This window comes from Papio anubis, chromosome 8, assembly GCF_008728515.1.
Source record: "Papio anubis isolate 15944 chromosome 8, Panubis1.0, whole genome shotgun sequence".
Classification (NCBI taxonomy): Eukaryota; Metazoa; Chordata; class Mammalia; order Primates; family Cercopithecidae; genus Papio; species Papio anubis.
In genome coordinates, this window is record NC_044983.1 from 61,748,308 (window position 1) to 62,036,665 (window position 288,358).

General features: G+C 40.9%; 3 protein-coding genes, 1 long non-coding RNA gene and 3 other non-coding genes across 16 annotated transcripts; 5 read left to right on the forward strand and 2 right to left on the reverse strand.

Annotated features, from left to right (window-relative positions):
* Positions 1 to 3,008: 3,008 nt before the first annotated feature.
* Positions 3,009 to 16,973, reverse strand: LOC103886855. 3 transcript variants are annotated; one of them, XR_002523835.2, is made up of 7 exons: positions 16,589 to 16,973; positions 16,113 to 16,260; positions 15,399 to 15,542; positions 11,856 to 11,916; positions 7,136 to 7,515; positions 4,770 to 4,809; positions 3,009 to 4,031 (listed from the first exon to the last, which is right to left on the reverse strand). It is a non-coding gene; the product is annotated as an uncharacterized LOC103886855 (long non-coding RNA). The 3 variants fall into 3 exon arrangements; XR_650695.4 differs by lacking the exons at positions 16,113 to 16,260; positions 16,589 to 16,973 and adding an exon at positions 15,655 to 15,753; XR_002523834.2 differs by lacking the exons at positions 16,113 to 16,260; positions 16,589 to 16,973 and adding an exon at positions 15,655 to 15,753 and having other exon boundaries at positions 11,856 to 11,940.
* On the forward strand, positions 15,857 to 96,839 carry DNAJC5B (DnaJ heat shock protein family (Hsp40) member C5 beta). Of its 3 annotated transcripts, none has more exons than XM_009213116.2 (6): positions 15,857 to 15,956; positions 36,375 to 36,497; positions 44,474 to 44,609; positions 72,866 to 73,079; positions 76,941 to 77,112; positions 96,512 to 96,839. In XM_009213116.2, the coding sequence occupies exons 3-6, from the start codon at positions 44,491 to 44,493 to the stop codon at positions 96,604 to 96,606; spliced, it is 600 nt and encodes a 199-aa protein (XP_009211380.1). In that variant the 5' UTR covers positions 15,857 to 15,956; positions 36,375 to 36,497; positions 44,474 to 44,490; the 3' UTR covers positions 96,607 to 96,839. The 3 variants fall into 3 exon arrangements, with proteins under 3 accessions (XP_009211380.1, XP_009211381.1, XP_009211382.1); XM_009213117.3 differs by lacking the exon at positions 96,512 to 96,839 and adding an exon at positions 83,256 to 83,469; XM_009213118.2 differs by lacking the exon at positions 96,512 to 96,839 and adding an exon at positions 78,581 to 78,748.
* Positions 96,840 to 105,943: 9,104 nt separating this feature from the next.
* TRNAY-GUA lies at positions 105,944 to 106,036 on the forward strand. The gene is made up of 2 exons: positions 105,944 to 105,980; positions 106,001 to 106,036. It is a non-coding gene; the product is annotated as a tRNA-Tyr (tRNA).
* Positions 106,037 to 106,562: 526 nt separating this feature from the next.
* On the forward strand, positions 106,563 to 106,651 carry TRNAY-GUA. The gene is given in 2 exon segments: positions 106,563 to 106,599; positions 106,616 to 106,651. It is a non-coding gene; the product is annotated as a tRNA-Tyr (tRNA).
* Positions 106,652 to 106,754: 103 nt separating this feature from the next.
* Positions 106,755 to 106,827, forward strand: TRNAA-AGC. Its single transcript has one exon. It is a non-coding gene; the product is annotated as a tRNA-Ala (tRNA).
* Positions 106,828 to 119,267: 12,440 nt separating this feature from the next.
* TRIM55 (tripartite motif containing 55) lies at positions 119,268 to 168,799 on the forward strand. Of its 6 annotated transcripts, none has more exons than XM_009213119.3 (10): positions 119,268 to 120,153; positions 121,029 to 121,201; positions 127,497 to 127,662; positions 129,564 to 129,659; positions 142,855 to 143,088; positions 143,426 to 143,448; positions 143,555 to 143,679; positions 145,865 to 146,112; positions 147,519 to 147,806; positions 167,771 to 168,799. In XM_009213119.3, exons 1-10 carry the CDS (start codon positions 119,986 to 119,988, stop codon positions 167,891 to 167,893), a joined length of 1,644 nt encoding a protein of 547 aa, XP_009211383.1. In that variant the 5' UTR covers positions 119,268 to 119,985; the 3' UTR covers positions 167,894 to 168,799. The 6 variants fall into 6 exon arrangements, with proteins under 6 accessions (XP_009211383.1, XP_003902864.1, XP_009211385.1 ...); XM_003902815.5 differs by having other exon boundaries at positions 145,862 to 146,112; positions 167,771 to 168,129; XM_021942389.2 differs by lacking the exon at positions 167,771 to 168,799 and adding an exon at positions 149,107 to 154,331 and having other exon boundaries at positions 119,761 to 120,153; positions 145,862 to 146,112.
* A 900-nt stretch (positions 168,800 to 169,699) lies between these two features.
* CRH (corticotropin releasing hormone) lies at positions 169,700 to 171,999 on the reverse strand. Its single transcript, XM_021942391.2, has 2 exons — positions 171,568 to 171,999; positions 169,700 to 170,815 (listed from the first exon to the last, which is right to left on the reverse strand). The coding sequence occupies exon 2, from the start codon at positions 170,799 to 170,801 to the stop codon at positions 170,211 to 170,213; it is 591 nt and encodes a 196-aa protein (XP_021798083.1). The 5' UTR covers positions 170,802 to 170,815; positions 171,568 to 171,999; the 3' UTR covers positions 169,700 to 170,210.
* Positions 172,000 to 288,358: the final 116,359 nt, after the last annotated feature.

Consider the following 288,358-nt stretch of genomic DNA (forward strand, 5'->3'; position numbering starts at 1 on the left):
AGAGCTCCTCCTTCATAAATGGCCCTCTAATTACTGGGTGGTTTATGGCCCAAGAAAATGCAAACTGAGTTTAATATTAACTTGGGCAAAGCATTCATGTCAATTTAGTCAGTAGTTCTAGAGCTCCCACTCTGCCCCAGATGATGGGCCATACAATATATTTAAAAAGCATTAAATCTGGTCCCTGCCCTTAAGGAGCACAGGGAGACCTCCAAAAATCAGATCCTACTGTGAGGGAGTAGGTAATCAAGTCTAAGCACTATAAGAGTTGAGAGTAAGGAGGCAGTGAGATCATTCTGGGCTGAAATAATCAGAAAAGCTTAGCAGAAGAGACAGGAATTTAGATAGGTGAGATGTGTATGTAAGAGGTAAGAAGGAAGTTAAATCTTCCACTTTTCCTGTGCATCACACATCTCAAAATCCAATGGGTATGATTTTGGGAGCTCTTTACATTACTGCTTGCCTTTGCTGGCAAAGAATCAAGAAGCAAATGCCACAAGATTTCAGGCTTTCTCTCCTATTCTCCCTGACATCCTCATTAACCACCATTGCTCTGTGCAAAGATGAGCATGTACAGTAACTTCACTACATCACACACATTTATACACACGTATCTACAGATGCCCTGACAGTCCCATCATTTGTGCATTTGGGGACCCCCGTAGTAGAATAAGTTTCAGTAAAGTGGGTGGGTCCTAATCCACGTTTCTCTTGTCTACTGCATATATCTTGCCTTCCACAAAGCAGGCCTTCAATAAATATTTAAGGAATAAATAAATGAAAGTATAATCACTCTCCAGACTACAGGAGACACAAAGGGAAAAGTTTCCCTAACTGAAACTTTCAATGGCATGAAAACCCTAATAATGGTGAGTCTTACACTTTGAAGATTCTTTGATTTTTAATGTCAGACCAATCTAACTCTCTCCTCCCACTTAAAAAAAAATATTGCTTACATCCTACCATCAGGACTTCTTATTCAAAGAGCCATTGATAGAACCACAGCCAAAAACTTGCTGGAGCTGAACAACAACAACAACAAAAAAACAGTGGGTGTAGGCAGAAGAAAAGTTATGCTTGAATGACAAGCAAACACCAGAAGGATTAATTTTACAAGCTCACCTTTGTGATCAGATGAAGGCAGCCTGACTTTTTAAAGACAATATTTATTTTTATCAGTTTAATAAACAGCTCTTAGCAACATTGATAGTCATCCTTCATGGACAAAAACAAAGAAGGCTTATTAACTTTAAATTGTTCACTAATCTTACTTCAGTTTGTTGCCTCTTTCATGATGATATTTTGCTAAATGAGTCTTAAAAAAAAAAACTTGGTGATGTGTGTAAACAAGCCAGAAATTCTCAAGACTGTGGTCTAATGAAAGCAAATAAATAGAGTTTACAAAATAATTCAGAACACTGAAAGAGACAGTGTTTGGGATGTAAATATAGATTTCTACAAACAAGCAGCTAATAATCATAAGTCAACATTCATAAGGATCACTCTAAAGACTGGAAGTGGAAAAAATATCCTCTGGATTCAGAAGTCTCCTAGCCAATTGCAAAATAATTCTGTCTGTAGAATTCTAATTTGATGATTATTAACATTTATATTCCAACACATTTCTGAAAACATGTATTGAGTACCAGCTATGTGCAATGGATAGTTCTCAAAACACTGCATCCAATCCATGCAACCAGTCATTACTTATTTACCAAGGATTGTACTATGAGTAGTATGGATAATGTAATGTACACATGCTGTTTTTGCCTGATCAACCTCTATGAATTCCCCCTTCTTCTGTTAACAATGCCTGAATTTTCCTTTGGGCAGCCACTCTATTCCACACGCTGTGCTCAATACGACTGAACCCACCCTCTAGCTCCAGGGGTCTTCAGGTCATCATGACCTGCTCAGTCCTATTTTGGCCTCAGTGATTGATTTAGAGATGGGCATAAATACAGATTGAAATAGAGATGGATTTGGTTATATAAACCTTTGACAAGAGAAGCTCTCCTCCTGTATCTTGCAAACTGTGAGGCTGTTTAGTAAGACCCTGATTAGGAAGAGGGTGGAGAGCAAGTCTGACTTTGTGATGGTGCTGCATATCTTCCATTTGCCCCAGGTCTACCCTCTCCTCCTCTCTCTCGGCTGACTACATAAACTCTTCTTCTTTGACTTCCAAATAGGCGTGCTGACAGAAAAATTGGGTTATTTATTTCCCTCTCTGTGGGGTCCCCTGGGGCTGGCTGTGTCTCACTACTGAAGGCTTCAGCTGTGTCAGGGGACTGTCTCCACACAGCTCTTGGTCTTCAGGTTCCAGCAGCCACCCTTGCTTTGCTCCTTCAGGGTTAGCTACGACAGTGTCCCACTATTACTTAATCTGGTCCTTCAATATCCCTTAAATTTCCTAAGCCCTGCCCTCATCTTTGTAAGCAGTCTTCTTTTTAAAACCCAATTGGACAGAGCCATCTATTTCCTGCCAGAACCCCAACAGATACAATGCCAGCATTTGTGTTCTGGATCTAGACATGCCTAAAGATAGTGACACTCTTGGACTCTTTTCAGTTACTCAAGTCAGTGAATGCCCTTTTTCCTTAAGCTGTTTGGTTTTTCTGTTGCTTACAACAGAGTCCTAATAGAGTCTGCTAGACTGTCGAAATCACATAGACTCATACAAGACACTTTTTTAAAGGGAGAGGGCATTGTTATGGACTGAATTGGGTACTCCCCAAAATTCATATGTGGAAGTCCTAACCCCAAATACACTAGAATATGACTGTGTTAGGAGATAGGATCTTTAAAGGGGTAAGTTAAAATGAGGCCTTATGGTGAGTCCTAATTCAATATAACTGGTGTCCTTACAAGGAGAGTTGATTTGGACACAGACATGTTCAGAGGGAAGACCATGTAAAAACAGGAAGAAGGCGGTTGTCTGTGAGCTGGGACAGTGACATTAGAAGAAATCAATCCTGCTGATCCCTTGATCTGAGACTTCCAGCCTCCAGAACTGTGAAAAAGTGAACTTCTATTGTTTAAGCCACCTGGTCTGTAGTACCTTTTTTTTTGGAGGGAGGGGCGCAGCCCAGGCAGATTCATCCAGGCACCTATGGACTAGAACTGGGGGAGACACTTGTAGAGGCCAGCTGCTGCCTCCAGCTCTCTGAGCCAGCATGGCCTCCTAGTTGTGGCTGATAAGTCTCTCTCTACATTGGGTCCACTTGCCTTGGCTACTCACTGGCCCATCTTCCATATTTCCCAGTCCAAAGTAACCAAAACTAATTGACTTGGTTAACTACTGTGATTACCATTGGGTGAGACCTTTGCACAGGCCCACCTCATGGGTTTCTGGCCGGCAGTGCATAAGCTGCCTTTGGGCACTATGCCCACACCTGGTTCCACCAGTGGCTGCCATGTGTTGGGGACAGTTCCATGATGGTTCCGTGTGTAGAACATGGTGGGGGTGCTCAGCTTCAGTGTGAAAGGGATGACAGACACAGCTGGCATTTGACAAGTCCAACATTGGGTTCCCTGAGCGAGTGGCATTGCTAATTACATGAAAACATCAATTCCAACACATCCTGCTCAGATTTGGCCTCAGTTTTTACTGTGCAGCCAATTGCTCATACCAGTCACTCACAAGGCCACTCTCTTGACCTCGAGTTTTATGAGATTCCCCAGAATCCTTACCCCAGCCACTTGGCTGGCTTGAGTTAGTTTGATGTGAGTTGATGTTACTTTGAAACAAAAAAGCCTTGATTAAAATAGTTTCCAAAGGAAACCGCAATTTGGTCCAGGAAAGAGGGATCTGTTTATGAGTAAACATGAGTGTTACAGATTATTTACAGATTATTCCTGACAATGCCATCAACTGTATGACTGTGCAAGTAGTCAACTCTTCATCTAAATGAAAAGGAAGGAATAACGAACAGTGTTTTCCACATCCCAGGAAGGCTGCCAGCGAGTCTGAAGAAGGTATCTCATGAGGTCTTCCACTCCTTTCTCAGGCAGGAATTCTTGTCTTCTAGTTCCTTGATCCCGAAAAGGAAAATTATTTCAAGTTTCCTGAATTGATCAATTGATTAATTGATTCTTTTTACTGCTCCATTGACTTTGCTTTCTTTGCTTTCTTTTTTCTTTACTCACTTCCTGACACCTCAGAAGACAGAGGCGTCTCTTGGTACAGGATTTAAGTGGGTGCAGGATTTCAGATTCATGATCTGTGGCACAGATACGATGGTTTAATTCATTTCTGTGTTTGGTCATTTCTCTTTTTGGGGAGCCTGTGGGTAGTACATGGTGTTGGCCTGGGCTGGAACATGAGCTTGTAGGGTATTTAGGCTTTCAGGCCTGCTCTGCTGCCCAGTGACCCATCCAGCAGAATGTTTGCCCTGTGGGATTTCATAAGTGCCACAGAACAGTGACTGCTTCCCCTTTTGGCACAGGATGTTGATTTTTGTTAACCTATCTCTGTTCCACCCTTATATGTTTGGTGGGGGTGCTGTTCAGCAAGTATTCACTCTGTCTCCTTTCCTCACCTATATTAGGAGTATCATAATCTCTCCACTGATGCTGGGGCTGGTCATGGAGTTGTTCTGGGCAATGAATGTGAGCAGAGGCTTTGAATGTGTCTGCACCCTTTGCCTTGACTTCTCAGTCTTTTATGTTCCTTCCTACTCTACCATTAAGAAGAGCTTGCCCCAGGTACCCACTGTTTCTCCAATGTAGGTCCCAAAATGAGAGACTCATGGGACAGACCTAAGCCTCACCCAAAGCACAGAGCAGGGCTGCTGTAGCTGACCAGTCAACCTGTGGGCAAGAAGTAAATGTTTTGGTACTGCAAACCACTGAGTTCTTTTTTTTTTTTTTTTTTTTTTTTTTGAGAAAAGGTCTCACTCTGTTGCCTAGGCTACATTGCAGCGGTGCTATCAGAGCTCACTGCAGCCTTGACCACCTGGGATCAATTAATCCTCCCACCTCAGTCTTCCAAGTAGCTGGGAGTACAAGCATGTGCCACCACGCCCAGCTAAACTCAGAAATTGTGTTACACAACATTATCACAACAAAGCTGATTAATTCCGCTGGTGAAGTTTCCCAAGGAAGGGAGGAATAGTTCTATTTGGGATTTAAAAGTGAGGAAGTAGGTAGGAAAGAAAGTTGAAGGACTTTTTTGGATAAGGAGGCACTCTATATCCAAAATCAGATTAGAGTATTCCAAACACCACACCCCTGAGAGATGCTAGAAATGTTTCCAAATGACTAGAATCCAATAAAGTATTCTTTATGCAGTGTTTTATATAAAACTTTAATAATTAGTGATACTACTAAAACTCAGGCAACGATATGCAGAAAATGGAATCTGGACCCCTTCCTTACACTATATAAAAAATGAACTCAAGATGGATTAAAAACTTAAAAACTACAAAAAAAAAAAACAAAAAACAAAAAACAAACAAACAAAAAACATGGAAGAAAATCTAGGCAATACCATTCAGGACATAGGCACAGGCAAAGATTTTATGATGAAAATGTCAAAAGCAATTACATCAAAAGCAAAAAAATGGACAAATTGGATCAAATTAAACCAAAGAGCTTCTGCACAGCAAAAGAAACTATCAGAGTGAACAGACAACCTACAGAGTGGGAGAAAATTTTTGCAATCTTTCCATCTGACAAAGATCTAATATCCAAGATCTACAAGAAAGTTAAACAAATCTACAAGAAAAAACAACCCCATTAAAAAGTGGGCAAAGGACATGAACAGTCACTTCCCAAAAGAAGACATACATGTGGCCAAAAAAAAAAATGTGGAAAAAAAAGCTCAACGTCTCTGATCATTAAGTGCAGATCAAACCCACAATGAGATACCATCTTATGACAGTCGCAATGGAGATTATTAAAAATTCAAGAAACAATAGATGCTGGCATGGTTGCAGAGAAAAAGGAATATTTTTACAGTGTTGGTGAGGATGTAAATTATAGTTCAACCATTGTGGATGACAGTGTGGCGATTCCTCAAAGACCTAGAGGCAGAAATACCATTTGACCCAGCAATCCCGTTACTGGGTATCTACCTAAAGGAACATAAGTTATTCTTTTATAAAGACATGCATACATATGTTCATTGTGGCACTATTCACAATAGCAAAGACATGGAATCAACCTAGATGCCCATCAATGATAGTCTGGATAAAGAAAATGTGGTACATATATACCATGGAATACTATGCAGCCATAAAGAGAAACAAGATCATGTCCTTTGCAGGCACATGGATGGAGTTGGAAGCCATTAACCTCAGCAAAGTAACACAGGAACAGAAAATCAAACAATGCATGTTCTCATTTATAAGTGGGAGCTGAATGACGAGAACACATGGACACACGGCAGCGAACAACACACACTGGGGCCTGTTGATGGGCGGTGAGGGGGAGGGAAAGCATCAGGCAGAATAGCTAATGGATGTTGGGCTTAATACCTGGGTGATGGGATGATCTGTGTAGCAAACCACCATGGCACATGTTTACCTATGTAACAAATCTGCACATCCTGCACATGTACTCCTGAACTTAAAAGTTGAAGGAAAAAAAACCCAGGCAATAATATAGTCCCAGACAAGATTCTATAATAAATAAATACTGGGCCAGTCATGGCGGCTCATGTCTGTAATCCCAGCACTTTGGGAGGCCCAGGCGGGTGGATCACAAGGTGAGGAGTTCAAGACCAACCTGGCCAACATAGTGAAACCCCATCTCTATTAAAAATACAAAAAATTAGCCAGGTGTGGTGGTGCGTGCCTGTATTCCTAGCTACTCGGGAGGTTGAGGCAGAAGAATAGCTTAAACCTAGGAGGCAGAGGTTGCAGCGAGCCAAGATTACACCATTGCACTCCAGCCTGGGGGGACAGTGCAAGACTTCATCTCAAAACAAAACAAAAACAAAAACAAAAAACAACAACCACCACAAAAAAAAAAAAAAAAAAAAAAAAGCAAGAAATAGCTTGGGAATCAGCTAGAGATATAGAATCCTAATAAATGTTAGAATCTTATGTTCTAGAATGACTTATGTTAGATCATTTTTATGCAGAATACACAAGTATTAAGGGCACATTTTCAACTGTGTTTTTATTATAAATACCTTGAAGATAATTGTTAAAACAGACATCTGAGACAAAAATTAACTTTTATATTTATAGAACAAGATTGAAAAGTTACTTGTTCATTTTTTGAACCGTAAGAACAGTAAGTTTGCACCTGTTAAGATAAATATAGATAGAATTAAAATCCTTATCATAACAGAGTTATTAGAGTCTGTCAATAATGGATTAACCAATAATAACATTGATATTTATTTCACTCTGATACGAACTATATATTTAATTTCACTTTAAGCAACATATGATGCAACAAAATACCAACATAACAAAATAATTCAGACTTACCCATGGAGTTTGTTTTCACAGGAGCTGATCTACGTTCAATGACTGCAAACCACGTGAGCAAGTTTCACTTGTGTTTCTAAGAGACATGCTTTTAAATAACATTTATTTTTTATTTTTTCCTGGCATTAACTGGGGACAATCTTGCCACATTTTACTATACAAAACTACAAGGAAGGAACACTCAATTTGATGTTCATGTAAAATATAATTACCCACTTTTCTTCCTTTACAACATGTACTCCAGAGACAGGATGCCAAGCCAGAGGCACATAACACACTGCCTATCATTAATAACAAGTACATGCTTTTGAAATGATTTCACACTAACACTTATTCAAAATATCCTTTATTTGCTTTTTCAACTATTTTATGAACATTATAGCCCCTCAACAAGTATTGCCTGTTTCAAAGCAATGATATAAATAGGAATTTATTGAATTTAAAAGTTCACCAGGTACAATTATAAATAAGTATTATAAATTTTAACATGTACAAAGTGTCATCTCTGCCCATGACTCTCAAGGTGGTCATGCTGGCAGGCTCATGGTGCCTGTCAGGATTGCAGAGAGCTGGGAGAAGGGGTTCTCCACCTTGCCCTAAAGAAGTATCACTCATCCTTCGAGGCTCTTCTCAAAGACCACATGCTAAATGAAGTCTTTCTTGTGTTTCCCAAGAAAAGATGATCTCTTCCTTCTTTAAATCCATAGAGCATCTATTTTTTTCTCTATAATAAAGCTAATAATAGTAAAAAATCACACTGCTTTGTCATTGAGAACTTCCACTATGCTTCAACCATGCTAAAGTCTACAGTCGGTGTCTCCTTTCTTCTTTGCAGCACTCCTGCAAGGAAGGTATCATTCTTTCCTCTTTATAGATGAAAAAATTGGGCAAGGATTGGAATTCAGGCTGTAACTGCAAAAATAGTAGTCCTAACAACGCTGTTTTCACACTTGATTTGGTGTTGAGTTGTGTGTGACTTTTGTCTCCCTGCTCTGTGGGGTAGTTCTTCCAGCAGGTATTACTGTGACCCTTTCTATCCCATGGGAGTGTTTTGTATACTAAGTAGCCAACAAAAATAAATACTGTATTTCTTTCTTTTTTCTTTTCTTTTTTTTTTTTTTTATTTTGAGGCAGTGTTTGGCTCTGTTGCTCAGGCTGGAGTGCAGTGGGGCAATCATTGCTCATTGTAACCTCAAACTCCTGGGCTCAAGTGATCCCCCTTACCTCAGTCTCCCGACTAGCTAGGACTACAGGTGCATGCCACCAGGCTCAGATAATTTTTAAAAATTTTTGTAAAGATGCAGTCTCTCTCTGTTGTCTGGGCTGATCTCCAACTCCTGGCCTTGGCCACCCACAGCGCTGGGAGTACAGGCCTGGCTCTGGTGTCTGGCCAATACTGTATTCCATATTTTCCAAACAGCGGTCCCTTTTTCTACATTTAAGCATCTCTTAAATTGGAACATGTGTTCAATTAATGCCTTGATGTATATGGTAGTCTTATTTTCTTTTCCTAAAAAGCTGTTATTAGCTCTTAGTTATCTCCTAACCAATTTAATCTTAGAATCAAGGAGTAGTTATGGAAATAAACTAGGTAGAACTCACCCTAAACTGCTCAGAGAAAAGATCAAGGTAGATTTCTTTAGGTTTCTTAATGCTATAAGAGTATTAAGTACAGGGGGAATTCAGAGGATAATTCATCTGAAAATAAAAGGGAAGGTGATCAGAGGTGGCTTAGTAAAAATGAAAAGTCAGTGGTTTCAAGGGAACATACAGATGACACCAAGATCTCATGAGGAGAGGACACTTCCAAACACTTGCTTTCCTGTGATTCCAACACCAAGGTAAGCCAGAAACACAGCTGGAGGGTAACTGGAGGGATCCTGAGTCCACCTGACCCTGAACTACACATACTCCATTCCCCGATATCCTGGCAACAGCATTATAGTGAGAAAGATCACATTAAAATGCTGCAAACAGTCTTTGAGGCAAGGACATGGGTAGTCTGTCTTCTAGCTGTAGCTTGAAGAAGTCCTGGGAGAATTTGGTAGTGACGCCGTGAAGGGAAATGATTAAGTATAAAATGATTAACAAGCCTATGTTCTTTTATCTTCTCTTTGTCTTGTTTCAGACATCAGCCTTATGGCTTAAGAGGAAATGCAGTAGATTATTATTATTTTTTCCATTAGCTTAGCTTGGAAGAAAAGAGAGAACTTTAAGTAGCTGTGTTGGGGAGAGGGGCTTGGGGTTCAGGGAGGTTTCGTGTTTTTATGAATAGAAAAGACTTGAGAATGTTTTTATGCTGAGATGGGAGAGCCAGAAAAGAGAGAGAGAGGGAGAGAGAGACACTAGTAGAAATTAGTTAAAGGGAATAATTGAAGGAGCAAATTCTCAAAAGTAGCAGTATTAAATGGGGGCTCAGGTCACATAGAGAGGTATTAGCCTTGGTCTGAAAGAGAATGCCTTTCCACTGAGCTGCAGGAAAGTGTTAAGAGTGGGCATAGATGTGGATGTATTTAGAGTAGGGTAGGTTTGGAATTGAAAATGGGAATAGTTAATGGTTTCTGAGTTTTTAGCAAAGGAAATGAGACTCACTGCTAAGAATGAGAGGGACGTAAATGAAAGGCTTCCAGAGATTGGTGAGAGTTTGCAATGACTGTGCAGTGGACAGTGAGAGAACTGCCCTGTGCTGAGGGCATAATTGAGGTTGGAGACTGTCTTGGTTCATGTATGCTACTATAGAAAAGGACCATAGGCTGGGTCATTTATATATAACAGGATTTTGTTTCTCACAGTGCTGGAGGCTGGGAAGTCTAAGACCAAGGCACCGGCCTTGGTGAAGACTGCTTTCTGCTTCCAAGGTAGTGCCTTATAGCCACATCCTCTGGAAGAGTCAAATGCTGTGTCCTCACATGACAGAAAAGCAAAAGAGTAACAGTGCCTCAGCTAGTTTCCTCCAGCCCTTTTATAAGGCACTAATCCATTCATGAGTGATATGGTTTGGCTGTGTCCCCACTCAAATTTCATCTTGAATTGTAATCCTCATAATCCCCACATGTTGTGGGAGGGATCCAGTGGGAAGTGATGGGATTATGGAGGTGGTTTCCCTCATGCTGTTCTTGTGATAATGAGTGAGTCTCACGAGATCTAATGGTTTTATAAGCGTCCAGCATTTCCCCTGCTCACACTCGCTCCATTTTGCCACACTGGGAAGAAGGTGCCTGCTTCTCCTTTGCCTTCTGCCGCAACTGTAAGTTTCCTGAGGCCTCCCCGGCAATGCAGAACCGTGAATCAATTAAACCTCTTTCTTTATAAATTACCCAGTCCTGGGTATTTCTTCAGAGCAGCATGAGGACGAACTAACACAATGAGTGATTTAGTCACTCTGCAAAAGGCCCCACCTCTCAATACCACCACAATGAAGATTAAGTTTCAACATATGAATTTTGTAGAACTTTCAGACCACAGCAGAGACCACTTGTACTTGGCATGGTCTTTATGGCATTATGTGTTTCTGCAATTGTGACTATTTGGGGGTAAAGAAAAAGGAGAAGAGACAGATTTCTACCATGGGTGGAGAAAGTAGAAAAGTTTTCTGAGACAGGGACTCACTGGGAAAGCTAGACCAATATTAGCTGCAATCTTTGGGAATGTAGGTCTTCACAGTGTGTCTCATGTTTGGTTTAAAGCACTTCCAAAATATCAGACAGTTATGTCTGAATGGAATCACACAAATGTATCACAAAGTCAAATATAACTTTTTTTTTTTTTTTAGTTTCTAAAATGCGTGGGTTCTTGGTCCTATATATAACTTTCTGTTCTTCAGAGAAGAGCCACATAGAAAGGGCAGGCACTGGTCTTAAAGGGATCACCTTATAGGATCTAAACCAATACATCCCTTACACTTTACTTACAATACAGCATAAAATGCCTCTGCTAATGACTTGAGCATTGTATTTCTTGGATCTATGATCACTTATTATTTTAACCTTTCAAAGCCAATACTTTTAGAGCATTCAACTCAAACTACTTTTATTGGCCTGGAAATGCTTTATTGCAGTTTGGCTGACATTTTCTTTTAATAATGTCATTAGCACTCCTTAAAAATGAATTCTGTTGGGGTATATAGTACTACCTTTGTTTTAAGAAAATGTTACGATTTTGCGTGTACATGAGGTGGGTCCCATAGCTACAAACATTAGCAATATGTTTCTGATTCAACAGAAAGATCTTTCTGATTCTATAGGCACACTTCCATTTCTATTAAGCGTTAAGTATTTGGTTGCTAAAAATTCCTGAATTTAGATGTACTTTTTCAGGATTACATTGAATTCTCAACATCTTTTAAGAGAGAGTCCAACTTCAGAGTCACTAGGCTTAATTAAAATCTTTAGCGCTTAGTCTGTTTATATTCCTTACCTACTTTGTAGATTTAGCTCTGGTAACTGTTGTTATGCTGACACTGGTTTCCAGTGGGTCACTGAAATCAAATTAATGCAGGCATCTGAAAAGTCAGACATCAATTGTGTTCATTTTCATTTTCCTTATTTTAAAAGGTACAAAATAAGGAAAAGTGATTCTGTTTAACCTTGAAGAATCCTGAATGTATGGACATAGACTACAAGCATTTTAGTGGAAAAATAAAAATTATTTGTAGAAAAAATCCTAAAGAACAAAAACCAAAAGCAAAATAAGAACAAAATTCCTTTCTATACCAATTCTTTTCTGAATATGTAAAGACCCAAGGTCCAAACTCCATTTCCTAGGCCCTTGGAAATGCCTTTAGAGTGTACTCAATACTGTACATTCTGTACTACTATCGAGAGCACTCTATACTGTACATTCAATTTCTTTGTCCAAGTGTAGTAGCTCTCAAAGTCTGGTGTCCACCATCAGGCCTAGGAACCTGCTAAAAATGTCAAGTCTTGAGACTCACTCTAGATATCCAAAACCAGAAACTTGATGGGTGGGGCCTGCAATTTGTGTTTTAACAAGTCCTCAGCTGGGTGCGGTGGCTCACTCCTGTAATCCCAGCACTTTGGGAGGCTGAGGCAGGTGGATCACGAGGTCAGGAGTTCAAGACCAGCCTGGCCAAAATGGTGAAACTCCGTCTCTACTAAAATTACAAAAAATTAGCTGGGCATGGTGGCGGTGGAGGGGGTGGGCGCCTGTAATCCCAGCTACTAGGGAGGCTGAGGCAGAGAATTGCTTGAACCTGGGAGATGGAGGTGGCAGTGAGCTGACATTGTGCCACTGCACTCCAGCCTAGGCGACAGAGTGAGACTCCATCTCAGAAAACAAAACAAGCAAACAACAACAACAAAAAACAAAAACAAGTCCTCCAGGCACTCCGTTGGTTTGCTCTAAAGTTTGGGAACTTCTGGCCTAGAGCATTGTTCTCAAGTATTTGTGTATACCTACACCACAAGCTCCTGGAGGAGCTTGACTTAACATGAGTCTCTCACTCAGTCCCTGAGATTTGGAGGCAGTAAATGCAGGAAGCTGTGTGGGAATCTGCGTGTGTGTATATATATATATATATATATATAGTCTGTAGAACACAATTCGAGAAATTCTGCCTTGAAGTGGAATTTAAATGTTGACAAAATTAGCATTTCCCCCCGCAAAATCCTTCTCCATAACTGAGCAAAAACCTTTGAACTCTGACTTACAAATATCTATAACTTTCACTCAGCCTGCAGAATGCCTGCTTCTGAAGAGGTGTGCAGGCTTCCCTCATCACTGCCGTGGGGACCTGGAGCCTCTGTGTGCTCCAGGTGTAAGGCTTTGCCTGACTCTGCTACAGGTGTGCACCTGTTTCATCACAGGGATGTATGCTCAAGGGATGCGGCATAATCCACACCTCCACAGAATGTACAGCATTGAGTATGCTCGGCCAAGACAAAACACAAGGAAAGATGTCATCTTTATTTGCCCTGAGATGACAGTTGGAGGAAGACTGTTTGAGCAAAGAGGCGTTGATCCCTGCATATCCTGCCAGGGAAATACCCTCTTCTAAGCAAGGTGACCTTTCAAGCAAGTTTTGAGAATTACTGATTTAGAATGTAAGGTATGCATAAATATATCTAACTGTGATTTGGGATCAGACACACACTGCATTTCTTCTTTCCATTGAAACTTTTCTAGATCAGAGGTGAAAAAAGAGATTTTTTTAAATGTAGAAAGGTGAAGTTTGTGATGGCAAAAAAGCGTATTAATTGTGATTTTATTAAATCAGTCATGTGTTTTCTTCAAGGTATTGGGACCAAATTAATGCATTCATAACATTACTTTGTTTTCATTGTATTTGTTTTTATTGTCATCTGACATTTAAGGCAATTAATACTGTATTTCTACTTACGTTAATAATAAAAAAAACCTTTAAATAATTTTATTCCAGTAAAATGTGTGAATTAATTTAAAGGAAAAATGTTAAGTAAATATTAGTGCAGATGGCAACATTCTGAAGATGCCACATGAATAATCAAAGTGTGGGAAACGCACGTTATTTTCATGAGTTCAGCATAATCCATTTTAACACTTTTCCAATGTTGAGCTTTGTATTTGTTTTCTGTTATAAACAGTGCTTCAAAAAAACCTCTTGTAGCTAAATATTTTTCATATCTGTAATGGTTCTCTTAGGAGAATTCACAGATGTGGAATTGTTGAATGGAAGGGCAATAATTATATTATTTTAAAGTTTAAAATTGGTGTCCATTAATCATTTCCCTAAGTTTTTATGAAGACATTTAGGAAGTCAGTAAAGCAGCATTTATGACCTATGGGAATACTTTCTTCCTTGTTACTCAAAGCGTTGCTTAAGGCAGTGGCCTTCAAGTGTGTTCTGGGACCAAATGGCAATTTCTCCCCAACCAGCCAAGGCGTGTGGTGGGGAAAAGGCTTGGTGGAAGATCTGGTTTGTAGTTAATGTTAAGTAACTTTTCCACTTAATTAGCTTTGTGATATCGTGCAAGACACAACTTCTCTAAGTTGTAATTTTCTCATCCATAAAATTATACTAAAAATAATACTGGTTATCTCACCAAGTTGTGAAGATTAAATAGAGTGATATACGTGAAAATAGCTTGTAAATGAAGCAGGATGTAAAATGTTATCAGTATTATAAAAGCCCAATATATGTTCTCCTCTTGAGAGATTCTTAAAGCCTAATTCTCTGACTTCACAGGTACGTCGTCTCACGCAATTCAGATAATTTTTTAGTACCATATGGGGTTAGTGTCTAGAAAAAAATGAAGGATATGAAAGAATGAAGAACGAAGTTCCAGTGAGACGCTATTTCTTTATAGATTGCTCCTCCCTGTCCCCTACACAACACTAGAACCTGGTATAGCGCTGTAGTCAATACTGTGTGTGTGTGTGCATGTGTGTGTATGTTTTAAACAAGGTCTCATTCTGCCATCCAGGCTGGAGTGCAGTGGTGCAATCTCAACTCATTGCAGCTTAGACCTCTTGGGCTCAAGTGATCCTCCCCTGTCAGCCTCCTGAGTAGTTAGAACTACAGGCATGCACCACTACGCCCGGCTAATTTTTGTATTTTTTGTAGAGATGGGATCTCACTATATTGCCCAGCTGGTCTCAAACTCCTGGGCTCAAGTGATCCTCCCACCTCAGCCTCCCAAAGTGCTGGGATTACAGGCATGAGCCACCTCACCCTGCCAACACTAACTCTGGACTTTTGTTTGAGTTTTGCTGCTTATCATCAAATCTCAATGAAAATATTAGTTACTCAGAAGTCACCTTACTTGTTAATCTAGAATTGGTCTGGTGGCTTAGGATTTCTGAGTCTAGGCTAGGACCAGAGCCAGCCACTCCTGGCATCTACGTTGCTAGGGAAACTAATGATCTTCACTGAGACTCTGTTCTCTTCCCATAATGTACATTACCCAAATGGTCTCTTGTCATGTGTGGATTCAGGTAAAAATTGTCTGATGAGCTGCATACCAGAAAACTGTGATGTGGACAGACTCCAGAGAGTAGAGCAAGATCTGAGTGCAGCGTGGTCAGAATGGCAGAGGCTGACACTGAGAGCACCTGGACTCTAGAATCAGCTCTGTCACTTCACCACGTGGGGCCTCAGTTCCTTATCTGTAAAAAAAAAAAAAAAAAAAAGGAGTTAGATGAGAATCTGGTCATGAGCTGGTCTTCTAGGTCTCTCCTCACAGTTAAGATCCCATAATTCTGCAGGTCAGTTTATAACCTGCAAGGGGATTCTCCCCTGAGGGCCCTCACAAGGTTTTGAATGGTAGAGCAAGTGGAAATGGGGGAATGTCTTTCCCAACCTCCCGCCGTGGGCAGGAGAGGAAGTGCTGTCCAGGAGGGCCTTAGCTGGACCATCTGGGGGAATGAGGATTCCACTCTGTGACATCACAATATCCAGCCCAGGTTTGACCTTGACAACCGGGAAGGAGAAATAACAGGAGGTGCAGTTACTGATATAGCCAAGGTGGGACGCTGCTGGAGGGAGCTAGAAGGGATCAGCCAGCCATGCCTCCAGTTCAGGTACGTGGCATTGCTAAGCTCGGAACAGGACTTGCCAATGTCTAAAGGAAAAAGAGGAGAGATCTCAAGGCAAGTGTGTCTCCAAGCTTAGGAAGAACAGTATAAGCACAGATAGCATGTGCCCCAGCTGTGTTATGGTAATGTAAGGTTCCATACGAGCAGAAGCAGAGCTGGGTGCATTCTGCCAACAGCCAGTCTGCTTGTCATGAAGCTGGACGATGAGGACATTTCTGAGGCTGTAGTCCACTTGTGCTGCTGGTGATATATTTTTATATAGAGGTTTTTGTCTTTCAATAGCTTCTCCCTGGAATGACAGGGAAGAGTAAACAAAAATAAGTTCACTGAAGGAAGTATTTTAATAGAAGCCAGTACAAAAACAAACAAAAGTAATAAAAGGTGAAAAGTTATGTTATGGGTTAGCAAGCAAGACTGACTCTAAGGTCGAGTTTTGAAAGTTCAAACCTTGAAAGGCAAAAGGCCGCCCCTATAAACAGTAAAAGAGAAGGGGCTTTTGGCTGAGAAGTAAGTAAAACAGTTCTGCTGGAACCATATACGGGACCCCCCACCCAGCTCCCAGCAACTCCCGCCAGTGAAATCATTGCTGGGGATGCGGACAGTTCTGTTTTCTTTACCTTGCCTTGGGGTTTTGGCTTCTACAATACTTGTTTCTTCCTGCAGTCTTGGGGCCCCGAGAGGCTCTCAGTGACAGCAAAGAACTGTTCTGTTTACCAGTGGGGCGGAGCACAGGGCCAGCGCCAGGCCCTGACTCATCCCCATGTGGACTCCCTTGGGTCTTAGCACACTGCAACCCCGGAGTTGGAGCACAGGACAGCTCAGGCAGGCACGCTGAGCTCTGCCTGCAAGGTCAGAGTTGATGGCGATGCTCCCTCAGTGGGAGCCGGAGTCCCTGTTCTGACAGGTAGGTCAGTCACCCACAGGGGACCCAAACAGCCATCGACAAGAGGAGGAAGAGATGGAATCTCTATCCACAGGACACAATTCTAACTCTCCTTGACCTCCAACACATCACGAATAAATATGTCATAGCAGTAAGGCCAATACTCTCACATTCTATGAAAGTAGTAATCGTCCCCACAGCATGTAAAACTGAGAGATCCAGATAAAAACAAAATACACTTGCACATTAACTTTATAGCACACATTCAACTGCTGTACAGAAGTCACTGTGATTTTCACAATTCGGTTATGATCTAATCATAACCACTCAAACCTTGAACATTAAAATCTCATTGGTCCAGTTTTTAGCCTTCCTTCCTTGATAGCCATTGAAAACTAAGTTTAAGCTGAACCTCAGATAATACCCACAAAACACAGAAAGTCCTAATTCATCTCCATTTGCATTTATTGACTGTAACGTTCCCTGACCCTTGTGTTAGTCACATGCTGCTGCAGCCTGTCACATACTGCAGAATTTTAGAGTCGGAGGGGAACTAGAAGATCATCCATTCCACAGCTTCGTTTCCAGAAGGAGAAACCAGACACAGAAGTGTCTCGGCTAAGGGGATCAAGCTAGTTAGTGCTGGGGACTCAAGTTTAAGCCCCCTCACTCTCAGCCTGGTGGCCTCTCCAATACACCCCGCCCCACAATGAATGAATGTGTTGGTTCATATTTGAACTAACTCTTTGATTTTCTATGTTAGAATATGCTAAAAAGAGGAAATCTCGTTTATCACTTTGGTGTGGTTATTGGTAAAAGTAGGTATTCTCCTAGCCTCTGCATCTCCATACAAAATAAGCTTTGGTTAACGACAAGAAAAAGCACCAAAGACCCCATTCAAAAGACTGAGATAACAGTGAAAATAAATCCAGGGAAACTGACTAGCTACTGTAAATTGAGGGCTGATTAGAAGTAATCTTTATTTTTCTTAAAAAAAAATCTATACAATTTACCAGATTTTTACTTTATAATAAATATATAGTCTTCCTGTGGCCTTGTCTTTTCCAGTTTAGGTAGACAATACTTTGTTTATGAACATGTGTGTGTACACCCTTGAATGTACAGATGAGTAAACACTTTATCTGGCAGGTGTGGGGCTGGCTATTACATCCATCCATGGTAACTGACCTACCCTTACTTACCTCATATATCTTCTATATGAGCCTTCTCTGACTTATCCAATGAATTAATATTCTATTTGGAATTAACATGATAGTATAGGAGGAGCCTCCTTAGACTTGTCCAGGGTTTGGCATACATGATGCTATATATGTCTTGCATCCATAATTAACCTGCAAGTTTGAGCCCGGGCAGTGCCTGGGTGCAGGTACTCAGCGTTTTTCCAATTAAATTCATTGCAAATATAATAGTATCAGTCCAAAGATCCAAATTCTGAAAGAAAAGGAAATGAAATGAAGAATTTTTTAATATAAATAGAGACCTAATTTTTATAGTCATCAGCGCCATCATTAGCCTTAGAGAGGTCTGATAAGTATTTTCTAGGTCATTAGATTGTTTTTTAGCCAACTAAAATGTGAACTTCCTGTAAGGATTTTCCATATGTTTCTGGTTTTATATGCAGATTGCCTTTAATAAAAGATAATTATGAAGCAATTACCAACAAGAAGGAGCATAAGAAATAGCATTCCATCAAGGCATAGGCTTTAAACAGTTGTTGTTATAGCTTTCAGCTTCCATATTAATTTTAAAAGTTGTGTAATATATTGAGTAATTTTACACACACCACGCCATATAACTACAGGAGAAAGCTGATTGTGAAAAACAGAGGGATGAAAGAAGTTTTAGTTTCAGAATTCTTCATTGTGGTTTTGAAGTTTCAAATCTCTCCAGTAAAATGAAACACAGGTATGCCAAGTAAACTTTTGAAATGTTTTCTCTTGAATTACTGGAGAAGATGCAGCCTTGACAAGTTTTATTTAAGAGACTTGGAAGGAAAAAAAGCAAAGGAAGCTACCTCTCTGAAGATCCTGAGACAGCAGAGTCTCCTTTTGCTGCCATCCCCTGAGGCGCCTTGGCAAGCGGCCACGCTGGATCTCTGACACGCGCAGGACACTGCCTGTCATCCCAGCCCAGCCCCCATGCCCACTCTCCCAAGAATTGTGCAACAGGGCCTTTGTAACCTGAGGCCCGTGAAGTCTGTGGAGGAATGTGACCCAGAGCCAAGGGGCGTTGGTGCCACCAGGGCTGAGAAGGAGCTCTCCTGCTGTTTACCCTGCTATCCCGTGGGAACCTCAGAAGGGGGAAGGTATGCTCTGAAATGCATGGGGAGTCAAGTCCTTGGCACAGCTGTGAAGCAAGCACTCTAGTGAGTGTCTTTTCCCGTCATCTTTGCTGACCTCCGGAGGCATGCTTCATGCTACTCCAGAGAGTAGAACCTCATGTGCTTTAATTTTTATTGTATTTGTATAAATATATGGGGTACAAGTGCAATTTTTAAAAATGCATAGATTGTGTGGTGGTCAAGTTTGGGCTTTTAGGATACCCATCACCTGACCTACCCATCCTCCTTTCAAGCCACACCTCCTCCTCCTCTTCCTCCTCTTAATTGTGTCTCCTACTGAAAGCTACAAGTGTGGTCCCATTATTCCAATGTCCTGTAAGGGTAAAGGGCATCCTGCTGTCCAGGGAGCAGGGATCCATATTATATGTGATGAGGATGGTAGAGTGCCAGGCACTGGTAGCAGGACAGCCCCAGAAATCTTTGGGATTCATCGATTTACAAAACCAGCTTCCTGCCTCCTCTCCTCACCTCTCCCATAGACATCGTCCTCCAATATGACAAGTACACAATCTGGCCACCATAATACTTGGGGTTGTTCCGTCTCTTCTGCCTGGGGAAAATGTCATGAGCTGAGTCATGAATATTCTCCTTTTAAGTTACCCAGACATCATGATGGCCACACAAATGGAGCTCTAACCAATAGGAAGTGAAAGATTCACTCTCAGTCTTGCCATTTGAGTGGCACCGAGTACTACGGCGTGTAATTCACTATAAATGACAAGTTCCACATTTTTATATTACCAATATTGTTGATCACAAAAGGTGGTCTCAGGAAAACGGACGTTTTAGCCAGTTGAGAAGACAACTTACTTGGCACCTAGAAGACCAGTATTCTCGTCCTTTCAAGTATATTTAGAATGCAAAATCATTATTACTACAAGAGAGGGAAAGCTTTTTTTTAAGTTAGGATATGTTCCTCTGCATGGTAGGAACTGGCGCTATCTCCCTCCCCACATCGACCTTATCTCCTCTCATACTATGTCCTTTCAAGGAGGTTGTTTTCCAGTCTCCTTTCTATGACAAATGAATTCAATGTCAGTTTCAATCCAGTTTGTACTTTTAAAAACTTAATATGCACCTGGGACTGTACTAGGCACTGTGACAACAGTAAAATAAAATGTTTGACATAAGTTGGGCTCTTTAAGAGTTAAGAATTTAGTTAAGGAGACAAGATGTACACCTGCAAAGAGTTCAAAAGCCAAGAGGAAACTACAAAACTATGTGAAAAATGTGCGCACTGTGAACTTCAAAGTGCCCCAGGGGCTCAGAGCGAAGAAGCAGTGTTGTCTGGAGTGTTCAGGTTGCTCATGAGGGCAGGTCAGCACTGAGACTTGGGAGGAATCTTGAAAGGAAGAGAAACAGAGTATGACTGATTGACACAAACTTAGGGAGAAAAACAATTTCCTAGTGAAAATTTTGGCCCTGGCACAACCACTCTTCTCCCACTCACCGGCGCTCATGTCCACTCTCCCTGCGCTTTGACGACTCGTTCTTGGCTTGCAAAGCAAACAATTCACATTGCTTCATTGGGATATGAAAAAGAGGAGTCATGGAAACACAAGGACACCAGGAAGGACAAAATGAACTCTAACAGTTGGTTTCCGTGAACAGCCCTGCATGCTGAAACCAGGGCTGTGTCTGACTTTAATTATGCACGTGGGCTTCTAGAGCCTACACCCTGAAGTCAACATGTTCCAAAACTAACTCATTATCTTCCCCAAACCTGCTCCCTCTTTGTGATTCCCACCTCAGCCAATGGGCCTCACCATATTCCCAGTTTCTCTGGCGAGGATCTCAAGTCCCCTCTGATTCCTGAGTCACTCTCTACTGCTGCATTCGGTCACTGAGCATTGAGTTTAGGGGGTTGGATCTCCACATCTTTTCCAAACCCATTGCCTCAGCCAGTTCTTCCTGCTGCCACCCTGGTCTGGGCCCTCATCTCCTCATCTTCCTCTAAGGTCACTCATCTCTCCAGCCCCATTCCTCTGCACTCGTTGGCCACACCTTTCTAAAATAGAAACCAGCACTCCCCAGTTTCAAGTTTTTCCCATTGTTTGTAAAACAAGGACTAAACTCCTTTGCTTGGTTTTCAAGGCCTCTCACCTTCTCTAGCTTCACTGGACCAAGCCTCTCCCCTTGGCCACCCATTTACCCATTCCTCCCCACCTCTTATGCACCAGGCGGATCTGTCTGCCTTCAATTTTCCAGCTTGCCCAATACTTTTCTTGCCTCCATGGTCTTGCTCATGCAATTTCTTCAGCTTTTCTGATAGTTGAGCTCCTAATGCGGCCTCCTGTGGGATTCCTGCTTCCCAGGAGCCGCTGCTTCCTACCTCCATCATTTGTGACATTCTCCTGACATTTAAAAAATTTTGACCCTTTGTGCTGAAGAAGTGAGCCAGGTGAGATTGGGAGACCAGGGTGAAGGGAGTAGAAGAATGTTTTGAGACAGGGAAGAGCATGTGTAAAGACTCAGAGGACAGAGAGAATGGTGTGTTCGTGGAGCTAAACGTGCATAGTAGTTAATAGAAACTGGGTTTGAGTGGACAGGACAGCATTGGGAAGAAATGGCACTGGAGGCAGGGGCAAGTCCTAGGGATTGGCCCTGCTAAGAAGCTGGACTTTTAGCTAAAGATCAACGGGCAAGTTTGAAGAGTTATCAGCAGGGCAGTGATGGGATAATATTTGCATTTTAAAGGAATTAGTATATGGGGACCAGAGAAAGACTGGAGAAAGGACTGTCAGTTAGAGAAGGCTGGCAGGAGATAATAAGCTTGGTCAAGGGTAGTGACCAAGTTCACTACCTCTATTCAAGAAACAGAGGAAGAGAGTAGACTTCAGAGAGCTTTAGAAAGGAGGCGCGATTAGGCCTGGTTAATTGATCGGCATGGTTTAAATGGAGAGGGTGAGAGAAGGGAGACACCTGGGTTTCTGGCATGGCCTAGAAATGATACTGTCCATGGCACAGCATCACTTCCTGCTGATGCCCTCTAAAGAGACTGGATCTCTCTCTCCCTTCTCAGAGATGAAACTTCTGACAGTGAGAGTGGGGGTAGTCGACAGCTCCTCGACATTTGCTTTGGAGAAGACACTTCCAGTTGATATGGGGCCTGGATCTCATTCATTTGTTACAGTCTCCAGGGCAACTAGTTATTCAATAAACTTTGGTGAATAAACAACTGTGCCTATAAATACTGTTCCTGGTAGTCTTCGTGCTATGTTTTCTAAAAAATATTGGGCATTTTATCTTTTATTGTCCTTCATAGTGTAAATATAATGGAGCCTGTCTTCCTCTCCAACTCAGATTTCAGTTGAAAGTCTTCATTAGGAGGCAAGTCTTCTGCCAGCTGGGTTATTTGATAGCCATCATAGTCTTCATGGTGCTCCTTGATGGCTATTTAATATCTGGTAGCTCAGAGTCATCACCAGAAAATCAACTGTGTCTTTTGACAGCATCCCGGGCCAACAGTCCCCTTCCTACATCTTCCTTTCTCTTCAAAGTCATGGCCTGTACAACAAAAGATTAAAATCCCCTTATGTCCTTTATTCCTACCTAGAACCTTAAAGGAACTAAACATACCATGTCTTCTGACTGCATCTTTTCTTATGAATCACTTCAAGGCATACTCATATTGTCAGAAAGTAGTTCATCTCCAGAATCATGGGTCACGATCAACTTGCTCTGTCCCTCCCCTGCCACCACTGCCCCCTTCCTCTATTGGTAAGTCCACTTGATAGAGTGGTGAGGTCTCCTTCTTTTCCTCCTCCACCTGTAGTCTGTGCTGTTGTGGCATGTTCTTTTTTTTTTTTTTTTCTTTTTTATTTATTTATTTATTTATTTTTGAGACAGAGTCTTGTTCTGTCACCCAGGCTGGATTGCAGTGGCACGATCTCAGCTCACTGCAACCTCCACCTCCCAGGTTCAAGTGTTTCTTGTGCCTCAGCCTCCCCAGTAGCTGGGATTACAGGTGCCCACCATCATTCCCTGCTAATTTTTGTATTTTTCGTAGAGAGACGTGTTTCACCATTTTGGCCAGGCTGGTCTTGAACTCCTAACCTCAAGTGATCTGCCTGCCTCATCCTCCCAAAGTGCTGAAATTACAGGCGTGAGTCTTTCCTATTCACATCTTGAGGCTGCTCACGGTCCTCCCTTGTGTCTGGAATCTCGTAGTAATGGCTTTCTCCTGGGCGCATGTTCGTGAGAGCCCCTCACTACCTCTATAAATTGCAGAAGCAATCAGTGAGCACTTTCTTCACCCTCGTTAGCAGACCGTCAGGTTTGCATATCAGTGATTTCATCATAACTAGGGAATGGTAAAATCATAGTCCAATTAATATAATTCTTTAGTTTTAAAGAACTATACAACTAGAAGGAGGTAGTTATCAATATATATTTAAAAATGTGGCTGGGCGCGGTGCCTCAAGCCTGTATTCCCAGCACTTTGGGAGGCCAAGACGGGCGGATCACGAGGTCAGGAGATCGAGACCATCCTGGCTAACACGGTGAAACCCCCTCTCTACTAAAAAAATACAAAAAATTAAGCGGGCACTGTAGTCCCAGCTACTCCGGAGGCTGAGGCAGCGTAAACCTGGGAGGCGGAGCTTGCAGTGAGCTGAGATCCAGCCACTGCACTCCAGCCCGGGCAACAGAGCGAGTCTCCGTCTCAAAAAAAATAAAAAATAAAAAAAATAAAAAATAAAAAAAGTAAAAAATAAAAATGTGTTTCCCAGAATTTAAGGTAATGATATTGCCACAATTGATACACACATATGTTATTATAAATGCTCATTTTAGAAGATGAAAGATACCATCTGAATAGCAGACAAATAATAAGTGCTATTTAGGTCATTATTGGCATTTCCTCCTATCCCTTAACATAATTTCAGTCAGCTTTACATTTAGACGTCATTTCTTGCTTAGTTTTGAGATAACAGAAATAGCAATCATTAAAAGCAACCTATTTTTTTTTCTTAAGCACCTATTGTACTAGTCATGGTTCTTCAGAGAAACAGCACCAATAGGAGAGATGGACATATGTGTGTAATGTATGTATTTCATATATATACATATATAAAATAAGGAGTTGGTCCATATGGTTATGGAGGCTGACAAGTCCCAGGATCTGCATTCAGCATGCCTGAGACCCAGGAAGAGCCAATGTTTCAGTTTGAGTTTGGAGGTAGAAAAAAAAACCAATGTCCCAGCTCAAAGCAGTGAGGCAGGAGGGTCAGTCTTTTTGTTCCATTCAGGCCTTCAACTGATTGGATGAGGGTGGGGTGGGCAGCAGCAACCTGCTTTACTCAGTCAACTGATTCAAATGATTGAATGATTCAAATGTTCGTCTCACCCAAAACACGTATGCAGACACACCCAGAATCATGTTTGACCAAATATCTGGGCACCCTGCAGCCTAGTCAAGTAGACACATAAAATTAATCATTGTACCTACTATGTCATCAGTTGGCCTAGTAATTACCTCATTTAATTGCCACAAAGACCTCCCATGTGGAAAGTGGCCTTATTCCCATTTACCCCACAGCTGTTTATTTAACAAATGTTTGCACACTTTAGAGATGAAGAACTGAGCCTCAGAGAATTGATGTAACACTTGTCTAAGGCAGCACAGCCAGTAAATGGCAGGACCAAGATTTCAACACAAGTCTAAGACTCAGCTGGGTACTCTGAACCAGTATGACCACTGCCTCCCAGCACTGGTGCTGTGCTCCCCACAGGCCCTGGGGCTCCCTCCTTAGGATGGAGGAGAGCTGAAGACATTGGCCACTGGCCAAAACTCAGGGCAGCAGTGGGGCAGGCACGCCTGAACATGTGGGACCTGAGTGTAGCTGGGAGCCTGGAGAAGGCTCCCCTTTCCTTGGCCTTTGAGATGACCCACAGAGCATGAATAGTTGCTAGCATTTGTTGAAAGCTACATGCTCGTGTTTTGTGTGGATATTATTATTTAATGTTCACAACATTTCTGTGTTCTTCCCACCACCCCACCCTGTTTGGGAGGGAGACAGTGACAGCTTCCCCATGAGGCAGCCATGGGCAAGGACTAGGAGGCATCCTTTTAAACTGTTGTCCTCAGAGCCACCAAGAGTACCCTCGGTTGCCTTAAATGGCCCCATGGACCAGTCCAATCCTGTTCCATCGCTCCTCAAAATCTGTCCATAAAAACTGCTTAAAATGTGCATGAATCAATGGCTCCGCAGGTGTGTGCTGCCTGCTGATTCACCCACGAGCAGGCCTGGGCTTTCCCTTCTTTTTATTTGCTCCTCATCGCCTGATACATTGCTGTTCCTCATTTTCCATTTCCACTAGAGCTTGGCAAAAACATTGTTCAGTTCTAAACATAACTATGAGCCCCTAAATAAATCTTGTATAAAAGGAGCTCCTTTGTCCTCAACTTCCCGCAGCACTCTCTGCTCTACGGAGTCCCCTTCATCGTGACAACATAAGCAGTCCTCATGGCATTGCCCAGTTAGCTTCGCCCATAGCAAAACTCTCATTTTGCAGAGGAGGAATCAGAGACTCAGGAGGGCATGGGCCTTCCCCAAGTTCACACAGTTAGAAGCCAAGCCATCCGTGTCCCAGTCCAGTGCTTCTGGTGTATCCCACAGACATCAGTTCTTACGGGATGGGATGGGGTCAGCCCCCTGGACTGACCCAGTGCAGGCAGGTCAAAGAACAAGACATCCTGGAGGTGGCCTTGCGGGAAGGCACGCAGGCTGGCCCAGGGCCACACGGGAGGTCGGCACCTGTTTTGCATATTTGCCTCCATGTACAGCCATGTGGGTACAACACAAACAAAGGTACTGGAAGAGGAACTGGAGTAGGGAAGTACTTTTTATATTAACAGAAGCAGATTCCCTCTGGTGTGCATGCTTTGCTGGAAGGCCCGGGAAAGAGCTGAGATTCCTAATTGACTAGAATATGACTCACTTAGGACTCCCATTCCCAGAGGAAGTGGCTTTGGCTGGTATTATGTGTTTACAGAAAATCATCTCATCCATGTAAGCCCACAGCATTGGATCCACCCAGCGGATTCTTCTCTATGATACCTTGATGGGTCTCCAGACACGCATTTGGCTTCCATGGGAAGATGTTTCCTGATCAGACCCTTGGTCAGCTCCCGAGCTCTGAAGCAGACCACAGGAGCAGAGGGTGAACTGTCTTGTTTCAGCCGAGGACTCTGAGAATCCTCTACCAGCCAAACACTTCCACAAGGAAACACAATCGGTGGTAACAACTCTCAGAGGAAAGGAAAAAAAAAAAAACTGCTTCTTGCTTTCAAGATCATTCTGCTTTTTTTTTTTTTTTTTTTTTTTTTTTGGTAGCATGAAGGGTAAATAAACGTTAGGTGCCTTGAGAGCAATTGAATCATAGTTGAGAAGGCAGCACACCCTAGAGGTGGATAGAGAATTTGGATGGTGTCCAGAGATGTGGGAGCTCGTTCTGGATACCAAGGTCTCACTGGTAAAATCACCGCACCACTTGACCTGGGATGCTCAGAATTGGGAGACCCATGTTCCTACCCTCGCTCTGTTAATAACTGTCTGATGTGTACATGAAACCCCTCTGAACCTCAGTTTCTTGATTTATAAAGTGGAAATAATAACACTTGCCGTGCCTGCCTGTCCCAGGTGTGTGGGTCAAATGACCCTATGTGAACACACTTTGTTAACAAGGGAGTATTCTATTTGTGTGTGTGTATGTGTGATGTAGGTGGGAATGTCTTTTGCTGGAAGTGAGATGGGAATGCTGAGGAGTGGTGGAGAATGGTAAAAGGTCTTACTGGGACACACAGAGGGTGCTGGGTAGGGTTGCAAGCCCCTAGCACTGGAGACCCTGGGTCTGCAGCTTCAGCATTCACCCCACCAGCAGATGGACATGCGGTCCAGTGCTGGCTGGGGTGGTGGATAGAGTTAGGCGTATTGACAAGGCGGCGGTTACAATGGTGATCCCAGAGATTTCATTGAACAGGGAAGGAGCTGAAGAAAGGGACCCAGCAGATAGGTTTGGGAAGCTCGGAGGTATCAGCGAGATGTAAGCATCACGTGCATAAGGGAGTTGTTGGCAAGGTGGCAGTGGTGGGCAGAGAGGTGAGTCTGGAGTTTCAGATTTGAGAGGTGGAGGGCATCCAAGATCTGACAAGGGAGGGGTTGCTGGCTGGGAGGGCCATGGTGGTGCTGAAGGGCCCCAGGCCAAATGACAAGGTTGGGATAGAAAGAGTAGAAGCTGAGTGCCAGGGTCACCTCAAAGAATATGGTGGAGTTGTCACACCTAGGGAGGTGGGAAATCTGTGAGTGGTGAGGACATCAGAGGTGGGGGCAGGTGTCTGGAGGGGCTGGGAGGAGAAGGCTGATGCTGTTTTAGGGTAATGGAGACCCAGAAAACAGATCTACCTGGATGCATGCTCAGATTTGAAATTGGATATGAATTACATACAGATTGGTCATTTTACATGTAGATAATCAAAAGTTGTTGGGACATCTTATCCTCAATAATACAAAATATGCATTAAAAAACTGTAATAAATAACTCCTTTTAGCTATTGACATTTTTCATAAAATAGGCCCAAGGGCATGGTTAGTACTAATGAAAGAGAGCCACGCATTGCTGAATTTTCAGGAGTTTTGCAAGCCAGGTGTTATGTTGATAGCTTGAAATAGGCCTGGAAGCAAAATCAGCAAACATTACAAACCAGGGCTTCCCTCCACTAATGCCCCCCCCATCCCTGGAAATCTAGTTTATCAAATATTTCCCAGCACCACTGCCTAGGCCTAAATAAATCTCCAAATCTGCGCAATTTTACAATCCTGTTGTGGATTGAATGTGTTGTGCCTCTAAAAGAGACATGTCCTAATCTCTGGTACCTGTGGATGTGGTCTTATTTCAAAGCAGGGTCTTTGAAGATATAATTAAGATCTAAGTTAAGATGAGGCCTTACTGGAGTAGGGTGGGCCCTTAATCCGATGTGACTGGAGTCCTCCTTAGAAAAGAAGAAGAGATACAGATAGATACAAACAGAGTGGGGAAAACCACGTGAAGACGCAGACCCAGGGCAGAACAGCATGTGACATTGGAGGCACACCACGGTGACACACACCAACGATTGCTGGCGGCACAAGAGGCCAAGAGAAAGACATGGAACTGACTCCCCTCGGAGCTCCAGAAACAACCAACCCCGCAGACACCTTGACTTCAGACTTCTGGCCCCACACCTGCAAGAGAAGACATTCCTGTTGTTTTAAGCCACGCGGTTTGTGCCATTTACGGCAGCGCGGGGAAACTGACAACCCCGTCACAGCATCACGTTTGGGCAGGAGGGCATGGAAGTTCTTCCACGTGAACAGCAAAGGGAAGGTCGGCTTTTGCCTTTCCCTGTCTCTGTTCCTAGGAGACCGTCCCTCTTCCAGCACGTGTTTTCTTTACCATGATCTGGTCCTTCCCAAGAGGTGCCAGGTATTGTTCTGAGAGGTGAAGGACATCTCTTAGCCTTGGCATTCCCCCAGCAGCCCCCAGCAGCACTTATTCACTGCTGGTGAACTGGCTGATTGTCTCTGGTTGGTTCCTGGGTTTTTGTTGTCATTTGCTACCTGGATCTCTCAGGGGTCTTTCGTCTTGACATAGCTGAAGAGTGGATGGAGTGGAGATCTCAGAATTTCCACAGTTGCTCCAATGTTTCTCCCTTCAGACAGAAGCCTTACAAAAAAAACCCAGATTTTTGTAGCAACAGATGAGCTGTGGGACGCTATTGCAAAACTCTAGTTTCAGAAGAATGCACCAAGAGGGCAGCGTCCTCTCCAGACGTGACCTGCCCCACGCGGATGTTTCCAGGAGTGTTTTCCTAGGCAGTTCTCGTCATCTTAGGTGGCTGAGAGACAGGCATCAGGCACATGGAAAATCAAGGGTGATTTGGGGTGAGACACATTTTGAAATTGTAACTCCTGTTTACAGTTTCTTTCTTTATGAACACCAGAGGGCACCACAGTCATACTGAATGGTGGGTCGGTCTTGCTTTAGGACTGCAATCCTGGCACCCAACTTTTTTTTTTCTTTTTAAGTTTAAGAACTAAGAAGTGCTGAATTGAACATGGATTCATTTGAATATTTTGCTCGGACTTCTAAGAAAGTTGCAGAGGAGGCTTTTGGGGCCACTTGCTGGATGTTCACGCCCAGGGCCTGAGGCAGGGGGACCTGTGGGGCAGCACTCCTTGCCTGCTCTCCCACCCAGTCGTGAGATTGTCCAGCTCTGGTCTGCTCTGCAGCAGGGCTAGGACTGTGTCCCAGGTCAGAGCTGCCTCTTGCAGGGACCCAGCTCATTACTTCCTGGGCTCATCCTTTTAAACTGGTTCTGTGAGTTGTTCCAATTCGCATCTGGAGGTGAGACCTGGCCCTGGGAGAATGGAGGATTCCCCAGGGAAGGTCGAGGGATGGCTGAGGTTGCACTGTTGTTGCCTCAACAGCGGTGGGGCTTCGGCAACAGGGGCCAGTTCACCAGTGTGTGTGTCTGGGGTCTTGAACGGTTTCCCGCTGATAGCTTCCCACTGACAGCAGAGCATTTATGGTTCTGGAGAAATATAGAAAATTTTCTAAAGGCTCCTAAAAGGCTCTGGAAGGAGCAGGAGCAGAGCTACTGAGGGCATGGGAGGCTTCGTGGGTACTGGGGGCCCTGTGAAGGGGTGGCTGGGCTGACCTCCAGGGTGACCTTAGGCCTGGGAGGAGAGACCACGCGGGAGAGGTGCCTTGCCAGAGGTGGGCAGCAGAGGCAGATGCTACCAGCACCATCGCCTGTCTAATCACGAGTGTCTGGGCCGCAACGGAGTGTGTGTGCTTGTGGAAGAATCTGTAGCAGATGACACAACTCATTCAGACAGGGGCTTTTCCATTCTCACCTCTGGGACAGGCCATTCAATGTTAGCCATACGGTTATGGGCACCTTCTGATGACACTCAGCAGAGAGCAAGACTGTTCTTAGCAACAGCATGTTGTAAATAGCAAAGGAGCACTCGCTCTGCAGGAAAGCAGGTGGCTTTGCAGACCAGAAGCTCTACTAATGAGTTGATGGCAATTTAGTGAGCCTTGGCTTTTTGTATGAAAGAGAAAACTTCAGCAAAATGAGGGGAGAATGTATATCTATAAAAGAGAGTATGAGGGCATGGCTGTGACCTCCACGAGCAAGTTGAAGTATTCCACCGAGAAGATCCACTGTGGATAATGGGAACTCATGCAAGGCCATGATCTGCTTGGTGCAGTGGGCCCAGAAGGCGGCAGAGGGACTGCCCTGCTTCCAAGACCAGTGACCACTGTGGGGGCTACCTGGCCATGAGGGGGTTCCCTTTGTCATTTACAATTTGCTTGCTCCATTCAGTATTTTTATTTAACTGGGATCAAGAAGGACATAATTTGATAGCAGACCACTTGGATTCCAGTTCCAGATTTATGACCCTCATGACTGATGCTCATGCTTGGCAGAAGTCACACAATCACACCTAACAGGTTACCTTTCTTAAAATGGGCACCTGTTAATAGTACCAAATAATGGATACGATATGACCTGTGAAAGCACTTAGGAATTGATCCAGTGTGACGTAAGTGGTGTCATTAATCTCAGGAGGGAATCTTTAGCACTTCCTTCTCTTTCAAATATGTGTCTGTTACTTGGGCTGAGTGAAAGAGGTTTATTTAGAGTTAAGATAAAGATATATCTTCAGGCCCATGCTGTTACCATCACCAAACAAATAGAATTGGAAAGTATTTTGGGTTCTGGGTACTCATGGCTTTGTGGTTGCTTAGTCACATTCAGACAACAATTTGCAGAGCAACTTCCATATTAGAAACCCCACTAAAAAGGACTTTTGTCCTGAGCAGGGAATACCGTCCTTGTTTTTGTTTTCTACCTTTTTTTAAGCTAACACTAGAGACATCTTAGGCTAATGGGAACAGAAAATAACTACTGGCAAAATCAGGGATCAAAGTTCTATTTACGTTTTGTCAAACAAATACATCTGTTTGACTCGAAGCCTCCTTGGTTTATTACAGCAATTGCTTACTGTAAGTAAGCAACAAGGTGTTTAAATTTCACACATGTGAAATACATATTATGTTGCCTAGCAGGGACCAAGACTCAGTCAATATTTTTTTGTAGCACAGTTCTCAGGTTCTGAGCTTTACTTAACCGAAAGTTTACTTAACCAAAGGAAGTAAGTTCTTAACCTTGACACTAGAACTGTGAGTTGGATTTTATTAGTGAACACACTTGGTAGTTCCTTGTTTAAGTCCATTACCCCAATGTTTTTCTTGAGCTTTAAAACATGTACCACTTGGCACAGTCATAGACTGATAAGCAAGGGAATATAGTAGGCAGCAGTCCCCTGGAATTACAAGCTCCTGAAGCAAAGCTCTGTAATGGGTGACAGCTTAAGCTATGGAATCAACCAGCCTGATTTCAAAGCCAGAGTCCACTGTTTACTGGCTGGTCACCTTGGGCAATTCACTCAACCTCCTCAATCTTAAATTCCTCCTCTAGAAAATGAGTGCATAAAAACACCCACTTCATACTTCTTTTTTTTTTTTTTTTTTGAGATGGAATTTCACTCTTGTTGCCCAGGCTGGAGTGCAGTGGTGCGATCTTGGCTCACTGCAACCTCTGCCTCCTGGGTTCAAGCGATTCTCCTGCCTCAGTCTCCTGAGTAGGTGGGATTATAGGCGCCCACCACCATGCCTGGCTAATTTTTTGTATTTTTAGTAGAGATGGGGTTTCATCATGTTGGCCAGGCTGATCTCAAACTCCCGACCTCAGGTGATCCACCAGCTTTGGCCTCCCAAAGTGCTGGGATTACAGGCGTGACCCACTGCACCCAGTCCACTTTATACTTTTTAGGGCTTCAATGAGATAATCTAGTTAGTGTTAGCTACTATCACTAACAACATCATCATCATCACCACCTCTTAGTCTCCCAAAATACCCAGTATAGTGCCTTGCACTGTGATACGGGGGAGCAATTTCCATTTGTTGTATAACTCATTCCATCCACTGATGCATTTTAAATTTGGAATGAAATCTATCAGGATTACACATTCAAATTCTTAAAGCTCTTCCAATGTACTGTGTTCCCATTTTGGGAGGCAGGGAGAGAGTACCTTCTTAAAACTTTCCCAAACTTCAACCCTAGAAAATAATCTATGTATATAAAAGTTCTTAGTATAATTCTTGGCAAATCGTAATAGACATTTGATAAAAGTTCTAGGAGATAAAAAGTAAAATGGGTTTATATTTTATGATGATTTTCAGGGGAGACATAGGCTTAAGAAAGTGACTTGAGGCCACACACAGTGGCTCACACCTGTGTTTGGGGGGCCGAGGCAGGCAGATCATGAGGTCAGGAGATCGAGACCATCCTGGCTAATGTGGTGGAACCCCGTCTCTACTAAAATACAAAAAATTAGCCGGGAGTAGGGGCACGTGCCTATAGTCCCAGCTACTTGGGAGGCTGAGGCAGGAGAATCGCTTGAACCCGGGAGGCAGAGGTTGCAGTGAGCCAAGATCGTGCCACTGTACTGCACTCCAGCCTGGCAACAGAGTGAGACTCAAAAAAAAAAAAAAAAAAAAAAAAAAAGGCGACTTGCCCAATGTTTAAGAAATAAGAATGTTTTTGGACACTCCTTCTTGAGTCAAACTGAATTTTATTTTGTGTTTTTTCACAAGGATGCCATTATCTTCAGTAAATGTTTTCTTGGGAAACCCAGGCAGTGGGAAATTCCTCCAGACAGCTGCTGGTCAGCAGGTGTTTTCCACATTGCTTGACTGGAGAGCTGTCGGCAGTCAGATCTCTCTGACACGGGGTAAACAGGGCTCTCAACCCAGGCAGCTCTTTAGAACCACCCCATGAGCCTTAAAAAGTACACAAGCCCAGCACCATTGAGCCAGATTTTTGCTTTGGGATAGTCTAGGTGGGCCCCAGGCGTCAGAATTCTTAAAATCTTTCCAAGTGCTTCTAGAGGGAGTTATAATCTAGGTCTCTCTGCTTCGCCTTCTGTATTTCTATGTTTTATACATGTTTATAGATTTCGGCACATTAAAATTCTCTCCCCTTTGTAACTTCTCTTTAAAAGGGACTTTTTTTTAACTTTGTAAAATGATAAAACATAATAGGAATTAACCAGTTTGTTCTTCTGAAGAAACATATAGGCACTTGATTTTACAGAAGAATTGCCAGAATTGTTTAGTAGCGACATCTTAGATACTGAAGTAATAGTGACAGCTTTTTCATTTTATGCAATCAAAGCAACCACCTGTTTTTTTCCCTTTCCCAAGTAAGTTAATGCAATGAATCTTGACCAGATGATTTATCTCTTTGAAATTTACAAAGTGATGGCTTGAGTTTCATATTGTAATACTAATAACACAAATGATGTAGAGAGGTAGTAAAAATAATAACAATATTAGTAATAATAATGTGTTTGTTCATCATGTCCTTGCACATCACATGTTCAAAACAAGTGGTGTTTGAGCTTGCTGAGATATGAAATTTAAAAGAAAGACTATGTAACCTTAATGCTTATGTGTTAGATAGTTCGGGTGGAATATTCAAATAATTCAGCTGGTACCTGCTGCAGATTCTGTGGTGGTGCACCCGTCATTTCTTAAAATAACCCTAGCCATATGTGGCAATTGAAAGACGTGTATAAAAGTTCCCTAGAAGCCCCTAAAGGAATGGTGAAGACCCCACAAATAGAGAAAACAAGGAAGATTAGCATGTAAAACCCTCCTCCCCATCATGGTTCTATCTTCAGTTTCCCACCTCAGAGACAGGACTCTTTGGTTCAATCTTGGAAGATCTACTAAGTTCTCTTTTTCAAAATATAAATCATCCACTTGGCAATGCTTTTACAATACATTAGTGCATTTTGAATCAAAGAATTGTTTAATGTGCTTACCATGAGTTATTTCCTTTTGCAAACATCATTTGAAACTCACCACTTCTAGAAAGTCTCACCTGGTTATGTGGAATATGATCCCATTGATCTCTGGACGTATCTTTTGATATCGGAAGCCATATGCTTACAGGCATGTAATGACGTCCATTGTATGACAGTACGCATCAGTATGTCCTTTTAATTTCTCCGACTTAAGCACATAGGACCTTTGAACATGCTCTTCCACCTGCTTGGAATATATTTGCTACTATCAGCAACTCCTTTATCTAGTTCTTTTCAGATCTCTGCCCAGATGTTTTTGTTCAGGGAAGCTTTCTCTAATCTTCCCCTGTTCACTGATTTTATGTTCTTGTAGTGTCTCTCCAAAGTCTCACTTTTCCACTTTTTTGGGTGACCATTTGATTGCTCACTGCCTGTCTCGGAAGGCTGTAACTCTTTGACTCACACACCCAGGGTCTGTGTTGACTTTTGTTTATCAGTATATTTCTAGCAGTTAGTCCAGTGTTTGAATTCAATAGGTGTCTAATTGTTGAATGAATACTGCACTTTCTTTTTGAAACTCAGCTACAGTTCCACTTCGCTGAAGAGTTCTGCGTTACTTAACTTTTTGAAACTAATGTTCTATGTAATACTTTAAAATAAAGATTAATGGTTAAGGAGAGTGATTAATTGTGCAAAAAGAATGACTCTTACTAAAAGTATTTCTTATTAGACTAAATCTGAAACATAAACTAAAACATACATTTTTAAAAAGCTACCCATAAGTTCACCATATTTATTTATTTATTTACTTATTTATTATTATACTTTAAGTTCTAGGGTACATGTGCACAACGTGCAGGTTTGTTACATATGTATACATGTGCCATGTTGGTGTGCTGCACCCATTAACTCGTCATTTACATTAGGTATATCTCCTAATGCTATCCCTCCCCCCTCCCCCCTCCCCACAATAGGCCCTGGTGTGTGATGTTCTCCTTCCTGTGTCCAAGTGATCTCATTGTTCAATTCCCACCTATGAGTGAGAACATGCGGTGTTTGGTTTTCTGTTCTTGCGATAGTTTGCTGAGAATGATGGTTTCCAGCTGCATCCATGTCCCTACAAAGGACATGAACTCATCCTTTCTTATGTCTGCATAGTATTCCATGGTGTATATGTGCCACATTTTCTTAATCCAGTCTGTCACTGATGGACATTTGGGTTGATTCCAAGTCTTTGCTATTGTGAATAGTGCTGCAATAAACATACAAAGCTCACCATATGCATATAGCAACTACTTTTATGTCATCAAAGGACACTGTCCTTAAACTGAGGTGATGCTGGAACTTGGGTATTTAGTTCTAAATTTGTGTTTCTTCTTCTTCTTCCTTCTTCTTTATCTTCTTCTTGTTCTTCTCCTCCCTCCTCCTTCCTCCTTCCTCCCTCCTCCCTCCTCCTCCTCCCTCCTCCTTCCTCCTCCTCCTCTTCCTTCTTCTTCTTATGTGATGATGGGCAGCTTCATAAACTCTGGCTGGAAATTCAAAGGTATCTAAAATACCAATGCCCTCTAGAGGCAAGAGTGCTCTAAATCATTCACACAAAATTGCCTGAAGCTGGGCTACTTGTCTTGGTAAGCAGCACACTTAAACTACTCCTTCAGGTTTCAGGACCCCACTGTGCCAAATTCAGGAATAAAACCTGTCTCACGTAACACATTTTTAGTCTGTGGGATCTTACTCAAAATCATAAGACTTGTTGTGTCACGAGAATTTTTAATGTCTGTGAGAGTATGGGCATTAGCACGAGATGCCTTAACTCTTAAGACCACCTCAGTCAGTACTGTGACTCAATGCCTGTTAACTAGACAAGGGTTAAATATGCAGATTTGAAAATATTGGGTTAATAAATAGTGAGCAATTAAAGTTTCCCGCTTATTAATATTGCATGGTCTTTCCAGTAATTTTAAATCAACTGATCAGTACTAGCCATAGACCAAAAAGAAAATGAAGTTTGAAGGAACCCACTTCACATGTCAGGAGATGAGCTTATTTCCTTAATGGAGAGTCCTGGTGGAGACACTGGAGACAGTTCTTCAGTGGTGTTTGGTTGAACCAAGCACCAGTTGACAAAGGATCAGAAGTGGGATGCGGCATATATTTTGGTATCAGTGGATGCCTTGTAATTGCAAGCTTTACGGTCATGCATGTTTCATTCTCTCTTTGTTGTGTTTTCCAGAGAGATAACCAATTGGCTGGCAAAGTAACAAATGAAAAGTAACCTGACTCTATTGACCCGCTTAACCCTGCACAGGGGGAAGGATGGAAATGAGCAGCTGTTTGCTTTGAAACAGTGGAACAGGTATGGAACAGCAGCTTTTGTTGTTGCCTTCTTTTATTTCCTTGCACATTATTTCCAGACCAGTTGAAAACAGCAAGTTTTTCCTGTTTGCGGATACAGAATTGGGGTTCCGGGTTCCAGGAACAGGTACTGTGGTTTACTAGTAACATTCTGACTTGCCACATCTTCAGGTTGCCATTTATATAACGACTAGGGCAATGAAAAAACCTTTTTTTTTTTTTTTTTTTTTTTTTTGAGACGGGTTCTCTGTCATCCAGGCTGGAGTACAGTGGCACCACCTTGGATCACTGCAACCTCCACCTCCCAGGTTCAAGTGATTCTCCTGCCTCAGCCCCCTGAGTAGCTGGGATTGCAGGCACCCGCTACCACGGCTAATTTTTGTATTTTTAGTAGAGACAGGGTTTCACCATGTTGGCCAGGCTGGTCTGGAACTCCCGACCTCAGGTGATCCACCCACCTTGGCTTCCCAAAGAGGTAGGATTACAGGTGTGTGCCACCATGCCTGGCTGAGACCATTGTTTTCAAACAGCAAATAAGTAATCATTCTAGGGAGAATTTTTACTTTTAAACATAAGATTTGCATTTTGGATGTGCATTTAGCTTTAAGATACATTATTTGGGCTTATGGGAATTTTGCTCCACTAAACGAATTTCTACGAAGGAATCAAAGAAGTAATGACAAAACGGCAAAGCATGTTGATTTCTCCAGGGAATGCCATGGAGAGAGTGTTTGCTGTGTTTAATGGTCTAATCTCCTCTGCCCACATTCATTTTCTCAGTTGTGAAGGGACCCTGCCAAGAAAGGCATAGTTTGACTTTTTCTATTTTTTCAAATTCACATAATAGATATAGGTGAAGCTTCTTTTGCTTCGAAATGAAGATTTCATTTCAACATGAAAAATTTAGAACCGCACTCTTAGGACCCCTGGAATTAGAATCTTTAAAATTTTTGTTCATTTTGAGTCATTGCCTATTGTCATTGGGGGGCTGTACCTTCTTTCGATTACATCCATTATCAAGAGGCACGTGAGCAGTACCTGGTTTGATAGTCACTCTAAAGAGGTCAATGCTTTTTGTAATATTAATGGCTTTGTCGTGCGGTTAGAAAGTAATTTTAAGTTCAGAAGATTAAGTATCATGTGTTGGATGTTCAAAATTAAGTCACCTAATGACTTTGCTAGACAAGATTTTTCTCCCCATTGGATGCCTGATAGATGAGGGACTATGAATAAATAATAAAGACTTGAAATTTGCATAAGAATATTATAATTCAAAAGGTTACAGAAAAAAGAGTTTCAAAAGTTGTATTTTATATAAGGAATTTTAAAAAGTTTTGGGCCCACTATTTAAGGTTACTTAAGGAAGAGTTTTTATGTTATTACGTTCTCAGGACATAACATCTTTACACCCATTAAAGGTTTCAATGTATTGCTCTATTGAATCTGAAACTAAATATCATAGAAATCAATAATATATGAAGAATCTGGTTTCTAACTTAACAAGGAGGCAGAAAAAGTAGTGTGTTGTGCTGCTTGAGGCACAAAGCAGCCTTATGATCTTTTGGTTCCTTTGTGTTTCAGTCTGTGGAGTCAGCCAACTACTTCCCACATTGACCAACTATCTTTTGCTTGCATTTTAACATAATGCAAATGGACTTTTTAAAAAAGTTTCTTCATTAAAAGATGTTGTCTGTCTGAAAGGAAATCTTTGGGAACAGGGCAAAAGAAGACGAAACAGACAATATACACTCTATACTACCCATTCTGAATATTGATCAATCCGTATTGTAAAACAAGTTGACTACTGGATTTCATTTAGCAGGAATAAATTATAATGTGATTCAATTTCTAAATGAAGTGATGGTTGGAGAAAACATCATAAACCAAAGAATTAGCTAGCTACTGTGTCTTCCCGGGTATGAGTTTCTAGGTATGACACTCTTTGAGAAATGGAATCTGCCCTTTTTTTCCCCCTATTAGAAAAGGGAGGGTAGAGAAGCAAAGGCCTGGGGCAGGGAAAGACAGGCTCCAGGCTGTTTCCAGGACTGTTCTCTGGAAGGGGCTGGGAGCAGCCCCCGCTTGAACCCATCTCTCTTTTTCCATACCTGGGATAATTTTGAAGGAGGCAGCCTTGGAGAAAGCCATCCTCAAAGGGCACCAGAGGGCTTTGCAGGCTCCCCGGGGCTGCTTTCCTTACACTGGAAAAGATACTGGACAGGATTCAGGCACCCTCAACTCCAGAAACCTCGGAGTCTTCCTCTGTGAAAAGCATGAATGCTAACGTTAGGCTGCTTCGCTCACAAACACTGGTGTACCCAGTAAAAGTGCTGCCCAACGCCAAACCTAATGTGCCCCCCTCCTGTCACCACCCAGTCAGCAGGGAAAATAAGAACCAGGAGTTTGGGAATGGAGAGGAGAGAGTGGTTTTTCATAGGTGGTAGGAGTAAGTTTAACAAGACTAGAAACACTCAGGGCTGTGGCTCATGTGTTTCCTGTAGCCCTGAGCCACAGGGCTTCCTGGAGATCCTCAGGAGGTTTTGACCCAGAGGCCAGGAATCTTCTTTCCTGTGTGACTTACAAACTGGGCTCCCTGCAGAAGTTCTGAAATTCTTGCATAACCCACACGTTCCTCTACTTCCAGCTAACTCTACTTTCCTCACTAGCTCCGTTAGGAGCTCCCTCTTAGTCCACGTGCAGGCTCAGGGTCTGTGCAGAGGGAAAACACTTGCTGCAGTAGCCCTTAGATCCCACTGCGCCTCCATGTGGCCCCTCACCCTGGACAGAGCCGCAGGGTCCCTCACAACCTGTAGCTGGACACAGTGCAAGGCTGCTTCGGTTCAGTGTCACCGCTATTCAGAGTTCTTGTGAGGATTAGATGAGATACTAGTTGGGGGAAATTGTAAATTGTAAAGCATCTTAGACATGTCAAGTGTTATTCAATATGACACTCTAGTAAGAACATGGGCTTTAGAACCAGATAGCTCTAAATTCCAAACTCACCTCTGTGAACCTGGGCAAGTTGCTTTACTTCTGGGAGACTCAATTCTCTCATCCACAAAATGAGATTGCAAAGCAGAGAGGTATATGCCTGCTGCCCCTAGGGGGCTGCAGGCTGCTTATCTTCTAAGAGACTTCATATGACAGCATTCATCACCACATCATGAACTTACCGTGGTCAAAACAGTGAAAGGCTGTCCGGTTCTCAGCCTTTGAAGCTCAACCAGCTGAGTTGGTGGCAGCCAGAGAGCAGGGCCTTGCTGAAGACCGCACTCCCTGCAGCCACGCTCTCCGGATGGCGCACAAACTCTGGATGTCTATTATTTTATGAAGGGAAACAGTTATCTTTGGAAGAAGATCACTTGTGTCAATGTGACCAATTCATGTCCTCCTTGTGGGTGGATCTCAGGGCAAGACAAATCATCATCAGATGCCAATTTATTCATTTACCAGGAGATAGAAGTGTCCCTGAGACCAGTGAAAAGAACTGAATCCATGTGACCAGTGCATTCTCTTCCTTGAGGGAGATTTATGTAGGATGCCAGATAGTAGCCAGAAGGAGACTTGTCAGCATGGAGTTAGATGAGTCCAATGTTTAACAACGAGGGCTGAAATTGCTGGATGGGCTTCTCTCAAGAGCAACCGCCTGGCCAATGGGGCCTGAGTCCCTTCCCGCCTTCCTTGCAATAGCGCTTGGATTGGCCTCCACGTTTGTTTTTCTCTGCCTGTCTGTGTCTGCTCATCCTCCTGAATAACCAACACAAGAAGAACCTGACACTGTCAGTTACGATTATGCAGTTAATCAGGTTCTATCAGGTCTTGCAGGCCCACGAGCCATTTATCTCTTTAAGATGATTTTATAAGACAGCTTTTTTCCTGATCCAGCATGCACTGATCTCCCATTTTACCTCTCAGAAAACAGTTTTATTTATCTTACTCCTAAGCTTTTGGGGGTCCCTCTCTGAAGCCCCCAAGTACTGATAACAGGATTAAATGATACGACATATGAAAGTTGTCTTTCTGGTGCATAGGAGGGGCTCAGTAAAGAATAATTCTCTGTTTTCCTTTCCTTTCATGCAATATGATAGCTCTTAAGACTTTTATGGAACATAGCCCTGTGCTATGTCACTTGTATTTCAAAGATTAATAGAAAATTGGATTCCAGCCCCTGAGGAGCTCAGGGTATGGTGGTGCAGAGATATTTAAGTGGATAATGTTTTGTTGAGTGTAAAAACCCTGTTGTTCCCAGGCCCATTGGCTGTGGGAATAAATGTGGCCTTCCTGGTATTCATTTATTCATTTTGCTGTGCTGTTAGACCTCACCTGTACAAATACAGGGCCTTACCTCCTGCAAAATCCTCCCAAAGATGTGCCAGTGCTCAGGGAGATTAGTGTCCACCCTTCATCCCCATTTTCTCCATTAGCATTAGTCCACGCCATGCCCATTATAAAATTTGAATCAATAATGTTTTCTTAACCCCAGCTAAAGTATATACAAAGCAACCTGAAGTTCCCCCACACCCCACCACCCTGCTGCCCACCCTCACTCTTCCTGCCCCTTGCTGGTACTGAGTCTTTCCAACATTGTGATTCTGGAGCTTCCAAACACCGCAAATATTTCTGAGTATCCCTAGCAGGTATTGCAAATGTTTTCTGACATGACTCTGGGCCTTCTGTGACCAGCCCTTTTCCTATCAGGCCTGATAGGAGGGAAGGAAGGGGCAGGAGAAGGAAGGAAGAGGCAGGGGAAGGGGCAGGCAGCAGTGTCCCCTGACTTTCTGCCAGGTTCTCTGTTGCTACTTTCTTTGTAGCAAAATGTTGGCCCAGCGTGGCCTGGGTGCTGCCTCTCCCTATGAAATGGTTTCAGAGTTGCAGATCGTTGTTTCCTTTAGTCTTTACAGAGTGCTCATGCAAACATCTCTTCAGTCTCTAATTTCTCCCCCAGAGGAGCTCAAAAACACATTCTTGGGTAGGGCAGGGGACCAGTGGGCATCATCTAGTCTAGACTCCCCTCATCTTCTCTCTGAGCTAGATCCCAGTCAAAATTTCCTCCCTCCTCTTTCAGCCCCCAAACCCAGAAGTCCTACTTCGTGTTGATTTATGCAAATAGATGACCAAGAGAGTCACTGGCCACCAAGGCCATACAGATCTGAGATTAGACTTAGATAGAAGGGCTGTAATAGAAAAATATGAACCAAGTTCTACAGAGGCAAGTGGTAGTATTGCTTTCAGTTCAGGCTTCACCATTTCTGCGAGGCCATCCCTCCCACTCTCACTCAAGTTAAGCACTTGCTCTTGAATCACCCCACGGACATTTGCCAGATACCTAATCCGTGCCAAGCACAAAGCGAGGCCTCTAATGGCATGGTTCCCAAGCAGAATCCTGTCCTCCAGGAGATCCCTCCTCTGTTTGATCTCTATACTTGGTACCTCTCTGACCCTGAACACTAGTTTCATTTTTGGCTTATACATTTGGATCCCATATTAGTCTGCAACCTCTCTGAAGACCTAACCCACACTTTAGGCTTCTGAATAAATACAGTCATCTGAATAGCAACATTTTGGTCAACGTCAGACTACATATACAATGGTGGTCCCAGAAGATTGTAATGGAGTTGAAGAATTACTATTGCCTAGTGACATTGTAGCTGTCATAATGTAGTGTGACACATGACTCACGTCTGTGGCAGTACTGGTGTAAACAAACCTACTGCATTGCCCGTTATATAAAAGTGTACAATCATGACGTAGACCTTCACATTCATTCATCCGTTACTCACTGACTCATCCAGAACAACTTCCAGTCCTTTGAGCTCCATTTGTGGCAAATGCCCTATACAGATGTACCAATTTTTATATTTTATACTACATTTTTACTGTACCTTTTCTGTGTTTAGGTGTTAAAAAGTTGACTACAATATTCAGTACAGTAACACACTGTACAGGTTTGTAGTCTAGGAGCAATAGGCTATACCATATAGCCTTGGTGTGTAGTAGGCTTTCCCATCTAGGTTTGTGTAAATACACTCTGTGATGTTCACACAATGACAAAATCCCCTAAGGATGCATTTCTCGGAACATAGCCTCATTGTCAAGCGGTGCATGACCATAATTAAATTGTCGGCTGTGGGTGTTATCATAATCCGTGTAGTAGATTATCTTCAGTAAACTGTATATCTCTTTCCTGGATTAGTGACAGCAAGATCCAAGTAGGAAGCAATCAAAGTGAGTGAGTCATAGAGCACGGTGCTCACAAGCATGAAAATTATGCTTCTCTGTGCCTTGTTAAAATTGATTTTACAACTATCTGTTGATTTATGGGAGTCATGACATCTCTCTTATTTTATGACATAGATGATGAAGAGGAAATACATTTTTCCCTCAAATTGAAACTATCAAAATGGTTTCTTTTGGATGTTGCATATAGAGAAAAATCGATAAAGCAGACATAACTCTTCTTATCTGTACTAGAAATGTCAACACAACACATTTGAAATCTGTTGGGTTTGAATATCTTAGTTTATCACTATTATTTCCCCAAAGTATTATTTTCCAAGTACCCAGAAGCCACATTCAACTTAAAGGCAGAGTAGGTGCAGTGATTTAAGAAACTTCCACAATAGTTTGTCTGGCTTGGCGATGCTCAGGGAGCTGCCACTGGTGTTTAATTGAGAGAGTATAACAGCATTTAGGAGTCCTGGTTGACAGTGACCAAAACCTAGCTGAAACACACAAGAAAAACTATGCGTGTACATTTGTACATGGAGAGGAATTTTATTGGCTCAATCCAAGGAAGGGTTGATAGACAAACTGTTGTAGGGTAAGAGTTGCAGGTGGACCCGAGAACAACCGGAGCCAGGAACTGAACCCCACTGAGGCTCTCACTCTCTTTCACCGTCTCTTAATTCAGGCCAGCCAACAATACTCAAATGTTCAATTGTATAATTTTCACCATCTGAGAGATTGTTCTATGTTTTTAAAATCTTAGGGAAGAATTCTAATTGGTTTGACTTGGGTCAGGTACTTCCACCTGGTGGACTAACGGAGATTGGGTAAGTCTGAGGTAGGTCTCAGGAAAAGCACAAGTTGCAGTGGGGAACCTATGCACTCCCCAGAAAAAGAAAAGCTAAATGGCTAATAAGAAAATTATCTACTACTATGATCTCTGGCCAGAACACCCCAAAAGGCATTTGTTAAGATGGCCTAGATGGCCTCTAACTCTATATTCTGTAGTCCTGGGATTTGAATTATTATGTCGATTTGTTTATTTATTTGACAAACAAAAATTGTGTATATTTATGGTGTACAGTGTGATGTTTTGCCTTATGTGTACATACATGATGGAATGGTTAAGGTAAGCTAATTGCTGAGGTAAGCAAACACATTAGCTCATTTCTCTTTTTGTTGTGTGGTAAGAACACTTAAAATCTACTCTCCTAGCTATTTTCACATACATATATAATATATTGTTATTGACTATTGTCACCAAGTTATACAACAGATTTCTTGAACTTATTCCTCCTATTTAACTGAAATTTAGCATAATTTGGACAACATCCCCCAGCCACTGCTTGCCCCATATCCACCACTTCCATTGCTGGCTAAATTTGGAAAATATATGAAAAAGAAGTTAAGCAAATTCCAGAAAAAAATAGAAGACCAAAAAGCTCTACATTTGCCCGGCCTGTGAGGATTGATTCTCAACAATTCTGAATTCACTGGGTGTTTAGATGACATTTTGCTTCTATTTAACCGTGTGGACGAAGCCCTGTTCCATTTGCATGGCTGCCTGTACCCTTTAACACCCTGATTCAGAGCTCTGCTTTTGGCGCTCCTAACCCTTTTCTCCCCTCTTTTTGCAGTTGGTACACAAATATTCTTCAGATTGTCATTTTACAAAAGGTCAAAAATGAGCTGTCTTCCCCTTTAGAGAGTGAGAAGTAGTGTGCATAACCTTCATGGCTATTTTCTCTCCTTTAGTTTTGCAGCCTTAGAAAATGGCATGTAACGTACCTAACCAAAGACAGCGGACTCTGTCAACAACAGGAGAAGCTCTATACGAAATTCTTGGTCTGCGTAAGGGAGCATCAAATGAAGAAATTAAGAAAACCTACAGGTACAGAGTTCAATGGTGACTTTTCTTGTGCTACTAGTGATAGTTATTTTGTGACTGGTAGGTGCCTCCATTAAAGACATAAGCTTCTTGCTAAGACCAGGTAATCCAAATTTTAGATCTAATGTTCCCTGCTCTACAACATAGGAGTGAGGAATGGACAGGCATGGCACTGATTTTATGGAAGAACTCACTGATGATGCTGGGCCTTAGGAAAGGGCAGCCTATGTCTTAGACCTGCAGTGAGAGAGAGAGAGAGAGAGAGAGAGAGAGAGAGAGAGAGAGAGAGAGAGAAATGAGTGAACCGACCACAACCAATTGCTGTCATTTTTTTTTTCTTTCTTTGACAGTCTCAGTCTGTTGCCCAGGCTGGAGTGCAGTGGCTCAATCTTGGCTTACTCCAACCTCTGCCTCCCGGGTTCAAGCAATTCTCTGCCTCAGCATCCCAAGTAGCTGGGATTACAGACACGTGCCACGATACCCAGCTAATTTTTTTTTTTTTTTGTAGAGACGGGGTTTCACCATGTTGGCCAGGCTGGTCTTGAACTCCTGACCTCAGGTGATTTGCCCACCTCGGCCTCCCAAAGTGCTGGGGTTACAGGTATGAGCCACTGCGCCCTGCCAACCACTGTCATTTAACCCATCTGATATAGCGTCACTGAGTCAGGTAGAGGAATTCTTTTTTAATAAAAGGAGTTGGGTGGAATGCTGTATTTGTAAGCCATATTTCTCAAGCCCTTACTTTTGAGCTTTTATAGTCTAGTTCCAAGTTAGTTATTTCTGGAAAACTTTGAAAAAGACATTTCAAAGTTTTTATTTTAAGTATCCAAGGAATAAAAAAATATTGAGGGAGAAATGCCACTACTACAACCCAAACATACGAGGGAAGCTGTAAAATTAAAGTCAAAGGGACAAATCCCCAACTCAAAACACAAAAAAAATCATCTGCTTCTACACCGAAGTCTAGAAAGGCCTATCAGTGACAGAAGGAACACTAGTTCAGGGCTTCCTACTCCCGGAGATATTCTGCACTGGCGCTGTAGTATGTCAGTCCTCCAAGAATTCCATGATGAGTTTAATGAATTTCTCAAAATTCTGATATTTGTCCCACCTGTAAAGCATGTAGCCTGTCCAATACTTGTCTTGACAGTGTTTTGGGACCTCATAGGGCATTTTGAGGTATTTAACTGTCTCTTGGCTAGTTGGAGGAAGAAAGATGTGTGGACTTTAACCACCTTCTGGACAAGGCAGCTGCTTTCAGAGAGAGAAAATCTTTCCAGGAGAGTGTTTGTTTGTTTGCTTGTTTGTTTAGAGATAGGGCATCACTTTTGTCACCCAGGCTGGAGTGCAGTGGTCTGATCACAGCTCACTGCAGCCTCGAACCCCTGGGCTCAAGCAATCCTCCCACCTCAGCCTGCTGAGTAGCTAGGACTTCAGGCTAGCTACTCCGGCTATCAGGACCACCAGGCCTAGCTAATTTTTTGAAATTACCTTTTTAAAAAGATGGGATCTTGCTTGGTTGTCCAGGCTGGTCTTAAACCCCCAGCTTCAAGTAATCCTCCCACTTTGGCCTCCCAAAGTGCCAGAAGAGCCTTGACAGTTTCACATTGAAGCCTAAATTTGCTAAGACTCAGGTTCTTTCTTACATATAGTTTTAAGTAGATGAAACAACCAGAAACTTTTGACTTGTGATACTCTACCATGAAGGACATGGTGATAACAGAAATAGTGGAATAATCTGTGCTTGTAAGCATTTAAGATACACCTGTGGGTTTTGGTGACTGATGATTAAACTGTTTTCCAACTTGCAAAAAAAAATGTTGAGTATAAAACTAATTTGCTTATTGTAGAGAATTTGCAAATTACCAAAAATGAAGGCAATAACATTTATCCATAATCCTACCTCTAGTAATAATTATCATTAATATTTTGTTTCTTTCCAGCCTTTTTTTTTCTATCTAGAAAAGACATTTAAAAATCAGGTTGTATTAGTCTATATTCTTCAACTATCTCTTTTTTATTTTATTTTTATTTATTTATTTTTTTTTCCTGAGATGGAGTTTCACTCTTGTTGCCCAGGCTGGAGTGTAATGGCACGATGTCGACTCACCACAACGTCCACCTCCTGGATTCAAGTGATTCTCCTGCCTCAGCCTCCTGAGTAGCTGGGACTACAGGTGCCTGTCACCATGCCTGGCTGATTTTGTATTTTTAGTAGAGATGGGTTTTCTCCATGTTGGTCAGGCTGGTCTCAAACTCCCGACCTCAGGTGATCCTCCCACCTTGGCCTCCCAAAGTACTGGGATTACAGGCGTGAGCCACTGCGCCTGGACTACTACTGCTTTTATTTTATTTTATTTTATTTTTTTAACAAGGTCTTATCATGAAAATATCTTGATGTTACTAAATAGTCTGATTTTTAATGGCGTTAGCCTATGGTTATCTGTAATTTATTTAGTCACATTGCAAGTTGTTATTGAACACGTAAGTTCTTTTACTTATTCCTTATACTTAATGTACATATAATATAATGCATATTTTCAATTACTTATTTTCTTATGAGGTAAAAAGCTATACCTTTACAGGAAAAAAAGAATCAAACTATAAATAAATTTTCAGATTTTAATCAGTTACTTCTTGATTTAGTCTTGAATTAGGTTTTTTTAACCTATGTGCTTTTTCTTACTGTACAGAAGTTTAAAATTAGGCAAATTTGTTAGTCATTTCTTTCATGACTTTTGTTTTACCAATTATGGTTAAAAGACCTCTTGCAATTACAACACTATAAAAATATTCACCTTATCTTCTTCTAGCACATTTATGATTTTGCTTTGACACTAAAGCTTGATCCAATTGAGGTTTATTTTGGCATATTTCATATGCCAAAATATGAAAAAGGAATGAGGTCAAATTCCAGATCTAATTTTTTTCCAAATCCTTAGCCCACTAATACTTATTGAGTCTGTATATTTATCTATTAATGGGAAATTCTCTGGGTTTGGATTGGAACCTTCACCATTGGCAAACTGTAGGACTGAAATGCCTTTGAGAAGCATGTTTTGAAGAAGAAATGACAATGGTGCGAACTGCAATTTGGAACCAAATGGTTACATGAAAATGGTAGAGTCTGATCAAAGTGAATATCAATCTTCTAGTTTATATTTCCCTTAAGGTGCTAGGGAGAGAAAAGCCTTTGCTTTTCCATCTTGCCCTAGACCTATCCAGAGGAGTGTGCCTGGGAGCTGCCCACACCTGTTGGTGGACGTCCTTGGCTGAAGATCACTGAATTTGACTGAAGGCTTCAGGCTGGGACACTGTGCTGGGGGAGGGGAGGTGGGAGGGAATGCCATAACTGTATTGTCAGTTAATTAATTTTTGTAATAACTGCAAAACTGCTCCCCAAAACGAGGAGGGAAAAAAGTGACATCCAACTTCCTTGTAATTTTTAAAATCCACTTTACTTTAAAAATGTGACTCTTAATTGTCTTTATTAATTTTGTAAGCTAAAATTTCAGGTCATATGTTAATTAAGGCATTAATTATGCTGAGTTGTTTGCAAATTTAACAATTACAACATAAAGTCTATTCATGTAATTAGTGTCTTGCTATTAATTTTGTTTTAATGTGATACAAATATTATTTTTTCAGGTGATTAGGGTACTAGTATGCTGCCAAAAGCATCTACTTCTCCCTAAATTACATATTTGTATTCTGCAAGTTATTCAAAATGTATGAGCAAGCTGGAAATCCACTGAGACTATTATTCTTATATTGTGGGATCTGGATCAAAGCAGTCACAATATAGTGAAATTAAAAATCAGTGAAATTTAATAAAATTACCAACTGTTGAATCCATACACAACTTGGCCACTGTTATAATATTTGGCTGTGCTCTTGAAAACAAGGCTGAGTTAGAAGACTTCTTTCTTCTTTTGCATTTTATTTTTAAAAAGATAATCTTTCATTTGATTAAAATGAAAACAGGTATATAAAAAAGTCTTTCTCTTACCTCATATCCCCCAAATCACTTCCCCAGGGGAAGCAATATTATCAATTCTTTATGTACCCTTCTAGAGAGATCTTATGTCTAAATAAGCATATATAGGCCAGGCACGGTGGCTCACACCTGTAATCCCAGAACTTTGGGAGGCCGAGGCAGGTGGATCACTTGAGGTCAGGAGTTTGAGACCAGCCTGGCCAACATGGCAAAACCCCATCTCTACTAAAAATACAAAAATTAGCTGGGCATGGTGATGCATGCCTGTAATCCCAGCTGCTCTGGAGGCTGAGGCAAGAGAATCGCTTGAACCTAGGAGGCAGAGGTTGCAGTGAGCCGAGAGCCGAGATCATGCAGCTGTACTTCAGCCTGGGTGACAGAGTGAGACTGTGTCTCGGAATAAATAAATAAATAAGCATATATACAGAACTTCCAGTCTAAGCAAGATGGTGTAGACTTTTCTCTCCCTGCTAAGCACAACTAAAAACCTTGGAAATAACACAAGAGACAACCAAAAGAGAACTCTGAAAGGTAGAAAGAGGATGATCAGAAATCCTAGGTCACAGCAGCTGGGCATTTTATAATCCCCTCCATCCCAACCCAACAAAAGATAACCCAGGCCCAGCTTTTCCCAATACCCAATCTAGCAAGAGAAGGCATCCAGTTAACCTTATTCTTCCTCCAAATTGAACAGAAGTCCTGCCAACAACATTAGACAAGTCCCACAGAAACAGCAAGTGGCATCAACTGAAAGCCCTCCATCAACATCTTGCCGGGGAAGTGCTCTCTTTTCCCACCACCAGTCTGGGACTCCTGTCTCTCACCTAGAGACCCCACTTGGCAGAGGACATTAGTAAGGAGGATTCCACCACAAGCACCCAGCCCAGGAATGCTTCTGTCCCCACAGGCTGGAGACTCCCTTCCTTCAACTAAAGGCACCTGGTTCCTCAGCTACTACCAACAAGGAGTGTTGGGAGCCTCAGAAGCAGGAGACAAACCAAACAAACCAAAGAAGCACCGTAAAGACTCTGAAAAGCAGATTGTTATTGGAACCACTCACAAAAGTAGGCTAGAACCTGCATGCTAAACCTAAAGAAGGGGACTGCCTGCTAAAATAAAACAATTTAAATAGAAACCAGAATCTCCCAACATGATAGCCAAAATATCCAGATACAAACAAAATCACCCATCCTACAAAGAAGTGAGAAAATCATAACTTGAATAAGAAAAGAAAATCAGCTAACTCCTGTGCTGAGATGAACCAGATGTTGGAACTATCTGAAAAGCATTTTAAAGTAACCATCATAAAATAATTCAATGAGTAATGACAAGTAATGACATCATAAAATAATTCAACAAGTAATGCTTCTCTTGAAGCAAGTAAAAAAATGGAAATTCCCAGTGAAGAAATAGGAGTTACAAAAAAGAACCAAATGGAAACTACAGAACCAAAAAAAAAAAAAAACCAAAAAAAAAAAAAAACCATAAATAATAAAACTAACTGGATAAGATTAATAGTACAGTGGAGATGACAGAGAATAGAAATTGAGGACAGATCAATAGAATGTGCTTATCGATCTGAATAATCGATAAGCAATAAACTGAAACAGAGTCTCAGAAACCTGTGGGACAATAACAAAGACCCAACATTTATAGCATTGCCGTCCTAGAAGGAGAGGAGTGAAACAATGGGACTAAAAGAGTACTCAGAGAAGTAATGGCTGGAAATTGCCCACATTTGGCAAAAGATAGAAACCTACAGACTTAAGAGGCTGAGAGAACTCCAACAGGATAAACCCAAAGCAATCCATGACAAGAACATTATAATTAAACTTCTGAAAACTAAAGACAAAGAAAAAAATGTGGAAGCAGTCAGGGAGAAACAATGCATGGCCAAACACCCATTTGAATGGCAGCATATTTCTCATCTAAAGCAACAGAAGCCTGAAGAAAGTGACAAAACATTTTTCAAGTGATGAAAGAGAAGAACTGTCAGCAGAAAATTCTATATCTGGTGAAACTATATTTCAGGAGTGAAGGGGAAATACGTTCTCACATAAAGGGAATCTAAAAGAATTTGTCACTAGCAGATCTCCTCTTTAAGAATGGCTAAAGGAAGTTCTTCAAAAGAAAGGAAATGATAAAGGAAGGAATCTTAGGCGATCAGGAAGAAGGAAAGAACAAGCGAGAAAGCAGAAATATGGGAAAATACAAGAGACTGTCCTTTTCCTAGTGAGTTTTCATGTATGATGATTGGGACGAAATTTATAATACCATGTGATACTCAAAACAATGATATTTAAAAACGGGAGGATAAAGCAGCCAAAGTGGGAGTAAGGTTTGCACCTTCACTCAAACTGATATCAATAGATTGTGATGTCACACACACATACACATATATAATACCCAGTCACTGGGAAACCCACACAAAATGACACGTTCCAATACACACAAATAAATCAACATGGAATCCTAAAAATGTTCAAATAACCCACAGGAAGACAAGAAAAAAGAACAAGAAAAATGAGAAACAAATGAAACAAACAGAAAATTTAAAATCTATTTCAACAGCCTACCATCTCCCCAATTGTCCAAGTCCCATTATCTAAAATTTGTAGCCTTAAACCCTCACATAATAATTATATTGTGTAAACAGCCTAAGCATATATGTTATATTTTCCTTTCTTCTACCCATGGTGGTGTGTTCTCCCTCCTAGCCTGTACTTTGTATTTGCTTAACAACATATCTTAAAGATAATTCTAAGGAATGATCAGTTCATGAAAGGATTTCTCATTCTTTTCATATTACCATGTAGTATTCCATGACATGGATGTCCCATGGCTTAATTAGTTTCCTAATGATAGATATTTAGGTTGTTTCCCATCAAGGCTGTCTTTTTAAAACCAACTTTTTGCCTCTCGGAGAGGGAAACCCCATAGTCCAGAAAGGTAGATAGAGGTGGGGAAAAAGAAACAATCTTGGTTCCTGATCCCTTTTCAGTATTTGCATGTCCTGATCCCAGATTCCTAGAGCAAGAATCTCATGGATCCAGCCAGATCAGATGCCCATTCATGTCTAACTAGCTCTGATTCAGGGAATCACAGCTTCCCACTACCAGTTAGCAAGGAGGTGCGATCCAACTTTTACCGGAAGGGAAAGGGACAGTGTTCTCTAAAAAAGGGGACAAAGTTGGGAAAGAAATTATCAGTATCTCCAGTTCTTCATTCTTTTACAGAATTAACCATAAACAGCAGCCTCAAAGACCTATCTCAGTCCCTCCCATGTCTATTTGTAGATCTTTATCATAGAGTCTTCCTGTGAATAAAGCACTTTTTCCTATGTCATCTGAAACTCAACCATATGTCATTAGTCAGCTGATAAAATGGAGTCCCCAGCTACCTCAAAGGACAGCTGGGAAAGGTGACAAGAGGAAGGCTTTTACTGTGCCAATCCATCAGGTATTGAAGTTCTTGCCTTATTGACATTTTGTGAAGAGAAATGAGATCATTTTTTTTTCAAGGGACGCCAAGCTCTTTGTGGCAAAGCACAGTGAAAATACCAGGTACTATTGTGAATGAACAAATATCCAAGTCTAAAATTATCCTGCCCTTTGGTGCTGCTGTTCCAAAACCATTTATCTAACATAAGATGAATTTGTGATCCAAGTCAAAAGTGGCATATCACAGGGTGAAACTCATGGTATAGTGTCATCCAGAGCCTTCATTATGGAATAAATCTTCCTTTAGTATTGCAGATCATAATCATCCCAAAGGGATTGAAGTCTTAGGCTCATTTAATCTGATTTTATCATTGCTAGATCATGTCACTTAATCTGACCAGTATTTGCATGAGATAAGCAAATATTTTACCCTCTTCTCCCACTGCCTAAAAGTCTTAAGTCTCCCCCTTATCATGCTGTCTGAAGGATACTTATTTGAGTTAATCTTTTAAAATTCAGATAGACCTAAAATGATGGAGGTTATCCATCATTCATACATTTGCCTGAACTTTAAACTGACATGTTTTGCCTTTCCACCTAATTTAGATATTGCTCCAAGAGCCAACAGGAATTTTGAGTTAGAAAGCTAGTGAAGGAAGTGAGGAGAAGGGAGAGTCACTAGTGGACGGTGGGATGATTGAACAATTGGGGAGATGGGAGACTGCTGAAATAAGGAACTCAAAGACCGCTCTCTATATAACCTCAATACTCAGGCTCAAGACCCTTTCAAGTGACTTGAGAAGTTGGGTTCACTGCAGAGTCTCTGCCATCCTTCTTCTAGAAGTCTCCTCTGAGGAAGTCTTCCCGGGCCTGGGAGCCAGTTCATCTCCATGTAGTGGCATTGTCCACCAAGCCATGTTGCCACCCTGTAGCTGATGCTGCTTTGCCATTTGCTATGTTGGCATGTCCACGGTCACTGCTAGACACAGCCCTGGGTGCTAGACTCTGCTGCTACAGCTCCCCTGCCACTCAGCTGCACCTCCCTGCCAGGCATGGTAGGCGCAGCTGGTGCTCCTTGCCAACCACTCAGTCCCCAAATCCTCTGACCACTCCTTCAGGCCCAGAAGCCTTTTCTGCTGTTTACCTTGAGAGCCGAGGGAGCACCAAAGCCTGCTGGGCTGTACCTCTGGCAGGGATGAGGCTGGGCATAGGGGATGGCTCCCTCCCTCCTCTTTGTGATATGCTCTGTTAGAGCCCCCTGTGAGTTCAAAGCATGGTAGAAAAGCTCCTTCCAGTTTTCCTTGGAGCTCTCTTTTTCTCTAGGACCCAGACACATGCTCAGGGGGTGAGCCAGACACTAGCAGTAGTGTCGCTCTGCTTAGACTCTCAATCTTATCCAACAGTCCCCCCTGCTCCTGTGTCAAGGTCTTCACACCTGGCTCTTTCTTTCCTAAGAGGCATTCTTTTCCAGGAGATTCTACAGTTCCCTCCCCAGCCTAAGAGAGGTTTGTGTCAGTCTGTCCCACTGGTTCTTTAGATGTACCCAGCTGGGGCTGCCACAGTCATGGCTTGGATTCCTTTCTGGAAGCCTCTTCAGCTCTGTGGAACTTCTGGGAGGCCATTGCTACCAGTTTTCCAAACACATCCTGATGTGCCCTAACCCCGAGCAGTGAACAATGGGCGATAATGACTCAAAGAGCAGCCCTACCATATTCCTGCAGCAAGGCCACCCGATTCTGTGTTGAAACAGGTAAATAAAATGTGTCATCTTACTGTTTGTTGCTCAGCAAGTACTGTGGGTGTATGATTAGATTTCCTGTTTTCTTGTTGGTACATAAAGGACCTTCACTCCAAAGTCATTAGATTGTTGATCCATACTGCTACCTAATGATAGCAGAAGCCAAGAAGGCTGATCAGAGCACGTAACAACCACCAGTATGTCTAGAGTCTCTAACACTATCAATGGCTTTATACCAGCAAGTCTTGTTCATTATTCAACGAATATGTGTTGAGCACCGCCTCTGTGTTGGCCACTGTCCTAGGTACTGAGAAAATAGCAGTCAACAAAACAGACCAAATTTCTGCTTCCTTAAACCTGTTCTAAATAGGGCCAGGGGAAAGGGGAGGCTTAATAATGAGCAAATAAGTAAGACACACAGCATATCAGATGTTGCTAAATGCTGTGAAGAAAAGCAGAAGAGGGTAGGGAGTGTTAGGAGTGTGCTGGAAGTTCCACATTCTCTTTGAGATGTTCACATAAATACTAACATCACTCAATTGAAATGTATCCTAAATATAATGTAGCAGTTAAGAGCGCAAGATATTTCTGAGTGTGGTGGTGCTTGCCTATAGTCCTAGCTACTCAGGAGGCTGAGGTGGGAGGGTCTCTTGAGCCCAGGAGTTTGAGGCTGTAGTATGCTATGACTGAGCCTGTGAATAGCAACTGCACTCCAGCCTGGGCAACACAGCAAGATCCCATATCTAAAAAAGAGTGCAAGATATTCGGAAAGACCTGAATTCAACTCACTTTTTTCAGCCTCATTCTCTTCATAAGTAAAGTGCAAATAATGATCCGATCTCAGAGGGTTGTGGAGGATTACATGAGATGATGCATGCAAAATGTTTAGCCAAAGTCTGGCACATGGGTACTGGGTGCTACAAAGGATACACAAGAGCCTGAGAACCAACCCTACAGAATGGCAGTTTCCAAACTCAGCTAGGGCATGGGTGCAGGGTGGTGTGCCAAGAAGTTTGAGTATGTGAATGAGAGGAATGGATACAGAATGTGTGTGTGTGTGTGTGTGTGTGTGTGTGTGTATGTAGGGGATATTTAGATTATGTGACCTTTAGATTCCATTGAATACATTTAAAAGAATGTTACAACTGTTTTATTTTAACATGCTGATGTTTATAATATGCTGAAAATTACATTCTTTCCATCTGTTTAATCTTATAAAGAATTTTAGATACCAAGTTAAAATGTTGAAGGGACACAATTTCTCATTATTAGTTTAAGAGGTGTGTAAGCAAAAAGAATTTAACTGTGGGTGGGGAGGACAAAAGAAACCCAAACATCCCACCCAGAGTGATGACAAGGAGGCATTCAGGTGGCTTCGGGGAGTGGCGGCCTGCGGGGGCACAGCCAAGCACCTTCCTGAGGCCTTTCATTTGCTCCCTGGCCCACTGTGCTGTCCCAGGAGAGCACTGCAGCCTCACAGACAGTAATTCCCTTGCTGCTTTTCTGCCTCTCCGACTCCATCAGTTCCTTGAGGGCAGACACTGGGCCTGGTCTCTCATTGTACTTCCGGCCCTAGCACCACGCTAGTATTTGCTGAATGCAAAAAGGAATTAGACAATATAGAACGTCTGTTTTCTCCCTGATGGTAATCTCAGCTTCTTCAGGACCATTTCTCAAATAATTAGTTTGGTCACTTTGCTGAACAGGGAGTTATTTACTGACCCAGTAAACAGAGGAGGGGCGGATCAGCAAGGAAAGATACTAGTTTCCATTTGGAAACCAGAGAAGTTTTGTATGATTCTGGGACCTTCAAGTGAAAAGTAGTTAGGGGATGAGAAAAGGAAAACTGTAAAAAACAGCCAGGTTTGCAATTTAGATAATGTACCTTCAGTGTTTAAAATCTCATTTGTAACATAAACATTGGTTTTTATTTACACCAATACGTACATTTTTGAAGTGGACTAGAAACAAGATTATGATGCCCCAAAATGAGGCTGACTGGTTTCTCTGGCATGCTGGGTGCAAGAGCTAACAAAATCCTGCGTAAGAAAACACGCAAAGATCTAGCTCTTCCTTGGCTTTTTAGAGAGCCACAAAATCGGAGTGAGGCTGGGTGTGGTGGCTCTTGCCTGTAATCCCAGTAATTTAGCAGGCTGAAGTGGGAGGATCAATTGAGCTCAGGAATTTGAGGCTGTAGTGAGCTATGATCATGCCACTGCACTCCAGCTTGGGTGACAGAGCAAGACCCTGTCTCTAAACAAAACAAAACCCTAATTAGAGATTAACTTATAGACAGGCATGGTGGCATGTGCCTGTGGTCCTAGCTATTTGGGAGGCTGAGGTGGGAGGATCTCTTGAGCTCAGGAGTTTGAGGCTGCAGTGAGCCATGATTGCACCACTGCGCTCCAGCCTATGTGGCAGAGTGAGACCCAGACTCTTAAAAAAAAAAAAAACCAAAGTGAACTACTTTGCACATTAGCACTTGGGTCTCTGTGCCTCACGGATAAGCTTAATTTCTCCTTGTTGACAAGGTACCAAGTATTCTGATTCACATGACAGCAGAAGACTCGGTTGACTCTTCTTTTTCATTTGACTTTACATGGAACTTTCTAGAAATTAGCTTCCAATTCTGCAGAAATGAGTTGCCTCAGTGTAGTCCAAAGTGAGGCAAATTCTGTTTTCAAAAGAAGCAGAAAAGAGTGTTATTTCCATAATGATCTGTGGCAACCCCAATCTGTGGTGCTTTTACCCATCTTTATTAGCAATTACAGGTGAAAACAGAGGCTGCTTATGAATAAAGTGTAAATGTCAGGGGAATGCATAGTTAATAGAAGAATTGTAAATATTTACAAGGCAGAGTGATGATTCAGGCTCACAAGATTAATTGACATTAATCTCTATCAAGCACTAATTTGTTTCCTGAGTTCTAAAATCTTCCACTGAAAAGAAGAGTATGTGAGGCCATACTCACAGCCCACTTGGAAGAGTTGTCTTCCGGTGGGCTGCATAACCTCCCTTCTCCCTCGTCAAGTCTTTCACTTGATCGGGCCTCTTAGTTCTTCAAGCAGTGCCAACCTCTGTCATTCCTGGGTGCCAGAATCATTACGATGCACGTCTTTTTACTCACTCATTCACTCAATATCTATTTAGTGTTGGATAATTATTTATATTATACTATGACAGATGAATATACATATTATATATATATATTCATTGTATTCATTAATATGAACCCTATGCTCAAGTTCATCTATCCCACTCACTATACTCTCCCTTGTTTTGCTTGTCTTTGAGACATACCTTTTCAACCTTATTAAATTTTACTCTATGTAGTAAACTCTTTAAATTTATTGGCTCCAGTTTGCATGGTTGTGCAATCTTCTCCAGCAATGCTGGTCAGCACAGAAACAGGAGTGGAATTAGTGGGTGACTAATGTCATCTTCTTGGGACTGAAACAGGAAATCAGAATGATTAAGGAATTGAGTAAGATAGTTTGAGTAGCATTCAACTGCATGAACACAAGATTCAGCCTGTATGGTTAAGGAAATTGTCAGTGAGACTGCCAGTCTAGAAAAATCGGTCTTATTAGTTTTAAAAAGTGAGTTTGGGGAAAAATGGGTTTAGGAAGAAGAAGAAAGTGAGAGCTTGACATAAAGATCAGAGGATAATGCTGTTTGTTTTTGCACTGAGAAAACTAAAAGACTGGAGACACTGAGAGCCTGCAAAGAGCTATTGGCAGGAACTGCTTCTGAAAACTACCAGGACCTGCTTGGAGCTTTGTCACTGGAGCTTAAGCCAGGAGCCGGCAGGAGGAAGGCCTACAGAGAGCAAGTGCTTACTGAGAGCTTTGACTAGAATCGGTGGCGTGAGCTGTTATTAAAAGTAGGCGACAAGCTATCAGACAGAGGAAGTCTATACAGCCACTTCTCCTACACCCCAGTCTTATCCTCCCTTGACCTTCTAGCAGTAGAGATTGCTGGCTTGAAGAAAAACCACAAATGTAAATTTTCCCCCAGGAAACATAGTAAAGTTAGGTGCCCAGAAACTTTTATTGGGAGCTTGAGCCAGATACAGATGTTTTGAACTGTATGCAGCCTACAGATTCTGAGTGAGCTGTGGGGCTGGTAGGTTGTGGGAAAAGGATTATATTATACAGTACACAGAAATCTTAGTGGCTTGCTAAAAGCTGTCAGTGACCCACTGGTGTCAGAAGTTCAGGTCCTCATGCCCTAAAGCAGTGCTTTATGATTGGCATTGGACATGTATTTTATCTATTGTGTTTGCACAAATATTCCAGTTCCTTCTACCTTATTAGGGAGGGTAATGACCTGGCTCTTAATCAGCCATGGGAAAAAATTGTAATGACCAGAAAGCTACCTAAAAAAAAAGATTAAGTATTGTTGTGTTTTTAACACTTACATTTAAAAAATCAAGTATAATGCCTCATAAAGTCAAGTTAATACACATTCTAGTAAAAATTTGGGACAATACTTGTCAAGCAATCATTGAGATACAGTGGTTTCACCATCTCCACTACCACTAGAGGTCAGCACTTGACTCTCCATATGGTTCTGTATGAGGGAAAAGACCAATTCTCTGAAATAGATCATCATCTATGGTTCCTGTTGTTATCTCATGCCATCTGTCTTGAATCACAAAGGTGACTGCATCCCAGAAAATGAGAGAACACTCAAACAATGGCTGGGGTGAGTTGCTCAGATATTCCATCTGCAAATGTGAGAAAATCATAGGATTGTGTAATGTGGCCTTCAGTGTGTCCTCAGTGGGGCCTTGCTGGTCAAAGTACTTGAATCATGTACTATGGTAGCAGGTGTTTCAGAAATAATTACACAGCAGGGGTAGCACTGGCATCACAATCTGCAATTTGAAACCAAATGGTGCCCTGAGCTTTCTATTCTGTCCCTTATGAAGGACAGAGACTAATCCTGGCCCAATGGCTCCTGAGTCCCTAAGCCCCGCTAGCATTCTCAGCCACATACTGTACTCAAGCTTCTTGTGGGAGGGCAGTTGTACTAGGTGTAAGTGCATGAAGTGGTTGTAGGGGGTTTGAAGGATTTGGGGGCTGATCAAGGGAAAAGATATGACCACAAGAGGCAGTAACGCATAATAAGCTTTGTTGGTGCTTGGGTGCTTGGATATGGCTGCGTGAGAAGGGCCCTCACAGCATAAGACTGCCCAGGGGTTTTCAGTGAAGGGCCACCATCCGGGAGACGAGGGTGAGGGAACTTCTCAGGAAGAGAGGGTCAAAACGGGGGCTTATGGGACTAGTTATGTCATGCAGTAGCATGGCAGGTCTCTGAGTCAGAGAGCTCCAAAGAGCTATAAACGCTTGAGATCCTATAACCACAAAGCTCTGTCTTATCAAGAGCCAGCAGAAGAGGAGTGAGGTTTTGCAGGGTAGGTAAAGCGGACTGGCTCTACATGGCCAGAAATCTGATGGTTGGGCTATTTTTTAGATAACTGGATGTGTTAAACAGACATTTCTCATTGTTTAATATGTTAAACAAACATATTAAAAAATGCTCACCATCACTAATCATAAGGGAAATGCAAACTAAAACCACAATGAGATACCACCTTACTCCTGTAAGAATGGTCATTATTAAAAAGTCAAAAAACAATAGATGTTGGCACAGGTGTGGTGAAAAAGGAATGCTTATACATTGCTGGTGGGAATGTAAATTAGTACAACCACTATGGAAGACAGTATTGAGATTTCTTAAAGATCTAAAAATAGACCTACCATCTGATCCAGCAGTCTCACTACTGAACACAATGTATCAATATATCAAAAAGACATGTGCATGCATGTACTTATTGCAGCACAATTGCAAAGATACAGAACGAACCTAAGTGCCCATCAATCAATGAGTGGCTAAAGAAAATGTGATATATATACATCATGGAATACTACTCAGCCATAGAAAAGAGAAAAATAATGTTTTTTTGCAGCAACTTGGATGGAGCTGCAGGCCATTATTCTAAATAGGTAACTCAGGAATTGAAAGCAAAACACCGTATGCTGTCACTTATAAGCTAAGCTATGGATACACAAAAGCATACAGGGTGATATAAGGGACTTCGGAGACTCAGAAGCGGGAGGGTGGAAAGGGGTGAGGGATAAAAAAGTACAATGTGTACTACTCAGGTGTTGGATGCACTAAAATCTCAGACCTCACCACTATACAATTCATCCATGTAACCAAAAACCACCTGTACTCCAAAAGCTATTGAAATTTTTAAAATATTTCAGAATAAATACATAAACAATTAGATGTATAAAAATCCAACTTTGGTGCTGGCAGGCTTTTAAGCTACTGGGTTTCAGCCTGTAGTTAAGAAATTTTAAAAAAGCTAGGGGCCAATACACAGAGGCTATCTTTGGCTCATTTGTGTAATAGCATGTAAGGCCTTTGGTGGGATTAACATAGTTGAAAGAAGACAACAAAGACATAAGTAATCATCAGGAGTTTCCTGGTTCTCACTGACTACGTAATTTGTACCAATTGTTCCTCCTGCTGACAGCAACTAGAAAAACTGAAAGAACACACCCCTCCCCCACCCCCACCCCCCCATATCTTAAAAGCCTTTGAGAGTAAAGAATTACTGCTAACTGGGCCCTGATCTTGGAGAACAGAAGCTGAAAGACTAAGCAGGACTTTAAAAAACAGCCCTACAGAGAAAAGAGGAGACAACTTGGACACTAGCCCAGCAAGGTTGAAGGTCCTGCAATTTTACTGAGATTCTGAAGTGCTGTAATCCAGGAGAAAGGGTAAACTAGAAGGAAATCATCTGTGGTTGACAATTACTTTGGTGGTCGTCAGCAACCATGCCCACTGGTTTTCATGTCCTTGTGTTGTAACTCATTAATCTGGGATGGCTCTCTGACCCAATCTAACCCATAGAATATGGCAGAAATGATGCTGTGCCTAAATATTAAAGAGGTCTACCAGTTTCTGCTTTTGTTTTAAGCTAGCCACCGTTCAAGAAATTTAACTACTCCCAGACCATCTTGTTGTGAGAAGCCTCATGTAGCCATGAGGAAAAGTCACATGGAAGAGAACAGAGTCCCCCAGACAGCAGCCCTAGCTGAGCTCCCAACCACAGCCAGCACCAACTTATCAGCATATATATGAAGCCACCTTGGGAGCATATCCATCAGCTCCAACTCCTCAGCAAATGCCAAGCAGAGCTGAAAATTGTACCCACCAAGTTCTGCCTAATGACAACATTTGAGCAATTAAATAAAATGCTTGTTGTTTTAAGTTACTAAACTTTAAACTTGACTGTAGTCAGTTACAGAGAAAAAAATAATAGGAACACCAGTCTTGTATGGACTGCAACTGAACTTTGAGTCATCTGGGCAGCCGAGGAAACCTTGATCTTTAATGTTGGATTAAGATGATCTTAGTTTTGCAAAGGCCACAGAAATCTGAAAATAGGAAATAAAAACACTTTCTGGTTTAAGAAAATATATTCTTAGTCCTCAGATTATTTCTTAAATATGTTTTAATGCAATGTTTGCCACAGAGATAAGCATACAAATCAAGACAATATGAACAAGATTTGGCAGAAATAATAGAAACAGAACCATGAGAATTTTAGACATTTGAATGATCAGATACAGATCTTAAAATAATTATCCATGACCAAGAAGATAAAACATGAGGTTGAGATTTTTTTTTAAAATCCTGAAAATTATGGAAAGGGATATTTCAGATTTGCAAAAGAAACAGAAACTCTACAACAGAAAATGCAATCACCAAAGTAAAAAACCCAAAGGTAGGTTTTACCAGGTTAGAGAGTTGACTGGAAGATAGGTCAGAAGAAAATACCAAAAGGATGGAAAATGAAAAAAGACTTAAAAATAGAAGATTTATTAACAAGATAAAAATGAAGTTTCATTAACAAGAAAGAATTACAAAAGGATGAAAAATGGAAAAAGATAAAAAACATAGAAGATGTATTAAGTTAGATATAAGCAAGTGGAGTCTAAAAAGGAGAGTAGAAAGGGAATGGGGAAAAGCCATTTGAAAAAACAACATGGGCCGGGCGCGGTGGCTCAAGCCTGTAATCCCAGCACTTTGGGAGGCCGAGACGGGCGGATCACGAGGTCAGGAGATCAAGACCATCCTGGCTAACACGGTGAAACCCCGTCTCTACTAAAAAAAAATACAAAAAACTAGCCAAGCGAGGTGGCGGGCGCCTTTAGTCCCAGCTACTCGGGAGGCTGAGGCGGGAGAATGGCGTGAACCCGGGAGGCGGAGCTTGCAGTGAGTCGAGATGGCGCCACTGCACTCCAGCCTGGGGGACAGAGCGAGACGCCGTCTCAAAAAAAAAAAAAAAGAAAAAACAACATGTCGATATTCCAGGTTCATGAAAGATATTAAACCACATATACTCAATAAAAGCAAGCAAAATAAATTCAAAGAACCCTATACCCAGGCACATCACAGGAAAACTTCCAAAATCTAAAGATGTAAAGGCTTTATAGCAACCAGAGGAAAAAATACAGATTACTTTTAAAGCACGAGAATTAGAATTACAGCTGATTTTTCAGCCAAGGTAACAAAAGCCAGAAGACAGTGGACCAAAGTCTTGAATATGATGAAAGAAGATAACAGATAACCTACAATTCTACATCCAGGGAAATTTTCAAAATTGAGGTGAAATAAAGACATATTAAGTTTTTTTTAAAGAAAGCTGTGAATTAATCCCTAGCGGATTTTTTTCACTTAAAGGAGGTACTAAGCATGTTCATAGACAGAAGGAAAATGATTTCAGATCAATGGTCAGAGATGCAGAAAAGAACTAATAGTAATAACAATGGCAAATATGTGAGTAAATACATGCAAATATTAATTGTATAAAATATCCTTAAATGCTAATTTCATGAAAGAATAATTATTCAGAGCTTGAAAGACTTAGAGAATTAAAGCATATGCTACCAACAACACGTAAGTTAAGAAGAGAGTAACAGTGTCCATGTTCTAAGATTTTTGTATTATTTTGGAGGAAAACAAAAGTACATTAACACTAGTCAAGGATTTTGAAATCTCAAAGGACCCTGAAAAGAATGATAAAAGAATATATAATTTCCAAACCAACAGGGGAAAAAAGTAGAGAATGAGAAATTAATCCAACAAGAAGGCAAGAAAGGAAAGGGAAAAGAAATATGAGTATATTTTAGAAGGGACAAATAGAATATGGTGACTAAACCTGAAAAATATCAGTAATTATGTTAAAAATAAATATAGACCAAATACTTCAATTAAAAGAAAAAAGTCATTCTGAATAAAAAACCGACATCATATGGTTTTTACAAAAGACACATCTAATATTTAAGAATACAGAAAATTTGAAAATAAAAGGAGGGGCAAAGATGCCATGCAGATGCTTAGCAAAAGAAAGCTGTATAGCTTTATTAAAATTAAAATGAAGACAGAAAGCATTACTACAGATAAAGAGGGATACTTTGTAATGATAAAAATTTGACACCCTCCAAAGTCTAAACCAGGAAGAAGTCTAATCCCTGAATAAACAAATAACAAGTTCTGAAATTGAGGCAGTAATTAACAGCCTACTAACCAAAGAAAGTCCAGGACCAGATGGATTCACAGCCAAATTCTACCAGAGGTACAAAGAGAGCTGGTACCATTCCTTCCGAAACTATTCCAAACAATAGAAAAAGAGGGAATCCTCCCTAACTCATTTTATGAGACCAGCATAATCCTGATACCAAAACCTGGCAGAGACACAACAAAAAAAGAAAATTTCAGGCCAATATCCCTGATGAACATGGATGCGAAAATCCTCAGTAAAATACTAGCAAACCAAATCCAGCAGCACATCAAAAAGCTTATCCACCATGATCAAGTCAGCTTCATCCCTGGGATGCAAGGCTGGTTCAACATATGCAAATCAATAAACGTAATCCATCATGTAAACCGAACCAATGACAGAAACCACATGATTATCTCAATAGATGCAGAAAAGGTCTTTGAAAAATTCAACAGCCCTTCATGCTAAAAACTCTCAATAAATGAGGTATTGATGGAATGTATCTCAAGATAATAAGAGCTATTTATGACAGACCTACAGCCAATATCATACTGAATGGGCAAAAACTGGAAGCATTCCCCTTGAAAACCAGCACAAGACAAGGATGCCCTCTCTCACCACTCCTATTCAACATAGCATTGGAAGTTCTGGCCAGGGCAATCAGGCAAGAGAAAGTAATAAAGGGTATTCAAATAGGAAGAGAGGAAGTCAAATTGTCCCTGTTTGAAGATGACATGATTGTATATTTAGAAAACCCAATTGCCTCAGCCCAAAACCTCCTTAAGCTGATAAGCAACTTCAGCAAAGTCTCAGGATACAAAATCAATCTGCAAAAATCACAAGCATTCCTATACACCAGTAACAGACAGAGAGCCAAATCATAAGTGAACTCCCATTCACAACTGCTAAAAAGAGAATAAAATACCTAGGAATACAACTTACAAGGGATGTGAAGGACTTCTTCAAGGAGAATTACAAACCATTGCTCAAGGAAATAAGAGAGGACACAAACAAATGGAAAAACATTCCATGCTCATGGATAGGAAGAATCAATATTGTGAAAATGGCCATACTGCCCAAAGTAATTTATAGATTCAATGCTGTTCCCATCAAGCTACCACTGACTTTCTTCACAGAATTGGAAAAAATTACTTTAAACTTCATACGGAACCAAAAAAGAGCCTGTATTGCCAAGACAATCCTAAGCCAAAGGCACAAAGCTGGAGGCATCATGCTACCTGACTTCAAACTATACTACAAGGCTACAGTAACCGAAACAGCATGGTACTGTTACCAAAACAGATATATAGACCAATGGAACAGAACAGAAGCCTCAGAAATAACACCACACACCTACAATCGTCTGATCTTTGAAAAACCTGACACAAACAAGCAATGGGGAAAAGATTCCCTATTTAATTAATCATGTTGGGAAAACTAACTAACCATATGCAGAAAACTGAAACTGGACCCCTTCCTTAGACCTTATACAAAAATCAACTTAAGATGGATCACAGACTTAAATGTAAGACCTAGGACCATAAAAATCCTAGAAGAAAACCTGGGCAATACCATTCAGGGCATAAGCATGGGCAAAGACTTCATGTCTAAAACACCAAAAGCAGTGGAAACAAAAGCCAAAATTAACAAATGCGATCTAATTAAATAAAGAGCTTCTGCACAGCAAAAGAAACTACCATCAGAATGAACAGGCAACCTACAGAATGGGAGAAAATTTTTGCAATCTATCCATCTGACAAAGGGCTAATATCCAGACTCTACTAAGAACTTAACAAATTTACAAGAAAAAAACAAACAACCCCATCAAAAAGTGGGCAAAAGATATGAACAGACATTTCTCAAAAGAAGACATTTATGCAGCTAATAGACACATGAAAAAATGCTCATCATCACTGGTCATTAGAGAAATGCAAATAAAAACCACAATGAGATACCATCTCACACCAATTAGAATGGTGATCATTAAAAAGTCAGGAAACGACAGGTGCTGGAGAGGATGTGGAGAAATAGGGACGCTTTTACACTGTTGGTGGGAGTGTAAATTAATTAGATCTTGTGAAAATAGTGTGGCAATTCCTCAAGGATCTAGAACTAGAAATACCATTTGATCCAGCCATCCCATTACTGAGTATATACCCAAAGGATTATAAATCATTCTATTATAAGGACACATGCACACATATGTTTATTACAGCACTATGCACAATAAAAAGACTTGGAACCAACCCAAATGTCCATCAATAATAGACTGGATAAAGAAAATGTGGCACATATACACCATGGAATACTATGCAGCCATAAAAAAGAATGAGTTTGTGTCCTTTGCAGGGACATGGATGAAGCTGGAATCCATCATTCTCAGCAAACTATCACAAGAACAGAAAACCAAACACCACATGTTCTCACTCATAAGTGGGAGTTGAACATTGAGAGCACATGGACATAGGGAGGGGAATATCACACACTGGGGCCTGTCAGGGAGTGAGGGGCTAGGGGAGGGATAACATTAGGAGAAATACTTAATGTAGGTGATGGATTGATGGGTGCAGCAAACCATCATGGCACGTGTGTACCTGTGTAACAAAACTGCATGTTCTGCACATGTACCCCAGAACTTAAAGTATAATAAAAAAATGATTCACCAAGAATATATAACAGTTATAAGTTTATGGGCTTCTAAAACACATGGCCTAAAATATACAAAACAAAGAGCTGACAGAACTTTAAGGAGAAATCTGCAAACCTACAGTCATAGTGGAAAGTTTTAACACATCTGGCTTGATCAATAAAATGGCTAAGGATATAGATTTGAGCAAAACAATTATCAAACAAAATCAAAAACTATAAAAACAAAGTACCCAATAGGAATAGAATATATATCCTTTTCAAACACACATGGAACATTTATAAAAACAATAAGACATAAGGCAAGTCTCAAATTTTAAGACATTTCAATCATATCAAATATGTTCTCTGACAGCAATGCAATTATGGTAGAGAGCAAAATTTTTAAATAGCTGGAAATTTTCCGTATGTTCGAAAATTAGGAGGTATAATTTAAAATAACTCATGGCTAAAAATAACAAACCATAATTAAAATTATAAAATATCTATAATTCAATGCTACGTATTAAGACGTGAAATGCAGTCAAAATAGCACTTACAGGAAAATTTATAGAGTTTAATGCATGTATTAGAAAACCAAGCCCAGCAATAAATTTTAAAAATATATAACGACCAAATGAATTTATCCCAGAAACATAAGCTTGATCTAACATTTAAAAACTCAATCAATCACATTAACAGACCAAAAGAGAAACAACATATCTTCTACATAGGTGCAGAAATAACATTTGATAAAATTCAAAATCCATTCATTCTTAGTGAATTCAGAAGAAGGACACCTGTTACAGCCACTTTTGACATCGTACTGGGAGGGTCTTAGCCAGGGCAGTACGATAAGGAAAAAAATGTAAATGATATAAGGATTCGAAGGGAAAAAAATCCAATTATCACTTAAGCTTATATAATTGTCTATGTAGAAAATTTAAAAGAATTTATAATTTAATAAAATTTGGACATGAGCTTGGGAAGTTAGAAGGATAAAAAATCAACATACAACAATTATTTCAAACCTAAGCATAAAAATAGAAAAAAATTATTTTTATCCGCAATGAATAATTACGAACATTTTTAAATGTCAAAACCACAAAAAAATTAAGCTCCCAGGACTAAATTCAAGAAAATATACATAGGACATAAAGGTAAAAATGATAAAACTTTAAAATTCGTTAAAAAGATCAAAATAGGTGGACATATAATACAAAAGTCAATCTCTAAAATAATCTATAGAGTCAATGCAATTGCAATAAAAATCTCAATAGGTTGTGTGAATGTGTGTACATGTGTTCGTGTGTGTGTGTGTATATGTATGTGTGTGTGTGTAAATTGACAAGCTAATTCTAAAATTCATGTGGAAATGTACAGGACCCAGAATAACCACGGAACTCTTGAAGAACAACAGGATGGCAGAATTTGCTCTTTAAGATATGAAGACATATTTTAAAGCATCACATGTAAGACACTTACTGGCCCAGAAATAACCAAATTGACCAATGGAACAGAATAGAGATCCCAGAAATCCATGGAAAGGATTTCCTTTTCCTAATAAATGGTGCTACAACAGTGGAATATCTATATAAAATAAGTGAGATTAGAATTCTACCCTACAGCACATTAAAATATCAGGTGTAAATGGGCCATAGACTTCCATATGAAAGGAAAAGCTATAAAGATTGTGGAGTTACAGAGAGTTTATAGAACAATATCTTCCTGAATTGAGGAACAGACTGGTTAATTCAGTAAATTAAAACAAAGAATTTCTGATTACCAAGAGATACCGTAAAGTAAAACAACAAGAAAGCCCCAGAATGGGAGAAGATATATGCAATACATAAAACTGACAAAGAATTCATATCTAGAATATGCATTTTTAAAATACCACAAATTAATTTTTAAAACCAAAGTAAAAATCTGTAAAGGACTAAAATACACTTAGAGAATATCCAAATGGTATGTATAACAGCCTCATATAAACCGCGAGATTGACAAATATTAAAATATTTTAAAAGCTGGGACATCATGGTTAGAATCAGGCCTCAGGTGACTCAGAGACTGGTAGAGAGTGGTAGGTACTAGTAATTTGATTGCATCTTAAAGTGTTAGATGGGGCAAGGAAGAGAATGGAGCAAAACATCGTAACTCTTAGAATTATGCTACTGCCTCAAAATAGGAAGACCTTGAGGGCTTTAGATAATTACAACTATAAACCACATATTTATCTTATCTGCCACTAATTAAATTCACTATGCATTTTAGTTGAAAGCTGTCATTAGATTCTGAAGTAGGAATTAGAGGCATTGAATGCTGTTTCTAATATTAGCTACAGCCATGCCACATTGACAGGTGACCAAGAGTGTAGAGACATTTAGAATTAAAGGCTCACATTCTGGTTGAATATTATGTCACTTTAAGTATCAATGTAGAAATGACAACAAATACCCTTAACAATGGATAGGTGCCTATTCTATTTAAAAATACTCCAGGCACTTCCTTAAACCCTACATTCCATAGTTGTTTCCTTGCTCTATGGATAACACGCAAGAGGGCGAGGCATTGTACGACCACCTCCTTGACGGTTGTGGAATTTTGGCAGCTGTCTCTGCTCACCATGTTTCCCGAGGATTCCTCAGAGCCAAGAGTATCTGCCAAGAGGAATCAAAATGTTGCTGATGACCAGGAATTGGATGTGTTACAAGTGGAGGTGTTCCAGCTCTCCTAATTTGCCAACTCCATTGTTAGGAGTGTGATAAATGGATTGGGTGCATCTGCCCTTGTGAGCTGACAAAGATCCAAGTTGCTTAAAAAATGACAGGAAGCAGCCCTAGAAACAAGAAAATGTATGTAAAGAGGCATTTTCCAGAGATTTCTTCCTTCCTGTTTGTTTGTTTGTTTGATTTGGAGTCTCACTCTGTCACTCAGGCTGCAGTGCAGTGATGCAGTCTTGGCTCACTGCAACCTCCACCTCCCGGGTTCAAGCGATTCTCCTGCCTCAGCCTCCCAAGTAGATGGGATTACAGGCGTGTGCCACCACACCTGGCTAATTAGTAGAGACAGGCATGTTGACGAGGCTGATCTCAAATTCCTGACCTCAAGTGATCTGCCCGCCTGGAGATTTCTTTCTTTCAAGGCAGAAGTGACAGCCCTTTCATTTAATTGGCCGAGACATGATATCTTTGGAACCATGGAGGGGAAATGCTGCAATTCATATTTCAGGGCCCAGAGTGAGAATTCCAGGAATATTAAGCCATTAGAATTAACATGCTTAAAGTATCCACTTAAGGCTTTTTGATGACCAACATAGTATTGTTGCAGTTTGAGGACTTTTCTTCCTTTCTTCCTTTTTTTAAAAAACTCTTGCTTTGTAGATTTTCCTTCCTTGGTAACGAGTCATTCAAGGAAACAAATTCTGAACTTCCAACTGTTCAAAGAGAACAAAATCTGTGACTAAAGCTTTAAAATGTTCAGGGGAAAAGTTACACAAGTAATATGCAGAGTTTTTATAACAAACAAAACTAGAAGTTTCACAAAAACCTGTTTTTAGTTTATTTATTTTTACAAATGGGGCCTGCTCTGTTGCCCAGGCTGGGGGTAATGGTACAAGTCATAGCTCACTGCAGCCTGAAACTCCTGTGCTCAAGTAATCCTCCCACCTCAGCCTCCCAAGTAGCTGAAATTACAGGTATGTGTCATTACATCCAGCTAATTTTTAAATTTTTTTGTAGAGGTAGGATTTCGCTATGTTGCCCAGGCTGGTCTCGAACTCCTGGCCTCAAATGATCCTCCCACCTTGCCCTTCCAAAGTGTTGGGATTACAGGTGTAAACTACCACATCCAGCTTCAGTTTTTACTTTAAACTTAGCTAACGAAAACTAAGTCTTAGTTTAACAAAAATAACTAAAACTGAATCTGTAATCCCAATGTGCAACTATATACATTGCTAATTTTGGTTATAACTTTCCATTTTCTGCTTACTTTTCTGTTTTATTTTTTCCTATATAAAGACATATATGTAATTGTGTGCATGTGTGTGCACATGCATGGGTGCGTGTGTGTGTGTGTGTGAAGGCCACCAAAAATAATTTTCATTACTAAATTCAGTGGTCAATCTTTTTTTTGAGACAGAGTTTTGCTCTTGTTGCCCAGGCTGGAGTGCAATGATGCAATCTCGGCCCACTGCAACCTCTGTGTCCCAGGTTCAAGTGATTCACCTGCCTCAGCCTCCTAAGTAGCTGGTATTATAGGCACCCATCACCAGGCCCAGCTAATTTTTGTATTTTTAGTAGAGATGGGGTTTCACCATGTTGGTCTTCAATCCCTGATGTCAGGTGTTCCACCCGCCTCAGCCTCCCAAAGTGTTGGGATTACAGGTGTGAGCCACCATGCCCAGCCCAGTGGTCAATTCTTAGTCTTCATCTGCCATGACCTGTGAGCAGCATTTGACACATTATGATCACCCTCCTCCTTGAACTATATTCTTCGCTTGGTTCCCAAGAACCCCCACTCTCTGGGCTTTTCCTTCTGTATCATTGACCTTTGTTTTTAAGTGTTCTTTGCTGATTTTCCTTTCCCAAAGCTCAGTTATTCTACTTCTTGGACTCACTGTCTTGGGAATCTCTTTTATTCCCTGGTTCTAAATATCATCATCTACCTGCTGAGAACTCCCACATGTACATCTTGCCTGAGCTTCAGACTTATTTCTCTCTACCTCTACTTGAAAGTCTAATAGGCATCTCAAAGGTGTCCAGAATAGAACTTCCAAATCATAGCAAACCACTCCTCAACTACAAAAAAAGAAGGAAAGAAAGAAAGAAGAAAAAAGAAAGGAAGAAAGAAAGAAAGAAAGAAAGAAAGAAAGAAAGAAAGAAAGAAAGAAAGAAAGAAAGAAGGAAGGAAGAAAAAAAGAAAGAAAGAAAAAAGAAAGAGAAAGAAAGAAAGAAAGAAAGAGAAAGAAAGAAAGAAAGAAAGAAAGAAAGAAAGAAAGAAAGAGAGAAAGAGAGACAAAGAAATCTCTTGGCATCTCATTAAATGGTAACTCCAAACTTCAAATTGCTCAGGTCAAAATTTTGGTACCATTCTGATTCTTCTTTTTCACTGCCACCATATATACAATCCATTAGCTAGCCCTTAAAATACTTCCAGAATCCAACCACTTCTCACTATATCCTCCACTTCTGCACTAGTCCACACCACCATGAACTTTTGCCTGGATCACTACAAGAACCTCCTGAAAGAGTCTCCCCACTTTTGCCTTTGTCCTCTCCAAGACTGAGTGATCTTTCTGAAGCTAAAGTCTGTTCATATCACTCTTCTTCCCAACACACTCCAATGACTTGCCACATGACCCAGACTAAAGCCAACATCCTCACAATGGTCTACTCAACATTCTATGTGTCTTGCTTTTTAAATTTAAAAATATAAATATAGGAAGCAGCATAGTGGCAGTTAAGAGCATGTGGTCAAGGTCAGCTTGCCTGTGTTCAAAGCCTTCTATAAATTATCATCAATAGCTGTGTGGCTATTGGGCAACTAACTTAACCTCTCAGTGCCTACATTTCCTCATCTGTAAAATAATTATAATATCCATATCATAGGGTTGTTGTGAGGATTCATAAATTAATACTTCTAGCATGCTTACAATAGTGCTGAAATAAACATAAAAGTAAAAAAATGACAAAAGGCATTTTATGCTATTAGCAAATATTTCATTATAAATTCTGTATGTAAGAAAACATGTCTCCAATGGTCCTATCTATAAGAATTTATAAATACCCCAGATATCTTTCAAAAAGGATAAAAAAAGTTTTGGTTCAATAAATTTAAGATGAACCATCATTGTTTGATTTTTAAAAATTTATTCCGAGTTTAGGATTAGAATGGATTATCCATCATGATTTATGCTTTTAAATATTTTGGTAATTTAAAGCATCCTGATGCTGAGCTCCTTAAATATTCATCTACTTCCTAATCAATAATACTTTAGTTCCTAAAATAGATGTGATTTGTTCTGTTTATCATATAGATTGATTTATAAAGTGTACTTTATTTTTCTGCTTTACTTCTGGACTTACATTACTGTTTAAAATGAAACAATTTGATCTAAACTAATACAATAAACAAAAGCTTAAGGTGTGTTCCTACATAGACGTATGATAGGCACAGTAGGGAGATGAGTCAGGTGGAATTTCCAGCAGGGTCCCTCAGGAATTGCTTTCTGATCCACAGAGGAGAAGGCCTTATGCCCACAAGAAAATTTATATAGATTATTAAGTGGAAAGACCTATTTAGAAAGAGGCCAAATATGCATTTGAATGCAAAGGAAGTCACAGTATTTGTTCAGAAAACCAAGAGATAGTCAGGGCTTGTGGAAGATTGATGAAGCGGTCTTAATTTTGTTCGAGAGAGACTTTTTTGATAGCCGAGTTGAACTTTTAGAATATATGTTGTGACGTTCTGTTAATTGTGGAAAATTCTTCTGGTTCTAAATGGAAGTTTGGTGTAAACTGATCCTGTTGCTGAAACTCTTAAAGGTCTGTAGGGGTGGGCTACTGATAGCTTCGTGGTAAAAAGAAACTTCGCGTATTTGCCGACAACAAATGTCTCTCAGGCTCAACAGTCGTGCAGATACTGAGAATTCCTCTGGAAATGTGAGGGGAGAATTAGTACTATTTTGCCTATGCACTCGAAACAAGGGACACCATTTAGTGAAAATGTACTTGTCAATCACCGCTAGTCTGAAACTTACCATTTCACAGTATTTGCACTAATAAAGAATATACAAATGAACAGTGCCCTTCTAAAATGCCGTCATCGTTCATTCTTGTCAAATTACACTTTCCTTGTTTTCTTTTATTTTAAAAGAAAATTGGCCCTGAAACACCATCCAGACAAGAATCCAGATGATCCAGCTGCTACTGAGAAGTTTAAAGAAATCAACAACGCCCACGCAATACTTACTGACATCTCAAAGAGAAGCATATACGACAAGTACGGATCGCTGGGACTCTACGTAGCCGAGCAGTTTGGAGACGAAAATGTTAACACCTACTTCATGCTGTCAAGCTGGTGGGCAAAGGTGAATCTGAATTTCCTTTCTTCACAAACAATCTTCTGTAACACCATGATATTAATCACTCTTTTAGATTCCATCTCAAAGGAAGTCTAACCTTCCTGCTATTAAACTCTGGTAAATAAAAGGAGATACTGCTTCCACTGAGTGCTATTATTTAGGATCATTTCTGGTTTAGCTCAACAAATAATTGTAAGATACAACATGATTTAAAATACTTCTAGACATTAATTATATTTGAATTTGGAGCTTCAGATTAACTCTTTATAATGACTAATTAAGGACTGACTCATTGCTCAAAACCAAAAATAATTTATTAGTGTGACAAGCGCTTAATAAATTATTATAGGGCAAATTTAGCCATGTCCTTTACTATCTATAGCACAGGCTACATCAGCAAACACAATACTGGGGAGAATGAGTGGTAATTATGTCAGAGACTCACTTGGAGCCTGCTGTGAGGTAGAGGAGAAAGAAATGAGGGGGAAAATGTGAGAATTTACTAGTGGAGGACAGGGAATTGGAAAGGCAGAGACAGGGGGACAGAGAGCAAAATGGATACCTAGTCAAGAAAAAGGCGACATTTTTAAGGGCTTAGTGCAATCAGAATTGACTTTTGTGTGGTAAATTTTGTTTGGTTTCCTAGGAATCTCTGATATATATATGTTTGGTGATGGTTTTTACTTGTTTGTGAATATTAATATCCTTATCTTCTGATAAAAGTATATTTACACATGGGTCATACATGTAGTCCATCAACATATTTTGTGGACAGTTCACATTCATATAAGTTCCAATACATAATAATAATTATTAAATATCTAAAAAGGCAGGTTTAATAGTAGTATCTGATTGCTATTTTCTTCCACTGAATCTTGCTAAATTGAGTTTTATGTATGCAGGAAGAGAGAGAATATGTTTTTGTACATCAGCATGCAGAAGGATTCTTGCAACCTAGCCTAATTTGCTTACTATAGTCTTCAGAGTTCTGTTTCTCGGGGATACCTGGGATTCCCATTTGAAACCCCTTTCTCTATTGTTGAAGACTTAGGGGAGAGACAAGTTCCTGTTGAGAAGATTTGGAATTTGGAATGAGAGTGTACACACTGACAATGTCATTTATGACAATAGATTGAATGTTCACAGGACCGTACAAGCTTTTGTGGGTTTGCTTGGGAACCCAATCTCTGGGTGTGACATTGTTCCATGGGAAGATACTGCAGAGGCAGGTCCAGATAATTACACATATCCATCTGATGGCACATCAGGGCCTGCCTGCATAAAAATGAGAATAAATTTCCTTGCTCTGGAAGCTGACAAAATTGATCAAAATTAATATGAACAAGCAGAATCGGCCCAGTAGTGTGAGAGATACACAACATAATTCCTGGTGTGGTTCTTTAAACATGAGACCACAAAAAACATATCTTTACCTTCTCCTTGTACCAAAGCCCAGTTTCACGGCACCCATCAGAGTGGCCCTGCATGTAGCAATCATGTGTTAAATATGCATGACATGAATGAATCAGTGTACCACAAAGTTACGTATTTGTAAAAATATTAGACATCTACCTGTGCCTAGTACTGTACTAAGCACTGTAAGGGATAAAGCAAGGTTATTTCCACAGAAGGCAAACAATCAAGTTGGAATAAAGAACAAAACAGTATATGAATGAAAAGAAAAGTTCAGAGAAGAGAACAATATGGGAATTGCATAGTAGAAACAAAAAAGACAAAAATAACTAAAAAAAGGGAGGAGTTTCGTGGGGCAATGGCTCAAGAACACTGTACAGGAGGGTGTGGAGACAGTGAGGTGGCGGGTGTTGTAGTTGTTTTCAGAGTGATTTACCTAAGACTACGAAAATGTAAATTTTCCGTAGAGAAGAGATTATATATTTGAGGAAGTGACTGAAGCTCCCGTACTCCAAGGCACCAGAGGCTCCACCTCACACCTGGGGCCAGAGTCAGAGATGAAGTCAGGGCTACGAAGCATAAGTGCGGCAGGTGAGGGCTGTCAGCATTAAAGATTTCTACCTGAAGTTATTGAAGAAGTACTCAGGCACACAAGTCCTCTTTATCCCTCTTGCTCCCTTAATTAGATAAAATCTGTGGGTTTTTTGGTTTTTGTTTTTGTTTTTTTGAGACAGAGTCTGGCTCTGTCACCCAGGCTGGAGTGCAGTGGCCGGATCTCAGCTCACTGCAAGCTCTGCCTCCCGGGTTCACACCATTCTCCTGCCTCAGCCTCCTGAGTAGCTGGAACTACAGGCGCCCGCCACGTCACCCGGCTAGTGTTTTTTTGTTTGTTTGTTTGTTTGTTTGTTTGTTTTGTAGAGACGGGGTTTCACCGGGTTAGCCAGGATGATCTTGATCCCCTGACCTCGTGATCCGCCCGTCTCAGCCTCCCAAAGTGCTGGGATTACAGGCTTGAGCCACTGCGCCCGGCCAAAATCTGTGTTTTAATTAGAGGTGTATAAACCCCTTTCTTTCTATTTCAAATTGCATATTTTTGATAAAATCATAAATTGATTTTGCTCAATTCACAAAAGCTGACTTTTTATAACTTCACATTGGAGGAGTTGAGAGTTTCTTTTAATTTTTAGCTATAACAAACAGCGAGCAAACCTTTTATGTTTTGGGGGAAATCCTGCTGCTGTTCACCAGGCAGAGCAAATAATTTGTCTGTTTATTACTTGATACAATCATTAATTCAGCTGGTATTTTATAAGCATCTAACACATATCAGGTACTAAGTCCTTCAGTAGGAGGAACTGAAAGATGACTAGCTGACAGTGCCAGCTTGCAGGGAGCTCATGGTCTAGTCCAATGAGACAGACCTATGAACTGATCAATGTTCTAAAAATATCACTTTAAAAAAGCACCAAAGTAGAGGTCTGCATGAAATGCAACTGGGGACAAAGGAGGGAGTCATTGTTTGGGGCAGGATCAGGAAAGATGTCATAGAAGGGATCTTTAAGATGAGTCTTACACACCAGGTGGATATTGTGTTAGGTGACTGGGGAACTGGGAGGTGGACGTCCAGACAGATGAATCCACAGGGAGAGCAGAGCTATAAGGCAAGGAAAGGCAAGAACAGGGCTGTGCTGGTGCAGGGAGGCATTGGCAGAGCCAGATCACTATCATAAGGAACTTGGCTGTATCTCAGAGGCAGGAGCGCCATTGCATGGGTTCAAGAGAACATGTATTTCAGAAAGTTCACTCTATCAGCAATGCACAGCATGGATTTGAGGGAGGCCAGAGGGGAGGCAAGGAGGCCAGTTGGGAGGCTGCTGAAGTGTCCAGACTAGACATACTGAAGGTCTGTTCTGAAGCCCTGCTGGCCAGGATAAAAGCATGAGGGAGGATATAAGAGACTTGAGGAGAGAAGCTCTCCAGGACTTGGTGACCAGTAGGAATGTGAGTGTAGGAGGGGGAGGTATTGGAAAGTTCATTCTTTATCATTCTGGTGAGGATGATTCAGTTCCTCTGGGCAGGGGGCTTGCTAACTCATTTGACCTGCAGAGGTTTTGTTGGTTGGTTTTTTGGTTTTTGTCTTGCTTTGGTCTGCTCTTAATAATGATCACCATATAGCTTAAGAATAAAAAAAAGAAACTCCATATTTTATTACTTTGGCTACAAGTAATTTCCTCTGGGTCTAATTTATTAGGCAAAACTTTACCAGGAAATTGATTTCCAAGGAAGTGAAATCGTTCTTATGTGGAGTAAGGATGAGGGTGAAGATGTGGCCTGTGGGGTGAACTGTGAAGTCTTCAGGTCTCTGGGGGTAACTGGGTGCAGACTTGATTTCATGGGTTCTCCCCTCACCGCATCACCCCTCATCCTCATTTTGCTTTGCCTCTGTTTCCCTAGGCCCTGTTTGTCACCGTCGGCCTCTTGACAGGCTGCTATTTTTGCTGCTGCCTGTGCTGCTGCTGCAACTGCTGCTGTGGGCATTGCCGGCCCAAGTCATCAGTGCCAGAAGAGGACTTCTACGTGTCCCCAGAGGATCTGGAGGCACAGATCAAATCCGACATGGAAAAAGGTGGGGTACAATGAGAGCAGAGGTAGTGAGCGTCCATTCATAGGCCTGAGCAAGCACCAGGTCCCACAGACAGCTATCACTATAGTAGGAGAGCTCCCACAACCAAATGGTTGGAACCTCACAGACTGTCAGCTTTGGCACAGCTTCTGGGGAGAATGAAAAGACTGATACCTTTACCAGGCATAGAGAAAAGCAGTTCCTGATGTCATTAGAAAGAAAAATCATGAAATATGCTGATGATGAAACAAAGGAAATACAATTCAGGTCTCATTACAAGAGAGTGAGCACTGGATTCAGGGAGGATTGGATGAAAATGCTCAGGGCAGGAGAACCAAGGTAGAAATTTTTTGCAGAAAAAGCATTTCAGCCGATTCCTTTAGGATCCTCTTTGCAATAGAAGGAAGTGGGCATCAAAAAAAGTCACCAACCCTTGACTTTGCTTCTTTTTAATGACTTGATTATGAATTTGGGTGAACTAGCAGAGAGAAGTCCTTCTTTACCTGAAATGTAGCTTCTTTCAGGAGTAGCCTCAAACCAGCATCAAGGATGGGACTATTTGCTTTGCTAGCCCACCTCCGTATGTCCATGTGTATGCATGACTGTGATGTAGTACTTGATTCTTCAAGTTCATTCTATCCAGAAATGAAAAAAATTTAAAAGTTTAAAGAAAGATGAGAGCTCACGGATTCGCAGCACCAGGAATACTTTATGGCCTCTGGGCAATGCCTTTGTTTAAAGAAGCTGGGGTCAGACCTGCCATTGTCCCACTCCACCTTACAGCCAAGATCCTCCTGTCATTCTCTCCCATTGTTCTCTCTCATAGTTATCCTGGACTACAGACTTCATTACTGAATCCTCAAAAAAACCTAGACAGCCAAATAAAAGAATTACTTGATAATTCAGACAGTGGCCCATTTCTATCAGAACCGCTAAAATTAGGAACAGTTTACTTTTCTGGACTATATTGTACTCTGATTTTTTTGATCAAACTGAAATGGAAATTCCAGGTCATCTAGCATCAGAGACCAGTTAAAGACTTCCACACACGTTTTATTCCCTATGAAATGCAATGCTAAGTAATATCCAGGTATTAACCACCCTGACTCTAGCTCAGAGGAAGGGGTCTTCAATCATGTGAATTGTGCAGACTCCCAGACTCTTTCAGGATTGGGAGCTCAGAGAGGACAGAAGGGGTTTTCTTGAAACCTGGGACCCCTTGCTGTGGGGACCTATAGGTGGCCAGTCCAGCAAACAGAGGTGGTGTTCTGACCATTTTTTATTACTGACCTTGATGCTAAATTGTGGGCCCATGGTGAAGCCAAATTATAACTCTCCTTTCCTTTATTTGAGATATAAAAGGACGAATTAATCTTTTAATGTGGGCATATACACCAAGAAGACCAAGCAAGCAGGATTACAAGTAAATGGGTTAAGGAGTAATGTATGCATGGAATATCTGCTTCTTCAGGAAAAGGTCCATGACGTTGACACAGCTTGCGTAAGAATGACAATCCTAGGGTCTGAATCCCATCTGCTCTTGTGAAGGAGAGAAACTGTTACAAGATTATGTCAGGGATTGCTAGCCCCATAGACCACAGGATCTCCCATAACATCCATCAACCCAGCCCAGCACTCAGTCACTGACAGAGGACCAGAAGACACAGCAAGATAGGGGAGTATCTTCAACATCCTCCACTGGGTCAACCTAACTGAACTTTTCCTTTACAGTGGGAAAACCAAACCTAGATGAATTAAACTTAGATATCCCCAATCCAGTGTTTCACACTTCTCTGAACAACCTCAGTCTTCCCTGTTTAAAATTAGATAAAAACTCCACCAGGTCATTTCAGGAGACCTTCTTTGTGGAAGATTTCCTTTTTGGAACAGAAATCCATACTAGGTGCCAGATTCTACCCAGATTTCCTCCCTGCTGGGTGATTGGTGATGAATCTACATGTCTCTCACTGTGCTCAGCTCTGACACCCCAGAGCTACCAATTCCATCACAGAGGTCAGATCTTGGACAAAGTAAACCATGATCCTGTTTGACTATGTTATTAAGAATTCTTAACCAAAAGGAAAAGCTTTATCTTATTTCTAAATATTTGACAGCTCATATGCAGGGATCCAGATTTTGTGGGACTTGAAATTTACACAATTTGGGCAAACCTCTTTAAGAAAAAGAACACAAAATTAAATCTGAAAGTGAATATATATGTAGAATGAGAAAAAGAAATCACAACAAATTGCAAGGCTTAAATACTTAAGGATACCATAAATGTCACAAAATCTAGAAAAATAGCAATTGTTTAATTAACTCTCTGGTACACCTCTGCAATATGCTTCCCCTGAGGTTTTGCAGCTACACATCCATTGATTGCTTCTTCATATTAATAGAGCAATAATTTTGTAGTATTTTCTTTTTATTTTCTTTTTCTTGAGATGAAGTCTCTGTGTTGCCCAGGCTGGAGTGCAGTGGAAGATCTCGGCTCACTGCAACCTCTGCCTCCCGGGTTCAAGCATTTCTCCTGCCTCAGCCTCCTGAGTAGATGGGACAACAGGCATGTGCCACCACACCTGGCTAATTTTTTGTGTTTTTGGTAGAAATGGGGTTTCACCGTGTTAGCCAGAATGGTCTTGATCTCCTGACCTCGTGATCCTCCTGCCTTGGCCTCCCAAAGTGTTGGGATTACAGGCGTGAGTCACCACGCCTGGCCATTTTGTAATATTTTCTATGAAAAAAAAATAGAAAAATCTGCCTTTCCTCTAGCATGTTTGATCAAAAAGTTTTATTACTGGTAAATTAGAAAAGTTTATTTTAGCTTTATGACTCATTATTGATAATGTTGTCTACATTTTTAGGGATTGTTGTCAAATTCAGGAAAACACCTGTATAATTTATTTCATATAGAAGATGTAAGATTTGGAGGAATTTTCCACAGAACACCTTTGATTTTGTACATTTCAAACCTTGTTGTCCTTACTCCATCTAATACTCCCAGCATCAGAGCCCAATGGACACATTCACATTGTGTAACATCACCTCTGGTTTCGATTTTCATGTCCCCTCAGCAAGTGAATTGGCACAGTGAGCTGTAGGAGTCTACCTAAAGCCATTTCTGCACTCGTAGGGCTAACAGTAATTAACTACACACAGAGTTGCTGCAAACCACAAAAACATATCCCACTAAATTCAACTGAAACCTAACCCTAACTCTTTATCCCCTTAATCAAATCCCCAAAATGTCTACAGTTCCTCTGTTGCCATTCATCAGACAGAGAAATGTGACAGAAGGGAAGTCAAAGTGGAAAGAGATGTTTTTGTTGATTGTGGCCAAAATATCTTTCTTTTGCAAATTACAAAAAACATGAATACATCGTTAGGGCCCCAATAGGCCCTTGGAAGGCTGTGCATAGGTGAGGATCCTTGAGCTTAAGTTTTATTAACTGTGCAGTAAATCCAGCACTGTTCTTGGATCTACCCTTTCCTTTTAAGGAACTGTGCCTTATTTGCAGTTAGTTGTATTAGCTAGATTCACGTTTGTACTCCATTAACCCAGAGTTCAGGCTGGTTAAGAATGAAAATCAGACTTCATCTGAAGACTAAGCTTTCTGGACTGTGGTCCATTAAATGGACTGCACTTGCATCTGCTCTGCAAAAGAAGGGAACCCACTTAAGGTTCTTTAAGAAAATACACTTGAAAGAGTCTACTAGCCACTTAAAAATCAAGTGACTCAAGACAAAGAATAAACAGCATTCATCAAGGTTTAAATCCATTAGAAGGCACTGGTATGACATTAGGGATTTAAGAATCTTATTTTAGTGATTCTAAAACTTAATTTAAAAATGGCAAACTTTTTCTTACTTGGGGAATCCTTCATTCTTAGGTAGGGTTTAATCATAAAATCTTAGGATTTTAGACTTGGGAGGAATCTGAGGAATCAACCCTCACCTCTGCATGGCTTTTCCAGCCAGCTGCTCATTTGAAAGCTGCCTGTGGTTTAGGACTTTGTTTATAAGTAAGAGATGCCCATAAAAATTCAACCACCAAAGGAGGGCGTAGAGTCCACATTAACTCTACAGTCCACCCTCAGGCACCACTCAAAGATACCAAAACACAATTACATTTACACAATTTTTGTGTAAATTTTTTTTGTTTTACAAAAGTGTGGTATCCACATATTATTACGCCCTTTTCCTGCTTCTTTGCAGAGGAAAATTTTGATGAAATCATATTTATCAGTTCTTTTTAAATTGATTGTGCTTTATTTTGGTGTTATGTCGACAACTCAGACTACCTTTTTGTCATAAAGACTTTCTCCAATGTTTTCTAAAAGTTTTTGAGTTTTATGTTTAACATTTAGATCTATGACCCATTTTGAGTTAATTTTCATATAAGGTGTGAGGTTTAGGTCCAGACTCTTTTTTTTTTCTTGAATATGGAATCTAATTTTTCTAAGACCATTTGCTGAAAATGGTCTATGTATCCTCTACATGGCTTCTACTGTGTATCCTTTGTTCATTGAATTGTCTTTCCCTCTTTGCCAAAAATCAGTTGGCCAGGGTCGGGCAGGGTGGCTCACATCTGTAATTCCAGCACTTTGGGAGGCTGAAGCTGGCAGATCGCTTGAGGCCAGGAGTTCAAGACCAGTCTGGCCAACACAGTGAAACCCTGTCTCTACTAAAAATACAATGATTAGCCGAGCATGGTGGCAGGTGCCTGTAATCCCAGCTAATCAGGAGGCTGAGGCACAAGAATTGCTTGAATCTGGGAGGCAGAGGTTGCAGTGAGCAGAGGTTGAGCCACTGCACTCCAGCCTGGGCGACAGAGCAAGACTGTGTCTCAAAAAAAAAAAAAAAGTCATATTTCTATGGACCTATTCCTGTATTCTCTAGTCCATCCCATTGATCTATGTGTAGGAATCTACCTAAAGTCATTTCTACACTCGTAGGGCTAACAATAATTAACTACACACAGAGTTGCTGCAAACCACAAAAACATATCCCACTAAATTCAACTGAAACCTATCCCTAACTCTTTATCCCCTTAATCAAATCCCCAAAATGTCTACAGTTCTTCTGTTGCCACTCATCAGACAGAGAAATGTGACCTCATCAATTCCACACTGTCTTGCTATCTTGCAGCTTTAAAGTAAGCCTTAAAATCAGGTAGTGTGATTTTTCCAACTTTATTTTTTTTTTCAAAATTGTTTTGGCTCTTCTAGTATCTTTGCTTTGCATATAAATTTTAGAATCAAGTTGTCTGTATCTACAGAAAAATCCTGCTGGGATTTTTATTGAAATTGCATTAAATTTGTAGATCAGCTTGGAAAGAATTGACATCTTTACTATGTTGAATATCTATCACACAGTATGTATCTCTACTTACCCAGGTCTCATTTGATTTCTTTCATGAACATTTTGTAGCTTTCAGCATACAAAGCTAGTATGTCTTGTTAAATGAGTACCTAAGTATTTCATTTTGGAGAGAGTTATTGTAAGTGGCGTTGGTTTTAATTTTGTTTGCAGTTGTTCTGTGTTGCCTTTGTATCCCATGTCTTTGCTAAACTCATTTAACAGTTTGGATTTTTGTGAGTGTGTAAATTCCTTGGGATTTTCTACGCAGACAATTATATCATCTACAAATAGAAACAGTTTTATTTCTTCCATTCGCATCCTTATTCCATTTGTTTCTTTTCCTTGCCTTGTTGCACTAAGATTTCTACCACTTAGTTTGCTGCTGTGCTGTTATTGTCTCAAAATTATTAATTTTTGAATAAGGTACCTCACATTTTCATTTTGAACTGGGTTTGGCAAGTTATATAGCCACTACTGAGGATATTTCCTCGTGTGGACTATAAATCGAGATTTCAAGTTTGATGACTTTTGCCAACAGAATTTTTCTTCGAAGGCACTATTAGCTAACTTTACATTTACATTTTAAAATCTACATTATATAAGGATGTTTAAAAGAACAGAGGAGCCAATCCTCACTGGCAAGGAAAAAGACAAAATGCCTCCAGAGCATAATACTCTGGTTTTAGGGAAGGAGAAAACAAATTAAGATGAGACAAGGTGGGATGGGGAAGACTAAGTGGAGCCAGGGCTTTATATTAATTACCCATCTAAATGCTATGTTACAGATTATTATACTGTACTTGGAGATTTGACCAGCATATGAAGATTACCACAGGAAATTAATTTTTCATACATGAGCACTGATTTTAAGGAAATATGGTTAGCAGTTCTTTCTTCTATTATTCTCCCCATCTTTTATCCAGAAATGTCAAGATGCAAAGTATCGTAAAACTACTATGGGGCAATCTTTACTCCAGAATAAAAGTAATAGCTACTTAACACTTTGTCTTCTTCTATCTTACTGTATGAACAAATAAGAGAAAGGAACAGGGGTTAACTAGGGAAATACATTTATGATTTGAATTCAGTTACTGTAGCAGTCTGTTTTCACACTATTATAAAGATACAAGCAGAGAATGGGTAATTTATAAGCAAAAGAGGTTTAATTGACTCACAGTTCTACATGGCTGAGGAGGCCTCAGGAAACTTACAATCATGGCAGAAAGTGAAGGAGAAGCAAGCACCTTCTTCACAAGGCAGCAGGTGAGAGAGAGTGAGCAAAGGGGAAGTGCCACACTTTTAAACCTTCAGATCTCATGAGAACTCACTCACTATCGTGAGAACAGGATGAGGGACACCAGCCCCATAATCCAGTCACCTCCCACCAGGTCCCTCCCTTGACACATGAAAGTTAAAATTTGAGATAAAATTTGATAGGGACACAGAGCCAAACCATATCATTCTGCCCCTGCCCCCTCCAAAATCTCAAGTCCTTTTCACATTTCAAAACAAATCATGCCTTCCCAACAGTCCCCCAAAGTCTTAACTCATTCTAGCATTAACTCAAAAGTCCAAGTCCAAAGTCTCATCTGAGACAAGGCAAGTCCCTTCTACCTATGAGCCTGTAAAAGCAAAAGCAAGTTAGTTACTTCCAAGATACAATGGAGGTACAGGCATTGGGTAAATGTTCCCAATCCAAATGGGAGAAACTGGTCAAAACAAAGGGACCACAGACCCTAGACAAGTCTGAAACCTGGCTGGGCAGTCGTTAAATCTTAAAGCTCCAAAATCTCCTTTGATTTTATGTCTCATATCCAGGGCATGGTGATGCAAGAGGTGGGCTCCCACAGCCTTGGGCAGCTCTGTCCCTGTGGCTTTGCAGGGCTCTGCAGGGTACAGCCCTTGCAGCTACTTTTCCTAGCTGGCATTGAGTACCTGTGGCTTTTCCAGGCTCTTGGTGCAAGCTATTGATGGATCTACCTTTCTGGGGTCTGGAGGATGGTGGCCTTCTTCTCACAGCTCCACTAGGCAGTGCCCCAGTGGGGACTGTGTGTGGGGGCTCCAAACCCATATTTCCCTTCTGCATTGCCCTAGCAGAGGCTCTCCATGAGGGCTTTACCCCTGCAGCAGACTTCTGCCTTGACATCCAGGCATTTCCATACATCCTCTGAAATCTAGGCAGAGGATCTCAAAGTTCAACTCTTGTGTTCTGCACACCAGCAGGCCCAATACCACGTAGAAGCCACCAAGGTTTGAGGCACCCTCTGAAGAGTACCTTGGCCCCTTTCAGCCTCATCTGGAGCTGGAGTGGCTGGGATGCAGGGCATCAAGTCTTGAAGCTGCACAGAGCAGTGGGGCCCTAGACCTGGCCCAAGGAGCCATTTTTTTTTCTCCTAGGCCTCCAGGCTTGTGATTGGAGGGCCTTCTGTGAAGGTCTGTACATGCCCTGGAGACAGTTTCCCCATGATCTTGGCTATTAACATTCAGTTTCTCGTTACTTACGTAAATTTCTGCAGCAGGCTTGAATTCCTCCCCAGAAAATGGATTTTTCTTTTCTATCATATAGTCAGGCTGCAAATTTTCCAAACCTTATGCTCTGCTTGCCTTTTAAACATAAATTCCAATTTCAAACCATCTCTTTGTGAACACGTATAACTGGCTTTCAGAATCAGCCAGATCACCTCTTGAATGCTTTGCTGCTTAGACATTTCTTCCACCAGATACCCTAAATCATCTCTCTCAAGTTCAAAGTTCCACAGATCTCTAGGACAGGGGCAAAATGCTGTCGGTCTCTTTGCTAAAGCATAGCATGAGTGACCTTTGCTTCAGTTCCCAACAAGTTCCTCATCTCTGTCGGAGATGACCTCAGCCTGGACTTCATTGTCCATATCACTATCAGCATTTTGGTCAAAACCATTCAACAAGTATCTAGAAAGTTCCAAACTTTCCCACATCTTCCTGTCTTCTTCTGAGCCCTCCAAACTGTTCCAACCTCTGCCTGTTACCCAATCCCAAAGTCATTTCCATATTTTCAGGTTGTCTGTATAGCAGTACCCCACTCTGCCTGTACCAATTTTCTGTATTAGTCTGTTATAAAAATACCACTCTGCTATAAAAATACCACCTGAGACTGGGTAATTTATAAACAAAAGAGGTTTAATGGACCTCGCAGTTCTGCATGGCTGGGGAGGCCTCAGGAAATTTACAATCATGGAGGAAGGTGAAGGAGAAGCAAACACCTTCTTCACAAGGTGACAGGAGAGAGAGGAGTGAGTGAAAGGGAAGTGTCACACTTTTAACCCAATCAGATCTTGTGATAACTCACTGTCATGAGAACAGCTTGGGGGAAACCGTCTCCATGATCCAGTCACCTCCCTCGACACATAAGGATTCCTACTCAAAATGAGATTTGTGTGGTAACACAGAGCCAAACCATATCAGTGACCAAACACCACAAATTTCACTTTTAAGTACATGTTATAGGACATTATAACTATTTCTTAATTTATGAAAATCCAAATTTGAAATATCAAATCTTTCTTAATTGTTGACTTATAAAAACTATTAGAAATATTTCTCACCTGCCTTAAGAGAGTTTTAACAATTCTAATTATGTATCTAAGACTTTGTCTTGTGTATTTGTTATTGTATGCATATTCAAACATGCCTACTCCTTGACTCTAGCTGAAGTCTAAGATACCTTTTGATGATATAAAATTGTACCAAACTCTGTTCAATAGTGGTGTTACAATGTGGGATTTGGTAGCAAAGGGGATAGATTTGTTTGGGTTTTTATGTCCCTTTAAACTATATCAGAAAGTATAATCCAGCTTCTACCTTTAAGAAATAAATGGGGGAAAGTTCAAACAGTGGCATCTTCAGTATTCACTGGCAACTACAGAACTTATAAGTGGATTCCTATGTCTTTCTTAAAATAGAAATATACTCCCAATATACTCCCAAAATGGGACCCCAGGAACACAGAGGCATTCTGTTGTTCTTATGAATCAATCAAGATCAAATGGAAGATAGATAGTGTCTTGGGGGAACCCTTCCCCAGTATTGTTGTCTTTGAAAATTTGAAACCTTAAAGGTAAAAGGTAATAGGTACCAACTTATTTCCCTTACTTTCATATGCTCACAAATTAGGAGTTCTACTTTGTGAAATTTTGGGTGGTATGTTTAAAAAAAGCTCACTTAGACCCTATACTCCTCTAGCAGCTGAAAGCCACAATGAAATAGAATTCCACTATGAGGGCCTTACAGACCATCTTGAGAGAGAGCCTTATTTCGTGGGACAATGTATCTGTATGTAGTATATGTGCTTGCATGCGTGTGTGTATGTGTATGTGTGTGTGTGACAGAGAGAGAGAGAGAGAGAGAGAGAGAAGGTATGGAGCAAGAGCCCAAATTGGAACCAGTTACCTCTGAACACCCTGACAAAGCAAACCCACAATATAAGAGCTAAATTCAGTTTGATTTTTCCAAGCTGAAGGCAGTGGAATGACCTCCAACCAAAATTTCCAGCTAAACCCTAAAAAAACAAAACAAAACAAAACCAAAACCCTAAACAAAACAAAACAAAACAAAAAACTGTGGAGTCATGATTGCCCCAATTTTTTTTAAAGGAGGGAGAATAAAAGAAAAAGAGTTTTATACTATTGACCTTGTATCTAAAAATGTGAGATTCAGTTCATAGAAAAATCTGTTGACTGCTTAACTGTTCTTGCCACTCACCTGGATAAAACCCAAATACATTCACAACCACAAAACCACTGAGATGAAGAGGCCATATGGCTTGTAATTAGACTCTCACTCTTGGCCAAGATATTGAGACATTTATTACATTTGCTATTTAGTATTCATCACATCTTACTGCCCAGGGAAAAGGCACCAAGGAAGAGATTAAATTCATCCTTCCCCTTTTTGCCACTCCCCACATATCATGCTTCCTCCTACCCCTTTCCCTCAATCAAAAGGAATCAATTTCTAGAAATAATGCATGGAAAACAATGCTTGCAAGTCAAGAGTGCTGTGCTTCTTCTTTATATGGAAACAGCAAGAAAGTACCATCAAGGTCTTAGGCCAGAGCAGTAGGACAGGTTTGTCAGCTCTGAATACTCCCCCAAAAAGCAGCTCAAAGTGAACCCAAGATTTCTTTGATTTTTGGCCATTAAGGTTCAGTGAGCAAACTTACTGGTCAGGTTTATTGAGATAGTCTTCAGACAGCAAACATTTACTGATCACTTAGTATTTGCCTGATGCTATACCAGGGGCTAGAGAAAGTAAAGACATAGTTCCTGGTACTTTGGACCTTACAAACTAGCAAGGGAGATGGGGAGACAAATATTAAATAAATAATCACACAAAGAACTAGTTAATTTACAGGTACATAAGCCTGCCAAAGAAGAAGTACAGGGGCTGTGAAAGTGAGCACTTGGGGCCTCACCTGCATACAGGTTGAGGACACTTTCCCAGGAAGTGACATTTAAAGCAGAAGACTTTAAGAAGGAGGAGGAGTTGAGGGGTAGGGGACTCTGGGGATGGTGCACTGTAGAAGGGACCAATCTTAGTACAAGCAAAGAACTATCACAGCCTCTCCCCATATTCTTATGGATAAGATGGTGAATGGTGCTTTGCATGCCAGGCAAGGCAGGTAGAGTCATATTGGGCTGTTCTATTGAATAGTTTTATCAGGTAATCGAATGAAGCAGAAGTTGTGCAATGACTATTTTTGCAAAGAAACCCAAACTGAGATATGCTTACACAAAGGTTCAAACCATCAAAATGAAACGTGATAAGTGGAAGTAGCTGGAATCCCCAACAGTTTGCTAGAGAAGTGCAAGAGTGGTAGGATTACCTAGGGAAGGGGGAAAAGGACTTGAGAGACTCCATGGAGAAAAATGCAAAAATATAGAGGGGAGGTAAAATATTATTCTGCCATAAAAAGCAATGAGGTAGTGATACATGTGGATGCTACAATGTGGATGAACCTGGGAAGATCATGCTAGACGGAAGAAGTCAAACACAAAAGGACAAACATTGTACGATTCAATTTATATTAAATATTCAGAATAGGTAAATCCAAAGAGGCAGAAAGTAGATTGGTGGTTGCCAGGGCCTGTGGCGCGGGACAAATAGGGAGCAACTGTTTAATGGGGACTGGGTTTCCTTTTGGGGAGATAAAAATGTTTTGCAATTAGACAAAGTGTGAGTCATACATTAGCTGTATTTGTACTCAATGCCACTGAAGTGTTCATTTTAAAGTGGTTGGTTTTAAGTTATGTGAATCTCATTTCAATCTTAAAAATATATAGTAGGGGAGAGGGTAGACCAAGATTTGACTAGAGAAAGAAACTGAACACCCTTCCTTCAGAAAAGGAGAATCCTTTGTTCTCTGCAAATTCATGCAGCACAGCGAGTGGAGGATATCACAGGCCTAAGGAAGGCATTAAAATTCCCGAAAAGGGACAGCAAAAAGGTGACTCAGCCTTTTATGCCAGCTAACCTTTTACGCCAGCTAACTTGAGGGCAGTCCACCCCAGGGACTAAGACAGAGGGCTGTGGAGTCAGACAATCCTGGCTCAGGCCTCAGCTCCCTAATTACTGGTTGAGGTTCTGGGGATAATTTACCTAACTCCTTTATCTGTTATTGTTTTTCTCAAATATTAAATAGATACAAATAAATATGACCTGGGTTTCTACCTCAGAAAAAGAATGTTACCATCACCTTTAGAGCTCCTTGTTTGCTCTTCAGACGTAATGATCTTAAATCATGTGTGACCAGTTCTTACTATTCTTTTTAGTATTACAACTTTATTTATAATCCTAATGGCATACTGCTTGGTTTTCCCTATTTTTGAACTTCAAGTGAATAGATTTACATGCAATAATTATCTTTCTTCAACTTTCTTTATTTTTACTGTGTAATATTTCTTTTTTAAAAAAAGTAGTTTCAACTTTTATTTTAGATTCGGGGGTACATGTGCAGGGTTGTTACATGGTATATTGTGTGACGCTGAAGTGTGGGGTACAGATCCCATCACCCAGGTAGTGAGCATAGTACCCAATAGTTACTTTTTTAACCCATGCCCCCTTCTCCCCTCCCCACTCTAGCAGCCCACAGTGTCTGTTATTCCCATTTTATGTCTATGAATGCTCCATTCAGCGTTGTCCTTCTGAGATTCATTCACATGATGGCTGTCATTCATGTATTTTCACTGTTGTATAATATTTTGGGTGGCCATCCCATAATTCACTTATCCATTCTACTGCTAATGGACATTTGAGTACCGTCCACTTTTTGACATTACAAACGGTGCTGTTATGAATGTTCTTGCATGTATTTTCTGGTGCATGAATGCTAGAGTTTTTCTCGGTATATGTATACAGAGGATGTAATTTTTTAGTCAAAGCATACACACTTATATAACTCATTAGGTAACACTGAGCAGTTCTGCAAAATCATTGCACTAATTTACATTCCCACTAACAGTTAACGAGAGTTCCTGTTGCCCTACACCCTTGCCTACATTTGACATCCCCAGATGGTAAATGTGTGACAATCTTATAGGTGGGAAACGGTGTGCCATTGTGGTTCTAGTTTTTATCTCCTTGATTAAAGTTGACATCTTTTCATATGTTCATTGTTCATTGGGGTTTCCCCTTCTATGAAATGCCCATTCAGATCTTTTGCAGGTTTTAAGATTGTATCATCTGCCTTTTCCTTACTGATTTTTAAAATATTCTGGATATTGATTCTTCATTGATTATGTTTATTTAGAACATATTCTCCCAGTTTGTGACTTGGTGTTTTACTCTTTATGGCATCTTTTGATGAATCAAAGTTCTTGATTTTAATGTTGAAAAGTGAAAAGTCTTTGCCTTTATGTTTAGTGATTTTTGTGTTTTGATTAAGAATTCCTGTACTAACTCAAACATATAAAGATATTCTCTGATATAGATTTTCAAAGTTTTATAGTTTTGCCTTTTCACATATACGAGTTTAATCACCTGGAATTGATTTTTTACATGTGGTATCATGTGGGACTCCAATTTCATTTTTTTTCCAGATAGAAAACAAATTGTTTCAGCACACTGATTTCTAATTTTGGTTTTAATAAACATTAAGTTTCAATAGATATATGGAGCAGTTTCTGGGCTTTCTGTTCTAGTCCATTGGTGATTTTGTTTATTTTATGCAATACCAAGCTCACTTACAATAATCCCTAATATCTGTTTAAGCAAGTCCTCCTCCCTTGTACTTCAAGAGAGTCACATATCCTTAGTAATTTGCTTTCTTATATAAATCTCAAAATCAGGTTTTTGTCAAGTTCTTTAACAAGAATTCCCTAAGCAAAACTTTTTAGGATCTTGGTTAGAATTACAGTGAATCTACAGATCCACAGGTACAATTGACACCTTTAAGAATTTGAGTCTTTTAATATGTGACATGGTATATTTCACCATTTATTGGCTTTCACTAAGGATGTATTTTCTATATCTTTAGTTATATTTATTCTTGAATACCATTTTTCTTACTATCAATCAATTATATATGTATTTTTCTACTTGCTTTTTGGCATATAGAAATGTACTTTTAAAAACATTGATTTTTGAATCCAAGAAACTAGCTAAACTCTCTTGCTAATTTTAATTATTTACCTGTAGATTCTTTAGGCTTTCTACATAACTGTTTGTCTCATCTGTGAGTACTGACAGTTTTGATTCTTCCTTTCCATCTCTTATCATTTTTTCTTTATTTTTTAAACCATACCAAGTATGTGAACCCAGTTTTTTCTCTTGCCTTTCTGTGTTTGCCAAGACTACTAGTAAAATGTTGAAGAGAAGGTACTTTCAGGGTTGCATCATAATTAGTAAGTTTGCTATAGGTTTTTGATCGGGTTAAGAGAATTGTCTTCTATTCATATTTTGTTAGAACTTCATATTTGATTGTGGATTAAAATTTTGTCAAATATTTTTTCTTCATCAATTGAGATGGTCCTGATTTTTCTCCTTTGATCTGTTAATGTGATGAATTATATGAATTGGTTTTCCAATATTAAAGCAACCTTCTACTCCTTATATAATTAAACTCAGTGTAGTCTTCATGTATTAACTATTTTATTATTTGGTGAAATGAGCTGTCAATATTTTGTTTGAGATGTTTGTGACAATGTTAATGAGTGAGAGTGGTCTATAATTTCCCTTCCTCAAACTTTCCCTACTGTATTTTGCATCGAGATTATGCCTCATGAAATAAATTGCAAAGTATTCCTTTGTTTTTTACTTCTCTTGTAGAGTTTGTGTAATACTAGGATTCTTTCTACAGGATTTTGAAGACCTTTCTGGGCTAGCGTGTAACTGTGCAAATTTTAAACTATTGCTTTAATTTATTTAATGTTTATAGACCAGTTAGATTTCCCTTCTTTTTTATTTACAAAAAGAAAAAATGGTTTCTTCAAGATTTCCTCTTATCCTTTACACATCTATAGTATCTGCATGATTATTCTATTTTTTATTCTTTACATTGGTCATTTCTGCTTTCTCTCTGTTTTTTTTTTTAACCATTCTCACCAGATGTCTTACAATCTTATCAGTCTTCTCAAATAAACAACTTTTGGTTTTGTTGATTGGTTCTACTTAATTTCTTTCTTCCTTATTTCTCAGTTTATTTTGTTCATTTTCTAACTTCCTTTTATGCTTCTTAATTTTCGGCCCTTCCTCTGTTCTTACATTAAAAATTTAAGACTATAAATTTTAAATTTTCCTATGAGTTATACTTCAGTTTCACACACACACACACACACACTCACACACACATACACACACACACACAGACGTTCTTATATTGTTCTCATCATCTGAGTTCTAAATATTTTCTGATTTCTATTATGATTTTTTTTCTTTAATCTGTAAGCTAGGCCTATGTATATCTTAATTTTCAATCTTGGGATTTCGAGGTTACTTGTTGTTTGTATCTAACTTGACTGCTCTGTGATCAGAAAATGTCAACACTATGATACCAGTGCTTTGAAATGTCTTAGGATTTGCTGTACAGCCTGGAACTTAGCCAATTTTTATAAATGTTCCACATTGCTTCAAAACAACACATTCTGCATTTGTTAGGTTCATTGTTCCATATATGTCTATTGCATAAAGCTAATTTATTGTATATATTAGTTTGCTAAGGCAGCCATAACAAACTACTACAGACTGGGGCTTTAAACAACAGAAATTTATTCTCTCAAAGTTCTGGAGGTCAGAAGTCAGAGATCAAGGTAGCAGGGTTGGTTTCTTCTGAGACCCCTCTTCTTGTTTGGTAGCTGTTCATCTCCCTGTGATTTCACATGGTGTTTCCTCGGTGTCCAAATCTCTTCTTATAAGGACACCAGTCCTATTGGATTAGGGCCCACTCTAGTGACCTCCTTCTAATTTAATTACCTCTTTAAAGACCCTATCTCCAAATATGATCACATTGTAAGGTACTAGGAATTAGGACTTCAACATACGAATTTTGGGGGAGACACAATTCAGTCCACGACATAGTCCTTTTCAAATTCTATGTAAGATTTCCTTCCTTGATTTCATGAGTTAGGTGCTGAAAGCAGTCAAATTTTCCACTGTGATGATGAAGTCTTCTGTTCCTCTATAAAGTTCTCTTGATTTTTGATTTATGATTTTGATTTTGAGGTTATGTTATTAGTGTATATAAGTTTAGAATATTTACAGCTACTTGGTGAACTAAACATTTTATTATTATGGAGTTACTTCTAGCTCCAGAAATGCTTTTGCCTTATATTTTATTTTGTCTGTTAAAATATACTTACATTAGCTTTCTTCCCATCAGTGTTTGTGTGGTAAATATGCTTTCATCATTTTACTCTCTACTTTTATCCTTATTTTTTAATGCAGCTTGGGTTTTTAAAATTCGGTCTGACACTATTTTTCTTTTAAATAGAGTATTATATCCATTGGTGTTTATTACCATCAATATAATGTACTTTGATCTTTTTCTATTACCCTACTTTTTGTGAGAGACAATATAGAAATAGTCTTGAAGGGAACAGACCTCTGAGAAACACTGCCTTGATTTGAATATCAGCTCTATTACTTCCTACCCATGTAAAGTTGGCCTAGTTACACAGTCTGTGCCCCCGTTTTCTCATTTGTAAAATGGTTATAATAACAACCCTACCTCATAGCATCATTATAACTTTGAGTAAGTTAATATACATAAAGTGCTAAGAACACTGCTGGATACAAAATAAGATATATACATATACCTAATTTTTGGTAATTTTTTATCATTTTATTTATCACTTTAAGTTGACATGTTTTTCTATTTCTTTTTTTTTTTCTTTTAAATTGTCAGAGTGTCTTTTCTTATTTAATTTCCTTCTGTCCTCTGATTTGGAAATTATATTCTCTTTTCTGTTCTTTTGGAATTACCCTGAAAATTTATCAAACATACTTAATTTGTCAAAATTTAAAGCCAATTCTTATCTTTACCCTCCTCTTGAACAATACGAGAATTTTGTAACACTTTAACCCTGATCAACCTCTTTCTGACTTATACATTACTTTCATATTTTAGATTTTTCTCAATTTTAAGCCTCATACATTTTTATTACTGTTTTATATTCAATAATTATTTGGTTTTACTGACATATTTACTGTTTTTAAAAATTTTTTTTACACCTCAATTATTTCATCTGATAACTGTTTCTGCCTGAATTATATCTTTTAAATTGAGTCTGCAGTTAGAAAAATTTGTTTTTTACTGTCTGAAAATATCTTTATCATACTCTTTCAAAAAAGAAATGTAACTTATTAAGAGAGTTTGTCAATAAATATAGATTGTTGTCTTCTTTCAGTATATTGGAGACAGAGTTTCATAGTTTTTTTAGCTCCACAGTTTTATCTTGCATATTTGCTATTGACAAGTAAGATTGCTTTTAAAATCCTTGTCTTTTTTTTTTCAGACGGAGTTTCGCTCTTGTTGCCCAGGCTAGAGTGCAGTGGCACAATCTTGACTCACTGCAACCACTGCCTCCCAGGTTCAAGTGATTCTCCTGCATCAGCCTCCCGAGTAGCTGGGATTACAGGCGCCTGCTGTCATGCCTGGCTAATTTTTTTTTTTTTTTTGTATTTTTTGTAGAGATAGGGTTTCACTACATTAGCCAGGCTGGTTTCAAAGTCCTGACCTTAGGTAACCTGCCTGCGTTGGCCTCCCCAAGTGCTGGGAATGCAGGCGTGAGGCACCGCACCCGGCCCAAAATCCTTGTCTTTTGTTCTTCAATGTGACTAAGATGTTTTGAAGATGGGTTTCTCTCTCTCTCTTTTTTTTTTTTAGACAGAGTATCACTCTGTCACCAGGCTGGAGTGCAGCGGCACAATCTCAGCTCACTGAAACCTCTGCCTCCCAAGTTCAAGTGATTCTCCTTGCCTCAGCCTCCTGAGTAGCTGGGACTACAGGTGTGCGCCACCACACCCAGCTAATTTTTGGATTTTTAGTACAGACGGAGTTTCACCATGTTAGCCAGGAAGGTCATCTCCTGACCTCATGATCTGACTGCTTCAGCCTCCAAAAGTGCTGGGATTACAACAGTGAACCACTGTGCTCTTTAATTTATCCTGGCTGGTTCTATGGATTGGTGTATTTCATCAATTCTAGAATAGTCTCAGCCATCAAATCTTCAAATATTGTGTCTCCTTTTTTTTTATTTCTTTCTGAAAGTTATGTTAGATATGTTAGACCTTACAATTCTTTCCATCATGTCCTTTAACCTCTTTTATATTTTCTCTTTGTCTCTGTTAAATTTTAGATAATCTCTTCCAATCTGTTTTCTACTTCACTAATTCTTTCTTTAGCTGTTAAGCCAATTCATGAAGGTTTCTTCCATGTTTTAATCTCCAGAAATTCTCTTTTAAATGTTAAGATCTATTATTTTATTTTATTTTATTACTTTTAAAATGTAATTATTTTGTATTCTGTATCTGATAAATGCAGTTCTTGAAGTCTTTCTGGGTCTGATTTGGCCTTCTGCTGTTTATACTGGATCTTAGTATGCATTGTTTCTATATGTAATCACTCTCTCTCTGTCTCTCTCTCTGTCTCTCTCTCTCTGTCTCTCCCTCTCTCATTCTCTCTCTCCCTCTTTGTCTCACAAACGCACACATCTATATCTCTACCTCTAATTGTTTTTACTATGAGCTCATGTTTCTTGCAATTTTCTGATGATATTTTGAGGCCTAGGTTGGAGGTGAGGTCATTCACTTTTGCTAAGTGCCTGAGAGCACATCTTGCACTGGACCTCTTTAAACTAAATTATCATCTTGAGGTTTCTTAGAACACAGAGGTTTTGAAAACTTGGTCGGCCAACTTGTGTATTCATTGGCTTGCCATTAAACATTTTTAGGGCAGCTCTCTCAACTTAGCACCCAAATTAAAGGCTAACAAATCTCTCTGTAGATTTAGGAGTAGATTTAGTGATTTTAGAGACAGCATAACCATTTTGAGCACTAGCTTTATCTGAGGAGATTTCTATTAGACTCTCCCTCTAAGCAAACTCCCAGTTTTGACTGCTGTCCCAAGAAGGGCCAGTCATCCAATTGTACACTACTTAATGCCAGGCTGCATCTTTCATATAAACTATACCTTCCCTGTAGATATACATTGTAGTCTATACGAAAGGTGCCCTTTGATAATGTTCAGTTTCCAATCTTCACCACTATATGTGATGGTTCTATCTGTATCCCCACAAGATGGTGAAAACTAAAGTTCAAGTTCACCAGGTTCAGCAAGTGACAGCTGGGTTTGGTGCTTTGGTTTTATAATTCCATAACTGACAAAACTTGAATAAAGAGTAAAGACAGTGCCTCCTCCTTTTTGAAGTCCTTAAAATGGTAGCTATATTGATATGTTATGAATTGAGTTGATTTGCCAGTCATGATTTCAACAAAAATACCTATCACTTGCTTCATTAAAAGAACTGTAACATGATGAAAGTGTTTATTGCTTTGCTTTGTTTATTTTTAGATGTGGACTTTCCAGTTTTTCTCCAGCCTACAAATGCAAATGAGAAAACACAGCTAATCAAAGAAGGATCTCGAAGTTATTGCACAGACTCTTGATATTGAGCCCTCTGAGAGTCCACAGTCCCTCCTCTCAGTTCAGTCTTGTTTCCAGATGGTCGTAGGGGAGCGTGTGGGGCATAAAGTGCTGTGAACTTTTCCATCTTGGTATTTTATTTTTGGGTTAGGAAAACATAATTGCTATATAATTTTCTCAGTTTGCAGACTTTCTCTCTGAGTAGAATTTCTTATGAAACACATTCAATTTGGGTGAATAAAGGCCTGAAGAGTTATTTTATGCTCCTTGCCTGATGTAGGACAGTGGAATTGTACAGCCTTTATGAACCTGCCCTTTATGTGAGGCAGATCTGATTCCTAACTGACCAAAGTAATATTCCAGAACAGAAGCCACTTTTCTTCCATGTAGCACAATTTTCATATCTACCACAAACATCATCATCAAAATATATGAGAACCTATAAAGAGTTTTGGGGTGTGGAGCCTCTTCCATGTCAATATTCAATAAAGTTATAGAAATGTTTCAAGAGCCAGAAAAGGATGATTAGATTTCTTAAAAATCACATTTTTAAGGTATATTTTTGGAACATTAAAAATTGGCATTTACTGAAAACTGGCAAGTAAAACCAGGAAGAAACAGGTTTTGTGTGTACTTTTAGATCGGCTTAAAAACAAAACAAAACAAAACTTCAACCTGGTTATATGTTGTAAGTGAACCAGAAAATCATTCTGAGACTGAACCAGCCCCATCAGCATGTTGATCATTTTCTAGTAAAATAATTTTTGTATAACTGGCTCAGATTAGCCAAACTAAGGAAAAACAAAACAAAACAAAACAAAACAAACAAACAAACAAAAAACACATGAAGGGATAGAACTCTAAACTCTAGAGCCTAAATTTACACCAAAACGCATATCACCTCATTTTTGTTAAAATTATTTGCCTTGACAGAAATTGCTCGGCTCTGTACATGTTACACAATTTAAGCCCAGAGGTCATCTCTGCATCTGCTTGTTTGATTCTTACATTTATTATGTGGTAGAAACCATGTGCTATTTCTAAAATACTACGGCAGAAAAAGTGTTTGTTTTTCTAGGTCTTTCTTACTTCTTTACATAATATTGCATTTTCAAGATCTTGTTATGTTTTTATATAACATTGTATAAAATGCCTTCATCTTTTTTCTTGTTTCTTATCCCCCTCCCCACAAAATTATAGTCAATTGCTGCTAAATATATATTGTAAGTGAGAATTAGTGTTATAGCTCTGACAGTTCTGACATCATTAAAATTCTGCTCTAACTCTTTAGTTACTGAATTTTTTTTTCTATGTAATCAAGTAGACAGAGCCTTGGTTTGAAAGTTAAGAAACCTGGTTCTAATCTAAGCTTTCATTAACTAGCCTTGTGACCAAGTGAGATGAAAATAACATGGCTAATCTCTCTATGGCTCTGTTTTCATATCTGCCCTGACCACCTTCCAAGTTGCTGGATGACCAGATAAAATGGCTAAAGTGAAAGAAATCTGAAAAGTCAAATGTTCAACAAATGTAAGATGGTTTTAAATGAATTTGTATATGTTGACACACACAGACAAATGTACTGTGACTCGATGCATATAAACTCTCTCACCCAACAAGACCCATAGAGACACCCAGTATTAACAGCTCCAGTAACCAGCAAGTGCTTGGAAAGCTGTACTCAACAAACAAATGCTATTTTCTGTTTGGAGGAAACAATAGGATAAATAGCCCAATCTGCGGATAATTTGAGCCATTCCATTTCCTTCCTGTGGTCTTTTTAAGCAAAATGGTCAGGTCTATTTTGAAAAGCAACTTACAAATTACAAAGCTCACCTTCTCTTTCTTGCTCAAACCTCATTTTCCTTTCTCACATGGAATTTTTTGCTTCCACTCCTAGTTCCCCCAGGAAGCTGGTCCAAGAGTGGTTAAGATGAGAACAGGACATGGATCAGAATCAGAATTAGATGGTAGAATCAAATTGCTAGAGGGGTTCTGGCCAATGTTCCTCACAAAGGGCTAGTTTCTGGTTACAATGATGTGTGACAAATGCAAGCACTTGAATGCCTATGAATGAGGGAATGAATTCTGCAGAATGCTCCTTCAGCTACAGAGATACAAGAATCCACTCTTCATTAGAGGAGGAGCTGCTGAAGTATATTGTGGGGGTCAACAGAAGGGCTATCCAGAAGCACTGGCAGTCATTCTGAACTCACAAGCATCTTAGCAGGGAAGCTTCAAGGCAAGAAGAGAAATGCTGAGCGTGAGCCTCATCGGTGGACACACAGAGTTCATTGAACGGTCCGTGTCAACAGCTCACCACCTATCCTGGGCACTGGGCTACTGGAATGGGAGACTTCTTAAAAAGTTCAATGAGTCATCCATTTATTTTTTTGCTGTCTTACATTAGAACATAATAAAAAACTTACATGTGCATTTTTCTTTACCCAAACACATACACACACACACACACATATCAATTCTTTTAGAATAAGTGACATTCTATATCTAGAATGAAAAAACTGTCTATACATGAATTTTTTTTTTTTTTTTCTTTTTGAGACAGAGTCTCACTGCAATCTCTGCCTCCTGGGCTCAAGTAATTCTTGTGCCTCAGTCTCCCGAGTAGCTGGGACTACAGTCGCGTGCCATCACGCCCAGCTACATTGTATTTTTAGTATTTTTAGTAGAGACAGGGTTTCACCATGTTGGCCAGGCTGATCTCAAACTCCTGACCTCAGGTGATCTGCCCGCCTCGGCCTCCCAAAGTGTTGGGATTACAGGTGTGAGCCACCACGCCCAGCTACATTGATTAATTTATTAGCATAATAGTTTTATATGAAATGCCTTCATTTCGAAAACATTTTTATTGTATTCAGCATGGAAATTATTTTTTTAATCAATGTGTAACATACTAGAAAATTAAATATTTTAATTTAAAAAAAAACTTGAAAGATACCTGTTATTCTGAGTCAAAGAGTAAAGTTTTAACAAAATAAAATGAGTCACTTTCCTACTCATATTCTGCATTTCTTAGCTCTTTTACCTCTTCCTTTCTCATCCCATCCCCCAAAATAGAGGATTTGAAAGTGTTGGCCTTAGTCTCACAGGCGCATTTACTTGTATTTGAGAAAGCTGATTTATTCTTTCATAAATTAGAAATAAAATCTCTAAGAGAATAATAACCAAGAGTCATAGTGCTTAGTATCTGACACAGCCCTAAGAGCTTTATATTGATTCATTTAATATAACAACCTGTGAGAGAAGTACTGTCACCATCATCATCTGTGGTTTTTTAGACTATGTGACTAGAACATAGAAAAGATAAGTAACTTGGCTAACAGGGTTCAAAATGACTTTATACAATGTAATTACATGAATAATGAGAATCAAGTGTATCTTCACTGGAATTCCCCAGAATAGTTCCCTTTCTGACCTAGAAACATCATCTCTGTGGTTTCTCACAAATATCCTTCTTGGAGATGGTGCATATTTAGAGAAAACCATGGATAAGTCAATAAGCCTGAGTCTAGCCCTGCACTCCTAATCTGGATGGTCATTCTGAAGACATTGTTTAATCTTTCCGGGTAGAGCTTCCTTATCTGTAGAATGGTTTCCTTGACTGAAAGGAAAAACTTGAAAGCTCTTTAGTGCACATATGTCTAAGAATAATTTTTCTAGTAAACAATGGCCTTTTTTTTTTTTTCACATTTCATGGAGTCTTGACACACCTCCTTGGAGCATCGCTGTTAACAAATTTAAGGGATTTGACCTTTGGATTTAGAGGTGAGAAGAGAATACCCTTTAATAGATGGAACACTTTGCTACTCCCAGAATGTCCATTTTCTGACTGTACTGGCATCAGAACCTGCCTTTCAACCTCCTTCCTCCCAGAGTAGCAGCCAGCAGCCCAATCTCCCTAACCCAAATGTCCGTCTGAGGACAGAGAGACCAAGCAGTGCCACAGAAAGGAGCCCTGGCTGTGACTCAGGAGGCCTGAGATCTCACATGCCACTTCTCCTCTCTGTTACCTTGGATAAGTCATTTCACATCTTTGGGCCTCAGTTTCTTCATTCTTAAGCAATTTTTATTAGAGAATATCTTTAATTAGATGACAATTATGGGACACTCTGACCCATACATGTTATGTAAAAATAACTTACATATGGTTAAACAAAAATGTACAAAAGCAAATTTCTTCACCATCCCCATATAGTTTGTTAGGGCTCTCATAACAAAATATCACAGACTGGGTGGCTTTTAAAAACAGAAATTTATTTTATCACAGTTCTAGAGACTAGAAGTCTAAGCTCAAGGTATTGGCAGGTTTGGTTTCTTCTCACACTCCATGGCTTGTAGATGGCCATCTTCTCCCTGCATCTTCTTGTGGCCATCTCTCTGTGTGTGCATGTGCCTGCTGTCTCTGTGTTCTGTTCTCCTCATCTTGTAAGGACACCAGTTGTATTGGATCAGGACTTATCCTAATGACCTTGTTTTTGCTTAATTACCTCTTTAAAGGCCTTATCTCCAAATACAGTCACACTCTGAAGTACTAGGAGTTAGGTCTTCAACAAATAAATTGGGGTGGGGAGGGAAGTCAGCCTAACAACACCCATGCCATCAATTTCTCAAAATTGTGCCATATTTCAGTTTGCTTTATATTTGAACCACACATGTTTTATAAAGACTTTTTTTTTTTTTTTTTTTTTTAAGAAATCCCTGAGTATCTTTGTTCTGTCTTTTTGAGAAAAGTGACATGTGCCTTTATCATATCTCTAAGGTCTCCCAGGTCCTTAATCACACTACTATTGTAAAGAATCTGCTTCTTTTTGAAAAATAATCTTCCCAGAGCCCTCTTTTTTCTTCCCCTTAATTTGTCCTGATTGCTTTCTTTGCCAGCTGCATCACTGTCAACCTGAGATTTTATTTTCATTGAGTTCCTGGGTTGGTTTCCTTTTTTCTTAAATCCTGTGTACTCCTCCTTCTTGGATTCTTGCTTTGCTTTGCTGAAGTACATCCGTGGCATACACAGAGACATGCTGCTAGACATGCTGTTCTTTCCTTTCAAAAAAGAACTCACTACCCAGCTGCAAGGAGGATGGTTAACTAGTAGCCACCACATGTTAACTCCTCTAGCCGAGGTTCTAAGCCTCTGGCCAATGACTGAGCAAGGTGGTGATGCTAGGGCCCCACCATTTCTGCCCAACTTGAGACTCCTCTAAAAGGAAATCTTTGCTCTGGAGCCACCAAGAGGGTTGGCAGAAACTTTGTCGGGTCTGCATCATTGTCTAATGACTACCTCTACCCAATCCTGTGTCCTCCCCTTTTCCATTCACAGATGTTACTCCCCTGTAAAATGTTGTGCTCTAATTCTGTTTGAGCTTCAGCTTCCTGGAGAACCCATCTAGTATAACATCCTCAAATAATGTTTACTTACTTTTTATTTGTTTCAGAAAGGAATCATAGATTTAAACTTTATGAGACCTTGCAAGTGTGAACTATTTGTCCTCATATGTGATTACTACTTTGATCGGTATACAATTCTAGGCTTAAAATTATTTCTCTGCAGAACTTTGAAGGCCATGCTCCACTGTCTTCTAACATCCAGTAATGATGATGATAAGTCTGATGATAATCCAATTCTTATTCCTTTGTAGCTAGCCTAGTTCTTGTTTAGATTTTGTTTTGTTTTTCTCCATCTTTGAAAGTTATAGGGTTTCATCTTTATCCTCAATGCTTTTGAATGTCACTAGGCTGTGTCCAGGCATAGTTGTTTTTCATTCATCCTAACTTGCATGATCCTTTCCATCTGAGGACCAATGTCTTTCTTTTATTCTTTCCCCTGCATTGTCTCTGTTTGCTCTTTCTGGAGCTCATATTAGATACTCTTTATGTCTTCAGGATCTATCTTTTCTTTCTTTTTTGGGTGTGTGTGTGTGTGTGTGTGTGTGCGCGCGCGCACGTGCGTGCGTGTATGTATGAAACCGGATCTCACGCTGTCCCAGGAGCGGGAGTGCAATGGTGCAATCAATCATAGCTCACCGCAGCTTTGAACTCCCGGGCTCAAGAGATCCTCCTGCCTCAGCCTCCCAAGTAGCTGGGACTACAGGTGCACACCACTATGTCTAGCTAATTTTCGTATCTTTTGTAGAGATGGGGGTCTTGCGTTGTTGCCCAGGCTTGCTTAAACTCTTGGCTTCAAGCAATCCTCCCGCCCCAGGCTCCCAAAATACTGGAATTACAGAGGTGAGCCACCGTATCCAATGTCATGTTTTTATTTTTTGCTTTCCACATATTTTCCATTCTGTCTTCTATATCTTCATAGTTGATCTTTAGCCATGACCAATATGTTACTTTTCACCTTAACAATCATACTTTTATATTCAGGAACTCTCTTCTTCCCTAATTGCTCCTGTTAATATCACTGTACTCTGGTTTTCATTGCTGTAACACTCTCTTGGATGTCCCTGAGGATATCCCTAACTACTTTTTTGTTAAATAGTTCTGTTCTATTCCTTGCATTATCTCTGTTTTCTCCTCAGTCATTTATTTAACTTGTTCATCTTGGACTTTCTTTTTTAAGTTGTTATTTCCTCCCAAATGGCTGGTAAACACAATATGAAGGAATACATTGATATCTGTAAAAATGACTGTGTCCTGAGGACAATCAGGCTTTGCATTTATGGTGCATGGGTGGGAACAGCCATGCTGGCCTAAGATCCCCCAACCTGACAAGTCAAGGAAGAACTTGCTCTAAGAGTTGGGTGGGGTGGCCTTCCTGTTCCCTCCATCTCTATTAGGCTCTACTCTGCCCTACTCCCTAGCCCTATACCACTCTACAGACTCTAGACTGGCAAATCTACTCTGCTTAAGCCATTCTCCAGTGGGATCTCCCTGGCAAAAAATTCAGCAGCAGCTGCACAATGTTGTGGGCGGCTGACCTCTGTGCTGCTCTCTCTGTGCCTGGAGTCTCTTATGAGCTCCATGGGGAGAATGGTTTTGTCTCTGCTAGCTTGCAGAATGTGCATTTGAAGCTGTGCTTTTCTCCATTATAATCTCATTTGATTTTCACCTTCCAGAAGTTATTTAAAATGTCTATTTGTTAATTATACCTACTGTAGTTTTCCATGTTGCAATAGATTTTTTTTTTCTTTTGTGTATTTTTATCATCTTTTCAATGTACTCCTGGGGAGGAAAGGGTGTAGTCCTATGCGCCCAACCTTCATACATGTAATCCTGATCCCTGGACACAGTGGGTGAGCACCTAAGTGAGGCCAAGAATAATGAAGAGTTTTGCAGTCAGGCCTGAGAAAGAGAAGTGACTCTCTGTGTGATAGACCATGAAGAATAAAGCTCCAGAACTTTTAGGGTGGGGGAGAGCACCATGTTTCCAACTGTGTGCGCTAGAGAGGAGCTGAGAAGCACTGACACAGAAACTTTTAAGGAGGCCTAGTGACATTTCATCCTTGGTTTCTTGGGGACACCCTTGTATCATTATAATAAATGTCTTGCTTATACTAGCTCTTGTGAATTTCTGTCACTTACAAGTAAGAAGGCCAAAAATTATGCATGTTTGGCCTCCCTGAAACCTGTTACTCAAGTAAGGTTGGCCGTTGGGGAAAAGGACTTGGCTAGGTATGGTAGCTTGCGCCTTAATCCCAGCACTTTGGGAGGCCGAGGCCGGAAAATCACTTGAAGTCAAGAGTTCAAGACCAGCCTGGGCAAAAAAGCTAGAGCCAGGTGAGGTGGTGCATGCCTGTAATCCCAGGAGGCTGAGGCTGGAGAATCACTTGAGCTCAGAAGTTTGAGGCTGCAGTGAGCTATGATTGCATCACTGCACCCCAATCTGGGTAACAAAGCAAGACTCTGTTTCTAAAAAATAATGATAAAAATAATTTAATAAACACCCTGCTTGCCACTCTTGTAAAATAAGGAGAAAGTAGGACTAAAAGGAGGCTCTTTTCTCTTAGCCTAATTTACATGGTTCTGTCCATGAACTTGAGCCAGAGGGGTACAACTCACCTCCCCCACCTCTCAGAGGTCATTTTCTCAAACTCTCAGAAACTCTGTATAACTTTAAAGATACATCAGCTTGTTACATGCAAAAATGGAAAAATGTTCACCAGGAAACAAAAATAATCTCCTCTTGTTTGTGCAGCCTTAAGGAAGCCGCTTTCCCACTTAAAAATCCAGCCCTTTCCTTTTCTCTAGCTTCCTATTTTCTCTTTCCTAATTTTACGTTTTATTAAAGCTTTTACTTTTGGGAACTACTATCTTATAGGGGAGATTTAAGAAACAATTCCAATCTCCCTTCCACAAATATTACTATAATAACATTAACACAGAAACTCAGTTTGCCCAAACCAACATGATGCCTTCTTGGTTAAAAGACCCCTAAGGGCAAAATCCAGGTCGTTGGATGGTTTTTATGCTATGCTAAAAACTGAGTGGGAATATGGCGGCAAACCTTTAACAATTTATAAACGCTGACTATGACCGTACAAAAATAGGCCGACAAAGCAGGATTATAGGCCTATTTGAGATTGAATAACTTTGTTAAAATTAAACATAAAATAGGAACCAGATCAAAAAGACATTTTATGTAATCTTAATCTTCTTCCCTCTCTTCGTTTAGCCGGGGGTTGGTGAGGGGACTTTCTCTAGGAACTTAATGACTCTGATGTCTTAAAGTACATGCGGTGGAACCAGCTCTGTCTACACAACCGCGGGCTTCAGTGGCGTCTTCCTAACCCGGCTTGCCGGCCGGGGGCGTCCCGAGAGCCTCGGGGCCTTCCCTTCACCCCGCGGAAGTTGGACGGGCGGCGCTGGTAAGGCCTCCCGGGCTTAAAGTGCAACGGACACTGCAGAAATCCAAACTGGTGGCATTCGCAGTTTGGGGACGCTACAGGAAGTAATGATTTCTGGTTTGTTAACCTCAGGTGACAAAAATGCCGAGCCAGGCGGGAGCGGGACCTACAATCTTCTGCTGCGTGGTCAGACACGTTATCCATTGCGCCACTGGTCTACCACGCAACTCCTCCACTGGCCGTTGAATTACTGCGTGTTGAGAACACACTCGGCAACCACTTTAAAGGGCAACGCAGGCTGGTAAAGGAAAAGTACGACAAGCGAGGGCGGCAGAGTCGCAGGGTCTTGGCACCGCGGGCCCCAGACACCTGGGTTGAGGGCCTTTACCCGGTCAGTCAGGCTAGCGAGCCAGAGCGCGCTGTCTTTCTGCGCACGCGTGGAGCACACAGGCCGGCTCTCTGGCGCTGCGCTCAGTGCAATCTCCGGCTGCCTGGACTGGCGCTCCGATTCTTCTGTGCTGAATCTCAGGGGACGCCAACATGCATACATGTCCCTTCGATAGCTCAGCTGGTAGAGCGGAGGACTGTAGCTACTTCCTCGGCAGGAGACATCCTTAGGTCGCTGGTTCGATTCCGGCTCGAAGGAGACAAGTGTGGTTTTTATTCCAGCTCCCGATGACTTATGTCCCTTTCCTTGGGTGCCTTCAATGACACATTGCATTCCAGCAAGCAGTTGGAAACTCTAGCGCGTTCTCCCCATTTTGGGCCTCCCAGCCTGCGCGGTAATTCTTTTTAGCTATCCCCCCGCGGGGACGTGCCCGGGCAGGTTCCCAGCGCAGCTGTGGGACTCCGCTCGGCCGAGCGACTGCCGGGTCACGGCTTCTGCATCTTTCTAACCGGTCTTTGGCATTGCCGGGCCCCCGAGTCACACAGGAGGCAGCGCCGGCTCCCGGGGGCCGGGCGGGCCCTCTCCTCAGAGCCCCGGGCAGCTTCTGAGACCCGAGGGCTCGCAACGGCTGCCGTGAGGAGGTGGGGGGTCCGCGGGAAGAGGGATCTGGTGCTCCCGGAACCTGGGAATCAGAAAGAGAGAGAACACAATACCAAAAACAGGAAGCCTAAAAATGACACAATGTTACAGAGACAAGCCGGCACCCAAGGTGTTTTGCCCGCTCCCTTCGATAGCTCAGCTGGTAGAGCGGAGGACTGTAGGCGCGCGCCCGTAGCCATCCTTAGGTCGCTGGTTCGATTCCGGCTCGAAGGAGAGACTCATTTGTTTTGTTGCTTTGAACCAAAGAAATCTGTCTTTAGTGCTGAGTGTTCTGACCCTTCTCTAGAGGAACAGATAACGAGCCGTGCCCAGCCGTGGGGGATTAGCTCAAATGGTAGAGCGCTCGCTTAGCATGCGAGAGGTAGCGGGATCGATGCCCGCATCCTCCAGTTTTCTTTCCTGTCCCGTACGGTTTTTCTTTCGATTCTCTCAGCCCAAACTAGAGCTGAAAAGTCAGACGAAGTCAACTGAAGAGTACGGCGAGCTCCAGGTTACCGCTCTAAAACTTCCCAGACAAGGAGTGGTGGGTGCTAGCAGTTTATCCTTCTAGCTTTAAATTTCTAGACCCATTTAATTGGGGGAAATTCACGAAATACAATTATTTCTGCTTCAAAATGGAGACAGATTGCCGTCACATGTATTATCCCTCAAAATCCTTTATGATTTGTGATAAGATGTCTGCATTTCCAGGGACTCATCTGAGGCTAAGCTGCCCATCGTTCGGGGAGACCCTCAGGGAAAACAAAGCAAGAAACAGAGAACTTGGAAACGGACACTGATTACTTTGAACGTTTGCTCAGCCGAGGAAGCAGGAACTGTTCGGCCCCGGGCGGACTGCCTGGCTCCGGACAGAGGACAGATCCGAGGTGGATGGATAAGGCAAAAGGTAGCCCTGGGGAGGTGAGTGGATAAAGTCCCTGGACACAGGGGCTGCGGTTGGAGGAGGTTCTTATGTCATTGTCCTCCAGTGGAAGTAACTGTGCAGAATTAACTAGAGACCAGCGATGAGAGAGAATTAATTGGATAAAAATTTTATCTAGGGCAGTCCTTGAGCGTAATTTTGTTAAGCAAAGACAAGACAAAAACAAAACGAGTAAAACCCAAACACACATCCACACACTCACTGAAAGATTCAGAGATTAAACAGAACACAAAGACTTTTCTGGTAAATAAAATCTCCCTATCCTAATTTTCTAGAAAAAAAGCTGTTGAAGCCACCCCGCAGTTCTTACAAGACAAAACACAAATCTTCCACACAAAAGCAGAAATACAGTATTATCCTTTGTAAGGAGTGCAGCAAATAAATGTTATTTCTTCAGGGTCCTAGGCAACCTGTATACTTTTGTTACCAGTGTATACAACATGCTATGGTTTATTGCTATCTTTCATTTTCTACAGTGGTCTCCATTTTTACCTCGTTTTATTATTTTCAATAGTCTTTTAATTGAATGTATTGTAAATTACTTGAAATATAACATCATGATGTTCATAAAAACAAATTCACAAAGTAAGAAAAAGAATTCTTTTATCAGATGCCATGTCCCAGTTTCTAGTTTGGGATTATGGGCGTTCTAGCTGGCTGAGGGGAGGAACTGGCAGTGAAACTTTAAGTGACCGAAAGAGCAAGAAGTAAGTAATAAGTCAAAGGAATAGCAAGTAATGCACCCAAAACCCAGTGGAGGACACACGTTTGGGGGTGGTGACCTGGGCCAGAACTCAAAGGATATTTCAGAGTCAGCAACCCAAACTGGGAATGGAATTCACGTACAAAGCTCAAAGGTATCAATCAGGAAGCAGTAATGCATAGTGGTTAGTCAGGCAGACTGTGAAACCTGATGGCCTTTCTTGGCTTTGCTACTTCTAACTGCATGACCACAGGCAGGTTGCTTGACATTTCGGTGCTTCAGTGTCTTTGTTTCTCAAATGGGGATATAATAATGATACCTACTTTTAATTAAGAGATAACATGTAAAAACCTTAGTACAGTGCCTGGCACATAGTAAACACAAAATAAACATTAGCTGTTATCAGTGTGCAAGGAAGAAGAAACAGAAACATAAAGTGTCATTTCCCTGGCAAACTGCAGAGATTCGACACATTTCAGCACCTAGAGGCCTGGCAAGCATAGCATCATACAGTGAAGGCCTGGGGGAATTAGTGCAAGGGTTTGTGTATGTGTTTATATAAATATATATGGAAGTGCCTGGAAAGAGGTGCTTGGATCTACTGTGTAGGGAAAGTAGGAAGAACAATGCTAAAAATACAATATGATGGTTAGATATATTATGGTGTGGCCCATGTAATGAAATATATATAGCCCTCAAAATTGTATTTATTAAGAACTTACATTGACATGGGAAATGTTAATAATCATGCTTAGAAATAAAGTAGGTATAGAGCAATATAAACAAGCATAAGTTATTTATAGAAAAGACTAGAAACAGGCCGGCATGGTGGCTCATGCCTATAATCCCAACACTTTGAGAGGCCCAGGCAAACAGATCCCTTGAACTCAGGAGTTCGAGACCAGCCTGGGCAACATGGTGAAACCCTGTCTCTAAAAAAAATACAAAAATTAGCTGTATGCGGTGGCATGTACCTGTGATCCCAGCTGCTCGGGAGGGTAAGGTAGGAAGATCTCTTGAACCTGAGAGGTCAAGGCTGCAGTGAGCAGTGATTGCACCACTGCACTCCAGCTTGGGCGACAGAGGGAGACCCCGTCTCAAAAAAAAAAAAAAAGAAGAAGAAAAAGAAAAAAAAAAAGACTGGAAACATGCATTAAAATGTTAACAACAATAATGATCTTTGGTAGTATGATTACTGTGATATATTTTCCTTAAAATTTTAAACTATTTTCTAAGTTTTCTGAAATAAACAATATTTTTAAATTGGAACTAGGGATGACTTTTAAAAAATTAACAGCTGACATCAACCCAGCACTTCCTACAAGCCGAGCACAGCTCTAGGTACTTTACATGTTGTAACTTATTTCTCTCATAAAGAGAACACCAGGCCCAAATGGCTTCAGTACTGAATTCTAGCAAAGAGTTAAGGAAGAAAAAAAATACCAATTATATACAAATTTTTCCAAAAAAAAATGATGAAAAAGGAGTACTTTCCAACTCATTCTGTGAAGTCTCTGATACCAAAATTAGGCAAAGACATTACAGAAAAAGAAAACTACAGACCAATATAGCTTATGAATATAGATGCAAAAATTCTCAACAAAATTTTAGCCAAGTAAATCCAACAACATATAAAAAGGAAAATACATTATGACTAAGTGAGATTTATCCCAGGAATACAAGACTGGCTCAACATTCAAATTCATAACATTAAACAGATTAAAGAAAAAAAATCATGTGATCATCTGAGCAAATGCAGAAAAATCATTTGACCAAATTCAACATCCATTCCTGCTTTTAAAAACTGTCAGCAAATTTAGAGGGGAAGGGAACTTATTCAACCTGATAAAGGACATAAGTGAAACACATGCAGCTTACATTATGCTTAATATTAAAGAACAGTGCTTTCCTCCTAAGACCAAGACCAAGGTAAGGGTGTTTTCAGCTCTCATCAGGGCAATAAAGCAAAGGAAATGAAGTAAAAGATCTCCATATAGGAAAGGAAGAGGGAAAACTGTCTCTGTGTGCACATCTCACTTTTAAACAGTATTGGTTACATGTTGAAATGATAATATTTTAGATGTTCTGAGGTTAAGTAAAATAATATTATTTTTATTTATTTTTAGATTTTTTAAATGTGGCTATTACAAAATTTAAAATCATGTATATGGCACATATTTGTCACATACATCTTATTTCTTTGGACAGTGCAAGTCAGAGAGATAGGCAAGGGCCAGATCACATCAGGTCTTGGGACCACAGTGAGGATTAATACCTTCATCCTAGAGGTGATGTGACCATTAATAGGATTTAAATAAGGGGTGACTTGTGAGAAGTGGATTGCAGAAGGCAAGAGTGAATTCAGAGAAATCAGTTAGGAGGCTGAGGTGGAGGAGAAGTGGGGTTGGGTCTGGGTGGGGAGGGTGGAGCCAACGTGTGGAGTTCAGACATAGGCCATTGGGAAGACCTTGGGCTAAAGTATTCGCTACTTATTGGGACTGTCGCTGCTTATTTCTGGCACATATATAATGAGTGTTTCTTATTTCCAAGAAGTGTTCAGGGGAAAGTAAAATATGTTCATTTTTCTAACGTTTCCTCAGAGATCTTTATGATGAAGTAAAATTTATAAACAACAGATTTGAAGAAGGAGTGGTTATCAAATGAACAAAAGATTTCAAGCAGAAGTTGGCAAACCATCTAATGAAAGAAATGCCACAGTGTTAGCTGCTGTTACGTGCTTTTCAAGTTCATTTCTCTTTGATTTTAGATTTTGTAAGATGTTTCTTTTCATTAAAAATTTAAAAATCACACCGGGCGCGGTGGCTCACGCCTGTAATCCCAGCACTTTGGGAGGCCAAGGCGGGCGGATCACGAGGTCAGGAGATCGAGACCATCCTGGCTAACACTGTGAAACCCCGTCTCTACTAAAAATACAAAAAAATTAGCCAGGCGTGGTGGTGCGCGGCCTGTAGTCCCAACTACTCGGAGGCTGAGGCAGGAGAATGGCGTCAACCCGGGAGGCGGAGCTTGCAGTGAGCCGAGATCGCACCACTGCACTCCAGCCTTGGGTGACAAAGCGAGACTCCGTCTCAAAAAAAAAAAAAAAAAAAATTTAAAAATCACATATCCAAGCTACTTATTGCCAGGTAGACAGCTAAATAGAAAAGACTGATGACACAGGCAGAGGGAAAACATGAAGTATTTTGTAGATGTCATGGGTCAAGTCCTCAGTGCAAAGGGATGGCAAGAATCTTTGTAAGGAAAGAGAGTTCTGGGTTATATTTTTTGGAATAACTTTTAAAGTTGTTACATGGAGGGAAATTTCTAAGCCAAATAATGGTTAGACAGTGCTTTACTTGGGCCACACTCTGAGCTCTAGGATACCAAAGGAAATAACATTATGTCTTCTGTGGTCAGATGGGTTATATCTGGCAGGACTGATAACCGAGCCTGGTGCTTGGAACACCAGCTCATTGAAATCCCAAATGAAGTGTGGCCTTCTCTCCACTGGTCATGAGTGGAGTTCTCACTAAAAAAGGGAGTGAGGGAGGGAGGGAGGGAGGGAGGGAGGGAGGGATGGATGGATGGATGGACGGACGGGTGGATGCAGGCATGCATGTGTGAATATTGCAAGAAAGAATTAACAGCCTCACTGGCTTAGTTTAAGAGGACCTAGTTTGCACAAGATTAAGTGTTGGCCTTTGTTTTGGCATGGGATTAAAATAATTCTCAGATTATATTGGTGCTGGAGTTGACCTGAAAGTCTTGGTCCACTAGTGCCCTAGTGCTCCAGCCCAACTAAACTTCCTTCTTCAGCAATCACCAACTCTCTGCCTTCACATTCACATCATCTGATGTTCTTTCCCTGTTTTAATTCTTTAGTCAGTCACCCCCTGTCTCACTTCCAGTGGGCACAAGAAAGCAAGAATACTTCCTTTCTACCTTAGAGGCTGAGCCAGGAGTAAGATCTGTCTTCCGACTCCTCTTGTTTTCTCTTTCATCAGGACTGCACTCTCTCTGCTCACTGTTTTGCTTCAAACCATATCTGTTTTTTATTTTCTTTTAGCTCTACCCTCCATCTAACCATAAATTCTCTGTTCTGTTTGATGAACAAATGGCTCCTTAAACTAAGGCTGGATTATTTTCAAGTACCTGGAATTGCAATTACCTGCACCAAAGACACAAAACAGAACGTGGGTAAATGAAATGCTGAGGATGTTCTGGAATGTTCAGGATTCTTTGGGATTTTCTAATGTCTCCTCTTCACAGAATGCTCTGACCTATTTTGACAGTTACAATGAAGAATCAGTGCTGCTCTTCTGACCACACTGGGGCGAGTAGAGAATCACATCACTCTAGCCAGAGAGTACAAAATCACCAAAAGACAGTGACCCAGTTCTTGTTGGAGAGTCCTTCATACGCATTTGAATTTGCCCCCAATATTTTTTTATATCTCGTGTTCTAGGACTGGTTGTCTAGTATAATAACCACTATCCACATGTGGACATTTAAATATAAGTTTAAATTAATACAGTTTAAAATTTAGTTTCAGAGCTGCACTGTGCACATTCCAAGTACTCAAGAACCACAAGTGGCTAGAGATTGGACACTACAGATATAGAACATTTCCATAATTAGTGGAAATTGTTATGGACAGTGCCCTTCTAAAGCATGGGTGTGGTGCAGCTTAGTGGGTGAGGTCATGGGCTCTGTACTCAAAAGATGTGTCTCTTAGTCTGCATCACAGTTTCAGCAGCCACGTGACTCAAGGCAACTACTTAACTTGCTCAGCCACAGTTGACTCAGTGGAGATAATAATACCAGAGACAGGGAGCTATGACATGAAGTAATGGGTGCTCAGTACATATTTATCATATTCGTTGTAGTGGTATAGTAGTAAAAATAATTTTAGCATCCCTTCCTCTCTTCCCTAGATGAAAAACACACTGAGCTCTTACTGTATAATAAAGAACTTAGCTGCTCTTTGTCCCAAGTCCCTGAGTGGGAGCCTCTAAATCCTTAGAATTTCTCGAATGACAGACATGCCTTTGTTATTCATCGTGGGCCCTGATAGTTTATGCTAATGAGATAACTGAGGATGGGGGCCGGCCATGTCAGAAAGAACAACCATGAGATGAGAATCTTGGGGCTTTGAGCCACATGATGTCAGCCCAGCCTCCAGGGAGGCAAGGAGAAAGCTGAAGATTGAGATCAGTCACATAGCTAATGATTCCATCAATCATGCCTCCATAATGAAGCCCCCATAAGAACTCTGGACACAGAAGCTCGGGTGACCTTCCCTGGTTAACAGCACTCTGTGTGCATTGTTACACATTCATGTGCCAGGAGGGTGATGCATCCTGACTCCACTGGGAGAGGACATGGAAGTTCACATTTGGGACACCCTGCAACCTTGCCCCTATGAATTTCTTCTTTTGGCCAGTCTTAATTTGTATTCTTTTTGGCTCTAATAAAACTGTAATCATAAATATGTTTTCCTGAGTTCTGTGAGTCATTCTACCAAACCAAGGAGGTAGTGGGAACCCCCAAATTTGTAGCCAGTTGGTCAGAAGTGCAGGATCTGGGAACCCCAGAGTTTGCTGCTAGTGTCTTAAGTGAGGACAGACCGTGCCCTTTACTTGTGAAATTTGGCCTAACTCCATTTAGGTCATGTCAGAATTCCACTGCAGATCTACATCTCATTCCTGGGCCCTGGCCCCTGAAAATGCCTGGTTCCATTTGGCCCGGCAGCTACAGGTTGAAAGAGGTCAAAAGCCTTCTTTTTCTGTTGTTACTCTTCAGCGTCACATCCACCGTTGGGTGCACACTGAGGTTCCTAGGGACCCATCTAATTTCCCCAGATGTATCTGGGAGACTGGAAAACTGTTGAAAGAGGGGAGGGTGGTGGTAACTTTGCTTCAGTTTTTCAATGTGTCTAAACATACTCCAGCCCCAGGCTGGTGGGACTCAGAAATGAGGGGCAACCAGGGCTTCCAACCATGGCAGCTCCCTGTGTAATTGCTCCCGATCAGTTTCTAGCCTCTGTCCTGATATGTGTGGTGAGAGTGGGGGTGGACGTGGGGGAAGCAGTGCACTCCTTCTATATAAACCAAAATACCTTCAGGAGACTACGCTTTGTTAAATTAAGTTTGACCTAAAGCTACCTTCATATATATTTTAGGTTTCACCTAAAGGTTTCTTGTACATAGTGAACTGTCACCCAACTGCGTGTCTAAACAGACTGTAACGTGCTCATGTAACAGGTCGCTGAGTCTCAGCCAATCCCAGGTGGTCAGCTGTTAAACCAGGTTCAAGTAAGGCAAACGCTGAGCTGTCACCAGTCCACCTAACTCTGTGCCCCACTTCTGCTTTCTGTACATCACTTCCTTTTCTTGGTCCATAAATCTTATCCAACCATGGGGCAGCCCTTGAATCTCTAAACCTATTCTGGTTCTGAGGGCTGCCTCATTCGTGAATCATCCTTTGCTCAATTAAATTTTGTTAATTTCAATTTGTCTAAATTTTTTCTTTTATCAGCTGGTTTTCATGTCCAGCACAGGCTCAGGTCCACTCCAAATCCCAGAGCCTGAAGATGACTTAAATTCTGATTCAGGTCCGGAATTTCCCCAATCTCCTGGACCCTGTGAATGATTTGGGAGTAAACAAAATGTTCTGATTTCTCCTTAGAGCAGAGCACTCCCTCCTGTGTCCCACTTCCAGCTCAAACACCCACCCCATGGACTGGTGTCTGAGAGCAGGGAGGAGCAAGAAATGAAGAAAAAAGAACGCAGAGAGGAAGGTGGTAATTATTCATGTTGTGAAGGGAAAATAAATCTTGGGGCCCCCAAATCACTAAGCTAAAGGGAAAAGTCAAGCTGGGAACTGTTTAGGGCCAATCTGCCTCTCATTCTATTCAAAGTCGCCCCTCTGCTCACTGAGATAAATGCATAAATGGAGAGGCTAATTAGAAACTGAAGAGAATGCAACCATTTTTCTCTTTTCTACCTATGACCTGGAATCCTCCTCCTCGCTTCGAATCTTCCGCCTTTGCTTCGAGCTGTCCCGTTTCCAGACCAAGCCAATGTTCATCTTGTATATGTTGATTGATGTCTCATGTCTCCATCGAATGTATAAAAACAAACCGTGCTCTGATCATCTTGGGCACACGTTGTTAGGACCTCCTGAGGCCATGTCACAGGCATGCATCCTCAACCTTGGCAAAATTAACTTTCTAAATTAACTGAGACCTGTCTCAGATTTTCAGGGTATATTTTGGTAACCAAAAATATAATTCTAAGCCCCCCAACTCACTGATGGACGCCCCTTCTCGGCCAAGGTCGTTCCAAAGTAAACTTAAAAAATGATTTCAGGCCATCATAGGAAGATAGAGTCACACATGCCTCCTTCTAGCCTCTTTTAGAATTCAGGCTCAGCTGACCAGCATTAACACTAAAACAGAGATCTTAAGACTGAAAAAACAGACTCTTTGTAGCAATAAGATACCAAATTCCAATCTGACGCTAGTATAGCATCATATGACAGATAGCAGGCCCTGAAATAAAGTATTTTCCCCCAAAATATATTTATTTGAAATATTTTGAAATGGCCCTGCAACACTGTCTCTTGTGAGGAAAATCTATATTCTGTAGAGAATCCCTTCCTTTTCCAGGTCTTTTCCCTGATCTGGGAGAGATTTAACTAAGATTTAACTTCTATTCTCTCTGAAGCCTGCTAGTTGGAAGCATCTTCTGCACAAGAACCTTGGTGTCCACAACCCCTTATCTAAACCCAGACATACCTCACTGTAAATTGCAGGTCCTTAGGTAATATCTTAACTCTTTTAACCAACTGCCAATCAGAAAATCTTCGAATCTACCTATGACCTGGAAGCCCCCACTTCGAGCTGTCCCATATTTCAGACCAAATGAATGTATACCCCCACATATATTGATTGATGTCTTATGTCTCCCTGAAACTTATAAAACTAAACTGTAGCCTGACCACCTTGGGCACCTGTTCTCAGGACTTCCTGGGGCTGTCACAGGTCATGGTTCTTATATTTGGCTCAGAGTAAATATTTTCAAATATTTTACAGAGTTTTACTCTTTTTCATTGATATTCATCAACTGAACTCTTAGTCCTGTGGGATTCATGCTGGTTTCCTGTGTCGCCTCCAGGGACAGTTCTAAGAAAAAGTAAAAGGCAGGGAGCAAGAAAGAACAGAGAGAAAAAAAAAAAAGACAGAGAAAGGAAGATAGAGATCAGCTCTGTAATCCCAGAGCTTTGGGAGGCCATGGCAGGAGGATGGCTTGAAGCCAGGAGTTCAAGCCTGGGCAACATAGCAAGACCCTTGTCTCTGCAAAAAAATTAAAAAATTAGCTGGGCCTAGTGGTGCACACCTGTAGTCCCAGCTACTCAGGGGGCTAAGGTGGGGGGATTGCTTGAGCTCAGGAGTTTGAGGTTTCAGTGAGCTATGACTGCGCCACTACACTCCAGTTTGGGCAACAGAGTGACTCTCGGTCTCTTAAAAGAAAATACTGTTTCAGAGGTTTTTGTTTTTTTCTACGAATACTGCTAAGCTAGGTTATGAACCCCACTCACTTATAGAGGGCAGAACTGAAATCCTCCTAGGTGAGGTCACCTTCCAAGACCACAAAGCGAGGTAGATGCAGAAGTTGGGAGAAAGCCTGACTGTCTCTGACTCACTCTGCAGCCTCTCACTACATCATCGGTCACTCAGGCTCACGCATCTGAGTCATCTCTGTGGATTCTACTTTCATAGCAGCCCCAGGGATCATTTCCTTCTTTCCTTCCCCACTGCCATGACCTGTGCCAGGGCTTCCCGACCTCTCACCTGGACTATTGGCAACAGCCTCTGATCTGGTCTTTAGCCAGTCACCTTCATGCTAATCTAACCCAATTCTCACTGAAAGATCAATCTAACCAACCACTGCCCTCACGGAAGTGAAGTGAGAAACTTTTAACGACTTCCTGCTGCTTAATTTATTAAGTGTTAAAAACTCTTTAACGCAGTATCCATGGCCAGCCAATGCTTGAGCAGCATGCCTGCACTCCAGCTCAAGTCACCGTGGCTCGGAGATCCCCTGCACGCCTGTGCATGCCCATGTTGCTGCTTCTGTGCCTTCTCTTGGAAAGCCCCAGCCATGCCCCACCTAACTACACGTCCATCCCTCTGAGATCCTCGGTGCAGCAGTTCAAACACTACCCCCACCCATGAAGCCCTTCTGATTCCTCCGACCCTGAATTGCTGTAGCTGTTGTGAAAGGAAAATAAATCTTGGGACCCCAAAATCATAAGCCAAAGGGAAAAGTCAAGCTGGGAACTGCGTCAGGCAAACCTGCCTCCCACATTATTCCTAAATAAGATAGCTACAAAGATTTAAAAGCTACATACCTCCCTTACAATTTGCACACTGGGAAATTCCTTACAGGCCCCAATATCTTTACCTTAAAACAGTTTTGTTGAATTTTACCCTGACAGTGTAAATTGACAGCTTATCTTCACAGGCGTGGTACAAAGGACAGAACTCTAAGTCATCTCTCTGCTTACCTGAGACAAATGCATATCTGCTTTCTTCCTCTGATGTAAAAATGCAGACTCACTGAGCTAGCGGAAGACATAAATGACTCTTATTCCTCTACCTACCGCCCAGCGCCAACATGTAAATTATGTATTTGGTGAAAGACTGATCAAAGACTCGAAAGAATGCAACCGTTTGCCTCTTATCTATACCCACAACTGAGAAAATTTTTTTCTCCTTCCCCAATATCCATCCTTTTCCCTTTAAATATTAAAGCCTCCGAAATCTTCTCTGGAGAAAGGCACAGACCTGCCTCCTGGCACGCGCCCTTAACTTTCTCGATTGAGACCTGTCTCAGGTACTTTTTGGCTTGGACTCTTTATCACATTTTATTTTGTACTATGTTGTGTGTGTGCACGTCTCATCTCCACTCAGACTGGGCTCCTTGAGGACAATGACCTATGTCTTGTTCATCTTTCAATCCCCAGAGCCTCACACAATGGAGACACACTACACATATCCAATGAATGTATTTTGAAGGAATGAATTCCTTCTACAAGAAAAGACTCTGCTGCAATGTACATGATTAGTTTAAGTGCTTTTACTTAGATTGCAAGGTCTTTGGCAGTAGAAACTTAATCTTTCCTAGAAAATATCTCACATATTGTATTCAGACCTCCCCTCCACAGCCCATGAATTGATAAACACAATTAACTGTCTAGGCTGGGTGAACTGAAGTAATTCAGTAAAAAAATTTTACCAGTTCCTGTCCTCACTGTAGTTGCTAAATAAATATTGAAAGGACTAAGATAATTCTCTAAAGATCCCCGATATGTTTATGAATACATATAACTTATTATTAATTAATAGAGCTTGTTAGATTCTCAATAAGCTCTCTGTGCACACAGCATTAAGACCACACATAACCAGTCACACTGACCTACACTTCACTGGTGATCTAATTCACACCAGGGATATGTTAACAAAATGTGTTCATTGTCCCAGGTTTTTAAAATCAAGGAGAAAGAAAGCCGAAATTTATCACATATAAACAGACATAGATTTCTTTTTCATTTTTGATTTAAAAAATTGTAAATACAATATATATTGGTTAAACTGTCGCTTCACAAAATCCCGATGAATGTCAGAATCAATGTTCATGACTCAAGAGCAGACCAAGAATATTAGAAATGACCAGGGAAACTATGGTTTAAAAAGTCACCTTGGAGGAAGGGGAAATGCGAGGGCGTATAGTTATTTTGGAGGCAGATGAAATGCAGGTATGGAAATAGGACTCCATTTATACTTCACTTGTCAATGGCACTGGTAACTGTGCCCCAAGGGATGACAAAATGAAATAATAGATTTGCCACCCCCAGGCCCCTGCCAGTTGCTACCTCATTACTGATTATTGTTGCAAACTGTTATATAATTTAAGAATTTAAATAATCAGTAAAAGACCATCAAATTTGCTTTGTGTTTTTGGGTGTGTGTAGGAGGCGGGGCAGCATAGGAGGAAAGAGGGCCAAAGAAGAGGAAAGCAACGCGGAAGAGCAGACAGCATACTAGAGTTGTTTTATCATATAACTTTTTTCTCAAATAATTAGATCATCCACTGGTTTTGAATTTTTATTTATGCATGTATTTATTTATTTATGAGGTGGATACCTTTATGGTGAAGATTTGAATTTAGCTTTTAAATTGTAATTTTTCAAAGACCACAACCCCAGCTGACAAAGATGAAATACTTAACATTAAGAAAGTCTTTTTCATGATTGCCCTTGTGAAGCCTGGATAACAATTTTCAAGACATGTTTTGTTCATTTTCACCTAAGAAGGCTCTATTAGGCTACTTTCGGTGACTCAGTTCCTACACTCTCAAGACAGGGCTGGCATTAGTTACACAGTCAGACTCTGTGCTGCGTTCTGCCCCTTCCTGGAGAAACTGTCACCAAATTCTCAGTGAGTGTTCACAGAGGGCATGGTTCAGTGGCTAGGCATGCACATTTGCATTTGTTGTTGACAACTGTCAGCTTTGACCTCCTTCTCTTCATAACCCTGTCTAAATGGGGTTTGTAATCCTCCTTCCCACCCACTCTCTTCACTCCCTGGGGCAAGAATGTTGACTCCTGCTCGTCACCTGTCAGGATCCATCCTCCTGTCACTGGCTTATATGGACAAGTCAGCCCACATCACGTGACTGCAGGTTGCTAAAAACAGCTCCGGCACCCACTCCAAACCAGGGCCTGAAACAATGTCCTCCACTGAGGGAAACGTAAAGGACACTTGATCACACAATCCCTGGAATAATATCCAGGAAACACTTGCTGGAGCCACTTGCAGCACCCTTCCCTGGCAGCACACTTGGGGACAGCGAGGAGATGAGCGCATCTCTGAATTACAAGTCTTTTTCCAAAGAGCAGCAGACCATGGATAACTTAGAGAAGCAACTCATCTGTCCCATCTGCTTAGAGATGTTCACGAAACCCGTGGTCATTCTCCCCTGTCAGCACAACCTGTGTAGGAAATGTGCCAGTGATATTTTCCAGGTAGGTTTGTTTGGAATTTGGTTGGGGGGAGGGGGTGGAAAAGATTCCATTCTCTTGGAATCAAGTGCTTAACACTGAGGTGAAATCCTTTAAAAAACTTTATAAGGTTGCCGGGTGTGGTGGCTGATACCTGTAATCCCAGCACTTTGGGAGGCCGAGGCCAGTGGATCACCTGAGGTCAGGCACTCGAGACCAGGCTGGCTAACATGGCGAAACCCCATCTCCACTAAAAATACAAAAAAAAAAAAAAAAAATTTAGCTGGGCATGGTGGCGGGCACCTATAATCTCAGGTACTTGGGAGGCTGAGGCAGGAGAATTGCTTGAACCCAGGAGGTGGAGGTTGCAGTGAGCCGAGATTGTGCCATTTCACTCCAGCCTGGGCAACGGAGTGAGACAATGTCTCAAAAAAAGAAAAACAAACAAACAAAAAAAACCTTTATAAAGTTGCATTTACTTTCAAGAAAAACATGTTTCTTTTAACGATTTGGTTTGTGTCCTCTTTACTCCCAAATCTAGTTTTATTTTAATACTAAGAATCATATATTTTTAAAAATCAAACCATTTAATGTGTTTCAAAACTATAAATAAGTAATTGCTGAAGACTTTAATGTGGAGTTTCTGGCTGGAACTTTTGGTTCTGAAAATGTTGAATGGAAAAATATCTTATGTAGACAGTGGTATGTTCGCATATGACTGTGGATAAGGTCTGACCCTGTGTTTCAGGACCACTTGCTGAGAAAGCCCTGAGGGATGATCTTATGGCAAGCTTAAAGTAGAAGTTCATGTTGTTTGTAGTAGCAGAGAGTGAAAACAAGTCTCGGAGAAGCTACTTGTGGCATTACCCAATTCCTTTTTTCTTACTTGGCAAGAACAGGCCTCTAACCCGTATTTGCCCACAAGAGGAGGCACCACCATGGCATCAGGGGGCCGATTCCGCTGCCCATCCTGTAGACATGAAGTGGTTTTGGATAGACATGGGGTATATGGACTTCAGAGGAACCTGCTGGTGGAAAATATCATTGACATCTACAAGCAGGAGTCCACCAGGTAACACTCTTCCACTCTTCCATGTGTCAAGGCCATCTGAAACTTGTTTTTGTTTGTTTGGTTTAATGGGTTGCTGCACTGAATGCTTGTTTATCAATCACAGACTGTTTTATGGAAAAATGGTTTTCCAAGTCAGTCCTTCCCAGTGAGATTGAGAGTTGCTCACAGCATGAGAGAGGGGAGTTGGTGCCCATGCTTTTGTATCAATTTAAGAATTAAGTGACTCATTAACACTAATCCATTCCAGATGGTGATGTTGAAAGAGACATACTGCTGTCCCTCTACACCTTAAATCCTGGTATTACATCCATTTTACACATTTTTGCACTTCACAGGTCCTTTGTAGCTCCAGATCTCTACAAAGTAAAGAAAAAATATCTAGTAAAAACTTAATAGAAAATTAATAGAAATGGCATCTTGCAAAATAGCCCAGTTCCTAATTCAGACAGTCTTGCCTTAAAATTGTTTGGATGGTAATAATAAAAACAAAATCCTCTAACATAGGTTGTCACTGTATTTACTCTAAGGGAAGTCACAAAGCAAGGCAAAACCCTGGCCTTTAGGGACTTAAAGTTCAGAGACATGAGGGAAAAAGAAGATGAAATTCAGGTTATGTTTCCCTACTCCTTATTCTGTATTTACTGCATAGTCAGCATTCACTTGTTGATTGCGAATAGCATTGTGATAGCATTATATATCATCCATTCATTTAAAAAAATAACAAAAAAGGCTTCTTATTCACCAAACCACTTTGGCTATAGAATTCCTTTCCTAGATACAACGCTGTGGGAAGCTTATTCCTAGAAAGGAACGATGTGAAGAGCCCCTTTTCAATTGTGCACAGGTCAGTCCAGTCCACAAAGCTTGATAGCAATATTGAGACCATCTAGAAGTGGCCTCATTGTGATTCCATTAGGGGACATGTATTTATGGAACATCTGCAGAGCTCTAAGAGGCTTGTGCTCTTGGAAGGAAAGCTGTTCTATAAATCTAACATAATTATTATAATTATTATAGCTATTAATTTCCGCTAAAGATCCAAAACTAAATTAGATAGTACCAGGATCTAGATGGGTTTGGGGAAGAATTGCTGATGACATATTGCAGAGATTGCAGCTGGCTGTTTCCCTTGCTTCCAAAGTCTCTTGACAAGAACAACAGTACTATTGCTGTTGCTGTTACTTTACAGATTTGATCTCATTGTATTTCACTACTTTAAAATACAAATACACACTGTCTCTTAAAAACTTAACCAACCAATTAAAAACCAATTAATTATGAGACTGATGCAAAATTGCGATTTTTGCAATTACTTTTCATGGCCAAAACAGCAATTACTTTTCCACCAACCTAATATTAAGAGAGTTTATATTAACAAGAGTTTCAGGGCTAGTCCAGTGCCTTGCACAAAATAGTTGCCCCATAAACCCAGCTGATTAAGCAATACCACAAATATTCTTACATAACAAGTTTCAGAGCTAGTACAGTGCCTTGCACAGAATAGTTGCCCCATAAATCCCAGCTGATTAAGCAACACCACAAATATTCTTACATGTTCTATTTATTGCAATAAATTTATGTTTTGTTACTTGTCACAGTGGGAATTTGAGACATGAAAAAATAGCAATACTTGTTATGAAATCCAGAGAAGAGATGTTAAAACTTGCAGTATTAGTAAAACTGCAAAACACATCTTCACCTTAACTATGAAGTTGGCTTAGTGCAGCTGCCAAAAATAGTACCCAGGTCTGGGAAGTAAATTGCACAAAAGAAATGAACGAAATTTCCAACAATAAAGCTCATAGTTGAGTGGACTAGGGATGCTTTTGTGATTTTCTGTGATTTTGTTATGCTGTTTTTTCTTGAACTTGAGACTTGCTTGTGGGACAATTTTACTTGGTAGCAGAACCACAAGTCGCACAGAGCACTTGGCCACGTGTCTGGGAAGAAACGCAGGTGTCCCCTGGCGGCAGGCAGCCTTACTAGACCAGGACCTTGAGCCTCAGGGTACATTAGGTAACCCTGGAATGACCTTGGATATATAGAGTGAGAAGAGTTCAGCTGTAGCCATCGGAAGGGGGTGGAGGGGTGACCAGTCACAGACTGGGATGTTATTGGTCAACTCTGACCTCCTCCAGAAAGGCTGGAGACTGTAAGTCTCCACCAAACCTAGCATTCTTTTTTTATTTTATTTTATTTTTTTTTTTTTTGAGATGGAGTCTCGCTCTGTCGCCCAAGCTGGAGTGCAGTGGCACGATCTCCACTAATTGCAAGCTCCACCACCCAGGTTCACGCCATTCTCCTGCCTCAACCTCCCCAGTAGCTGGGACTCCAGGTGCCCACCACCAAGCCTGGCTAATTTTTTTTTTTTTTAAGTAGAGACGGGGTTTCACCGTGTTAGCCAGGATGGTCTCTATCTCCTGACCTCGTGATCTGCCCACCTTGGCCTCCCAAAGTGCTGGGATTACAGGCGTGAGCCACTGTGCCTGGCCCATATGCAATTCTTTAATTCTTACAATAATCCTGTGAGGTGTTGATTATTATAATTACTGCTATCCTATTAAAGTTTTTAGTGTCTTAAAGTAACTAACATACACACTTTTTAAAATTCAGTATACAAGGCCTCTGAAGAGAAATGCTATCTCCACCCTATTCTCTCTTTACCCCCAAGCCTCATTCACCAGAGTCAACCACTTTTAATTCTTTTAACTGTTTTTCTGCTATGTATCACCAATGACATGTGCATACTACTGGTATGCTTCTATTCTTTGACTTTTCAATTTTAGACATTTCCTATTGACTTTCCACTGTAGACGATTAGGACTGAGCCCTCACATGGCTAGACTTTACCCTCTACTTGGGAATTCTTTTACTCTCCCCTGGGTTGAACCCCTTGCTTCCTGGATTCCAGGTCTCCTTGTTTGGTGGCTTACTCTCTTGTTTCTGTGGAGCACATCCTCAAGTAATCTCTTGAAATGTGCACAAAGTCCTCCTCTTTTCAGCCTCTCCCACTCCGTCACTGCCTACTTCCGCCTTCAGGACTCCTGGCTCCTGCAGTTCCAGAGCCTTTCCAGGGTTCCATAGCTCAAGTCAGCTTGCTTATTGTAAGCTTCTCACTGCAGGAACCTAACAGAACTAAGATGCAACTCAAGTAGGTCATGTCCCTTCATCCAGATGTTCCTAATTTCCAACATTGGGTTGACATCTCTCATTTGCTGTCATCCGTGTTCACTTTTTGTCCTTATTAATTTATGCCCTTTTATTTCCTTATCCTCATTTCACTGGGATTTCAGCGGAATAAATACATACATACATATATAAATACATAAATAAATACGTGCTTGTGTGCATTCTGCCACATTTAATTAGAAGACCCTTAATCCGATTTTTGATACGAGTGAAAACTGAGACCAAAAGAGGTTAAGTAACTTGTCTAAGGCCACGTAGCCACTACATGGAGAAGCTGAGCTGGAATGAAGCTTTAAGATCAGTTTGGCTGGGCACGGTGGCTCACACCTATAATCGCAGCACTTTGGGAGGCTGAGTTGGGCAGATCACCTGAGGTCAGGAGTTCGAGGCCAGCCTGACCAACATGGTGAAATCCCGTCTCTACTAAATACAAGAAAAATTGGCCGGGTGCGGTGGCAGATGCATGTTATCCCAGCAATTTGGGAGACTGAGGCAAGAGAATCACTTGATCCCGGGAGGTGGAGGTTGCAGTGAGCTGAGATTGAGCCATTGCACTGCAGCCTGGGCAACAAGAGCAAAACTCCATCTCAAAAAAAAAAATCAGTTTGACTACAAAGTTACTACTTGAATTGCCTCACCAAGACCAGACGCCCACTCCTCAGGAAACTCTAGGGTGGCCTCAGGAACCTCAGAGACCAGAGACAGCAGGCTACATACAGACTCCTCAGTCCAGCCTACACTGAACGGCGAGGGGCCACAGCCAACATTTAGCATTGGGCCTTTACCACAGCTGTGAGCTTGGCTGCTGTCACCTCATAAAAATGTATTTATGTCTTCTTTTTTACATGCCAAATCTGTCCCAAGTCTGTTACATGTTTTAAGTTGTACAGAGGTCTCATTATACGCTCATCTATGAATGGGTGGTGCCTCTGGGGCTGGGCTACAACCTAAATAGGAAAAACCCAGTGAGGAATACGGGAAATCAGTGTATACAGCACCATGAAAAAAATAAATAAATAAATTGAATCACAAACAAAACTAAATGTAGAGCCTTATAGCTGTTTTCACATTTTCAATATTTGCACATACTGCATAGAAACGTGCTCTGTGACACTATCTCTGGTCACAGTTATTGATATCAGAACAGCATGTGGGACCCAGGCTGCCCACTCTTCCTTAACCCACGTTAATAATAAGGTGGAGATACCTAGGAGGGAAGGATTTAGAGGGGAAGATGCCTTTGACCAGGCAGAGACCAACTTGCCAGTCCAAACCCCAGAGGGCACTGTCATTTATTAAAGGAGTAATCAGGAAGTTGTCTGGTCTCTTCCTCTGCCACTCAGCAGTGCCAGGTGATCCCAGGCTTTCCCCATATTTGCCATGCCTTCTCCAGCTGGGTGGTGTTACACTAGAGCACAGAGAATACTGTCCATTAATAGGTCAAATTCCCTTTCGTTGTCTCACTCATTTGTGCAACAAATATTTACAGAGCCACTGCCTCTGTGCGAGGCATTGTTCCGAGCACTGGAGATGCAGCAAAAAAGAAGACTCATCATGGCCCCTGCCTTCATGGAGCTGATTTTCTAGTGCAGGAAACAGACAGACCTGAGAGGGGAACAATTTTCTCAATTGTGGAGTTGACTTTCCTTATTTGAGTTCCAAATATGTGGTCAAATCAGAAGGTCATAGACTTCAAGGAAAGCATATTGATGCAAAACCAGACAGAAATTCCTTTTGCAACAATCAGATTCTAATATTTTGAAACTGGAAGTCCATGCGATTTTCTTATGAGACCCAGGGATTCTCCCAATGTTCGTCCTAACCTCAAGTACTTGACATCCACCTAGCAACTTATAAAGGAACATTAGTCTCTTACAGAGGTACATCAGTATGTTCTCTGCCTTTCTCTGAGTTCTGGGGTTGCAGCTACAAGATACCACACATCAGAAACAATGGGTTTCAACACCTGTATTCATGATTCACAGTAGGAAGTGCATTTTACATTGTAACCACTTACATATATGGATGGATATATATACACACACGTACATACATATATACGCACATACACACACACACGAACACACATACTTTTGTTTCAGTCACATATATACACATGTACACCTGAAACAAAAGTTTCGAATAGCTATACTTTTTCTTACTACATGTAATTCACAGTATTTGCTATTCCATTCTATTTTTATTTTAACAATGCAGATCATAGCTCCCTAAATTGATTTCATGGCTCATAAAAACCTGTAGTTTTTAAAAATTGGATCTGTATAGCAACAACAAAAAAATGTAGTCCCAAATCTAAGATATTGCTAAATAACTATGTGTTTGGAAATTTGAAGAAAGCTTCTGGATTTGGATTTGAATTTTTTTAATACTTCTGAAAACTATTAGTAGCCTCAGTCATTAGATAGGATATATCAGAATTCCTGGGGTTTATATAAGGAGGTACACCCACACTTGCCTCTCATACACAGTTGCATCCAACCAGTACTTGAATTAATAATCAGAAGATTTCGGTTCCATGTGAGCCACGCCTATCCTCACTCCTTCAAGTGAAAAGGGTGTTTCCTGGGGCCAGAGGCTGGAGGGGTGTGATCTAGCGCCTCCCAAAACTTGTGCAAACTTGACTTTTAGTTCATCAACAACTTCCTGTTCTTGGTCCATAATGGGAAAGTGTCCCTTGAGAAACTTGTGAGCATGTGGACACAGTGCTGGACCACATTCCTGACGGCTCACCAGGGTCCGATGTTCAAACTTTCAGGAATTTCACTAGCAGATTCTTAAACCTTAAATAACTTAAAATCGGCCATGTGGAAATACACCATGGAAATGGGCAAATGGTACAAATCAGGGTCTCCACGTCTCTGTCCCTCCCCCAAGCAAGTTGTTAGAGATTTGCCAGCACTCCCCAGCTACACCTGCAGGGAAGCTGAATTTGGTGAACTCTGAGCACGTAAAAGGGCCCCTGGGGGCCTTCTGGAATAGAGTTGCTGGGCATACAGTGACGAGAAGGAATTTGCAAGGCAGAGCAACAGTCTCTGCTCTGGCCCAGTGAGAGCTGATGGACATTTATCTGCCTACCTCCTCCCAGGCCAGAAAAGAAGTCCGACCAGCCCATGTGTGAGGAGCATGAAGAGGAGCGCATCAACATCTACTGTCTGAACTGCGAAGTGCCCACCTGCTCTCTGTGCAAGGTGTTTGGTGCACACAAGGACTGCCAGGTGGCTCCCCTCACTCATGTGTTCCAGAGACAGAAGGTAACAGAGCTGCTCCCTCCCTCCTGCACCCCCTTCCCATCCTCACACCTCAGGGCCTTGCTGGGGCCAGTGTGAGTGGCCTCCTCTGGTGGAGGAGGAAACCCAAGCCACACAGGGCCAAGGGACACTGGGGGCACACAAGGTCTGCAGGAAGATGTGTGCACAGTTGTGCACGAGGCACACACCAAATTCCCTGGACGGTGGGGGGAAAGGCGAGACAGGGCAGGGGTGCCCAGGTTCAGGAAGGGGTACAGAAGGGCAGGATCCCTGCTTTTGTGCCCTTTGGAGGTTGCTGAAGATGAGCAATGTTAGGGGACCCAACAAAAGCTCAAACTGCTCAAGTTTATGTGAAGTTTAGACTACAGATAAGAAAAGGACAGCTTTTTACCCTACTCACAGAATACTTTTCTTCATCCACCCATGAAAGGTTTCTTTGGTCCTCCTCAATGCCTTTTCTCTCGTACTTTTAGTGAGGGAGGGTTACACTAATGACATACAGTTACAGAACAGCTTTAAAACACAGACTTATGCTGGCCCTCCTGTCACGGGGGCCAGTTGCCTAAAGACCCCTCTGAGTGTGGTGCATAACCTTGACCCCAGGGCCTCAGCCATAGCCCCCTCTACACTTTACCAACCTGCCAACCTGGTTTCATGCATGAGCAGGTCAGTATTTATCCATCTGGTGCAGATAAAAGCGGAGTTGGGTACTCCAATCGGTGCAGCCACTCCAGGCACTGAGAATTTGAGCAGTTCCACCTCTCAGTTTCTTTCATTTAGAATCATCAGTTCCACATTTGATCAGTGTTTTACTGTGAAGATCAGCACTGGAATCAAATTTGGAAGTAAAACTCTTGGGCAACTCCAACTACAACTAGTGGCCACTAAGTGCTAAAGCTGGATTTTGCAAATTATCCACAACATTTGTTTATTTTTCAATCCAGTTACGATTTATTCCCCCTTCTGTTCTGCCCACCTCCCCCAAAGTCATAGCATGATAGAACTGGATGGTAGCTGTTTCACAGTCCTTCCTTCAGAGCCCATAGACTCATGTGAGATGGACAGAAGGACAGACTGGTGGGACCCTCACCCTTGCTCCTGTTTGGCCAAAGTAGCTTCACCTCCATATTAGCTTTCATTTGAAGAAAGTTCTGCAACTTTAAAATATTTTATAATCACTGTTCTGGTCCAATCTTCTCCTTCTAAATGTGAGAAAATTAGGCAGAAATTGAATATATGTTTTGCCCAACATCACAGAGAAGTTGGGGGTAGAGCTGGACCAAATACATGTGTCTCCCAAGTGCCCATCCAGTGTTCCCAGTGGCTCCATCAGCCAGCCTTGGGAAGCGGGTAAATAGGAACAGTAGAATCTCTTCCTAAGTCAAAAGAGCAAAGGAATTTCAAAGTTGACATTTCTCTCCTAGAACCAGTTCTTTGTTTCAGTATGAAGTTTGTAATGGCTTAGTCTAATGTGTGTTTGTGTCTGTATACACTACATTCTTATGCCCATAATAAGTGTATGTTGAATAAATGAGTATTTACTATACACATTTCCCAAGTAAAATTGACCCTTAGTTCCGCTAGGTAAATAATTCCATTTGGGTCCCTGAAGTCGCATATTTGTCTTCATGTCATTTATAAGCAATACTTACAATTCTTTAGCTTGAACATGTTGCTCTCAATATTAAGAATGTGATGAAAACTGTGAAACCTCTCCCTGCACAAATGTCGTCATACACAAAAGTTGGCTTGCAATATCAGGAGGTCCACAGGCCTCCCTGTTAGTCCTTAGGGATTGCATGTATCCTAAATTAAGAACCTGTAAAGACAATATTATGACTAGTTCACAGTTGGGGTGACTAGGAAATCCCTAAGATATGGGGTTCATGTTTTCTCTTCATTAGTCTGAGCTCAGCGATGGCATCGCCATCCTCGTGGGCAGCAACGATCGAGTCCAGGGAGTGATCAGCCAGCTGGAAGACACCTGCAAAACCATCGAGGTGAGTCAGGTGACTCTCACAGGGTCTCCACCAAGCCTGCAATACCCGGGGGTTCGTGGCTTCCTCAGTGCCACACTAGACATCCCTGTTCTGACCTTTCATCCTTTGCTTCTAGAATGGCTTCCTTCCTGATATGTCTCTGAAATATTCACCTCCTGCACAAAAAGAGACATTACCACATGAGTCACTGAGGCAGATGTTGCCACAATTACTAGGGCTATTGTTGCATGTGTTGTTCTTTCTTCCTTTTGAAAGATTAGCTACAAGAAAAATAAATCCCCCATCATGGAAATCGGTGTTGTTGCTATTAGAGCAAACTTTCTTGGTGGAAATCCAAACTGTCTTAGGAAATGCTCGTTGGTGCTTTAGACAGTCATAGGCAGGTCTGAGCTGCACTTCTCCGCTCTCACAGCAATACTGCAAAGTGGTTGTCAGGAGGAGGAAAATCTGCCTAGCTGTAGTTAGAGAATGGCTCGGGGGCTGTGAGCTCATGGAGGCCAGAGTTCAGGCTCATTCATCACCACTTGCCCTCTGGCTGGCCCAATGCCTGGCACATAATCAACACTCAAAAAAAAAAAAAAAAAAAAAAAAAAAAAAAAAAAACTTGCTGAATGAATAGATGAGTGGCTGGTTGTTTAGCTTATATATGTGCTTGCCGTATAGTAAGTAGAGCAAATCGACTTGTCCCTCAAGATCAAATATAAAGTATGTCATTACTGGAGGCCTTTAAAGTGTGGAAGCCTAAAGAGAGTTAGCTATGTGGCAGATATCTTTTCAGGAATTGAAAATTCACTGACTAGTTACAGCCATGTTGCTCTGGGGCAGGTGCAAGATATCTGGGTTCAAGTCCAGGCCCTGGCTCTGTAACCCGGAGCAGTCCATTACAATCTCCCTGCTCTAAGCTTTGGGGTCATTGTTTGTGTAGTTGGACCTCTGTGCAGAGGGTGGAGGAATGATGCTGTTCAGTTCATGGCATATAGTTCTCATTGCTGGGTGCCAAGTCTCTCTTGTTATCTATTTATTCCCCATTATCCTCATTTCCCACTCTTGTTCTCCTCCCCATAGATCACCACTCTAACATGTTTGATGTTCTGTTTGTATTCTTATAAAATATGTATTGTGTTATATGCATGTCTTTTAATTTTATAAATGGTATCGTGTGGAATTTTTCATTCTACTTCTTACTTTTTGAAAAACCAAGCCTTACATTTTTGGAGTTTTTGTTTGTTTTTTGGGATGGAGTCTCACACTGTCACCCAGGCTGGAGTGCAATAACGTGATCTCGGCTCACTGCTACCTCTGCCTCCCAGGTTCAAACGATTTTTCTGCCTCAGCCTCCTGAGTAGCTGGGATTACAGGCTCCCACCACCATGCCCAGCTAATTTTTTGTATTTTTAGTAGAGGCGGGGTTTCATTCTGTTGGCCAGGCTGGTCTCAAAGTCCTGACCTCCTGATCTGCCCGCCTTGGCCTCCCAAAGTGCTGGGATCACAGGCATGAGCCACCAGCATTATGTTTTTAAGATCCATTTGTGTTGCTACAAGGAGATTCAGTTCCTCAGTTTTCTCCTCTGTAAAAATGGGGCAATCATGGTACCTACCTTATAGAGTTACTATGAATAATTAAATAAGCAGAAGCAAAATGCTTAGCACAGTGCCTGGCGTGTGGTGAGTGTCCAATAAATACTATTCTTACTATTTTATCATGGGAAAGGCAAATTCTATTGAAAGCTAAAGGTCATTTTCTAAATGAGGGCTTTAGAACATTAGCTATACTTATCTCATTTTAAATTTGCACATTATTAAAATCAATTTTGTTTCTTCTCCACACTCATATTCCTGAAAAGATCCATGATCAGTCTGGGATCCATTTATAGGAGGAAAGTTTTCTCTTGGTGAAGAGCCAAAAGAGATTCGGAAACAGACAGTACAAACTTTTTTCTTTGCACTTATTTACAATAAAGGCAAAATACTATTCAGTTGTAACACCGTGAATCAGCACTCCAGGTAGTACCAACCTGAGTCTTGAGTTTATAAATAGGGGCATGTTGCTTGTGGGTGAGCAAGGTGATCTCAAGGCTTTATTGGAGATGTCTGTTGGAAGGAACAGGCTTTGTGTCTGGGATGGAGAAGCTGGAGAATGCACAGGAGAAGAGCCCTGGAGGGGTCCATCTGGGCCTTGAGCAATTTGATTCTTGAGCAAATGCAAATGATTGGGGCTCCATTTAGCGAGCATCAGAGGACACCGAGTGGGCTGTAGAGATTTGACAACCAATTTTCTTCATAGAAGCCAGTCAAGGGTGCGGTGGGAAGTGCTGTTTTTATTCACCGAAATGACTAGAAGGAACAGGTTTGAAGTTAAATCAGCAATAGGGATTAGTGCAGATGTCAGGAAGAATGCCTGGCAGGGAAGGGCAGGATCATTACCCCCATTCTTATTGGCAATACCATTCATTGAACATGACACACTTTTCTAATAAGCATTTTCACAGGTGGCTAGGGGAGGGTATGTAATCACTCTCTGCAGGACTTCACGATGAGGCTGCAAATTGTCAGGAGTCTTAAAAGTCCATCTTTTTATCTGTTTATTTCATTTCTTTCATTTATTTCATACCTGTTTTTGTAAGATGAAAAAACATAGCAAGTATACAGTCTTATTTGTTGTTTAGAATGTATATTCATATATAACAGTATAGAAAGTACAGTCATGCACCGTGTAATATTTTGGTCAGTGATGAACTGCATATATGATGGAGGTCTCATAAGATTATAATATCATATTTTATCATATTTTTACTGTACCTTTATATATTTAGATATGCTTAGATGCACAAATACCATGTATTACATTTGCCTGTGGTATTCAGTACTATAATATGCTGTACAGGTTTGTGGCCTAGGAGCAATAGATCGTGACATACAACCTAAGTGGGCAGTAGGCTCTGCCATGTAGGTTTGTGTAAGTACATTTTGTGATGCTCACACAATGTAACTGCCTAAGGATGCACTTCTCAGAACATACCCCATAGTTAAGCAACACGTGACTGTGGATATTTACATATAACCTTCTATACATTCATGTGGAGAAATCAGGAATGAAAAACATCAAAAGCTTAAGGCCTGTGAATAGTGGGACTGCAGGTGATTTTCAGTGCCTCCCTTTTATATTCCTGTATTCACATTTTTATAAAGTGAGTCTGACATTTTTAATAATCAGCAAAATAAAGAATGAGTGAATATGACTCACATGAGCATAGTTCTTTCAGATCAGTTAAGGTGGCTCATCTGGAGATGTAGAGATTGTCTCAAAGCCCCATGGAGGTCTCCTACTTTATGATTCCCACTTGACACATTAGCCTTCATTTGAAGTGTCCCTGAGGACAGGGACGGTTCCAGATGGCCACCCTGTGCATCTGTCATCACTGGGGTGATCTCCCAGAGCCGGTTCCATATCAGTGGGCAAAGCCCAGAGGCTCAGCTTCTTGCCAGCCTGCAAGGCAGGACAACATGGAGCAAACCAGGTCCTCGGCTTGCAGTGAAATGGTCCTAGCTTGAGAGCCGGGTGGATTCTTTACCGGGGTCAGGGCCATAGAGCTCTTGTGTCTCCTCTTCTGCCCAGAGTTCATTTCCCTTTCTGGCTTTGCTCACCACCTGCCCAGAAACATTTTCTGAGAAGCTATGAGTAGTTCCTGGCCGGGGGCGGGGGGGGGGGGGGGGGCGTTGTTAAAGAATTCTCTTTTCTGATTGGTGAAGATCTCCTTAGGGATGGAAATGAAGTAGTCCCTGGGGTGGGTATTATCCTTCCATAATTACACAGCCTCTCCCCGCCCTGGGCCCTGACACCTGCCCCAGAGCCCTTTGGTGGCAGTGCTTTCCTTGCACATGTCTAATTTTGTCCTAATCATGTAATATCACATAGGACTGGCCTGGTGAGGCACCTGTCCCAGGACCCGCCCTGGAGCAATGCTGAGCTTAGAGTAAATTACATTGTGGACTCCTTGTTATCATTTAAGAATAATGTCTGCAGTTAACATGAATTTACAGTGATAATGAAGAAGGATTTGAGAATGACTATAGTTGCAAAAGGGCGGTCTGAAAGGGGGAGTGGCATTTTCCTTCCGTGCTGTGGGCTGACAGTGAGTGAAGGAGCCATGAGTCTTTTTACCTCTGCTTCTTGAGAGTGGCTTGGCCTAAGATGGTCCCTGAACTCTGGACTGCAGGTTGATGGAGGGCTTCTGGGCTGTTCTATGAGCCCAGCATGATCTGAAGTTTCACTTGCCTTTCTAGGCCTGGAGATGTTCTGGACAGGAAGGAACTGGATGGGGGGCTGCCTACAGGCAGTGGAAATGTCCGTGGGGAGCTCTCCGCTTCCAGGAAAACATGCTTGACTTTCACTCCTCATCCCTAGAGAACACAATCTACCTCTTGTAAACTTTACCAGTGGCACTTATCCTATGTCACTGGATGCTTAAGGGCACAGACTGTTAATACTAGCCCTCCCAAAGGCAGGCTGGCAGGCCTAGAAACATCCCTGTTTTGTATGGCCTGTCTAGGGAAAATTGTTCCAAGTTGAATAATAAATATTTGATATTGAGCATTCTCAATCTCTGAAAAAGGACAACTTGAATAAAACCCTCCAATGATTGTGCAGTGAGAACAAATTCATTGTGTTTCCAAAGCAGTGATTTTACCCCAAATGACCTTTTCTCATCTCTGAGACATTGTCCATGCCTTTACAAATATGAAATATGAATGTAATTAAAATTGTTTAAATAGCTTGCCAGAATTGTAAAGTCAATATAGCATATGTTTAAAAGAACAGATTTCAGAGTTTGAGTTTTAGCTCTGTTGCTTAATTACATGACATTAGGCACGTTACTTAAGCTTCCTGCCCCTCGGTTTCCTCAGCGTTACAGTGGGAATGATAATATCTTCTTCACAGCATTGTCATGATGATGAAGTTGAAATAAGAGGCACATGCCAGGGGCTTGGTAAATGTCACCTAACAGCCTCAGAGTCAGCTTGGAAAGCATACACTTATTCTGATGATGTGACCCAACTGGAACCTCTAACGATTCTGGAGCATGTTTTAAATGGTGTCAGAAGACGGTCAGGTCCTAGTTGACTGTGATGGCAGGACTGAGCAACTTCCTCTAGAGGGACATGTTGAGAATGAATGGAGCTAGACATGACTTCCGTTCTTTATCGAAGAGGCTTTGTGGCAACAGGAAAGACTGGCAACCAAGGGAGACTGAGCCTCTTCTGGGAAACGTGGTGACTACCCACAGCAGACCAGAGTGAGATAAACATCTGCTCAGCCTGACAAGTGGCTTTCGCTGAACCATGGGGCTCCACTCAGAACAGGCCCACCTGGCCCTCAGCCCTCATCATGTCTACTCAAGAAGATTCTAAATGATCTGGCCTAGCCCAGAAAAACCCAAATGCCAAGAACCCCAAGATTAAGTGTTAGAAATCCCTCAAATTATGGCATAATTATCCTTTGAACATGGAGTGGCAACATGAAGTAGTAGAAAAGAGCCTGAGTTTGGAAGACCCGAGAGCCAAGCCACTGAATGGAGTTGTTTGCTGAGCACTACAAAAAGGGGCCGGCTGATGGAGAGCCGAATCCCAGTCTGGGTGCCCAGAAGATGGTGTCTCTCTAGTTTATCTGTCCTCTTTCTAGGGACATCCTAGTCTGTACTCATGGGACTTCTCCAAGTGCTTGTAACTGGAGCTTTATAAATGAAAGGCTGGATTTGATTTTCTTGAAAGGAACTTCTTACTTTAGTATAGTTCTTTTTTCAGTATTATTAATCTACAGGCTGCTTTTCTTTTTCTTTTTTGGAGGGTTAGTGGGAGGAAATCCTGTTTGCTTAATGAAGGGAATTTTGAAGTTCCTTATTTCAAATGAAGGTATAGCTCTGAACAAGTATGTCTCGATGAATGTTGGAGGAATGTGGTGGAGATACAAATGGGCCTAATCAAGCCAGTTGCTCAGTGACAAGTGGTGGGGCTAAGAGCTTATCTTCAGCTCTATTTTGGTCACAGAGCTGTATTCCTTACATGGTAAGAGCAGTGGTCATTGTTGCCTTAGGATTTTTCCTATTGTGGCCATGACACATGCACAAGCTAGTGCTGAGCTTTCAGGGCTAGGACTTGTAATGTATGTCCTAATGCTGTCAATGACACAAGACTTGCCAGGAACAGAGGGAGGCACGTCATAGCTTAGTGACTGTCTTAAATGTCTTCACATTTACTTGAAATTAGAGAGTCTTGGAGCTGTAGAGTCAGAAGGGACCTTAGCAATTATACAATTCAATCTTTCACTGTAGAAATACAAACATGCTAATGACTGTCCTGAGGTTCAATGGTTTCCCAAAGGTTGCATAGTCATATTTTACTGGATTTTTTGTTTTTTGGTCTTTTTTTTTTTTTTTAACATTGAATGAAGCAGAAGCTTGGAATATCCACTTAAATACCTATTTCTTTGGAACAGAACAAAATTGAAGCTTTTGCATGAGGGCTGAATGTTTCTAGATGCAAGTCATCTTTCTTTCTTTCTTTCTTTCTTTCTTTCTTTCTTTCTTTCTTTCTTTCTTTCTTTCTTTCTTTCTTTCTTTCTTTCTTTCCTTTTTCTCAATCTATATTTCTCAAGTGTGCATGCGTGCCATATTTCTGTACACATAATGCTGGGAACTGGTGATGAGCTAAACATAAAAGGTCCTGTTCACAGGCAGTTTTTATTCTAACAGAGGAGTTAGGCAATAATCAAATGAATAACAAGATCATTTTAGAGAATGATAATTACCTGAGAGAAAAGCAAACCAATAAAAATCTAGCCATTTAAAACAGTGGTATGATGGTGCTATGCTTGGAAGGCTATCTTCTCTTTTAATGTAAGGTCATCTATTGTTGAATTTTTTTTTCCATGAAAGGTTCTCTTTGCAGTTGCATGTTTTGTTTTTCTTATTACTACTAAAATATAAAGGTGACTAGAAATTGGAATCTGCCAATTTTAACATTTCCATGATGTCAACAGTTAAACAATGGATTTAGATCAATGTTAAATGCTACCTACTCACTTCTAAGGAAACAACCCAATGACCATTTGATTTTTTTTCTTTACATCCAGAAATGTTGGCATTGGTTAGGAACAAATATCCCACCCATCATCATCTTACCATTTCAATATGGGAAAGATCATCTTCACTTTGTAAAATCATCCCCTTTTGGTATATTGCATCCACACTGCGTTCTCCCTAGAAATGGGATGAATTTTATTTTCGTTAAAATATTATAGGCAACTTTAATTTCATTCCCCCAAGAAGCCAAGAAATATAACTGTCCCAGCAGACCCAGGAGGAAGGCTGTGCAGCAGCCAGAGGCTTTGCATCAGAGTATGCCTGGAGGCCAATACCTACTGCATTTATGGCGGAGTTATACTTCACTTGCTAAGCACACTTACACAGGTGCACACACACGGAGGATGTAGGAACCACAGACATCAAAAGGGAGAAAATGGAGACTATTTGAAAAGACAAACTCAAAAGCTCAAAAATTATATATTTTGATTGAATTACTGTCCAGAGAAGAGGGGAGGTATATGGTTCCGAATTGGTCTTAAAGATGCATACCTTTTTACTCAAGTAAATGAAAGAAGCATGCTAAAAGCAAGGAGCCTTCTTGGAAATGAGGAAGTGTTTGTGGAGAAGAGACAAATATGGTTGCTATCATGCTTTTGTAGGTAACAGCAATCCTTTAAAGTGTGCTGTCTGCAGACGTTTTGACAATGCAAAAGTCCACATTTTTTCCTATTCCATTTTTCAGGCTGCTAGAAAGTTACTGCTGAAAGTGTTGCAGATTCACATTAACAAAGGCACAGCAGGTACTGAAATTCACAGTCATTACTGTCCGTAGCTAGGTGGCCTCTGAGAACATTTTTTTTTTTCATGGCACATATCTGTTCCCTCATCAGCTTAGAAGGCAAACTGATAACCTGAGGTGTTTATTGTTCCCTGACTTTCACAGCACTTTGATGTTAGGGGGCACCAAAGTTAGTCTCTCGTGTGTGGGTTCTACCTCAAAAAGTGTGAAAAAATAGAAGACTTCATTTCATGGAGTATTTCACATTTGAATATGACGTTAGGTTAACCTGAACATTTTGAGTTAATTTCTCAAAGTCTGTAAGTTCCAATTTCATAATTCCAAGGAAGAGGCATGTATTTTTGCCGTTTCAGAAACAGATTTATCTAACTCTTACCCTTTTATGCATAGAATTATATTAAAAGCTAATTAAACAAGAGAAAAATGTTTTTTCCATTAGGAATTAGAAAATATAATTTTATATTTATCATTTATGATCCATTGTTTTCTTTATTATTCTCCACAACATTGAAAAATTATGGTAGGTTATTAGATCATACAATACCAGGTACAAAGTGAGTAGCTGGTGAATTTTGTTGAAAGAAAGAACTAGTGAATATAATTCTGAAACAATTTAAGATGCCTTGCCTTTAACCTACCTTAAGCATTGTGAATTTGCTTTTTTTGTTTTTTGTTTTTTTTTTTTTTGGAGGTGGAGTCTCACTCAGTCGCCCAAGCTGGAGCGCAATGGCACGATCTCAGCTCACTGCAGCCTCCACCTCCCAGGTTCAAGAGATTCTCCTGCCTCAGCCCCCCAAGTAACTGGAATTACAGGCACGTACCACCACACCCAGCTAATTTCTTGTATTTTAGTAGGGATGGGGTTTCACTGTGTTGCCCAGGCTGGTCTTGAACTCCCTAGCTCAGGCAATCTGCCTGCCTTGGCCTCCCAAAGTGCTAGGATTACAGGCGTGAGCCACTGTGTCCAGCCAGTAAATTTGTTAAAAGGCATATATTTCATTTACAAGCACTTCATATAATTTTTTTAAGTTACTTAAAATATGGGCCCAGCTGGGTGTGGTAAGAGTAGATCAATGACCCAGGAGTTCAAAGACCTTGACTCTAGGCCAGGCACCAATAATAAATAATCGGATGGCCTTGAGAAAGTGACATCTCTGCTGGGTTTCAGTTTCCACATGAGTGACATGATTGGTTTGGAGCAGGTTACTTCTAATATTCCATGCAGCTTCAAAATTCCACAACTGCATAATTCAGATTAAGGAATTTGGACCTAAATTTAATAGACACTGATCCAGTACCAATATATCCCAGGTAATATTATAAGCACTTTACAAAGTATTTAATGATATAATAATTTTAATTGAAGCATAGACCGCATATGGGGTAGTATTTCCTGCACTATAAAGTATAAACAAGTGATAATAATTGTACTAACATTCAATATAAGTTATTTAAAAACAGAATAGAAATAAAATAATGCTTGGAATTGGAAGAAATATAGGAATGAAATTAGATATTCCTTTTTTTTTTCAAAAGATAGCTGAGTAATTTAATATCAGATAAAGTAATATCAGAGCAAAGAAATTACCAGCAATAAAGAGAGGCATTACATAATGATAGAAATGTCAGCTGAACAAGCTATAGCAGTATTAAATGTGAGTTCATTTAATAACATAACTTATTTTTTAATTTTTTAAAATCTTTATAGATTCAGGTGGTATGTGCAGGTTTGTTACATGGATATATCGTAGTGGTGGGGTTTAGGCTTCCATTGTACCAATCACTCAATTAGTGAACACTGTACTCAATAGGTACTTTTTCAGCCCTTACCTCCCGTCATCCTCCCTGCTTTAGGAGTCACCAGTGTCTGTTATTTCCCTCTATACATTCATATGTACCCACTGTTTAGTCCCCACTTATAAGTGAGAACATGCAGTATTTGATTTTCTGTTTCTGAGTTATTTCACATAGGGAAATGACCTTCAGCTCCATCCATGTTCCTGCAAAAAACTTTAAACTGGCAAAAAATTATATGATCAAAATAAATGATTTAATTTTTATTTGACTTGAGAGAGTACACTAGATTACACATGACTTCACATCTGTCTCATTATAAATGACTTGGCTGCCATAAACTTGAATGTTCTCACATATTAAATCACACAGGAGAAAACTTTTGTGAATCAAAGACCTTCTGCCTGTATTACATCTTAATATAATATTCATTATGTTATACATATTTCAAGTGCATAACTCATTTGGGAGAAACAAGCTGGAAACCATTATGTGTTCACAGTAAAACTTCTAAATATCGGAGAGGCTTATTTCATGTATACAGTGGGCACGTGGTTGCCTGAAGTTTGGGACAAAAGATAATACAGTGAAAGAGAGTTTGATTGGAAAACTACTAATAGGTTTCAGTTTCTAGGCCTGGTTGAACCATCCAACTGTCAAGCTAAAGGGCTGGAAATGGATGGAAATTTGTCAAGCCAGGCAATTTCCACATCTTGACATGCAGCATGGACCGTTGTTCCATTACTTTGACAACTGCCAGGACTTCAAGCATTTTCGTCCCCTCCCGAACCTCCTTTACTCCTACTCCTCCTTAAGGTCAAGCTCAAGCACTAACTCCTCTGAGAAACTCCTCCTGAGTCAACATTTCTGGCTCCCCTAAAAGGTCTTCCATCTACACAAAGGGTTGGACAAAGATTCCATAAATGCTTCTAAAACACCTGGTATAGATCTCTAAAATATTTACATTATTCAGCCTAACATATCAAATTACATTATTGGTCTATAGTCTTTCTTAGTGAACTGTGAGCTCCTTGAGAATAGGAATGATGTTTAACTCTTTTTTGGATCCCCAGAGTCTTGCATGATACATGACACAAATGACATGCATTGTTTGTTAAATCCATGAATGCATGGGTGGATGCTAGTGGTAAGTCATTTACTATTAAAATGGTTGGCACCACTGGATCTCCATGCATTATAATTTGGTTAGGAACTGTGATGAGAATTGACTGTGCTCCAAGAAAGGCCATGGAGTGAAGGATATATTTCTTGCACATTTGCAGAGTATCTTCATAATCAACAATTTGGTTTAAGTCATTCTCCCCAACTCCACACTGAGAATAGTAGAGAAATTGAGAGGAAACGAAACACATTAAAAAAAATCGATTCCGCCGGGTGTGGTGGCTCATGCCTGAAATCCCAGCACTGTGGGAGGCCGAGGCTGGTGGATCATGAGGTCAGGAGTTTGAGACCAGCTTGACCAACATGGTGAAACCCCATCTCCACTAAAAATACAAAAATTAGCCGGGCAAGTTGGTATGTGCCTGTAATCCCAGCTACTCAGGAGGCTGAGGCAGGAGAATCACTTGAACCTGGGAGGCGGAGGTTGCGGTGAGCCAAGATCCTACCATTGCACTCCAGCCTGGGCGACAGAGCGTGACTCCATCTCAAAAACAAACAAACAAACAAACAAACAAAAAACCCCCACAAAATCTATTCAACAGATATTTTCTGAACAGTTACTATCCAAGGTGCTGTGTGTCCTAGGCAGACCCAGATTCTACCCTCAAGAAAAATATAGTTTAGATATTTAAGAAATTCACGTAAAGGAAGAAAGCAATACATGACACAAAAGACTTCAGTGTTTACCAAAATGAAAGAATATGTAATAAAGGCTACAGAATGGTCAGAGATGTCAGAAATAAATTTGCTGGATTCCCAAGAAGCTCTCACTGTGCAGGAGAGCTAGGTTAGATCATTATGGCTCACAACCTGCTCTCAGCTAGAAAGATCCTGGACCCAGAGACAGTCAAGTCCAAGGAGACTGGCATACATGCACACCAAGCTTACCAGGGATTGAAAAACCAAAAGGCCAATGACTATGTGAACTGGATAATTAATTATGATTTAAAGATGGGCCCGGAGTAAAGGGATCTGGATGGTACTGGAGATACTTCAGTCACACAACACAAACGTGCAAGCCAGACTTCCAACAGAGCCTTTCTCTCCAAGAGCAGAGACCGGATGCAGTATTTCCCATTCTTAGACAGTATTGGATAAATAAGGATCTGGTAGATATAGATATATGCTATCAATGGTAACTATTATGAGATTTCAGAAAGTTAAAAGGTTGCATTCAGCCATAAACATCAAGGGACACTTTATGGAAGAAGTGGTAGTCCAACAATGTCTTTGAATTGCTTAGAGTTTGCAGTGGTGACTTGGGGAAGAACATTGCAGACAGAGGGGAAAGCATGAACAAAGAAAGTGAGTGGTTTATTTTTGCTGGAATTCAGGGTATACAATAGAGGATAGTAGAAAGTTATGAGAGAAATTGGAACCGGATCATGGAGGGGTCTTGAAAGCTAGTTATGAAGTTTAAATGTTATTCTTTGTGTAAAGGGGAGTCATCATAGCAAAAAGCATGATTAAGGCCGGGCATGGTGGCTCACGCCTGTAATCCCAGCACTTTGGGAGGCTAGGTGGGCAGATCACTTTTGGTCAGGAGTTCAAGACCAGCCTGGCCAACGTGGTGAAACCCCATCTCTACTAAAAATTCAAATATCAGTTGGGCATGGTGGCAGGTGCCTGTAATCCTAGCTACTCAGAAGACTGAGGCAGGAGAATTGCCTGAACCTGGGAAGTGGAGGTTGCAATGAGTCGAGATCGCACCACTGCACTCCAGCCTGGGCGACAGAGCTAGACTCTGTATCAAAAAGAAAGAAAGGAAAGAAAAAAAAAAAACATGATTAGAACTGTACTCTGAGAAAATTAACTTGGTTGCAGCGTGTGAGTTGGCTGGGAGGAGGGAATCCTGGCTGCAGAGGCCCTTGGGAAGCTACAAAATCTATATAGGAGTACTGAAACTAGGACAATATTGGTATAGGTGGAGCAGAAAGAGACTTGAAGGTACAAACCAGGAAGTATCATAGCATTTTCCTTGCACACACACTCCAAAGCAAAATATAACCTATAACCTATGTAACCCAAATATAATATAAAAGAAAATCATTCTTTATTTCTATGAAATTCTTCATTTATAAAGAACAGAAGATTGGAAAACCATTGATTCATGTAGCCAATTTAATTGATTTTTAGATAGTCTAAATATAAAATTTGTTAAAAATGGAATTTCCAAAGCACCAACATAGTGGGTGTCCATACCTAAATGGACAACTTCAGGGAAAAGAAAAAAATATCCTACATAAGTAAATGTTTTTCTTTCCCAAGATGACTAGGTGATTTCTCCAAACTGACTTTCTTTTAAATAGTTTCTAACACTAGCTAACCCAACTAATAGGAATGTTGCAGAAAACAGAAACAGGAGCTTTGTGAGAAGTTTGATTACCTGTACGGCATTTTGGAGGAGAGGAAGAATGAAATGACCCAAGTCATTACCCGAACCCAAGGGGAGAAACTGGAACACGTCCGTGCTCTGATCAAGAAGTATTCTGATCATTTGGAGAACGTCTCAAAGTTGGTTGAGTCAGGAATTCAGTTTATGGATGAGCCAGAAATGGCAGTGTTTCTGCAGGTAAGTCTCTTTTTGGCACCAAAGTAACAACCCAAAAGGTGGGTACTGGAAAATTAGTTATCACATTTTTATTATTTTATGTACATTTCAGTTTTTATTTATTTTACCAACTAAAATATAAACCCCATATACTTACATATTCATCTATCTAACAACTTAAAAACCATGTCTGTGATACTGCTTAAATCTAAGAGGGTTCTGGTATAAGACAGCAGTTATTTATGACATTTAGAAACTAAGCTATGAGATTCTCAGAGTCAACAAAGGAAATAATTGTCTTACCACTGTCTTTTATGGAAATAATTTAAGTAAGACTATCTTTTGTTTGCTTTCACAGAATGCCAAAACCCTGCTACAAAAGTAAGAACTTTTAATTTTTTTTATGGAAAAATGCATATTTTCACCTTTACCCAAGGCTATCCAATTTTAAACAGTGACAGAAAGTGACAACTTGTCTTTGTTGCAGAATCTCCGAAGCATCAAAGGCATTTCAGATGGAGAAAGTAGAACATGGCTATGAGAACATGAACCACTTCACAGTCAACCTCAATAGGGAAGAAAAGATAATACGTGAAATTGACTTTTACAGAGGTTTGTTATTCTTTTGACCATTTGGCCGAAGCTGCAGGTGTGTGAAAGCTGCCAGAGTCGGGTGGGAGGAAAGCGGGGATTCAGAATCACCTCCAGAATCAGTCGACAACTTTACAAGGATCATATCCAATGTGAAGCTCTATTTCATTACAGGATCACATCGTTTGTTGACGGTGTTCATTTAGCTTTGCATATATGGTGGCTTTTTTTTTTTTTTTTTTTTTTAATGGATTTTCACTCTGTCGCCCAGGCTAGAGTGCAATGGCGCAATCTCAGCTCATTGCAACCCCCACCTCCCCGGTTCAAGTGATTCTCCTGCCTCAGCCTTCTGAGTAGTTGGGATTACAGGCACCAGCAACCACACCCGGCTACTTTTTGTATTACTAGATAAATAGGGTTTCTCCATGTTGGCCAAGCTGGTCTTGAACTTCTGACCTCAGGTGATCCACCTGCCTCAGCCTCCCAAAGTGCTGGGATTATAGGATGAGCCACCGTGCCCAGCCTGGTGTCTATTTTAATGTCAAGTTGAGTATTTGACTCTGGATAAGCAAATGCTTCATAATTGATGTAATGATGATATCTCAACTTCAATGCTATACACAGCGTTAGCCAAAATGATATTAAGTGTCAGCAGGAGCAAGGTTAAAGATGAGATAAAACCAATACATAAGAGGCATCTGGGATAGATATTGCAGCACATCAACCTAATCAAACTTGAGAGGATAAGAACAGTAACAACTCATAGAATAAGTCACAGCCGAGCGCGGTGGCTCACGCCTGTAATCCCAGCACTTTGGGAGGCCAAGGTGGGCGGATCACCTGAGGTCAGAAGTTTGAGAACAGCCTGGCCAACATGGCGAAACCCCGCCTCTACTAAAAATACAAAAATTAGCTGGGTGTGACGGCCAACGCCTGTAGTCTCAGCTACTCGGGAGGCTGAGGCGGGAGAATTGCTTGAACCTGGAAGGTAGTGGTTGCAGAGAGCCGAGATTGTGCCACTGCACTCCAGACTGGGTGACAGAGCAAGACTCAGTCTAAAAAAAAAATAAATAAATAAATAAATAAATAAATAAATAAATAAATAAAATAAGTCACAACCTGGACATAAACCTGGGTCTGTGTGATCAGTTATACTCCATGAGCTATAACCACATTCCTACCTTTTGGCCCAGAAATCCCATTTCTGAGATTTTATCCTGATTAAATAATTGAAAAGTGAAAAATAATCTTGGAGCTGACCAAAACGTTGATCACCTTGACTCATGCTAGCCCTTCTAGATGTTCACACCCCTCAGCTAGACCACTGGTAATGCTATGAGGCTGCACCAACATCCACAGACAAAATTTTAAAGGCAGATCTTCAGGACATATCTTTTTAAAAAATTGCTTAATATTGTCTGTCCTTAATGTCGCCTGAGGGAATATTAAAATCAGTGGGTCAGGAAAAGAGTCACAGCATTCCAGCACTTTGGGAGGCCAAGGCGCGTGGATCACTTGAGGCCAGGAGTTCGAGACCAGCCTGACCAACATGGTGAAACCCCATCTCTACTAAAAATACAAAAATAATTAGCCGGGTGTGGTAGTGTACGCCTGTAATCCCAGCTACTCCAGAGGCTGAGGCAGGAGAATCACTTGAACCCAGAACGTGGAGGTTGCAGTGAGCCGAGATCGCACCACTGCACTCCAGCCTGGGCGACAGAGCGAGACTCTGTCTCAAAAAATAATAAATAAATAAATAAATAAATAAATAAATAAAAGAGTCATGACATTAATTATGGCATTAATTATTTTCTAAGATAGGGAAGAGAGTTGCACTTCCATTTAATGTGACAGAGATAAATAAGTGGCAATCCCAGGCCTCTGGGAGCTTGTAGATGTGGCAGACTGTAATAAAAATGTGGACGGGCTCTGGAAGGTGAGGGGCATGATGCACAGCAGAGGTGAAGACTCTGTACTGGGGAGGAGAACAAGGAGGATGGGGATGGTTCCTTCACATTTGTCCAGTCCACATTCCACTAGAAGCACAAAGTCCTGGCACGGCATACTTGGACCACTGTCAAATGTCTGTGGGAGAGAACTTCCCTAGCCTTGACCGTAATTGGGGCTATAAGCACTGGCCATTAACTGTGTCCATGGCTGCAGGGATAGTTATAACAATTTACAAGATACCTTACTTTACCAGAAGATGAAGATGAAGAAGAAGAAGAAGGCGGAGAAGGAGAAAGAGAAGGAGAAGGAGAAGTGGGAGGAGAAGCAGTAGAAGTGGAAGAGGTAGAAATTGTTCAAGCAGAGTTTCCAGGAGAAGATGAAAGCCCAGAAAAAGCTTCAGAGCTCTCTCAGGTGGAGCTGCAGGCTGCCCCTGAGGCACTTCCAGTTTCCTCTCCAGAGCCACCTCCAGCCCTGCCACCTGCTGCGGATGCCCCTGTGACACAGGTAATCCCCCCTGAGTCTCTTTCTGCAGGGCACATTGATGTGTCTCCTTACTGAATAGCCTAAATAATTTACCCTATTCTGCCTTAAGAAAAAGATAACTATATGCCAGACATTTGTATGTGGTAGACAAAAGATTTCAGGACAGTCCCCATGTCGGGGAGAAAAGTCCTCTAGGTGATTCAACAGATTCTTCGTTGTTATTGTTAGTTAACAAAACTTAATTTAATACAACTTTCCCACCAGTAATGCCCTCAGATCTGAGGCAATCTTTGTCTGGAAATCATGTGTGTGTGTGTGTGTGTGTGTGTGTCCATATCTGTGTATCGTATTAATTCATTGAGAGCTGATACCATGGGAACTGGGTCTGCTCTTTGCTACTTAGTGAATGTAGATGTGGGGTATAGGATGAGAAATAAATAGCACATAGGGTAAGAAATAAAAGTGATTATACTTTCAGAACTTTGAATTTTCTGTAGCTAATTGAGGGGGTAAATAGAGAAACTACACTAATTTATGTTCCTGTTGCTCACCCTGAAATACAATTTATGTATTTTTCCTTCAGTGAGCAAACAATGAAGCCTGGTTTTCTATGGATTTATCATTTGATGAGATTGTGTGTTGACAGAATTGTTTAAAACATATCTTAGGAAATAAGCTCACCCCAGATGCTGCATCTAATTGTTTGACCTCGTGTTTCTAATATGTCACTGTCCAGTTTTCAAGCCCTTGTGCAGACTCCATGACACTTCAGCAGAGAGGATCACAACCTGTTGAGTTTGCAGGCAGTGCAGACTCATCAGAGAGGAGTCCTGCTTCCACTACTGCTTTTGAAGTGGATTGAAACTCCAGAGGGGGATCTCAGAGATGGAATTGTATTTCCATGCTCTGTCTCCACAGGAAACCAGGCTAAAATGACATTTATAGTCTAGAATTTTTCAATTCTGAGCATTCCAGTTGTACTAAAATTGAAAAAGGTATAGTAACTAAGTGAGGGTTGGACTTGATCATAAGATTAATTTTTGTTTTTTTATAATGAGGCTTTGGGGACTCACATATAATGCCAACAAATTATTCTAGTCAATAGTTTGACCCTTTTCCCATATCTGATATTTTATAAGAAACATTCACTGAGGTTTCTGCTTTCTGCCTGCCTGGGCTCCCAACAAGTGAAAGACAAGCTCAGAAAAGAAGAGGGCACACATCCAGATGCTGGACAGAGGGGCACTGTGGGCACCATTCTGCCCTTAGCGCTTCTGGAGGGTGGGATGAACTAAAACGGCCACCAAGGCACTGCATGCAGGGAGCGCGCAGTGTTCAAACCCAAAGGGAACTAAAATCGACTGCTTTTTCTTCTTCTTCTTCTTTTTTTTTTTTTTTTACTTTTGAATTTATCTGTTCTGATTAAGGGGGAGGTTGTGCCCACTGGCTCTGAGCAGACCACAGAGTCTGAAACTCCAGTCCCTGCAGCAGCGGAAACTGCGGATCCCTTGTTTTACCCTAGTTGGTATAAAGGCCAAACCCGGAAAGCCACCACCAACCCACCTTGCACCCCAGGGAGCGAAGGTCTGGGGCAAATAGGGCCTCCAGGTTCTGAGGATTCGAATGTGCAGAAGGCAGAAGTGGCAGCAGCCGCAACGAGTGAGAGGGCAGCTGTGAGTGGTAAGGAAACTAGTGCACCTGCAGCTACTTCTCAGGTTAGTGATGATGCACTTGTGTCTATGTTTTCCCGCGCCCCCTAGGGTCCCACTGGAAAGGCCACAGCAAGAAGAAAAAGGGCTTTCAAAGGGGCAGAGAGAAACCTCAGCCAGGGGAAAAGTACAGAAATCACTCATCCCCCAAATGTTGGCTTGTTTTGAGCTCTATATAAAAGAAAACATAAAACAAAACAAATTTGAGTTGACTCTGCTGGTGCGTGGTGACCTCACACCTGGCTTCCCAGGGGAAGGGCGCAAGTGAGCCTGGCCCTTAGGCATGCTGCTGAGCGCTGCTTCATCTGCAGTGACTGGCTGTGTCCCTCCCTAGTCCTCCTTACCAATGGCCACTTGCCTTTGCTCAGCCTTCCCTGTGTCCTCCTTGGGCTTCCAAAGACTAATCCCCTGCTTTTGTGTCATTCCCAGCAACCCCCAAGGAGCACACTTGAATTGAGTTTTAAGTCTGTTCTGGAGAATAACCTCTGATTCATGGATTCTTGGAGTGTGCTTGCTACAGCTAGACAGAGACAGTCTTGGCTTGATTAAACCTGTGCTTCGTAAGCTTGTGCTCCTGGAAATGGAAAAAGCACAGGTGCTCCTCCATAGAGATTTTTTTCAAGAGACTCTTTCTTTATATAATGAGTTTGAAGTCCATGTCTTCCCCCTAACACTTGGTTAGATGTTTGCATGTCTCGAAGAGTCCACAGAAGAATTCTTTTACAATTTCTTCACAAGGAAGAATGTTCATGGTGACTCCATACTCATGAGCATTCTTAAATGATGTGTGAGGTGTGAATGTTGCCCAGGCAAGAGGCTGCCCGAAAGCACTCTCCAGTTCCATGCTCCTGGGTCATCAGGTGATTGATTATGAACCACAAACAACATGTTCTCACAAATCAGAAAATGACTTATTATTTTGTTTGTATCTGCTCAAGTAGACTTCAGTTCCAGGAGGTAATAAAAGGAAATGATTTTGGAAAATTAAAAGTAACATGGTTTGAGGTTGGATGTTTATTTTCACAGATAAAAGTGACAAAAATAAATGTTTGGTGTGAAGAAATCTTTTGAGGTAGTTTTTAGGTAAAAGATGCAGTAGACTGATTATTTCTAGAAAATGTATGGCAATTCTTATACATGGTGGTAGAAGCTGAGTGCGGAGGGGCTGTTTTCTGAAAACAGCAGTGCACTACCCCAAGAAGAGCATGCAGTAGGGCTCAAACCAAAACGAAAAGTCCATTGAAATAATGTTGAAAATAATTATTTGTGATAATATCAGTGAAGCTTTCTTCTTGTTTTCTCACAGGAGTTAGTAATCTGCCTAGCGCTTTTGGCTTTTCTTATACTTCACTACATCTGGAGTCAGATTCAGTGCTTGATTTTTACTTTAATGGGTAGGAAATATTTTCTTTTCCCTTGACTAACATTTCACATAGTTTCTTCCATAATGTTCCTCTTCTGTAGGCCCAGAGATTAATTTCTCCCCAAATCTTGAGGCTCAGTCCTCCCAAAATAACATTGTTCTCAGATTATACTGGAGGTCTCAAGCTCCCACAATGCAACTGCCTCAAGACCTCTTCCTGAGGAGAATTGCTCCATTATCTATTCTTGCATGGAGGGGAACCTTGACCGAGAACAGTGACTCCATGGGCAATTATTCAGTAATCCAGGAGGAGCAAACCCTCCAGAATGGTCATTAAGGGAGACCAGTTTCAAATGTCCATAATGCCGTGAGGACTTACTGCTTGTAGAGAAAGGAGCGGCAAAGGACTTCTGCAGGAAAATGCAGGTTTCCATAGATTAAGAAGAAGCATTTCATCTGCTTACACCAGAGATGCCCAGGAGGTGGCCAAGTGACTCCTGGTGGGATGCTGTTCTAGGCAGTTCCTATGCAGGTGAGCAGGTGGGTTCTCTTTGAATCCTCAGACTCTACAGAATTTCTCCTGGGAGAGGAGGTCCCTGAGAGAAAGATGCCCTGAATGAAGAAGTATCTGGGGAATTGCAACCACGTGAGACCTGAATGAATTAACAGCCAGAGGATCAATGTGCACTTACCAGCCATCAGGAATTAGAACCAAAGAACTAAGCCATAAAGTCATCAAGCAGTCTGTGTATATTATTTTCTAGTCACCCTTCTCATAGCCAAGCCTTTGCTTGATTGCTGTTATGAGATTTGCTTGAGGACTGACATCCTAATCCTTTAATACCCTTTTGAAAGTTCTCAGTTTAATTAATAATATTTAAAGAGTCCAACTTCCATGTACTTTTGTGTAAATGACCCTGCTAGGCCTGAGACCCAGCTCCCTGTGCCTGTAACTCACAGGCAGTTCAGGGTCAGTGGTGCTCAAAGGCCTCGGCTATTTCTGGCTCACTGACTTTTCCCTGGGTTGACACTGACTCTTCTGGAAGCTCCCATCATAGACTTTCTGCCTCATTAGCCATGTGCTTAGCAATGGCGGTGGTGTCTCCATTGGTCTCTGCCGTGTCTGCAACTGTGTGTGAGCAGGACCTGCCCGCAATGTCAGCTGGAAACCTGTGCACCCTAGAGTGTCCCGAGTGTCCTTACAGTCTGCTCAGCTGCCCAACTCTTCCAGACATTATCTTTGGTAAAGAGGAGTGGGAGGATGTATTGGCCATGGACTCAGGGGGGCAAATGGTGAGAGAGAAAACTCCATGCTTTATTGGAACCAGGACCTAATTGTGGATCTGAATAATTGTCTGAAGGGTTCTGTTTACATTCCAAGAATTCGGGTTTGGGGCTTTGTCACTACATATATGTCTTGTATTGCTTCTCTGAGGCTGCAGAGGGAGTGTCATGCTTCAAGGCTGCCATCCACTGAGCTCATGTCATGTATGCTGACATCCACATGCCTGCCTGGGGAGAGGAGGGTGGGTCAGGTGGAGCAGGTGCGGGGAGGGTGTTGACATCCACTATTGCAAAGAACCTTGCTGTATAGTTCTTGGTGTTTGAGGAAGGGCCTTTCACATAGAGAAGGACACCTATTCATGATGGAGTACTACTCTTTGATCCCAGAAATGGGATATGGGCAGGTTGATAGAGACCTCGCTATAGCAGCAAATTCCTGGCCTCTGAGAATTTTTTGCAGGCCTGATTCAGCTTCACCACTTCAGAACCCAGTTTACTTGATTCATATTTGTCCAGTTCAAGGTTAGAGTGTTGGAATTTCACTTTTCATCACTAGGCTTACCTTGAACATTTAGGATATGGTAAGAGTTCTCCTTGATTCAGTGGTGGTCTTATCTCTCTTTACCAGGTGGTCCCATGTCAGAGTAATGTTGCCTTTAAAACTCAGAAGCATCTCAGGCTCACTTGCTGACCTGTAAACTATATTCAGTCCACAACGGCTGAACTGCAAACCCTTTAGAAGCAAATGCTCTCTTTCTTGGTGCTTTCCTCATATCCATGTACATAGTGAAACATGCCCTTGATTTTACTGCCTGTGGTTTCTGGTGCTGAACAATTTCTACTTTATTATGTACCTTCTCTCTTCACCCAAGTACACAGGCAAAAAACCTTTCATGGCAAAAAACAAACATCAGCTTCCTCTACCAGTGATGGACAGGACCACTACTTCTTGTTAGATCAGAAGAGTGTTGTAGCTCCCCCTTGGGCATTCTCTAAGAAAAAGCAAGGTTTGGATTCAGTCTTGTGGTGAATTTGAACTCATCAAAGGCCCCAGTTTCCTCGGGCTTCTACAGGATGCACTTGGAACCTCCGCACACCCCAGTCCTCCCAGAAAACTGTGCAAAGCCCTCACTCATGAACTGATCTTTACCTGCAGACTCATCCTCTCAGTTTCTGCCCTTCTCAGCCAGGCCCGCTGTATTCTCAGTCAATGCAAAGAGAGTTTGGTAGAAGTAAACTTTGATTTACTTCATATGTTAATTTTAAAATTTATTTTGAAAGAATTACACCGTGCCCTAGTCAACCTCAGAAAACAAGGCATGAATAAGGTGGGAGAAGGATGCTGTGAGACGGGTTGGCTGCCTTGGAAGCAGTCTCTGTGAGGCCGTTTCTCTCGGGCATGCCTTCTTATGGCCATTGCTTTTCCAGTCTGCTTCCACCCCCCACCCACTCCCCATGGACAGTTGGGCATTTTACTGGGGCTATGTGTGGGAATTAAATTGTTATAGAGGTGGGAGCAGCAGCAATGAAAGCCCCCTCCCAGTTCTCCTTCCTCCCTTTCCAGTGCAGCTTAGTGGCCTCACCTGGAAGAATCTGCCCAAACCATTTAATGGGAGCTAAGCAGGGAACAGGCGTTTCCAGAGAAATGTGTCTTTATTTGGTGGATTAACTCAGCAGCTGCTCTGGCTGATACTTGAGCTGGACACAGCAGCTGCCTCAAGGTAAGAGGATCTCCCCACCATGAGCGCGCGCGCACACACACACACACACACACACACACACACAGACACACACACTCCAGCCAGAGCCAATTGCTTTGGAGATGGGGACTTTGGCATTGAAATCTTTGCAATTTCTGCCTCTATATAGAACCACAGCTCAGTATTTCACCAGAACACAAAGTTGCTGTGATAAGAGGCCCTAAAAGCTTTACTATATCATAGCGATTTGTTGTTTCAAAAATATCCACTTTTCACATTCTATTCTTCAAGCCTGAAAAATAGACAAACAAATTGGGTAGAAATTTTGCCAAAGCTCAAGACTGTGGAAGGATCCAGAAGTTAGAAGAAAGGACTTCAGATCTGGTCCTGGAGCTGCTTCAGTGTCTGACTCTGGGCATTTAAGTTCTTTGAGCCTCAGTTTTCTCATCAGGAAAATAAAGAGACTACTCAATGAATAGATTCATTTATTTTCACACGGGGCAGTGTAAAATCTAGTACTAGGAATTTTATAATTGGTTTCGGGTATTTTCATTGGGAGGGTTATGGACTTAGGCCTGACACAAGTCATTAAGAGTGACAATAATTACAACAGATTCTCAGTGAGATAGAGTCCATTGCATTTCTCAAAGTGCATTTCTTGACTTGAAGCTCTTACATAAATCCCAATTTCCCAAACCATTTTCCAGATTTCTCCCTAGACACTCATTTAGCTGTGTTTACACAGCTGCTATTACCTCCTTCAGATTGCATGAACTCCACATCCATGATGACTCCACTCTGAGGTCACCTAAAGGTACTTACAGACCTCACTGCTCAGTATAGCAAAGACAGGATGTACACAGCAGAGGCAGACACAGAACATTCAATGGATGAAGAAATGAAAGATGTGAAAAAAAAAAAGAAATGAAAGATGTGATTTTTAAAATCAACTTTATCGAGATATACATACACTAAAATTTACCTTTTAAGTGCACAGTTCAGTGAGTTTGGACAAATATGTAGCATTGTATAGCTACCACCACAGTTAAGATGTAGAATGTTTTCATCACCCCAGAAAGTTCCCTCATGTGTCTTTACCATTATATCCCTTCCCTGCATCCTTGCCTCTGGCAACCACCGATTCGTTTAATTGTCATTATAGTTCTGCCAGTTCCAAATGGTCCTGTGAATGAAAACATACAGTATTGTATGCTTTTATAACTAGCTTTTTTTTTCATTTAGCATAACGCTTCTGAGATTTATTTATTTTGTGGCATGTATAGTATCTCAGTTCTTTTTATTCCCAAGTGGTATTCTATTGTGTGGGTATGTCACTAGTTACTTATCTATACATCACTTGATGGATGTTTGTATTCTTAGCAGCTTTGACTATAATAAATAAAGCTGCTGTGAACACTCACATATAGGTCTTTGTGTGAATACATGTTTTCATTTCTCTTGAGTAAATGAAGGAGTGGAATTGCTGGATTGTATGGTAAATTTGTGGTTAACTTCATAAGAAACTGTCAAACAGTTTTCCGTAGTGGTTATTCAATTTTTTCTGTTTCCACCAGCAAGGTAAGAGAGTTCTACCTACTCTATGTTCTACAAGTGCATGGTATTGTGTCAATCTTTCATATTTCAGCTATTCTGGGTGGATGATTATGCATGGTATCTCTTTATGGTTTTAATTTGCATTTTGACAAAGACTAATGGTTAGCACCTTTTCTTGTGCTCATTGGTCATCTTTATATATTCTTTGGTGAAGTAACTGTACATATCTTTTGCCCAACTTTTTATTCAGTTGTTTATCTTCTTAGAGAGAAGTTCTTTATGTGTTCTTGATAAAATTTCCTTATCAGATAGCTGTTTTGCAAATAATTTCTCCCAGTCTGTGGCTTTCCCTTTCATTTCTTTTAATTTTTAGTTTTTTTTTTTATTTCAATAGGTTTTGGGAGAGCAGGTGTTGTTTGATTACATGAATAAGTTTTTTAGTGGTGATTTCTGAGATTTTGGTGCACCCAAGCAGTGTACACTGTAGCCAATGTGTAGTCTTCTATCCCTCTCCAACCCCTACTCTTTCTCCCAAGTTCCCAAAGTCCCATGTATTATTCTTATGCAGTTGCATCCTTATAGCTTAGCTCCCACATATAAGTGAGAACATATGATGTTTGGTTTTCCATTCCTGAGTTACTTCACTTAGAATAATAGTCTCCAATTCCATCCAGGTTTCTGCGAATGCCATTACTTCATTCCTTTTTATGGTTGAGTAGTATTCCATGATGTGTGTGTGTGTGTGTATGTGTGTGTGTGTGTATCACATTTTCTCTAGCCACTCATTGACTCATTGACTGATGGGCATTGGGGCTGGTTTCATATTTTTGCAATTGTGAATTGTGCTGCTATAAACATGCATATGATGCATGTGCAAGTATCTTTTTCGTTTAATGACTTATTTTCCTCTGGGTAGATACCCAGTAGTGATATTGCTGGATCAAATGGTAGATCTACTTTCAGTTCTTTAAGGAATCTCCAAACTGTTTACCATAGTGGTTGTATTAGTTTACATTCCCACCAACAGTGTAAATTGTCCCCTTTTCACCTCATCCCCACCAACATTTATTATTATTTTTTAAAATGTTTTGATTGGGCCATTCTCATGAGGGTAATTCCTAATGCGCTTCTCGATCGCACCTGACAATTGAAGTGAGAGATCAGCTACCTTCCATACGTCACTCGGTATATCCTCTTTTTTTTTTTTTTTTTTTTGAGACTTTGAGTCTCCCGCTTAGTTTCCTTAGGCTGGAGTGTGGCCTGCTCGCTGCTCATTGCCCGGGCCTCCGGTTCACGATTCTTCCTGCTCCCACTTCTGGTGAAGTTGAGACTAGAGGCCTCGGCCACCACGCCTCAAGTTGTTTTATTTTTAGTGAGATTGCACCATGCCATTAGATAGTCTCACTCCTATCCTCATGATCCTCACTGTGCCTCCCAAAGTGGCTTGGGACAAGGTGTTTGGGAGCCACCAAGGCCTGCCTAGAGACTTTCTTCTTTCAGGAATCTGTCTGTTCAAGTGTCCCTTTTGCCCACTTTTTGATAGGGACTGTTTGTTTTTTTTCCTTACATCGTTTGAGTTCCTGTAGATCTGATACAGTCCCTTGAGCATGCAGATTTGTGCGTGATTTCTTCCAGTCTGTGGGCTGTCTGTTAATTCTGTTGATATTTCTTTTGCTGTGCAGAAGCTTTTTAGTTTAATTAAGTCCCATCTATTTGTCTTCGTTTTTGTTATATTTGATTTTGGGTTCTTGGTCATGAAGTCTTTTCCTAAGCCGACGTCTAGAAGGGTTTTTCTGATGCTATTGTCTAGAATTTTTATGGTTTCAGGTCTTAGATTTAAGATGGATTTAAGATCCATCTTGAGTTGATTTTTGTATAAGGTGCAATATGAGGATCAAGTTTCATTCTACTACATGTGGCTTGCCAATTATCCCAGCAACATTTGTTGAATACAGTGTCCTTTCCCCACTTTACGTTTTTGTTTGTTTTGTCAAAGATCAGTTGGCTGTAAGTATTTGGCTTTGTTTCTGGGTTCTCCATTCTGTTCCATTGGTCTATGTGCCTATTTTTATGCCAGTGCCATGCTGTTTTGGTAATTATGACCTTCTAGGATAGTTTGAAGTTGGGTAATGTGATGCCTACTGATTTGTTCTTTTTGCTTAGTCTTTCTTTGGCTTATGAGGGCTCTTTTTTGGTTCTATATGAATTTTTGGACTCTTTTTTCTAGTTCTGTGAAGAATGATGGTGGTATTTTGATGGGAAGTGCATTGAATTTTTAAATTTTTTTTGGCGGTATAGTCACTGATTCTACCCATCCATGAGCATGGATTGTGTTTCCATTTGTTTGTATCATCTATGATTTCTTTCCACAGTGTTTTGTAGTTTTCCTTGTAGAGGTTCTTGGTCAGATATATTCCTAAGGGTTTTTTTGTTTGTTTGTTTGTTTGTTTGTTTGTTTTCAAGTATTGTGAAAGGGGTTGAGTTCTTGATTTGATCAAGAACAGCTTGGTTGCTGCTGGTATATAACAAAGCTACTGATTTGTGTACGTTAATTTTGTATCCTGAAACTTTGCTAAATTCATTTACCAGTTCTAGAAGCTTTTTGGATGAGTCATTAGGATTTTGTAGGTATACGATCCTGTCGTCAGCAAACAGCAACAGTTTGACTTCGTCTTTACCAATTTGGATGCCTTTATTCCTTCTCTTGTCTGATTGCTCTGGCTAGAATTTCCAGTACTACGTTGAATAGAAATGGTGAAAGTGGACATCCTTGTCTTGTTCTTGTTCTCAGGGGGAATGCTTTCAACTTCTCCCTGTTCAGTATTTTGTTGGCTGTGGCTTCGTTGTAAATGGTTTTTTATTACCTTAAGGTATGTCCCTTCTATGCCAATTTTGCTGAGGGTTTTAATCATAAAGAGATGCTGGATTTTGTCAAATGCTTTTTCTGCATCTATTGAGATGATCATGTGATTTTTGTTTTTAATTCTGTTTATGTGGCATATCACATTTATTGGCTTATGTACATTAAACCATCCCTGCTTTCCTGGGATGAAACCCATTTGATCATGGTGGACTCAATTTTTAATATGCTATTGGATTTGGTTTGCTAGTATTTCATTGAGGATTTTTGCATCTATGTTCATCAGGGATATTGGTCTGTAGTTTTCTTTTTTTTGTAATGTCCTTCCCTGTTTTTGGTATTGGGGTAATACTGGCTTCATAAATGATTTAAAGAGGATTCCTTTTTCCTCTCTCCTTTGGAATAGTGTCAATAGGATTGGTACCAATTCTTCTTTGAATGTCTGATAGAATTCAGTTGTGAATCCATCTGGTCCTAGACTTTTTTTTTTGGCAATTTTTTTATTACCATTTCAATCACGCTGCTTGTTATTCATTTCTTAGAATATTTTGAGGAGCAAACATTTTTAGTTTTGATGAAACCCAATTTATTTTTTTCTTTATGGTTTGTGTTTTTATGTCCCATTTAAGAAAACTTTCCTTAACTCAAAATTACAAAGATTTTCTCCAATGTTTTCTTCTAGAATTTTTATAGTTTTAGCTCTTAAATCAGGTCTAAGATCATTTCGTTAATTTTTGTGTAGATGAGGTAAGGAAAGTTTGTTATTTGTTTTTTGATATAGATATTCATTTGTTTCAGCACTATTTGTTAACAGGCTATCCTTTTCCTCAGTGAATTACCTTAATACTTTTGTAGAAATTCAATTGACCATATATGTGTGAGTCTATTTCTGGACTTTGTATTTTGTACCATTGATATGTATGTATGATATGTAAGTTTGTCCCTTCCCCTATACCACACTGTCTTGATTATAATAGCTTTAATAGAAGCCTCCAAATAAGTCAATGTAGTCTCCAACTTCGATATAATTTTCACAATGCTTTGATTATTTATCTTTGAAAAAAAACCAGCTTTTGGCTTTATTGGTTTTCTCCATTTTTTTTAAATCAGTTTTTCTATTCTATTCATTTCTGCTCTTAATGATTTTCTTCCTTGTGCTTTGGGTTTAATTTTTCTCTTCTCTTTCTGTTTATTAGGGTTAAAGCTCTGATTATTAATATGAGATTTTTCTTGCTTTCTGATATAAGCTTTCAGTGCTATAAAGTTACTTCTCATCACTGCTTTTGCTGCATCCCACAAATTTTGATATGTTGTATTTTCATTTTTATTTAATTTAAAACATTTTCTAGTTTACTTTGTAGTTTCTTCTTTGACCCTTGGGTTATTTAGATGAGTGGCATTTCATTTCCAGATATTTGAAGATTTTCAGATATCTTTCTTTTTGACTTGCAGTTTAATTCTGTTATGGAGAGAGACTAGAATATACTTTATATGTTTCCAATCCTTTTAAACTTATTAAGATTTGTTTTATGTCTCAGAATGTGATCAACCTTAGTGAATATTCCACATGCATTTGAAAACACAAGTGTTTCTGTTGTTGGGTATGGTGTTCTGTACTTGTCAATTAAGGCAGTTGATTGATAGTGTTGTTTAAGTCTACTATACCCATATTGATTTTCAGTTTACCTGTTTTGTCAGTTTCTGAGAGAGAAATTTTGAGATCTTTGACTAGAATTTTGAATTTTTCTATTTTACTGTATCAGTTTTTGCCTCATGTATTTGGAAACTGTTTAGGTACATTCATATTTAGCATTGTTTATTTATTTTCTTGAAGAATTGATCCCAAGATAAGTGTTTTCTCTGTTGAAGTCCAGGGTTTATTTCCCAGGCTCTCAGAAACCAATACATGTGTCCCCAGACCTGAGGCTTTCTCATCACTCAAGGTTAAGTGCCCTTGAAAATATTCATATTTTCCTAAGCCAGGATGGACAATGGGCCAAAGTTCCAAGGAGGAACAACCTTTGTGAGCCCTGCATCTCTACTGAGTGTAACCTGCAAAAAGATAAAAGCATTTTTATGCAAATGATTTTTGAGACCAAGCTATGCATTCTGATTTCAAGTGCAAACATCCACTCCAGCTGCCACTAGAGACTGAGAGGTGAGAGATGCAGGAGGCTAGAGGGCCAGGAAGCTGCTTTTCTGAGGAAGATTAATTTCACAAGATATTACAAAGCATTAAAAAAAAACCTAGAGACTAAGAACATGATTTCCCATGAGTGTGACTATAGGTCTTGGGTTCTTTGAAATGATCTATTTAATTTTCCAAAACAAACGGAAGTGAATGAAAATTTAACTCTGTTCTCTAAATTTAATTGAAGGATTCAGGGTGTCAAATTATTTTCAAACAGAGATCCCTACTGAGAGCAATTGCTACGTGTTTTACAAATTAGGAGATTCAAGCTTACAAATTGCTGATATGCCAGGTGCCCTGACTGTGCTGGAATTTCAACTTGATAAAAATAGAGAAAAACTGATCAGTCCTCAGGACTGGCCTATGTTTACTCCAAAACATTGTCTGGAGCCTAATAATCCTGGAAATTATAAGAAGCTATGGTAGTGAGATGCAGACATTCTTACCCAGAAAAAAAAATTGTAGGAGAGGGTAAGTTTTTTTTAACAAGTAAGTTTGAATGAGACCATTACATTAACATTATTAATGCTTTTTCATTTGTACCCTACAACTGCAATATTGTTTTTCTGGGCTTTTTTTTTTTCCTGCTGAGAAAGTGCCAGATATTGGGGGCTTTGAGGAAATTTACATCCAGACCCCTACAGCTGGGCTGCCATCTCCTCAATCTCCTCAAGGCCCCCAATATCTGTCACTATATCTCTTATTAACTGTCAATTTGGGGGATTTACCAGAAGGACAAAAAAAAAGTCAATAATAAAATTGTAGACTACATTTCTCAGGATCAAATGGCATCCTAAGTAAATGTCACTTTAATAGGAAGCTAAAATGGATGTATCCATTTTAAAGAGGAAAATACAATGTAAATTGTGTGTGAGTAGGGTAATGAATTCATTCATTCCCCTGGCAACCTGTGCCTACAACTCTACAATTCCATGAACACGAGCTCTGGGAGAACTCTCTGGGGGAGCTGTTATGACATAGCTAGCTGAGCTAAGCTTCCTGTGTTTTCAAATTGTTTATTATTCTGATTTAACCTAAGACCTTTGTTAGTGTTGTACATCCTGTGGGTTTTTTTCTGTCTTTATATGTGTATCTCAGTGATTTCCATGGTACACTTTTTCTCCCACTACAGCCCACGAAGTGAAGAGTTAGTCCACCAAGGTGTTAATGCATCTCAAAAAACGATGGCACGTGGCATTGACTGTAACTACTGTGTGTCCATTGCTTTATCATCTACAAAGTCTTTCATAAGGATTCTCTCATTTAAACCTCACAACAGCCCACTACAGTAGGAACTGCTTAACTTCCTCATTTTATAGTGGAGGAAAATGAGGATTCTAAAGGAGGCGTGACTCGCTTAGGATCACAGAGTAGCTTGTTGCCTTTCGATCTCTCATCCTCCACCAAGTGGGGCATGCAGTGTAATGGAAGCCAGGCAGCATCTTCAACAAAAGTGGATGAATCCCCACTTCACTTCGGTTAATGGGACTGAGGCAAAAATCAGCATGACCAGGGGCTCTTCTGCTTTGACTCACCACTCAGGCTAGATCGGCACAGCCTCACAAGCAGAGGTGGGTCGTTTCTAGGCCTCCACTGCTGGCAGGGATGTGGCTGTCCACTGCAAATGAGGGCAAGCCGATCCTTCAGTTGCATCCCGTGGTGTCAACCAACCTGCCTCTCTCTCTGCCTTCGGTGGAGAGGCTGACCCTGTCCCGAGTCTTAGGTGTGCAGCAGCACCAGCTGCCCTCTTTCCCTTTGGACTTCTGGTCACTATGAACAAATCTCGGCACTTTATCCTAGAGTTACTTTGAGCAAGGTCCTCAAACTTCCTGAGTCAGAGCTTTTCTGTAACTGATAATAATACTGTCGACCTCCTATGATTCTTAAGGGCAACCTGTTGGGTCTGTTTGCCTAATGAAATGTAAGAAACCCCTGTCTGTAAAGAATTAATGATCTAATTCTTTGCAATCCAGTTCTTTTTTCAGGAAGAACAAGAATACATACACACTCTCTACATGACACACAACTGTCAGCTCCATATCTGAGAAGAATGCTGGCTGCAAGTTTTGCCAGGCTGTGATATCAACTTCCATAACCTGTCCTCTCCACCCTGATCCCATCAATTCCTGGACAACACACCTGACACAAACCAAACAGTGCACACCACAGCATCCTTCTCCAGGTCAGGAAGCAGTGAATTTAATTCCTGCTTGTTGGATGGGCCTCAGGAAATTATTCTCGTTTCCGATTTTCTCTTAGCAAGAAGGAGGCAGCTGATGGCAACAAAGCCCCCCAGACAGTTCACTCCACACACCCCCTTTATCACTCAGTGTGCATGGCTGCGAATCCCCCCAAGAAAAAATGCTTTTCTTTTTTTTAGAAAAAGGATCTCTCTCTGACATCCAGGCTAGAATGCAGTGTTGTGATCATAGCTCATTGCAACCTTGAACTCCTGAGTTCAAATGATTCTCCCACTCAGCCTCCTGAGTAGCTAGGACTACAGGCACGTGCCACCACACCCAGCAATTTTTTTTTAAGTTTTTTGTAGGGGTAGGGTCGTGCCATATTGCCCAGGCTGGCCACAAACTCCTGACCTCAAGCAATCCTCCTGTCTCAACTTGCCAAAGCACTGGGATTACAGGCACGCACCATTATGCCTGGCCAAAAGATGCATTTTAACGAGTGTTTTCCTTCCAGAGCTCTTTTTAGGGGTTCCTATTTTCTGCTTCCTCTAGCTGTGCTGTATTTTCACAGCTCTACATTTCATTCTTAACATACCTTGATTGCCCTGTCCCAAGCAGAAACGTCTGCATTCCTGTGAAAGAGACACCCATGATGGCAGAGCTGCGTAACAGTTTCTAAGGCTTTGACCCTTGGCCGTAAGTCAGAGATAGTGCCTCAGTTACTTCTCACTATGGGTGACTGGCCTGGGTTCTTGGCTGTACTCTCCTTCCCAGTTAGGAATCTGTAACACCTAAACTATCCAAGAGCCTGAGGTTCAGGAATGCTAAGTAGGGGAGCAGGCCAATGCTTGGGCTTGGTCTTTCTGAATAAACATTCTAAACATGGTCTCAGCATTCCTACTTACACCTGTTTCCAGCACCTGGCTTTGGTTCTCTGACCCAGCCTAGCAGATGCGAGACGGATACTGGGTGGTTGCCCACTCAGCAGCCGTAAGTCTAGCTGTACCCCTCCTGTCCACATTCCTTTAAGGCAAAGGCATTTCATGATAGATGGCAAGGGTTTCTTTAAATTGACCCAGAAAGACAGGCATTTAACATGCATTGGTAACCAGATCCTGTGTCAGGTTGAATTTCTGACTGGCATTCCCTGCAGCACTCAGAGATTGAGGAAATGGCAGCCCAGCTCTGGGGGCCTGGGCATAAATTTCCTCAAGGCCCCCAACATCTCCTCAATGGCCTGGCATCTGTCATCCCTCAGGATAAGGCATGAATATTTCTAGGTAAAGTATTATCTGGCAGGGGCATACATGAGGCCATCATTATCCATTAATGTCTTCATTGCAATGCATCTTCTCAGCTTGATTGCTATCACTTGACTGAGCCTTAAGGAATGGAACACAAGACAGGTAAGCATTAGTGGATCAGAGTCATGGATGATGTAGAGAATGATCATTTGGGGAAGGGTTGATGCTGGTATGCCATGGAGGCCCTGGGAAACTTAGAGACTCAAAGGCACTGCTCACTGATTAAAATAAGCTCACTCTTCTACTTTGGGGCAGCTTAAAAAAATAATGCCCCCGTCCCCCGCAAATGTAGCTACCCAAACTTGTGCCGAGTGAATGTCAGGAAAGCATTTGTTTAGTTTCATTAGATAGAAAAGGTGGGGTGAGATGCATTTAGGTAAAGGGGGCTACTGGCATTGACCCCCAAGCCCAAACAAGCACATATCCACCAATCTGCACCCAGTTATGTCCCCTATGCTAAGATCCTGGGGACTAATCTGTACTCAAATGAATTTTAAAGGCAGTTTCACGCTTTCACTGTCAAGAATCTTGCCATGAGACACACTTTAGCTTTAAAAAAATCACTCATCACATTTAACATAAAAATCAAGCCAAATCTCTGTTGAGCATTTTGCTTTCTTTTCTTTGACACCTTCATGCTAAAAATGAACCTTCTGTTAAGAGCAGTAAGCTTGTGTGCCTTTAGGAGCCAAGAAGGTAACATGAATGAAAAAGCAGGCCAGGTAACAGAACGATGTTAATAGAAGCATAAATACAAGACATTGCTTGCTTTCCTTTTTACTCTGAGCATAGCAACTGTGTAAGCACAATGATAAATGGCAACTGAAACCAGCCTTGCAGCAGGGGCAGCAAAGGGAGTGTTGGGCACTGTGACCCTGACCAAGACGGGCAGAAGGGAGGAAGCATTCCCAATCCAAGGCACAACACTGCTTAGCTCTCCGTGCAAGTTCTGCGTTGTTCATTTCTGCTTTGTCCAAAGAACCTGCAAATCCAGATTTTAATGTGATGTTGCCTGAATTTTAAAAAATTTTTAATTCTAGTAAAGAATGCAGAACATAAATTTACCATCTTAACCACTCCCATTACACATTCTAAGTGTCTATAGTGTCTGTTAAGAGCAATAAGCTTGTGTGCCTTTAGGAGCCAAGAAGGTAACAGGAATGAAAAAGCAGGCCAGGTAACAGAAAAAATGTTAGTATAAACAGTATAACAGAAAATGGGAGTATATAATGTGTATCCTTCCATTACACATTCTAAGTGTCCAGTTTAGTAGTGTTAAGTATGTTCACACTATTGTGCAACCAATTGCTAGAACTTTTCCATCTTGCAAAACAGAAGCACTATACACATTAAACAAAAACTCCCCATTTCACCCTTCCACAGCCCCTGGTAACCATCATCCTAGTTTCTGTCTATGAATTTAACTATCTGGATATGTCATATAAGTGGAATCATATAATGTTTGTCCCTTTGTATCTGGCTTATTTCACTTAGCATAAGGTCCTTAAGGTTCATCCATGTTGTAGCATGTGCCAGAATTTTTCTCCTTTTTAAGGCTGAACAGTGTTCCATTGTATTCCATTGATTTTTGACAACATATGTGTGCATGACTTTTGTTTATCCACTTCTCCATGGATGGACACTTGGGTTGCTTCTACCTCTTGGCTATTGTGAATAATGTTTCTGCGAACATGGCAAGTATCTGTGCCAAGTCCTGCTTTTTTGTTTGCAACAAATTTATATTTTTAAAAAAATACCCTGCAAATATTAGACAATTAGGAGTGAGGATGTGGTAAAATTGGAACACTCATGCGTCGCTGGGAGAATGTAAAATGGTCCTTAGCAGCTGCTATGGAAAACAGTATAGAGGTTCCTCAAAAAATTTAACAGAGTTACCATAAAATCCTGCAATTCCACTTCTGAGAATATACTCAAAGGAATTGAAAGCGAGGCCTCACACAGATATTTACACACTCCTGTTTAAGCAACATTATTCTCAATAGCCAAGAGGTAGAAGCAACCTAAATCTAAAATCATTTCTTGTTGATGGGTGTTAATGAGCATGCATTCTGACAGAGCCTTGTGGACATCTGTCTCTGTGTACAGGACAGTTCCACGTTACAGGAAGTGTTTGCCTAACCCAAACTGAGGCTCATGTAAGTACGTTCTATAATGTTCACATAACAACAAAATTACCTAAGGATGCTTTTCTTTTTAAAAAAAACTTTTAAGTTCAGGGGTACAAGTGCAGGTTTGTTACGTAGGTAAACTTGTGTCATGGGGGTTTGTTGTACAGATTATTTCATCACCGAGGTATTAAGCCTAGCACTCATTACTTGTTTTTTCTGATCCTCTCCCTCCTCCCACCCTCCACCCTCCGAAAGGCCCCAGTGTGTGTTGTTCCCCTCTATGTGTTCGTGTGTTCTCATCATTTGGCTCCCACTGATAAGTGAGAACATGTGGTATTTGGTTTTCTGTTTCTGTGTTAGTTTGCTAAGGATAATGGCCTCCCGCTCCATCCATGTCCCTGCAAAAGACATGATCTTGCTATTTTTAATGTCTGCTTAGTATCTAAGGAAGCATTTCTTAGAAGGTATCCCTGTCATTAAAAAACACATGACTGTAATATGGAACTAATAATCTGTTGTTTACCTTTGTGTGCATATCAGACCAAACTGGAATGCAGGACAAGCTCCCAAGCAGGTAGAGGAGAACAGTGCTTGTAATTCTCTGTCCCTTGTTCTGCTTCATAGAACATCACTATTCCCAAGACATAGCACTTCCTGTGATAAACGAGAGCTAGCATTTAGGAAACTATTTGAAGGAACACATACATACAGCTCCATCTGGGGAAGGTTATAGGAAAAAGATCAGCTTTTGATTTGATGGGCCGTGCTTATAAAAAAGAGTTTTAGATCTTTAACTCATTCTTCCTTTATGAGGTAGCCATGTGTGAAGTTGGACCTTTTGGAGATACACTGAACAGTGTCATTGATGCCTGTGACTACAGCACACTGAAGGGATTAAGTCATAGAAATGATGCCCAATTCTGGAAAAATGAGATTGCAAATACTATTGTCTTTTCTTCCTGGGGGTCGGTGCTCTTGTATACGGTTTGTCACAAACAGTCCCCAGGTGATTCTGCATGGCAGAGGACTCTCTTCACTGTTGAAAGAAAGGAGGGAGGGAAGAGGGGAAAGGAGGAAAGAAGGAAGGAAGAAAAGAAGGAAGGAAGGAAGGGAGGAAGGAAGGGAGAAATGAAGAAAAGAAGGAAGAAAGGGAGGGAGGGAGGGAGGAAGGAAGGAAGGAAGGAAGGAAGGAAGGAAGGAAGGAAGGAAGGAAGGAAGGAAGGACCAACCTAATGTAAGTGAGTCATGTGTAAAGTGCTTTATGTGTATTACTTTATTTATTCAGCGCTTACAACAACCTTGTAGGGTAGGTTCTCATCTCTATTTTACAGAAGAGAAAACTAAGGCTCAGAGAGTTAACTAACTTGTCCAAGTCATACAGCTAATAAGTAGTTGGTGTGGGATTCAAAACTAGGCTAAGCCTCTTTGCACAGAACTTTCTTTGCTGAGCTGGTTGTTGGGTCCTCAGTGGATATAAACAAGACCAAGGAGATGGTGCAATTATCTAAAGATACTCAGGATAACCTCTGCTATTGGATAGCCCCCCACTCTGGTTACTGGCTTTTCTGTTCTGAAAGACAGCATTGGTCCATATTGTTTGGAGGAAAACCTAATAATTTCCTAGAAACATGGAGGTGTAAGAGAAGCCAACCCAAACTATGTAATCCCAAATATGAAGGCAATAGTGGGTTAGCAACTAAAACATTTTAAATGGAAGATAGACATTAATCTCTAGTACAGGAAAGCACAAAAATTTATACACATCCCAAAAGCAGTCCCTTTTGCAGAAAACACATTATGCCACTCGTTTCACCCTTCAGCTATTTCAGAACAGCCGCCATGGAAGTTCCCTTTAGTTTAGAAACTACCTTCAAGAAAAACAGGCCACAAAATGGAGTCTGATGGTCTGTTTATCCAGGCGGAATTCACTATTCACTCAAATTGAATGTTTAGAAATAAGTCTTCTTATGATATTCCCACATCATTTGGGCTTTTGGGTTTTTTTTTGTTGTTGTTTTTTGCATAAACCATACATGAGACTTAAGGGTTTGGTTTTTTTTGTTTGTTCGTTTGTTTGTTTATTAGCCAGGGTGAGAAGATTATGGTGGGCAAGGGAGGAGTTCGACATGTAAAAATAGGTGCAGGATTCTGTCAGGATAATGTTTATTTTACTTCACTTTCAAGGACATTGAGGTATCTGACACATTACCGACACAATCTAGTTACATTCTTTTTCAAAAAGCCCAATTTCCCTTGATGTTTCCACCATTTCTTCACAGAAAACTACATACTTCAGTTTTATTCTACTGTGGCTGATATGATTTCATGACCCTTTTTAACTTTCTATCAGGAAATGATGTGGCAGCACAAAGGATTATCCCAAAGCCATAAAGACTTACGATAATTTTATTGCTCTTGAAACATCATCCCCAAACATATGTTTAGGGTAAAATCTGGTAAAGTGCAGACCAATAACTTGTTTTGCTCTCAAGACTATTTTGAGTGGCAGTAAAACAATGTACTTAACCGAAGTTCTGCTTTGCTTGTGTCAGGTATTATCCATTCATATCGCAGCTTCATAAAATCATCCAGTGCTTCTGAGCTGAATGCATGTGGCTACCTCATTGCTTTGAAATCAGTGGCATTCTAATCTGGTGGGATAGTTTTACCAGTGATGTCATCGGAACGTGTTTGCTTATTTATCCATAGTTCTCCTAAGAAGAATGGCGTTTGTCATGGTACCTTGAAATGTAAAGAGTTTGAGCTCATAAAATCAAATTGCATTTCAGCAAATATTGGATTTGATTTAATATGGATATGGTTATTAGATTTTATTACCTAGAGAAAAAAATCCCATCATGATTTACCCAAAATTAAGCCTGTAGTTTTGCAAAACTTATAGTAAGATAATATATATGTATGTACATGGTAGAAACTTTCAGCAGTGGAGGGATTATATTATGTCCCACAATGTTATGTGGCATAGCAGTGTCATTTAAATTTGGAATATTTTTAAAATTCTGCAAGCTTTTCTAAACCCAATTCCTAGCAGTTTCAATGAGACTCTCATCTGAATAAATCATTTACAAGTGGGCTTTAAAAAAAAAAAAAAAAAAAAACTAGTATAGCCTGAACTCCTTTTTCCCAAGAACTTCTCTTCACTGCATGCATTACTCTTCCTTCTTTTTGTATCATAAGGGTGAATTATTTTCATGACTCTTGGCTGTAGCCAAAATAATCTGAGCTTGCTTTCCATTTCTAATTATTATGTCCCATATAATAATATTGTTATTATAATAATAATTGTTATTATTATACTTCTCCTCAGTAGAAAAGTGACTGGACCAATCCAAAATTAACAAATCTCTTTTTTTCTCTGATTCCCATTTTCTTCCGTTGCAGATTGGATTTGAGGCTCCTCCCCTCCAGGGACAGGCTGCAGCTCCAGCGAGTGGCAGTGGAGCTGATTCTGAGCCAGCTCGCCATATCTTCTCCTTTTCCTGGTTGAACTCCCTAAATGAATGATATTCATTCCAACTGCTGCCCCTCTGTCTGCCTGGCTGAGATGCATGTGGGCAGCAGGAAGCCCAAGTGAAATTAATATTATGCAAATGATGAAAGGGACCTCTGAACAGGATTTCTGCAAAAATAACCCAAAACTGTAATTCCAGATGACTTATCTAACATATTCGGGGGAGAGAATATTTTGAGAAAATAGTTGCAGAAAGCACTGGAAATAATAAGCTTGATCTTATGCAAATCTTTTATTGTGTGGGAAACATTGTGAAGGGTGTGTAAGTGTGGTATATGTGTATGTCAGTCACAAGTGGCAAATGGTGAAAAAAGTGGTCACTATGCTCTTGTCTCTCATAGGCGCTGGCTTTTTGTTATTATATTATAGTAGTTCTCATTTCCTTTACTCTTTAACAGTGCAGGTGGTCAGTGAAAATCAGTGTCAACTCAGAAGTGACTGATTTATCAATACATGGACAAAAAGTAAATCATTGACCAAAGCTATGAAATGTTTCACAAAGTTTTCCTCTTTTGCATAACAGATATCACTGGATGTACATTCAGAAATGTTCTTTGAATCTGGTGACACTTTCATGGTCCAGAAAGCTGAAGGCCTGGGCATCTCTTATGACATTTTTCTAATATTAGTTTTAGATTTTCATATATTAGGCACTTTAATTGAAAAAGATCTTCCAGCAAGAGCTGTCTACTTTCTCTTGTATTCACTGTGGCACCAATCTGGTAAATTGTAGAACAATTGCATGTATTTAAATATATATACAAACATATCACACATTAAACATATATATATATATTTAAATCATGCTTTGTTAATATTTGTCCCACCATAATGCCTCCTTCAGAACGTAAGTGTAACTTTACTCTATATGAACTCTTAAATAAATGATGTTTTTAAAAGCTTTGTCTTATAATGATTTATTCAATGTTATGTATTATCTTATTCATTTATTAGTTAAGTGTATTTCAAAGGTCCCAGGATAAGATGCATCTTCATACAAATTAATTTTGAAGTATTAAATATTTGATTGAATTGTTTAAAGCTATAACTAAACGACCAAAGGCAAATGCACTGTAAAACTAATTAAATGTGCTGTTCAGTTTTAGAAATGAATAAAGGTAGTTCATGTTCCTAAGAATAAAAGTGGGTAGGGTTGGCCTAGGCATAAATGTGGAGGATATTTGTGTAATTATTAAAGTCAAAATGTTGTTCATAAGAAAATTTTTCCTATGTGACATTTTATAATGACTAAATTTAGTCATCTTAAGTGGAGATGCTATTAAGTTTCTCTTATTAGAAGTAGTAATTGGAAAATAGCTTACAAAAAATTGTTTCATGGTACCAAAGTAGTAGTTTGACAGAGTGAGTCTTTCTCATAGAAAAAGAATGCAGCATTTTGGTCATATAGTTTGGAGGAATTTCTACCTTGACACTTCCCTTTTCCTTTCATCTTTTCCCCACTCTCTCCAATTATTTCACATCTTTTAATTGATCAGGGCTAAATGTTATTTCCATTATAAAATGATCTTCCCTTTTAGAATTACCATGTTTTAGAGCTGCTGGGAGCAACTTCCCGAATTATTAACTCAACCTCAGAGAAGTAGTCCATGGCACAGAGATGAGCCCAACGTGATTGCAGGGTCTGTGTAAGCCACTGATATATGTTTGCATTTTTAGTGGAAAAGTACAATGCAGGAAGTTTTGTTTTTCTTTTCTGGTGCTGAAGACAATTTGGAGGAAGCTAAGAGATGAGAGTATTTCCAGTGTATGAGCACTGAAGAGAAAAAATAAAGTCATGATTACCTTTGCAGCTTTTATTAAAAATATAAATATTCAACATTCTCTTACACAACCAAACTGACCAAGGACTGGAAAGATGTTTTATTACTGAAACGTTTACAAGAAAAAGTTGTTTCAAAGAGCTTACAGATTTAGTCTTACCCACCCAAGAGAATGGCATTCTCTTTGGTTCAAACCACAACAAAAACAATTGGGTGACTTCTGTCTGCTTTTTCAAACAAAACGTTTTCTCACAGGTCTACATTCTCTTTAAAACACCACTAAAAACACCTGGAAACGGAAACTAAACGTAGACAAAACGAATAACATTGTGTTGTTACTGCACATAAATACACTTTGTGCATGCTAAGTAAGGGGTATAGGCTCTCTCCCTCTCTCCCTCTATGTTTCAAGCTATATAAAAATAAACAAATGGCGTAAGAGCAGCGCTATGGTACAGAATACTGTATTTTTTTTTTTTTTTTTTTTTTTTGTGCTAAATGCAGAATCTTTTTGGCCAAACGCACCGTTTCATTTCCCAATAATCTCCATGAGTTTCCTGTTGCTGTGAGCTTGCTGCGCTAACTGCTCGGCCCTGGCCATTTCCAAGACTTCCCGGAGGAGGTGGAAGGTGAGATCCAGGGAGATGGGAGGCTCCTCGGACCGCCTCTCCCTCTGCGTTGCCTCCTGGTGGCCGCCGAGGGCGTTCTCGGCGCCGCGCTCCGCGAGAGCCGCGGGGCTGTCGAGCGAGCGCCGAGGCAGCAGCAGCTGCTGCAGCAACACGCGGAAAAAGTTGGCGGCCGCCTGCTCCGGCGAAGGGCGGCTGCCGCTGCCGCCGGCGAGGAGCGAGGAGGCGGGCGAAAGAGGAGCGGCCGGGCTCTTGTTGAGGTTCCCCAAGCGGAGGAAGTACTCCTCTCCCATGCGGAGCAGGACCGGCCGAGCCTGCGGCTGCTGGGGCTGCTCGGACTGCGGCGGCGGCTGGAAGAAATCCAAGGGCTGAGGGTACTGCGGCGCCTGCCGGGCTCCCGGGACCGGCCCGCGGCTCAGGAGCGCCCTGCATGGCGGGCAGGGCAGGAGAGCCACCAGCAGGACGCCCGCGGACACGAGCAGCGGCAGCCGCATGTTAGGGGCACTCGCTGCGGCACAGAGGTGGGCGGAGGGCGGAATGAGAGAGGGGAAGAGAGAAAGAAAGAGTTGGTGAGAGTTCGCTCAACTGGGAGGTGCACACGAGGTCCTCCTACCGGACTACCTTAGACGTGCTGGCTTCAGTGGTTAGGGTGGGCGCTGTCCGCGGTGCTGAAACACCTGGGGAGCGGGGAAGGGGGTGCCTGCCGGGCTCCGCACCTAAGCTCAAGCGCTTTCCGGCCAGGAGTGACCCTTCTTTCTAGACTCTGAAGGGACGGTCCCTGCGTCCTCTTCCTAATGATCCTCAAAACTAATTTTCCCGAGCCTAGAGAAGAGCCACAGATTTAAGATTCTACCCGCGCTGACTACCTCCCTTTCGGATATTTCATCATTTTCTTCCAAATTGATTAACTACTGCCTCCTGGTCCTCCCTCTCCACCCCTGCCCTTGCTGCTTTCTCTCGGGGGTTAGGATAGAAGGGGGTGGGGGAGCTCCTTTACACAGCCAGCTAGGAGCAACTGGCAGCACGGGTAAAGAAGAGCAGCCGTCTAAGTTTGCTTTTGCCACATCCCAGCTACTATTGTAATCTTAAGGAACAGTCCGCGAACACACACACGCACGCACGCGCGCATACACACACACACACACGCACACACACATGCATACACACGTACACAGGCAGTGGCAGCCGGCTCTGCGGCGCACATCGCGGCAGCTCAGGCAACGCAAAGTTGGTGGTGTGTTCCGTCCAGGCGCTCCCTACCTTCCCAGGCGCTTTGCAGGTGAGCCGGGTGCTGCCGCCTCTCTGCAGAGGGACGTCTCCGGGGCTTTCTCTGGAGGTTGTCTTCCTTTCTCTTTTCTGTTCCCACTCTCTTTTTCTTTCTCTCCTCTCTTTCCCCTCAGTCTCTCAATGGACTTGGTCTCCGAGTTTCTCCACTCCAGAGCCTGGAGTGGGATTTTATAGTGTCGACCCTCTTCAAAAACCACGCAGCATTTGCCTAATAAGCTGACGCTCTCTTGACAGCTCGATTGCGTGCTGCCTCTGCTCCTGCATAAATCATAGGGCCCTGCCAAGGAACGAGGGGCAGAATTTTGCTATCTCAACACTGAATCTCACATCCAATTATATCAACAGATATTTATCGCCTCTTGGTGACGTCAACTAGCCCTAAAATGGAAGGGCTTCTTATGACTTGTCCATTGACAAAAATTCTTGAATGAGATTTCCCAAGTGTGAAAACATATTGACCTCTTACTATGAAAGGCCATATTAGGGGTGTGCAAAGAGACAGCGAATAGGAGGAAGAAGGGGAAGTGGGAAGGAAGGGAGGTGTCCCAGTGCAGACTTGCCAGGAAAGCAGCAGCCAGTTAGAGGGAGTGGATTTGGATGCCCCTTCTCCTAACCTCCCTGACCAGGTGTCTCTGACAACACCTCAGTATCTGGAAATATCCCTTTGCTAGGGACAGAGTCCCACCATCTTTCTGCCTGGAAAAGAATGAAGCATCAGGAGAAGGGTGTGCAGGAACATCTAGCTTTTAAACGTCTATCTGCATTTTCCTCCCAAGAGCAAGCACATAAAGGAGTTATGAGCCTGAGGAAGCAAGGCCAATAAGTCTCTTAAAATTCAGTTGAAGTTTTTAAAATGATGACAAGAGCTACTCCTATGGTGAAGGAGCACAAACCAGGGTTGGTAAGGGGTGTGACAAAGATTTTAGGTTCTCTCAGAAACTCTCTGCTCCTCCTTTGTCTCTCTTCTCACAATCTAAAATTAATTGTGGACTCCCTTTTCTATTCCCAAATTAAAGAGAGAGAAGGCCAGTGAGAGATGCATGAGTTAAACAAGATTTACTTATTCTACTTAATGCAAACTCAGTGAGAGGTGTCCATTCTAACGTCCTAATCTATGTTGAAAAGGCTTAAACTGCTTGACCACAGGGCTAAATTCATCAGTTACATGTTTTCATTGATCCATATTGAGTCTGTAAAAAGTAATCTCATTCATTTAGCCTCCAAATACTATCAACATCCATAATAGTATCCATATCTGGGCCACCCAGGGTGGTTCTTTTTAATCATTTCTTTTTCCGAATGCAAATGTTCTTCATGTGAGCCTGTTAAACAAATAAATGCTCTCTGACGTATCGCCGAATGGAATGGAATGCTAAGCCTGTAAAACTATACTCAATTTTTGAATTAATTGACACTATCATATAGGTGGGAGGCAGTTACCTCTAATTCTGCAATTCAAAATGCAATTCCAAGTTCTTGTGCCTGTGATTCAATTCAGCTTCCAGATAACCATCAGAGTTGTTTATCAGAAACTTCCTGCTCCTCATTTCTGATTACTTCTGCTGCTTCCTTTGTAGCTAATGTGACAAATGATGCAATGCATGTTTCAACTTCCACTTTGGGTCTATACCAATCCACAACTGCTCTTAGGAACAAAGGGAAGGCAGGGAGAGAAATGCTGACAGTTTGCAGAGAAGCCAGCCCATAGTTGGATCACTGCACCATGTTATGTACTTTTGACACAAGAGAACAGAGAAAGAAATGTGCCTACTTGGAAAGATGTGAGTTGTTAATAGATCATGATTATGGAAAATGGTTGAGTTTCTGGGAGAAAGCTGTGTTTTATATTGGCAGGAAAACACACAGAACCTTAGATTTTGTTATTGTGGGCTTTTTTGTTGTTGTTGTTAAGCTGGAATGGGTTCAACATTTTTGCTTACTTTCCTTTATGACCTGTTTTCTGACCCCGTTAGCAGATTTCGGCTTGAATGTCAAGCTGGAGGTGAAACATTGACTTGGAATAGGCAGTTTCAGTGCAGTAAATGGATACAGAAGAGAAACTAGGAAAGGGATGTGGTTATGAGTTTAGCTGGGGAGGTCTGGGAGGTTCTTCCAGAGAAGACACAAGTTTTGGGCTCTGACTAACCCCATTCCCATACCAATCTCTCTCCCATTGGGCTATCTGGGGGATGTTGTTTTAGTAATAGCTCCCTCCTCACTGTTGAGTCCTTGCTGTGAGGTTTTCTTGGGGTATGTCATTAATAGAGCCAAAGTGGCTCCAACTAGGGAGTAAGGGAAAAAATGTTCCTGAAGCCCAGAGGAGGAGAAGCTATGCACAGCAGCCTCTACATGCCACAATTTATCTGTATTTGTCTGTTCTCACACTGCTAATAAAGACATACCAGAGACTGGGTAATTTATAAAGGAAAGTGGTTTAATTGACTCACATTATCACATGATAGGGGAGGCCTCACAATCATACAAAAGGCAATGGAGAAGCAAAGGCACATCTTACATGGTGGCAGGCAAGAGAGAGCATGTGGAAGAGAACTCCCTTTTCTAAAACCATCAGATCTGATGAGACTTATTTACTATCACAAGAACAGCATGGGAAAGACCCACCCTTACGATTCAGTTACCTTCCACCAGGTCCCTCCCACAACACGTGGGAATTATGGGGGCTACAATTCAAGATGAGATTTGGGTGGGGACACAACCTAACCGTATCATTATCCAAAATGTATATCTCATTAAATCACCCAGTGTTCACATTAGAAATGACTTAAAGAGATCACTTGGTTTAAATGAGAACCAGAGAATTAAGTGACTTACCTGAAGTCACTCAGCTAGTTAGTGGTAAGGTGAGAATTAGGACTCAGTTCTTTTGATTACCAGCCCATATTATTTGCATAATGTAATGATAAGCTTTGGACTTTCTTTTCCAGCGGAGCACACAAATTTAGGTGAAAAGATGAATTTTAAAACATTTTAGAGCTAGAATCTCACTTTCTTGCCCAGGCTGAAGGCACCATGATAGCTCACTGCAGCCTAGAATTCCAGGGCTCAAGTGATCCTCAGACTCCTGAGCAGCTGGAATTATAGGCATCAATCACCATGCCTGGCCTGAGAAGATGCATTTAAATAAAGTAATATATTCACACACCAATTGTGGAGTAGCTTCTTATACATTTTCCTTATTTGATAAACTAAGGCATGAGAATGCAGAAATTCTCTGTGCATGCTCATGTCTGTGGCACCTGATTTTCAATGTGTGTGCATACATTGCAATTTACTTTTCAGTATTACCAAATTAAAATGCATTAATTTGATTATTCTGCCTAGGTGACCTTTGAAAAAAGTGATCTTTGGATACAGTATGGAGGGTGAAAGGGATTCTTAAAATTATAATATAGATCTATGATTTGAGAAATAACATAATGCAGATAACTTAAATGTGCAGTAAACTAAATATCCAAATCCATAGAAATCACCCCTAACAGATCTGATCTTACATGTAGGAATAACTTCTGGAAAGGAGTCATTGGAGAATCAATTTAAATGCTTTTAGAACCTAAAAACACAATCCAAGAAACATGGGCACAAAAACAGGGATTACTTTATGTTTTAAGTCTTTTTTTTAATGGTTACATAATATACAGTATAGGTAAATTAAAACAGACCCGACACAACAGTCTAATAAAGAAATACCAGAAATAATAGGTAACTGGTGGGCATATTTTTGTCACTTGCATCACCTTATACCTTCACAAGCTTCTATTAGCATAGCTCGTGGCAAAAAAACACCATCTCCAAGTTGGCGAACAGAAACATTTGTTGAAATAAATCTACCATTTCCAATGTCAGCCTTCAGAAATGCCTAGGGTGGACAGGTGGTTTGGTAATTGTTTATAACTGTTCTTTACATAGATTAAGTAACTGTCTTCTGCTTCCACAGGAGGAAAGGTTCTCAAACAGCAAAATATCTAACTGCTTCACTGGCAACAATAACTTTTGTTAATCTCTTCTGATTATCAAAGCCATATGGACTCTTTGCAAAAACTTAGAAAAATCAGAAAAGCATAAAGAATATAAAATTCCTCAGAATATCAGAATCTAAAGATCATCACAGAAAATTAATATTTTGTTGTTTCCCTTGAGCATTTTTCCTGAGCTCATAATCATAATTTAGATAATACCATGTTCTTAATACTGAATATCTGCTTAAAAAAAAAAAACTCTCATTTTAACACTTAAAATAATTGAGAGAGTAAATTTCAAATGTTCTCATCACCAGAAATTGGTAAGTGAGGTAATGGATATGTTCATTAGCTTGATTTAGCCATTCCACAATATACACATATATCAAAACATGTTATACACCATAAACAATTTTTATTTGTCAATTTACATTAATTAATTAATTCACTGAAAAATAATTTGTTGAAGAAATCTTCCCCAGGTTCCTATATTAGGTTTAGCACCTGTGCCTTATATTTTCCTAACAGCATGAATGTCCTTCATTGTAAAGCTCACATTTTGTTATAGTTACTGGTACAATATGTGCCTCCTTTGCTGGACAGTAAACTGTGTAGCAGGACTTTGATTGTCTTTGTAAGTCGCCATATCCATTTATCTTGCCCCAAACATGGTAGATTTCCAGTAAGCCTGCTGAATGAATGAAATGCAGAAAATCTGTTGAATGAATGAAGCATAAAAATTACCCATAAACCGTACATATTATCCAGACATAACTAAATAACATTTTATAGTTAAAATTTTATAATCTACTTTTTTCCACTTAAAATTATATCTCAAGCATTTTCCTATACCCAAATGAAATCCTTTTTTTATTGCGTGGTATTGCATCAAGATGTGCCAAATTTTCTATTCATTCTTCATTGTTGATCACTGCCCAAATGACCTGCTTTTTATTCTTTTTCATCTTACTCTTGCACTTTTAAGTAACATACCCACAGAATTATTTCTTGATTCTTCAGATATAAGTAATATCTCTTAACTTCTTAACTCCCAGGTTGTAAGATGAGATTATCTATCCCTTCAACTTTTCAGACACCCTCCTTCACCTTGATCTCTCAGTCTCTTTCATCTATACTTTTATTTCTAGATTGTCCATGTTAATTATTTTTATAATCATAGTTAAATCTTTCATGCTTTTGTGCTTTTAGTATAATTGATTCTACACTTGATCTTAGCCAAAGGGCCAAGAACCTCTAGATAGATAGATAGATAGATAGATAGATAGATAGATAGATAGACAGACAGATAGATTCTAAAAGTGGGAAGCCAATATAGTTTTTAACTATTGACTATGTAAATTGTTCACTGAAGAGTAAGAACATGGACTCTGATTACATTTGTTATCTTGTTTTTTTCTACAATTTTCTATTGACACTTTTATATTTTTTATATTCCCATTTTGGTTTTTTCCTAGAATTACGAACTGTCTTAATTTTGTTTTTTTTTTCTTTTCAAATTTTCAATCATGATAAGTAATCTATTAAGTCTTCCCCCTCCCTCTTTTTAAGACCTCAATCCTTGAGCATGCTAACCTGCTGCTTTCAAACTAGTTACTTTCTAAATCTGACGCACAGGTGTCTTCCTGGGACTTCTCTTTTCTTCTTCCCTGGATTGAATTCCCTGTCCAGAATCACAGGACTTTTTCCCTCTTGATTTCTGAATTTTATTTTGCTAGAGAACATCCTCAGGTAACTTTCTAGGAAAGGATGTATGTGACACATATTTTCTGACTCCTTGCATTCCTGAAAATGGTTATATTTTATCCAGATATTTGAGTGATACTTTACCAAGGTATATAATTTCAGGTTAAATATAATTATCTTCTAGAACTTTAAGTATTATTCTCTTGTGTTGTATTATCCAGTGCTGCTGATAAGAAATCCAGTATCATTCTAATTTTCCTTTTCTTTCTTTCTTTCTTTTTGATTTTCACAGAGTCTCACTCTGTCACCCAGGCTGGACAGTGTAGTGGTGCGATCTCAAATCACTGCAACCTCTGCCTCCTGGGTTCAAGCGATTCTCCTACCTCAGCTTCCAAAGTAGCTGGGACTACAGGCATACACCACCATGCCTGGCTAATTTTTGTGTTTTTAGTAGAGATGGAGTTTCACCTTGTTGGCCAGACTGGTCTTAAACTCCCAACCTCAGATGATCCACCCGCCTCAGCCTCCCAAAGTTCTGGGATTACAGGAGTGAGCCACCATGCCCAGCCTGATTCTCATTTTTCACAGGACCTTTTTTCTTATTATCTCCTGAAGCTTTTAGTCTCTTCTTTTTTTGTTGATGTTCTGAAATGTTAGAATGGTCTTTGGGTCTTTTTTTATGTACTAATTTTAATTTGGAGGCTCTTACTCTTCAAGGGTGAAAAAAAAGACTCCTATATTATTTATGTTATAATTTTTTTCCATTTTTCTCTATTCTTTATTTTTGGAGATTTCTATTATGAAATGTTCTCCCCTCTATTGGCCATCTGTGTTTACTATTTTCTGTCTTGTTAGAACTTTTAGTTTGCGGTTCTACTTTCTAAGATATTCTTCAATATCTTCCAGCTCTTCAGTTACTTTCATTTTACAACTGCATATTCAACCTCCAGACTTTTTATTCTTTCTCCATACGTTTTTCATAACTCCTGTTCTTGCTTTACAGTGGAATGTTCTCTCCGATTTCTTTAAGAATGTTAACTAGAAAGTTTCTAAGTTTTCTTTCTTTCCCTGAATTATCTATTCCATCTGTGGTCATTATTTATCTTAAATTCTCAATTTTATGCTGGAGATCTTTGTGAAATCCCTGAAGGTGACCCTGTGTATGATTGGTAGCACCCTCATGTTTAATAGTTATTCAGTACAAAGCTGATGAAGAACCCTGTGTGCAGGGTAAGGAGCCTGCTTCTCGCCAAGCAGTCTTCCTTCCAGGGTGATCACACAGTGAACTAGTCTTTACTCGGGATATGCATGAATGTCATATTGTCAATTTTATTTAAGAAAAATGTATGTATTAGTTTTCTGAGTATGCCGTAGCAAATACCAGTCTGGATAACTTAAACAGCAGAAATTTATTTTCTCCATTCTGGAGGCTTGAAGTCCAAGATCAAAGTGTCAATGGAGTTGCTTTCTTCCTAGGCCTCTCTCCTTGGCTTGTAGTTGGCCATCTTCTCCCTGTGCCTTCACACGGCCTTTCCTCTGTGCATGCCCATGCTTCCATCTCCTCTGCCTACAAAAACACCAGCCATATTGGATTAGGGCCAACCCATATGACCTAATTTAACCTTAATTACCTCTTTAAAGGCCCTGTTTCCAAATACAGTCATATTCTGAAATATGGAAAGTTAGGACTTCAATATGTGAATTTTTCTGCATCGAGGAGACACATTTAGGCCAATAACAATATATTTGTCAATGTTTATTTCTTTATTTGCTTGTTGGCTAACAGGCAGACATTTGAATGCCTGGCATTCTCCACATGGGATGAGAAAAACTGGTGGAGAGGTTGACTTTTCCATATATAAACTTTCAAGTATTCCTCGTATTTTTGACCCTTTTCACATTTCTGTCTTTGGCGAGACTTGGAGATTCTGAGCCTTGAGCCCCTCATAGGCTCTGCAGTTGTGCTCCTCCCTCAGCTGCCTGCCTCCTACAGCCGCTTCCTCCACATTGTCCTTGGGAGACACTGCATCTTCTTTGTCCTGCACCTTCCTGTGCCTTTGTGGACCCCTTACAGCTGCTTTCTCTCCCTTGCTTCCTCAAACACCATCTCTGCTCTCATTATTTCAGAAGTTTGCTAAACCCTCTCACCTGCTTACATTTTTTATCCTGTTCTTTTCATCATTTGGGGTTTATACGATCATTTTAATGGAGTCTCATAGAAATGACAGGTAAACACACATGCATTTTGGAAAGACCCCTCTGAATGCAGTATGGAGGGTACATTGGTGGGGCAGGAAGGCAGAAAACAGACTTATGGTCTTTGGGTTATTAGCCCTGGGCCTCCACAGAATGAGCATCACAGGCCCAGGGATGACAGGAGGTGTGGAAGGCAAGGGCAGCGTCCCAGGAGCCCAGGACTCTCTACCTGTGGGCAGCCACATCGCTGTCCACGTTTTGGTGGGAACAGTTCCCCATCAATCAAAAATTCTGTCACCACCCATGAGTCATCACTGAGTGCCTTACCTCCTTTCCTAAGAAAATGGCAAGGACTTTGTTACCTGTGCATCTATTTTTCCAGAAGTTGAGAAGTAACTGGCCCTGGGAAGATGACTCAGAGCATCAGAAAACCAGCACGTTTCTGCTTCTCTTACAAGCCCTGGTCTTGACAGACACAATTACCCTTTCTATTTACATCATAATACATCGATTGTGCTGTTTCAGACTCCAGGTAATGGATGGAGGGCAGTGAGAGGATGTGTGTGAACTTTCTGTCATGAAGGACAATTTACAGGAACTAATCATCCTGCAACGGTCGCTCAGAAAAAAGAAATTCATCAACCAGGCACCCCGAATAGGTATTTATATTCATGAACATCACTTGACTCTGAAGAAAGAGTTCCCAAAGAAGCCTCCTAGGAATGTTGCTGGTGTCATAAAAATGGAAGGGAAAAGTTAAAGAAAAGTTAAACTCATGTTTTACTGCAGAATTTATTAGTGTTTTTTATTCAGCAGTGTAAATCCCTAAGGCTTTAGCATTTCCCAGACTTATTTGACCACAGAACATGTTTATCATTGGACAAACTGGGAAATATCATAAGCCCAAACGCATTTTATGAGGAGTCCAGCTAGACTTTTTTTTCTTTATCATTTAAGTTCATGATTAGAGCTACTAGTAATGTTCTACCACTCCAAGGAGAAAATTTAAAATGTCACTTTTTGCCCTGAAGAGAGGGTCTCAGGGTATGGAAATTTGTCTGTTTTCACTCCTTCTGAGGATTACCTGTCCTAGGAAAGGTCACCTTCCAACACGAAGCTGCCAAACCTCTACTCACCATCCATGAAATGGTCAACTCTGTTTGCATAATCACCCTTAAAGGGTGATTATGGGAAACCTATGTCTGAAAAAGAAAGGATCTGATTTTCCACATTCACTATTCTTTTTGCATTTTAGGAGTAATCTGAGCAACAACATGGTCAGGATAACAGAAAAAGACTTAGTGACCTTAAGCAGCAGTGATGTTTAATGCATCTATTCATATAAAGTATAAATACATAGTTGAGCCTCACCTCATTTCCCAACTTGTTTTCTTTGTATTTTAATTCCAAATAGTTGTAAAGTTCCTGGTCAGAGGAAGGAGTTGGTCTCTACAGAAATGTAGCCCAGTGGAAATCCATGGACCTACCTTGCAAAGGAGAACCTCTTTGAGTAGGCAGGTGTGTCCTAGACGAAACTGGTTGCAATGGATGAAGTTGGGCTTTTCATAAGGGAAAGTCAGTTATTCGAGAAACAACAAGCAATGAGGGCTACAGAGGTGGACAGAAACTTGGGAGGCCAACATTCTGGAGCTGTGGATTTCAAAGATGTTACAGGTTATGGGTTCAGACCTTTCGCAAACCTTGGAACAAGATCTTTTCATCTTCAAGGCTTCTGTTATCCACCTGTAGAACGTTCTCTTCGTTTTGAGAGCTAGTTATTTCTGTTTATGTGTGTGTTTTTTTCTGTCTGTCCCCCAGTTCAGTTATGAACTTACCTCCCACTTCTTTTAGTCCATGACTCCTAATATACTGCTTAAGCATGGTACATATTTGTTGTTGGGGATTGACTATGTGTGTCCTATTTAGGAGAAAGGCTACATCAATTCAAGATGGTCTCATAATTGTGAAAGCCAATGAGTCCTTGAAGTGTGATTATGGGAAACCTATGCTGGAAAAAGAAAGGATCTAATTTTCCACAGTCACTATTCTTTTTACATTTTAGGAGTGTTCTGAGCAACAACATTGCCAGGATAATAGAAAAAGACTTAACAGCCCTAAGCAGCAGTGATGTTTAATTCTTCTATTTATATGAAGTTAAATATAGATACATATTTGAGCCTTACCTCATTTTTCAACTTATTTTCTTTGTACTATAATTCCAAACAGCTATAAAGTTCTGCCTTGTGCTAAGGTGCTTTTATGTTTTCAGAAACAATGATAATTGTAATAAAGGGATGTTTTTAATTTGAATGGAGAAATACAATTATATAACCTGATAGATTTATTCTATAAAAGTGCTATTCTGCTTTTTGAAGTAGGACAGTGCTGGGGACTAAATGTTTGTGTACCCCCAAAATTTGTATGTTGACACCTAATCCCCAATGTGATGGTATTTGGAGGTGGGGCCTTTGGAAGGTAATTAGGTCATGAGGGTGGAAACCCCATGAGTGGGATTAGTGCCTTTATAAAAAGAGACAGAAGAGATGATCTCTCTTCCTCTCTGCAGTGTGAAGATACAATGAGAAGTCATCCATCTGCAAACTAGGAAGAAGGCCCTCGCCAGACACTGGATCCACTGCCGCATTGATCTTGGATGTCCCAGCCTCCAGAACTGTGGGAAATAAATGTTTGTTATTGAAGCCATCTACTAGTCTATGGCATTTTTTTTTTTTTTTTTTTTTTTTTGGCAGCTCAAACTGACTAAGGTGAGCAGCATATCTGATTCTTGTTTGTAATGGAATTCATTCTAATATCTTTACTTCAATATTTCACTACAAACAAAGCACTTCAAAGCAGCTTTACAACACTTTTCTGTGGGGACACACTAGGGGACACACTAGACTTCTAAGTATGACATTTGTCAAGCTACTTGAATACAGGTCTGACTCTTGCTTTCTAGCTGCATGACCTTGGACAATTTATTTAAATTTTCTTAACTCATTTCCCTTTTTTTTTTTTTTTTTTGTCAAACCAATATTAAATGTAAGTCTCCTTATTTGTTTCTCTTGTGGGAGTAAATGAGATAGTGCACTCAGGGCCTAGTTATAAGTATTCAATAAACATTTGTCATTGTTGTTGGGATAATGATGTGTTGCTTGGTACTGTTGAAGGTGGCAATTCTGTCTAATCTCAGGTCCTCCAAGCCTACATTCTGTGCTCAGTCACAATAAGTGTTTATTAATGAAATAAAAGAATAAGATAAATATACTCACTAGGTTTTTCTTCTAATATTAGAAGCTCTTAGCCACCTAGTTGATTGAAGATGTTTTTTCAATTTATAGACTTTATTTTAGATTGAGAGAAAAATTGAGGAGAAAGTAGAAAGTTCTCATAGATTCTTTCTCCCCACCCCAACACCACCCCTCCCTTTAGCTTCCCCCTATTATTAACATCTTGCAGTTGTTTCAATTGATGAGCCAATATTGATGCATTATTATTAACTAAAGCCCATGGTTTCCATTAGGGTTCACTGTTGGCATTTTATATTCTATGAGCTTTGACAAATGCGTAGTGTCATGTATCCACCATTACAGTATCATACAGAACAGTTTCACTGCCCTAACAGTCCCCTGAACTTCCCCTATTCATCCCTTCCTGCCCTCAGCCCCTGGCAACCATTCATCCTTTTAGTTTCTGTAATTTTGCTTTTTTCCTAGAAAGACATGCAGTTGGAATCACACAGTAGGGAGCTTTTTCTGACTGGTGTCTTTCACTTGCACAATATATATTTTATATGTGTAAGTTCCTCCATGTTTATTCAAACAAAGCTTTGTTTTTACTTAGGAATAGAGTCATTTTTATGGGAATTATCCATTTGGCTAACATATCTCTTCTTAGTAAATCCTCATTTAAGGACTACTTCCTTGTTGAAACTCCTATTCTTAGTCTAATTTATTAATTTAACTGAAAACAGGCACACTCAAAGGGGAATTTTGCATCTTAAGGAGAGATTAAAAACAATAATTAAAAATGATTAGTAATTAAGTGCTAATTGGTAATGAACTGCTAATTAAAAGCAAAATTCAAGAGTATATGTATGCCTTTTTCCTTTCATGATTAATAAGTCCATCACTTCCTGGTGGGAGCCTCGATTATACCACAGGCTGTTAGGGACCTGTCAGATTCTCCTAAAGTAACATGAATTATTACTCATAGCGAACTGGCTGGAAATTCTTTTTTTAAATTATAACTATCTATAACTTAATTGCTTCTGTATGACTTTACTATCATTCCATTCTTGGTATCCTTCTAAGGTCAAGGTAATAGAAAAGAATCATTCATAAAGTTTAAAACTCCCCTTTTACTCATCTTGTCTGTCTCCCTGATTGGATCTCTGGAGGATCCTCCCTTTCTCCAGCTTGAGATATTGGGGGAGCCTGCCCCCAGTATTTCAATGTAAGTTCTATTTTCTATAAGTGTTGGCCAGCTGAGAAATAAAGAAAGAGTACAAAGAGAGGAATTTTACAGCTGGGCCACTGGGGGTGACATCACATATCGGTAGGACTGTGATGCCTGCCTAAGGCTCAAACCAGCAAGTTTTTATTAAGGGTTTCAAAAGGGGAAGGGGTGTAAAACAGGGAGTAGTTACAAAGATCACATGCTTCAAAGGGCAAAAAGCAAAACAAAGATCACATGCTTCTGAGGGAACAGGACAAAGGCAAAGCAGAACTACTGATAAGGGTCTATATTCAGCTATGTGTGTACTGTCTTGATAAACATCTTAAACAACAGAAAACAGGGTTTGAGAGCAGAGAACTGGTCTGACCACAAATTTACCAGGGCAAGTTTTTTCCCACCCTAATAAGCCTGAGGGTACTGCAGGAGACCAGGGCGTATCTCAGTCCTTATCTCAACAGGATAAGACAGACACTCCCAAAGCAGCCATTTATAGACCTCCTCCGAGGAATGCATTCCTTTCCTAGGGTATTAATATTAATATTCCTTGCTAGGAAAAGAATTTAGCAATATCTCTCCTACTTGCACGTCCATTTATAGGCTCTCTGCAAGAAGAAAAATACGGTTCTTTTGGCCTGACCCCGCAGGCAGTCAGACTTTATGGTTGTCTTCCCTTGTTCCCTAAAAGTCACTGTTATTCTATTCTTTTTCAAGGTGCACTGATTTCATATTGTTCAAACACACATGTTTGACAATCAATTTGTACAGTTAACACAATTATCATGGTGGTCCTGACATGACATACATCCTCAGCTTATGAAGATAACAGGATTAAGAGATTAAAGACAGGCATAAGAAATTATAAAAGTATTATTTGGGAACTGATAAATGTCCATGAAATCTTCACAATTTGTGTTCCCCTGCCACAGTTCCAGCTGGTCCCTCCATTCGGGTCCCTGGCTTCATGCAACAAGGAGATGGGGACAGCACAGATACAGCTGCCTTCATGCCTTCCCAGGGTGCCAGCCCCAGACGAGCAGGCCTCTTCTGGACTTAATTTCCTTGATAATTTTGTGTTCATCCTGTTCCACTAGATACTCTAAGATACGGTTTCTTCTGCAGCCCTTCAGCCTTCCCTCTCAGCTTTTTAAAGTTTACAGCCTTCAAGTGCTTACAAACAGTATGTCACTCCTCTGGTCTTAATTTAGAAAATGCGCAAATATATTTACTTGGCTTTTGGAGTGCTTTTTAAAAAGCCACCTTCCTGGGCCCTTGAACTTTTCATAGATGGGGAAAGAGAAGATTCTTCACCAAACTGCCTGAGACTGGGTGGTTTGGATTTCTTTAAAACAGCTGTTGTTTCCTTCCTGCTGTCATTTCTGCATCTAATCATGGGGGCAGCTCCTGATCAAAGAGCATTGTACTGGTGAGGCACCCATTCCCCCACATACGGGCTGACCCCTGGTGCAGAGTGAGTGAGGTGAGCCTGGTCAGGATGGGGTTGGGAGCACCAAGAAAGAGATGGCTCAATGCAGGGCCCTTGTGTCCACACAAGTTTCATTCACATCCCCAAAGCAGTGTCGAGCTCCTGAAGCCACATCAACTCTCCAATACTAAGCCCCTAGGTTCTTTGAGCAAAGTAGTAGACTGAGAACCAAGAAGACAATGAAGAATAAACATGAACAATGGCTGAAAATTGGGGTTTTAGGTTTTTTATGAAATACGAAAATACCAATCATATTTGTATCTGTTGGGGTTTTATCAGAAATCTTCTAGGGGAACTGTGATGGTTAATATTTAGTGTCAACTTGATTGGATTGAAGGATGCAAAGTATTGTTCCTGAGTGTGTTTGTGAGGGTGTGGCCAAAGGAGGTAACATTTGAGTCAGTGGACTGGGAGAGGCTGACCCACCCTCAATCTGGGTGGGCACCGTCCAATCAGCTGCCAGTGTGGCTAGAATAAAGCAGGCAGAAGTTGGAAGATAAGATAGGAACACTTGTTGAGTCTGCCGGCCTTCACGTTTCCCCTGTGCTGGATGTCTTCTGCCCTTGAATATCAGACTCCAAGTTCTTCAGCTTTTGGACTCTTGGACTTACACCAGTGATTTTCCAGGGGCTCTTAGATCTTCGGCCACAAACTGAAGGCTGCACTGTCAGCTTCCCTACTTTTGAGGTTTTGGAACTCAGACTGGCTTCCTTGCTGCTCAGCTTGCAGATGGCCTATTGTGGGACTTCACCTTGTGATCATGTGAGTCAATACTCCCCTTCACGTATACATCTATCCTATTAGCTCTGTGCCTCTGGAGAACCCTGACCAATACAGGAACTAAAAGAGGCTAAGCAGTTCTCAGAACTAACCACTGAGACTTTTCCTCTAGGAACTTTGGGGTACTGCAGCTCCTTCTCTTTTGGTCAAAAAAACTGCAATCATGGCTTCTCTTGTTTATGATTCTTCCAGAAGCTTTATGTGTTTTCTTTCTTTCTTTCTTTCTTTTTAATCACTCATCCTCTCTCCTGGAACTCTGCTAGGAAGTAGAAGTGATTATCTACATTCCATAGAGGAAGAAGTGGAGCTCAGAATGGGTAAGTAACTTGGCTGATGTCTCCCAGCTGATATGTGGAGGGGTGTTGGGGTTCCCAAAGAGCCCCTCCTTTCCCTTTCTCTTCTCCTTCTCAATCTGGGGAGGGGTGGGACAGCATCACATGGTTTTGAAGGGAGAACCCCATATGTATGCCATGCTCCCAGTTTGTCTCTTCCCTCAGCACTAACTACAAGGCATGATCAAGAGGAATACTCACTGTTTATGCTCATGTCGTTCAAGAGAAGACTAAATCAGCAGACTCAGCCAGAGCATCCCTGGAAACTTACCTGAGCACTGCCCATAGTAATTCTTCTGTTTGCTACTGGGTTTCCTTCATCAGTTTTAATCCTTACACCTCTTCTGTAAAAACCATGCTGAACATCCATTCTGTCCTTGCTTAGTGGGGCCATTCCCAGGAGCAATGGTTACAACCTACTAACAAATGCGCTTATGCAGATCCTCAAAATAGAGTCAAACTTCCCCACATCTTAGGGCCTGGGAAAGATTTGCAGTTTCTCATTCTATAATGGAAGTTATAAGTTGATGTTGATGCCTCACATCAGTTTCCAAATTAATATTTGCTATATGGAGGCCTGCTAATTAATATGAATCTTTGCTGAAGGTTCAGATCAGCTATTTGAAATGGGAGGAAGGTAGAAAGCAACTTGCAAATTCTGTGCATAATTAGGTGAGGAACAAGCTCACATGATGAAGTAAACAACTGGGCAACATTTGCATGATTCCTTTTTCTTCCAACACAAGACAAGACACAGGGAGCTGACTAGCATTCTGCCTTTGCTGTGAGTCTTACTTCTTATTTCTCCACCATTTGGGAGGATTCTCAAAGCCAAGCACAGGCAACACTGTTTTGCCAACATTTTCTTATATTATCCAAGGGACTGCCAGGCAGCAAAGGTTACCCTTCCAAAGTCAACCTGACACAGGTGTCTTCTGTTTCTGTAACTTTTCCCTCAGCTGATACACTTGTGTCCAGAGAAAGGCCACAATTTGGGTTCTGACCTCTGAATGCCAGCCAGCCACAGAGTACTGAAAACAGTTATTACTTAACCCCAACACTTACTGAGTATCTACTATGCCCTAGAACCTGTGATAGAGTTGAAGATAAAAATGAACAAGTGAATGTCCTGCTGCCTTTGAGGTATTCTCTGCCCACTGGAAGAAGACACATTAAAGACACCATTATGGTGAGCGTTCTGCAGGTACACAGGAGGGAGTCTACCTCTGGTGGGGGAAGGAGGAAGGGTTCAAGAAGAGCTCCCAGAGGAGGCAATGCCTGTTGTGAGACTAGAAAGAGGATCAGGAGCTGGCCAACGAGCAGCGGAAGCGGGCTCATTCTAGACAGGGTGCTCCTGACACAAAGAGGCCAAGCTGTGAGGAAGTTCCCAGTGTTCCAGAAACTACAAGTGGTTTCCTAGAGTGTATGAAGTTGTGCACACAGGAAAGTTCTCACAGGTAAAGTTAGACAAGTCAGCAAAGGCCTGCTCCTGAACCTGAGATGTGGTTCTTGGTGGACAAAGTCAATGAGGGCTTTCAACAGGGAAAATACATGGGAGGATGTATATTTTAGAAAACACACTCAAGCTTGTTGGGCTAGATGGACATGTCAAATAAAGATGATAATGAGCATGTTGGGTGTCTACTGTGTGCCAGGCACAATGCTGGGATGGCAAGGGCACAGACACCAGTCAGAAATCTTCCAGCTGAGTTGGGTTAGCTGGGAGCAGCCCAAGGTGCCAAAGAAGCCATCAAACAGCATGGTTAACATACCCATGCCTTCCCAGATCCAGATCCCAGCTCTGTGGGTTATTAGTTATGTGGCTACGTAGCTCAGGGAACTTCTCTGTGTCTCAGTTTCTTCACTGGTGAAATGAGGAAAACAGGACCTACCTCATAGAGGTATTGTTGTGAGGATTAAATGCATAGATGTATGTGATGTCCTTACTTTGGCTTCTGAAAGAGTTAAGTGATTTCTAAGTGTAGTTCACATTATCTGAACAATGGTAAGGACTGAAGACAGAGCTGGAACTTCAAGACATGTTAAGAATAAGAGGTATCGGGGGAACCCGCCCCCAATATTTCAACATAGGTTCTTTCTATTTTCCATAAGTGTTGGCCAGCTGATAAATAAAGAGAAAGAGTACAAAAAGAGGAATTCTACAGCTGGGCTGCCAGGGGTGACATCACATATCGGTAGGACCATGATGCCCACCTGAGTCTCAGACCAGCAAGTTTTTTATTAAGGGTTTCAAAAGGGGAGGGGCTGTAAGAACAGGGAGTAGGTACAAAGATCACATGCTTCAAAGGGCAAAAAGCAGAACTACTAATAAGGGTCTAACAAAGATCACAGGGCAAAGAGCAAAAGCAGAACCACTGATAAGGGTCTATGTTCAGCAGTGCACATATTGTCTTGATAAACATCTTAAACAACAGAAAACAGAGTTCGAGAGCAGAGAACTGGTCTGACCACAAATTTGCCTGGGTGGAATTTTTCCCCACCCTAATAAGCCTGAGGGTACTGCAGGAGACCAGGGCGTATCTCAGTCCTTATCTCAACCACGTAAGACAGACATACTACAGACTATACTACAGATATACCACATACTACAGACTATACTGAAGGAGACAGGATGGTGGAATCCAGTGCTTCTGAAAGAGTTAAGCACTTTATAACTGCAATTCTCATTATCTGAACTAAGGTAAAGGCTGGAGGCAGAGCCAGAACTTCAAGAAGGAATTGGCTGACACAGAAACAAGAACATGGATTCTTCTGAGAAGTAAAGAAAGATGTTTCACAAAAGACCCACTTTGTAGGTGGCAATGTGTTGATGTGCTGGGTCTGATACAAACTGATCCCAACAGAAAGTTCCTCTCATCTTCAGCCTAGGAGATCTTTAGGCCTTCACTCGGATCTTCACTCAGGCCTTCCCAGAATACCCTCTCAAAAATTTTCACCTGCTTTTTCCTGCACACTTGAACTCTCCCTTTCTGCTTGTTCTCTTTGGCACTCACATTCTATCTCACCAAATTATCTGATTTCTTGTTATCTTCCACCCTAGGATGTAAGCCCCATAAAGGCAGGAATTTTTGTCTGTTATGTTCACTGTTGTAACCGGAGTTAAATGCTGCTTGGCACAAAGTAGACACACAATAACTATCTGTTGAATGCCTGATGAATGAAATCCTCATGTAAGTACTATTGGAACAGAGAATAAGGTATGACTATTGGTCAACTAGCATTCAGAAACTATCTGCTGGGCCCTATGGGCAATGCTGAAAAAGAAAATGGAAATTCTATCATCAAATGTTTAATATTTGAAGAAACGAAACGAATGAGCCCATGTGGTAAGAGATGACTGAACCCCACTCTCCTTCTAAAGCTATGCTTTTTCTCCCTTGTAACCTCGTCTCCAGGCAGCTGTCCGTCTTCTGGATCCCTGGCAACTCCAGTCCACAGCACCCTTTCTCCTCCCAGCCTAGGATTCAGTGCCTGTAGCAGCCCAGTCATGCCACTCTCTCACACCAGCCTGGCACCTGGGTGTCTCCTGAAAGCCTCCTCAGAGCTGTCTTTGATGGGCAGCTCCTGCTGCCTGTCAGTCCAACTGCAGTGAAGGTGGTTGGGGTCAAATTCCAATTGTCAAGGTGATAGGAAAGACCTCAGCGTGCTCTGTGGATGCAGAGTATGAAAATCAGCAAAACCAAATGAGGTGTGTGCTGTTTTTAGAGGAAGCACTAGGTAGACTATTTCAGTACAATTCTGTTTATTCTTTTCTGTGCAAACCCAAATTTAGTGTACCCAGTACACATGCGTATGAATGCATACCACATAGAAATGCACAGACATCACACACACCCACAACAGGGATGTGAGTGTATGCATGAACACACACTCACACTCACACACCATTGTAAGGCTTGTCCTCATCCTAAGAGTTTAAGGTAATAGTTTTTTTTTTTTTTAAGTGGATAAATGAATGAATGAAATCACTATTTTATCTGTAATAATTTAACAGAGGATGGAACATAATAGCTACCCAATCTCAACCATCCCAGTTTTAAACATTTATTAATATTGGAGTTTATTTTTAAAAGAAATTCAAAAACTTAGGGTAAAATGTTCCCCCAAAACTTTTACTGTTGCCTGGGTTTATTATTTTTCAGAATTCAATACATTTTGGGGAACTGTTTTTCCTTTAAAGAGTGGAAACTTCTGAAGAAAATAGCCATGTTACCAATGTCGTTACGCTGAAGCCACAAAGTCAAGTTAGTGGCAATGGCCCTGGACTGAGTGCCAATTGAACTGGGTTTCAATCCTGTCTTTTTTTACTATTTTTAAATGCAACTGTATGCAAATTGCTTCTTCTCCCTGAGTCTCCATTTTCTCATTTATAATTTGGGGAGTGGGGTAGAGAGTCTTTACTTAAATATAGGGCATTACACATCCATACATCCATATTTATGTGCCCCCTTAAGATCCCTCTAAGATATTTTTATAAACAAAGGCTAAGCTCTTTAGCCATAAGAACCCATTGTGGGTGTAGGACATCAATACATTTCCAGGAGGGAACACATTGGGTCATCGGGTAGGTGGTGACTGATCAAACAAGGCGGAGGAAGCCAGAGGAGAAGACAGTAACAAAGAAAGAAATACAGCCATGCACCTGACTGAACCTTGGAGAGATTTGGGATTCTGCAACACCAGTTATGATTAAGCATCGGAGCAAGCCACAGATTGATCCTGGACTGGCATGATTTTGCCCCATCCTCAGGGGACATTCGTCAACATTTGGAGACATCTTTGAGTATCATGACTGGGAGGTGCTCCTGACGCCTGGGAGTTAGAAGCCAGAGATGCAGCTAAACATCCTACCATGCACAGGACAACTCCCTTGGCAAAGAGTTATGCAGCTCAAAATGTCAAAAATACCAAAGTTAAGAAACTCCACTCTACACCCAAGAGTTGATCTCCCACTCTGAAACCCTCTCCATATTTGAAGACTAACAGATACCCATCTATGTCACTGTTATGGGCTGAATTTTTGTCCTCAAAATCCATATGTTGAAGACCAAACCCCCAGTACCTCAGAATGTGACTGCATTTAGAGATGGGGCCATTAAAGAAGTAACTAAGTTAAAATGAGACTTTTAGAGTAAGCCCTTATCTGATCTGACTCGTGTACTTATAAGAAGAGGAGATTAGGACACACAGAGAGACACCAGCGATACACATGCACAGAGAAAAGTTTGCATAAGGACACAGAGAGAAGGCAGCCATCCGCAAACCACGGAGGAATGTCTCAAAAGAAATCAACCCTGCCAACACCTCGATCTTAGACTTCCAGCTTGCAGAACTGTGAGAAAATGAATTTCTGTTGTTTAAGCCATCCAGTCTGTAATACTTTATTATAACAGCCCAAGAAACTAATATACCCACTATGCAAGCAATGAGAGGGTTCTTCTCCAAAGAAATGGGATGAACACAGAGAAAAGACCTCAAATCTGGTAATTATGGATCCCCAGAATTATTGCCCACTCCCCTACATCACATTAAAGGGAACTGCCAGCCTACAATCACTGTTCCCCACCCACCAACCCCCACCTCACACACACACACAACACACAGCTCGAGATCAGCTTATTGTCCGGCTCTTAAATATGACGTAACAGCCAAAGATCTCTGAGGAACATCTACAACACAAAAGAGAGAAACCAAGATTAACAAGTAGCATATGCAACACTGGAAAGAACAGAAATAATTTGGAAACACAATTTAATCTTTAAAAACTCTTTAACAAATATTCTTAAAAAGAGTAGTAAAAAAAATCATTGCATTAACAGAGTACAACTAGCTAACAAGGAAAAACTATTGAAAAATAAATACATGAGCCTGAAATTCGAATAGTAAGTAAAATATAATAAAACCAATGTTGTAGAACAAAGGCAAGAAGATGTAGGAAAATGAGAAAGGTAAGATGTGTCAAGGATCAGTCCAAGAGGCCCCACATTGATCAACAGGAGTGACAAAAGAGAAAAACAAAAAGAAAGAAATCAAAGAATTATCGCGAAGGATTGTCCCAGAGTCAAAGGACATGAGTATCCAATTAAGAAGCCTATCAAGTACCCAAGTACTCAAACTGACAACTTACATATGTGCATACACATGCAGACACACACACACACATCTGGATCCATCACTATAAAACTTCAATACATCCATAATAGAGAGAAGATACTGAGAAGGTTTATCAGGAAAGATAGAAATTTAAAAGAGACCTATGAAAACCAAGAACTTCAACCAGCATCAGACCTGTCATCATCAGCCACACTAGGTCAGAGAAGATTTATTCTGCACATGAGGTTGCCAGATGCCCCCAGGAGTTCTGGGATTCATGCCATGTGTGATTGGCTTGAAGTCCTTGGTCAAGCCCTGATTCCAGGAGGGATTCCTGACAAGTGGATTGCTCCTGCTGCCCAGTGCCATATTTATTTCACAGAATCCTATGAGATTGCCAAAAAATGGCAGCGATATGATGATTTTAAGTGACTCTCAAATACATCTCACCTAGGACAAGTTCAGTGCTCTGAGTACTGATGATGGTCCATCACTGAACCTTGGCCTGAACTGTATGTGTGGACCCCTAGGTCAGTTCTCATCTGGATTTGTTCCATAGTTTCACTTCAGATCTTCAGCACCCAAGTGCAGCTGGGGTGGCAACAGGCATCCTTTACTCCATTTGACTTTACCACTGATACCTAGGGTGGTCATCACACTGCCCCATTCATCTGATGGGCAGTCTTTTGACAATGGCTACATCTGTCTTTACCTGGTGCTTTCAAGATCTTTGCTCTGCAACAGCAAGGGGCTTTTCCAATTGATGTCCTCCCCTGCCTCCACAGATGTGGGGATGTCTTGCACTCCTGGATCAGCTGAAGCCATTCCTGATGAGAGACAGACGTTTCTTGTGCCAATGACGCTGTTCTTCTCATTCATTTTGTCCTCTCCACTGGTGGCAGTGAGTGGAAGGCAGGAGTGCAGTTAACATTAAAAGAATCACTGTCTAGGAATGTAGTAATTACAGCATAGAGTTTAAGAGAAGATAGGGTTGGAAGCTATGCTCTATGTTTAGATTGTAAAATTCTGAAGAGTAAATTCAACATAATCAGAAAGCAAATTATTTTTCACATTTTCTTGCATACTCTGGATAAGACTTGCATATTTGGTCGTCATCAATGAAGCACAGCAACAACTTTTGAGAAAGTCATTGAAAGCCAGTATTCATGGTGCAGTATTACCTGTAACAATATAACCAGACTCCAATAAATTGTATTGTAAAAGTGGTACAGATCTATATTGTTCATTGTAAACAAGTTCCCAAGAACTTGGCATCGTGAGTAATGACAGTACTGCTACTTTTCTTCACGACTGGAGATATGGAATTAGCCAAGAACACAGAGATAGTGCCTGGACACTATGAAGAAAGAATTTTCACATGCACTGATTAAGTAATAAATATAAAAGTACCTCATCTGTATCCATTATTCTGAATGATTTTCAATAAAACACTATACCCCACATGGGCCCATGAATTTGGTAATACTTTCTTAGTCAAATTATTTATTTAGAAAAAGTTCCCACAAAAAAATATTTATCGGAGGCCCCACACATCTAGGAGCAACACTGCTGTTAGGGAATTACTTGAGGGTGTGCCTCAGCCCAGCAAGTAAATCAAGAAAACAGAAGTCTTGGGATCCAGGAAACAGGAGATTCAACCCAGAAAAGCAAAAAACACAAATCTCAAGATAAAAAAAAATAAACCCCAGTCTAGAAGTCAACCAGTGTTGATCAGAAGGGAAGAACAGAGTTTCTAGGGGAGAGTAGAGAGTTCCTGGGGAATGGAGAGTTCCTGATCTTGGGAGTTTCAAGGTCAAGCTCTTAGGCCTTAAATAATAGCTAATATAATTTTGACATTTTGAAATAAGTAAATGATAAGAGCAAAATTGCTATGAAGAAAAACAAAGGCAATTAGAAACTCTCAGAAAAACAAAATGCTGTACAAACCAGGAAACTAATCAATGTATTCCACTTGATTCTAGAGTTAACCACATTTACTTAACTAAACACTGTTAATTGATTTTAAGCTTTTATATACAACCTATAAACAAGGCATGAGACACAACTGTGCTCATAAATAAAATGTAAATGTCATCAACTTTTAACAACAGAGAGGTAAAAATTCAAAAGATAAAGACTGGGAAGTGAAAGTAGTGCAGAGGAGTAAAGGGAAAGTTGGATGGCCTCATCTTTCAAAGTCGTGAAAAATTAAGGATTCATCAAAATGTGGAATCAAGGATTACAGTCCAATGACAAATGTAGAAATAAAATTGTATATGTTTTAAAGTTACAAAGTTATCCCATGAAAAAGACTATATTGGGAGGATGGGTAGATAAATGGTGGGTGTAATGAACTAAATACCCATATATTAGAGCAGTACATACTAGAAAACGTATAACATTGAATTAATTGAATTTATCAGGATATTACCTGCTAGGGAGTGGGATTTGAGACACAGTGGGGTAGGAAATTGTTACTTTTCATTATAAATATTTGATTTTAAAAGTATATACAGACATTTCTTTCATAAAATTAAATTCTAAATACAATTTTTTAAAAGGTGGCTATACAAGATTATTTCTAAGGTTTCTTTTATATCTAAAACTCATAGAAAGTGCTCCCAAAGCTTAGTCTACTCAGGAGGAACGCTGGAACTTTTCCCTTCAGAAAGTCTGGTATATATTCAAGCTGACTGTCTGATCAGGAGCCAGTTCATGCCACTAGGAACCTCACAAACATTTTGATAAATGTCAAATTTTCACTCCTGACCTTATTTTATCTTCTCAACAGCCCTCTGAAGCAATTATTATGATCATCTGCATTTCAAAGATGAGATTCAATGAGATTAAATTAATTGTCCTGAATGATATGAGTTTTAAATTGTTAGACCGAGATTCATGGCCTCACCATGCTAAGTCATTTTCTCTCCCACCACATTATGCTTTTTGTTGAGCAGAAAGAGAAAGTAAGAAAAATTATCTGCCCAAGAGCCAATCCTTCAGTAAGATGTCTATATAAATGCACTGCCCTGAGGTTATAGGGTAGCTCCTTTAGGAATCTGATGGAGCAGGCTGACAAACTATAGCCTCTTCTCCACTTGGGGTCATGAACATCAGCCATCTGACAACGCACTTCACCAAGGCTGTGAGGCTCATAAGGACCTGGAAAGACTCATCCTAAGTGATTGGCACCAACACAGTGTGCAGCATCCAAAGGGCACTGGATGAGACCATTTAGACCCCAACTGAGCACCATTCCTTACGTTTGACCCACTCTCATTCTTGACATCTTTTACAAGGCCCAAGTCATGATGAGACACTCCTACATTTCTCTCTCATGCTGCAGTGAGAATGCTCTCAGCACAGACAGTCATTCAGAGTGGGAACTCCAGGAACACTCTGAGATGCCACTCACGCCTGCCAAAGAAAACTCCCAATACCTGTCTTCCCAGGATGTGCTGTCCACTCAAGTTACCTGCATCAAACTCATGCTTGGTGCTGTTGGGCTGCAGAGTTTCTAAAGAAGTTGTTTACTGGAAATAAAATCACAGAGTTCTTTACCTGCAGAAACTCCATGAAACACTGGACAGAGCTTACATAAATTTCCACTGAAAATATTACTCATTCCAAGTGGATCTGCCACATGGGTAATTGCAGCATCATAGCAATCTTGTGAAGTCAGTGTGGTCCCTCAGTGTGGTCCCCCTGGCTCCCACATGGTCCCTCTGACTTCCTTTTCCCTCTTGGGATGCTGGCTGCTCAGAGATGGACTTCATGGCTCTCCTCCAGGTGGTCCAGAACAACATTGCCTCCTCAGATCTCTTCCTTCTTTCCCCTTATCTCAGAGCTACGCTTAGGAGATAGGCCAGTGACTTGATAACTAACAACACCAGATGGTACGTATTGTTGTATTGCCCCTCCCGATAACATGTTTGCATTTTGCAGGTGATCTCTGGTAACTAAATTTAAAGGCTTGGCAGATGGAGGAATGTGTGGGCCCTATGTGACATAGGCCTCTTAGAAGTCCTATGGTTAATTGCCCAGTTGTAGAAACATGGAACATTTTCCTTTAGGCACCTATATATTTCTCAGTGTTATATTTTGGTATTATTTTAGTTTTATAGTCAAGTCTTATTGGTCATAGTATGATCCACTTTCTCAAAAATATACTGTTCAGTAAAATAAGCTCAGAGTAATGATAGAAATCACCCCCTAACTCCAAAGAAATATATATACAAAGTTTCCTTGATATGTAGACCTCTATTTTTAATTCATATTGTTTTTAATATTCAAAAGAGACATAAAGGAAATACTTTTAAAGGCTCAAAGTCATACTTAAGAAAAACATGAAATAAAAAGGTAGCAAAATAAGTATGAAGAGCAACTTACATATAAATTGTCTAGAATCAATTTTTATATTAGACTCATATATTCTAAATGAGAAAAAACTACAATGCTTTAAATAAACACATAGGCTTTCTCCTTTTAGTAGGTAAAATATATAAACTTAGCCTAAATTTCTTGAATGGATATGCAATAAACTATTTATAACATCTTCCCTGTCCTACTTAACTTATGACTAATCCTAAACAATTAGAGAGTCAGATGGTTGAGTATTTAAAGAAGCAAACATCTCAAATAAACAGAGGGTCATATCTACCTGAAATCCAGAGCCCCACATCCCATATAGCTGTGGGTCCACTTAGCAATAGCTGCAAATGGAAGCTGCAAAAGTAATTCTGCAGAATCCTGCAGCCTAGAAGTTAGGAAAGATGAGGGTCCGTTAAGATCTGGATAGTGTAGTCAGCCTGTGGGGGCAAGGAGGACTCCCCAGGTACCTGTAATAGCTTCAAAAGCAACTTTCAGATTTCTGTAAATTTCATGAAATTCTTCCCATGTGGACCCTCCTCTGGAAAATTGGAAAACAAAAACCTACACCCACTCACTGCTGATTCTTTATGACGCTCACATCACTGAAATTCCTCAATCCCCTCAAGGTAAAGCTTTTGCTAAAGCGAGGCTGGGTCTGCCCCCAAAGCCTATCATTTCCCTAACATTTAAAAATATTTTCTCAACATTCTCAGGCAGTGTTCAAAATCGGCCTGATATATATAGAGCCTCCTTTGTGGAATAACAAGATTATTTTTATCATTTTCTGATTCTCCAAAATCTGACCTGTCACCAAAGAACTTCTAAAAATATCAGGATGATAATGATATCCTTCGTCATATCCTCCTGGCTTACGGCTGCATTTGTAGAGCTGGGTTTTTATTTATTTTCTGAGGGTCCTCTCTGATCACAGCACTCATCATTTCATTGCTTCAAGAAGATGTGAGACAGAACAGCTATCTCGGGAAGGTGGTGGATTTTGCTTCCACCTTTAAAGACAAGGTGTTTTTGTGCAATATTCAGTTCAGTTCACTCTCTGCCTATCTCTTAAATCTCATATTTTTGTTGGAAGTATATTGGAATAGATCCTAGAAAACAAATGCTGACTGAGGAGAAGCATTTTGTTTTTTTTCCCCATAGCCGATTCAATTCAACAGCAGCATTACTGAGTGCCTACCATGTGCCAGGAATATAAAGATGAATAGAATATTCTTTGCCCTCAAATAGCTCATAATCTACAGGATAGACAGTCCCACTAAGAAGTAACAAGCTATCCTGTGAGAAGAGCAATAGTCTTATTGCTGTTTATATAAACTTACAAGAACGGGAACACCAAAAAGGGAGCTACAAATACTGCCCAGAGAAATCAGAAATGTGATGGGAAACCAAAGGTATTTTCAAGATAGATCCCGGCAATTTCCTGCTCAGAGATTGTGTCCCATTCTTGATATATCTGGGGTTGCAAAAAAAAAAACAGAAAACCTTGTTTTAGAGAATTGTGAGCAGCATCTGCTCCTTGGGTAGAATTTAGAATGTATCCTTGGGGATATGTTGGTTTTGGTGAGTCTTTTTCAGTCATGTTTAGATAGAAGTACCTACTCACTGGCCTTGCAGGAGCCCTGGACAGAAGGAAGTTTCCAACGGCAGATGCTTCACCTGGAGAAGGTTCACTACTCTAGCAGTGACAATTCTCTCTTCACATTAGGCATGCTGTATCAATTATCTTGTCAACTGTTATATTGTCTATCGTGTCATCAATAAGTGCTTCCTTCTTTTGGCTGTAGATTTGGGGGGGATAAAATGAAGACTTCCACGCATTAAGAACCCTGGACCCTTGTTCCAGTGGCAGGAGGCTGGGGCTACAGGAAAGAGGGAACCCATAGAGCACTGCCTTTAAAGGGAAAATGACGGAATTCAGGAATAGTGATACATGGTATCTTGTTTTAGGTTTTCCTTTCCTCTGTAGTGAAATATGTTAAATACTATTACCTCTTCTTGTTGCGTTGGTAAGCATTGGAGAGTAAAGAGCAAGTACAGTATTTGTGCTTTGGAGTAAAACGGACTGAAAAAGGGCTAGCAAATGATCGCGAGTGGTCATGAAGAAGCTGGGAGCAGCAGACTGGAGCAGGAAGGCACATGGGATAACCAGAATGGACTTAGGGAACATGTAGGCCTTCTCTGAGCATTCTCAGGAATATTTAGGGAAGGAGGCAGGATGATCCACTGGCCTCAATCCATTGGATGTTAAAAGAAAGAGGCACTGTTCCCCAACTCCTCCCAACCCTGACACATGCCTTCACATTGCAAAGGCTAAAAGAACTTTGGAATAATCTCCATTTTTCAAGAAACAACAGTTCTGGGTTTTGAAGAATGAGTAGATGTTCACTGGGCAGCAGAGAGAAAACAAACGAGTAAAGACTTTTACGGAAAAACAAGCATATGCTGGAATGGCTAAAGCAGAAATCTCAACCACTGTCATGACTCATGGATCTGTTCTAAGCCTTTCCAAGGTTCCACATCCAAACTGCCTTGCTTTTCTCTCTTGCCAGCATGTGCCTTATGCAGACATGCAGCTTTCTACTGTCCCTAGTTGGCTAACCAGCCTTTCATTTTTTTTCCAACTTCCAAAATGTTGGTTTTCTTTTTCATCATATCTCCCCTCTTGTTCTTAGAGGTTCACTTATTTTAAATTATTTTACTGTGAGGTTTTGGACAAGAATAGAGATAAATGTATGTGTTCAATCTGTGGTCTCCTTCCCCAGTTATATTTTATTTATCTATTCATTATTGTTCCACCTAATGGAGAATAGCATGACACCAGGATCTTGCTTAGAAGTAGCTCTCAAACCCTAAAAGGGCTTATAAAATCACAGTCCCTCACTCAGGGTTAGAATGAGCTGTAAAAGTCAACCTGTCTAAGCTCCTACCAGATGCTTAATTCTGGAAACTCCTTCGCTTGCCTGTTATAAATTTAACTTATTGAGTGAAAATGTTGAAAAGCTGTGTTATCATTTTGCTTATCATCATTCATCATATTTAGTAATTATCAAAATAGCTGCCACTTATGATGCACATTCCATGCACACCACCCTGTGCTGAGGGGTGTTTATGCCTCCCAACAATTCTATGAGGGAGGTGTTATTCCACTCTCCCCACTCCCTGTTTTGCAGAGAAGGAAACTGGGATTTAGCTCAGATTTAACTCACTTCCCAGTCTCTTGTAGTTTGTCCATGGCAGGCAGAGCCTAGTTTTAGACCACTGTCAGGTTCCAAAGCTTATCCTCTCAGCTGTGATGGTTTCCAGATTTAGTACTATGTGACTCGGAAAGAACTGCATTGTTCTGCAGGGTGGCTGGCGTGTGCTTTCTTCTTTTCTCCACTGACAGCTTTAGTTGCTGGTGTTGTTGCCATTGCCTACATTTGAATCCTCAGGGTTCTGACCCACTGTAGTCCCTGGCTGACTTCTGTCTGCTACCCAGATGACTTTTTTTTTTCAACTGATAAAAATTTAGGAAACAAAAAATAATTTTAAAATTCGTTTTGACAAAACAATGAAGATAAATATGTCGTCAAAATGATGTACAATGCACTTTTAGGTAGTCTATAAATGGCACTGCATTGATTATCAATTACATCCATCATATCAAATCACCATTGTTAATACATTGAGTACAGTTGAATTAAAATGTTGACAAACCAAAAATTTCAGGTTTGGTGGGTTTGGTTTTTTGTTTTTTTTTTTTTGGTAAAATAACCACATACTTTTTCCTGTCAATTTCAGTGGTTGAGGGTCCACTGTTAAAATAAGCAGTGAAAGAGAAAGTACCCATAACCCCAAAGCAGATAAGACAGGACCAAGTCACAGCTCTGTGCTTGCTGTGTCTTTTGAGCAATTCACCTAACTTCTCCAAGCCACTATTTCAAAATCTGCAAGAAAGAACCCTAACACGCAATAGTATTTTGAGTGCAACTGAGACAATACATGTATAAGTGGTCAGCACAGAGTTGGAGCTTAATAAAAGCACATTTACCAGCTTTATCCAAGAGTGTCCAGCAAGTGTTGAAGAACTGCTTTTGTAATAGATTCGATAATGGGAGATAGACATTGAGAATACAAGTAAGCAAACAGAAGAGCTTGGATGCCTGAAATCTCATGTATTCATAAAGCATCTCCAAGACTCCCAGGGTTGGCCCCTCTAGTTCTCACAGCTATAGTAGTCATGGGACTGGACTCAGAAACTCAGAATTGCCAGCCCATTTAACTGCACCTTGATCCACAATGTTGTGTGTGGCACACAGTGTTGCCTGTAACCTCCTACACCTCCATCACTGCTAGGTGCAAACCCTGCTCAGCAAAACTTTGAGCATGCACAGTTCAGAAGATATGAGAATTGTCTCCTGGGGTCACTATGGGGGTCTTCTGTGGATAACAAATACCATGGGAAAGGCAACTTATTAAGGTAAATATTAAAATCTCCTAACGTCTAAAGTCAGCCAGACATACATTTAAATCCCAGCAGAAATTCTCTGAAAGGTTTGCCTCCACCCTAGGTCTTCCAACATTAGAAGAACTTCAGAGAGAAAGTAGGACATTTTGTGTCTCTTGGGTATTTGGGAATCAAGGTGCAGACTTGGGGTAGCATTGGAGATCCCATGAAGAATTGAATACCTAGGCTTATATCAGAGCAGCTGCTATCTATACATGCCCCCAGTGTCCCTTAGCACCCCAATATTCCAAGAATGGCTCCAGGCATGGCCAGCTCCCCCACAGTCATTTCAGATTGGAGCAGGCTCCTTAGAAGTCCTTGGTGTCTGAGTCTTAGTCCCACAGTGGATGCTGGATATGGTTCAACATTCTGGATTCATGGAGAGAGGAGGGCATGTGGCAAAATATATTTAACTTATATTATTTCTTTCCTCATTATCCCCTCAATCGTCCTTATCCTAGAGACATGTGCCTCTCAGTCAAGAAGTTATTCTGACTCTCAAAGACTCCTACAGGAAGTGGGTTGCTAGTATGGCACCATGAACAGGGTTCTTAGTGGGCTGAGAGCTGAGATGGAGCTCCAGTCACACGTCTGTCACTGATAGAATACATCAGTCAAATTACTTCATCTCTCTGGGCCTCAATTTGTTTGTTTGTTGTTTAAGTTTTTTTAAAAAACTTCTTCAGTGAGAGCAGGGGTCTTGCTTTTCTCTATATGGGATTGGATCGTCTCTCTTGGCCCTTCTAATTCCAATGATCTCTAATGTTTCTATAAATCTAACAGGAAGGAGCTGAGCTAATAGAATCATATGGCTAATAGGGAACATTTCATAATGTTGATTGTAATACTACAATCAAATACTTCTGTTTTCTCTGCTGAGTATTTGACAGAACCATGAGTTATAGGCTGGGATTTCTGGATCCTGTCTGTGTTGTACATGAAGAAAAAATGTTGAGAGCTGTGGCCTTTAAGCTGTTGAAAAGACATATTTCTCATAATCTAGGTAGCTTTGACACTACACACCACAGCCTGACAATTAAATTTCTCCTTCTCTCTCTCCCTAATTTCAACCAGTTGATATGCCACATTGAAAGTTAAACCGTTCTGATGCGAAGACACCTCTTTTCTTCAATCAGAACCCAAAAAGCTGTCAGTGCCACTTTCCTCATTAGTAACCAATCTGCTTGCCCAGACAGTGCCTCACAGTTTGTATCCAGTGAAAATGCTGCTCCCTGAGAACAGAGGAGCAAACACAGCTGAGGAATGGAGTAGAGGTTTGCAGACAGCCCCAGGAGCTGAAATTAAATGTGCTGCTCACCTCATCAAGACAGGGGAAGTGAGTGCTGTTGAAGCTTAAGAGAAGCGCTCCTGATCAGTGATATGTGCCTGAAGAACATTATCCATGGCTGATTCAAGGAATCACTCAGCTCAAGTCTTGGCTTGTGACTGCTTTTTCCCTGCATTAGGTGCTCTTTTGAATCAGTACAAGCCATGTCGTCTTCTCCAAGGTAGCTGCTGCCACCTTAAAGTAACTAATGAACCCCATTCCTTTACTGCCATTACACGGGAAACACACCGTATACATCAGGCATCCTAATCTTCCACTTTAGCTTATTGCAGGGCACAAGAGGCTGTCTAGAAACTTACTCTGTATTCCTCCAAAAAACTTTAAGGCCCTTGAGCAAATGGACCTCAAGGAAATCTGCTGAGGGTGGTTTGTCACAAAAGACAGAGGACCCCCAAGTCAGATGGCCATTAGTCCCAACAGAGGAAGTAAAACAAAGAAGGCACCAAAAGAAAAAAAATGGTTTGCATAGAATTCCATGTGAATATCTTAGTCATGGTAATAGAAGTGAGCAATGGAAGGTGGAATAAAAATTCTGGAATTCTGGAAGATCCCAGCCAGAGAGAGCTTTGGATCTGAAGGGAAGGGAGGTGACTGGAGATCCTGCAGAGCCCACTTTTTTGCGGGCATCATAATGTTCTCTTCATCCCCCTCTGCCCCAGCTAATGTAGCCAGTGGTGGTTCTGCTCTGCAGTCTGAGGTCCCTTCAAAGAGATGAGTGAGCATATTCTGCCTTCAAAGGCTCCTTTATTCTTTTTTTCTCTCTTTAAACAGGGATCAGAGTTGAATTACCTTTTTGGAGATTTAGATGATAGTACCCCACTTTACTGTAAAAGAAAAAAAAAGAAAGCAAGAAAATAATTTGCTGCATTAAAACATATAACCAGGGAGGCCAAGAGAGTGGGTCATTTGAGGGTATGAGCACTGTAAGCCTCAACAAGAAGAATGCTTACTGTGTGTCCTCTGAATACCTGAATACTGTCTTCTGTCACAGCCTGGTGGTTATCTTAATGCAAATACTTTATTTTTAGTTTTTTACTGAAGAAGACATGCATAAGGAAAAGTGCACATATAAGTGTATAGCCTCACATAATGAGCACACTCAGGCAACTGGCACCCAGAAACAGAAAGACACAGGAAGCCCCTTCCCCTAACCTCCTCCAGGCACTCTGCCCCTGAAGAATAACTATTATCTCACCTTAAAACAGCATAGATTAATTTTGCTGTGTTTGTACCTGATACAGCTGAAATGATGAGTGTAATCTCTTGTGTCTATTATTTCCCTCATCATTGTTTGTGGGATTCATCCATATTGTTGTGTGTAGCTTATGTCAGTCTCCTCACTGCACATACCACAGTGAATATGCCACAGTGTATCCATTCTGCAGCTGAATGGCATCTGGTTAGCTTCCAGCTGGGCGCTATTTCAAATAATGCTGCTATGAATGTCTTGATACATGTTTTTGGTACACATAAGTAGCAAGTCATAATTTTTAGTAATGCTTGGTGTATTAGTTCATTCTCATGCTGCTAATAAAGATATACCTGAGACTGAGTAATTTACAAAGGAAAGAGGTTTAGTTGACTCATAGTTCAGCATGGCTTGGGAGGCCTCAGGAAACTTACTCATGGCAGAAGGGTAAGCAAACACGTTCTTCTTCACATAGTGGCAGCAATGAGAGGTGCCAAGCAAAAGGGGGATAAGCCCCTTATAAAAGCATCAGATCTTGTGAGAACTCACTCACTATCACAAGAACAGCATGAGAGTAACCACCCCCATGATTAAATTGTCTCCCACCGGCTCCCTCCCACGACTCATGGGGATTATGGGGACTATAATTGAAGATGAGATTTGGGTGGGGACACAGCCAAACCATATCACCTGGCCTGAAAGAGGATGCTTATATATTTTTCTGTTTTCCAAGTTCCATTTTAGAAATCTCAGTAGGAAAGTGTGTGTTGAATGTATTTCAGAATCTATTAGGAAAAAAAAATAGGAAAATAAGATGATTTCATACTCACATCATCTCTCCACAATATTTTGGCAGTTTGTTCTCCAAAATCAAGCAGCAACGACTAAGATTACACAGCAGCTCTGCTTTTCACAGCTGTGGGACTGCCGCATTCTCACCTGACAACCTCTTCCCACCTCCCAGCAACAACTTGTAATCACCTCAGTCATGTTGTCTATTTTCAGCTCATATAAAATTATTTCTCTTTTTTTCAAAAATACTTTTTCCCAGTCTAATTTTGTCCTCCAAAAAATTCTCTGGTGAATTTGAAAATTAAAATTAAAGATACACTAGTTCAGCCTAGTATCCTGTTTTCAAAATGACACTGAAAAATGTTTTATGGGAACTAATTGAGCTAATTGAAAAACAAAAAAGAAAAAGCTGTTCCCAGGCTGTGTGAGAGAAAGAGTGGGGAATGGGGAGGTGAGGAGTGGGGTAAAACATGGCCCCCAAATTCTTTACCACTCCTTCCACCAAGAGGTAGAATCTGGGTGGTGCGTGACAGCTTGACCGATTGAGAAACACAGACAAGGCACTGTGTGGCTTCAAGCCTGGGTCTGAGAGGGCCTTGCAGCTCCCTCTTGGAATCCAGCCACCATGCTGTGAGATGCCCGAGTCACGTGGAGAGGCCACATGGAGAGGCCAGGTGGAGGCTTTAGTCAACAGTCCCAGCTGAGACTGGCCTTTGAGTCATCCCAGCTATAATGGGTTGAATTGCATCCCCAAAGCTGATATGGTGAAGTCTAACCTCCAGTCCCTCAGAATGCACCTAATTTGGAAATAAAGTCATTGCAGATATAATTACTTGAGATGAGGTCACATCGCGGTAGAGTGGGCCCTTAAAGTGTCCTTACATAAGAGACACATTAAGTGTAAGACACAGACACATGGAGAAGACAGCCATGTGAAGATGGAGGCAGGGACTGAATGATGCTGCCTCAAGCCAAGGGACACCTGTGGTTACCAGAAGCTGGAAGAGGCAAGGGAGGATCCTCCCATAGACGCTTTGGAGGGACATGGAACTGCTGATGTGTTGACTTTGGACTGTGAGAGAACACATTTCTGTTGTTCCAAGCCACTCAGTTTATAACATGTTGCTATAGCAGCCTTGGAAAATGAATACCCCAGTCCAGATGCCAAATATGAGAATAATGCCAGCCCCAGCTGACCAAGTCTTCCCAGATGAGGACCCAGCACTGGTGAACACACAAGCCATCCCCACCTTGCCCTATCTCAATTTCTGCCCCACAGAAAGAGTGAGCATGATACAGTGGTGGTTATTTTATGCTTCTAAATTTGAGGTGGTTTGACCTGCCCTGGTAGTAAGTGGAGAAGAAAACCATCACAGTTTCAGACCCAGGTGCCTCGCTCTACACTACACAAGGGGCAGACCGGTCATCTCTGCTCTGAAAGTGTGCTGAGCCCCAGTGTCCTTTGACAAAGAAGAGTAACTCAGTTGATCATCCCGCAGGAAGCATGAGCATTGAACCAGGAATAAGACGCAATGTGTATTGAGGATTTACTAAAAGCCAGGTAATCCTCTAAGGCAAGCTTGTCCAAACCACAGCCCATGGGCCACATGTGGCCCAGGACAGCTTCGAATGTGGTACAACACAAATTCATAAACTTTCCTAAAACATTATGAGATTGTGTTTTTTGGTAGCTCATCAGCTATCGTTAGTGTTTGTGTATTTTATGTGTGGCTCAAGACCATTCTTCTAGGCTAAAAAACCTGCCAGAGTCACAGAGTTAGTACATGGTAATATATAGGCTTCACACATCAGGAGATGGCACCAAGAATCAAGAAGCTTACCACACTCATTGGAAAGAATGGATGTGATGGGGCTAGTTTCCAGAAGAGGACAGTGGCCTGAGTGTTTATCCACTTAATGGGCATTTCTTGAGCTCTGCTGTGTCACTGAACCATGCTCTTCTGGAAGGCACAATCTAATAGGGGATTCAGACATGTAAACTCACAGATATCTTTTCTTTTTAGTTCAGGCCAACGCTAAATTATTTCAAAAGAAACTGTTGTAATTAGGAAAATGAGAGAAAATAATGCAAACAAGAAAAGGAGCAGTGAGGTTCCCTTGCTGATAGAAGCAAAGAGAAACTTGAGATCAAAGATAGTTATAGTTCTTAACTATAAACAGAAAGTTTGGGATAAGTCAAGGAGTGGAATGAGAAATTCAGCAGTGGCCTGGTTCTGTGAGTCTCAGCAGTGCACCATAGACTTTCAGGACCCAAGGTGTCCTATTAAATTGGACCCAGCCCAGCTGGGACAAAAACACTCACAACCACATCTAGATGAGCTCATTTTTGGACTGCATTTTTCCCTCAATCAAAATATATCTTTTGGAGTCTCAAAGGAGAGGAAAAGGAGGAAACAGCAGAGATAATACCTCCAGTAGGAAAGGGCATTCTCTGGTTCTCCCACTGCTCAGGACAGCCCGGGCACCACATTCCCCAGAATGGTTACCTGCACTGATGGGAAAACACATTCCAGACTCGGGGCATGCCTGTCATGGTGGCCCTGGCTGTCATCCAGCCACTCTAAGGTGTTGCCCTCTTTTGCAAAATTGGCAGATATAGGTCAATGAAGCCCCTGACCTTAGCTCACTCCCCTGGACTTTTGTCCCGCCAGCCCATCACGACTGCGTTCACCATTTCTTCAAGTGGAATATTTCTTCAACAACTTAAAATAGTTTCAAAAAATGTTTCACAGAAAAGAGAAAAGGTCAAGGTTACAGGGAGCTGGCTCACCTTTTTTTTTTCTTTTTGACCACTGTTAGAAAATCATTTTGTGAGCTAACATAAGGACTTTGGTTTTTATTTCTGAAATATTTTATTACTGTTTTTAAAAGATAGTGAAAAGCACTTCAGGACGTTCAGTTAGGGAAGAAGTGACCCGGCCCCAGTCCATGGTTTCCTCACACCCTCCATCACCTCCACTGCCTGCTACTCATCTGTAGGAACTGAGGAGACTGGAACCCCTAAAAGTCAAACAGCTTTCTCGCTTCTGTTTACCAGGCAGCAATACATTACCTACTGATTTCAGAATAAGGGAAACATTTCCAGTAGAACATACAGTATCTTCCTTTGAGGATCTTTTTTTAACCTCCATTATCTTTATTGCAGCCAATGGACATAGAGATAGGGTCACAACCACAGCATAGGTGGAAAGAGCTCCAAATTCTCCTAGTTCCCACCGCGATGTGCTCTAAAGCTCTTAATGATATTTGCCCTTTCAACATAAAAGCCAATCACATAAAATGGAAGGATGGAAAGTCAATAGCTGGTGCACTGGCAGGAAGACTGTCATTGCTCTCTTGTCACATGCAGATGAGGGACATTTCCCTCATCTAATCACCTTTGGTGCCAGAAGCAGCGTACTTCATGATTGGGGCAAACTCTGGGCCAGATCTTGTGGTTTGAAATTCAGGCTCTGCAGTTTACTGTGATTTTGAGTGACTGCTTAATCTCTCTGAGCCTCTTTTCTTCACCTGTAAAGTGGGGGTAATGATGGCATCCACTTCTTAGGGTAGTTGTAACCAATAGGTGAGTTAATACAAGAAAGCCCTTTAATAACTATGCCTTAATGTCTTTGCTATTACTTTTATTCCTGTAAGAAAAGGAGCCAAAGAGTGGAATAAGATGAGTTTATATTGAGATCCTAAAAGACAGAAAGCTAGTCCCTGTTCTCAATCCTCCTTCTAAAACCACTTTAACCATCAGCTCCCATGATGGTATTCTCATCTATGCAGACAGCAAACTCAGCAACAAGAAAGAACTCTTAATACTTCTCCTCAAGTCACCAGAAACTCATAGGAAGGCACAGAAGACCAAGTTACAAACTACTCCTTTCATTCCTGTATACATTCTCTATACCTGTTGACAAGCTGCCCTGTGGTGTATGATATGTAGGGCCAATTAATCAAGGATTATTTGAAAAACATTTTGGAAGAAAAAAAAATCAAGCAATGGATAAGGTTGAGTGGATTTGCCTAGCTGTCAAATTGCATAATGCCAAAAAGTAGACTGAGAGGAAAGTGGGTAAGAAGAGCTAAACCATAAGGGCTCCCTTCTTTCTACTTTTGTACCAGGCCTGCCCTTATTTCATAATCAGTTTTCTTACTGGCATAGTGGCTCATGCCTGTAATCCCAGCATTTTGGGAGGCTGAAGCATTAGGATTGTTTGAGCCCAGGAGTTTGAGACCAGCCTGGGCAACATAGTGCAACCCCATCTTTACAAAACAATTTAAAATTAACTGGGCATGGTGGCATGGGCCTATAGTCCCAGCTACTCAGGAGGCTGAAGTGGGAGGATCACCTGAGCCCGGGAGGTCAAGGCTGCAGTGAGTGGTGAGCACGCCACTGCACACCAGCCTAGGTGACAGAGTAAGGCCCTGTCTCAAAAAAAAAAAAAAAAAAAAAAAAGTGTCTGTATCCTCTAAAGTCTATATCCTTCCTCCTAGCACAATGTCTTACACATATCTCTCTTATTTTTCAAAAACAGAATGACAGGATGGATAGATGAAAGAAACATACATACATATGTGATAGGTAGATATACAGATTATTGAGAGACAGAAAGAGAGAGAGATGTGAGTTACTTCCTATTCTTAATCCATTTGGAAGATAAGTATCTAGTTTTTCACAAGTACTCACGATCTCAGTTATGGAAATCTCTGGGTTTCACTTAAATCAGTTTTCTGTACAGGAATAGGCTTTTTGTGCATTTCATTATACCACAAATTTTCTTTTCAATTTCCACGAAAATTTTATCTTTCATTTCATATGAGCAATTTTCATACTAGCTGAGACACCAGCTGAAACTGTTTTACAAAGTGATTTTTCTTTCTTTCTTTAGAGAGTGTATGGCGAATTGCTTGTATTCATAGAACCAGGTCACTGCTGAATTTTACATTCCATTGTTTCATTTACCCAAGACTTCGGTTTTCTAGTTAAGAACTAAAACTGTCTTTGATCTCAACTTGCTCTTTACTTCTGTCAACAATACTTGGTCACCCTTTCTTTCAAATGTTTTTTTTTTTTTTTTTTTTTTTTTAACCACAGAAAAATCAGTTTTCTTTTACTTCATGAATACCACCATGAGATGTGGACGCCTGGGCAGTCAGCTAGATGAACTCACTGAGCATCTTGATCTCAGACCAGTCTGGAAATATGATATATCACGGAACTTGCTCCCCACTTGAGCCCCCATGACATAATGTCTTAACTTGCAGGTCATCTTCATACATATTTGTATTACTTGTCTCAGCATAAATGAAATGCTTCAATAACAACCAAATCTCTTATGTATAACTATCTGAAGAGGGGCATCAATATTTCAAAACATTTTCTATAAAGTAAGATGGTGAGCAGATTTGGGGGTTTTGTTCCGCAACATTTTTTTCCAGTGTCTATTGGAGATAACACCATTCACCTTAAGCTTTAGAGATGAAGGAATATTTTTAATAAGGAGTGATGTCAAATAGTGTATGCTATAAAGTAGTATGTGTAACTCAAATTCAGTATCCTTGCTTTTCAGTTTCCATTCAAGAGTTCAAAAATCCAGCCTGTTGGATTTCTGAACTTGATTTTGAGGCTTGAGCATATAGAGTACTACTTGCTTTTCTGGAATTACTTGGCTTGAGTTACATCCTGTGAAATATTCCAGGGATTGCTGTCTATTCGTTTTGAATCTATCTAAGATAAATCAGATAACACTAAAGATACTTCCTTTATTGCCCAGAAATAGACTGAGCTTAAATTTCAAGTCTGTTATTAAAACTGAAAATGCTTCCCCTAGGAAATCTCCTTCAAGATTGTCCTTGAAGAATGGAAGCTTCTCCTGGGCTGTGTGTTCTTTTTCCTTCCTCATTGGCCCTTGATCTTTCTGCTTTCATCTCGATCTCAGCCCAGCTTGCGCCTCATTAAAACCACCTCACTGTGGACTGATGAATGAAAAGGAAATCCATGCCATGTAAAAGAAACCCCTTTCTGACAACCCAGCACCATAAAAGACAAAATCTCTTCATTGATAACAACGCTAACGTTGGGGTAACACTTGAGTGGATTTTCAAAGCCCTCAGTTCCATGGGCATTCTCTCCTTAGAGCTCTGAGGTTGGCAATTCTCCCTGTGAAGTGATGGTAATTATCCATCCAGACCTCTTGACTGTTGTGAGACAATCCTGGGACCTCCATTCGGGGCATTAGATGTAACTAAACTTCTAATTACCACATTATGCAGCCTTGAAATAAATTGAAATCTGAGATTTCATTCAATTAAGAAAAGGCGCCCGGAGTCCACTTAGCGATGCAGTGCCGACTAGAGCTGCTCATGGCTCGGAGCCAGCTGTACCTAAATGGCGATGTGGCTTCTCCACCATGCTCACACTTTACGGCGATTGCTTTGCCCAGATCAACTGGGTAGCAGTGTGTCCATTATTAAGAGACCTGTATAAGTCCATTCTTTTTACAAAACAGACACTCTCACATAATCATTGAGGGGTATAAGCATCATTTGAGTTTACTTTACAGCAGTTTTCCCAATGTCAGATGTCAGAATGCCCTAAGGTGCATATTAAAATATCCTACTCCAGACCCACCAAAGCAAATTTTCCAGGAGATTCTCAGGCTCAGGAATGTATCAGAAACACCAGTTTCATAGCGATCTTTATCTTTGAAATGGGTGCAAAAACACAATTCACTTTTATCGCAAACATGTATGAAGTGAATAATGTGTCCTTCCTGCAATGTTCTCTGACAGACACAAAGAGAAATTAAATGATAAATTAATAATAAAATATGTCCGTCTTATATACCAGGTGCTTTGTATAGTCATTTCCAGATTTTCACAACAAATATATGAGGTAAATTGTAGTTTTCCATCTTACGGATAAGAAACTGAGGCTGAGAAAGAATAAGTCACTTGCTTAATTGCATAGCTAGTAAATGGTGGAACCCCAGTCATTCCAGCTCCTCATCCCATGTGCCAATCATTACTTTCCCTGATTTCCCTTTCTCCTCAAGCAAGATAAGATGCGTGCTTGGAGCACAACACAAGACAAAATGTGTGTGGGCCCCGTGAGGCTGGCCAAGTTCTAACAGCGCTCAGCGAAGAACTATTGGTGTAGTCTCGATCAAGTCAGAAAGACTTCAAGGAGGAAGCAAGGAGGACAGGTAAGATGAGGTAGGTGGGAAGAAGGGAGTGTTATAGGGAGGAGAAAGGGCAATAGGGAAAAGAGCATATTGCTTTTTAAAAACAGTAACAATAAGTATTTATCAAGCACTGAAATGCCAGGCATTTTCTCTGTGCTTTAAATGTGTTCTCACGTTTAGTTTACTGCTCACATCAGCCCAGTGACAGCAGGGACTCAAAGCCCCATTTTGACTTTTTGAAGTCCCATGTCACAGAGAACAACTAAAGTTCTGTCCACTTTTTTCCTTCCCTCCCCTTGTCCCTTGTGAGGAAATTCACACTCCAGTGAGGAAATTCACACAGCGTGAACCTTCTGCAGACGGGCCAGCTGGTGCTGGGAGAGGGCCAGTCCAAATGTTGGGAACCCCAGAGAAAGTTTTATTTCATGTTGCTAAGCAAATGCTGAAGTATGTGGAGCTTATGAAAACCACTTGAAGTGGACTAAATTGTTCATAATAATTAAATGTTCCGGGCTCTTCAGAAAGTTCCACGGTTATTAGTCATGTTCTTTGATCCACGAACTTGCTCTCCTCAGAGTGTGAATCAGAGGAGCAGCCCCTTTGTGTGCGACACTGAAGGGCCCTGAGACAGGGGTGGGTGCGGGTGGTGGGGGTGGTGGGTTAGGCATGGCCAGCACTGCTCAGGGAGACAGGACCATTTCTCGGCTTTGTAATTGCCTTTAATGTTGTTTTAAAAAACTTTACACTAAGAATTGCACAGAACTGGGGACTGGACTTTAAATGATTGAATTTGGTCTCCCTCCAGTGCCCCATCCTTCCCTTCCCTGGCACCCAGCATCTTTATGCCTCAGGTACCAAAGCTGTCAGGGGAGCCTGACCCAGGAGGCAGACTTGCCATGTGCCGCAGCTGGTATTCTTCCTCTCTCACTTCCTTGCAATCTCTTATCAAAACTCAACAGCATAGATTCCCATTCCATCACTGCTAAAAGATAATGATGAGAAAAGAACAAACTGCACCTGTTCTAGGAGGCACATCAAAGGTGCTCTTCAAATGTTAACTCTTCCAATATTCACCATAACTTTAGGAGTAAGAAATATTTTAATTGATGAGAAAAATAAGGAGGGGTTGAGTGATGGAAGGTTATGTTGTTAATAAGCAGCAGAGACAAGATGTGAATCCAGGACCGAGTCAAAAGTCAATCATTTTCTACTGTACATGGGTTAGTTTGGGTCCTTGGAGAAGCAGATGCAGAGTCAGGATTAAACATGTAAGTGATTTACTGGGGAGCCCATGTTAAGGAAAGGGGAGGGAGCAGGAGCAGGCAAGGAGATCCTGCAGGTGAAAACGCAGGTCTGGCCCCTGTGAAGGAGAGAGAGAAGGGCAGGATGGGCTAGGAGACCCTTAGCTGCGGCACAGTTCCTAGAAAGGTTAGGCCAGCTGATGGGGATCCCTGAGCCAAAGTGGCCTGTTGGAAGAGCCCTGCATCTCTAGAGAGATCTAGAGGTCTCTAAGAGCATTAGGACTGGGCCATGCTCAGCCCTGGGCTGGGAGCAGCCTGGGGGACATTGGCCTCACTGTGAACAGGTAGTGGATCCAGACGGGAGCTGCTGGGCTATCAGTCAATGTTCTCTGCAGCAGGAGATCCGAGGTCAGAGTTGTGCCTCTTCATTGCCACCACGGTCACCCCATTACACGGCAAGATCTACTTTACACAGATTTGGGAAGCAGCTCCTCCATGGATCCCATAGGCCACTCTTCCTGAGGAGAGATCTGGATGACAGAGGTTAGGAATAGGAGCTGCAGTTCTCCTTGTTAGTCCTGGGACCCCATCTGGTTCTCATCCTCTGCCTCCTCCACTGTCCGTTCAAAGGTCCTTCATCCTCAGCTACTACCTAGGCGGGGCTCGGAGGACAGGGCTGTGGCATGTGTCCATTCACAGTTGAAATGGGGCACAGGAGTATTTGTAGGTATCCAAGTGGATGCCCTGGGTTCTGGGTTATGCAAATTACTCCCTGTCCCCATTGTATAGAAGCACCCTATCTCCTCTGCTGACAGGGGCAGTGACGCCCACCAGGATGGTAAGCCCTCCTCCCACCAGCTGGTCCTTGGACACAAGAAGTCCAAAGTGCCTTTGTGGCAATCTTAGCTTATAGTGCAATGGGACCCTTGTTGTGCCCTCTTGCAAGAGCACACTCCCCACTGGAAACTCCCAATTGTGAGAAAAGGAATCACAAAATCCCCATGTACCATTAGGAGTGATAAGTAGAGCCATCCCTGCTTTTGCCTTTTGGTTCCAGACCCATGCATTCTTCCATAAGGAACACAGTGGCATATATAGGCCTCTGATTTAATGTATGCACAGCTACAGCCTGGAGGATGGCACCCACTCTCCGAATGCTGCCTCCAAGCTGGCTTTTGAGCTATGCCTTTAGAAGGCCATTCCAGTCCTCTACAAGGCTGGCTGCTTCTGGATTTGGTGTGTGATACATGGTCATGGGACCACTCCTGTACCCACAGCTAGTTCCCTGGTCAAGTGTTACACTGTGTGTGAGCCCATGTCTGTGAATAGGATATTCTGTAAGTCCAGCGATGGTGCTGGCTGAGGGGCTGACATGGGAAGGCAAACCATGTACAGAACAGGTGTCTACTCCTGTGATAATGAGTTGCCAGCCCTTCGGGATAGAAGGGGCTCAATGTAGTTGCCTTACCACAAGAGGCTATCTGTCCCCTCGAGGAATATTGCCATACCAGGGGCTCAGTGTAGTGTCTGTGGCTGACAGGTTGCATACTCAGGCAGCAGTAACTCCCATGCTAATTGGGACTCCCTGCTTCTGGGCCCAAACTCAACTTCCATCTCCTTCCCTCCATGCATGTGCCCTTTTTGCCAGTTATGGTGGCTGATGGCGAAGGCTGCTCACCTCATCTGCTGAGCCACTTTGTCTACTTGGTTATTCAAGTAACCAAGTAACCAGGTGAATGCTTTCTGGTGGGTGCTAATATGTGATACAAGTGTCTTCCCACATCAGTACATCCATTCCCAAGCCTGTAGCTCAGACCTCCTTGTCTCCAGTCTCCCAGTTCTCCCCTTACCGGATGTCCAGGCCATTGGCCACTTCCCACGAATCTACTTCTGTGATTTATATTATCATCCCCGACCTCAGAAGAGCACCATCAACAAGCCCTGTAGACTCAGATTTCTCAACAGCCGTGGTGACTGCCATGTCATCTGGGCCCTCCCCGGGAACATCATCCTCTGATCAGTCTCCTGGTCTTGCATAATACACCCACTCTAGCATGCCTACTTCCCTGTGCTTTTTTATGCCTTCCTCTGCTGTCTGCCAAGGAAACTCTTGCATTTTCACTTTGTTCAGCAAGGGCCGTCACTCTTTCCAGGTTTCTATGAGCCACTCTAGCAATGAATTTGCCTCAACCCCAGGGGTCATCACTAGTATTCAATCCCATGTTTCAACAAAGGGTGCCCAAGAAAATGAGTTTTTGTTAATCTAATCATACACTCCAGCCCCTTTGATCCAGCACCTTCAAAAGCTATTTCCAGGAGTACTCCTCTGATAGCAGCTACATTCTAGCAAGTCCTGAAGCCTCCTCAGTGTATAATCTCTTTCCTCCTTCTCAGACCCAGCAAGTCCTCAACCAAATAATGCTGGGATTTAGCCTGATGTTCACCTGGCAGCCAGATGAGGACATGGCAGCAGCTCCTGTTGACCCATGGAGGAGAGGTTTCTGCAGCCTTTGCCACAGAGGGGAAACACTAGCTTGTTCTAAGAAAGGGTGGGTTGCCTTGGCAAACTCAGAGGACTTGGGGCAGTCTTCAGAGATGTCCACTTAGATGTCTCCCTTCCATGTTCCAGGGCCCCAGGTTTTCTCATCCAGGGCCCTGACCTTAGCATAATGGACCTGCTCTGCAATTCTAAGTAGCTGTCTAACGGATAGACACTGCTCAGCTGTGTCCAGTGTCTACTGCAGGAGATGGGGGGTCCCTTTGTACACTGCCAAAGAGAACCTCTGGCTCTCACATTTAGCCTTTAACTGCTTGTCAAGGCCTCAGTTTTTCACTAGAAATGTTCCCATCTCATTCTCTGAAGGGCATCAGTGCAAATGAGTAGTAACCAGCCAACCTCACTGCCCTTGTAGACATCTCCCCCTGCCCCTGCAATTTTCAAACTCCTGAATCATTACTCCTGCAAGGTGGCTCCCATCACTGGGGAGTCTTCCAGGTTACCATGGGCAAAAAGTTTAGTATTTGGGACTCCACTCAGTGCCAGAGATCACTCATTTTCTATCTACCACTCAGGATGGTGCCCTCTTTGCCTTCCAGGCTGTGAGTAAGCCCATCTCACAACCCCATTTTACCACCTGTCTTTTCACCCAGCTCCTGACATTACATGTGTTAGTTTGGGTCCTCCGGGGGTTAAGTGTGCAAGAGGCTTGTTGGAGGAAATGTCCCGTGAAGGATAAAGGGGAGGGAGCAGGAAGAGGCAGGCACTGCCTTCAGGCCACAATGCAGGTTGAATGCCTGCGAAGGAGACGGGGAGGGAGGAGCTTGGATAGGAAGAGTCTGGGACTGTGCACAGTTCCTTGAAAAGTTCAGTCAGCTGATGGGGAGCTGTTGAATCAGAGTCATGTGTCGGAGGAGTCCCGCATCCCTCAGGAATGGACCTGTAGTAATACCACCACCATGGTCAGTCACTAGCTGGGAGCAGTCCACAGGAAATGTGGCATAGGGGCAAACACAGTGGACAGTCCGGAGTGCTAACTGTTGGGGGCATCAGCCAAAGCTGCTCCCTACAGCAGAACTCGGCAGTGCATTTTCATGAGCACCTCAATAACACACTAATGCCCAGACTAAGTCTGGCCATGACGTTAAAGACAGATAATGGCTTGAGATTTTAGTCACCCTAGATAACATTCACATTTTGATAGCTATATATTAAAAAATTACAACGATAGAGGGATTTTAAGATGTGTAGCAGGACCAAAGGGAAAAAGATAATTTGGTGCAATTGAATCTCCCTTTGCCCTCCTCAAATCAGATCACATAGGAAGCTACTCTGTATGGTGCCATTTTTGAAGAAATACATGCCCTTGATAACCTTATAAAATGGAAATGATATCATTTTAGAATTCAAAGGAAGATGGTTCAATTAGGGAGTTGGGAATGAAATGCTCAAAATAAAGTCATTTCTGCCTTCCTATCTTGGGCAGAGAAGTGAATAGTGTTACAGTTGAATGAAGCAATTTTTCCACCTGCATTTTTAATAGCCAGGGAAAGAGAATGGTAATGCCAGTCTGCACAGACTCTTAAAATTGGAAGGGACCCAATAAATCATGTTCATTGTACATTAACCTCCTATTAGCAGTAAAACCTGTGCAAGATTCTCACCCTCAATTCCTAAGACGTTAATTGTCCTAGACTTGCTTGCCTCCAGTGACAGGGACCTCACTACTTCCTGAGATAGCCAATTTTGTGGTTAGACTGCTCTAGTTTTATAATGTTGTTTTCAAAAGTAATTGAATCAGCACTATTTGCCACACTTGGCCATGTATTATCAAATATTATCTCACTGACTCCCTAAAATTACCAGGGAGGAAGAATTTCTTTTCCTGTTTCATAAAAGGGGAACCTGAGATTCAGAGTGGCTAAGTGGTTTGCTCAATGTCACACAACTGGAATTCAGTTCCAAGCCCGGTTCTCTTTCTCCATCTCCCCGCAAACACCTTAGAGTGTGCTTGAATCTGTCTCTAATTTTCACTTCCACTGATTCCAGTTCATACTCAGAAATCTCACAGAACAAGCCTACTCTTATCACACACATGATGTTCCTTCCAGTGTCTGGGTCAGCCCTTGCATTATACTGTATGTCATTTTAGTTTCCAGATTAAATGCCCAATTTCAATTGTTTCTCAAATGTATCATTCCCAGATATCCTCAGAGAGTCTCACCCAGATGCATTTCAGGTTTCTAATATCCCTTTTAATGTGACACATCTTGAACTGAGCACATCCTCCAAGCATGTTATGACTTGTGTGATGTGGAAAGAAGCTATCACCTCTCTTTCCCCACACACTGTACTTCTGTTGATGCAATGACATCGTGCTATTGACTCTAAAAACATATAAGCAATTAATGCCACTAAATCCTTTAACAGGCAGCTATTAAATTGTATCTTCCTCATTCTATACAGGTACAATGAGTTTTTTGAATCATATTCATTCTGCTTAACTTAAAAATATTTCAAAAATATTGTTATACTGTTTATTGTATATTGCAATACTGTTAAAATTAATAGTCTTTTTTTTTTTTTTTTTTTTTGAGACAGAGTTTTGCTGCTGTTGCCCAGGTTGGAGTGCAATGACACAATCTCGGCTCATCGCAACCTCCACCTCCTGGGTTCAAGTGATTCTCCTGCCTCAGCCTCCCGAGTAGCTGGGGTTACAGGCATGCACCACCACACCTGGCTAATTTTGTAATCTTAGTAGAGAGGGGGTTTCTCCATGTTGGTCGGACTGGTCTTGAACTCTCGACCTCAGGTGATCCACCTGCCTCAGCCTCCCAAAGTGCTGGGATTACAGGTGTGAGCCACTGCGCCCATGTTAGTCCTCTTTACGTGATTTCAATGCCAGTTTCAATTTCAATTGAAGATGACCTGATTTCAGATGCTACCAAATCACGTCATCATCAATAAGTTAGTGTTTTTTGAGAGAGCCTGTCCCACTACCACATATTGCAGGACCTACTAAAATGTGATGTTTTTTAGGCCAGATGAGGTGACTCATGCATGTAATCACAGCACTTTGGGAGGCCGAGGCGGGTGGATCACTTGAGGTCAGGAGTTCAAGATCAACCTATCCAACATAGCAAAACCCCATCTCTACTGAAAATACAAAAATTGGCTGGGCGTGGTGGCATGTGCCAGTAATCCCAGCTACTTGGGAAGCTGAGGCACGAGAATCACTTGAGCCTGGGAGGCAGAGGTTGCAGTGAGCCAAGATCACACCCACAGCACTTCAGCCTGGGTGACAGAGTGAAACTCCATCTCAAACAAAATGTAGTATCTTAGTCTACTTTATGCTATTATAGTAGAATACCACAGACTAGGTAATTTATAATGAAGAGAAATTTATTTGGCTTGCAGTTCTGGAGGCTAGAAAGTCCAAGATCAAGGCACGACATCTGGTAAGGGCCTTCTTGTTATGTCAAAACATGGCAAAAGGCATCAAACAGCAAGAGAGCACAAAAGAAGGCCAACCTTAATTTTATAATAAACTCACTCCCACAACAACATTAATCTATTCATGAGGGCAGAGTCCTCATGACCTAATCACCCCTCAAAGGTCCTACCACTTAATACTATCGCAATAAGCCATTAAGTTTCAACACCTAAATTATGGAGGAGACACATTCAAACCACAGCATACTACCCCCGCCCACTTATGTGCTTCTCATATGCAAAATACACTCATTACATCTTCATAACCCCCAAAGTCTTAATTTGTTCCAACATCAAAAGTCCAAAGTCCAGTGTCTCATCTGAATCAGATATGGATGAGACTCAAGGCATGATTAAGTCCAAGGCAAATTTCTCTTTAGCTGTGAGTCTGTGATATTAACAAGTTACACGCTTCCAAAATATAATAGTGGGACAGGCCTAGGATAGACATTTCCATTGCAAGAGGGAGAACTAGGCAAAAAGAGAGGGGTAAACAGTTCCAAATAAGTCCAAAACCCAACAGCAAAAACAACATTGAGACTTAAAGCTGGAGAATAACCTCTTTGACTCCATCTTCCCCATTCTGGACATACTGAGGTGGGAGTTGGTCTCCCAAGGCCTCAGGCAGCTCCACCTTATGGAACTCTGTTCCAGGAGTCAAGGTCAAAGACCAAATATGGTTTATTATTACGCCATAGCCCAAAATGAGAAACAGCCCAGATGTCCTTCAACAGGTGAATGGTTTAAAAACTGTGATATAACAATATCATGGAGTACTACTCAGCAATTAAAAAGAATAAACAATTTATGCTCATAACAACTTGGCTTTGCTGGGCTCAGTTCACCCAGCAGCTCTAATAGATTGAAGTCTTGTCCCTGCAGCTTTTCCAGGCTGGAGTTGCATGCTGATGACCTTACAATTCTAGGGTCTTTGAGGCTGCCACCCTCCCACAGCTCCGCTAAGCATTGCCCTCATAGGAACTCTCCATGGTGGCTCTGCCCCTATGATAAGTCACTGCCTGAGTCCCTAGGCTGTCCACAATATCTTTTGAAATCTAAGTGGAGGCTTCCATGGCCCCACAACCCTCAAATGGGGTTGAATCTGAGTGTCTGCAGATTCAGCACTACATGGATGCTGCCAAAGCTTACTGCTTGCACCCTTCAGAGCTATGGCATGGGCCACACTTGGGACTTCTGGAGTGGTTGGAGAACTTGAGGAGCACTGTGCCAGAATGTAAGGAACAAAGTCCCAAGGCAGCGCAGGGTAGCAAATGGTGAGGTCTTGCAGGCACTGCTCTGGAAACCTTGCCTTCAAAGTCCTAGCTTGCCCCAAAGATCTCTGAAATGCCTTTGAGGTCATTCTCCCATTGTCTTAATGAATAGAATCTGGCTTCCTTCTACCCACATTAATCTCTTAGAAAATGGTCACTTGGCCACACCTTTAGTATTCTTCCCCCAATCATGCTTTTTTATTCTCTTACATGGCCAGGTTGAGCTACATAAGAGAATAAACCTTTTCCAAAACCTTTCCATTCTGCTTCCCTTTTAAATATAAATCTCGTTTTTAAATGATTTCTCTCAAGATGGCCGAATAGGAACAGCTCCAGTCTGCAGCTCCCAGCGAGATTAACGCAGAAGGTGGGTGATTTCTGCATTTCCAACCGAGGTACCCAGTTAATCTAACTGGAAATGGTTGGACAGTGGGTGCAGCCCATGGAGGGTGGGCCGAAGCAGGGTGGGGCATCACCTCACCCGGGAAGTGCAAGGGGTCAGGGAATTTTTTCTCCTATCCAAGGGAAGCCATGAGGGACTGAGCCTGAGGAACTGTGCACTCCAGCCCAGATATTGTGCTTTCCCATGGTCCTCCCAACCAGCAGACCAAGAGATCCCCTCTGATGCCTACCCCACCAGAGCCCTGGGTTTCAAGCACAAACCTGGGCGGCAATTTGGGCAGACAGCGATCTGGCTGCAGGAGGGTTTTTTTGTTTGTTTTTTTTTTGTTTTTCTCCCATACCCCAGTGGCATGTGGAATGCCGGCAAGACAGAGCTGTTCACTCCCCTGGAAAGGGGTGCTGAAGCCAAGTGGTCTGGCTTGGCAGGTCCCACCCCCATGGAGCCCAGCAAACTAAGATCCACTGGCTTGAAATTCTTGCTGCCAGCACAGCAGCAGTCTGAGATCGGCCCAGGACGCTGGAGCTTGGTGGAGGAGGGGCATCCCCCATTGCTGAGGCTTGAGGAGGTGGTTTTACCTTCACAGTGTAAACAAAGGTAGTTTGGAAGCCTCCTGGAAGTTTGAACTTGGTGGAGCCCACTGCAGCTCAGCAAGGCTGTTACGGCCAGAATGCCAGATTTCTCCTTTCTGGATAGGGCATCTCTGAAAAAAAAGACAGCAGCCCCAGTCAGGGATTTACAGATAAAACTCCCATCTCCCTGAGACAGAGCACCTGGGGGAAGGGATGGCTGTGGGCACAGCTTCAGCAGACTTAAATGTCCCTGCCTGATGGCTCTGAAGAGAGCAACGGACCTCCCAGCACACCGTCCAAGCTCTGCTAAGGGCCAGAATTCCTCCTCAAGTGGGTCCCTCACCCATGTATCCTGACTGGGAGACATGTCCCAGTAGGGGATGATGGACACCTCATACAGGAGAACTCTGGCTGGCATCTGGCAGGTGCCCCCCTGGGATGAAGCTTCCAGAGGAAAGAACAGGCAGCAATCTTTGCTGTTCTGCAGCCCCCAACGGGTGATACCCAGGCAGACAGGGTCTGGAGTGGACCTCCAGTAGACTCCAACAGACCTGCAGCAGAGGGGCCTGACTGTTAGAAGGAAAACTAACAAACAGAAAGGAATAGCACATCCACTCAAACACCTCATCCAAAGGTCACCAACATCAAAGACCAAAGTTAGATAAATCCACAAAGAGGGGGAAAAACCAGCGCAAAAAGGCTGAAAATTCCAAAAACCAGAATGCCTCTTCTCCTCCAAAAGATTACAACGCCTCACCAGCAAGGGAACAAAACTGGATGGAGAATGAGTTTAACGAATTGACAGAAGTAGGCTTCAGAAGGGTAACAGAAAACTCCTCCAAGCCAAAGGAGCATGTTCTAACCCAATGCAAGAAAGCTAAGAACCTTGAAAAAAGGTTAGATGAATTGCTAACTAGAAAAACCAGTTTAGAGAAGAATATAAATGACCTGATGGAGCTGAAAAACACAGCACGAGAACTTTGTAAAGCATACACAAGTATCAATAGCTGAATCGATCAAGCAGAAGAAAGGATATCAGAGATTGAAGATCAACTTAATGAAATAAAGTGAGAAGACAAGATTAGAGAAAAAAGAATAACAAAGGATGAACAAAGCCTCCAAGAAATATGGGATTATGTGAAAAGACCAAATCTACATTTGATTGGTATACCTGAAAGTGAAGGGAAGAATGGAACCAAGTTGGAAAATACTCTTCAGGATATTATCCAGGAGAACTTTCCCAACCTAGCAAGACAGGCCAACATTCAAATTCAGGAAATACAGAGAACACCACAAAGATACTCCTCAAGAAGAGCAACCTCAAGACACATAATCATCAGATTCACCAAGGTTGAAATGAAGGAAAAAATGTTAAGGGCAGCTAGAGAGAAAGGTTGGGTTACCCACAAAAAGAAGCCCATCAGACTAACAGCGGATGTCTCAGCAGAAACCCTACAAGCCAGAAGAGAGTTGGGGGCCAATATTCAACATTCTTGAAGAAAAGAATTTTCAACCCAGAATTTCATACCCAGCCAAACTAAGCTTCAAAAGCGAAGGAGAGATAAAATATTTTACAGACAAGCAAACGCTGAGAGATTTTGTCACCACCAGGCCTGCCTTATAAGAACTCCTGAAGGAAGCACTAAACATGGAAAAGAACAACCAGTACTAGCCACTGCAAAAACATACCAAATTGTAAAGACCATCAACACTATGAAGAAACTGCATCAACTAATGGGCAAAATAACCAGCCAGCATCATAATGACATGATCAAATTCACACATAACAATATTAACCTTAAATGTAAATGAGCTAAATGTCCCAATTAAAAGACACAGACTGGCAAATTGGATAGAGTCAAGACCCATGTGCTGTATTCAGGAGACCCACCTCATGTGCAAAGATAAACATAGGCTCAAAATAAAGGGATGGAGGAATATTTACCAAGCAAATGGAAGGCAAAAAAAAAAAAAAAAAACAAAAACCCACAGGAGTTGCAATCTTAATCTCTGATAAAACAGATCTTAAACCAACAAATATCAAAAGAGACAAAGAAGGGCATTACATAATGGTAAAGGGATCAATGCAACAAGAAGCGTTAACTTTTCTAAATATATATGCACCCAACACAGGACCACCCAGATTCATAAGGCAAGTTCTTAGAGACCTTCAAAGAGACTTAGACTCCCACACAATAATAGTAGGAGATTTTAACACCCTGCTGTCAATATTAGACAGATCAACGAGACAGAAAATTTACAAGGATATTCAAGACTTGAACTCAGCTCTGGACCAAGCAGACCTAATAGACATCTACAGAACTCTCCACCCCAAATCAACAGAATATACATTCTTCTCAGCACCTCATCGCACTTATTCTAAAATTGACCATAAATTGGAAGTAAAACACTCCTCAGCAAATGCAAAAGAATAGAAATCATAACAAATAGTCTCGCAGTCCACAGTGCAATCAAATTAGAACTCAGGACTAAGAAACTCACTCAAAACCGCACAGCTACATGGAAACTGAACAACCTGCTCCTGCATGACTACCGGGTAAATAACAAAATGAAAGCAGAAATAAAGATGTTCTTTGAAACCAATGACAATGAAGACATAATGTACCAGAATCTGTGGGACACATCTGAAGCAGTGTGTAGATGGAAATTTATAGCACTAAATGCCCACAAGAGAAAGCAGGAAAGATCTAAAATTGACACCCTAAAATCAAAATTAAAAAGAACTACAGAAGCAACAGCAAACAAATTCAAAAGCTAGCAGAACACAAGAAATAACTAAAACAGCAGGACTGAGGGAGATAGAGACACAAAAAACCTTCAAAAAAATCAAGGAATCCAGGAGCTGGTTTTTTGAAAAGATCAACAAAACAGATAGACATCTAGACATCTAGCCAGACTAAAAAAGAAGAAGAGAGAATAATCAAATAGATGCAGTAAAAAATGATAAAGGGAATATCACCACTGATCCCACAGAAATACAAACTACCACCAGAGAATGCTATAAACACCTCTATGCAAATAAACTAGAAAATCTAGAAGAAATGGATAAATTCCTGGACACATACACCCTCCCAAGACTAAATCAGGAAGAAGTTGAATCCCTGAAGAGACCAATAACAAGTTCTGAAATTGAGGCAGTAATTAATAGCCTACCAACCAAAAAAAGCCCAGGACCAGATGGATTCACAGCCGAATTCTACCAAGATACAAAGAGGAACTGATACCATTCTTCCTGAAACTATTCCAAACAATAGAAAAAGAGGAAATCCTCCCTAACTCATTTTATGAAGCCAGCATCATCCTGATACCAAAACCTGGCAGAGACACAACAACAAAAAAAGAAAATTTCAGGCCAATATCCCTGATGAACATCAATGCAAAAATCCTCAATAAAATACTGGCACACCGAATCCAGCAGCACATCAAAAAGCTTATCCACCATGATCAAGTCAGCTTCATCCCTGGGATGCAAAGCTTGTTCAACAGATGCAAATCAATAAATATAATCCATCATATAAACAGAACCAATGACAGAAACCACCTGATTATCTCAAGAGATGCAGAAAAGGCCTTCGACAAAATTCAACACCACTTCATGCTAAAAACTCTCAATAAACAAGGTATCAATGGAACATATCTCAAGATAATAAGAGCTATTTATGACAGACCCACAGCCAATATCATACTGAATAGGCAAAAACTGGAAGCATTCCCTTTGAAAACCAGCACAAGACAAGGATGCCCTCTCTCACCACTCCTATTCAACATAGTATTGGAAGTTCTGGCCAGGGCAATCAGGCAAGAGAAAGAAATAAAGGATATTCAGATAGGAAGAGAGGAAGTCAAATTGTCTCTGTTTGCAGATGACACAACTGTATATTTAGAAAACCCCATTGCCTCAGCCCAAAACCTCCTTAAGCTGATAAACAACTTCAGCAAAGTCTCAGGACACAAAATCAATGTTCAAAATCACAATATATACACCAATAACAGACAAACAGAGAGCCAAATCATGAGTAAACTCCCATTCACACTTGCTACTAAGAGAATAAAATACCTGGCAATACAACTTACAAGGGATGTGAAGGACCTCTTCAAGGAGAACTACAAACCACTGCTCAAGGAAATAAGAAAGGACACAAACAAATGGAAAAACATTCCATACTCATGGCAGGAAGAATCAATATCATGAAAATGGCCATACTGCCCAAAGTAATTTATAGATTCAATGGTATCCCCAACAAGCTACTATTGACTTTCTTCACAGAATTGGGAAAAAAACTACTTTAAACTTCATGTGGAACCAAAAAGGAGCCTGAATAGCCAAGACAATCCTAAGCAAAAAGAACAAAGCTGAAGGTATCACGCTACCTGACTTCAAATTACACTACAAGGCTACAGTAACCAAAACAGCATGGTACTGTTACCAAAACAGATATATAGACCAATGGAACAGAACAGAGGCCTCAGAAATAACACCACACATCTACAATCATCTGATCTTTGACAAACCTGACAAAAACAAGAAATGGGTAAAGGATTCCCTATTTAATAAATGGTGCTGGGAAAACTGTCTAGCCATATGCAGAAAACTGAAACTAGACCCCTTTCTTACACCTTATACAAAAGTCAACTCAAGATGGATTAAAGATTAAACGTAAGACCCAAAGCCATAAAAATCCTAGAAGAAAACCTAGGGAATACCGTTCAGGACATAGGCATGGGCAAGGACTTTATGTCTAAAACATCAAAAGCAATGGCAACAAAAGCCAAAATTGACAAATGGGATCTAATTAAACTAAGAGCTTCCGCATAGCAAAAGAAACTAGCATCAGAGTGAAGAGACAGCCTACAGAATGGGAGAAAATTTTTGCAATCTATCCATCTGACAAAGGGCTAATATCCAGAATCTACTAAGAACTTAAACAAATTTGCAAGAAAAGCAAATAACCCCATCCAAAAGTGGGCAAAGGGATATGAACAGACACTTCTCAAAAGAAGACCTTTATGTAGCCAGCAAACATATGAAAAAATGTTCATCATCACTGGTCATTAGAGAAATGCAAATCAAAACCACAATGAGATACCATCTCATGCCAGTTAGAATAGCAATCATTAAAAAGTCAGGAAACAACAGATGCTGGAGAGGATGTGGAGAAATACGAATGCTTTTATACTGTTGGTGGGAGTGTAAGTTAGTACAACCATCGTAGAAGACAGTGTGGCAATTTCTTAAGAATCGAGAACTAGAAATACCATTTGACCCAGCAATACCATTACTGGGTATATACCCAAAAGATTATAAATCATTCCACTATAAAGACACATGCACACGAATATTTATTACGGCACTATTCACAAAAGCAAAAACTTGGAAGCAACCCAAATGTCCATCAATGATAGACCAGATAAAGAAAATGTGGCAAATACACACCATGGAATACTATGCAGCCTCAAAAAAGGATTAGTTCATGTCCTTTGCAGGGACATGGATGAAGCTGGAAACCATCATTCTCAGCAAACTATTACAAGAACAGAAAACCAAACACCACATGTTCTCGCTCATAAGTTGGAGTTGAACAATAAGAACACATGGACACAGGGAGGGGAACATCACACACTTGGGCCTGTCGGGGAGGTGGGGGGTTAGGGGAGGGACAGCATTAGGATAAATACCTAATGTAGGTGATGAGTTGATGGGTACAGCAAACCACCACGGCACATGTATACCTATGTAACAAAACTGTAAGTTCTGCCCATGTACCCCAGAACTTAAAGTATAATAATAATAATTTCTCTCTTCTCTCTTTTCACTGTACGCAGCCAAAAGAAGCCTTGCAGTGCCTTGAACACTTTGCTGCTTTGATATTTCTTCTGCCAGATATACTAGTTCATCACTCTTAAATTCTGTCTTCCATAAAATCCTAGGGCATTGACACAATTGCACCAATTCTTTTCAACTGTATAGCAAAAATGGCCTTTACTCCAGTTGGTTTTTTTGTTTTGTTTTGAGACAGAATGTTGCTCTGTCTCCCAGGCTGGAGTGAAGTGGCACAATCTCAGTTCACTGTATCCTCTACCTCCCACATTCAAGTGATTCTTGTGCCTCAAATTCTTGAGCAACTAGGACTGCAGGTGTGGGCCACCATGTCCAGCTAATTTTTTTACTTTTAGTAGAGACAGGGTTTCACCATGTTGCCCAGGCTGGTCTTGGACTTCTGGGCTCAGGCAATCTGCCCACCCCGGCCTCCCAAAGTGCTACCGTTATAGGATCCTTGGGGGGTTGTTTTTCTGGTGAGAAACCCCTGTGGCTGGTGGCACCTTTGCCTAAGTTTGGCTTGGGCCCACTGGGCTCATTCTGCTCACCTGACCTAGCAGGCTGAGCTTAGCTCATGCTACCAGCCTGTATCCCACACCTGTCAAACTCAAGCCAGGCGTGGAGCAGCATGGGGTGTGTGAGCAAGCGAGTGTGGGGTCTGACCACTGTGCACAGTCAGGTATGCCAGCTGCTTCAGTGGGGCAGGCAGCACCAGGTGCTGGCACAGGCACCGGCTCTCTGTGAGGCTATAGCCAGAGCAGGTGCGCTGCCGGCAGCTTCCATGGCTGTCACCAGGGAACACAGTGGCACCTGGAATCTTGGAGACCCGAGGAACCACAGAGCCCCAAAGAGGGAGTCACAGCCCTGGTTCAAAGAGCTCCCAGGTCTGGTCTCCCTAAAAGGCTACATCTCTTCTCTCCTTCTCTTCAACTGCAACATGGTGAGCAAGGGGCATGTTTCAGTCCTGTTTCTGTTATAGATCTTTCAGCCCTGCCACTTGGCAGGTCCCACATTTGTGTCCTGTGTCCAGGAAGAATGAGGTACAAAGCCAAGTAGAGAGTGAACAAGGTGAAGAGGAGCTTTACTGAGTGACAATAGCTCCAAGGAGGCACTGGGGTGGGTAGCTCCTCTCTGCAGGTAGATCATCCTGCCATCTCTGCAGCTCTCAGAAGACAGGAGGTCTTGGAGTGGGTAGCTCCTTTCTGCAGCTGGTCATCCTTATGTCTGCAGTGGGTAGCTCCTCTCTGCAGCCAGTCTTCCCAATGTCTGCAACTCTCAGCAGAGACGAGACCCTACAGTGGGTAGCTCCCCTCTGCAACTGGTCAGACTGTGGACATCTGCTCAGCTCTGGCAGAGCCCAGGGTGATTATGGGCCTCAGAGGGGAGGAAGTGCACACTGACTGGTCCATGGGCAGCCATGGGCAGGCCCAGAAAAGGCACCACAAGTTCTCACTCCAGTCAGTGGGACTAGCAGTCTGGCCCCTAGCCTTCAGGCCTCCCTGAGAGCCCACCTTTTTCTGCCCAGGAGCCTGTCTGCCTCCTGCTGCCATTCATGGCACTCAGGCTGTAGGTGCCAAGGGGCACCTGAAGGCCAGTGCCCAGCTGCCCTCAGCCCCCCATCGGCTTCCCTCCTATGCTCATCAGCGCCCAAAGTCCAGAGGGGGTCAAGGCGTCAGGGCCTTGGTGTGTCAGCACTGCCACGAGTGTGTGCATACCTGGCCAAGCTGTGACAGCATCTGGGTCTGGCCCTAACTTTGCTCCAAGATCAGAATGGGCGCCAACAGCAGGGAGAAGCCAGGAGCAGGAGCAGACACTTCCGAGCCTGTGAGGGCAGGAGGTGTCTTCCTGGGCCCCCAAGAGTGCAGGGATGCCTGGGTCCACAGCCACAGTTTGGGCAGCTGCAGCTGCACCTAGGGATTGGGGCTTTTACCTGTTCCATGCAGCGAGAGGCCCAGGTCCACAGTAACAACTTGGGCAGCTGTGGCTGCACCCAGGGAGCTCCTGTCTCACAAACTTTAAAGGGGTGGGGATCCCACTTGGCCCTGGATTCTGCCAGCTCTGCAGAATGTGCAGCCCTGGCCATGCCTCTCCACTGCAGCTGGCATAATGACAGCAGCTGCTCCAGAGTAGCTGCCATTGCCATCACTAGGATTACAAGTGTGAGCCAGCATGCCCAGCCTTGACTCCAGTTTTTAACATCTTGTTCCTCATTTCCATTTAAGACCTCATCAGAATGGCCTTTACATCCCATATTTCTACCCATCTTCTGGTCATAACCAATTAAGAAATTTCAAAGAAGATTCAAACTTTTCCTGCAGCTCTTCTCTTCTAAACCGTCACCAGAATCACCCTTAGAGGTTTGTTTACAGCAATACAGCCTTTTTCTATTATTGCTTGATCCTCCTAATTCTTCTAGCCTCTACCCATTCCCCAGTTCCAAAGCTATTTCTATGTTTTCAACTATTTGTTATAGCAACAGCCCCACTTCACACTACCGTTTTTCTGTCTTAGTCCATTTTATGCTGCTATAACCTAATACCACAGACTGAGTAATTCATAATAAATAGAAATTTATTTGGCTCATGATTCTGAAGGCTGGGAAGTCCAAGATCAAGTGACTACATCTGTTGAGGGCCTTCTTGATGCATCATGATATGGCAGAAGGCATCACATAATATGGCAGAAGGTGAGAGAGTGCAAAGGAGGGCCAAAGTCACTTTCATAACAAACCCACTGTCATGATAATGGCTTCAATCCATTCATGAGAGCACAGCCTTTGTGCCCTAATCATCTCTCAACAGTGTTGCATTGAGGATTAAGTTTCCAACACATGAACTTGGGGGATACATTCAAACCATAGCACCTTGTTCCCTCCTTCCCCTTCTACTATCCTACCTGTCATAATGCTTCACTCTCCCTCCCCACTCTGGGCAGCCACTGGACCAGCAGCAGTAGCTTCACCTGGAGAGCTTCATAGAAACGCAGATTTCTGGGCCCCATTTCAGTCCTGCAGAATCAGAATCTGCACTTGAACAAGATTAAATCGATTTTATTTGTTCATTAAATTTTAGATGCTCCAGTCTAACGTACTTTCAGCAGGCGATTTAATTCCCTGCCTCAGTTTCTTCATCTGTCAAATGAAGGAGAAGGATAAGAAGCTCTCTAAGAGTCCTACAGCTCCTAAGTTCTTGAATGCTCTGCCTTCTCTCCTTCACAGCTGCCTTGAATTTTCCGCAGAGTTCTCCTGCAGTTCTACCATGAAGGCAGGGGAAAATTGATGGCAGATATAAAGATACATTTTATCTCTTTCAATATTAATAACCATAAATGAGACTCTTTAACTCAGGAGGAGCAAGGCACTGGTTTTGCAGCCAAGAGTCATTTGATCTCTGTCCTAATTGAGCACCTGACTTTTAGTCGGGTTCCAGAAATATGACACTTGCACTGAGATCTGTGGCACATAAAGGCTCAGAGACGTGTTTTGTCTTGTCTACCTGGAGTGAAAAAAAGTGAAAAAGACACCTCCTTATGGGAGGATTGGAACCAATTGATCTAAGTTCAAGTTCTAGCCCAGCCCTTTTTTTAAATGCATTTTTCAGTACGCTCATCTTAAACTGGGGGAAATAAAGGCCCCTGTGCCATGGGTTGCTGTGAGGCTTACATGAGATAATCTCTGCTATGGTTTGAATGTTTCTGTCCCCTTAAAATTAATGAGTTGGAAGCTTAATCTCCAGTGCAACAGTATTGGGCAGTGGAGTTTAATGGGAGATATTTAGGTCATGAGGGCTCCATCCTTATGCATGAGTGAATGCCGTTATAGAAAGGGCTATGGGAATGGGTTCACTCTCTCCTGCTCTTCTGCCTTGTGAAGACACAACGTGCCTCCACTCCTGAGGAAACAGTGCTCAAGGTGCCATGTTGAAAGCAAAGAGACCAAGCCTTAACTTTCAGTGCCTTCATCTTGGATTTCCCAGCCTCCAGCATGTGAGAAAATAAATTTCTGTTCTATATAAATTTCCTAATCTGTGGTATCTTGTTAAAGCAGCACAAAACAGACTATGACAAACTCTGTGACATGCTTAGCCGAGAATGAGCTAAATAAATTATCTGTGTTTTTGTTATTGTTACTCTTTCATTTCTAAAACAGGGAAGCATTTAATTATCCCAAAGATTAGTGTAAGTATTAAATAATATATACACATACATTTTATAAATAGTTACAAATTACCCAATGTTTCCTTTTTTTTTTTTTTTTTTTTTTTTTAACTTTTATTGATCATCCATAAGGGCAAATACTGAGCAAAGGTCTTAAGTATCTACCCCCTAAAAACCTGAAGATAAAAATGAAGGTAAAAGAAGATAAATAAGCTAAAAGGAGGCACGGGTCCATCCAAACTTAATGCCTCTACATAAATTTGAAGGGTCACCACCAATCAATATTTAGATTTACCAATAATGTTAATATTCATCAATCTTATTAATCAAAGTTCTCCAGAGAAACAGAATGAATAGGATGGGGGGCACCATGAGAGAGAGACAGAAGTATTTATTTTAAGAACTTGGCACATGCATTGTAGGGCTGGCACGTTCCAAATCTGCAAGGCAAGGCCAGCAGGCCGCAGACTCAGGGAGCTCAGGGCAGAGTCGGTGTTGCAACCAGCAGGCCGCAGACTGGGGGAGCTCAGGGCAGAGTCGATGTAGCCAGCAGGCCGCAGACTCAGGGAGCTCAGGGCAGAGTCGGTGTTGCAACCAGCAGGCCACAGACTCAGGGAGCTCAGGGCAGAGTTGATGTAGCCAGCAGGCTGCAGACTCTGGGAGCTCAGGGCAGAGTTGATGTAGCTAGCAGGCCGCAGACTCGGGGAGCTCAGGGCAGAGTCGATGTTGCAGCTTGAATACAAAGACAAAATCCCCTCTTCTTTGGGGAGGCCAGTCTTCAACTAATTGAATGAGGCCCACCCACATTATGGAGAGTGATATGGTTTGGATCTGTGTCCCCTCTAAATCTCATGTCAAATTGCAATTTCCCAGTGTGGGAGGTGTGGCCTGGTGGCAGGTGTTTGGATCATGTGGGCAGAGTTATCATCCCCCCTTGGTGCTATATAGTGAGTAAGTTCTCAGGAGATCTGGTTGTTAAAAGTGTGCAGCACCTCTCCCTCTCTTGCCTGTGGTCCTGCTCCTGCCATGTAAGACACCTGTTCCCACTTTGCCTTCCACCACGAGTAAAAGCTCCCTGAGTCTTCCCCAGAAGCAGATGCTGCCATGCTTCTTGTAAAGCCTGTGGAACCATAGTCAATTAAATCTTTTTTCTTTATAAATTACCAATCTCAGGTATTTCTTTATAGCAGTGTGAGAATAGACTAATGCAGAGGGTAATCGGCTTTACTCAAAATTCCACCGATTTCATGTTAATCTCTTCCAAAAACTATATTCACAGCAACATCCAGACTGGTGTTTAACCAAATATCTGGATGCTGTGGCCTAGCCAAGTTGATACATAAAACTAACCCTCACACTATGTTATATATAAATAGATGCACCATACAATTTTTATTATATCTTTGTCTTCTCAGCTCCATAGGCCTCGCATTCTTTCAGATAAACCAGTGGATTGCTTGGTTCTGTTTGTCCATACAACTACAATAAGGTACTGCTAGGTCCCTGTTATTTATTTATTTATTTTTAATTTTATTAATTAATTTATTTATTTTTTGAGATGGAGTTTTGCTCTAGTGATCCAGGCTGGAGTGCAATGGTGCAATCTCAGCTCACTGCCACCTCCGCCTCCTGCCTCAGCCTCCCAAAGTAGCTGGGATTACAGGCACCCGCCACCACGCCCAGCTAATTTTTTTGTATTTTTAATAGAGACAGGGTTTCTCCATGTTGGCCAGGCTGGTCTTGAACTCCTGACCTCAGGTGATCCACCCGCCTCGGCCTCCCAAAGTGCTGGGATTACAGGTGTGAGCCACCATGTCCGGCCTTGTTTATTTTTTAACAAGGAAGAAGCCCTCCAAGTTATGAATAATAACATAACTAACATTGTTACATGAGTACAATATGCCAGATAACACACTAGGCTCTTTGCACACATTTTCCATGCTAACAGCAATAATCCCGCAAGTTTGCAATTATCCCCACTTCACTGATAAGAAAACTAAAACTTCTAACAGTTGCAATGCCTTGCTCAAAATCATACAGTGAGTTGCCCCAGAACGAGGATTTGAATCGAATTCTTTCTCCAGTCTTTGCTCATTCCACTATGCTATATTGCTGACAGCTCGCTCTGTTGCCCAGGCTGGAGTGCAGTGGCACGATCTCGGCTCACTGCAAGCTCCGCCTCCCAGGTTCACGCCATTCTCCTGCCTCAGCCTCCTGAGTAGCTGGGACTACAGGCGCCCGCCACCACGCCCGGCTAGTTTTTTGTATTTTTTTAGTAGAGATGGGGTTTCACCGTGTTAGGCAGGATGGTCTCGATCTCCTGACCTCGTGATCCGCCCGTCTCGGCCTCCCAAAGTGTTGGGATTACAGGCTGGAGCCACCGCGCCTGGCCAGCAATGACATCTTAGTGTGATATTTTTTTTTTTTTTTTTGAGATGGAGTCTCGCACTGTCGCCCGGGCTGAAGTACAATGGCACAATCTCTGCTCACTGCAACCTCTACCTCCCAGGTTCAAGTGATTCTCCTGCCTCAGCCTCCCGAGTAGCTGGGGTTACAGGCACCCACCACTATGCCTGGCTAATTTTTTGCATTTTTAGTAGAAACGGGGTTTCACTATGTTGGCTAGTCTGGTCTCAAACACCTAACCTTGTTATCCACCCGCCTTGGCCTCCCAAAGTGCTGGGATTACAGGTGTGAGCCACTGCGCCCAGGCAATAATTTTCTTCATGATAGAAAAAATTTAAAAGTTGTAACAAATGGCTCTGACAACTTCTCTGTTTTTTCTCCCTTCTCACTCCTTATTCTGTTAATATTTAATATCATTTTAGGTAACAGAGATAACAGATAACTACCATTCCCTGTAGGTGATGATTTATTTTAACAATATATTTTCCTAATTTCATACTAATTTTCCTTCTCCCATTAGCTATGGTAGATCTGTCAAGAGAATGTTATTGCATTAAATGATAGATGTGCCATGGCCAGTTGCAAAGGCACCTTCTCATGCTTAGGGGTCACTTAATGGAATCCATCTTCAAGAGGTCAGCTCAGCCCCTCAGTGCTCTGCTGTGACCAAAGACAGTCAGTCTAAGACAAATGGCGTTAGTTGTCCTATGAAGACTTCATTAGGCACTTTAAAGTCTAGACAGAAAAATGAGTTGTCAAGGAAATTGGTTAAACTCATAAAAAAAAAGATCCAAGTACAGCGGACTGACAAAAAAAAAAGAGGAATTGTTTTTAAAGATGCTTGCTTTTAGTTACATAATGATCTTATAACCATTGCTACTGCCCCCCAGTAATGTTTGTTGTGTAAATGCTGTTAACACAGATGTCCCTGTAGCATGGAACCACAGCCTACATATGCTGTCGCTTTAGGTGAGATTCTCATAAACCTTTAAGTGACAAAATTCTTCTCTTACAATATTAAAGGAATTAAATAACACATAAAAAGTGGCTTGAAACTGTAAACAAACTATTCTACAATAAAAAGTTTAATTTTTTAAAAAACTGGCTTGGAAGCCCTTGGGAATCCAATCTTACCTGACACAGATAAATAATCAAGCGTAAAGAACATCCAGTAACTGTCTGTGCGGGATTCAGACAACGTCCTCTGATGCTCATACCCCCACTTTGAAAGGCTCCCCGATCTCATGCACAGCCAACTTCCTTAAACCAATCAAAGAAATCCTAGGGTTTACAGTGCGGGGCACAAAGCTGTACCACAAAGAAAAAGCACATCTGTTATAGCTTCTAGAGAGGTGACTTGGCAATAATGAGTTGTGAAGCTGAAAGAAACTTTTCTAAACCATCAGTAATAACAATAATACATTTTGATCAACCATGAGAAAAAAAAAACTAAATTGTCTTTCTATTCTTGCTATAGAAAATATTACAAAATTGTCATAGGAAGAGATAGTAAAGAATTTACAGCCAAAAATGTAAGCGAAAATACTATAGCAAGTGTCAAGTATTTAATTTTGTAATGTTTATTGCTTCTACCAGCTTTTTAAAACCTGTATTTTGCTGCGATTTGTTGGTATTTAGAATTCTGTATCTCTTTTTGCATCTTTCACTTTATCTTCTTTGCCTTTAATAAATATTAAAATTTTACCAGCTTTTGCCCTTTCAAAGTTGAGTTCTGGCTAGGTGCAATGGCTCACGCCTGTAATCCCAACACTTTGGGAGGCTGAGGCAGGCAGATCACTTGAGGTCAGGAGTTCGAGACCGGCCTGGCAACACGGCAAAAACACATCTCTACATAAATACAAAAATTAGCCAGGCATGGTGGCAGGTGCCCATAATCCCAGCTACTCGAGAGGCTGAGGCAGGAGAATTGCTTGAACCCAAGAGGCAGAGGTTGCAGTGAGCGGAGATAGTGCCAGTGCACTCCAGCCTGGGTGACAGAGTGAGACTCCATCTCAAAAAAAAAAAAAAAAAATTGAGTTCTACACTGATTGTAGATTCTCCCATAGGAGACAATGTGATGAAAATGGTAACATTGGGACAGGAGATTCAGGTTTAAATCCTATCCAAGTTTCTATCTCATAGTGATTATTCCTTTTATTCCCACAAGAATATAAATTTACCTTAGTTTGAGAAATACGTAATAATCTTTATACAAGAATTGTCACAAAAACAGGAGTGTCTGTCATACAGTAATTTCAATATAATAGTTACTAAATGTTAATTAGGAAAATGCTTATAATACATGCTGTGGCAGATTCTATTTCCTCATTTTCTATAAATAATAATGAGAGCATATACTTTATTTGAGCTAATATGACTTCATCATGAATTCTTAAGTGGAAGACAATACAATATAAATATTAGCAAAATGAAAAGTGAAAATATAGCACCCAAGTAATGATAATTAACAAGATGTGTTGACCTAAATAAAACTCTCATGCTATTAATTAAGCCCTCATAATTAAAAGAAGAAAGGAAAAGAAAGGAAGGGAGGTAAAAGTAAATTACCTTTCATCAGCTCATTAGAGACTTGTTTTAAGAGAGAGTAAAGAGAAAAATAGACAATTTTGGAAGCATAGTGCTTTGCAGCTTTAAACCAGAAAAGTTTTTAACAAATTAAAAATGTGGTTTCTTGAAGATGATGCAATCTAGTTGGAGATGAAAAACAAAAAACACGCATTATCGTATTCACAAGATGAAATGCCAAAGTATAGGTAGCATTATGAATATGACATTATTGTGGATTTATTAAATCTAAAGATTGCCATGATTTTATAAAATCACTTCTAGATAAAATAGCTATGTTTGTGGATTTATTAAGAAATACCTCACCAATAGAGTTGTAATAGCATCTGAATAATAGATTCTATCACAACCTTTGCCAACTTTTCACTAAAATGTCTACATAAATACTTGGAAAACAAAAAATACATAGCAAAATTACAATAATTGTCTTAGTCTGTTTTGTGCTGTTATAACAGAACACCTAAGACTGGGTAATTTATAATAAACAGAAATTTATTTGACTCATGGTTCTGGAGGACGGGAAATCCAAGATCAAGGGCCACATCTAGCAAGGGCCTTCTTGCTGCATCATCCCATGGTGGAAGGGGAAGAAAGTGCATGTAAGAGAGCAAGAGATTTCTCAATTTCACTAATCATTAGGGAAATGAAAATTAAAACCACAATGCAATATACTATCTTCTACCTGTCAGAATGGCTATGATTTTAAAAGTCAAAATAACAGACACTGGTGAAGTTGTGGAGAAAAGGGAACATTTGTACACTGCTGTTGGGAATGTAAATTAGTTCAGCCACTGAGGAAAGTAGTCTGGAGATTTCTAAAAGAACTTAAAGTAGAACTACCATTCGACTCAGCAACCCCATTACTGGGAAAATACCCAAAGGAATATAAATCATTCCACTATAAAGATACATGCATGCATATCTTCATTACAGCACTATTCACAATAGCAATGACAGGGAATCAACCTTGATGTCCATCAACAGTGGACACGATAAGGAAAATGTGGTACATATACACCAGGGAATACTACACATAAAAAAGAACAAGATCCTGTCATCTGCAGCAACATGGATGGAGCTGGAGGCCAATATCTTTGGTGAATTAATGAAGGAAGAGAAGACCAAATACTGCATGTTCTCACTTATAAGTGGCAGTTAAACATTGAGTACACATGGACACAAGAAGGAAACAACAGACACTGGGGCCTACTTGAGGGAGAAGGGTGAGGATCAAAATACTACCTATCAGGTAATATGCTGATTACCTGGGTAACAAAATTACCTGTAAACCAGACCCCTGTGACACACAATTTACCCATGTAACAAACCTGCATACATACCCTTTGAACCTAAAATAAAAGGAAAAAAACAAAAGAGAGAGATGGAACTCACACAGCCCCAAGCGCTTTTAGCATCAGCATTAATCTACTCATAATGATGGAGCCCTCATGACCTAAACACCTCCTCTTAGGTCCCACCTCCCACACTGTTGCACTGTTGCATTGGGCCTAAGTTCCAACACATGCTTTTTGGGGAACGCATTCAAATTATAGCAATAATAGTTGGAGAACTAAATCTATCTCTCTCAGAGGTTGGCAAACTATGCAGACTGAAGAGCATTTGAAAAACACAATTAACAGACTTATATACGAGATAAAAAGTCACTGTGCACACCACAAAAATGAATACATATTTTTCTGAACTCCTATATATTATAAAATAAATCAGTTAAGCATGAAACTAATGAGCCAGAAAGAGAACAACAAAATAAATATCAATAGAAGGAGAAAGAAGGAAAAAAGAAGCATAATGTAGGAAAAAATTAATGGACTAGAACACACAGAAGAGTAGACAAGATCAAGAAAATCAAAAGCTACTTCTTTCAGAAAACAAATGAAATAAATAAACCTTTGGCACTTCCAATGACAAAAAAGAGAAAAGACATACATTGAAATATAAAAAATTAAAAACAGAATGTAATAGCAAATAGAGATATATAGGAAGATGTTAGAATTATAAGAAAATGCTATACAAAATTTTATAAAAATAAATTTGAAAATTTAAATGAAATGAATAATTTTTAAGGAAAAGATAATTACTAAAATTAACTCAAGAAGGTCTTAGTTTGTTTTGTGCTATTATAACAGAAACCTGCATAGATAAGTAACTGTGGTGAAAAATGAAAAAGCAGCCACAGATCTAATCCTAATATGAAGGCATTTAGGCCACTAAGTTTGGGGTGAGTTTTATAAATTGTTTGAGAAACAGAACAATTGTATGATATTCACATCCTTTCAGAGCATAAATAGGAACCATCTCAACTCATTCTGCTAATCTATCTGTGTAGATAAAGTTGATTTCATCTTGGATACTAATCTGCCACGTTGACTTCTGATTAGCCCCAATTGTTGCGGGAAGTCAGGGACCCCGAACAGAGGGACCGGCTGATGCCCCATCAGAGGAACATAAATTGTGAAGATTTCATTTTAATATGGACATTTATCAATTCCCAAATAATACTTTTATAATTTCTTACACCTGTCTTCCTTTAATCTCTTAATCCTGTCACCTTCATAAGCTGAGCATGTACATCACCTCAGGACCACTGTGATAATTGTGTTAACTGTACAAATTGATTGTAAAACATGTGTGTTTGAACAACATGAAATCAGTGCACCTTGAAAAAGAACAGATAAGGACTGAGACATGCCCTGGTCTCCCGCAGTACCCTCAGGCTTACTGGGGTGGGAAAAAACCCAGTCCTGGTAAATTTGTGGTCAGACCAGTTCTCTGCTCTCAAACCCTGTTTTCTGTTGTTTAAGATGTTTATTAAGACAATACTTGCATAGCTGAACATAGACCCTTATCAGTAGTTCTCCTTTTCCTCCTTTGAAGCATGTGATCTACTCCTTGTTCTTACACTCCCTCCCCTTTTAAAACCCTTGATAAAAAACTTGCTGGTTTGAGGTTCAGGTGGGCATCATGGTCCTACCGATATGAGATGTCACCCCCAGCGGCCCAGCTGTAAAATTCCTCTCTTTGTACTCTTTCTCTTTATTCCTCAGCTGGCCAACACTTATGGAAAATAGAAAGAACCTATGTTGAAATATTGGGGGTGGGTTCCCCCGATATTTTTGAAGCCTCTCTACCTCATTTATCCATTGTGCCTGGAGATAAGGCATTAGATCAGTTGGCAGAAAGTCTTTCTAGACTAAACCCCACGACTTGGATTAAGTCTATTGGGTGCTCCACTGCAGTAAATTCTGGAATCATGTTTCTGTGTTTAATCGGCTTGTTTTTAGTGTGCCGGACCAGTCAAAGAATCCTCTCAGTCAAAACCGAGAGAATGAACAAGGCTTCATCGCCATGGCACATTTGTATAAAAAGAAAGGGAGAGCTGTTGTGGGAAGCCAGGGACCCTGAATGGAGGGACCAGCTGGAGCCGCAGCAGAGGAACATAAATTGTGAAGATTTCATTTTAATATGGACATTTATCAATTCCCAAATAATACTTTCATAATTTCTTACGCCTGTCTTCCTTTAATCTCTTAATCCTGTTACCTTCATAAACTGAGCATGTACGTCACCTCAGGACCACTGTGATAATTGTGTTAGCTGTATAAATTGATTGTAAAACGTATGTTTGAACAACATGAAATCAGTGCACCTTGAAAAAGAACAGATAAGGACTGAGATATGCCCTGGTCTCCCGCAGTACCCTCAGGCTTACTGGGGTGGGAAAATTGTGGTCAGACTGGTTCTCTGCTCTTCAACCCTGTTTTCTGTTGTTTAAGATGTTTATCAAGACAATACCTGCATAGCTGAACATAGACCCTTATCAGTAGTTCTCCTTTTTGCCCTTTGAAGCATGTGATCTACTCCCTGTTCTTACACCCCCTCCCCTTTTGAAACCCTTAATTAAAACTTACTGGTTTGAGCCTCAGGCAAGCATCATGGTCCTATCGATATGTGATGTCACCTCCGGCGGCCCAGCTGTAAAATTCCTCTCTTTGTACTCTTTCTCTTTACTTCTCAGCCGGCCAACACTTATGGAAAATAGAAAGAACCTACGTTGAAATATTGGGGGCGGGTTCCCCTGATACCCAGTCTCATGAATGCCACCTGATTTCTTCTTTATTTACTGTCATTAGTGTAAGAATATGTCAGCCTCAATGTTATCACACAAGTTACAGGCTATGATGCACACAGAATTTGTGCCTGTCCTGGGTGGTCACCTTAAATAGTCTGGTTGGAGCTTGTATGCCCTTTCCCTATGGCATATAAATCCATATGAGAATAACTATAAACATTTCTATGTGAAATATTGGAAAATGGAGTCAGCACTATAGTTATTAAATATGCAGTATGAAAAAACAGACTTTATTTCAGAATTGTGAGGATTATTAGAATCTTAGTAGATGTAATTCACAAGATTAACAGATTATGTGCAAAAAATTGTGGTCATCTCAAATTACTCTAAAAAATATTTGATGAAATTTTAAACCTCTCTGAATTTAAAAAAAAACACATTATGAACAGGAATAAAACTTTCTTAAAGTAAAATATATCTACCAGAAACAGAACAAATATACTTAAAGTTTTTGTTAAAATAATTCTTATTAAATTCAGAAAACAAGGGTGCAGGTGGCTAGGCTATATTACTGACATTCTCATCGAATGCATTAAGATGACAAAAAGAAGCATGAGAGCAAATTGTCATTATTTGTACAAAATAATATTGTATAATCCAACAGAATCATCTGAAAACTGTTAGAATTAATAAAAGAGCAGTAAATTTGCAGAATATAAAAAACTAAAAATATCCTTCTAAAATTGATTATTGCTTATATTTAAATACATATAAGATAAATATGAATACATAAATATACAAGCAATAATATATTTATATGTTAGCAATAATTAATTTTATATATTAATATTTTATATCATATTTCATAATAATATATAAATAATAAATATATAAGCAATAATCAATTTTAGAGGGATATTTATATATTAGCAATAATCTATTTTAAAAAGTCATGAAAAAAGGATACTATTCAAACTAATAACCAATAAATGAACAGAAAAACCTAGTGAAATATCTAACAAGAAATTCTTAAGACCTATAAAAATTGATGGAGGAACATAATAGAAGATTGGAAAAAAATAAGAAAGAAAGCCATGTTTTAAAGTTGTCCATTATCCCCCAAACCATCTATAAATTTAATTAATCTTAACACAAATTCCAACAGAATATATATACATATATACTATACATATAAGTGTATATAGAGAGACAATAGGTTTTTGAAACAAATGAACAAAAACTTTCTTATAAGATTTAAAATATACCATAAGGCTATTAGTATTGAAGTAATATAGTATAGATTAATGAAAGGAAATAATAACCCCCATGGGTTTATAGTGGGAAAGAACTTCTGTAACAAAGGACAGATTCACAAGAGAAAAACAAGCAAAGGTTTATTAATATGTATATTTCATATATACATGAGAGACATGGGACTGAGTAGTTCTCAAAAAGGTGGCTTTAAATTTCAGCTGTAAACCAAACAGTATCTGAGACAGGTCTCAATCAGTTTAGAAGTTTATTTTGCCACGGTTAAGAATCATGACCCATGACAGCCTCAGGAGGTCCTGAGAACATATGCCCAAGGCAGTTGGGTTACAGCTTGGTTTTATGTTTTAGGGTAGCATAGGACATCAGTCAATATATGTGACATACACATTGGTTTCATCTGGAAAGGTGGGACAACTCAAAAGTGCGGTGGTGGGGCTTATGGGTCATAGGTGAATTTAAAGATTTTCTGATTGGCAATTGGTTGAAAGAGTTAAGCTCTGCCTAAAGAGTTGAAACCAGCCTAAGCTAAGGTAAGGAGTTGGGGGTTGTGGGAGGAGGGCTTTTGCCACGTATATGAAACCTCCAGGTAGCCTGTAGCCCACTTCAGAGAGAATAGATGTGACTGTCTCTTATCGAAGGTACCAGACTCTCTGGTGAGACCTAATAAAGGAAAGAGATTCTCTACAAAATGTAAAATTACCCCAGAGCAAGAGATATCTTTGCAGGGCCATTTAAAATATATATATTTCTTTCAGGCCACTGCTGTCATGTGATGTTATACTAGAGCCAGGTTGGAATTTGGTATCTTACGATTACAAAGAGTCTGTTCTATCAGTCTTCGGATCTCTATTTTAATGTTAATGCTGATCAGTTGTGTGCCTGGACTCCAAAGGGAGGAGAGGATCACTAGGCATGTCCAAACCCCCTTCCTATCACAATCTGACCTAGATTTTTAGGGGTCATTGGGTCCCCTTGGCCCAGAGGAGGGTCCACTCAGTCAGTTTTGAGGGGATTATAATTTTATTTTGGGTTTACATGGCTTATATAGCATCTTCAACAAAAACGAGTGAATTTCAAGAGAAGCAATATGAGAAAGAAGAAGGATTTTGAATCTCTAAGAGCAACAACTTGTAGAAAGGCAAATGAATGGCAGATAAAGGCTAGTTGGTAAAGCTCTGGTACAAGTTCTAGGTCAATAAGAATTCAAAGCTGTCTTTTGTGGATGATCTCTGCTCTCCCTGGTAGAAAGGTGGGCAGGATACCTTCTGTCTTTGTAAATCTATATTCTGGACATATGGGAGGCAAATAGGAGGTTGATAGAGAGCTTTCTTGCATTTGCTTCTTCTGAATTGCCTTCAGCTCAACAATCCTTCATATTTTGGGGGACTTATTCTGCTCTCCCTCAATAGGTTCATAAATAGACAAATTAAACAATAGAAAATAATTAAAAATCCAGAAATAGTACTGTGTGTCTCTTTCTGTCTCTCTGTGTTCCTCTCCTACCCACTCCACCACACCCACAAATACATGTGTGTAAGCACATACCCTGGAATTTAGTTTATATTAGATGTGACATTTTATGTCAGAGGCAGGGAAACACAATGGAATAGTCAAAAATAGTTTGAGGATTGTTCAGGATTCATTTAAGCAAAAACATTAAATTTTTATTCCTACCTTACACTACAGAAAACTAAATTATGGAGTAAGTGCTAATATTTAAAGCAAAACTTTCTTTAAAAGTTTGAAGAAAACATGTAATAAACTTTTACACTCTTGTAATGGGGCAGTATCTAAACAGGGTACAAAACCAAAATAGCATCAAGGAAAAGATCAATTAATATAATGAAAAAAACCCTGAGTTTAATTATGTATGACAAAAGACTTTAATGAACTAAGTTAAAAATAAGAGTTTGGGAGAAAAAAACCTGCAACCTACATAACAAACAAAGGATTAATACCCAAAATATGCAAAGAGCTTCTACTGCAATCTGCTGTTGCAAAATTATAACTGAGAAAATTATTACAGTGAACGATATCTGACCTAACAAATTCTATCTTGCTTCTAACCTCCAAGCTGTCCTTGGTCATTCCTGGACACAGGCCAAACTAACTTTGGGAGGAACTTAGTTTATAGTTTAACTTTGAAACAAAGACTATAACAGCCCTTTCCCAAAACAAACCACCTTCCTGCCTGGGGACTAGACTGCTTTTGTAGGATTAACAAATTAGCCACAAGATTAGAAATTATGGATTAGGAGTCATGCAGCTAGAGGTTGCAAGATTCTGACCCTCCCCAAATTGCTCCTGGATACAACATCACTATTGTAAAACCTAAGATCAGTGCTTGAGATATTTTGCAGACCCTGCAGTTAATGGATCAGTTGGCACCACCCAATCAATAAACTGGCTCAGCTTGTGGTCTTGTGGATCATCTTGAAGTATTGTAGCCCCTACCCAGGAACTGATTCAGTGCAGGAGGACAGCTTCAACTCCCTTTGATTTCATATCTGACCTAACCAATCAGCACTCCCAACTCACTGGCCCCACTAACCATCAAATTATCCTCAAAAAACCTGATCCTCAAGATTTCAGGGAGACTGATTTGAATAATCTCTATACAGCCAAGTTTGCATGAATTAAACTCTTTCTCTATTTCAATTCCTCCGTCTTGATAAATCAGCTTAGTCTAGGTGGTAGGCAAGGAGAACCTGTTGGGTGGTTACACTACAATTAATAAGAAAAAATACCCCATAAAAATAAGAATAAGTGATATGAACCAGTATTTAAAGATAAAATACAGTGTCCAATAACTGTAGAAAAGATGCTCAACTTCACTAATAGTTACGGAGATGCAAATTAAGCAAGATTTTTTTTTAACCATGAGATTGACCCCAAAGTTTTAAATAGTGACAATATTTTATACATTTTTGTGAGGGTGTAGTGGGGATGTAAATATAGGAGACCAGAATATGCCACCTCAAAATATGACTATAGGAGACCAGAATATGCCATTCCAAAATATGCCTTGTTGGCATAAGGATTATTTTGAGCTGATTATTTTGAGAAATCGCAGACACAGAAGAAGCTCTGAAAATAAGAGTAGAAGTTATGCTTTTGTATGGGAAATTTACATCTCTGAAGGAAATTTCCATTTGTAAGTGCATCTCCCTCTCTGGACCAGGAAGAGAAGTATTATTCTAAATCAATAGAGACTCTTATCAATGGAGAAGGCATCCACTTAAATCTGCATAACAAGCCTTACTCTTGTCTATTGTCTTGCTTTTCCTGGTCATCTACCTATAACTGGCCTTCCCTAAACCCTCCTTTCTTTGTTTCAGCAGACATGGTATTTAAATATGAATTCAAAGCCAACTCTTTGAGATTTAAGAAGAATCCTTTCTCTGGGTATCTCCTATGTATATATGAGGTATACAGGTTAATATACTTGTTTGTTTCTCTCTTGTTAATCTGTCTTTTGCTACATGGGTCCATCCTAACTGAGAACTATAAGAGTAGAGGAAAACATTTATTCCTCCCTACAGAAATATGGTACAATTGACCATACTAAATCTGGCCTTCCTAAGGTCATTCTCTCAGCTCTAGCCTTTAAATCTGAGAAAAGAAAACAGCATAATGTGAAACTTCCATTACTAAAGACCAGGTCCTTCTCCAAAGGAAGAAAAAATAATGTTTAAGATAGGAAATAATTTCACTTGAAATCTTTAAGAGAGCATGTTCTCAGTTCTTTAATACATAAAGACAAAAGTAGAAAGAATGTTATTTGAAATGAATAGATATTTTCATGCAAAGTTGCCTGAACAATTCATCCAGAACCCAGGATCATCACTACCTTGGCAGTGAATACTAGATGAAAGACAGAATACGTATAGAGAGTTCTTCTTTCAAAAGCTATCCAGTCACTTAGAATCCAATTACAAATTTATATCCTAATTCTGGAGGCTGTTCTTCAGTGCATTTTATTGTAAAATAAACTTATGCATCACATAACATCCCATAACAGTGGGAAAATGAAGCAGCCTTGGGTAAATACCATTTCTATTATTTCAAGTAGACAGCATATTTGGGCCCTTTACCTTATCACCACCTATAAGAAATCTACACTACACAAAACTCTTTCTTCCATATCAACTCAGTAACTTGCAACATAGGCACCAATGTAAATGTAAGAGGAAAAGATATGAAAGGAAATAATCCCCAGGGACAGAGGTAGGCGCGCACACACACACACACACACACACACACACACACACGCAGATGTCCTCAGAAAGGAAAGGAACACATTTCCAATGTCAACAGAAAAGTAAAAATATGTCTATCTATTAAACATTGCCTTCCATTTCTTCATATATTCATTCAATGGGCATTTGGGGGAAGGGCACTAAGCACAGTTCTGAGAATACAAAGATGAGTAAGGCACAGCCCTTCAAGGACATGATCTAGTGGGAGAGGCAGACAGACAATTACAAGGCAATATTTTCACTGCTGTAAGCAGGCATATGTGAAGAAGTATGAGGGGGCATAGATACAGGAGACTGTAACTACATTTGAGAAATCAGAAAATAAATACATAAACATTTGAGCTCAGTTTTAAAATTCCACATTATGCAATAGCATTAGTTAAAGCTCCAGAATTATGCAGTAGAATTTCTATTATGTCTGACATAGGAATATTAGTCATCAAAAGCAATAGCTGAAGGCACCAAACTAAAGATATGAATAGAAAGTAAGAAAGGTCTTGTAAGGTACACACATTTGAGGAAATGAGAAGAGCTAACAAGCTCAGAACAAAGCAAGAATATCCGCTCTTGCCAATTCTGTTCAACATTACAATAAGAACAATGAAATAAAAAGGCAAAAATTGGAAAGGAAGAAATAAAATTATCTTTGTTCACAGATGACACAATTGTGTACATAGAAAATACTAAGGAAACTACCAAAAATACTAGATGCCAGGCACAGTGGCTCATGCCTATAATCCCAACACTTTGGGAGGCTGAGGTGGGAGGATCGCTTGAACTTAGGAGTCTAAGACCAGCCTAGACAACATGGCAAGACCCTGTCCCTACAAAAAAATTTAAAACTTAGCCCAGTGTGGTGGTGCGTGCCTGCAGTCCCAGCTGTCAGGAGGCAGAGGTGGGAGGATCGCACAAGTGCAGGAATCCTAGGCTGCAGTGAGCCATGAGCATGCCACTACACTCCAGCCTGAGCAACAGAGTGAAACACTGTCTCAAAAATATAGATATACATATATACTAGAATAAGTAAATTTAGGTCAGTGTACATAAATTAATTGTACTTTTATATAGCTACAACAAACAATTGAAAAATTAAGCAAAACAAATTTACAATAGCATCCAAAATTTTAAATAATTATGAATAAATTTGACAAAGGTTGTCTAAGACTTCATGTTGAAACTACAAAATATTGCTGAGAGATATTAAAGACTTCCCAAATCAATGAAAATCTATACCATGTTCATGGATCAGAAGACTTGACATTGTTAAGATGTCAATTCTCCCCGAATTGATCTATATATTTACTGCAATCCCAATTAAAATCCAAAAGTGCTTTGTAGAAATCAACAATTTGATTCTATAAGAATATGAATGACACAGAATACTCAATACAACAATGAAAAGGAAGAATGATGTTGGAGGATTTGCACTACTTCGTTTTAAGATTTCCTATAAAGCTACAATAATCAAAACACTGGTATTTATGTGGTATTGATTGCCTCTGGATTGACTGGAAAGACACTTAAGGGAAATTTCTGGGACAAAGTAAATGTTCTATATCTTAATCGATGTGGTGACTTCACAGGTGTATAGTTTGTCAGTATAAACATTTGGATACCCATAACGTACCAGTTTGTCTTAACCACTTGAGATGCATCAGTAAAAAACAACAAAGAAGGAAAAGACAGAGATGCTGTCATGGAACATACATCTTAGCAGGGGTTAGGGAAGAAAGAGAGACATGTAATAAAGAAAACATATAATATAGAACATATATGGCTTTTTAGAGGGTAACAGTACTGTGGAAAAAGAAAAAGTCCAGTAGGTTAAAGGGCTGGGAGAACACAATTTTATACTACGCTGTCAGAAAAGACCTCACTGGGAAGGTAACAGTAAAGCCAAGACTTGACAGAATAGAATGAGTTAGACATGCTCTTACTCCTTAGGGGAAGGAGTGTTCCTAGGAACTGCAAAGAGACCAGTGTACCTGCAGAAGAGCAGCACCACTCAAATAGAACTGTTCTCTAAAGATATGGCAAGCACCTCCCTGAGTGGCTCCACTCGAACTTAGCACAGTGAGATTTACACTCATCAAATCTCATTCCATGTACTTTTGACTTACTATATTGAAGCTGCATGCATGAAGCAGGAGGTAAATTCCCTCACTGTTGAGTTCTGGTCAGCAACCTAGGATGGAAGGACATTGGTACATCCTCAATATGTCTGATTTTGTTTCTGAAAGGTAAAAACCAAAACCAAACCAAACAAATACAAACAGTGTTCATTTCCCAGTGGCTCTTGGGTCCTGCATTGGAGGCAGAGAGAGGGCAATTGGGGATAAATAAGAATGCTCTTATTTCTTGAGAGCTCTCCAGGGAGAAGTAGGCTGCTCCTGAAAGAAAACAGTAGGACAGGACCATAGCCAGGATCTACACAATTTTGAAAAGAGTTGACACTTACTGAGGTCCCAGAATATTAGTGCTGTGTGGTCATGCAAAGTGGGAATTTATTATGTTGTTTTTCAGGGTATTCTGGGAGACAGTCTATTTATCTTGTTTTGTCCAAAAGGGGCAGCAGTGTTATGACTACACACATTATTTGTCTACCCAGTTTGAACAGCTTCCCTTAGGACGTAATTCAGATGACACAGTGGGTGATACCAGCCTTTATCCCCCTGACACAAGACAGAATATATAGATAGCTATCCACAACCAGAATAGCCCTGAAAGAGCTCAAAGGCCCATTAAAGATCTTTTATGTGTGAATATTCTTTTTGTTTTGTTCCACTGTGTTCCATCTATAGGAAGACAGCATGCATCTCTGCTGAGATGAGGGCATCTCTGTGGCTGCACTCCTCTCAGCCACATCTTAGACACCACAGCCATCACCATAATGAGCTAGTTCACACTTTGGACCCTGGAGCTAAGCTCTTACTACACACACCCAAACTCTGGACTTCAGCTCAGCCACCACAGAAAGGTAGGCTCCAAGCTAACCTTGGAGCCACTGTAACTCCGTCTCAGTCTGTGCTCCTATTCTGGTTCCCTGGCTACTTCACAAGCCTCCACACCTTACATGCTATTGGCAATGTGGCAGCAGGAGTGCTTGAACCCTAAGGACCAATGCCATAGCTGCCCCATATCCCAGAGCTGTAGTCTCTTCACATATAGCCATGCTTCAGGCCTCAGCCATGTAACTACTCCATGGGCAACACACTTAAGACACTGGTGCCACTGCCACTTCAGGTGGGCCTGCAAACCAGACCCAGTGCCAACAGGAATCCCTTCAGCCAAATGGAAAAAAAATAGATCAGGAGAACCTTAGTAATCATCACCATCATAGACTCCAACAATCTTCATCACCACTGCAGACATCCACAGCATTGAGTGTTGAGGATCTCTGCAATAATTGTCAACACTAACCTTGCCTGACAGAGCTGTACAATGACTACACAACTGTTTCCTCATTGGTGTCAGAATCACTGCACCCTACCCAGCAAGCACCTCACACCCTTTCCCCAAAAGAAAGTATTTTCATAGCAAAATTAGTCTTTAAAGTCTGCAATAGGTTACTGCTCCACCAAACAGGCAGATATCAACATAAGACAAGAAGAAACATGACAAGTCAAAAAGACATAACACAACCAAAAGAACACAACAATTTCCGAGTAGCAAGCCTCAAATAAATGGAGACATACAAACTGCATGACAAAATATTCAAAATAATTGTTTTAAGGAAGCTCAGTGAACTTCAAGAAAATACAGAATAATAATTCAGTGAAAGTAGGAAAACAATAAATGACCAAAAATAGAAATCTGGCAAAAAGATTAACATTATTTTAAAAATTAAATAGAAATTCTGTAGCTGAAAAAATACAATGAATGACATGAAAAAAATGAATGTGATAGTGTCAACAGCAGAATTGATCAAGCAGAAGAAATAATCTGTGAACTCAAAAATAAGTTATTTGAAAACATACAGTCAGAGCCAGGAAAAGAAAAAAAATGAAAAGGAATGAAGAAAGCACACAGGATTGAGGGGACTGCATCAAAGAGTGAATATTCAAGTTACCGGTGTTAAAAGAAGGAGAAGACAGGAAAAAAGCAGAAAGAATACTTAAAGAAATAATAGCAAAAAACTTTCCAAATCTGGGGGGAGATAGAAATAGCCAGGGATAAGGAGATCAAAGGTCTCCGATCAGATTCAATGAGACTACACCAAGACACATTATAACCAAACTGTAAAAATCAAAGACAAAGGGGGAATTCTGAAAGCAGCAAGAGAAAAGAAACAAATCACATATAAGGGAGTTCCACTAAGGCTAGCAGCAGAATTCTCAGCAGAAATGTTACAAGTCAGGAGAGAGTGGGATGATACATTCAAAGTGCTGAAGAAAAAAAAAGTAAGAATAAGTAAACCAAGAATACTTTATCCAGCAAATCTGTCTTTCAGAAATGAAGGAAAGGTAAAGATTGTCCCAGATAAGCAAAAGCTGAGGGAGTTCATTACCACCAGAACTGTCTACAGGAAACACTACAGGGAATTATTCAAAATAAAAAAGATGCTAATTAGTAACATAAAAACATAGAAAATTATGAAACTCACTTGTAAAAGTATGTACACACTCAAATTCAGAATATGCTAATACTGTAATGATGGTGTGTAAATCACTTATATCATTACTATGACAGGTTAAAAGACAAAACTGTTAAAAATAGTAATAGCTACAATAATTTGTTAAGTAATATACAATACAAAAAGATGTACATTGTGACAACAAAAACATAAAATGTGTGTGAGAAGAGTAAAAGTGTAGAGTTATTTTATGCAATCAAAGTTAAGTGTTACCAGCTTAAAATAGTTTGTTATAACTACAAGATGTTTTATGTTAGCCTTATAAGGCTAACCACAAAATAAAAACCTATAGTAAGTGCACAAAATGTAAAAAGTAGGGAATCAAAACACACCAGTAGAGAAAAATCATCTAATAACAGAGGAGGAAGACAGGAAGAAAGAAACAACAAAAGAGGAAAAAAAGAAACAAAGGATCTACCAAACAACCAGAAAACAATGAACAAAATGGCAGTAGTAAGTCCTTACCTATGAATAATTATCTTGACTATAAATGGATTAAATTCTCCAATTAAAGACAAGGAGTAGACGAATGGATAAAGAAAAAAAAAGACAACTATTTGTTACCTACAAGAGAATCACATCACCTTTAAGGACACATATAGATTGATAGTGAAAGGATGGGAAAAGATGTTCCACAGGAACAGAAAACAAAAAGAGCAGGGGTATCTATGCTTACATCAGATCAAATAGATGTAAGTCAAAATACGTAAAACAAGACAAAGAAGGTCATTATATAATGACAAAGGAATCGATTTATCAAGAGGCCATAACAATTATAAATATATATGCATCCAACATCAGAGTGCCTAAATGCATAAAACATTATTAATAGATCTGAAGAGAGAGATACTGCAATACAATAATAGTAGGGGAATTCAATACCCCACTTTCAGCAATGGACAGACCATCCAGACAGGAAATCAATGAGGAAACATTGGACTTAAACTACATATTAAACTAAATGTACCTAATAGACATGTATAGAACATTCCATCCAACAGCAGCAGAATACACATTCTTCTCAAGCACATCCAGGATAGTCTCTAGGATAGATCATATGTTAGACAGATCAGTCTTAATACATTTGAGAAGACTGAAATCACATCAAGCCTACATCAAAAAGAAAGATCCAAAATAACCAACTAATGTTACACCTCAAAGAACTAGAAAGAGAAAAACAAACTAAGCCCAATGTTAGTAAAACGAAGGACATAATAAAGATTAGAGCAGGCCAGCGTAAGGTTCATGCCTGTATCCCAACCCTTTGGGATGCTGAGGTAGGATTGCTTGAGCCCGAAGTATGAGACCAGCCTGGGCAACATAAGGACACCCTGTCTCTACAAAATAAAATAAATCAGCCAGACTTCGTAGCATGCACTTATGGTCCCACTACTTGGGAGGCTGAAGCTGAAAGATCAGTTGAGCCCAGGAATTCGAGGCTGCAGTGAGCCATGATCATACTACTGCACTCCAGCCTGGGTGACAGAGTGAGACCCTATCTCAAAAAAAAAAAAAAAAAAATCAGAACAGAAATAAATGAAATAGAGAGTAGACAAGCAATAGAAAATAGAAACATAATTAAGAGTTGGTTTTTTGAAATAATAAATTCAGATACATTAAGAAAAAGAGAGGAGACAAATAAAATCAGAAACAAAATAAGAGATATAACTGATGCCACAGAAATACAAAGGATCATAAGAAACTACTAAGAAAAATTATACACCAACAAATTGGATAACCCAGAGAAATGAATAAATTTCTAGAAATAGAAAATCTGAACAGACCAATAACAGACCAATAACAAGTAAGGAAATTGAATCAATAATTTAAAATCTCCCATTGAAGAAAAGCCCAGGACCCTCAGGCTTCGCTGTTGAATTCTGCCAAACATTTAAAGAACTAATGCTAATTCTTCTCAAATTCTTCCAAAAAAATTGAGGAGGAGGGACTACTTCCAAACTCATTTTTTGAGGCTGGTATTACCCTGATAGCACCCAGACAAGGACAGTACAAGAAAATAAAATTACAGGCCAACATCCCACATAAACATAGATGCAAAAATCCTCAACAAAATACTATAAAACCAAATTCAACATTGCATTAAAGAATCATTCACCATGCAAACCTGTCCAACTCACCTTATTTTGTTGTTGTCCTTCTGCTTCGTTTCATGTCAGGTTTTTAGCAGCCTGAAGCCATGGTTTTCACTTTCTGTCTCTAGTGATAAGGAGGAAAGAGAAATGAGAAAGGGGCTTTACCAGCCCTGCCAGAAGCAGAAGCTAAGAACCCATGACAGGGACACCTGTGGACATCCCTGTAAGGGATTTAATCCTGGGGTACAAAGATACTTCAATGGATGCAAATCAATAAAATGTAACACATCACATTAAAAAAAGAAGGATGAAAACCATGTGATCATCCCAATAAATGCAGAAAAGGCATTCTAAAAATTCAACATTCTTTCATGATAAAAACTCTCAAGAAATTATGTATAGAAAAAATGTACCTCAACCCAATAAAAAGTCATATAAGACAAATTCATAGCTAACATTATACTGAATGGTGGAAGATTGAAAGCTTTTCCTCTAAGATTAAGATAAGGGAGCTAGGCACGGTGGCATGTGCCAGTAATCCCAGCTACTCAGGATGCTGAAGCAGGAGCATTGCTTGAGCCCAGGAGTACAAGACCAGCCTGGGCAACATAGTGACATCCCAACTCTGAAAAAAAAACAAAAAGAACAAAATAAGGATGCCCATTCTCAACACTATTCACATAGTACTGGAAGTTCCTAACCAGAGCAATTAGGCAGGAGAAAGAAATAAATGTCATCCAGATCAAAAAGGAAGAAATTAAATTGTCTCTTTGCAGATAACATGGTCTTATATACAGAAAAATCCTAAAAATCTCACCAAAAATTTGTTAAGACTAATAAATGAATTGAGTAAAGTTGCAGGATATAAAATCCACATAAAAAAATCAGTAGCATTTCTATACATCAATAATGAGCTAGCTGAAAAGGAAATCAAAACAATCGCATTTATGATAGCTACCAAAAAAAAAAAAAAAAAAAAACTTCAGAATAAATTTAACCAAGGAAGTAAAAAACCTGTACACTGAAAACTATAAAACTTTGATGAAAGAAATAGCAGAAATGAATTAATGAAAATATTATTTTGTTCATCCATCAGAAGAATCAATATTTTTACAATGTCCTTACTCCCCAAAACTACAGATTCAATGCAATCTCTACCAAAATTCCAATGACATTTTTCACAGAAATAGAAAAGATAGTCCTTAAATTCGTATGGAACTACAAATGACCTTAAATAACCAAAGCAATCTGGAGCAAAAAGAACAAGGCTGAGGGCATTACACTACCCGATTTCAAAATATACTACAAAGCTATAGTAATCAATACAGTATGGTACTGGCATAAAAACAGGCACATAGACCAATGGAACAGAATAAAGAACCCAAAAATAAGTCCATGCATTTATGGTCAACTGATTTTTGACCAAGATGCCAAGAATATACAATGAGTAAAGAACAGTCTTTTCAATAAATAGTGCTATGAAAACTGGATATCCACATGCAGAAGAATGAAATTGGACCCATATCTCACCTCATATACAAAAAGTAACTCAAAATAGATTTAAGACAGAAACACAAGACCGGAAACTATAAAACTAATAGAAGAAAATGTGGGGAAAAGTTTCTTGACACTTGTCTGGGCAAAGATTTTTTTTGGTTATGACCCCAAAAGCACAGGCAACAAAAGCAAAAATTGACGAGTAGATTACATCAAACTAAAAAGCTTCTAAACAGCGAAGGAAAACAATCAACAGAGTGAAGAGGCAACCGAGGAATGGAAAAATAAATTTGCAAACCATACAACTGTATGAGCTAGCTGAAATATGAGTTCACTGAAAAAGAAATTAAGTAAGGGGTTAATATCCAAAATGTATAAAGAATTCATATACTCAATAGCAAAAAACAATCTGATTAAAAAATGGGCAAAAGATCTGAAGAGACTTTTCTCAAAAGAAGAAATACAGATGGCAAATAAATAGGTATATGAAAAAAATGCTCAACATCATCCTCAGGGAAATGCAAATTAAAACCACAAGGTATCACCTTACACCTACTAGAAAAGCTATTATCAAAAAGATGAAAGGTGTAAGTGTTAGCAAGGATGTGGAGAAAAGTAAATCCTCGTACACTGTTGGTGGGAATGTAAATTAGTACAACCATTATGAAACAGTATGGCGTTTCCTCAAAATATCAAAAATGGAACTGCCATACTATCCAGCAATATCACTACTGAGTATAGATGCCATGGATAAGCAATCAGTATGTTGAAGAGATATCCCACATGCTATGTTCATTACAGCATTATTCACAATAGCTAAAACATGGAATCAACCCATGTGTCCAATGACAGATGACTGGATAGAGAAAATGTGGTATATATACACAACAGAATATTATTCAGCCTTAAAAAAGAAGGAAATGCTGTCATTTGAGACAACATGGATAAACCTATAGGACATTATGTTAAATGAAATAAGCCAGGCACGGAAAGACAAATACCACATGAGGTCGCTTATATGTGGAATGTAAAAAAAGTTAAATTCATAGAAGCAGAGTAAAATACTGGTAATAGGCTGGGGCCAGGAGGAGGGAGATAGGGAGATGTTGGTCAAAGGATACAAAATTTCAGCTGGATGGAATGAATAAGCTCAAGAGAGCTATTGTACATTATAGTGACTACAGTTAATAACAATACATTGTATACTTGAAAACTGCTCAGAGCAGATTTTTAAATGTCCTCACCACACACACCAGAATGATACGCCAGGTAATGCATAGGTTAAATAGCTTGATTCAGCCATTCTAAAATGTAAACATATATCAAAACATCACACTTCACACCATAAATATATACAATGTTTATTTGTCAATTAAAAAATTTTTTTAACAGTTTCCCTAAGCAATGCCTTCCCTTTTTTTTTTTTTTCTTTTTTTTAGCTTGGGCCTTCCACCTTCCTAAAGGCAGACAAAGAGTAGTTGGAAATAACTGAACTGACACTATGAAGTATCCCACAGATCCCTAAGTAGTTCAACATCAATGCCAAAAACAAAAGAAAGCACAAATATTAGACACCAACTCCTATTTTCAGAGACTGAGCCCCACCTAAGAAAGACATGTCCAGAAATCACAGCAGTAGTGGCGCCTGTGTGTGGAGGTAGGAAGTGAGAGGGAAATTTGGCTACTATTTTATAGTTCAGCCCTGTTATACATTATACACTTGAGTCTAGTTTTAGCAAATTCCTGTCAAATTGGCCTGACCCGTCATAGCAAATTTAATATCAAGCTACTGATGGAGTTTAATTACTTGGTAAGAAATACAAATCCATCTATTTCATGGCAGCTGAGCTGCAGTTCTATTGCTTTAAGGAAACATTTGGTATTGACTTAACATGATGCTTATTAAATCTAAATCAAATGTGAATTAATCAACTTGAAAATACTGTCTAATTTCCGTATTGGTGTTAATGCTGATACCCCATAACAAATGCTTTGGAGTGAAAACACTTAACCTACATATATCGCCCCAAGTTTCCTGTATTCGGTTTTAATTTAACTATATTCAGTTTTAATTTGCGTGACAAGTTTCACCTCACAAGGTGCTTCCTCCTGTTTAACTATTTCTAAGTGCACATGGAGGTCTATTTACGTATTAATTTCTGCTGGAATTACAGATATATCCACCTTCATTTCTCCTCCCCAAAGGACCAAAAAGGCCTCTTGAGTGGCTATAAATGTCTCATTATAAACACTTAATTTAAAACTGCGTCACAGTTAGAGTCAATCTGGCCTACACTCTCATGCCAAAAAGCAAAACCTTTCAAGCTGTGCATTTTTACTATTAAATTTCCACTGTGACTTTAGAATCTCAATCATTTCTTTAAGAAACGCAAATGCTCTTTTTTCTTTGGCTTAGCAGTAGCCACTGGGAAATACATTTGTATAATTCCTTCCTGGCCATGCACAGGCTGTAACAATAATCAAAGCTACCAGGCCAGAGACGATATTCCAGAATATACTCAACTTTTTCCAACTTACTGTCAGAAGCCATTGAACTTTCAGCTTTCCACTTGGCCCAGCCAGGAAGATAGTGAAAGTGCCTCTGTCCAAATCCAAATGCAGGCTGTCTACAGGATTATTATTTTTTATTATTTTTTATTTTTTTAGATGGGGTTTCACACTTGTTGCCCAGGCTGGAGTGCAATGGCATAATCTCGGCTCACTGCAACCTTCACCTCCCGAGTTCAAATGATTCTCCTGCCTCAGCCTCCCAAGTAGCTGGGATTACAGGCCTGCACCACCATGCCCAACTAATTTTGTATTTTCAGTAGAGATGGGGTTTCACCATGTTGGCAGGCTGGTCTCGAACTCCTGACTTCAGGTGATCTGACCACCTCGGCCTCCCAAAATGCTGGGATTACAGGCGTGAGCCACTGCACCCAGCCCAGGGTTAATCTTAATCTGTTTGTCCAATTATATCTCCACTCATGCTACTGAACCCTTGCCCTCCAATCCACCCTCTCCTCTCTTGCTAGGGTGCTTTGGGGCCCTTCATGCGCTGACCCAGACAGCTTCTCCAGGCTCCTCATCTGCACTCTCCCCACATACCTAAGCTCATAACCCCAGTAACCCACTTGTGCTCTACTCACGGTATCACAAACAGTTCCCAAACTCACCACGGTGTTGGTGCCTCCCTGCCTTTTACACATGTTCCTTCTGCCAGCAATGTCCTCGTGCCCCTGGCCATCTCCCACCCAGCCTTTCAAACTCAGTTCAAAAGCCCTCTCCTCTGTGATTCTTCACTGATCGCACTCCCCAGCCCTACCAAAGTTGAGCATTTTCTCCTCTGGTTCCCGTAGCACTGTGGGACTTTCTCAATCCTAACATGTAGCATATCATATTTGATTATGTATTTACATGGCTGTCTCCCACTGGGCTGTGAGCCCATTAAAAGTGGGATCGGCTTTTATCCTTGTATCCCCAGCCGCTTGTACCATGCCTGGCATCTGGCAAATAATCAAGAAATCTTTATGGAATAAACAGAAGAAGGTGATATAAATGTAAGAGGTATAAATTTCTCAGCACTCCCATGCATGTGAAGGAGGCAGGTGAATTCCACATTTATGGAGATGGGTGGCCTCTGCTTAGAGTGGACCTAAATCCCTGACCAAGAAAAGAAGTTTGGAAATGACACCATTATTTGCAGATCCCCTCTCACTAGTTGTTATGTCTGTGCCTCATGGGATGTGGGCAAGGATCATGGAAGAATTTACACACACACATACACACATATATGTGTATGTATGTATATATTTGTGCTTGTGTGTATAGGTATGTATGTGACTATATATAATATACAGAGCACAAAGAGGAATAAGTTCTCTCCTATTAGCCGTTTGGCTTCCTGGTGGCTGGATCTCAGGATAAGGGGATTGAAAGCTAAAAACACCAAAACAAATATGGAAAATAACAGAACAAAAAAAAAATGACCAAATGAGGAAAAAAAGCCCTCGACCTTAACACAGTTCCTGATTCTCTGTGGTTATTGGATTGGCAGAACTTGGATAAACTAAATCAGTGGAAAATCCCCATATCTTATTTCCGTTTCCAGCCTCCTACCAAAAAGGCTTTTTCCTAGCTAATAGCACCGACCTTCCCTGTCAACCTTCATGTAAAGATGCTAACGAGCAATAAAAAATGCAACAAAAGGGAGAAAGAGAATCAAAAGGAACAGAGCTTTCCATAGCTGGGCCATTTCCTCCCATGAAAATGCCTCAATGTCTGATTTCTGCTCCTAAGCCACAGGGACCATGATGCTGGTCCAGACCAGTCGTTTCAAAGTGGGTTCTCTCAAGTCTGTGAGGTGATTCCCAGTAGCACTGGGGGTGACAAAGGCTTTCCACTCCTCACCTTCAACCAGAAAGTGCCAGCTTTTTTTCCGTTTCAAAGTTGGGCTTATATGGAAGTTTCTGTGTGAAGGGAGAGTTCTGTAGCTAAAACAAACAAAAACAAAAACACCAGTCCAGAAAAGGAGGCCGTTTGCTCTGATAAGATTCCATCTGGGTTTTATATAGTTAAAAGGGCCTCAGACTGCAGTCCAGCAGGCTGGGAGGTAACCTGTAGCTCCCCCTCTGCATAGTATAAGAGAAGGAACCCCAAAATTAGAGACAAGAGACCAGGACCTCAGCCCTAGATGTGATTCACTCACTACATGTGAACATGTTCCCTGCAAGGGTTCCAGGCTCCATGAGGGCAGCAAGCCTGTGTTGGACTCCATGGGACTCTCAGGTCCTACTGCAGTACGTGGGAGATGTTAGCTACTCAAAAGCTAGCTGTTGAGCTATTGAGAACTAGCTCAAATAACAAAGTTTCCTATGCTTGTTTCTGAAATTCTAGATTCTCAACTTGCTGTAGTAACCTTTCTAAGCTTTAGTATCTTCACTGAGAAAACAGCCACAATAATAATACTTATGCCAGAGAGTTGTTTTAAGGATTAAGATAATTCATGTAAAATGTACAAGCCCAATGCTAACATAAAATTGTTTATTATTGTTGACAAAAAGAATAAAACTCTGTAAAATATTTGAAGAGATTTATTCTGAGCCAAATGTGAGTGACCAATGGCCCATGACATAACCCTAAGGAGATCCTGAGAACATGTGGCCAGGGCGGTCGGCATACAGTTTAGTCTTATACATTTTAGGGAGACATGAGACATCAATCAAATACATGTAAGAGGTACATTTGTTTGGTCTGGAAAGGCAGGACAATGCAAGCAGAGGCTTCCAGGTCATAGGTAGATTCAAAGGTTTTCTGTTACGCTGAGTTACATTATTGCCTAAAGACTTAGGAATGACTGGGGTAAGATAAGGGGTTGTGGAGACCAAGGTTTTATCATGCAGGTGAAGCCTCCAGGTAGCAGGCTTTGGAGAGAATCGATTGTAAATCTTTCTTATGAGACTTAAATAGTCTGTTCTATCAGTAATTCTAAAAAGGAAGAGGGTATAATGAGACATGTCCAACTCCTGCTTCCCATCATGGCCTGAATTCATTTTTCAGGTTAGCTTTGAAATGCCCTTGTCAAGAAGAAGTGTCCATTCAGATGATCTAGGGACTTAGAATTTTATTTTTGGTTTACATTATTTTTACAATGAATATTACTATTAGTACCTCCTAAGCAGGACTGAAGTTCCTCCTTAAAGCACTTTCTTTTTAACCTCTTAAAAGCAAGGCAGATGGAGGCTGGGAATCCTAAGCAAATTCCTTAACTTCTCTGAGCCTATCGTTCCTTACCTTAAACAGCATGGTACTGGCAAAAAACAGACACTTACAGCAATGGAACAGAATAGAGAGCCCAGGAACAAATACACACACCTACAACCATCTGATCTTCAACAAAGCTGACAAAAACAAGCAATGAGAAAAGGAGTCCCTATTCAATAAATGATGCTGGGATAACTGGATAGCCATATGCAGAAGACTGAAACTGGACGCCTTCTTTACACTGTATACAAAAATAGACTCAAGATGGATTAAAGACTTAAATATAAAACCCAAAACTATAAAAACCCTGGAAGACAACCAAGACAATACCATCCTAGATGTAGGAATGGGCAAAGATTTCATGAGAATAACATAAAAGCAACTGCAACAAAAGCAAAAATTGACAAATCAGATCTAATTAAACTTAAGAACTTCTTCACAACAAAATAAACTATTAACAGAGTAAACAGACAAACTACAGAATGGGATAAAATTTTTGCAAACTATGCATCTGAAAGGCTTAATATCCAGCATCTATAAGGGACTTAAACAAATTTACAGGAAAAAAACAAACAACCCCATTAAAAAGTGGACAAAGAACATGAACAGACACTTTTCAAATGAAGATATACATGCAGCCAATAAGCATATGATTAAAAGCTGAACATCACCGATCATTAGAGAAATGCACATCAAGACCACAATGGGATGCCATCACATACCAGTCAGAGTGGCTATTATTAAAAAGTCAAAAAATAACAGATGCTGGTGAGGTTGTGGAGAAAAGGGAACACTTATGCACTGTTGGTGGGAGTGTAAATTAGTTCAACCATTGTGGAAAGCAGTGTGGCCATTCCTCAAAGAGCTAAAAAGAGAACTACAATTAAACCCAACAATCCCATTACTGGGTATATATCCAAAGGAACATAAATCATTCTGCCATGAAGATACATGCACGCAAATGTTCATTGCAGCACTATTCACAAAAGCAAAGACATGGAATCAACCTAAATGCCCATCAATGATAGACTGGATAAAGAGAACATGGTGCATATACACACATTTTATGGAATGTTGTGCAGCCATAAAAAAGAACAAGATCATGTCTTTTGTGGGAACATGAAGGGAGCTGGAGGCTATGATCCTCAGCAAATTAATGGAGGAACAGAAAACCAAATACCGCATGTTCTCACTTTTAAGGAGTTAAATGATGAGAACCCTTGAACATATAGAAAGGAATAACAGATGCTAAGGCCTACTTGAGGCTGGAGGCTGGGAGAAGGGAGAGGACCAGAAAAAGTAACATTGGGTACTAGGTTTAGTGCCTGAGTGATGAAATAATCTGTAAAACAAACCACTGTGATGTGAGTTTATCTACATAATGAACCTGCACGTGTACCCCCCAAACCTAAAAGTTAAAAACAAACAAGCAAAAAGGGTAATAATGCCTTCCTTTCAAGGTTGTTGTGGGAATAAACAAGTTAGCATAGTGCAATGGTTAATTTTATGTGTCAACCTGACTGGGGTAGGAGACACTGAGATAGTTGGAGAAACTACTTCTTGGTGTGTCTACGAGGTGTTTCAGAAGAGATTAGCATTTGAATCAGTGGACTCAGTAAAGATGATCCCTCACCATGGTGGGTGGACATCATCCAAACACCACAGTGGGTGGGCATCAACCAAACTGTTGAAGGCCTGAATAGAACAAAAAGGCAGAGGAAGGACACATTCTCTCTCTGCTTGAACTGGGACATCTGTCTTCTTCTGCCCTTGGACATTGGAGCTCCTGCTTCTTAAGCCTTCAGACTCCAGGACTATACCAGCACCCTATCCTTACCCTCACCCCTCGTTCTCAGGCCTTCAGACTCAAACCCAATTATACCACTGGCTTTCCTGGTTCTTCAACTTGCAGACAGCATATGGTGGGAATTCTCAGCTTCCATAATCACATGAGTCAATTCCCATAATAGATCTCCTCATCTATATCTAGATCTGTATCCATATTCATATCTTTATCTATATCTATATATATCCTATTGGTTCTGTTTCTCTAGGGAACTCTGAAAAATACACAGATATTAATATAGTTGGCTTTCAAGAATGATTAGCCAATTGTCAATCAATAAACTTATCTCAATGGTGACAATGCTGAAGGCTGCACTCTTGAAGTCTATTCTGAGTCAACATAGATCTTTCCATTCTCACCAGCTAAGCATAATTGGCCTAATTTTATGATGAAGAAGCTAAGGCTCAGAAAGGTTAAGAAACTTGCTTGACATCAGCAGCTACTAAGCAGAGTAATGGGATCAACACTGAATGGCACCTCAGCCCAGGCACGCACAACCTCTTCCCTACTTCAATCCTAGCACTCCTGGAAGCCCAGCCCTGCCTACACCTGCCCAGCCCCATCTGTACTGCCCCCAGGAGGGATGTGTGTGTGAACAGGAGCCTTGCCCAGCACGCTGAGGTTGGGACCCAGAGTACCTGTGCCCTTCATGAATCCCTCAGCGTGGAGACTGACATGAATGCCACAGCAGGCAGGGGGAGGAGCGCCCCTTAGGTTGCCTGTGAGAGAGGCGTATGTGTCATCTACCCATAAGCAAGCATGAAGATCATACCATCTGCATTTTAAATTGGCCTCATTTCTACACTCTTTTGTTTCCACTTTTACTTCTCCTCTTTCTTTCTCAACTTTTTCCAATCCATATTTTATGCAGGTTTGTTAGATACTTTAAATTATATTAGGAATAAGTTAGTAGTGACATAAACAAGCTGGCAAACAAGCTCTGCACAAGGTCCACTTGAATGCGCCACGAAAACCAAAACAGACCAGGGTAAAAGCTGCCCTCCCTTCTGACAGACCCCAGTGCAGCCCTGCTAGTGCCAGGTGAGTCACCCAGGAGAGCCCCGCATCCCACTTGCCTCACAGAGCCTGGAGAAACTGAACGAGCTGCCAGCTGTCCTGGACGTGGGGCTTCCAGGCAAACAGAAGACAGGGGAACCAAGGCTTGGCCACCTAACCTTGTAAAACAGAACAATTCAGGTAAAAGATGGAATCCAGGAGGCAGGGCAAGGAGGAGCTAGGAAGAAGGTCCTGGGGGCTTGTCCACAAAGCCCTCCCCTGCCTGACAGCCACCGGCACCCTCCAGACGGCAGAGGGGTGGGAACACAGGAGGCTTGTACCTAGTGCCCTGTCCCAGGGAACAGGACTTAGGCATTGCTTACAGAATGAGGCGGAGGAAGTGTCTACCTCAAATCTTGCTAACTGTTCAAGGACCAGTGTCATCAGTGCATGGCCAAATTTGAAATTTTGTCTGAAACCAGCGTAAGCTTCAGGTTTGGGTGGATGCTGGTGATATTTTATTGCACAAGGTGGGAGGGGGTGTATTTTTAATATGTAAATTGAATCATGTATCTCCCTTGCCTAAAAGTCTCCAACAGCTTGCTATGTCACTTAAAACAAAACCCCAAGACCCACAGCTTGGTCTGGCCATGCCTGCCTCTGGGAGCCACCCTGTCAGCCTCACCCCTTTCTCACTGCACTCAAGTGAGCACCCTGTTTGCCTCTCATTCTAGGTCATCCCCCACCACGCTGATCTTCTCCAGGATGGCTGCCAGGACTCAGCTGAGCCAGAACCTCCTCCATGGGGTCACCCTAAAGGAGTTCAGGACACGCCACTCCAAAATACGCTGCTATGGTATATTGGTTACTTTATACCAGGAGAGGATGCTAGAAGTCCACACCACACCCAGACAAACTGGCCCAAACTGTCACTTCTCCCACCTACTCTTCCAAGGTCTCGTCTGTCTTTCCTAAAAACCATTTAATCTGCCCTAAGTGGCTTACCTCCCCTTCCCCTTCCCCTAGGGAAACAAGCTCTCACATCTCACTGCTTTTTGGGGTATTCAGTTATTATCCTGGGATGCTCCTGTGCACGTACTATTTTAAATTAATAAATGTATTGATTTTTTCTCCTGTTAATCTGCCTGTTATTCGTTTGTTTCATAGGCCCAGCTATGGAACCCAGGGGGGGAGACAGGAAGTCTTTGCTTCCCCTAACACCCACCCTCAGCCCCAGGAGTCACTGTCCCGTCAGCTCCTGGGTTATTTTTTCATGGCAGTGTCAGCATCCGAACTTATCCTGTCTTCACTGGGCTCTTCCCTCCGGAATATGAGCTCTATGAGAGCCAGGCCTTGCCCCTTCGCCTCTTCAAGCTGTCACAGAGTCCAGCCCAGAGTCCACTCGCACTTCATAGGTCCTGCTCATGCCACCCTCTCCCCTTGGAGAAGCCTCATCCAGCAGAGGAACTCGCCCAGCACCACGCTGCCCACATGGGGCACTCAAACCGAGCAACCTGGCCCCACAGCAGGTGCTTGGTCTCCATAAAGTGCTGCCTCTGCAAATATTTGTCTCAGAAAGGCAAAAAAAAAAAAAAAAAAAAAAAAAAAAAAAAACAAGAAATCCAGAAGTGTCAGGGTTTATTTTTTGTTGTTGTTTTTTGTTTTTGTTTTTCAGACAGGGTCTCACTCTCACCCAGGCTGGGGTGCAGTGGTGCGATCTCTGCTAACTGCAACCTCCACGTCCAGGGGTCAAGCAATTATCCTGCCTCAGCCTCCAAAGTAGCTGGGACTACAGGTGCACACCACCATGCCCAGCTAATTTTTGTATTTTCAGTAGAGACAGGGTTTTGCCATGTTGGCCAGGCTGGTCTCGAACTCCTGACCTCAGGTGATCTGGCCGCCTCAGCCTCCCAAAGTGCTGGAATTACAGGCATGAGCTATTACACCCAGCCTGTCTCCTCCTATTTCTATAGCTGTCCACATTTCTAGCCATACAGACTCTGTCCCCCACCTGCAGGCCTCCCGGCCTTCCCTGATTCGGCTGAGGAGCCTTGGCAAGGTGCCCACAGAGGATGCTGGGTCTTTTGGAGCATGGACCATGTTCTTCCTGCTCATCTGCACATCGGCCAGGGTGCATCGAGCACATGGCATGGCATCTGGCCTGCAGCCAGCCCTCAGTAAAATTCTTGTTGAATGAATGAATACGAGTGAGCCTGGAGGAAGATGGGTAAGCATGATCAAATGTCTCTGATGCCTGATAGGACAGTACATCACGGCCCCACTCAGGACCACTTCAGCAGTCCCCAAACTTAAACATGCCCCCAAGTCTCCCGAGGGAGCTTCTTAAAAATGCACATTCCTCACCCTGCAGATTGTGGAGCTGAGGCACAGCCAGGTTTGGGAATCATGGCATCCAGTATTAGGGGCTGATAGATGATTGGACACTATATGCTTGGCCCAGTGCAGGCAGGAGGATAACTTGTGTCCAGGAGTTTGAGACCAGCCTGGGCAATATGGTGAGACCTCATAAGAAGGAAGGAGAGAAAGAAAAGAAAGAAAGAGAGAAAGAGAGAGACAGAAGAAGGAGGAGGAGGAGGAAGAGGAGGAGGAGGAAGAGGAAAAGGAGAAGGAGAAGAAAGAGAAAGAGAGAGAAAGAAAAAAATTATATACTTATTATCCCCCTTTAATTGGCTCTGAATTTCTGCATCGTGATGAGGCTGTGTCACTTTCTGTGCTGTATGGAGCCAGTGCCCTCTTAGGCACTTGGTAAATTGTGAATGTATATTAATAGTCATAAAGCTTTTCCCTTTATCCTTCCAAGCTTCTTCTAAGGGGGAATCCAGTTCTTCCTTCTCACTGTGCATGGTGGGCTTCCAGGTCTTGAAAAGAGCATAAAGGAATTAGCCTGGTGATGACAGGAAAGTGAGGCATCCTTCCTCAATGCAGCCAGCAGCTGCTGGGAGAGACTCCAGGAGACCAGCTCGGGCTCAGAGGAAAGTGAGTGTGTTCTTCAATCAAACCATATCAAGTGCTGCAAGAGTCACTTGAAAAGGAGGTGACAGAAAAACACCAAGGGAAAACCGGTCCTAAGGTAATGTGGGCCTGAAATCGAGTCTTAAAAGAGAGCCAGTTTGGGAAAAGGTGAGGTATGAATGGAGAGAAATCAAACACTGAGCATGACCTCCCAGCAGAGAGTTGAAAACAATACAGCAGGCTTTCCAGCAGGGAAGAGTTTATTAATAACACTAACAATATAATGAAATGTACAGCTGTGAGGCACTTCTCCTTCAGAGAGGTCAAAGCATTTTCTCGTGTGGCCAAATCCCTCTGCAATCTGATTCGATGGTTACTGTGGCTGGGACGGAAGGAAGGAAACTGAGGCATGGGGAGACAGGGTGAAATTAAGCTGCCTGTACCATTCACAGCAGATCAGACCCATGTGACCGATCTGCATTCGAAGCCCAGGAGTCTTTCCACCAACACCTGCTGACATCTCATAATCACAGTGATAACACGTGAAGATCAGTAAAATCAGAAAAATAGAAAACTTGGATTAGGAGCCACTCAGACTGGCAAAGCAGCTCAGATCTCCAGGGTGGACTCCCCAAATGCCGCCCCATGAACAAACACGTCTATCTCTCAGCTCAGCCCAGGGTCAGTGGGACTGGGCAGCCAGGGGTGGTCCATCTGGTGTGACCCCTGGATCCCTATCAGGGCCTCAGCCATGGGAAGGTGGCGACACAGCCAGGTCTCTCTCAGCCCTGTCTTTGCTCCACACTTCACACAGGTGACTCTGTCCACACCAGCGAGGAGTCTGAGTAAGTCCCCTAAGTCCTTCTCATGGATCCAGGTCCCTGCAGGATATCTCTATGGAGAGGTTTCATCAGTTCCTCAAATGCAGCAGGTTCCAAACACCACACGTCCTTCTCTAACTCCCCTTCCTGCCTTCCCTTTTGCAGTGAACACTGCCAGGATTCAACTATTACAGTTCCCCAGGCCATTCAGCTCCCCTGCCCACCCTCATCACCTTCTCCTCAACAGCGCCTCCTCCTGGCCTGTCTCCCTATTCCTCAGCCACAGCCCTGATTCTGGGGCTCCTTGAGCCCAGACTGAGTAGGGTGGTAGCCTGTGCAGAACATCGGTGCCTCCCTCCCTGAGCTTCTCCCCTTGCAGCAGTCTCTGCTAGGCTGCCAAGGGGGCAAGTGGGCTGTACTGATGTTCCTTTGTACTGGCATTGCTCTTAGAATAAAACCCACACTCCTTAGTATGGCATCAGGCCGAGGTCTTCATGATTAAGCAACACCCTCCTCTCCAACCTTTGTTATAGCAGCAAGTAGGAAACTAATACCTGACTCAGGGGTCATCCAGGGGTAGAGAAAGAGTGTCCTAGTCATTTCCTGCAGCAATAACAAAATACCTGAGATTGGGTAACTTATAAAGAACATAAACTTTTTATTTCTCACAGTTCTGGAGGCTGGAAAGCCCAGGACCTGGGCACTGGCAGATTCCATGTGTGTCTGGGGAGGGCTGCTCTCTGCTTCCAAGTTGACGTCTTGTTGCTGCATCCTCCAGAGGGGAGGAGTGCTGTGTCCTCACATAGCAGATGGGACAGGAAGGATGAAGTTGCCCCTTCAAGCCCTTTTATAAGGCACTAATCCATTCATGAGGGCCAAGCCCCCATGGCCTACTCACCTCCTAAAGGCCTCACCTCGCAACACAATTGCATTGGGAATTAAGTTTCAACAGGAATTTTGGAGAGGACACAAACATTTAAACCATAGCAGAAGGAAAGGGGCTCCCTCCTCTCCAGCCCCTTCAGCCTCAACTACTACCGTGGCCCCCCCTGCCTGTTCCCGTTTTTCAGTTATACCAACAAGTGCACCAGGGTCCCCGTCTCCACACCAGGGTTGGGAGTGTCTGGCCCTCTTTCTCCACCTGGATAGACCCTGAGTCCTTGTATTCATTTCCTAGTTACTTTCTAACAATATACCTCAAATTGGGTGTATTAAAGCAACAGAAATGTATGGTCTCAGTTCTGGAGACCAGAAGTCTGAAATCAAGATGCTCGCTGGGGCTATGCTCCCTCTGAAGGTGTGAGGGCCTCTCTCCTAGCCTCTGGTGGGTCCCTGGTTTGTGGTGGCATAACTCCAATTATCACCTGGCATTCCCCTTGTGTGCAGTTGTTCCTGTGCCCAAACCTTCCCCTTTTTATAAGGACACCAGTCATATTGGGTCGGAGCCCATTCTAATGACTTCATTTTAACTTGATCATCCCTGTAAAGAACCTAACTCCAAATAATGGCACATTCTGAGGTACTGGGGCTCAGGATTCCCACATATCTTTCTTGGAGGGAACACTGTTCCACTCATAATGGTCCTAAAAGCCATAATTTTTTTTTTTTTTTTTTTTTTTGAGACGGAGTCTCGCTCTGTCCCCCAGGCTGGAGTGCAGTGGCCGGAACTCTGGTTCTCTGGTGTCCTGCCTGGTCCTCATCACACCATACTATGAAGCCCACTTGTCTGTGCTACCCACTTGCCTGTGACTCTGAGAGAAGAAATGGAGAGTTCTCTCAGATCCTACTCAGGTGGGTACATTGTGGGCATCAAACATGTTCCAGTGAATGAACAAAGATGGTGATGCATCTTGCCAATGGTGGTGCTGGCTCCAATACCCGCCATCACCACAGGAGTACAGGTGGACACGTGGTCAGCAGGCTTGAATGACCTCTGTCCCGACTCCGGCCTCAAGGACAACGAGGTGAGCTGGTAAATTTAGTCCATTTGTCTCATGCCAGCCTGGTCCCGAAAGCTGGAGACTTCAGCAAAGACGGGAACCCACAGGATGGCATTTCAGGAGATCCAAACCATTGTCCTGAATGTCATCTTTCAAGCTGTGGTCATGAATGGTTGCCAAGATGAAGAGAATTTTTTTTTTCCTGGTTGTTTTTCTCCTTGATCTTTCTCAGCACCCCATGGACCCATTCTTCTAGATGAGAGCCCTTGAAGGGGAACAATAGCAGAAACTCAAAGCTGCTGCTAAAATGTGCAGCTTGCTTCTGTCCCAACACGCAGAGCAGTTGCAGGGCCGCTGTGCACCCATTACTTTTTCATATTCACACTGCTGCAAGTCTAAGGCCCACTCGGGGCTGGCTCAGGTCCCTGTTGTGGCTGGACCAGTCAGGACACTGCTCAGTGCTGGGTTTCTGACTGTAGCATCTGGCCTGTTCAAAGCAAGTTTTGAAATTAAAACCACTATCTTTCTATCCAGCTGCGGTAAAAATGCTGAAGATTAATTTGGAAGCATAAGTCACAGCTGTTCTTCAATAACTGGCACGTCTGCGTGGACCCTCTCACTTCTGTCTTAGTTCTTTCCTACTGCTCTAACAACATACCTTAGACTGGGTAATGTATAAATCACAGAAATTTATTGCTCACAGATCTGGGCATTGGGAAGTTCAAGATCAAGGAGCTGGCAGGTTTGGTGTCCGGTGATGGCCCATTTCTCACGATAGTGCCTTCTAGCTGTGTCCTCACATGGTGGAAGGAGTATGCAAGCTTTCTCAAGCCTCTCTTATGCGAATACTAATGCTATCTACTGGGCCTTTACCCTCATGACTTAATCACATCCTAAAGGCCCTGGCTCTTAACACTATTATATTGGAGATTAGGCTTCAACATATGAATTTGGGGAGGACACAAACATTCAAACCACAGCAAACTCCAGTTTAATGAGCTATAAGATAAAGCTGTTTTCTCCAAGCTGGGCTGCTCACTCAGCGGTAGAACATCCATGAGCGTCGCATTTTGTTCCCAGCGTGCTCTGGTGGGTTTGTGGTGGCATAACTCCAAGCTGTCTTATCTATGTCTTTTTGCTGTGCTAAGATCCTTCCCAGGGAATACAAAATACGTGAGCAGGGTGTGGCTGGAAGTGCCAGCACAGGTGGGAAGGATCCAGCCACTTCCTTTCTCCAGCAGTTCCTTCATGTTCTCAGGGATATGAGTTTCCCATCCTTAGAGTACAGCCTTTGCTTTCCATCGCTGGTTGTTACACTAATAATTAACAATAATAGCAATCATTCACAGCACCCTCCGAACTAGGCCCCCTTGTCCACACTCTATTAGAGAAGAAGCCAAGGGGTTATTTGCCAAACACCGACATGGTCAGTAACTGGCAGATCTAGGAGTCTGGCCCCAGGTGGTTCAATTGAGGGCCTATATTGTTGGCTGAGTCACCATCAATTCCTACAGGTCTTGAGAAATCAGAGTCAGAAACCAAACTTTGAATTGAATGAGATGTAACCCTGTCCTCTGCACATCCGGCACAAAGCACATGAGCTGATCTTACTGACATAACTGGACTGAATCTTCCTCAATTGTTTTTCCCATTCCTGTCCTCCAATCATTGACGCAGATGGTGGGATGAGGCAAGAAATCCACCTGAGTGGAAGCACAGACTGAAGCAGCACCAAAGAGAAGAAAATAACCTCCTTGTACCCAAGTAAGCCTCCAGCAGATTGGGCCCTGTGGGGATCCTTGCACAGCCTCATTGTAACAGCTGTGCCCTGGGTTCTTGTTTCTGCACTATCTATAGACTGTGCACAAATGACACTGGTTCCTGTATGCCTCACAGGGAAAGTAACTCAGCTCCTACCAGGCGAGCAGAGACGAAAATATGTCATAGGCTTCTATAGAAGTCATTCCTGTGCCAAGGCCAGAGGACAGGCTAGATAGAAGACCAGGCTTTGTAGGAACTCTATATATGGAGAGAGAAAGTGAGAAATGGCCTCAACTGACTCCAGAGACCAGACATGTGAATGTTCTTCATTTTAATCGACTTCTAATTCACACACATGGACCCAGGAATGTTTATAAAACCCCAATTCTGACGTGGACTTAAAGCCTCAGTGACCCTGCCGGAGGAGCTGGAAGTGCTAAGGAAGGGTGAACCCCCTCCACTGCCTAAAGCCTTCCAGTGGTTCCCATTGCCTTTGGGAGGAAGTTCAAGCTCTTTGGCCAGTCATGAGGTCTGCACAGTGTGGCTTCTGCACCAGTCCAGGTCACTGCCACACCTGTGCTCTTGGGCTTCTGTAGATTCTCTAACACGTCTTTCCTCTCTCCAAAGTAGCCATTCCCTATACCAAGCACCGTCCTTGCCTGCTGACACCTGCTTATCCTTTGCATTTCTCCTGCTGAGGTTGTCTGAGCTCCCCAGAAACCCAGGTCAGTACATTTCCTAGGTTCCCTCCTAGCCCCTCTGCTCCCCTATTGAAGCACTCATCAGGATGCTGGAAACTGCTTGTTCCTCAACAGAAAGCTCCCTGGAGGCAGGGTCCAGATCACTGTACCATTACTGTACACAGAGTGGACAATAGCATAGAGAAAACATTAACTGAAAAATGGATGGAGTAAATGAGCACAGGGTTAAAGCTTGATTTTTTCCTTCTGTCCCTGAGAGGCCTCTTCCACTCACTGTTTTCTTGTTGACAGGGTCCATCCAAGAAGTGAATGCCAAGGATCCACCCAGGTTCTCTGGGTTTTGACTGTATCATATCAAAAAATATAATCTGGCTACTATAAAAAAGACAAAAGAGAACAATTTTTAGTGAGGGTGTGGAGAAAAGGGTACATTGTTGGTGGGAATGTAGATTGGTAGAGCAATTATGGAAAATAGCATGGAGGTTTCTAAAGAAACTAAAAATAGAACTACCATATGGCCTAGCAATTCCTCTTCTGAGTATATACCCAATGGAGATGAAATCTACCTTGTAAAGATATCTGCACTACCGTGTTCATTTTAACTTTATTTACAATAGCCAAGACATGGAGTCAACCTATATGTCTGTCGATGGATGAATGGATAAAGAAAATGTGGGTCTGGGGCCGGTGACTCATGCCTGTAACTCCAGCACTTTGGAAGGCCAAGGCAGGAGGATTGCCTGAGCCCAGGAATTCAAGATCAGCCTGGGCAACATAGTGAGACCTCATCTCTACTAAAAATACCAAAAAAATTGGCTGAGTGTGATGGTGCATGCCAGTAGTCCCAGCAACTCAGGAGAGGCTGCAGTGATTGCACCACTGCACTCCAGCTGGGCAACAGAGCAAGACCATGTCTCAAAAAAGAAAAGAAAAAAAAGTGACATATATACACATATATATGTGTGTGTGGGTATATATATATATATTTTACTGAGCAACTTCACAGCACAGCATTCAATGATAGACTATCATTCAGCCTTAAAACAAAAAGAGATTTTGTCATTTGCCACAACATAGATGGACCTGGTGGACATTATCCTAAGTGAAACAAATCAAACACAGAAAGAAAAATATGATCTCACTTAAAAGAGCTCAAAAACACAGAGATAGAGAATGAAACAGTGGTTACCACAGTCGGTGGAGAATAAATGGTGGAGATATAGGTCAAAGTGTACGAAATAGCAGACGTGTAGGATGAACAAGTCTAGAGATCTAATGTACAACATCCTCATGTTAATAAAATTGTAGTGCATTAGGGCTGTTTGTTAAATAAATAGATCTAAGCTACTCTTGTCACAAAAGAGTAACTATGTGAGATGACAGATCCCTTCATTTGTTTCACTACAGAAACCCATATGTCTATATGTATCCCACAACATCAAGTTGTAAACCTCAAATATACACAATAACGTTTACTTTAAAAACAAAACATTGTTAGCAAATTTAAAAAAAAGGAAAAAGAAAATACAATCCATAAATCTGGGCCCAGGCTCCATCCATCAGACACCAAAGGCCACACCTGCCATCATCAATCATGGGGCTAATCCTGCCATCAGCACCAGGAAGTGAGGACAGGGATGCAGGCCCAGCAACTCAGGGACACAAGCTTTGGCAGCTTGCCTTTGGATACTCAAATAGAGTGTCTAAGAAACAAAGAGGGCTGGGTGTGGTGGCTCACGCCCGTAATCGCAGCACTTTAGGAGTCCGAGGCCAGAGGATTAGTTGAGCCCGGGAGTTTGAGACCAGCCTGTGCAACACAGGGAGACCTCATCTTTACAAAAAATGAAAGTAAAATAGCTGGGGGTGGTGGTGTGCACCTGTAGTCCCAGCTACTCAGAGGCTAAGGGGAGAGGATCACTTGAGCCTGGGAGGTCGAAGCTGCAGTAAACTATGATTCTGCCACTGCACTCCAGACTGAGCAACAGAGCAAGACCTCCTCTCAAAAAAAAAAAGGAAAGAAAAGAAACAAAGCCGACTTCTGTATATAGTGGATGGAGAGATGATAACAAATGTTACTTTGTCATTTAGACATATATGAATTTTTCATCTGGTTTAAAGATATACTAAATTTTCTTTATGAATAAAAACATGCTGCCAATTAACATTGACCTGCTGAGAAGAAGGAAAGCCAACTCTGATTCTTTTTAACATCTGAGTAAGGTGGCAAATCGGTCTCTTTATTATTATGGTTAATGCGATCAGGCCAGAGGCTATTTCAGCATTTTCTTGCCTTTGGAGTTGTCTGATTAGGACTTTGGGGGAATAGCAGCAACATGCCTGTGAGTCCTAACTGCAGCGTCCGCCCTCATAATAACTACACTGGAGGACTCACACCCTTGACATCCTCCAGAAGACAGGCCCAGGGAAGACACCTTTGAGGCTGTCCACCCATTTCTCAACAATCTCTCTTCTCGGAAAGCTAAGTGTCCCAGACATGTTCACACTCTGTGACCACCCCTCCTGGTACTGGGCAACTAGATTGGGCTAGAGCTGGAAATTTGGAATCAGGTCTATGAGCATCCAGTCTCAATCTGGGCTGGTCCTGTGAACACAAGAGATTTAAAAATACACACACACACACACACACACGCACAGAAGAAGAAGAACAGGGGTTCTGAGGACAGCCAGCTTCTACTGAGTGGACCAAGCAGCAGAGAAAGTCCATGTGGAGAAATGGAGCAGGAGGCAGCTGTGAAGGAAGCAACAAGGAAGGAGAGAGGGGAGGACTTCCTGGGTTCCCTCACTGCTCCCTCCCTGACAACACTTTCCCCTCTAACCCCTGAAGCCCTATCCATGGCAAACCAATCACTCCACACCCTCAAACTCTATAGACTTCTGCCTCCTCCTGACTGACATCCCTTGACGTGATTGACAGCGGCTCATAAAGTCACTGACCTTGGTACTGCACCATGTTTATCTCCCAGATCATAACTGCACGGAAACATTGCTTTCCCAGCACCCAGCTCAGGATTTAGTGCAGCAGATGTGCTCAATAAATATTTATTGAGTGAGTATCAAAATAACTTTCCTTGAAGGCCTCTCGAGTGGAGGTTGTTCATTCACTCCCCTCCCACACACCATGAAGACAGATGGACATTCTTCCTGCTTCTAGACATCACTCCTCCCCTCTTATTAAAAAAAAAAAAAAAAGTATCAACAAAAAACCAACAACTACTCCTCTCTGAAGTTTCTGACATCACAGTCATCCACCCATCTCAACTGTATTCCCCAAATCAAGTTCTCCCCATCCTGCCAGGCACCTCACAGCCTGTGGTTTGATTCCTTCCCCAACAATTCCTCCTCAAGGTTTCACAGAACCCATTTCAGAACAACACTTGGGAATGGCCTGGTGAGAAATGATGTGCCAAGTCTCAGGGTTACTCCGCGACTGGGACTAGGTATGCCAAAGAAGAGGAGAGGTGAGTCCATTGTGTGAGTGTGGCTCATGCAAGCAGCTAAAGCGGAAAATCAGCTTTGAAAAAAGGCTCTTTCTTTTAATAATAAGTAGAGTTCTTAGTTCTCTATTAAAATTGAACTGGGTAAACATTACAGCTGTTAGCACTTCTCTAAGACAAGTACTCATTCAGCACCGTGGACCGTGGATAATACTGTGGACCGTGGATAATACCCTGGACTTTTTTTTTTTTTTTTTTTTTTTTTTTTAGACAGAGTCTTGCTCTGTTGCCAGGTTGGAGTGTAGTGGCATGATCTTGGCTCACTGCAACCTCCCCCTCCCGGGTTCAAGAGATTCTCGTGCCTCAGCCACTGGAGTAACTAAATACCCTGAATTTTTATATTCCGTCAAGTACCGAGACAGAACAACAGCATCTATTTATCTCCCTTTTCACACTGTACAAAGCAAAGATAAGGGAGATGCCTCTGGAATGATGATAGGTGTGTTGGTTCATTGATCTAGTCTCCTTTTATAAGGCTCTGATTAGTTCTGTGTGGCTCAGTTAGTGCAGTTACATCCAAAGGGAGAAGTCCTACAAAGAAAACTACAATTAAACACAGTAGAGCTACCTTTGCCTCTCTTTGAACCCCTTGCATTTTTTGGTTTCTGCATAACTGACAGCTGTGCATATGGAGAACTTAGCACAGAGAGCAAAGTTAGCAATTGCTAACTAACATTGCTAAGGAGGACTTAGCCGTGTAAGTGCCAGAGAGCTTCTTCTTGTAGAATCAAAGAGCAGGTCAGCTGTACGATCCCCTGCTTGCAGCAGAGGCTGTGAAGGAAGAAGCCTCACATGCCCAGCCTGGCAAGCAGGGTGCAACTGCCCCCTCTCCCAACAAAAGACACCTGGCTATCACCAAATCACAACATCCCTGATTCCAACCAACTTGATAATTCAGACCTAAGCTATTTCTAGGAAGCTTGAGGTAAATTTATCAGACTGTTGCCAAAGTCTATGCTTTACTTATAGGCAGGAACATATGGGCTGATTGAACCATTTCCAGAAAGACAGTCTGGTCATTGGGAAATCTGACTGATGAGGGCTGGATGGCAGAAGTGACATCGTTGACAGGAAAAAGGAGAAACTTAAAGGAGCAGCAAGACTCTCCTCCTCATGGAGGACAGTGATGGATCAGAGAGAGGCATCCCAAGAGTGACTGGAAACTTTCAGGAATGTCAGTGCCTTTAGAGTCATGGGTTTGTTTTTTAATTTTTAAATGCAAATTACAATTGCGATATATTTATGGGGTACAAGGTGATGTTTTGATATATGTGTACAATGTGGAATGACTAAATCAAGCTAATTAGTATCTCCATCACATCACATCCTTATTTTTAATGGTGAGAACGTTTGAAATTTACTGTCTTAGCAATTTTGAAATATGCAATACATTATTATTAACTTTAGCACCATGCTGTGCAATAGATCTCAAAAACTTATTCCTCCTGTCTACCTAAAACTTTGTACTCTTTGACCATCTCCCCATGGATATAGATGCAAAAATTCTCCACAAAATACTAGCAAACCAAATTCAACAGCTATTAAAAGAATCACCCACCACGATCAAGTGGAATTTATTCTTAGGATGCAAGGATGGTGTTTTAAAGCCCTAGGCCTTGCTGAAGAGCACTTGAACTTGTTTTGATAGAAACGGTATCTTCTTAGTTTTAGATTAAAATAATCTGCACAGTGATATTCATCTTATCCTGTTTATAACAGTGAAAAGTTGGCATTCTACATATGAGAGAACATAATTAAATAAAATAAGGTAACTTCACTCAATGGAATATTATGATGTAATCAAGCCAAGGATTGGAAAAGGAACATTATACAATGGAAAATGCTTAAGATTCAATGCTAAGTCAAAACGCGGAGGGAATCAAAGTGTGCATAATGTTTATTATGATTTCACATTTTTAAATAAAATTTAAGCCAAAAAGATATGGCCTGGGACAGTTCATGGCCTGGCAGTTCACCAAAGTACCAAATGGTAGATATGTTTAGATGGTAGGATTATAGACTTTTTTCTTCCTTCTGCATATCTGCATGTTTCAAATTTAATGAGCATGAACAGTTTTTAATGGATATATTCTATAAAAAATAATTACTTGAAAGTATAAGTAAACTATCTCAATGGCTACACTCTAAAAATCACAGGGAATCAAAATATGAAGGTAAAGAAACCACTCTATGAAACTAAACTATTCACCTGTTGGAAGGTGAAGGAAAGCAGAAAAGACTTACAAGTTAGCAGGGCAATTGCTCTCTGGAAGAAAAGAAAAACATGAGACTGATGCTTCAGACAGTACTCCTCTTCCGCTTTGCCACAAGGAAAAGAAGGAGCAAACAATGCTTCTCTTCTGAGAACTAGAATCAGGTGAAAAGACTGTCCTTCGCCTGGTGCATTTTTTATTTTGATCCCCCTGGACTTACAAAGGTTTTCATACCCTTCCTGTTCTGAAACTCCCAGGAACTAGAGTCGGAATCCAGGCACCACATATATCCTGAAACAACTGCAATTTCAAAAGAGGTTTGCAGTTCATTGGGAAAGTGTGTTACTGCAGATGTGAGCTCTCTGAGGTCAACTTTGTCTTATTCACTATAGCAAACCCAATGCCTAGCATGATGCTTGATTCCAAAGGCTGTCTCAAAGCACGTTTGTTGAATGAATGTTTTTTTTTTTCCCAATATTTTCTCAGAATCAGGATTTGCCTAAGCAGAGACCGAAGTTCAAGGTTAGTGGAAAATTGTATTTTATCCTACTTAGGCATTTGGGTTTTTTGTTTTTGTTTTTGTTTTTGTTTTTTTAATATGCTATGGCAACATGTTATTTAGACAGATAATTTTACTATTTTAATTAGTTTAAAAATTGCTCCAATTAACATGTGGTGTTACCTTCAACATAGTTATTCACCCGTAGGAGAAAGAAGTTGAAGCCCGTCAGCGCCATCCACCTAGTGCAATTTATCTGGATTATAGACAGGCTGCAAAGAAGGACATCAACAGCCTCTGGGACACTACACTTGTAAACCCCAGCCTACCTCGTGATAACAATCGTTCCATTAACCCTAACCATTTCCGGGAAAGATGCCTGTGGGACTGCTGTTTGGCTGAGAGGAAAACAGGAGCCGCCATGTTTAAACCTCAGAGCCGGTAGGTGGACCAGGAGAACTGGTGCCAGACAGCGTCTCCCATGATGCCCTGCTCTGGGACTCTTCCCACAGGCACCACTGGAAGCCCAATTCAGTCAAAATTGCTTTTGTGTTAAACTGCTTTTGCTATCACCAGTTTACAACACGTCACTGGTTCTTGTGCTACACAAATTCAAAGATTTCACTGGCTTTTTCCTGTCCTGTCAGCTATCCAACTGTCTACCATCTCCACAGTGAAGGGCTCTGCAGCTCCTCGGAATGACTATAATAGTAAAAATGCTTTAAGTAAGTGAGGTCCTGGCAGGGTTCAAGGGCTTCCTCATTCAGTATCAGACCTTCACATTAACCTTCACAGGGTCAGAATTGAGAAATGAAACAGAAAAACTTCTAAGGAAATGGATTGTTGAGTTTAGCAAGAAGAGCCACGTTAACAAAGTCAAGTGTGGCTTTTACACTGTGAAGAACTAATTCTTATCTCCTCTAAACCAAGAACAAGAAGAGCCTTGTTCAAGAGCAGTGCATCATGGGAGACACTGGCTGGCACCAGTTCTCCTAGTCCAGCCACCAGCCCTGAGATTTAAACAACTGAAACAAGAAGAGTTTCAGTTGAAACTTGAGGGATTTCATGTAGATTTCACTAGCCTTTGGTTCTGTGACGTTCTTTCCCTAGGATTCTCATCTTTATGAGAAGTTTTTAAACAATTCAGTCTGAATGCAGAAGATGGAGCAGATGGCCTTTAAGGACCTTCATCTTTAATATGATGGACAATTAAAGAGCTTCAAGAGGAAACTGTATCCTGTCTTTTGATGGTCATTGCAATTCTAACAAACATTTCTAAAACACCAGGCACATATTCTCATACAGATGATGGCCTGGCAGCATTCTCAACCATTTCAACCTACTGATTGATTTCTTCTCTTCCTTATTGATTACTGTCCACTTTTCCTCCAACTGGGGCTCTGGCCCTTTCATCCTATTCAGGTCCCTGTGCACTCACACTATTTCCTCTGCAATAAAGGAGGGTCTATTCTCGTTAAATTATACAGTTCCCTTAAAAAGGAAGATTATTAACCACTATGTCTTGGTCAACTTCTAACATGGGAAATTATTTTGTCTCCCTACAATTTCCCCTGTCTTTCTAATTAGAAATTCTATTTAATATCCCACTCAAAATAAAACCTGTTACAGAGGGGGCTGCCTCAGAGGGACCTGCCTTTTCCAGCACAGGGGAGGCAACATTTCCGAGATGCATGACTAATACTCCTGGGGCAGAGGCTGAGTACATTGGGATCCTTTGGGAGCAAAGGTACCTCCAAAAGATCAAATTAGTTTTCATTTTATGCCTGAGGGAGGCAATCCCACAAGACAGACTTTTTTCCCCTCCAGCATTTTGCAGCATCTTCTCAGATTAAGAATCAAGACAAGAACTGCTTGGTAATATTGTGTGGATGACGCATTACACGGGGCTGACTCTGTGACATCACGTCATCTTGTTCTGTTAGAGCAACTCGATGTGCCTTCCCTGTGCACCCCAGCTCTGTGAGTCATCGCGTGATATATGTCCAGGAAATGCAAAACGGTGCTGAAGACTAAAACGGTGCTAAAAACTCAGGATTAAAAAATTCAGGCTTCCGGCCTGGAAATGGAGAGTGAAAAAAGTAAACTCTGAGGCGGGGAGCAGGTCTTCATTTCCGTTTTTCTTTTCATTTGCCTCCCTCCTTATTTTTGGTGTTATTTAAGTATAGGATCCTCAAGGGATCATAGTTTATTAATAAGCACTGTAGATAGTAACTGTTTTTGAAGTTTTATTTGCCTCAAAAATGAAGTTTATTTTCACCCCACATCCTAAGAAGATTTCGTTATCATAAAATGACTGAATACCTATGTGTAGATTATAGGATGAATGCTAAATACCATTGGCTAAATAAGCTCCATTCATGCCTGGAGAGTCCTGTAATACAAAACAATCTCCATATATACAAATTTACAGCATATTTGAATGATGATAGAATGAACAAACTATCAAAAATAATCTAACAAAGACCTAATATAAATTTAGTCTTATCCGAATACTTTTAATAGAAAAAAATTATGTGCTGAACCCCAAACAGTGAAAATTCAAAGTTTAAAATCTTAGACCAAGCCAGGAGGATGACCTGAGCTCAGGAGTTTGAGACCAGCGTGGGCAACATCGTGAGACCTTGTCTCTATTTAAAAAAAAAAAAAAGAGTTTACAATATTTTCTTCTTCTGCCTCTGTCTTCTAAATTTCAGTAAATAAAAGAATTGGTGAACCTAAGATCCGGTGAGCCAAACTTGCAGAAAAAGACAGAAACAGCAGAGATTAATCAAGCCAAGATGTTAACAAGGATAGAATCTCTTTCTGTCACAGTTGACCTTTCCAACCTAGTGCATAATACTTCTCACTCCAGGATCTTAAGGCACTAGGACAGCCACACAAATTAGCAGGAGCCCAGACCTGTAGGGTTGAAAAGCAATCAGACAGAGTACATGATAAATACCACCCACTCCTCAAAACCACCATCCTTCTCCTGTTCGAAATATACTTTAATGGGCAGGGCAGCATCCTTCTGGGCTTTGAATGCTACAGGCCTGATTTAGACCAAAGTCTAAATCCAAAGATATTTGGATTTAGATTTGGATTTTGGTTAAATCCAAAGAGGTCTGCCCATTAAGCTGCCACTGTGTTCCATGGAGAGTGAATTACTCAGGGTAGTCACTTCAGCAGGCAAAATACACTGGAACCATTATCGGGTTTGGAAGTCAGCAGACCGGGCAGAACCTGAAGGATCCTCTGTACCCAAACACTCTAATACACCCCAGAGGAACTTCCATTCTCTCTGCCCCACACTCCACTTGTCTGACAACATGGAGCAATGACCGTCACTCAGGTACCCTGTACTGGGCTGGGGCTGAGGACCCAGTGGGGTTGCCAAAGAAACGTCATGTTATGAATGCACATGTGCCTTTACAACGCATTTTCTTTGGCTTGGCAGCTGAAGTGTGGTATGCACAGGTGGCAGGTGGTGGATGGCAGGTGGGAAACTAAGAACCAAATTTGCTTTTTCCCAATTTTCAGGGCCAGCCATGGGAAACATCACTAGTAGTCCCAAATGAGTTCAAAGTGAGTGCCCTGGAGGAAATAGTAACTATTACAACTATAAAATAGGTTCTCAACATTTGGGAGTTATAATGATGTTCATCCAAGAGCTTAGACATCATGGCAATGGCATGGCCTAAAATCAATGTACAAGACTAAATGATATGCGAAAAAGTCTGAGACAAGATGACTCCCAGGCCTGCAGGTTTAATTATAGCTTGATTGAAAGTAATTATTGTCTTAAAAAGCCATGTCAATCACAAAGATTGGTCAGTCATGGAAGGTATTGATGGTATTGATATTTATAAAAGGTAATTTAATCATTGCATAGATAGACATCACAGATACCTGGAAATGGAATGCCATAAACCCATGTTTTCTAAATGACCCTTGGCTAGAAAAGGTAACTGAAATCAGAAGCAATGATTCTTCCTTAGCTATTTTTTTCTTAATTTTGAGATAGCTATAGATTCACATGAAGCAGTAAGAAACAATAGAGATTAATCCCACATACCCTCTACCCAGTGTCCCCCAATAGTAACATCATGCAAAACCATGGTGCAATATCATAACCAGAATATTGACACTGACAGGGTCAAGATAACATCTTCACTACAAGGATCTCTCATGTTGCCCTCTTACAATCACATCCACTTCCTTCTCCCTTGTCCCCTCCCTTAGCCCCTCCCACCTCTGCCTCATTTACCCCTGGCAACCACAAATTAGTTCTCCAGTTCTATAATTCTCTCATTTCAAAAATGTATGTAAATAGAATCACACAGTATGTAATCCTTTGGATTTTTTTTCACTCACAATAATTCACTGGACATTTATCCAAGTTGCTGCCTGTACCAGTAATTTGTTCTTTTTTATTGTGTAATAGTATGGATATACCACAGTTTGTTTAACTGCTCACCCATTGAAAGACATTTTTTATTATTTCCAATTTGGGGATATTATGAGTAACGCTGCTATGCACAAACATTAAGAAGTTTTCATTTCTCTGGGGTAAATGCCCAAGTGTACAATTGCTGGGTCATAGGTAATTGCATGTTTAAGAAACTGCCAAACTTTTCCATAGGTTCTGTACCAGCTTACATTTTCACCAGCAATAGAATCCAGTTCTTTTCATCTTCTCCAGCATCTGGTATTGTCACTATTTTTTATTTTAGCCATTGTGATAGGTGTGTAGCAGTATCTCATTTTGGCTTTAATTTGCATTTCCCTAATACCTAATGACTTTGAACACATTTTTATGCGTTTATTTTCCATCTGTATATCACTTCAGAGAAATGTCTTTTCATGTCTTTTGACTACTTTTAGTAAGATTATTTGTTCTTTTATTATGCTATTGAGTTTTGACAGTTGTTTCTTTATTCTAATACTAGTGTTTTGTTGGATATATGGCTTGCAAATATATTCTCTCAGTCTGTAGCTTTTCTGTTATTGGCTTAACAGGGTCTTTCACAGAACAAAAGTTTCACATTTTAATCAAGCGCAATATATCAATTTTCATTTTATGGACCATGCTTTGGTGTCCAGCCTGAGAACACTTGGCCTACCCCTAGATTCTGAAAATCTTATCCTGTGTTTTTTCTATAAAAATCTTATCCTGTGTTTTTTTCTATACGTTTTCTATAAGTTTTATAGTTTTGCATTTTACATTTAAGTTCACAATCCATTTTGAGTTAAATTTTGTATAAGCTATGAGGTTTAGATGGGGTTAATTTTACTTTTGTCATAAAGTTTATTCTCCCTGCATTGAATTGCTGTGGTACCTTGGACAAAACCAGTTGGGCATATTTGAATGTGTCTTTTTCTGGGTCTTCTATTCTGTTCCATTGACCTATGGGTCTACTCCTCCTCTTCTGTTCCTCCATGAATACCAAGCAATCTTGATTACTGTTGTTACATAATTAGCCTTGAAGTTGGATAGCGATTTCTTTCACTTTATTCTTCTTTTTCAAAATTGTTTCAGCTATTCTAGTTCCTTTGTCTTTCCATATAAAGTTTAGAATAATCTTGTCTATATATTTTATGAAAAGTCTTGTAAGGATTTTGATAGGAACTGCATTAAACATGCACAGCAAATTGGAGAAGATTGACATGCTTTCCATGCTGAATTTTCTAATTCATGAACATGATATGTCCATTTATTTTGAGCTTTGATTTATCAGTGTTTTGTTTGTAGTTTGTGGAATAAAGTCCTGTTTATGTTTTGTTATATTTATGCTATTTTTTATTTGAGCAGTTGTAAATGATATTTTTCTTTTAATTTCAGCATACTTTTAGTGTTCATTACTAATATATAGAAAAATAATTAACTTTTCTATGTTGATCTTGTATCCTGTGACCTTGCTGAATTCAATTAATTGTTCTGTTCTATGAGTTGAGGTCTCCTCCTCCTCCTCCTCCTCCTCCTCCTTCTTCTCCTTCTCCTCCTCCTCCTGCTTCTTATGTAGGTTCATTGGGATTTTCCACATAAACTTTCATGTCATCTGCAAATAGGGACAGACATATTTCCTCATTTCCAGTATGTGTGTCTATTATTTCTTTTTCTTGCTTTGTTGCACCAGCTAGAACTTCCAACAGAACTTCCAACACTATGCTAAATAAGTGGTTAGAGCAAACATCTTTGCCTTGTTCCCATTTTTAAAGGGAGGCTTGTAGTCTTTTACCATTAAGCATGATATTAACTTTAGGATTTTGGTCAATTTACTTTATCAAGTTGAAGTTCTTTATTCTTATTTTTCTGAGAGATTTTTTGAACAAAAAATGGGTGCTGAATTTTTTCAAAAAACCTTTTGCATTGATTGATATGATTATGTGATTTTTCTTCTTTAGCCTGATTCTTTGGTGGATTACATTGTTTGACTTTCAAATGTTGAATCAGGTACGCATTCTTGAAATAGACCTTATTTGGTCATAGAGTATGATAACTCTTTTTATAGAATTCCAAATTATATTTGCCAATACTTTGTTAAGATTTTTGTGTCTATATCCACAAGGGATGTTGTATTCATCTGCAGTTTTTTCTTTTTTGTACTGTCTTTATCTGGTTTTGGTATCAAAGCAATATTGGTTTTTCATAAAATGTTAGAAGTGTTCCCTTCTCTTCTATTTTCTTGAAAAGATTGTGTAAAATGGTTTTAGTTCTTCTTTAAACACTTGTTAGTAGTCTCTGATGTAAATTTCTAAGTGTAGAGATTTACTTAGGACTTTTTAAATGAATTTGAATTCCTGAATAATTACAGGGATACTCAAATTGTCTATTTAATTTGGGTGAGTTATAGTAGTTTGTGTTTTTCAAGGAATCGATCCATTTAATCTAAATTGTCAAATCATGCAGAGTTGCTCATAATATTCCCTTATTATGTATTTGATACCTGCAGGGTCTTTAGTGATATCCCCTGTTTCATTCTTTATGTTGGTAATTTGCATATTATCTGTTTTTTTCTTCATCACAGTTGCTAGAAATTTGTCAATTTTGTTGATCTTTTCAAAGAACTTTCTTTTTGTTCAATTGGTTTTCTCTATTTTTATTTTTAATTTCATTGATTTCTGCTCTTTATTATTTATTCTATTTTGTTTGTTTTGGATTTATTTTGCTCTTCATTTTCTAGATCCTTGAGGTGATAGTTTAGATTACTGATTTCGGACTTTTTCTCTTTTCTAATGAAAGCATTTAGTGCTATAAATTTCCCTCTCAACACTAATTTTTTATGTCCCACAAATTTTTATACATTGTACATTAATTTTCATGCAGTTCAATTGTTTTACTTCAATATAATCTTTGACCCATGGATTATTTAGAAGTGTGTTATTTAGTTTCCAAGTGTTTAGAGATTTTGCTGTTGTCTTTCTTTTGGTGATTTCTGGTTTAATTTTATTGTGGTCAGAGAACACATACTATAGAAGTTCTATTCTTTTGAATTTGTAAGTTCGTTTTATGGCCTAGCATATGGTCTATCTTGGTATATGTTTCAGATGCATTTAAAAAAATGTGTGTACTCCTGTGGTTGGGTGGAGATTTCTGTAAATACCAATTAGATTCTGTTGGCCAATGATACTGTTGAGTTCTTCTATGTCCTTGCTAATTTTTTGTCTAGTTGTTCTATCAATGTTAATAGAGAAATATTGAAATCTTCAACTATAACTATGAATTTATCTATTTCTCTTTTCAGTTCTATCAGTTTTCACTTCACATATTTTGCAGTTCTGCTGCTTGGTGTCTACACCTTCAGGATTACTATCTTTTCTTAGTAGATTGACCTTTTGTTATTATGTAATGTTCCTTCTCTGTAATTTTCTTTGCTCTGAAATCTACTTTATATGCTCTTAATATAGCCACTCCTGATTTATGTTGGTTAACATTTGCATGACATTATCTTTTTCCATCTTTTTACTTTCAACCTTTCTATATTATATGTGAGGTGTATTTCTTATAGACAGCATATAGTTGGGTTGTTTCTTAATATACTCTGCCAATCTCTGTCTTTTAGTTGGTATATTTAAATGATTTACATTTAATGCAATTATTGATATGTTATGGTTTAAGTCTGCCATTCTATTTTTTGTTTTCATTTCAGTTTTTCATTTCTCTTTCTTTTTCCCATTTTCCTGTGGGTTACTTGAACATTTTTTAGAATTCCATTTAGATGTATCTCTATATATATTATCTGTGTGTGTGTGTGTGTGTGTGTGTGTGTGTGTGTGTGTGTGTAGTTAAATGTATCTTTTTGTATAGTTTTTTTTAGTGGTTGATTAGGTTTTACATTATATATTCATAATATATACCTCTACTGACACCATGGGGTTCAGAGATGTGGTCTCATCACCACTGAGGGTGATGAAAGTCCTGACTGTCTTCTAGGTTTCTCCTGACACCTGCCCAGGTGAAGTGCTCCTTGTTACAATCTGGTGAGGATGAGAGTCTTTGTCATTGTTTCTCTGTGGTGTTTAACTGGAATAGAGTAGTTTCCTGAAAGTTTTTTGTCTTGCTAAGATGCCCTGTTCCTGGTCCTTTGGCTACAGAAAGCAGTTTTGTGTGTTGGGGCGTGTGTGTGTGCGTGTGTGTGTGTGTGTGTCAGAGAGAGAGAGAGAGAGTACACGCATGTGCACATGGTGTTTCCAGGTTGCCAGCTTGTTAAAGTCTGAGACTTAGACCAAAAAAAAAAAAAAAAAAACCAAAGAACCCACCACTATGTTGTTTCTTGGGTTCTGAGGTCTCTAACTGATCTACCTTCTTCTTCCATATTTCAGAATCTTCTTATGTTAATTTTATGAACACTGTCTAGGGTTTTTCAGTTGTATTTAGCAGAAAGAATAGGGAAAAGTATGTCAACTCCATCTTCCCAGAAGAAGAAATGCTTCTCCTTTAGCTACTTCATGAAGAATATTTAAAGAAATAGAAAGACGATTGGCACAGGTGTTTTAAAAAGACAAAGCACCACTTAGTCATTATATTGGCAGGTGAATAATATACTAATTATCATAAAATTCAAGTTTAATCTGTATTTATTCTGATATGTAGCATCAGGAAATTGGGTTTCTTTTTAAGGCAAAGACAAGCTTTCTTGTTGAATAGTTTGTTTCAATATTTAAAAACTTGTTGAATTCTAATCCTGACATCATAAATATTGTTATATGAAAGTCCATTTGCACTAGCTTGCTAGTAAATGCTTATATTTGTGGCAAGTTACAGATAAAACAAGTCTCAGATTAAATTTTGCCACAAATATAAGCATTTATTAGCAGCTAGCACAAAGCGATTGTTTTTTAGCTGGAAGAAGTCCTAGGCTCCGTCTTTTTAAGTGTTCCGACTATACCTTGCAATTTTTAAAATGTCAATAAAAACGTGAATTCCAGAAGCAAAATTTGGTTAACCTCTCAGTCAGTATCAAGTGACCAGAATCTTCTAAATGTGGGAATTTAAGAGTATGTCATATTCAAATCTCAAGCACCAACGCCATATGTAAAGGGAGATGGGCTTCCTAGCTTCTCACTCTCTTTTGTGCAGAGTGGGAAAGCATCTTTAAAATATTTTGGTCAGTCCATATATCTTAAACACCAATAATTTTAGGGAAAGATAAACAATTTCTAAAAGCCATTGTGCAAAATAGCAAACCACTAATTATTACCCCATTTACAATGTTAACAAAATGTCTGGTCCCAGAAGTAAGTTCAAGAGATCTGTTGTACACGATGATGACTACAGTTAACAACATGAATATTGTTTACGTGGCAATTTCTGAAAGTAGATTTTAAGTGTTCTGACTACATAAAGTGTTATGTAAGGTAATACATATGTTAATTAGCATAATTTAGCCATTCTACAATATCTACATATGTCAAAATATCATGTTATACATAGTAAACATATACCATTTTTCTTTTCAATGAAAAAAATTAAAAATAATAAAATAAAATAAAAATGTCTGTAGAGTATGTTGTCTGGTTAAATATAAACTAACCATCCCTGGAAACACATATTTTACTTGGGGCGAATGACTGCCCAAATTTGAGTGGAGTCCAAATGATTCAAATGCATGTACATATATAACATGTATATGTTGAGGTATTTAAAACATAATTATTGACCCCCTAATTCAACATTGTTTTAAATAACTTATTATTCTTGTTTTCAACAACCCACTTGGAAGAAGCAACATATTCACATGAGGAATGATCCATACGACTCCTCCACACCAAAAATTGTGAAGCACATTACTATCATATTTGTATGCTATTGAAAATCTTTCTGCCCTCTCTCTCTCTCTCTCCCCTACACACCCCATTTTTGTTTTGTTTTGTTTTAAGACACGGTCTCGCTCTGTTGCCCAGGCTGGTAACAATCATAGTTGCCCAGGTGGCACAATCATAGCTCAAGGTAATTTCAAACTCCTGAGCTCAAGTGATGAGCCTGCCTCAGTAGCTGGGACTACAAGTAGTGAGGACTACAGGTGCATGCCATCATACATGGCTAATTTTTGCATATTTTGCAGTGACGGGGTTTCACCATGTTGCCCAGGCTGGTCTCGAACTCCTGGTCTCCAGCAATCCTCCTGTCTCAGTCTCCCAAAGCACTGGGATTACAGGCGTGAGCCACTGCACCCTGCACCCAGTCCCTTTTCTCATTTTTTCATAAAAACCTCCAGTAGCGTCACTCTAAGCGATAAACTTACTCATAGACTGCAGAGTCAATCTCAGAGGTGGGCAAGGACAAGAGGAAGGTAGTAGTGGACAAAGCATTTTACCCTTTCCAGCAACGCAGTAGCTGGTGGCCACCTTGTGTTATAGAGTCACCTCTTATAAGCCCCTGGTTCTCTGTAAGCTTCTGAAAGTCAGTGCTTTTCTGAAGCTTATGTTAGGGTGGAATACACAGAGCATTCTTTAGAATGGCTATTTTCAGACTTAAAAAAAATTCTATTC

Coding starts and splice junctions, on each gene's coding strand:
- CRH (XM_021942391.2), bottom strand. CDS start 170,801: ATGCGGCTGCCGCTGCTCGTGTCCGCGGGCGTCCTGCTGGTGGCTCTC.
- DNAJC5B (XM_009213116.2), top strand. CDS start 44,491: ATGGCATGTAACGTACCTAACCAAAGACAGCGGACTCTGTCAACAACA. Junction 44,610..72,865: donor GAAATTAAGAAAACCTACAG/GTACAGAGTTCA, acceptor TTATTTTAAAAG/AAAATTGGCCCTGAAACACC. Junction 73,080..76,940: donor TGTCAAGCTGGTGGGCAAAG/GTGAATCTGAAT, acceptor CTGTTTCCCTAG/GCCCTGTTTGTCACCGTCGG.
- TRIM55 (XM_003902815.5), top strand. CDS start 119,986: ATGAGCGCATCTCTGAATTACAAGTCTTTTTCCAAAGAGCAGCAGACC. Junction 146,113..147,518: donor CGGATGCCCCTGTGACACAG/GTAATCCCCCCT, acceptor GTTCTGATTAAG/GGGGAGGTTGTGCCCACTGG. Junction 147,807..167,770: donor CACCTGCAGCTACTTCTCAG/GTTAGTGATGAT, acceptor CTTCCGTTGCAG/ATTGGATTTGAGGCTCCTCC.